At 42.2% G+C, this 288,358-nt stretch overlaps 9 protein-coding genes and 1 long non-coding RNA gene across 29 annotated transcripts; 6 read left to right on the forward strand and 4 right to left on the reverse strand.

Annotated features, from left to right (window-relative positions):
* Positions 1-256: 256 nt before the first annotated feature.
* LOC148687376 (uncharacterized) lies at positions 257-5,209 on the forward strand. Its single transcript, XM_088660428.1, has one exon. It carries the CDS (start codon positions 309-311, stop codon positions 3,075-3,077), a length of 2,769 nt encoding a protein of 922 aa, XP_088516554.1. The 5' UTR covers positions 257-308; the 3' UTR covers positions 3,078-5,209.
* Positions 4,127-5,209, forward strand: LOC148687377 (endogenous retrovirus group PABLB member 1 Env polyprotein-like). The gene has a single exon (XM_088660438.1). It carries the CDS (start codon positions 4,127-4,129, stop codon positions 4,913-4,915), a length of 789 nt encoding a protein of 262 aa, XP_088516564.1. The 3' UTR covers positions 4,916-5,209.
* Positions 5,210-10,264: 5,055 nt separating this feature from the next.
* LARP7 (La ribonucleoprotein 7, transcriptional regulator) lies at positions 10,265-32,674 on the reverse strand. 15 transcript variants are annotated; one of them, XM_088660432.1, is made up of 13 exons: positions 32,542-32,674; positions 27,918-28,133; positions 27,333-27,433; positions 27,167-27,250; positions 26,891-27,055; positions 26,209-26,317; positions 24,128-24,496; positions 22,353-22,491; positions 17,888-18,045; positions 16,331-16,449; positions 13,910-14,069; positions 12,795-12,886; positions 10,265-10,656 (listed from the first exon to the last, which is right to left on the reverse strand). In XM_088660432.1, exons 2-13 carry the CDS (start codon positions 28,114-28,116, stop codon positions 10,576-10,578), a joined length of 1,776 nt encoding a protein of 591 aa, XP_088516558.1. In that variant the 5' UTR covers positions 28,117-28,133; positions 32,542-32,674; the 3' UTR covers positions 10,265-10,575. The 15 variants fall into 15 exon arrangements, with proteins under 15 accessions (XP_088516558.1, XP_088516555.1, XP_088516563.1 ...); XM_088660429.1 differs by having other exon boundaries at positions 17,876-18,045; XM_088660437.1 differs by lacking the exon at positions 32,542-32,674 and adding an exon at positions 32,387-32,524 and having other exon boundaries at positions 28,021-28,133.
* Positions 32,675-66,790, forward strand: ZGRF1 (zinc finger GRF-type containing 1). Of its 2 annotated transcripts, XM_088660426.1 has the most exons (27): positions 32,675-32,804; positions 35,546-35,600; positions 35,829-35,909; positions 36,018-36,074; positions 36,531-36,716; positions 37,757-39,902; positions 41,039-41,118; positions 41,754-41,852; positions 42,478-42,663; positions 43,252-43,387; positions 44,476-45,131; positions 46,396-46,528; positions 48,873-49,051; positions 51,059-51,246; positions 52,098-52,237; positions 53,573-53,719; positions 55,155-55,269; positions 56,054-56,304; positions 57,074-57,233; positions 57,857-57,934; positions 59,798-59,945; positions 61,494-61,621; positions 62,889-63,012; positions 63,382-63,558; positions 64,986-65,120; positions 65,546-65,807; positions 66,284-66,790. In XM_088660426.1, exons 2-27 carry the CDS (start codon positions 35,580-35,582, stop codon positions 66,433-66,435), a joined length of 6,165 nt encoding a protein of 2,054 aa, XP_088516552.1. In that variant the 5' UTR covers positions 32,675-32,804; positions 35,546-35,579; the 3' UTR covers positions 66,436-66,790. The 2 variants fall into 2 exon arrangements, with proteins under 2 accessions (XP_088516552.1, XP_088516553.1); XM_088660427.1 differs by lacking the exon at positions 42,478-42,663.
* Positions 66,791-85,219: 18,429 nt separating this feature from the next.
* Positions 85,220-86,122, forward strand: NEUROG2 (neurogenin 2). Its single transcript, XM_035113353.3, has one exon. It carries the CDS (start codon positions 85,334-85,336, stop codon positions 86,120-86,122), a length of 789 nt encoding a protein of 262 aa, XP_034969244.3. The 5' UTR covers positions 85,220-85,333.
* An 18,791-nt stretch (positions 86,123-104,913) lies between these two features.
* On the reverse strand, positions 104,914-160,073 carry ALPK1 (alpha kinase 1). Of its 3 annotated transcripts, XM_088660440.1 has the most exons (15): positions 159,936-160,073; positions 141,849-141,904; positions 138,357-138,590; positions 134,548-134,702; positions 119,472-119,670; positions 117,721-117,780; positions 117,396-117,482; positions 116,438-116,514; positions 115,783-115,878; positions 114,515-114,619; positions 111,613-113,704; positions 110,553-110,706; positions 109,628-109,790; positions 109,335-109,521; positions 104,914-107,105 (listed from the first exon to the last, which is right to left on the reverse strand). In XM_088660440.1, exons 3-15 carry the CDS (start codon positions 138,475-138,477, stop codon positions 106,900-106,902), a joined length of 3,702 nt encoding a protein of 1,233 aa, XP_088516566.1. In that variant the 5' UTR covers positions 138,478-138,590; positions 141,849-141,904; positions 159,936-160,073; the 3' UTR covers positions 104,914-106,899. The 3 variants fall into 3 exon arrangements, with proteins under 3 accessions (XP_088516566.1, XP_088516565.1, XP_088516567.1); XM_088660439.1 differs by lacking the exon at positions 141,849-141,904 and having other exon boundaries at positions 159,936-160,072; XM_088660441.1 differs by lacking the exons at positions 141,849-141,904; positions 159,936-160,073 and having other exon boundaries at positions 134,424-134,702; positions 138,357-138,488.
* TIFA (TRAF interacting protein with forkhead associated domain) lies at positions 159,609-163,475 on the forward strand. Of its 2 annotated transcripts, none has more exons than XM_088660443.1 (2): positions 159,609-159,747; positions 162,002-163,475. In XM_088660443.1, the coding sequence occupies exon 2, from the start codon at positions 162,027-162,029 to the stop codon at positions 162,600-162,602; it is 576 nt and encodes a 191-aa protein (XP_088516569.1). In that variant the 5' UTR covers positions 159,609-159,747; positions 162,002-162,026; the 3' UTR covers positions 162,603-163,475. The 2 variants fall into 2 exon arrangements, with proteins under 2 accessions (XP_088516569.1, XP_034970009.3); XM_035114118.3 differs by lacking the exon at positions 159,609-159,747 and adding an exon at positions 160,202-160,340.
* A 2,841-nt stretch (positions 163,476-166,316) lies between these two features.
* AP1AR (adaptor related protein complex 1 associated regulatory protein) lies at positions 166,317-182,689 on the reverse strand. Of its 2 annotated transcripts, XM_035114112.3 has the most exons (10): positions 182,134-182,689; positions 177,519-177,567; positions 176,909-176,935; positions 176,468-176,493; positions 175,144-175,240; positions 174,465-174,563; positions 171,350-171,396; positions 170,612-170,685; positions 170,079-170,207; positions 166,317-169,144 (listed from the first exon to the last, which is right to left on the reverse strand). In XM_035114112.3, the coding sequence occupies exons 1-10, from the start codon at positions 182,211-182,213 to the stop codon at positions 168,879-168,881; spliced, it is 894 nt and encodes a 297-aa protein (XP_034970003.3). In that variant the 5' UTR covers positions 182,214-182,689; the 3' UTR covers positions 166,317-168,878. The 2 variants fall into 2 exon arrangements, with proteins under 2 accessions (XP_034970003.3, XP_088516568.1); XM_088660442.1 differs by lacking the exon at positions 174,465-174,563 and having other exon boundaries at positions 182,134-182,575.
* LOC132592627 (uncharacterized) lies at positions 182,222-206,290 on the forward strand. The gene is made up of 4 exons (XR_015947785.1): positions 182,222-182,358; positions 183,211-183,339; positions 203,744-203,924; positions 204,329-206,290. It is a non-coding gene; the product is annotated as an uncharacterized LOC132592627 (long non-coding RNA).
* FAM241A (family with sequence similarity 241 member A) lies at positions 196,667-212,676 on the reverse strand. Its single transcript, XM_035114113.3, has 2 exons — positions 212,284-212,676; positions 196,667-200,237 (listed from the first exon to the last, which is right to left on the reverse strand). Exons 1-2 carry the CDS (start codon positions 212,479-212,481, stop codon positions 199,992-199,994), a joined length of 444 nt encoding a protein of 147 aa, XP_034970004.3. The 5' UTR covers positions 212,482-212,676; the 3' UTR covers positions 196,667-199,991.
* Positions 212,677-288,358: the final 75,682 nt, after the last annotated feature.

Below are 288,358 nucleotides of genomic sequence, written 5' to 3' on the forward strand. Positions count from 1 at the left end.
AAGGAGCTGAGGCTGAGAGGCAGGCAGCACTTCGCGCAGCACTTCGCTCAGCACTCTGCTCATGCTCTCTATCTGAAACTCTTGACTCTCGTCTCATGATTTCCTCGCACCTAAGAGTCGGCTGGTTCTCCGACAAGTGGTGCCCCGTGTGAGGCTCAAAAGTTCTACGCCATTGTTGAAAGGACGCACGTCGTGGTCCTGCATCAGCTACTCACCCGCCCGGCAAGGGTTCAGACGTCTACCTCATCTTAGGATCCCCGGTGAGTTGGCTCCCAGCTATTGCTTATCTTTCTCTTCCTGCATTTACAATGGGCACTTCGCTTTCCGTGCCACAGAAACGTTTTCTTAAAGACTTAAAATACCTGCTGACTTCTAACAATCAGCATGCCTCAGAAGACGATCTTATTGCTTTTATTCATACTGCTTATGAGCACTGTCCATGGTTTCCGGAGGATGGAACTTGGGAATTAGATTTTTGGGACAAACTTGGTGAACATTTTCATGCTCATCCCAGCATTGGAGTACGTGTCTTAATTACGTGGGGAAAAATAAGAGCATGCTTGGCACTAGTCGTGCCAAAGAATATCTTTCTGGCAGCTGCTTCAAGCCTCCCCTCTGCACCGCCCGCATGCACGCCTCCCCCACTGAAGCCTTCTGTTTATCCAGCATTGCCTGCCCCCATGCCTCCTGGTCCGGACCCACCTAATTTAACTCCGCCAGGAAAACAGCAACTCTCTTTGTCTGCCACCCCACCCCCTCCAGCTTATGTCTCTCAGGTTTTGCCTGCATTTCAAAGTACCATGCCCACTGTGAAGCAGGAGGGGGGGAATACTACAAAGCTCCAGGAATCTCTTAAAGCAGCAGCTCCTTTGCTGGCTTTTGAGTCTACTGTGATTGTGCCTGAGGGACCTGGGGGCGGGGCACCACGGCATGAGCAATTTGAACTCCGATACATCAAAGAATTGTATCAGTCAGTAAGAGACAATGGATTGCATTCCCCGTATACTCTTGGTCTCTTTGGCACTATTTTTCAACAGCAATTATTGCCAGAGGATATCAAATTACTGGCTAGAACAGTGCTCAAACCAAATCAAATGATAATTTTTATGCAAAGTTGGACCTGGGCTTGTCAACGCTGGGTCCATGATATCCAAACATATTTGAATAATGCTACACTGGCAGCACATGCCAATGCCTTTGCAGCTCTGGCAGCAGGGGCACCCCCCCTCCCTCCCCCTGTTATGTTAACACCTGCAGACATCCTGGATGGTCTCACAGGAGCTGGGAATTTTTTAACAACTGCGCAGCAATTGGCTCTGGATCCTCAGTACTGGGACGCCACAAATTCAGCTGCCCAGGAGGCTTTGATGTCTGTTCCTCCTGTGAAGTTAGGAAAAGGGGGGCGATGGAGGAGTGTGCAGCAAGGACCCACTGAACCTTATGGCGCTTTCATAGATAGACTGTACAATACCCTTAAACGCCAGGTTCAAGATGCAGCAGCGCCAGAAGTAATCATCAGACAATTAGCCTTTGATAATGCCAATGATGACTGTAAACAAGCTTTGCGCCCGCTGGTAGCTACACCTGATGTGGCAATAGCCGACATGTTAAAAGCCTGTCAATCAATCGGCTCTGAATCCCACACAGCAAAATTGCTTGCCGCTAAAGACATTCCTGAAACATGGGTGCAACAGCTGACAGAGGATCTCACCTCTGCAGGGCTTAAAATCGCCCCGGAAAAAATTCAACGCACCCTGCCTATCACATACCTGGAACACAAGGATACGCAACAAGCAGCACCCCCCCTGATACTGCAGCTGCATTTTCCAGCTGTACCCTGGCTGGTGGATTTACAACTGCTGTTAGGACATTCGAATTGGGCAAAATCATACATAGACTTACCAACATGTGTACTATCCCCTTTGTACAATGCCCTGAAAGGACACAAGCAATCGGCAGACATCACACCAGTAACCCAGGATATGCCTGGCAACGAATCAGCCCTGGCAACGATTAATCACCATTTGCAAAAATCTATGGTGGATCGCCTGGATTCCACAGGACTATTGTCATTGGCTGTTTTTGCCACAAAATTGCTGCCCACAGCTGTTCTCTACCGGCCTGCAGAATTTTCTCAGTCTCGCGTTTGTCTTGTTGAATGGCTACACCTGCCCCATGCACTACTGCGAAATGTCTATACTTCTCCAGCAGCTGTTATGGACGTTGTTATCAAGGGAAGACAATGTGTTGTGGCATTGATCTTTCTTTCCTCTGTCTCCTATTCCCTCCGTTCACTGTGCTCCCCCTCCCCTATCCCCTTTGCTCTCACCCTCTTCACAGATGGGACAAAGACGAGGGGGGTGGTTGTGTGGAGGGAGGAGGGGGCCTGGAAGACAAGATTTACAACGGAGCAGAACTCCGCTCAGCGTTCTGAATTGGCTGTGGTGATCTTGGCATTTGATCTGTTTCAGAATGTGAAGTTTAACCTGATTGTTGATACTCAGTATGTCTCCAGATTTTTAACATTCTTGTCAGTGGCATACATTATCCTGCTCTGGATGATGATTTTGTTGCAATTGTTTCTCTCTTTGCAGCGTCTGCTACAGGCTCGTAGCCACTCCTTTTTCGTGGCCCACCTGCGTTCTCATTCTAATCTGCCAGGATTTCTGGCACATGGCAATGCTGTAGCAGATGCTGCCTTGAAGCAAGAGCGGGTCTTTTCTTTGTTTTCTGACCCTCTGCTGAGCCATGCCACCTTTCATCAATCTGCCAAGGTTCTAGCCAAGTCTTTTCGAATACCAATTTCTCAGGCACGAGACGTTGTCTCGCAATGTTCTTCTTGTTCTAAAGCCCCTACCTTGATTCCTTTTGATGCTGTCAATCCCAGAGGGATTGCCCCTCTCTCAATTTGGCAAATGGATGTCACTCTCACCCCGTTGTTAGCCTCTTTTTTCAAGACTGCACCTCACGGTGGACACGTCTTTGGGCTTCATCTGGGCGACGCCCTTAAAAGGGGAGACAGCCAGGCATGTAATACAGCACACTCTGCGCTGTTTTTCAGTCATGGGAAAGCCTAGCAGCATCAAAACGGATAATGGCCCTGCGTATATTTCTAAGCGATTTCCTGATTTCTGTACATTGTGGAATGTGAAATTAACTCATGGTATTCCTTTTAATTCTACAGGACAAGCAATTGCTGAGCATTCAACTTTTAAATCTCTGCTTTTTCCACAACTTAGTGGAAAGAACGCTCCTATTGCTGAAATATCTTATATTGTGCATCAAGTGCTTTTTAATCTTTTATACCCACATAATAAGCAGCTTCCTCCAGCAAAATTACATTTTAGAAAAGAGGAGGAGCTGCCTCGCTCCCTTGTGTCTTTCAGGAAACATCCGGATCCAGCATGGCGTGGCCCTGTGCCGCTGATTACCTGGGGACGTGGATATGCCATCGATGGGGACCCTCTGTGGGTGCCAGCACGCTGTGTACGACCCTGGCAATCATCTACAGTTTCTTCTTCAGCCCATTCAGTCGCAGATGCCGCTGAGGGAGGAGGCAGACCTTTCTACACTCTTTCTGGAGGACAGCACCTGTCACCCGGTCTGAAACACCATTGCACCTGGCGGCATCGTGCTCTAAATATGGCTGCACTCCGTTAAGATCACCTTCCATCTATTCGATCTGCAAGCCATAATCGCTCTAGGCGTGCTGCCATTTTACAGAAGTATCAAAGACCTGACTCTTATCATTCCATATGGAATAATAATACCTATGTACAGGATATTTCTCAGTTTTGCGAAATTGCTTAACTATTCTGATTGTTGGATTTGCTTACATATTCCCCCGCAGTCACAACACGGGTATATTACTGCATGGTATTCCTATTAATGATTCTTTTAGAATTAGTAATAATATGAGAGATAATCGTATTAGTTCACCCCCTGTTATATTATCATTATTAGAAGTAGCTCCACGATGTTTTCGTTTTAATCACGATAGTAGCAGATTTTTAGGTCCTTATCCTTATTGTAATTGGACTTATATATTAATGGTAGCTCTTGTTTTCTTAACATCACTACCCAAAGCGGTAGGCCCAAGGTAACAATTAATAATGTTACCAGATACATGACATATTACCAACAGGCTACATGCCGTGATTTTCATTCATGGTTTGATTGGATGAAGAAGAGTTGGAGATCCACATGCGTGTTACAATCAAATATGTGGCTTTTGTGTGGTAAGAAAGCACACAAAGAGATTCCCTCTGCTTTTTCAGGGACTTGCACTCTAGGGGTAGTGATACAACTGGTGTATAAGTTAGATGTTCTTCCTCACACCCGCTTGCGCAATAAACACGAAGTCAATGCCCCTATAACACAATATACTCAGATAGTTTGTAGTATTTTGCCATTATTAGGAGTAGCAATGAATTATAGAGATTTGCATCACTTAGCTAACTGGACAGAGGCTTTGTTCAATGACACAGTTAAAGGCATGAAATTGATCAATACAGAATTACAGGATGTGATTTTAGCCTCGAAAAGAGGCGTATGTGCCTTGATACATAGTCATTGTTGCATGTATGTGCAAGATAATGGTCCTAACATTACTCATACTATACAAGAAATGGAGAACTTGGTGGCTGCACGGCCCTTGCAACCTGCCATGGGTTTTGATCCATGGGAATGGCTGCTGTCTTGGTTGCCTAACGGTGCCTGGATCAGGAAAACACTTTTGACGGTTATAGGATTAGCCTGTGGCTTGGTTATGTTATGTTGCTGCATTCAATGTTTACCCTCCCTCTTTGGTCAATGTATGACCTGGTTTCAGGCTGCACGCCCCTCCACTGGAATTTCACGTGGAGCCTTCATTGCGAGGTATCAGCGACTCCCTATCTGGCTTCCCACGTGTTAATTTACCCTGTTGCTTAAAAATAAACAGAAAGAGGTGATGTGGGGGTGTGCGAATGGAGTTCTCTGTGTAAGGCACAGGTTTATTGGGGGGTAATCAATCAAGCGATTTACCACAGGACCATTGGCGCCAGCCTGTCTGTTTACACATCTTCCTTGTTTGCATGAGTTATGTATAAGTTAAAGGTTAATGTTTTTTACGAGGATAGGATCCATAATAAAGGAGCTGAGGCTGAGAGGCAGGCAGCACTTCGCGCAGCACTTCGCTCAGCACTCTGCTCATGCTCTCTATCTGAAACTCTTGACTCTCGTCTCATGATTTCCTCGCACCTAAGAGTCGGCTGGTTCTCTGACAAGAATCGGGACTAAAGGCCAGGAGTACCAAACTAGGAGGAAGCACTTGGGGTTGTGTCCAACTGACAGTAGAACCACTGAAATTAATGGAGCTAAGTTAGTCATTAATTTCAGTTAACCCACTCTTGAGTAAAACTTTACTTTTTGTACCCCATCTGGCAATAATATCTTTCATGACAGAAGTAGTATAGTGGGACTGGATTAATCACAAGAACTTCAGTAAACTAACTAAGACAATGCAGAACTGGAATGAAAAGTTGGTGACTCAAAGATTCCGGTTAGGCCTTCCAGGGCCAAGAAAATGCAGGGTCTAAGTTATGGGATAGAAAGTAGACCATGAAAACTTGCCAGAGAGTGCTTTGTTGTGCTATTTCATCACTATTGAATATGTACAAATACTTGCCAGATGCTAAAGAGTGGGCAGTTCCTGGCATGAAAAATACTGAAGGAAAAAGGCCGAACAGAGAGGAAGCAGCTAACCTCATGCATCTTCCACAGCTAATGGGAGGAAAACATGTACATACAATAAGAGAAATAATGAAAATCTGAAGGAACTGATGCATAAAAAAGTAAAAATGAAGACAAATGCCTGGTTTCATTGCCTGCTCCTTGGGCTTCTTTATGCATAAAAAATATTGTAGACCAAATACAGAGCATATGCACCTTAAAGGGTGTGTAATGAGATCAACCTGATATATCCAGGTTTGCCAATTGTCCCACCCTCAGCAGAAAACACTTGCTGCAACATACTGGTCTGAGAACTTAGCAACTCAGGTTTATCAATCTTGGGCTGGCTCCTAAATTGCAATGGTTTTTTGTGTGGCTCATGCCATGTTTACAAGCAGACACTGTCTTCTAAGCTCTCTCTCCTTTCAACCTACTTCAGTCTCAGTGAGGCTTTCAGACTCTTGGTCTCTGAAGATGGTTTTGGACCAAAGAGAGCGAACAAGTAGAGGCTTAATTCAGACATGGAGATGCTGTGGATGGAGAAACCAACCTGGCTGCAACCAGCCTTAGATAGGGTTGAACTCTCCATGAAGGACCACATACAGAGTTTAGATCTCTTGAACTTTGCTATAACTGTGGAAGCTTGAGAGGCAGTGGTGGCCAGCGGCTTAGGCTAGTACACAAACTGCAGCTAGATTTAATCTGCTTGGTTGAGGCGCTTGCGCTTAATCTCGAGTTTCTGAAATATAGGTCTAAACACCTGCTAAGTCACCTGTAGTGATACTGTAATGAACCACTAGAGGGAGAGGGTGATGCAGGAACCTTTAAACTTCTTTCCCCTGTGTTGCAAAGATACAATAAACTGATTGTAAAATTGTCTTGCCACCAGCACCACCAAAAGAACCCAAGAGTGGGAGTAGAGGGAGACTGAGGTATTTGGCTGTGCCACTGAAACAGTAAAGAACCCAGATGAACACTTGTGGATATATAGACCTCAGCAGTAAACTTTGCATAACCACAATTTAGGGACATGTAAACTGCCTTTCTGCTAGTACAATATCCAAAGCAGTACATAATTCAAATGAAGAAGAGCTTCTAGTTTGTTATTCAAAGCTGTATCTTTGCTGGGGCTTCAAAAAGTAGCTTCCATTTAGGGGGAAATCTACTCTCCTGATGCATTGGAGTCAATGGAATGATTCTGCACAGTCACAAATGGATTTAGCTCTTAATTCCTAAAGTAATGAAAGTAGTTTAATTCACTAAATGGTTTTTTTTCAGTTGCAAAGTCACTTTTTTTTGCTAAATTTCGGGGAAGTAACAGGCACGAAGGATGTGGTCACACATTAATAGGATAGAATGTATCACACTGGGTGTCTGAATTATTTCTTTACCATGAATTGCTATGTACCGGTAGCTTTGTGCAAATGTACCGGTATTGATAATTTTTGACATATCTTGCTCTGCAATACCTGAGCAACATTACAGAAAAGCTGGGGAACTGCATATTTCAGTGCATTATGTAGATCTTATGTCGTATATTCTGAGCTTCTGTGCGCTTCTGTGCAGGAGGGAGGCAAACAAGCCTTCATGATTTATGTTGTACCAAAAGCAGCAAAGGTAAGACTACTTTTTAACCCAGGGAAATCTTCTCAAAAGTCGGGGGTCGTCTTATACGCTGGGTCGTATTTCTTATACAGCGAGTATACCCCAAACACTATATTTTAACTGGAAAAGTTGGGGGTCATCTTATACGCTGGAATATACGGTATATTAAATTTGGCACAAAGCCCACCCTTTTTGCCACGAAGTCGAGTCAAAGCCCTAAATGTCTATGCTACAAGGAAATTCAGCTCAAAAATTAAATACTGTATTAGCTAAACCACAGAGCCTAGGGCTTGCCAATCAGGTCAGCAGTTCGAATCCCCACGATGGGGTGAGCTCCCGTTGCTCGGTCCCAGCTCCTGCCAACCTAGCAGTTCGAAAGCATGTCAAAGTGCAAGTAGATAAATAGGTATCTACAGTGGGAAGGTAAACGGCGTTTCCATGTACTGCTCTGGTTCGCCAGAAGCGGCTTTGTCATGCTGGCCATATGACCTGGAAGCTGTACGCCGGCTCCCTCAGCCAATAACGCAAGATGAGCGCAGCAACCCCAGAGTCGGTCACAACTGGACCTAATGGTCAGGGGTTCCTTTACCTTTAAGGAACTATTTTTCTCCTCTGTACAAGACCTGACACCTCACTGCTGCAACCATTGGAAAAAGTGGCCCGACAATGTATCATTCTGGCATATCCTAGACAAGAGTCAGCAGCACTCTTGGTTGTTCCAAAATCTGTCAATGCTGCACAGAGAATGTGTCTTGGTTTCTCTTAAGTTTTAAGTGTAGCTCAGCTGACAGGGACTCTTTCTAGCAAGTCAGATGCCTGTTTGGCCAGGAAATAAAAAACACCATTACCCACCACTGCCACGGCCAAATGGAATCTTAAATTTTGTTTGTGTGCGTGTTTTGTAGAGAGATACAAAATAGTAAAAACAGTAACTTACTGTGTCCGCATAAGTATTGATGCATTCCAACCCCCTTATTTTGAAGTCAAGAATTAAAAATATCTAGTTACATATAATACAAACAAGAGCCTGAGACCTTCCCAAATCCCAGCAACAGCAAAATCACCAATTAAAACTTGCCCCATGGAGATCAACACAGAAACCTTACCAGGAACATTTTACAGCACTTCTGCAATATGCTCCAGTTGGCTTTCTCTAGTACACCCTCAATAAGTTAACAGCTTCAAAGGAAGAACAGCCAGCAAGGCCTCTCTCCACCTCGTACAGATCTAGTGCAGTAAGATCTCATTTCTAATTAACCTATCTGTATACTAAACCATTTGTTTTCTTAAATGGTAGCATTGTAATTATTACTATTTTTTCTAAATTGCATTTATATACCGCCTTTTCTTCCAAGGAGCTCAAGCATACAGCATTCTTCTACCCCTTCTCATTGAATCCCACACAAGCCTGTGAGGTAGGTTAGGCTGAGAGGCAGTGACTGGCCTAAGGTCACCTAGTGGTTTTAATTGGAATAAGACCTGGCCTTCCATGTCCTAATCCAACGCACTAAGCACTATGCTACACTGGCTCGCTTACCATTCATTTCTGTTTTCCAGGACAGTCAGCTATGGTGGGGATATTACGAGAGCACGCTTCCTAAGAGTTTATGCTGAACCCCTCCCCTGCATTTGCAGCTATCCACATCAAACCTAAGTTAAAGAAAAATTAAAACAGTACTGAAGTATTTTAGCAGTGGCTTGGAAAAGGAAACTGCACTGGCATTGTGCACTGCCTAAAAAAGAATGTTTTCTACAAGCCTATAAATCGCAGGGCACCTTGGCAAAGCAACTCCTACATGTCTGTGCTCAATTCTGTTCCTCCTACAGTACATCAGCAACTCTTGACTAACAAAGGAAAAAGTGAGAGAGCCAAGGTAGTTTAAAATAAAATAATTGCAACAGTGCCAGCTGTGCAGAGGAAGTTTTTTTTTAAAAAAAAAAAACCCAATGCATTAGACCCAGTCTCTCTTTCTAAATTGCCTTTTGGAGCCCTCTTCTTTTTCAGTTAGTGTGTGTAATGGTAACTTTATGAGAATTGGCATCCATTTAGAACATTTGTATTAGTTTATTTTCACATTTCAATCAGTTCCTGAACAAATATTTGTACCCCATAATAAGTTCTTTTGAGCAAAATCAGAGAGAATGATGCAACCTATTTCCTGTGTCCCATTTACACTTAAAAGTAAGAGCAAGAAAGGATTTAATAAAATGTTCTCAGAGTACAAGAGGCAAAGACACTGCTATCATTTACAATGCTAAGATGAAGATTGTCTCTCTCAGGTCTACAATAAGGATTATTTGGGTCTGGAGAAAGATGCCTCACCCATCTTAGGAAGCCTGCTACACAGCAAATTAATCTGTACAGGACAGTAAAGGTAAAGGGACCCCTGACCATTACTCTGGGGTTGTGGCGCACATCTCGCGTTATTGGCCGAGGGAGCTGGCATACAGCTTCCAGGTCATGTGGCCAGCATGACAAAGCCGCTTCTGGCAAACTAGAGCAGCACACAGAAACGCAGTTTACCTTCCCACCGGAGCGGTCCCTATTTATCTACTTACACTTTGAGGTGCTTTCGAACTGCTACGGTAGGTTTGCATGAGCAGGGACTGAGCAATGGGAGCTCACCCCATCGTGGGGATTCGAACCTCTGACCTTCTGATCGGCAAGCCCTAGGCTTTGTGGTTTAACCCACAGCGCCACCTGCGTCCTGTACAGGACAGTATAATTCAGCAAATTAAGTTTAATATAAAATGGTCCCCATCAGTTTAAATGTACAGTTCTATTTTTACATCAAGTTTCTTGTTCTAATTTACTCCAACACACACAACTTCAGCTCTTTTTTGCATTTCGCATAGGAGGGCTTGCAAAACTTGCTGCTAACAAAGAAATTACCTAATTTTGAAAGCAAGAGGTGGTCTCATTTCTACAAGTCATTAAGAAAGAGAGTCAGAATTCTCGTCCTTTATTTCAACAATAGATACCAATTAATTATGAAGATTTAGCCTTTTTATTTGGATCATACTTACACCTCAGTTTATAAAAATGCATTGTACAAAAACCTGGGACAAATACATATAAGAGCTTGCTTAATACATTCTAAAACAGGCCCAAGTAGCAATTCAAATGACTGCATTAACAGGAATGCACAATGTCTTTATTTGTGTCCCTTAATATTATGAAGCAAAGAGATCATTTCTTCAGAAGAACAGTTTAATTTCTTTTCTAAACAGCAATTCATACAAGTAAATTAGATGAATTTAGTCGTCATCGGAGAAATGGATATGCTTGCTTATCTCTTGTGTCTTCGCTAACCTCATTTTTTCAGCTTTTGCAATCAGCTGTAGAAGAAAAAAAGACCAAGAAGCATTTTCTAATTACACTGTATTGTCATTTTAATTTATCATGTGTCAGAGAAGATGAGGATTAACACTCAAACCAACATTTGCAACTATAACCTTCATAAAACAAGCACAGAACCCTGCTGATACTGGAAAAGACTGAGCAAATGTTAAGAAATTTTTAAATTCCCTTTATTTCAATGGAAGAAATATTTATATTTGCATTACAGTGACCCCCAGTCCCAAGGTCTGCTAGAACATTAATAATATCAATGTACAAAATCAAACTCCTAAAAAGCTTCTCCAAATCTATGCAACACCAGCATTATTTATTCAATGTCCACTATGTTAATATTTAAATGGTTGTTTCTAAGCTATGAAACGGATGTTTCTTAGAGATGCAAGATGACAGAAGAGGGTGATAGGAAAATGGCAGCTTAGCTGCTGTTACTGTTATCTGCAATTTAACAAGTTTGTTTTGATAATGCTGCTTGTGTAAATTAATCTGCAGTTCTTTGCTTAAGGAACTATCAAGGATTCTGGTAGAAAGCACCAGCAGGTTAAGACTATTCACAGTATTACATATTGGGACAAATGAATGGTTAAAACTGTTATGGAAAGAGGGTACAGATAAAATAATAAATTCTATTGGGTATTAAAGTTATTGGGAAATTTTTAATTTCAGATGAGATGTATGGATTTTGTACTGTTGCTTTCAAGATTATATTCAAATGCACAACAGAAACCCTGCTTTTAAATAAGTAATGAGATTTCTTTGGAAACTGTTCAATATTCTCAAATTATTGCAACTCCACCTTATTTTCCAACTGACAAGCATGCATTTGCACTGAAATAAGGAAGGACACAGTAACTGGAGAAAGGCAAAACACTATTTCTCTTCTATATATGTAGCAGACAGAAACAAAGGCTCCATTTCCTTGGGGTAAATCCAGGATTGGAGTTCATGAAAACCCTACCTATCAAAAGCATTCAGGATGATGCTAATTTACAAGGCTTTACACCAACCATTAACACTCAAGTGGTTAATGGTTATGCAAAAAAGGGGGGTAATCAACACCACATTTCCTGGAGAATTTTAATTGCATATATTCAAAAAGGTTAAAGCAATGTGAAACAATAAGATTCAAGACTTATCAGACCACTCAGCTTTAATAATGTATACAGTCTTAAACATCTCTTTACAATGTACTGATTCTAGCTTTCAAAATCTATAAAATATTCTTAACAGAAAATTGGTCTAGAAATTACTTTTTCAAGAGCAAAATACATTAGATTTGTTAAAGAATCACATGGTTAAAAATTAGCAAGAAACAGCATCATTAGAATTTTCTCTTTTAAAAAACTTGTTACTTGATTTAGGCAACTCCTTAACATTATATCAGTCATGTTTTTAACGCCCTCTTGCAAGTCCTGTCAATACATTCACAAAAGCTTTTCCAACCCATCTCCAATATTTGGGAGTCACTAAACTAATGGAAGCTCATTAAGAGTAATTTAATATCAAAGCCCAGAAATAGAAAAGCTAACTTGGGGTGTATGAATAAGAAAATGCTTGTTAACCTGATCTGATAGTCTTCTGGAGTCAATGGAGTGATATTTACAAGTAAAAGTTTTTCACTGCTACACCACTAGCCTTTGTTGGAGATGAAAATGAACAGATATCATATGAAATACATGCAGCTTCCTTATACCAAGCGAGATCAATGGTCCTTTTAGCTGAGTACTATCTACTCTCAGTGGCAAAAGTTACTCAGTACCTTTATATTTTATGTTTAAAGCATTTTATACTGTTCTTAATATTTAGCTCAGTGCTTTCAGAGGTCATTTAACATGAGTTTACCAAACACAAGTTTACCAAATACTCTACCACTTAGCCCTTCCCCTTGAATATACGGTAATCAAGCCATCTTTTATTGAGTAAAACCATTTGTTCATCTAGTCCAGTGCTGTCTAACTCTTTACAGACTGCCAGTAGTTTTCAAAGATAACAGCTCCATTTCTAGTTGCAAAAAACTGAATCCGAGACCTTATCCATATAAAACAAGTTAAGTTTTATAAATCACTGAGTTAAGATGCTTGCCCACAAAATCCAAAGAGTTCTGAATTGGTTATCTTACCTTCTCTGTACCCCGCTTCTTTTCTCTTGGTTGATTAAGTTTAGCCTGTCGGTCCACCAAAATCTTCTGCCAATATCGTTGTTCATGATCCCCTGAATACAAGAATGTTGTAACTGTGTGTTATATCTGTATGAAGGAAGATGTTTTGGTTCCCTCAGCTATATCAATACAACAACCTTTCTACAACTTTGTAAAACACAATGGTAGCCAACTTTTAACAGTTTATTTCTTAAATGAAATACACGTTAATGCAGGTGCGGGGAAGACTTTGGCCTTTTAGATGTTGCTGAACTACAATCATCCCTAGTCATTAGCTATGCTTGATAGGACTGATGGAAGTTGTAGTTCAGCAACATCAGGTGGGCCAAAGGTATTCCACACTTGCTTTAATGCAAAGAAATAAGATAAAATGAAGATAAAAGATGCATCATCTTATGTCTCAGCTTTCTATCAATGAGAATTTTTAAAAAAAAATTAAAAGGAAAAAAGAGACACCACCAGCTGGACTTTATGACATTCACTTCTTATAACACTCTCACTCCTTATAATTTGAACAGAGTAGAGGAAGATGCAGAATAAGGGAAACCATGTCCTGATGATGATATACCATATCCTGTTTAACACACACTGGCCTCAATCCAGCTGTTTGCATACACAGTAGTAGGTTTGTGTCCATGCTCACAGACTGAAAAGCAACTTCAAGGACTGGGGCTTCACAAAATGTCTGTCCTGCTGAAGACAGGAAATGGACTGACGTGATGGGTGTGTGCTCAGTGGGCAAAGCCCAACCCATGTTTCCAGTTTTCAGCTGTAAGAAGGCAACAAAAAGGTGGCGTGTGTCCACCACCTCTGGAGAAGTAAAGTCACTATGACCAATGATGTGATGTGTAACCTTAATGGGCTTTTTTCACCAGATGGAAATTCATAATTTCTTACCCAGTCACATATATAGGCAGAAAAACTTGGTTCCAAAATTGTATGGCCCTAGCTATATTTAGAATACTTTTGGAGGGGGGGGAATTCAGGATACAAATCACAATTTCAGCAAATCTGGAAATAGTCATAAAATTGATGTGGCATGTACAAACCCAGTGAAAATCAACAATAAATCTTACCTGAAAGGACCTCAAGTTTCCAATTGTGTTTCGTCTGTAGTTCTTTATTTGATTTTAATAAAGTTTGTGCATCTTCAGGAGTTTTAAGCCGCACATGACACTCTGTGTCACCTTCCAGCAAGTCAACATAAGCAACATTAGCTAATGTTGCTAACATATCCTGTGGCAACACAAGCAACACAAACCACTAGAATTAAGGCAAGCAGTGCTTTTGTCTACTTACCATGGTGGTAACCATTTATTTCTACATTTTCACAGGGCTCATATACTATGCTGGTAAGGAAATACTGGTACATTCCCAGAAACAGAAGAATTACTTCTGTGTCACAACATCTCTACTATTAACTGTTGTCACTCATTATCACTGATGCGTCACATACAAAGAAATATCTTTCCTAATGCACTTATCTGGAAGCACCATTCATGAGCCATGAAAGGGAGGGTGGGTTGACAATTACACTTAATCACTTAATGGTGATGGTAAAAAAATGCAACAAGAAAGGAGAAAAATCTGTCATGCAAGTGCCACACGATCTAGATATCTTCTACCAATCCAGCCCTAATACTCTACACACCCTGGTTTAAAGCTCTGAACCTTTAAAGCATGCTGTAATTCATCAATAGAAGTGCGTACTATAAAGAGAATCCTCTTATCTCTAGCTATGACCATATTGCTGTCATGAGCAGTCTCAGACAGACATTTAATATTTAGATGCCAATGTCAAGGTTGCCTTGCTAATAGCCAAGATGATAAACCTGAAGTTACAAAACAACAAGGTTAGGTTAGGGCTTTATCTTTCTCAAAGACGTATCTCAGTGCTGTCTCAGAGAAATAATTAAATCATCATAAAACTTAACAATAATGAAAGCACTTCACATACATTATCTTGTTTCAAGCCATGCAACAATTATGTAAATATATGTCAGTATTATCATTCTCATACTGCAGACTAGAAGGTAGAGGGGTGTGACTGAGACTATGCTGTTTTCTTTAACCAATCTAATGAGTTCACAGCAGAGGAAATATCTGAACTGGAGACTTCTGCAGCTCAACTTTAAACTGCTGTTCCATACCAGTTGTCTATACTAGACTATAACAAGAAGCACTCACAAGATTGTGAAGTTCATTACAAGGTCAATGTTTAAATTTTAAGGGGCAGAATTAAAATACTACTGTACACGCAACATGAAAGCCAGGAATGCATGTCAGTTTAAACAAGTTTTAAATAAATTGTTGTTTGTGTGTACTGCACTCCTCCTCTGCTGCTTTCAATGTGCTGAGGAAGAAACCAAAGACTGGTTTTATGATACCTGCAAACCTGCACTTGTGGTTTGTTTCCCCATGAGCAAATCATAAAATCATAGCATCACAATTTTAGAGTTGAAAGGTACCATGAGAGTCATCTAGTCCAACCCCTGCAATGCAGGAATATTTTTTTGCTCAATGTGGGGTTCAAACACACAACCCTGAGATTAAGAGTCTCATGCTCTACTGACTGAGCTATTGAGGCTTGGTGCGGAAGCCATACCAATAGAAACAACTTTTACAGTTAAGCTCTTTCCTTAAGCAAAATAGTTTGAAATCTTTTTTGCTCTGATGTAGATTTTCTCAGCCTGGTTCTTCAATTAAACAATGCTTTAGCAAGTATTATACAAGGCATGTGCACACCTAGCTGGCAATCAGAATTAGGAACAAAGGACTTATAAAGAGGTATACCACTAGTGGGTATGTGGGTGGCGCTGTGGGTTAAAGCACAGAGCCTAGGGCTTGCCGATCAGAAGGTTGGAGGTTCGAATCCCCACGACGGGGTGAGCTCCCGTTGCTCGGTCCCAGCTCCTGCCAACCTAGCAGTTCAAAAGCACATCAACTGCAAGTAGATAAATAGGGACCGCTCTGGCAGGAAGGTAAACAGCGTTTCCATGTGCTGCTCTGGTTCGCCAGAAGCAGCTTTGTCATGCTGGCCACATTACCTGGAAGCTGTACACCGGCTCCCTCGGCCAATAGAGCGAGATGAGCGCCACAACCCCAGAGTCGGTCACAACTGGACCTAATGGTCAGGGGTCTCTTTACCTTTACCACTAGTATATCTAGCTCAGACTGTCTGCACCAGGGGTAGTCAACTTTCCACATGTTGTTGGACTGTAGCTCCCATCAGTTCTAACCATCATTGCCAGAGTTCAGGGATTATGGGAGCTGCAGGGCAGCAACAACAGGTAAATGACTGGCAGCAGCTCTCCATGGTTTCAGATGGGAGGGGGTCTCTTCCAGTTCTACCTAGACATATTGGAGTTTGAACCTATGACATTTTGCTAGGTAGGTGCTGTACAACTGAATTACCTTGACCTTTTGAAATGCTATTCCATATTCAAAATATTTCAAAGCAAATTATAGCATTTACCCCGAGGCTATAGTGGCATTACCTTGATGTGCTTCCTGCCTGGCAAGGGCTCAGCACTAATGATCTTGACTATTACTCCACCCTCAAACTGGGGGCCCATTGTGTGAACCTTTTCAACAGGAGCTGAACCATCCTGGGAAGCTGTTTATTTGAAAAGGAAGAGAGCATTCATCAAAATTTCACTTGTAACAATTTACCACTGGACTAATTCAAAATATTAGCACAATACCTCTCTTAGTATATTTTTATATTGGGTATAATATTACTAGGAATATTTATATAAGAAGCAAAGGCAGTCCAAGAGAAAAGAATGTGAGACAGATCTAAGTAACAGTAAAGTGTTGTTTTCAAAACATTTTTTTTAAAAAAACAAAAACAATTCTAGGTATAACATGATACCTGCAACATCTAGCAACAATTTAAGTCTGCACTTTCCATTTGGAAACAGAGTCTAAACAAAACTCATGCCCTTATTCTTGTACTTTTGGGTGTTTCCCCCTCTCTTCCTTATCCCCTGCTTTGTGAAATATTTAGGTGGATGAAAAGTTCTGGAAAAACTCATCAGCTATTTCCTGACATTTTTGGTTGGTTCTAATGAAGCTGGATTTTGGAGAAACAGATAAGTTTTTCTTAATAGTTTGACATATATAGATCACTGTTGCTGGCAGCAAAACATGCCTCAAAATGACAAGTAAAGACCCTGCAGTTTTAAGTTATAAGGTGAGTAATATATCAATAGTGCCATTAATTCCAGTTATCAGCACATACAAAGACAAACAACTTCTTTAAGGTTGTATATTCACAGCCTGACCGTTGTGCTCTTGTGAAGTTAACACTCTCATCTTGTACTGCATATATGGCCATTGAACATTAATTAAAACAATATAGTTAATTCACTTTGCAAAACAACATTAAGCAATCTTTCAGTATGCTAAGTGAATTTAGATAGATTTGATTCTTCTAAATCAGTGGGCAGTGAATAAAGAAACTATTCACAAAGTTCGTACAGAAATGGGTTGTTACAGTGAAGCATAGCATAGATTTTATTTAGTTCTCAATTATTATTTTTTATAACTGCAGTAATATTGACTCCAGTACTTTGATTTCTTCAACAGAACCATGAGAAATACTACAAGACCTCTGGCTTGTATCAAATGTGGCCCTTCTTAGAGCAGACCCACTGAAATTAATGAACCCAAGTTAGCCATTTCAATGCGTATGCACTGAGTAGTGCTGGACTCTAACTACGATACACAGCATACAGAAACCTATTGCCAGAAAATTCATGTGCTGATATGCAACCTCTTGGTTCTAAAGCCCAAAGGTTGAACTTGTAACATTTCACAAGTTCTCCTGTTCACAAGTCTGTGGCACTAATTAAAGTAAATCAATTTTGCATGATGCGAACTACAGAAATTTTCAAGATCTGAAACTTTCCCCCTCTTAATCTGCTTCCTGCTTCCAGGAAAACACTACAGTACATACTTCTTAATATCCGAATCCCTAAACTACAATTGGCGTGTAATTTCTTCTGTTAAGCATAAGCACAAGCTATGAAGAACCTCACAATTTTCTTTACATTTTCCATTTCTTTCTGCAGGCTGATTAGGGATACAGGCATCTGTTTCCATTTCTCCAGCAGTCAACGTTTTTATTTGGGCCATTGCTTTTTTCAGAGAGGACATGCTGGCTTTCTGTAGTGCCAAGTATTCTTGCTTCAGCTGCATCCATTCATTTCTAGAGTGATTAGGATTAAAAAGTATGAAAAATACACAAGCTCAACACTCTATAAAGAAATCTAATTAAAATGATCAGAAACAAATCTATCTTCAAAAAAAGATACGGTAATTCAAAAAGTAAAGAGACTGGTGGATCATGCTTTTTTAAAACCACAATAACAAAACACAGTTCAAATGCATACCACATATAAGGAAAGACAGCACCACAGTCAAGAAGATACCACCATGGTTAACAAATGGAGTCAAGGAACTTATTAGAGACAAGAAGGACTCTCAGAAAAATGGAAATAGTGCATAAATGAGAACAAAATAGAACACAAATTGTGGCAAAATAAATGCAAGAAGGCAATAAGAGATGCAAAAAGAAGAATTTGAGGAGCATATTAGAGAAGTACAAAACATTAAGAAGTTAAAAACATTAAGAACAACAAAATAATTAAAAAGCAAAGCGGGAAAGCAGTAGGGGTTGGGGTGGACCTTAGAACTACAAGTCAAAACATGTACTAAAGGACAGAAATGAGATTGCATCTATCTTCATGGTGGAAAATGAAGGGCAGATCTCTGAACCTAAACTTTTTTTTCCAGAAAAGGAAGTTAAATATTGGTGACAAGAGAAGTATTTTGAGAAATTAAAAAAAAAAACCAAATTTGAACATGAGTTACTGGGTAACACAAGTGGTGAGAGTGCAAAAGGACATGAAAAGAGCCAAACTAGTCCAGCATTCTGTTCTCACAGTGGTCCACCAGATGCTTAGACAGAACATAGCAACCATGGCTAGTAGCATGTGGGTTTACCATAGGCATCTGGTTCACCACTGTGAGAACCGGATGCTGGACAAGATGGGACTTTTGTCTGGCTCTTCTTAAGATTAGCAATTACTAATAAATTATTAGCAGCCACTAGATAGTCCATGATACAATGATCAATTTCCAGTGGATCCATTAGCGATCGATTCCTAAGAGTATTGCAAAGACTGCTAGACTAGACCTTGGCCTAACCTTAGGTTCTTAAGCAACAGTACATACTCAGGATCAATACAGAGTTTAATTATGCATTAACTTTATTAATCCTCAATATGCAATCTTACTTTGTACATTTCTACATTAAAAGACACCAGTCTATCACAGATTAATACCCAAAATGTAAAAGTAAATCACAAAGATTGGTCAGCCTGCCTCTGCTAACCAGTTGAGTATTTTTTTTTTAAAGTGAGAAAAACTAGCTAGACTAGAACGTTCCCAGATCTATGGAGACAGGAACATTCCTACTCTTCAAATGCAGCAGACAGGAAAGCCCAGCATGGAACCAAATGATATATTTACATTCATTTAACATGGAGATGTTTCTGCAAACAGCTAAAGCCTTGCTGATAGAAACACAATGGGGATAGTGGAATTGAGAGAATGATTCATTGTTAACCTAATCTGTGCTATCAAATAAGCAGATATGGGGTTTTTTTGTTTTTTTAAAAGATGGTATCTTGGGGTAATAGTGTTAATCGTGAATGACAACACCAGGAGGGTAGGATGAGAGAGGAAGAAAAATTAAGATTCTGTCCCATTCAGGAGCATACATTCTCTGAGAGAGGGCTTTAAATAACAAATGATCTACCTAATGACTCTGAGATAAAGGGTCAATGGTACCCTTTGCTAAAATATGGAATAAATAGAAGCTCGGGCAACACTTTATTAAAGGAAGCTGAAAAGAACACCAAACTGAATGAGCAAGGTAAGTAAGCAAAATGGAAAGTATTTTTCTCAAATATTATGTTTCTATTAAAACTAAATTATTTGCTATATTTAATGCTTTGGATAGCAAAGGTGCTGCTTCATGTGGAACCCTTCTACTTTAACATGGAGGCGCTTTCTGTGTGTACAAAAAAGTAAGTGCTTCCATGTTTTGGCAGAGGTGAGTCCAACTCCACCATGAGTTGTTTGTAACTTGAGTGTTCTTGTATTGCTCAATTCAACATCATGGAAAGAACCACTGTCAGACATTTGTTTACTTGACTGCAACATCTGTTATATTCTAATCCATGTTCCAGCAAGGTGTGTTACAGAATATCTGTAACAGGATATTCTAGAAAAAACTTGCTTTACCTGCCCTGTTTCACGATGCTCTCTGCTACTGTAGAAAAGCATGTTTTGCTACACTGACTGAAGTAGAAAAGTAAGTGTGTGCACACTTACTTGGAAACAAATCTCAGTGGGTTGAACTTTATCTCAGTGGGTTGAACTTCCAAGCAAATGCAGTTAGAACTGCAGCCTGAAGCAGGCAATAAACTACACAGTATGTAGTCCCTGATGGAGGAAGGTTCTAACAAGAATTCTGTAATTATATTGGTAAGCTTTTGTTTGTTCAAAAAAGTTACATCTGACAGTGATTCAGTGCTAAAAGAACTGTACTGAATTTAAAACTAGGTAATTGTGAATTGTTTGCTTCGGCTTTTTATGTATAGTCTTTATAATTTTGATAATTTTATAACTTATTTTGTGTTTTAAGATTGTTGAACAATGCCCTTGAGCTCTATGGCAGGCAAGAGTTTATTAATTTAAAAATAAAGCTGCTTGATTAATTTTTTTAAAGCAATGACTTCTATCTTTTTCTTTCACAGGAAAAATTATCACCTAATATAAGGGACTACCCACTACTTTAATGTGGAAGTACTTGTTTTATTCCTTTAAAAAGTGCTTTCCTATTTTAGTGATGGCAAATCCTATTTAATCATCTCACTCAACATTACTCAATTATTTAATCAGCAAAAAATCCAAAAATATGGAATTACATTTATTGCATGTGGAACTTCTTCAAAAAGGGTTACGAGTTCAAGCATCATCCTGAAGGACTTTAACATGGAGGTACTTGCTGGCTATTTTTAAAGTAAGTGCTTCTATGTTTTAGTACTGCAGGATTCCACAATAAGAAAATATATTATTTTCCCTCTAGTGAAAATAAGGTATAGGGATTAAGTGGCAAGACTTCAAACAGTAAGTCATTTTACTGTCATTAATGTCAACGGGTCTATTGGTAAAAAGGAAAAAGTAGGCCTTTTCTATGTGTGATGTGTTTATTGCTGTAACCCTTTACTGTTGCTGACATGCAACTCTGTTGTGTGAAATCTGGAATTGCACTTTAGCAATGGTGATGGACTATGAGCCATGCGGATAAAGGCTATATATGGACAATTTCTTTCTTAAACATGTGGAATATTAAGTTACGAAGTTGTTGGTATTAATGCGTATAAGAGTTAATACAGATGTGGCCATTGCTCTTATGAAGTTTTGGTATGAATTGTGACAATAAAGAAGTATTTACTTTTGATAGACTTCATTCGCCTATATTTTAATGTGCTTTTGCAACATGTATAGTAAGAATGACTGCTCTAAACTGCATAATAAAACTAGTTTCTATCAACTTCTGAAGTCATAACCCAGCCAAAGCTTAGAACACTGGCATCTCTTTGATTTCAACAGGAACAAATTATCATATTTAATTTGTATTGCTGTATAACTGTTGGACTGGCTGAATGTGGCTGAGAATTTTTCCTCTCAATTGGATACAGCTATTTAAAAAAGGTGTTGCACATAATGAAGAAAACATTCAAATTCTTCCATCTATGGTCAGTACCTTTTCAAACATCTTTCACTGCCTCACAAACTGGAGTAAACTTCGAAGTAATGTTTACTCCACTGGAACAAACTTTGAAGTAATGGCAATCTAATTTTTTAGGCTCAATCCTTTGCTCAAAATGATTTCTTTGAAATTGTTAGCAAAGGATCTGGTATATCTCCTGCCCCCTCCATTTGATAGTATATACATAAGAGCCCCTCACATGTACACAGATTTTAAAGACGGTTAATGACAAAGTAAGCATTTCAAAAGGATAAAAAGGTTCAATGAGCTTGTTTTAAAACATGAAACTTTTTAAAAAAGAGAAGAAGCCATTTCATGTATCCACAATACAATGCAACTATCAATTTCACAGTGATATAATAGGTAAAATTGATTTGTTTTACAAATGTAAAAACAAGTTGCATCAGCAGAAGAGTTTTTATTTAATTGCCTAGTTTGTGTGCTTCAATATGACAAAATATAAACTGCAGCAGCAACACTCCTCAACTGAAAAAAGTTGAATGGAAACACATAAGCAGCACTATTGACAGGTCAAAATTAGGTAATATTTTTTCTCATGGGTGGTTAGTACCTAAGAACACTAAAACACATTTCTTGTGTAGACTACTTCAACAGCAGCTTCTGTATTTTACTGTCAATACAAGTAAGACTAAAAAAATGCTTTAACATACTTTGAAAGGACTCTCAGTGGAATGACCTCTTCTCCCATCTTGTGTCTCTCTTTATGTTTCTTTTTATGTTTCCTTTTAGATTTTGAAAGAGATGTATCTTTCTTATCACCAACCTCTCTCTCCTCTTCAGTGGAAATTTCTAAGTGGAAAATAAAAAAAGAAATAGCTAACAAGCAAATAACAGCTAGTTATAAATACTTTAGTCCCTTTCCTCCAAGGGTTTGATTCTGGGTCACTTTAGTCCTGGTCTAACAAACTGACCACTATACTATACTGACTCTATTTTGAACTGAAGAAATAAGTTCATAGAATAACAAGAGTTGGAAATGCACCCCATGTCATCTAGTCCAACTCCAAAGGAATCTCTGAAAAATTACCACCAAACTCCTGTTTAAATACCTCCAATGGAGGAGAGGCTACTACCTTCTGAGGTAGTCCATTCCACTTAACAGCTCTTAAGTGACAAAAAGTTTTCCCCAATGTTTACTGGGAATCTTCTTTCTTGTAATTCGAAGTCATTGATTTGGCTCCAGCCCCTGGAGCAGGAGAAAACAAGTTTGCTCCATCTTCTACATGACAGCCCTTCAGATATTTGAAGATTGTTATATCACCTCTGTCTTTTCTTCTCTAGACTAAGTATACCCAATTCTCTCAACCCGTTCCCCAAATGGCTTAATTTCCAGGCCCCTTATCTTGGTTGCCCTCCTGCAATACTGTGTATATGTTTAAATATTACTTTACAGTATTATTACATTTCTATCCCATCTTTTCTCCCAAAGGAGCCTAGGGCAACGAGCAAAATAAATAAAAAATTTATCTTTTGTTTTTCTCTCACACCTAAAACAGTCATATCTTCACAACTAATAACTGCAAGGGTTTCAGGAACAGTACATTTCAGCCATTAAATTCCTGGGTGAACTAGAATGTTTTTTAATTCTTCACAAATTTTAGAAGACAAGTACCTCACCAGGAAAAGCACTACTACTCCTACCAAGAAGTACCTGCAAGTTATTTATTTATGAAAGTATTTGTATACTTTTATTAATAAAAAATATCAATTAAGTTTACAACATCCAGACATGTATACAATAAAAACCATGTAAAGCATCAACATCAACAAAGCATCACCCAGTGGCAGCCCTACCAACAGTCTCCCCTGCCAATCCTAGGGTCCCAGGTGGCCAAAATTGGGAGACACTTCTTTATAGACTTTTGTAGGCTCTTATATATGCAAAAACCACAATCTCCATTTGAGGTAGAAACACAGAAGCGACAGCATTTCTCCAGCTGTTCTCTCCATAGTTCATGGAATATTATTATTATTTGTATAAACTGCTTATTACAATCGTGGCATGTATATGTTGCAAAATACAAATAAAACAAATCATAGATGTGCAAGCTGGTCTTGCATCTTAAGTAGTAATAAATCCTCATTCGCCACTTTAGCTTTTAATACATTGCTAACAATGGCAGGTAAGCAACAATGTCCAATTTTTACAAAGCCCTTATTTTCATCTAATCTGACCACTTGAATATGCATCTTTTTACTTGTCTGCTACTTATTCAAATATAGTTCTGCTGTTAAAATTAGTTATTTCCTGGTGTCTGAATTTACTCTCCCCTCAGGTTTTAAACTGAATTACATTACACCACCAAGCTTTCATTTTCTCCCACTGTTTACAAACAAAACTCAACAATGTAGTTATATTACCCAAAATCTCTGTTCTTGGTCAGAAATTTCAGTGAAATTTAAAAATAGGTGATCTGACTCTTACCTTTGGGATCCTCTGGTCCCTCTGCAGATTCCTCTTTTGTAGAATGAACATCTTTCTGAAATGTTTTCTTTGCCTTTACAATCGACACCTCTCCATCCCCAGAGTGGCATCGTTTCCTCTTTCCTGGTCTACTTTCTCCTGAACCTGAGCTTTCCATTCTATCAAACTTCCTTTTCTCTTTCTTTGAACACGGCCGTTGGATTTCTGATGCTTCCATTTCAGAGCTCTCAGACGTTGTCCTGTGTCTCTTTGACCTACTTGTGTGTTCTGTAGTAATGCCTACATTTAATTCTTTTGCTTCTGCAGTTGGTTGCTGGCTACTCTCCTTCTTTGTTTTGGATTTTTTCTTCTTTTTCTTCTTCTTTTCTTCTATATAAAGTGAATAATATCTATCTTGACATTCTGTATTTCAATTATTACAAATTTATCCCACTTTACTTCCAGGGAGTTCAGCATAGTATAGAGGACTACCTTTTATTTTCTGTGCCACAACATTTTAGCCTCACCCTGTGAGTTCTGTTAGGCAGAAAAATGACCTAAATCACCCAAAATATCACAAGGTATATCACGCTTATTTAACCCCAGGAGTCAGCACAATCCCAACTTAGGAAAATCAGAGTTTGAGACCAAGTATCATGGTTTTTGTTTTAGAACTAAATAAACAACTAAATAAAATGAGATATTTTCATGAAAGACTAATATTATATAATATTATAAACCCACAAAGAAAGGGTCTGGTAACGTCTTAAATAACTACCTAACCACTTCATACCTCTGATGAAGTGGGCTGTAGCCCATGAAAGCTTATGTCATTATAACTTTGTTGGTTTTGCTACAATTGACTAAGATGGCTTCTCCTGAAATTTGTCACAATAATCCTATTTACCCTGAATATTTGCATGGCTGTAATCCAGAAATTATCCAAATCAGCCTAGCTGTATTTAATTTTTACTTCACTAGTTTCAATGGGATTAAGCAGGTTTAACTATCCTCTACCAATCCAAAAAAACCAAGATCATGGCCACTGGTCCCATCACCTCCTGTCAAATAGAAGGGGAAGAAATGGAGGCAGTGAGAGATTTTACTTTCTTGGGCTCCTTGATCACTGCAGATGGTGACAGCAGTCACGAAATTAAAAGACGCCTGCTTCTTGGGAGAAAAGCAATGACAAACCTAGACAGCATCTTAAAAAGCAGAGACATCACCTTGCCGACAAAGGTCCGTATAGTTAAAGCTATGGTTTTCCCAGTAGTGATGTATGGAAGTGAGAGCTGGACCATAAAGAAGGCTGATTGCCGAAGAATTGATGCTTTTGAATTATGGTGCTGGAGGAGACTCTTGAGAGTCCCATGGACTGCAAGAAGATCAAACCTATCCATTCTTAAGGAAATCAGCCCTGAGTGCTCCCTGGAAGGACAGATCGTGAAGCTGAGGCTCCAATACTTTGGCCACCTCATGAGAAGAGAAGAATCCTTGGAAAAGACCCTGATGTTGGGAAAGATTGAGGGCACTAGGAGAAGGGGACGACAGAGGACAAGATGGTTGGACAGTGTTCTCGAAGCTACGAACATGTGTTTGACCAAACTGCGGGAGGCAGTGCAAGACAGGAGTGCCTGGCGTGCTATGGTCCATGGGGTCACGAAGAGTCGGACACGACTAAACGACTAAACAAAAACAACCAATCCAGTATTGATATCCAATGGGTCCCCTTTAAAGACTTAAGTAAAAGTTACGATACCTTTCAAAATGACTCCAGTTTAACAAAAAAAAGTTATATTGATAACTGGAAAGTAGTCTAAAACAATAAGGATTGGAGCATGGGCCAAGGGCCCATGGGCCTTGACCAAGGGGGTCAGGGAGGGGCAGCTGCCCCATCAATAAAAATCAATATAAACATATAGCTAACTGAAGTTCTCCCCCCCCCCAAAAAAACCGGCAACAAAAGGCCTGCTCCCCTTAACAAAACTCCTGGCTACGCCCATGGACTGGAGTACATTGGGCCATACAATGTTAACAGAAGATACAGAAGTAAAATAGAAAGACTTGATGGGGAAAAAATTAGCTATCACGTTTCTACTCACCAACTACATTGGAATCACTTGATGGTAATGCAAGAACGACCTTGTTTTTAACAGTTTTGGGAAACATCCCAGGCTTTCTTGGTGCATCTTCTGGAGGATTATTCAAGTACTTAAATGCAAAAGTTAGAGAATGTAAGTTAACTGCTAATAGTTATTTTTCCACAGGCCCCCCTCTATATACCTTTGGATCTTGAATTTGTTGCATGAAAGATATTAATTGGTTACTTTTGGCTGTAAGAAGATCATGAAGAGATGCAGGGAAGTAGCTCAGTCAATAGAGCATGAGACTCTTAATCTCAGGGTCGTGGAAACGCCACCCGCGTCCCTACATTCTATAATCTGCCTGAAGAAGTATACATTAATATTTTAATGAAGTTTACATTCTTTGCCAGGACATTTTAAGTCCACCATCAAGCAAAGAAACTTTCTGTTTTTGTTAATTTCACAAATTAAAGACCCATTAATATATATATGTCTTTGTAAATTAAAAATGAGTTCAGATAATTTTGTATTTCTAAATACTCAGTGTAGAGAGCATGTAACATATTCTCTGATGTTAAATAGCTATAACCACATAAGAAGTTAAAAGTAAAATGTAAGAATACAGAAGTTGAAACTGTATATACACATGAAGCTAAATAGTAACACAGCAAACGTTTATTTCAAGTTGTTCACAACTGACCTCAATTGCCTTTTCGGCCTGTTCCTTTGTTTCAAATTCAACAAATGCAAATCCCTTTGGGTCTCCAGTTGTCTTATAGCGAGGGATACTGATATAAACTACATTGCCACATTTCCCAAATACCCTTTCAATCCAACTGTGATTGACATTTTTTGGAAGCAATTCCTACAGCAAAAACAAAAAGCAAATTATGGGTATATATATTCATGCTACTGAATGTAATAAAAGAACCATTACTTTTACTGTATGCATTGTAATTATTTAGCGGTATCTTACCACATATACTGTACGACTATCCACATCTTTAGGCTGCTCACCCAGTGGCTGCCGTCTTCTGATTCTAATTCCTTCTAAATCCAACTATAAGACACAAACCAATTGGGAAAGTCAATTCCTCTGAAATCCAACTACAAGAAACAAAGCAATTAGGTTTTATACTTACCTCTACCACAGATGAACTTTTAACTGCACGTGCTATCAATTTTCTGTCAGTGGTTAGCTTTTTCATTTTGTTAAAAGAAACCAGAAGTGATATGTCAACATCTAGAAATAAACACGTTGCAATTAGAATCATAAGAACTGTAGACTTGGAAAGGACCACAACGGTCATCTAGTCCAACTTTCTGCAATGCAGGAATAAGGTAGGACATCCTGCACCTGATATAGCACCCTCTACTGTGATATGTAACCCTCTCCATCCCACATGACTGCTGCTGCTTCCCTTTTACTTGACATTTCCTACTATGGGATACTTTTCAATGCTCGTTTCCACAAACTTACAGATAAATGATAGTGGGAGTAGTCACCCTTTAAGAACCCACAGCAGAATATTTATTGCACACTGGTTCTCTGAAGCACTTCTATAGATGCACATAAAAACATTTGACAAAATTAAAGCAAAGTCTGCATAATAAATAGTGTAGACCATTTTGGTTCTTAGCAGCAAGAAGCATATGAACCAAAAAAGATTCTCTTCCCAGGTGTTACATGATAGCAATGTGTTTTATTTCTAAATTAATTAACTCACAACCATCTCTTGATTTTTCTATTTGTTCTCGAAGAAATCTGTCCTTGTGAAGATTGACATCGCCAAACCAGAAGTCTACTTGCTTTGCTATATCTGACAGCACCTGTTTAACTCTAGACCTTTTCTTTTTTTCACGTTCCTTTCTTTGTTCAGTGGTTTCTTTTTCCATGGCTTTACTTCTTACAGTATCAGTTTCCATTTCTGTCACCCTCTCACCTGAAAATGAACATGAAATTATTATTATTTCTAGTCATGGGATTATACTGTGATCCTTTGAACCTTTACAACATTAAGGTTTGTAAAACAATGTTAAATGGGAAAATTTTATAGAATTCTTACCCTGCTTTCCTCATACAACAAATGTGAAGTAGGTGAATGCATTTCTCTTTTTATTGAATTAGCTTAGTATTTTCTACTCTACTTTGAAGGTGGTATTCTAAACATACTGGGAACTGGACAATCCACTAAAGCGGTTTTAAACCGTTCTTAATATTGTGTGGTTATGTTATGTCTTAATGTTGCTGTAACCTGCCCTGGGACCTTGCCATAAAGGGAGGGAAATAAATAAATGTTAACCATTTCTCATTCAATAATTCTTTAAAGCTTTCTTTTTATTTTTAAAATTCATTGATTTTGTTTATAAATGCAACCCTTGCACAGAAACATCAGTAGTATAGGTTGCTTCTATATTACGGCCCTTTCGCACCACTGAGGCACTGCTTTCTGAAATCAGCTTAAAGCGAAATTAATAGCAGTGGTCAAGATAGCACTTAATAATACAGTATAAAGATCCTTCTAATGGTTCCTCAGGTCAGTTCCACTCAAAAAGGGGTTCTCTGCAAGTTTTGTCGTAAGAGAGAGAAAAAGAGAAATTAAAGACCTCCATCACAAGAGCGGACTTTAAAAAGTAATCTACAGTACAATCTGATATGTCTATTCAGAAGAAAGTTTCATTCATCATTTTAAGGTAATGGAGTATATGATTGCAGCCTAAGAGAGGCTATTCAAACAGAAGTAACAGGCTGTTCATCAAGCAGAGGAGAAAACATTTGCACTCTGCTTCTTATGTGCACACTGTCTTAACAAAAATACAACAGCTATAATAACTACTTCATGCATTAATCATTCTGACAAAAGCTCCTGCATCTTAAAATACAGCAATATCTTGATGAGAGACCTTACACACTACAACATGAGTACTTCTACATGGAAGAGGAGTGAAGCTCTTCTTGCAAATCAGGTTTCTCTCTTTCTACTATGAGCTGACTATTCAAGATGATTAAGGTCAACATGTTTCCAATTATAGTTTCCAATGATAAATGAGATCATGCTCTGTTTACTAGGGCAGAAATGCAACATAGGTACAACTCTCCCACTAAGATCTTTGGCTTACTAAAATGTCAGTACTGTACTGGATTTAACCACATTATGAACATAGGAAATTTATTCTAAAAACAGAAGGTACTGACTGCCATACATAGGGCTAATTCACACTTAACCACAGAAGTGTAAGAACCACAATATAGGCAACATCTACATGTCATATTTCTTGGAAACTATGAAACTGCAATACTGGAAACTGCTCTCATGCAGTTATAAAAGCTTTAATAAATGATTAGACAAATTCATAGGTTAATCTATTCGTGTCTGATAGTAGGGTGCAGTTTTTATGTTAGACAAAATATCCTTTGATAATAAATTGCTGGATACAATATGTACATTGCTATCATGCCTTGTTTGTGAGTGTCCAAAGATATTTGGATGGTGATTTCTGGAAAAAGAATGCTGACAACAAATCAGACCTTGGAATGATTCACCAAGGCTATTTCCTATTGTTGAGCAAGGAATTAAGGCAAAAGGCTACTGCACAATTAGTAGTCTAGCTTCAAAGAGAATCATTAAAGCAGCTATGCAGATAGATGTCAATTTTAGTGTTTGCCTTCTTTTTCTAACCTCTGCCCCAAGAACACTTAGGTTCAATTCAGATGTACCATCCAACCATGATTTATCATTTGGCTTTGCACATACCTTCAGTCCTCTCAGGAGCAGTTTTCCTACTTCACTTACTGGTATTCACTAACCATAGTTTTCTGTGACATCCAAATGGGTGGAGACAGTTTTACTGTGTTAGAAAAACACTTCCATCTTTTCAGGATACTTTCAATTTGCTCACACTATTTCATCCACATAAACATTGGTTAGCAATATCCTTCTTGAAGTGAACCTGAGATCTTATGTTGTGTGCTCTGAATTGACTAATGTTACTTTAGGCTGCTGTTACAGACCAAAGAGCACGGCTAAAAACCAAAAGCCTTACTTTGGATCATCTGCCTCCAAGACCAGTAACATCTGCACACTCATCCCCGGGAATGCTTCTAGTCCAGTCAATTATACTGATTCTGATACGAACTGTCCAGCTGATTACTTGCTGTCTACTAAGAGGCAAGTGTTGCTTCTTATGCACATTTCCCAACATGTCTCCTCGAGATACACACCAGGTCGAAGAGAGTTCCTCATACCCCAAAATGATTAAATGTAGTTCTTATTCTGGTTTCAGTGGAATAATTCTAATCTTTGTTAGTAGCTTCCTCACCTAGATCTGACAGTTTACTTGTATACCACATAAGCACAATTAGTCTTGCTCAGCCTTGTTCTCTCCCCCCACCCCCACCCATTTCAACAGTAGGGATTTTTATTTTTTTAATACTCCACAAACCAGAAAAATACAAAAGCAGTTATTCAGCCCCACATCCACATTGCCACAAGCCAGGTAGGGCACTGGAAGGCAGTTAAATCAACTTTGGCTTCAATTTTCCCTGCCTTAGGATTGCACTCCTAATGGAGAACAAGAAATGCTACAAAACCCATGCACATTTACTCAGGAGTCAAGCCGCACAGGACATAGCAGCATTTATTTCTGAGCAAACATGCTTATGGCTGTGTTATACATGTTGCTGTTTTTTCTGGGGGTGGGGGCTCTCCGGATGTAGAAACATTCAGATTGCTGTTATCTCCCAGTGAGCTCCAGATGATTTAAAAGCATCTGATTTCGGCTGGGTAGTCAGATTCGGATTCCCACTCACTGGATAATCTTAAAACCAGCCATTATCTCTTAGCCTACCTCACAGGGCTGTTTGTGAGGACAAAACAGTGGCTGTGCCCTAAACGGCCTCGGTCCTGTATACCTGAGAGAGTGTCTCCACCCCCATCATTCAGCCCAGACACTGAGATCCAGCACAGAGGGCCTTCTGGTGGTTCCCTCATTGCGAGAAGTGAGGTTACAGGGAACCAGACAGAGGGCCTTCTCGGTAGTGGCACCCGCCCTGTGGAACACCCTCCCAGCAGATGTCAAGGCAATAAGCAACTATTTTACTTTTAGAAGACAACCGAAGGCGGCCCTGTTTAGGGAAGTTTTTAATGTTTGAAGCTGTACTGTTTTTAATATTAGGTTGGAAGCAGCCCAGAGTGGCTGGGGAAACCCAGCCAGATGGGCGGGGTATAAATAATAAATTATTATTATTATTACCGTACACTCGAGCTCCTTGGAGAAAAAGCAGATTATAGTTAACAGCTCTTTAATCAGTATTGTATTAGCATATTGTGTATCATTAACTCTGCGCTTCACAAGGCGAGAGAAGGTCGGCCGGGCGACGAGGCGACCACCAAAGCACCTGAGTGACGCGTCAGCCTCGCGTCTCCTCAGCTTTAAGGACGACCGCGAGACAAATTCCCGCCGCCCCGCCCCCTCCCCGCGCGTGACGCAGCACCCGCTGTACGTTATTCTTCAAAGCGGCACAGCAAAAGCATGCGCATGCGCAGACGTCACTACAACGACCCGAGTCCTTTTAAAACGAGGAAGAACGATTCTAGCGACTCCAGTTTTAACCCGCCTCTTTCGCGCTCAACCCGCTTCGGGACTGACCTGATATCCCGAGACAGGGTGAAAGATGCGGGGCAACGTCACACACACGCACACGAGGAACAAACACCGCTTCTAAAGCCTGGAAGAGCGACGCTCCTCTACCTTCCACGCCCCCCCTCTCTGTCACGCTGTACTGTTAAATTCTCGCGCGATGCGCGGCAGACCTCGGCCTTCTCCGGCCGTATTGGTTACCGGGAGCTCGCCTCCGCGCAGGCGCGCGCACGATACTTGCGCGACGGCGGTCGTCTTCTTGTTGGCATAGAGATAAGAAGGAAGTGTAGACTGACACCAATTCTCCAATAAATATTTTTTTAAAAAAGAAGGCCCTTTACGTTTCCCTTTGAGAGCAAAAGTAGAACTATTCTGTCCATAGGCATCTCCAAAATAACTATCCTATACAATTCCAATGCAAATTACAGCGCAAAACCTTTCATAGAGACCTTTAACCGGTTTGGTTTTACGTCAAAAATGCTGCAGACGGAGATGCTGTTTTTGTCTCGTCGCATAATCCTATAGAAATTCATATTAGAGCGACGACGCTCAATACCTTCCTAGCAGTAGAAGTGCTCAGAGGTACTCATCCCGACAGCCACAATCCTAAGCACGTCTTACTCAGAAGCAAGCTCTTCTCGGTTCAGCGGGGCTCCTCCCACCGTTTAAAACCTTACTCTGCTGCGTGGATCTATCACCTATTCCTCTTACCTTCTGGGGGTGGGGCAAGGCGACGTTTCCTATGGCGCCCGCTCTACTCGCACCGACTCTATGATGAACGCTTCGCCATTGGCTGACGGCATTGGAGACGCTCCTCGGCGTTAGGCTCTCGGCTGACCCTCGCGTCGCGCGGAGAGGGCGTCATCGTCGTCCGGCGGCCGAGCGGGAAACTTCAGAAACTGGGAGAAACTGCGTCGGGTGTGGGCGGGAGAGAGAGCCAGGCTGAAGCGCGCGACTGCAGTCAGGGCTCGCGAGTGAGTCGCTCTCTTTTCTTAAGGCAGCCGGGCTCGGAAGCCGAGTCTTCGGTTCGTTCGCCTTTTGTCAAGGGTGGCCGGCCGGGGGGCGGACGGGCGAGAAGTATTTATTTATTGAATTTATATCCAGTACCACCCTGCACCCGGAGGTTTCAGGGCGGTTCACAGAACAAAATCAAAGTATAAAACCACGAAATATATGATCAAAATAAAAACAACAGCCACCCAATGACCCCCCCTCCCCAAGAAAAGCCACCTTTTAAAAGAACATAGGATGTCAAGATTACTTGTCCTAACCTACCTCACAGGGTTGTTGTGAGGAGAGAGAGAGAGAGAGAAAGGAAGCGCGTAGGGGGAGAGAATGACTTATGCTTCCTTGAATTCACTGGAGGAAAGCTGGGATGTAGATGTACAGTAATAATAAAAGAAGAAACGAAATGGCAGAGTGCTGCAATCGTGAAGCCCCCGCTGTGACAGTGCTGTCACTTGCGCACTAGGACGGGATGGGACGAGGCAGAGTGGTGGCAAGGCCTGAGAAAAGCACTGTGATAGTGCTACCCTTTCCTTGCACTGCCCCATCTCTTTCCCTTATTAAATATATTTTTCAACTGCTTGAGCGTTTTTAAAACAGTTTCAAAACATAAAAATGAGTATTGGAGAAGGGTGGGCAGAAGGTTGGCTGGGATCTAAAGTATTGGTAGATATCTGGGCGATCTGAAGTAGATTGGTAAGATTTTCTAATGCTAATTGTTTGGCGGCAGCAACAACAAAACGATCCTCCCTCCCCAATTATACTAATGAAATGACAAAAGTACTGTAAACTCCATCCAGTCTGTCAAAACAAATATGTTTAGAGTTCCAGAATTCTAAGTGTATGTATTTTGCACCTGTCTCTCGCTGATGGATCTTGGGGTCCTTTATTTTCTACTAGTACCGTACATCCTGCAATCTGTTGATCCCTGTTTTAGAGGAGATAAGTGTGTGATACATTGATTTCAGCAGGGTTCAGGACTTTGCTGCGCTCTCACTTCCCTTGTTCCCAAAAGAAACCTTTTTGCCTGCTGCTGACAGTCCTTGTTCAGGGGGGCGGGGCGGAATGGGATGACTGGTTAATTCATTGCCTGAAAAAACAGGTGCAGACTGTATGACTTTTTAAAAAAATAAATGACATTTCTCATTAGAAGTGATTATTCCCATTTTAGATTTGTGGTCAATGAACTCAACTAGTTAGCAGATTAATCAAGATATCATTTTTTCAGATGTAATGTTTTTTAAGAGAACGTATTGAAATTTGAGACACCTTGTGGTAGTTGTATGGAATTGAGGCTAACGGAAAGAAAACACTTTGCTTTAGATTACTTTACTGTAGAATCTTTAAAATCAGCAAAGCTTAACATTAATTTTTAAACTAAGGGTCTGTTGTTGATACAGCTGATGAATGTCTCTCATGCTTAACTACTAAGGTATAAGTTCTTTACAAACTAAACTGGAACTAAGCTCCATTGAAAAATAGACATATACAGTATAGCATTACACTGAGAAGATATCAATGAGATTGTATTTTAAACCAGCTGGCCCTGCCACACGTTGCTGCGGGTTATTTGTGTGATTTCCCCTACCCTGTGCCGATACATGACGTATCCCTGTGATTCCCCCACTACTCCCCTCACCCCCCGGCTTATCCCTGTGATCCCCCCCTCATCCCTGTGAACCCCCCAACTCTGTCCTGATCCATGACCTATTATGCCCCCTCTTCCCCCCACTCCCAGCTTATCCCTGTGATTTCCCCCCTCTCCTCCCCCTAACCCCCCCACTTACCCCTGTGATTTCCCTCCTTTCCTCCGTCCAACCCCCCCAGGTTATCCCTGTAACCCGTTCATTTTGCACACACTCATTCCCCCAATGCGAGTGTTCTGTAAAATTCTGCCCTATCCCAACACTGACTCCCCTACCCACGTGTGTTATGTGTAAAGGGCCCATATTCAGTTGATTCTATGCTGCAGCCTATTCGGCCCACCCCCACCCCCCACCCCAGGCACGCCCCTAAATCCACTCAGCCTAGTCTGCAAAGCCGAGGCGAGATACTGTGCAGAGGTTTCATCCCTGTGTCTCCCCCCACCCTGTTGTGACCTATTACCTATCCCTGCCCCCTATTCGGCCCCTGCATCCCCCCCAGGCAGGCCCCTACCTCCACTTGGAAATGTTGGGCCTTGTTGCTGCAAAGGCCTGTTTTCAGTTGGTTGGGCATTGTTGCTGCAAAAGGCCTGTTTTCAGTTGGTTGCTGTGGAATTTTGTGGTGTCACCTGGTGGCGCAGCTTTGCAGGCAGCAGTGGGCGTTCTGCCTTTCTATTGGATGCTGCTGGACTCTTCAGAGCTTCTGCTGGTGATGTCTAATTTGGGCACCACTTTTTTGTGTGTTTAATCATTATTTTAGGTATGAAAGGTTTACTTTTTTAGAAAAAAATTATTCCAGATCCCTCACATGATGGAACATTGTGGCCAAATTTGTTAAATTACAGTTCAGCGGTTATGGAGAAAGGCTTTTACATCTGCGTGCGCAATGCCTACATTTATATATATATATATATAGATTGCTTTTTTAACTTCAAGGAATTTGGATTGCAGTTAAGGGGTTATGGAATGAATTATAGGAAATATTTATTTAAAAAGGGGATGCATGTGTGTCTGTGGTTTATGGACATTAAGTTCAATTGCTTTAAACAGGATATTATTTCTTTCAGGTGGTATGAAATTTGGAAGTGCAATCCAGCTGTGATGGCTTCTCAGGAATTTACTGTGAGTTTCTGATATTTCAACAATACAGTATATTATATATAACAATATTCCACATACATCAGGATGACATGGCATTTTATAAACAATAAAACATCTTTGTCACTCCATTCAGCCCCAGAAAAGCCCTCTAAGATGGCTCACAATCATCAGTTAAAAATATAATACGATGAAATATAATAAAATTAATTTTGAAATGTCACTGAAATGTTTGTTTATATATCAAAACAGGTTTTATACACACACCAAAAGACTAAAAAATCTAAAGTGTGGCAAGACGGAATTTTGAAGTCCCCTCTAGGGGGCAATAAGGTAAAATATTGATTGATAAAGTATTATACTGATACCAAATGTGGGTGTTACTGTTTTGTTGCTCAATGAAGTACCATTCTTCTATTTTTTCTTTCTGCTGTAATACAGGCAACTTTATGTGATGACAAAGGACAGGTTTTGGATAGCATATTTGTGAAGTTCCAGGTACATGCTTTTTGTTTTCCTTATTTATTTATTTTTCACTTGATTAGTAATTTCGGAAGACAGGTTGCTTGTTTAGCTGATCCAAACGCTGCTGGCTTATCTTGGCCACATTTGTCGAGGCCCATGGAAGGGACAGAAGAAAGCCAGCAGGGTTTAAAGTGCCTGCTGTTGCTGTGCAAAGTGCCAGGGAAAAACACAACATTTTTTTTTGCAGTTATCTTCTTGGTGCTTATCCTTTCACCCCCTTCCTCCTCAGGGATAGGTATGGGTGGGGATGAAGCTTTCTTCTTTTTCTCCATTGTTGAGGATGAAGGAGGAAATGAAAGCTTCAAACCTTCAATTTGGTATATATACACATTGCATATATAACGAAATGGTGGAAATTGCATTAATGCATTATGTGTTGCATTCAGTATGCATTCATATATACTCACTAATACATATTTCTCTCTTTAGGTAAAGCCAGGAGATGATTTAGAAAGTGAGAAATATTTAATCACGGTTGAAGCTGAGAAAACTTTTGAAAATGGTTTTAGTGATCAGCCAAAGAACACAGAAGTACCAGTGTTAATAAGAAATCATTTGAAGTCTTCTGCCTCTTCATCTCTGCGTCTGCCAGTTGGTCTAAAACGAAAGCATACTGTATGTCATTCTTTCTCCCTCTCCTTTTTACACTCACACACTGTAGAAGGAAGCCTTTTGAATAAGTGAGAGAGATCAAGATCTATTGTTGTTGTTTAGTCGTTTAGTCGTGTCCGACTCTTCGTGACCCCATGGACCAGAGCACGCCAGGCACTCCTGTCTTGCACTGCCTCCCGTAGTTTGGTCAAACTCATGTTCGTAGCTTCGAGAACACTGTCCAACCATCTTGTCCTCTGTCGTCCCCTTCTCCTTGTGCCCTCCATCTTTCCCAACATCAGGGTCTTTTCCAAGGATTCTTCTCTTCTCATGAGGTGGCCAAAGTATTGGAGCCTCAGCTTCACGATCTGTCCTTCCAGGGAGCACTCAGGGCTGATTTCCTTAAGAATGGATAGGTTTGATCTTCTAGCAGTCCATGGGACTCTCAAGAGTCTCCTCCAGCACCATAATTCAAAAGCATCAATTCTTCGGCGATCAGCCTTCTTTATGGTCCTATTTGAACTGCATGTGACAGTTTCATAATCATTTTTATCTCTAGCCTCTTAAGTACAAAGTATGTTACAATATAAGGTGTTCCAAGTCACTTGGCTAACACCAGTAGATATAATGCATAATCAAGTGAGTGAAACACAGTAAATGGAAGCAAATTGTGCAAGGGGATCCATCAGCTATAGAGTATGAAGTGCTTTGTGGACACTGATTAATCGAGTGGGGTGACCATGACCACTGCTGGCTGAAGGTTAATCTTGGAGGAATGTGCCTCTTGGGTTGTAAAATCCATTTAATACATGGAACTGCACATCATTGTTTCATGGGCTCAGGTTGGGGGCCTCTTTACTATTGAGATTGTAAAAGTTATTTTATCCTACTTAGATGTATTCAGATTTTGTTACATAAGAAACACATACTTTTAAGTCTTTTTAGTTTAGCGATTCAGTAAAATATTGCATAATAAATATAGAAATATAGTACATATCTCTGCTTCTTAATTCTAAAACTTCAATTGTTAAACTTCCCACAAATTGAAAATATTCTCTTCTTAGGGTTTCCAAGGGCCACGGCAGGTGGAAAAGAAAATGGCAACAATGGAAGTATCTGCACCAGTAGTATCACCTTCATCCAAGGATCCTCATTCATCCTTCCCTTCTCAGTTCTATGCCAGTTCCCCTTTATTTTCTGTCCCCTACAAGACTATGTTACACTCAGAATTGAATCAGAACGCTTTCAAAGTGAATGGCTCAGATGCTGATTCTGTCACTCCACCCGCTTTTACTCACAAAGTGGTACAAAGTAGAATCCATAGTACTGATGGTGAAGATGCTGAATATTTGAAGCCAGGATTTCAACTGGGTAATGGAATGGCCAAATCAATCTGCCATGCAAGTAGCAGTGTTGCAGTTTTGCAGAATGCCAGGAGTAAAGCACAAATCTTAGCAATTCTGGGCGGGGGACAAAAACATTCTACAGTTTCAGAGGATAAAACTAATATATCATTGGGAAATCAATCACCAGCATTGATGAAATCAGAATTTCATCAGGAAGGCTCACTTTTATCTGAATCATCAAGAAGCACAGAGTCTTTCTTCCAAGAAAAAATGGCACCTCTATTGGGCTCTGCAAACAACACAACCAAAGAAACCATTAATTACATAACGCCACTGCATTTCTCAGAAAAAAATGTAAAAACAAAAAGCCGATGGGATGTATATTTGCCATCGTCTTTAGCTGAAAAAAAGTCTCCTGACAAACTTGAGGGAGAATGCAATGATAAGAATGCTAGTGATCTTCAGGACTTGAAGGAGGATGGCACTGATAATAGGAGCCAAAGCGCTGAGGACCATAAAAAAATTCCAGAAGTGCCTGTTTCCTTGGAAATCAATATGTTGCCTGTCAGTAATAGTTCTGTCAAACACCAACCACATAGTATTGTACCAGCTGAATCAGTTGTGTGGAAAGAGAATGGCACAGTTTTGTCATCTGTTGGTAGTATGAATTATTCAGATTGTAATGCTGATAAACTCGCCACATCCAATAAATGCACAGAGATTGATAATTTGGATGGGTTTTGCCATCAGCCGCAAAATGAATCTTATCCAGTAATATGTTCTGAACGTTTCTCAAATAATTCTGCAGATGGAGAGTTTGGTGACACAGAAAAGCAGTGTATAGAGGTTAACTTCAATCTGTTGGATACACTAGAGTTTAGTGACACAGAGGATGGAAAACTTCATACCAACCACACATTTTCACAAGGTTCAGCATGCTTTAAAGAGGGAACCGAAGCACCACTTGAGACTGGTGTTCAAGGGAACAGTAACATAAAAGCTTGTAGTAGTCAAGGGGAAGATAATGTGCGGCCCACATTTCTGCAAGATAGAGGTGTGAATTATGCCTCAGAATGCCAGTCACTGCAAGTTTGTGATGAAATCTCTGTGGAACCTAATAAGAAGGAGGGAAATTGTACAACTCTTCAATTTCTTAAAAAGCTGCCACATTCAGAAGCTATAATTGTTGATGAAAAGGTAGAGACAAATGCAATAAGTATCCAAAATATAGGTAATCACAGAGATCTTGGTACAGACTTATTAATGGTGAATGATATGGACTGTGATGCGAATGATAGTGAATATCATAATCCAACAACTCATCTTGGAAAAGGGAATGTTCCTGCTATTTTACATGGTTGCCTCATGGACAAAAGTAATGAAGAAGGTATGGAGGCTGGAGCAGGTAATTCCCAACCTAGTTCCTTAGGTATTTGTCATAACAACATGAAACAGAGCAATCATTTGCTAGTCCTCACTGAAAAAAACAATATTTCTCATGGTTCCCCTCAGTATATTTCAGACAAAAATGCTGCTGCTTCAGAAAAAAATCTGGATTTGTGGCAACTGACTCATCCTTTAACTTGTGAGACTTCAGATGAATCACAAATGAATCAAAACGAAAATGCAGGGCATAACTTGGATTTTTTAAATGAGTTCAGTAAATATGAAGGAAAGGATTCTATTTGTGTTGAATCTTCACTTGACTCTTCAAGCCTTCCCCAGCTGGTAAATGGTTTCAGCCTGTTAAAATCACTTACAGAACATAGCACAGCCTTAGAAAGCCTGCAAATGATAGAGGAAAGTACTTCTTTGCTACCGAGAGAGAGACTACGAAAAAAACAGGAGCCAACGGAACCTGAAGGTTATTAGCTTCTTTTTTTAGAATTTTGTTTTGAAATATTGATTGTACTTTTCTACTGGTTTTCCTAGTTCATTTTTCTAGAATTGAAATGTAAGGAGAGGTAATTCATTGTCAAAAGCAGTTTTGTTCTGCATGTGAAACAATCTCCTTGATTATCCTGAAATAAAAGAGATAATACCTTATTTTAGAATAGGGATGGGGACCCTGTAGCCCTCCAGATGTTGTTGGACTTCCAACTCCCATCATCCCTCCATTGAGCATTCCTAAGGAAATGTCTTGTCCATGGTGAGATCATGTTTTGTTTTGCTCCAAACAAACCACACTATACCCAAGGCTTGTTATTGGCTTTCCAATAGTAGTTTGGGGGAAGCAAACCACAATCCACTTTGGACATAATGGTAAGCTAGGGATCATGGTTTGGTTTTCTTCATGTGCTTATGGGGAGGAGCAAAACAACCAAGTCCAGCAACTTCATGGTAAACAGATACGATTTACGGTAACATCAAAACAAGACCAGTGGATTTCTTTGCAGCATGTTTGTCACTGATGTGGCTAATAATGCTAAAATAAAATATGTGTAGTTAGCGCTTGGCTGCCAAGTATCCCGTTTTTCATGGGAAACCCCCGGATTCTAATCCGTTTCCCGCTGTTCTCCCGAATGGAGAAAAATCCTGGAAATCCCCGGATTTCCTACCTGCCAGGGAGCCTCCATTTTGGGTGCTGCTCTGACCATGTGTGGGCACTGGAAATAGGGCAGAGCGGCACTGGAAGTCGCTTCTACGCATGCCCGGCGGCCATCTTGGTGGTGATCGCATGGCGGCAGCTGTCGCCAAGATGGCCGCCGGGCATGCGTAGAAGCGACTTCTGGTGCCGCTCTGCCCTATTTCCGGTGCCCACACATGGTCAGAGCGGCCCTGAAAGTTGCTTCTACGCAACTTCCGGTGCCGTGCCGCTGCTGATCCCGCATTTTTCAGCGGGAGACTTGGCAGGTATGAGTTAGCGCCTAACATCCCTATAAACAATAGTATTGACTTTGAAAACATCACTCAACTTGAATGCAAGATAGATCTTCAATATTTTTTATCATTGAACTAGCTTCATGACTGAGGCTTATTTTGCTTTTCTCTCTTTTGTAGCTATGCAACAGTTTCCTGAAGCTCCTCTTTCTGAAGGGGTGCAGATAACATCTTGCCTGCATGCTGGTTCTCCTAAAATGGTAACCTTTTTGGACTTTTGTAATTCATCAATAATAGCTTTTATGTAAATATCCCATTACACAAGCTGAAGGCCCATCTACTTGTATGTATTTTCCACCTCACTGTCGTCTTCTGTGTTCCTATCAACAGCCATCCCCTCCGAACGCCTTAAAACTGGCTGCAGAGAGTCAGAGGCCCTCTACAGCAAGTTTTGTGAGATGGAGTAAAAATTGCCAACACTACTGCACACTCATTGGGGCATAAAAATAATAATAAAAAGTAATAGTAATCATCATCATACATTGTGGGTATTGGGAAAAATGTATTTCATTTGATAAGTTCACTGCATCATAGTGTTAAAGAAAAATTTGAGATGAGATGGTTTTGGGGAGAGGATTGCATTAGGTAAAGGACAAGATAGAACATTTGCTCTACTCCAGTATGGAAATTCATTTTTCCTACACAAATTTAAAATAGATTTGTGGGGCTTTTGCTCATATATTGTTGTTTTAAGAAACTGTAAATTGTATTGCCTTTCAGCCTTCTGAAGGCAATGAGCTGGTTGTATTATATTATATCACTGCATTTCAAAATGAGGCTGTGCTAAGTACAGAATGGTGCATCCTTCTCTTGACCCATTTCTGATCATTTCCAGAATGCTTCCTCAAACACTGATGCAGAGAAGCCCACAGCAGCTACAGCAAACATGCTACATGACCAGGTTCCTTTTGAAGTGGCTGACAGTCAAACGAAGGTACAGCTTACAAAGAGATGACTTGGAAAACCTCCCACAGCCAGCACCCCCAAAACTTTCATTGCTTCCATGCACCTCAGGACCTGTGTTTCTCAGACTACTTTTGAAACTGGAATTTTTAAACAGCAGTTTGTAATATGGTCTGGAGGGCCAGGCGTTCAGCAATGAGAAGTAAAAAGTTCCACAGTCTGTGCAAGCTCTTCAGCACACCTAAACAAGCTTTTTGGATCCTGGGGACTAACTGTTCATTGACAGCATTAAAGTTGCCATCTTATCTCTTATTTTATCATTGAAGGCTAATTTTCAATGGTATAATGAATAAGTATTCTTAGGATGTCCTCCTAATATCTGATGTTGATGGCTGAGGTTTGCTTAAAATATTTGTTAGGCTTCTCTTATCCAGGAGAGATGAGTAGAAAGCCCTGGGGTGGGGCTGAAATATGGATCTGTTGAGTGGCCCAAAACTCAGGCTTGTTGGCGCCTGGCTGGTGTACCAAAAATGTGTGAAAATCCAACTCCCACCTTCTCCCCGGGCAGGCCCAAGCAACAAATGCTTTGTGCTAAATTATAGTTCTTTGTTCTTCTATGATTTCCTTTTATTAATCTATCTCTTAAATATATGCAGCTAGTTGAATTTCAAGGGTACCAAGTGAGAGGATCTGCAGCTAGTGAGATAATGATGAGAGTACCCTCTTCACATCTTAGATGGGATCCACAGGCTGATATGACAGAATTTGAACTTGCTACAAAGGATGGCTGTTTTTTCTCAGCCCGAGAACCAGGCAGCCCTGTGCTGCCTGGCTTTATTCAGGTAAACTGTAGAATGCTTTTTTTTTTAAAGAAAGCTTTATTTAATCAATGAACATATTGCAAAAATGTGAAGTCATTTATTAAGTGACCATAAACATGGTTTAAAAGACTACATGAAAGTTGCAAATAAGGACCTCAGTTTGCCCATTCCTGACATAAATCTGTCTAATGACTTCTCTGAAAATGTGTTCATATACTTCATTCCCTTGGTCATTCTGGTGCATTAAACATCTTCCTTAACATGTACATGGTGCCATCTTTTAATCCCTCTTCAAAATTCACTGTTTCTGCAAACCCTGGTTTAGTCTGCATTTTCATGGGGTAGCCAAAAACAATTATGTGTACCAGCTCACATTTGTCATTTCCTAGGCTTGTTTCTCTCTCCTTGCTTTCTTTTCTTTCTTTCGTTCTTTCTTTCTTTCTTTTGCTTGAAACTCTGTAATGCATTGTTTGACATTTCTGTTGCATGACCAGAAGCCTGGTCATTGTTTTGTTTTTGTTTTTTTTCTAATTAAAAGTAATGTGAAAGATCTAAGTGCATTCAACTGGGTGTGCTTGATTTTTTAGCTTTACAATTGTTTCTCAGCAGACTTCACAGCCTCCTGACTGCCACTTTCCTCCAAATTCAAGCAGTAAAAAGGCAGTGATAGAAGCAGAAGAAAACAATTTCCTGGGGACAGGGGTATCTCCAGATTTACCTATGGACAATGCAAAAAGCTTTTTCCGTAAGAATGTTTTGTTTGTTATTGCTATAAATAGTGGTTGTGCCAGCAGATATAGCAAGGGGGGAAAGTAGGCACCCTCGTGGAAAAGTTGGCTTGCAAGTATTGTTGGATACCAGAGTGATAGATCTCAGATTTTTATAGCATTACAATGAGATAATATGAACATTCTGAGCACTCTCAACCTCCTTTGATTACATGTACATATTGTAAGCTTTTAGAGAGTGGGATTTGTTTTTCTGGCTTAGAATTGTTATTGGAACAAACGACTTGGACTCTGCCTCCCCACCCCCCATGAGTGGAAGAGATCTTTCTGCTCATGGAAGGACATCTTTTGTGAGTTCCATTCTTCTTTTGTTCATTAAGTTTAAGACTAGGATCCAAGCCAGTGTTTCCTCCCACCCCTCAAATATTTTCTCCAGTACGAAACAGCTAGCAAGTTTAACAGGTGAGAATCTAAAACATAGTGTTCTGATGTATCCCCAGCTCATAACAAGAGTGTTCTTGTTTAGGATCTCAGCCACTCTTGGAAAGGAGTCCCTTATGAGTTGGTGAAAGGAGGAAGGAGACCCCTTTCCCCCACCACAACCTTCTGAAACCTTCCTCTGTTGTGTTGTATATCACTGAATGGCTCTGGTTGAGGTATGACTATCAGCACAGAGCTGTCCCAGGTAGAATACAGTGGTACCTTGGAAGCCGAACGCCTTGGCTCCCGAACAAATCGGCTCCTGAATGATCGAAACCCAGAAGTGAGTGTTCCAGTTTTTGAACGATTTTCAGAAGCCGAACGTCCAGCATGGCTTCTGATTGGCTGCAGGACGTTTGCGCTTCGAATGGACTCCCGGAACGCATTCTGTTTGAAAACCAAGGTACCACTGTAATTAAGATACACATTACTATCCACATCAAGAACCTTTTCTCAGTTAACTGGCTATGCTAGGTTTGTCTTTTGAGTAAGAAATGCAAATACAGCCAAAATCTTTGCTGTAGAAAAGTCAAGATTTAAGGAAATCGGAGTAGAGTGCCCAGGAAACTTGGAGGGAAGACATTGTTTTGAATATTGACAATTTCTAAAACTCTCTACTTCATAGGGATGGAAGAGTCCAGCTGCCCAGATGATGATGATATGTCTGTACTCCAACTACCCCTTAGAGCACGAACTCCAGTTGTGACTGTACCTGTAGGTGGAGAAGTTCCTGACTTAGTTTATTCCAGTGTAAAGACATGTGAGCGAGGCCAGCAGTCCTTTGGTTTCTCGGGAATAAGCATGTATGGCAAGTCAAAAGTATTAGGGCCTGAGGACAGGATGTGTGAAACCTTTGTGCATGAAAAGTGTAGAGAAGAAAGACATGGGGTGATCACACAGTCTGCATTCCCTAATGTATCAGAACAAAAGAGACAAAGCAAGTGGCAGAAGTACCAAAACACAACTCATGGTGACTTGAGAACTCAAAACAGCAGCGAAGTGGTCATGACTGATGACATCCGAGCTGAGAGTGCTTTTGGAATGCCACTGCATGACATAGGAGAGGGTTGGAGTCATGCCATCAATGAAAGCCCTCCAGACTTTGGGCATCTGCAGATGCTGAAAAGCGTGCTTTGTAAACAGCAGCGAAACTTTAGCAGCCAAGATTCTGTTTCAGAAGGACAGAAACTTTCTCTGCACTTAAATCAGAATTTTTCCACGGAGGAAGGACTAAAGGTGCTAGGTCAGCTGAATTGCCACAATTCAACCAGACACACCAAGGTATATAACTGTTCACAAAAGTCTTAGGAATAGATTATGCCAAAGCAGCTTCCAAAAATAGTTGTGAATATTTGATAGTTTAGTCATATGTTCATCTATAAAGTGGTTTGTTTGCTTTTTACATATTCAAATAGCATTTATGGCTCAATTTGAAATATTATATAAAGGAAATCAACCCTGATCTTGCATTTTATTGTCTACATCAAAAAATACTTCACTATAGAACATCAGGTTCCTGACAATGCTTCTCTTACAAAGTCCTTGACCACCCACAGATGTGGCCCAGTGGAGGTGGGAGTTATATGTCCTTGTACCAGGTGGCGCTGTGGGTTAAACCACTGAGCCTAGGGCTTGCTGATCAGAAGGTTGGCGGTTCGAATCCCTGTGACGGGGTGAGCTCCCGTTGCTTGATCCCAGCTCCTGCCAACCTAGCAGTTCGAAAGCACGTCAAAATGCAAGTAGATAAATAGGAACCGCTACAGCGGGAAGGTAAATGGCGTTTCCGTGTGCTGCTCTGGTTTGCCAGAAGCGGCTTTGTCATGCTGACCACATAACCTGGAAGCTATACGCCGGCTCCCTCGGCCAATAATGCGAGATGAGCGCGCAACCCCAGAGTCGGTCACGACTGGACCTAATGGTCAGGGGTCCCTTTACCTTCACCACATTATAGTCCTCAGGGTTGCTGCTTTTCTTGATTGCAGAAATGTAGGAGAAGGGGCTTACAAGCATCCTCTTCCTCTTGTTCCTGCTCAGTGTTTTGACTCAGCAGAGCAGCACAGAACTGGACTGTCTCCCCTTGATATGCATTGTCATGTAGTGCTGCAACCAGAGCAATCACACAAGAGTCTGCTTTGCTATTCACAAGACATCCTGCAGGTGGAGATGTATTGAAGAGAGCTGAAAACCTGTTGCCATAGCAGTAGTATTCCCACAGATATGGTGACGAGTATTTGCTCACCCCATCACTCACTGTGGCTCTAAGAAATGAAGGGGCCCACATGTCCTTTAGATTTTTTATTTCTCTTGTCACTGTAGATGTTAGGCTGATGGAATGGAGAAGTAAATAGGCAGTAAGAATGCAAACATGAATATCTATAAATATCCCCATGATTGCAGTTTGTGGGATATTTAATGTCATTGTGGAATAAGAGGGTGTTCAATGCTCTATTTCTAATATAATATGCCTGAATATATGTTATCCATGTATTAAATCAGATGGAAAGGAAATATGATTTTACATGCATACCTTTTATTTATATTTCAGAACACCTCTGAATTGTTCTTTCCCAGTGTAGAAATGGTGAACTCTGCCAATGTTCCTAAGAGACAGATGTATATCCCAGCTGAGTTTCAGTCTCCTGCACATTATAAGCAGATTTTTACTTCTGCTTTGATGGGTATGCCTAACACCTTTAATTTCCACATTGCAGTACATTCACTGATGGTTGTTTTTAGCGGGCAATAAAATCTGGGATAAAATATTGAGTGAGCATCCTCATAACAGTTTTTTCAACAGTTGCCACATGGATTTGGCCTTCAAAACCACATTCTCAGCCACCTCTGTGGTTACCTGTGCAGTCTAAATTGCACCATCTCAGAAAATCTCATCTGTACCATTCTGTGCATTGTTTTCATTTTTTGTTAAAAGCACTCAAAGGGTCTCTGTAATTTAATGAAGAAGCATTGCTGGAGAAGAGCATGTTTAATTGCTTTGTTCCATACCACTTTCCCAGTCTAAATTGCTTCTTGCAAGCTGCATTTCTCTCTCTCTCCCCACCCCCACCCCTGCCAACCAAGATTAACAAACTTTTAGAGGACCAATTTAGAACGGGTAGAAGGGTTAAATTTCCCATAATTGCCATTCACCCCAACATTTAAGTACAAATTTGTTTTTAAGTGCAAATAAGACTGTCAGGAGTTCTAATTATGGATCCTCTGCATAATACGTACGGTGGTTTTCCTTGGGAAAAACAAATGGCATACCAAAAGATACATGACTGAAGCAAGGAGCCCATAATATACAGTATGTTACATATGAAGTACAAATGAGAAAAAAATATAAAAGCCACAAACCCATGGATAAGCAGAATGCAGGACTTTGGCTTTATTTAGATGCTTCATTGCCAGTGCTCTGGGAGTAGTTGAATTGCAGTTGCTGAGCTTGGAAAACCTTCAAAACATTTGCTATTGTTTAAAGTACTGAACCTAAAATTGTAGAAAACATATTTGATTCTTCCTCTAAATCAGCAATCACTATACGGTCAAATAATTCCAGGGTGTTTCAGCCACTGCCTGAAGACAATTCACAAGTTGTATATTTCTGGGGAGCCACTTTGTGGTAACTATTTATTTACTTGCTTCATTTATGAATTGCTTCGTATGCAACATTCTGAAGTGATTTATCTATTAAAAACATCAACAATAAAACCACATTTAAAAACAAGATCAAGTGCTAAACAGGTACAGACTGGGGCAAAACTCTCCAATTAAAAGGCTTATTGTAAAGAGAAGGTATTCAATAAGCACCTGTCTCTCATGTAATGGGAGTTCCAAATGGTTGGTGCTGCCACACTAAGGCCCAATTCCTACATAGTATAGAATTGACTTCCTGGTTGGGTACATACGGGGTGAGATGGTATTTTAGGGACACTGGTCCCAAGGTATGTAGGACTTTCTGCCAGGCCCTTGAACTTACCCCAGTGGCTAACCGGAAGCTAGTACTGTTCTTTCAGATGTGGTGTAACATGATGGTGATATTCTGCCCCAGTTAGCAGCCAAGCCATTTTGCACTAGCTGCAGCTTCTTGAGCCAACCCCACATGGCACATTTCAGTAATCCAAACTGGTGGTTACCAACGCCTAGATAATGGTCAGGCTATTACAGCCCAGAGATGGCCATAGCAGTCTTAATTGTCAAGGCTGGTAAAAGGCACTCCTGCCCACTGAGGTCAGCTGGACCTGTAGCAGCAGAATGAATCCAGGAGCACTCCCAATACTGATCCAGCACTTTCAGGGACTCTTCTCAGTCAGGTGTTACAGAGAAAGGACCAGTTACCAGTGTATTGAGGACACCTCTCTGCAAACCTAATAACTGCTCCCAACAGTTTCATATAGAAGAGCTTTGGGGACAAGATGGTATCTTGCAGCATTCTGCAGCCTAAGTGCCATGGGGTTGAAAAATGTCATCCAACTTGAAACTGATTGCCAAGATGGAATTAGAACCACTTAAAACTGCTCCCAATACAGAACAGCTTCAGTAGGATACAATGGTCAATGCAATCAAAAGCTGCTGAGAGATGATTATCAAAAGTCATTGAGAGAAGAAACTGATAAAGGTCATCCATTAGGGTGACCAAGGCTGATTCAGCTCTAGAACCAGACAGGAACCAAGATTGAAGTGGGTCATAATAATCTGCTTCATTCAAGAATACTTGCAACTCTCCTGTCATGACCCTCTCAGTTAACCTTTCCCAAAGACCTGTGCATTTTAGCAATAAACTCACTTGTTGACATGATCACCTTTCCGTTGATGAAAGGGGAAGAAGTAAAAAGCTCTAGATTTTAAAAAGTGATTTCATTACCTTTAAAGAGTCGCAGCTAGAAACTGGTTAGATTTCTGGAGGAGCTCAAATTAATAATATTTGACACACAAAGGAATTGTATTTACAGTTAATAGGTTTTCTACACTACATTGAACTTTTTTTAAAAAAAATACTTTTTATTGTTTCTATTTTGTGTAAAGAACATTTAAACATATTGCTGTTTGAGCTGTCGCAAAAACTACACAGAGCTCTCGGGAAAGTGGATATATCCTTCTATACCTCAGTGAAAGGAGGGCAAGGACAAGAGAATTCAGCCCCACTCTGCAACCACAAGATGGCGAGTAAACTTGTTATGGTTAAAAAAGAGGGTCGAAATAAGGTAAGTTTCTTGAGTAATCTGAAGTGTACTCTACAGAAATATTACTATACAGTGGTACCTCGGTTTATGAACACAATTGGTTCCGGAAGTCTGTTCATAAACTGAAGCGAACTTTCCCATTGAAAGTAATGGAAAGTGGATTAATCTGTTCCAGACGGTCCGCGGAGTACTTAAACTGAAGCGTTCATAAACTGAAGCGAACTTTCCCATTGAAAGTAATGGAAAGTGGATTAATCCGTTCCAGACGGGTCCGCGGAGTACTCAACCTGAAGCGTACTTAACCCGAAGCATGGGTGTAATTGGTTCCGGAAGTCTGTTCATAAACTGAAGCGTTCATAAACTGAAGTGAACTTTCCCATTGAAAGTAATGGAAAGTGAATTAATCCGTTCCAGATGGGTCCGTGTCATTCGTAAACCGAAAATTCGTAAACCGAGGTGTTCGTAAACCGAGGTTCCACTGTACATGCTGAAGGTCATTTCATACATAAGTCCACAGATTTATATATTTTTGTAAAACTGAATGGTTAGAATATATAAATTGCTGCATATAGAATTGTGTTTAATGAATGAGCTTACATTTTTTCATATATATTGATATTATTAAAAATGATTAATTACCATCACAGGTTTTTTTTTGGACATCATAATAATGAGATGCTGTAGTACCCCGCTCCTATGCTAATTTATTTGGATTGAGGTCCCCCTGATTTCAATGCAACATGTTTCAAAATAAATGGGTTCAGGAGCCTAAGAGCACAGCTAAATGTAATAATGGGTTACATTCCTGGTTTTGTTTATTTTGCGTTAAGCATAAGTTATGTTAGTTTTCAATAATAATAATAATAATAATTTATTTGTACCCCACCCATCTGGCTGGGTTTCCCCAGCCACTCTGGGTGGCTTCCAATCACACAGTAGTGTGATTGTTATTTCCCAGGGTGTCATCCAAAAAGTGGGGGGCTATTTCTGGATCTGTTAATCTTGGGAGTTTTCTCAGTCATTGATCAATGCAACTAGAACTTAATGGGATATGACTTTTCAAGAGTACTATCCACCCAATGTCAAGCTCTTTTAAGGCTCGTTTATGTCAAGGGGCATAGCGAATGGGTTTCAAGACGCGAGAACTTTAAAGTGCTTAGGTTTGGCTGGATTGTGGATAAGGGATAAAACTGCAGAAAGTTATTGACATTGGCAAGTGGGTTAATGGTATCTATTGCTTAAATTCTATGCCTTACAAAATGATAGGCAAAAAGACCAAATGACGAAACCACACAAGTTTTACCAGGTACAGGAGAATCCCCACTTGAATGCAATCAACACGTGCTTTCCCACTTGTATGCAAGCCCGGAACGGTGCTGAAAAGGGGCAGGGGTGGAACAGGGGAATTTCCACTTACACGTGCCCCCGAGTAAGTGGAGATCCCCCTCTATCCCACAGGGGAGCCGCAGAAAGAACGTGGTTGGTCAAGGGAGCCATGGACTACAAAAGGTTGAAAACCTCTACCAAAACTGTAGACATAAAAGTGCTAAACAGAAACGACGCAACAAAGGCAGACACTTTCAGATCATGGGTGCCACCACAGAGTATAGCTTTCCTATGTTCTAGTTACAGGTAGGTAGCCGTGTTGGTCTGCCATAGTCGAAACAAAATAAAGAAATTCCTTCCAGTAGCACCTTAGAGACCAACTAAGTTTGTCATTGGTATGAGCTTTCGTGTGCATGCACACTTCTTCAGATAAGAAGTGTGGTATCTGAAGAAGTGTGCATGTACACGAAAGCTCATACCAATGACAAACTTAGTCTCTAAGGTGCTACTGGAAGGAATTTTTAAATTTAGCTTTCCCATGGTTACTGATCTTGCTCGTGAGGAACCATGGCTCTATGAAGCTTAGTTTTCCCTAACTTTCACAATCTTTTTCAGAAGTGAAGTTTTATACTTTTAACGAGCTGGTGTAGGGTGGTCAGCCTGTTCCATATAACTTAGCTTTGAGCTTGCATTTTGTTTTAGGGCCGCCTTTTCTACGCCTGTGATGCTCCTAAAGGTGATCGATGTGATTTTTTTAAGTGGCTAGAGGATGTGAACCCTGGAAAGAGGGAAAGTAGGCCTGGTGTTGTACTTCATGACACAACGAGTATTGGAACCTACCTCAGGAGTCAAAATGTTTCCCTCTATGAAGAATGCCAGCTTCTGATGAGGTATGTTAAGTAAGCATGAATATTACTGCCTGGCTCAGTAGAAATTGAGCTACTTGTCTGACATCACATTTTGTTAGAGAAGGGTTATTATAAAAAGTAATAATCACAAATGTTCTCTGCTACTTCAGACTTGACCTTTTCATATTGCAAAAGTGTCCATATATAAAAAAAACCAATATTACCTGAGAGTATCACTGCAGGTAGTGTGAGACCCAGTAAGATCAAGGCAATGGCACAGATTCATAGAGTTACTTTACCTTAGCTTTAATATTTGTTATGCAGCATGGTGTTCAATAAATTCTTCCCTGAAACTTGAGTGTATGAAACTTTGTGGATGCTTTTAAATCAACAATTCTTAATATTAATGAAGAGTTTAGTAGTTATTTGATCAATACTGCATGTGGTATGTGTGGTTGCTCACATAATTCAGTTGGGTTGTTTTTTTTTATTCTCTTGCAGTCTTCTGGTAAATCACCTTGAGTACAGTGATGCATCGCAAGACGAATTTAATTCGTTCCGTGAGTCAATTGGTTTTGCGAAAAAAATTGTCTTGCAAATCGCACTTTCCCATAGGAATGCATTGAAATTTCTTTCTTTTTTTTTTTTGCCCATAGGAACGCATTAATTAAATTTCAATGCATTCCTATGGGAAACCGCGATTCGCAAGACGAATTTTTCACAAAACAAATTCGTCTTGCGAGTCACCATCAGATCGCAAGACGCATTCGTCTTGCGGAAAATTCGTCTTGCAGGGCATTCGTCTTGCGAGGTACCACTGTATTTGTGTCAAATCTAAAGGCAGCACAGAAATCATATGGTCTCATTCAGCATATTTCTCTGTTTTTTAATAGGAAACCCTTTGATATTCAAAGGAAACAATTTGGTAAACTGAATAAATTCAATATTGCAAATGCGAGCCTTGATTGCGATTCTAAGAGCAAATTATATCTTAAGCTGAACCGAAAGGAGCACTCATCTGCATACAGCAAAGGTGGGTGGACTCTTGCCATCTTACTGTAATGGGGCAAAACATAACTAAAACCATTGGTATTACACATAGGAGCCTCAGTTATTTTGAAGTATTTTCACATTAAGATTTGTCTTTGGAAATACTGCATATGTGTGTATATATGTACATATATCCATTTTCAGGGGGTTGACTTGCATAGAGGAAAGGATTTCCATTTCCAGTGTGGCCTGATTTATATAGCTCATACATAGTTTTCTGTTCATTGTACCTTGTACCTTGACCTTTATGCTATATGTTGCTTCTGTCTAGTGAAATGAACTCATTTAGGAAAGTGGTGTCTGAGACTGTATAAGCAGTCCTCTTTCTAGTTCTAGTGACAAAACGAATATTATATGGTAATATGTCTTGCTAATTAAGTTTGAACAGGGTTATTTCCTTTTTTTAAAAGACACATGATTCTCCCACAGATGGATGAAGCTTTCAAAGGAATACTACCGTATATCAATTTCATGACACAGCACCTGTGATGAAAGTAATACTAATTAACCTTAGTATAAGATGTAAGAGAATACATGAGAACACTTACTACTGACTGTGTCAGAAAAGTGAGATGTGTGAAGACCACTTGTAGCTCCTCGATACTTTGGTTACTAATAGACTTTGTAGCTTCAATCCACAGTTAGCATAGCATATAGAATCATAGAATCATAGAGTTGGAAGAGACCACAAGGGCCATCCAGTCCAACCCCCTGCCAAGCAGTTGCAGCCTATTCAGTTGCAGCCTGGGGGTTTTTTTGGGTGGGGACGGACGGACGGCTATTCTAGATATATCAAATAATTGATAAGGTTGTCACTTTGTTAGAATTAATCCTGGTATCCTGGAATTGTCCTTTTGTTTATTCCTTAATCGGTTAAAAACTGGGTAATTGCTACAAGGGGGTAATATGCATATTAATTCAATTTCATTTTATAAATTAACCTGTCATAACTTCCCCTCCCCATTAGTGCAAGATTAAAGTGCTACTTAATATGAAAATAGATATACTGTACAATCATTTCTATTCAGAAGTAACCCCCCTGCTTGGCAGGGGGTTGGACTGGATGGCCCTTGTGGTTTCTTCCAACTCTATGATTCTATGATTCTAGTTCAATAGGATACACAGGATTGCAGCCAAAACTGTTTAGTTAAAGAAGGAAAAGCACACAAGAATCCTCTGGAACAAGCAGAACTAGGAAGTGAAAAATAAGATGGGACATAACTTATTTTCTGCAGAAGACTTAGTCCAGATTTGATTTTGTCCATTCAGAAGCTGGCAATTTGATGCAACTGATAAAACCCATTTACTGTGTTGACAGATGATCTTTGGGTTGTTTCCAAGACTTTAACCTTTGCACCCTTGGATACTTTCATTGCAAGCAGTGTTTTCTTCGGACCATCCTCTAGTAATGAATTGGAGTTGGTACCTCTCAAAGGATACAGTCCCTCAAACTGGCGCTCAAATAGTAAGTGTGCCCTGAGGATTTTTTTTAAATGAACATCTTAGTGCAGATGATTCAGATTCAAAATACAGCCAGCTTTTAATATGCTATGAAACTGAATTATCAATTTCTCAAACTTTTGGAATGCAAAAGGAAAAAAGCCCAAGAAAAATGATGGCAAGATGAAAGATCTAATAGGCGTGAAGGAAATGCCCAGAACAATTTTTTAATCACCATAAAGATGTGGTGCTACAAGTGAAATAATGTTAATTTGAAAAGCTTATTAAATGGTATTCATATATTTGGCCCTTGAGTAATATTTTTGTTTATTTAACTAATCCTAAAGTGAGATATCTGGTATATTGGGGAGAGTGGGAAAGTAGGGGTGGAGATAGGCTAAGAATGAATGGGGTAGAAACACTGTCTACCTTTCTTGTAGGATCACAGACATGGCTGAAAGTGTATGGATAGCATACACAGTAACAGATATAAGAAACAGGGGAACTAAGTACAGTGGTACATTGGTTTTCAAACATAATCAGTTCCGGAAGGCCATTAGACTTCCGAAATGTTTGAAAACCAAGGCACAAAGGGTGGTCAGCAAATTCAGTGGAGAAAATTGAAAATAACTCACTGGAAGCTGTTTGACTTCCAAGGCGCATTCAAAAATGGAAGCGTTTACAATGGTACCTCTAGTTACGAACTTAATTCATTCCGGAGGTCCGTTCTTAACCCAAAACAGTTCTTAACCTGAGGTGCTGTTTTGCTAACGGGGCCTGCCACTGCGGCCACGCCACCAGTGTGCGACCTCCGCTTGCATCCCAGGGCAAAGTTCGTTCCCAGGAGCACCTACTTCTGGCTTAGCAGAACTCGTTACCCGAAGCGTTCACAAGGAGGACAGTACGTAACCCGAGGTTCCACTGTATTTCCGGGTTTTCGGCATTCAAAAACTGAAATGTTAGGCTTCCGAGACGCTCAGTTGGCAGTATCTGATGCATCGCAATGCAACATACGAACCCTCCTATGTGGGTTCATATTAGTAGTGAGTACAGCTGTAACAGGCAGAGAAATGCAGGAAAGTAAAAGAATTTCTTTAAGTCTTGGAACAGAGATGGCATGAAACAATTTACAGTCTTGTTTTAAAACACAGTGAAAAAGCATACTCTGTTTGGAGTGTACATATTATAATTACCTTATCGAAATAGAATAGCTTACATCGGTGTGAATGGGAGCTTTTTCTAGTACAATAGTAAGTACAGGGAGTTGAATCTATATTGAGATCACAGTGGTGGTCAAAGGGTTGAATCCCCATGCCCCTTCTCCAGCCAGGGCCCTTAATCCGGATTAGTTCCCCTACGCCTGCTATTTACTTGGGGGGGGGCAGTCATGCAAGTGTTAATTTTCTGTAGCCAAGTACATTTAGTTACTCTTCTTCCTTGTAACATTTCTTCTTCTTCAGTGATTGTTCATGCTTTGCTAGTTTGCAATGCTAGCACTGAGCTTTCAACTTTGAGAAATATAGAGGAAAACATCAGTTCAGGCACTTTACCAATAATGGAGCACCTGCTAACAAAGTAGGTAGTTTTACTATCTATATTTCAGTTCAGTTTTTTATAAACTGTAGATTGTACCATCATTTGAAATAGGTGGGAAAGGATAATGTTTTATGCTGCATAGAATGAATATCGCAAACTAATCTCTCTTTGGAAATATACAAGATAAGACTGTGCAAATACAATTAATAGCATATATTTGCACTCACTGTGTTCTGGCAATTTTCTGAAAATTAAGAAAACTTTCAAAAACCAAAGTGGAATGTATTTGTTTTAGTAAAATTTCTTTAAGCACCCGTAGGTGAATTGTCATAGCTGCAAGATTCTGTATATTTAAAATCAGACAAAATAGGCGATGATGGTACTATTTTTGTTAAGAATGGCTTTTAAGAGGAGCACAATTTCCACTGCTCATGTGTGAAACCCCCCTCAAAAAACTATTGAATTGAGGTGGGGGGGGACTGAAAATGTGGCAAACTATTTAGATAAAAAGTAACACAACTTGAAATGTGTGAATGTAGAGTCATAAAGATTGTAATTTATTTTAAAAATGGATGCAGATTTATACATTTAGTGATGTAAATAAATTCCATTTAAAACTATATAACTTAGTGATATTCAAAGTTTGACACATTAACTTGCCGGTAACTTAAATCCATTTCAGTGGGTCTACTCAGAATATAACTAACGTTGCATACTGTCTTTTCACTCTCTCCTGATTAAAATCCTTTAATTACGGTAATACAAGTGTGATTTAATTATATGACAATGTGCCTCTAAATGTACCCAATATTGTACTTTTTAGGTCTTTCAAAGCTTCTAGTAGCCGAATCAACAAGCGAAAATTTAAACCACCTGCCTTAAACACAAATACAATAACTACAGGAGCCCTGAGTCCAGAAACTATTATAAATCTGGCAAACCATATGATTCAGACATTTCATCTGAATAAAGATCAGGCTACGGCACTGATTCAGATAGGTGCCATGATGACATTGCAAGGAATTGATACAGAAACTGGGAAACGGCCAGCCCTTCCAATAACAATCATACACGGTAAATTGTTTTTATAGGAACTTAAATAGCTTGCTTCTACAGTTCTGTCTTTATTTCAAACATTTAATGGACTACCCTCACTTTGCTGGCAACTCTTCATTGCACCACCAAACAAGTGGACAAGTGTGCCTCCAACAAGGGCCCTTGTTCAGCAACCTATGGAAAATCCTGAAAGAGGGTGCTGTGGAGAGGGGGGGGGGCTTGAGCTGGCCTGGGATCTACTGTTACTGCTTGATGATATTGGACCCAATTTAGGTCTGATGGCTCCATTGCATTGGCTCCAGTGTGGCCCAGTGTTTCTCCTACCCCACCCTTCCACCCAGTGTGAGCAGAAGGACTGCAAGGACAGTGGCCCCATCACCCTGTTAAGCCCTGCCAGTCCTCGGTGGGGGTTAGATTGTAGCACCATAGCTAAACTACTGCATATATTTGGGCACTCCAGAATCAGTGCTGGCCCCATGGCAGAAAAACATTCTGTGCTCCTTAAGTTGAGGATGCTGTACTTGCTGTTATTATGATTTTTATTAATCTTCCACAGACGTCTAAAGGTGATATGCAAGTTATAACAAAACTTAAGGGAGAGTTTTGTCTCATCTTGCCACTATCACTGCACACTCAGATGATTTTGTTAGTGAACTTTCAACTGTGGTACCCGTTACTCTTTTCGTTTAGTTAGTTACAGCTATATATATATATATATATGGTTAAGAATATTTTGTATGTTATTTTGCATTTACTTGGGCTGAGTTTCTGATTTCTCTGCTTACAGGTGTGTTCGGATCTGGAAAAAGTTATTTGTTGGCCATTGTTATCTTATTCTTAGTACAGATCTTTGAAACTGGTGAAGGAACTGATGGCAAAAAGTCGGTGCCATGGAAAGTACTGATCTCTTCTTCCACAAATGTTGCTGTGGACAGGGTACTGCTTTGGTAAGTACATACTATGTTCTGCATAGGACCTGTTTTGTTTTTCTCTTGCTGCTTCAATAACTTGTTTGCATTGTTAACTCATAAACTCTGCCACCTTCCCTGGATCCTTCAAAGTAGCACAATGTGTCTTCCACTTTCCTTGTTAGGTTTACTAACCCGTAATGTTGTTAGGGATGTTGTACAGAGGGCACTTCCAAAATTAACTTTCGAAAGCAACCTTTTGTAGAGTTATGAAAAGAATACCACTTTTCAGTGTATGAATGGTGTGCCCGTATTGCCTTGTATTTTTTTAAAGCTACATGCAGATTTAGGGGGTGTACAGGGGGAGAAGCCCCATTCCACTAATGGGAGTCCTTCTACTGGCTTCTGCTAGTGCTTAGGGTTAGTTGTCTTTGTCTCTGAAGCAGTCATTTGGAAGAGAGACTTACCTCCTCACCAGAATTGCTACCATTGGTAGAGACTTTCTCCGAAAGCATTGGCATTCTCCAAGTTTGCTTATGAACACATTCTGTTTTAAAACTGATGGGTAAAGAATAAAGAATGTGGAAAGATGAAATGAAAATAAAGGTGCTAGAATTCATTATTAATAAATGTTAGTTCGTGTCTTTTTCCTTCCCCAACAGCCTCCTAGATCTTGGATTTGAAGAATTTATTAGAGTGGGAAGTATTAGAAAAATTGCTAAGCCAATTCTTCCTCACAGGTAACATGCCTAAAATCTTCAGCCTGTTTGTTGTTATTTAATAGAACATTTTGTGTGACATATATCATTTGAAAGTGAATGAAATACCACATACACTGAAAACTTGAAATAATTAAGTCAAATTCTCCAGCTGTAATTTTGCGTGTGTGAGAGAAACAATAGAAGCAAAGTAAGTTACTCATTTAAAACTTGGGCGCCGTAGTTAGTCTGCCACTTAGCCATAGGCAAGACATTTCCAGGTCAGTATATTGTGTGTTGTTGATAGTAAGTCCCACTCAGTTCCTTGGAGATGTTGGTAAATACGTATGTATATGGTTGCAACCGTAATCTGACTGAGGCTCGGTTTGCCCTCTTCACAGGACCCCTGTTGAATTGTGTTTTCTACCAGTTGGCTTGTAGCCAAGCAGGGTTTGCGTGGAGACCCCAATTGTATGACCAGTTCTGCCTCGTGGAACCTATACAAGCAGTGGCCACAATTTGTGTGATATTTCCAAGGCATCACAAGTACAGTGGTGCCTCGCTTAACGAATGCCCTGCTTAACGAAATTTCCGCTTAACGAAAGGTTTTTTCTAGCGGAGGTTGCCTCGCTAGATGAATTCGTTTTCCAAAAAATTCGTCTAGCGAATCACGGTTTCCCATAGGAATGCATTGAAATTCAATTAATGCGTTCCTATGGGCAAAAAAAAAAATCTGCATTCCTATGGGATTCGCTAGACGAATTTTTCGTTATAAGAAAAGACCCGTGGAACGAATTAAATTCGTCTAGCGAGGCACCACTGTATACAAAATCATATTGATTAAGCTATCAGCTTCACACAGAGCTGCAGGTTTAGTCAATCAACACTTTCATGTAGTCCTGTGCCCTCTTAGAGGACCATCTGGGACCGTCAGGAATCTGAACCAGACTTCTATCTTCCTGACATTTAAAATGGGAGTAGTACTTACTCCATCCATACAGGTGCATGCTCTGGTTATCTCCCGCTTGGACTACTGCAATGCACTCTACGTGGGGCTACCTTTGCTCTACGTGGGGCTACCAGATGGGCGGGGTATAAATAATAAATTATTATTATTATTATTCCCACACATGCACGGCATTGATTGTCAGAGCTTCTTCTCCATGTGCTCCCAAGCAGCTCTCTGAAGTAAGGCAGGTGGTGATGAAAGAGAATATCTTTTTGGTAATGACACCCCATCTTTGGAATTCTCAACTCAGAGTAGTTCATCTGATGCCTTTCTCCTTTGTCTTTGTACCAGGCAAATAGTTTTTTTATTCCCCCCCCCCCCCGGGCCTTCTTTTTTATCTGTGTTTTTATTCATCTGGAAGTTTTACATCTTGCTGTGCTGTACTGCTATTTCGTCATCTTGATTTTTTGTTTTAATTATATCGATTATTTCAGTTTTTATAAGTCATTCTGAAAGCAGCTGTTGATAGGGAAATATATACATATTTAAATAAAAAAAGATGTTGCTGGATTGTTATCACTGCAGAATGTTTGAATGGTCCTTCATATACAAGAGTCCCTGCAGATACAAAGTTTTTTTTCTGGCATAACCATTCCCTGACTTGCTAAACTTTGGGTGCAAAGGAGGGGTTGTGTGTGTGTGTGTGTTTGTAAACATGAGGGAGCATTGAAACATTCGGTCCCTTACTTTTTGTATCATTTGCCAAATAAAGCAAAGTACAGGATCTGCACATGGCATGTTTTGTTACTATCTTAAGGAACCTGTTTCTAGGTTTCACCACCAAACTACATGGAAAGCAGAAGGGTGTTTTTACATACAGTACTGTATGTTTCTTTACTATGACTACACTGTTTTCATTCAATATTATTATCTACAATTGAACAATATGTTTCAAGCTTACATGCTGGCTCAGGATCTGAAAGTGAACAACTGAAAGAGCTGCTTGCTCTGATGAAGGATGATTTAACCCTAGCAGAAAAGATCTTTGTAAGAAAGACCATTGAACTCCATAAGCTGGGAACCAACAAAGCTCTCCTGCAACAGGTGAAATAAAATTAAGTGGCATAAAATAAGTGCATGCTCTACTAGTGTTGTACAATGATGGTGGAATAAAATCATGGTTGTATCCAGTGGTGGTGTGAGTACAGTAGATAGCAACTCATGTGACCGGTCTTTCTCTCCTCCTCCTCCTCCCAGTTGTACCAGCTCCCAAAACCCTCTCCAGAAGATTGGGGGGCTCTGAACAATGGGGGCTATGGGGTATGGGACTGCAGTGTGAGGAGGGAATTACCCAAAATTGAATCGGGGGATCTTGCACTGGTGGAGCTACTGCTGTAGCAAGATCCTTTGATCTGAATTAGTTTCCCTATACCTACTATTGTTTTGGATCAGGATCATAGCTGTGGCAAAAGATGAACAAAGGAAGCTGAGTAAGACAACAGTAAATCACACCGAGAAAGCTGGAGGTAACTCTTTATTAGCAAAACAGGATCTGCTCAGGAGTGCCGGGCCTAATGAGTACAGCAACTCAGGTCCCCGCCTCCCAGCCACCTCCTCTCCAGGGTTTCCCCCAAGCAATTGGAGACGCTGCATGTGTGTCTGTTTTTGCTCCTCACACTTCATGCCTCTGCTGGGTTTGGGAGACCAATGAGGTAGGGGAGCTTGTCACAGCAAGAAGAGGAGACACCCATGCCTTGTCACAAGCCTGACCCATCTCTGCCCCTTGGCCGCCCTCTTCTGCTTCCATTTCTGCCTCTGATTCTGGACTTCTCTCTTCTCAGTAAGCCCTGTTACCTCTTCAGCTGTTACCTCTCCTCCTCCCAGTCATCTCCCTCTTCTCATTGTCCTCCCTTCACCAATCCCCGGGCTGTGAGCCTTCTTCCCTTGGGGGTTCCCCAGCTGGTTCCTCCCACCATTCCGCTGCGTCCAACCAGTCCGTGACACTGCCTTATACTGTGCCAGACCATTGGTCAATCTAGCCCAGTCTTGTTTATTCTGACTAGCAGCAGCTCTCCAGGGTTTCAGTCGGTAGAGCATGAGACTCTTAATCTCAAGAGTCATCTGTTCAAGCCCCCAAAAGATTCATGCATTGCCAGGGATTGAACTAAGTGACCCTTGTGGTCCCTTCCAACCCTACAATTATGATTCTATGAAACCACAGTGCCATGACCCCTCTACCACTGAGCCTTGATCCCTTCCCACTGAGGGCCAGTGTGGTGTAGTGGTTAAGAGCGGTAAACTTGTAATCTGGGGGACCGGGTTCGCATCTCCGCTCCTGCACATGCAGCTGCTGGGTGACCTTCGACTAGTCACACTTCTCTCAAGTCTCTCAGCCCCACTCACCTCACAGAGTGTTTGTTGTGGGGGAGGAAGGGAAAGGAGAATGTTAGCCGCTTTGAGACTCCTTAGGGTAGTGATAAAGCAGGATATCAAATCCAAACTCCTACTCCTCCTCCTCTTCTTCCCCTTGTCACTATCTCAATTACTTTTGAGATGTATGAGTAACTTGTTTTAAGCATTAGAACCCACAGCATATGGCTATATGAAAGATACACATGGGTCTTTTTCTTTTTGTTCCCCCCCATAACATAGGTAAGGGTAGTGGGAGCTACCTGTGCCGCCTGCCCATTCTCTTGCATGAAAAATATGAAATTCCCTATAGTAATTCTGGATGAGTGCAGTCAGATGACAGAACCTGCATCTCTTCTTCCTATTGCAAGGTATTGCCTCTTTTAATGTTACAACTAATTGATGGTTGCATTTCTTATCTTATTCCTGTATGTATTAAAAAGCTTATGGTCTTGAGAAAATGGTTTAGTCAAAATAGATTGACTAAACGTTCTGTGCAGCAGTGCATAAGGTTTTATGCAGCAATGACTGCAGTCTGCACTAAAAATATCAAATGACGTAATTGGAATAAAGTATGTAGGTCTCTTCTTTACCAGTTTTCTGAATTCCAGTAAGCTGTCTTAAGTGTATGCATGCAGAATTAGGAATGTTGCCATTTTGATTATTTGCTTGTTCAGATACTTTTGTCACACGTGGAAAGGAGACCCAGGATAGTGGGGGCTGGGAGAGGGCAGTCGGTGCCAGGTGGGATATGCAAAGTGGTTGAAAAGATCTGTTACTGAAATCATGAAGGCACAGTCGAGGCAAATTTTAGCAGTCCTAAGCCCTGGCATTTTTAATAAGAGGGTTAAGCATGTATTTAAGTCTGTTCTGTTGAAATGCATGAAACATAGAATGATGCTTAAGAGAGCTTACATTTGCCTATTTTTCTTTACAACTAATTTGTAATTGGTTTTTAAACAAATACAAGAACAATTAAACACTCATCCAGGAATGCATCTAATGATGTTTGTTCTATCCATTGACTTTAGACATAAGCTTACACATTCAGTGTTAAAACATAATTACTTAACGTAACCCTTCCACTGAGAAGATTGAGTGGCTGATATAGCAAGGTCTTGAATTTGGTCATGTACACAGTTAAAGAAAGAGGTCTACATTTCTTGGAAATTATCTCTTTCCATTATGCCTTTATTCACCTTCCTGTGTCTGGTGAAACTCAGACATTGCTGTATCCCAGATATTATTTCCTCATGTGTTCAGAGGTATTTCAGAGGTTCTTTCATTGTTGAGCTATCGCTACTCATGCTATGGTCAGAAAGAAGCCTAATAGTTCTCTGTGGTGCAAGATAGAGCCCAAGTCTATGTCTAAAGAGAGTAGGGGCAAGGCAGGACTTGGAGAAAGAGTTTGGCTTGTGATTGCGAGGAAGATGAAAGCTTAATTCCCTGTAGTTGTAGCCACAGACTGCATTCTTAATTACCTATATTATTTCTTTTTAGGGCACTAGGGAATGAACATAATTTTGTACAGTGGTGTAGTTGATATTAAAACCTAGGACTAAAAGGCAGCACACACATTTTAAAAAGAAAATAAATAATGTATGATGGTCAAAAGTGTTTTGGGGTTGTTGTTTTTAGGTTTGAGTGTGAAAAGCTTATTTTGGTTGGCGATCCTAAGCAGCTACCACCCACTATTCAAGGGTCTGAAAGTGCACATAGTAATGGTTTGGAGCAAACCCTCTTCGATCGACTCTGTTTGATGGTATGTCCTGCTATTCATCCTGACAAAGATATTCCTTCTATGATGGCAACCTTATTATGTGATAGAACTTTGCTTTCTTAACTTAATTTTGAAGACATCCCTCTCTGCTCCATGCACAACGTCCAAACCCATTCTGGGGGCTGCCAGGAGGAAGGTCTAGGTGGAAAAGTCGTCTTCTGTGCACTGCCTTCTGCTGGCATTTCTCTGGCACGAACTCACAATGTCTGGCTATAGTGGTGACCCAATGACTGTTACTCATTTTGCTCTCTGAAATGTACTAAAAGATATAACATGGTCCTAAAAATGTAGGTAGTTTTTAGTACTGGTATGTACAGTCTGACAACAACTTCCCTTTTTTCTCCCTCATAGGGACATGAGCCAATATTGCTTAGGACGCAGTATCGTTGTCACCCTGCTATATCTGCCATCACTAATGACCTGTTTTATGAGGGGAGCCTGCTGGACGGAATTTCTGAAGCAGATCGAAGCCCTCTGATTGACTGGTTACCAACACTTTGTTTCTATAACGTCAATGGCTTAGAGCAGGTACATGTTATATTTATGTTTGAACTGTTAAGATTATATCATGCTTTATTATTGCCAGAGCAGTGTTGGATTATTTGGGACAAGTTGGCTACAAACCAAGTTTTGGATTTGAAACGTGCCTGTTTTTGAAGGTGCAATACAGAGTTTATGTAGCAGTAGAAGAAGAGGACAATAACCCCTACTGTTGCTGCTTTTCAGTAGCTGGCATTTGTGGCACAGAGCCTCTGAACCTAAAGCTTCCATAAAGCCATCGTGACTAATATCCATTAATAGACTTCTCCTCTATAAATTTGCCCATAACATCTGCCTATCCCCTTTGTTCTTTTATTTGCACATGCTACTAAAGCACAGTCCAGCTCCCACTTTCCCAGGGCTTAATTTCCATAGCTTTTCCAATTCCTTATGCAGCCAACCAATCAATATTTTGACCTTGAAATCTTTTTACTTGAATTGAGACTTGGATAATGCAGTGCTTTAGAATGCTTATCCTTCTGTTTTGGGATAGAAATACACTTTGGTTAAAAATAATATTCAGGATGTTGCTCAATATGTACGCCACAACTCTTTTTGAGGCTTAAATCCTTCACCCGAAACTACATGGAAGGAAGTCTCAAATATTGCAATCAAACCCAGGACTTCTTTGCAAAAATTCTACAAGAAAGCCATTGATTATCAAATATCATTTAGAAATGTTGAGGGCTGCTTTTATATGAATTATTTGGCCATTTAGCAAAGGGGTAAATAACATTTTTGACCTTGTAGGCCAGATCCATCGGTATGTCTCTCCCCCCCCCCCCCCCCGTCCAAGTGGGCCACTTTGACAGGCAGCCTATGCACCTGTCAATCACCTGACATCAGCATTTTTCCTTTGCAGCATGGCTTGTACTCAAGTTCTGTGGCAAAGAAAGATCCCATCAGAGCTTGAAAACTGCATTGTTCAGCTGAATGGCACTGTTTGAAGTCATCTTTTGGGCAGACATTGCCTACCTTCAGTCAATTGACTGGGAGTGCCTAATTGTAGCTGATCCTGAAGAACACACTACTGATCAGCTGGTCACAGCTGACTTCCAGCCCCACTTTCCACAGTGATCATCTCCAGTTGGGAGAAGGAAGCTTTATCTCTGAAGTAGCTCCCATTCTGGGCAGAGAGCTATATCACTGGAACGACTTAATTTCATGTGGTGTCACTGTTGAAATGGCTTCGCCTGTTGGGTGGGAGTTTCTTCACACAAGTATACAGCATTCCACATCATTTCAAACCCATGTGTGTCAGCATCACATTGGAAACTATTTCGCAAAGGCTACATGATAATTAGACCGAAATTATTATGAATTAAGTTTTCTTCTTTGTTCCCCTAAGTGGGCCAGATGATAACTCATGGGCTTTCTTACATGACATAATATGAGGTCTGTTTCTTTTTCTCTAGGTGGAAAAAGACAACAGTTTCCACAATTTGGCAGAATCATTTTTCACTGTCAAATTAATCCAGTCTCTGATTGCCAGTGGAATAGAAGGAAACATGATTGGAGTAATATCCCTCTATAAATCACAAATGAGCAAGGTATATGTTGCACATCAAAACATATTTCAGTAAAATATTTATCAGTACAGTATTGATGTAAAAATTAATTTTAGTTTTCTGTTTCCGTTTTAATTATCTGTTTTCCAACAACCATTTTCCTTGCTTTCTTATTGAGACCTTCTAACTTCGCTCAGCATCATTGCATTCAAAACTAACTAAAGGTTAATTAAAAATTACCCTTCTTTTTACAGACAGATAGCAATTTCTCAATAAGCATAGAAATGGTTATACTTCAGTAGGATGATAGTCTTTCTCAAGTCAGAAGGAATTTACATTTTGCATGTCTGTTTGTTGTGAGCAAGTTCAAAATTTAATTTTGTTAAGTTATTAATAAAATTTTATTTTAATTTTATTTAATTTGCAAAACAATAAATGTAATTATCTGGATCTGTTTTTGTCTGCAGATTTGTAACTTGCTTAATGCTGTACATTCAGATGCTTCCCAAATTAAAGCAGTCCAAGTGTCCACTGTTGATGCCTTCCAGGGAGCAGAGAAAGAAATCGTTATAGTATCCTGTGTAAGGACAAAACAAGTTGGCTTCATTGATTCAGAAAAGAGAGTGAATGTGGCATTGACAAGAGGAAAGCGGCATTTATTAATAGTGGGAAATCAAAACTGTCTAAGCAAGAACAAACTATGGAGTTGTATCATTCAGCACTGTGCAGGTAAAGCAGCTTACTTTTAAAATATAGACAGCTATTGCTATATTGCTCCCAGAGAAACTAGTGCAATAAAACATAACCTTCTTTGTGTGTCAATACTTATAAGTTCTTTAATAGGGAAACATTTATTCCTGATGAAAAAATTGGTGTGGTGTATGTGTAACTATTGTAACTGTTAGGTTGATTCTAAACATGTTTACATTACAAAGTTGCACTGACTTAAAAATACTAACAAGTAAATATAGTCCTTAGTTGACTTTTTGACACCAGCTAAAACATAAGCTTTCAGCTTTAAGAGGCATGGCAGGCTGTTGTACAAGAAGCCCAAATCCAAACCTCTCTTGGGTGTATAGATTTTTTGTAGATTCTTGTATCTAGGCCGCTCTGTTTAGTGGCTAAATATTAAAAACTAAGATTGCTTATCTGTTTATAAGATTGATTATACTGATTATACTGTTGATTATACTGTTTCACTACAGGAAGAAAAAATGGATTACAGCACACTAGCCAATGTGAGCAGCAACTGAATGACATTATTAAATCTTACATGGAAAGGCAGAAGGAGGAAGAAGAAATGAACAAGGAAAAGGAAAAATCTAAAAGAAAATCACTATCACAAAAAAACGAGTGATTAACTTTGTGCTATTTGTATGTAAATTATTTAAAATACCTTGAAAATCACTGTTAAAACTTGTTAATTGTTTTATGTCCCACCAGTACTCTAGTTAGCTTTCCCCAACCTGATGCCTTTCTCATGTTTTGGACTACACCTCCATCAGCCCCATCCAACATTCAAAGCATCAGAGGTGAGGTTGGGGAAGGCTGGTCTAGTTACGTGCATCAAAAGGTACACAAAAGGCTGTGAAAATCATAGATATGATCACTAGAAAGTGGGCTTTCCTTTAAAAATGAGCCTTTTACTTATATGTCGTTCTTTTAATTGTTATAATCACATTTTAAGGACTCTGGAATAAAGTCAGGATTTTAAAATGACTTTTAATTGTGGATTTTTTTCAACAGGGAATTAAACTTTTAGATGGATTTATCATGGGTAGTATCTGAATAGGCTTTGTGTTTTATATAAAATAGTCTTATGGATGAAAGCTTATTGAGAATAGAACAAAAAAAAACCTGGTGGCAATTTAAAAAAATATTCTGCAGGTTGAGTATCAATCAAGAAGATACCGTAGCTCAGTCTGTAGAGCATGAGGCTTTAAATCTCAGGGCAAAAAGATTCCTGTATTGCACATTGTTGGGCTAGATGAGCGCTCTGGTCCCTTCCAACTTGACAATTCTGTGATTCGATTAGATTGAATACATACACTATTGATCATCATGGTGTGTTCTAATTTCTGCAGCATATTTCTACTGTGAGGTTGTTGGGCTGTTCCCAGACTTTAAAGCAGCAGCCTTTTTACATTTGCAACCGTATCATTTCCACCATAGATTCTGACAACTCCTCTTAGGCTGTCTGAGACTAAAACACTCTTTCATAGCAACGATAGAAAAGAATTTTGAAAAACCACACTTTTCAGTTCATGAAGTTTCTAGCTCTAGCTTTCATTTTTGCTTTGCCTTGCTTTTTGCAAGGCCTCTTATTCTTCTGCTTTTGTTGAAAATTTAGAAGATTTTCCTGCAGTGGAGGAGGGAATCCTAGGAAGGGTTGCTCCTTCCTCTCTTGCTCCAGTGGGCAGGATTATTCAAATGAAGATTGAGTTGCCCAGTGACAGTGGCAACCTCTCTCCAGTTTCCTTCATGCCTGGCTTCATGGCAGGTTTCATCATGACAAAGTTCCCTCTTTTATGGTCTGGCAATTTATTCTCTCCCCACCTCATTATCTTGTCTTTGCAGAGCTTGTGGACTTGGCAGGAAAGGGAGGTTCCTGTTGCCATCAGGGATACCTTTTAAGCAGTTTGTGAGCATGAGCTCTCCTGCCTTCCCACTGGGCTGTTCAAATAAGGGCACAACTGGCACCAGTAGACCCTCTAGCCAACCGGGCCTTGAAGTCAACAGGTCTCAACCATGGGATTCGCAGAGATGCTGGGAAGTGGAGGAAGTTGCAAGGCAGTTTTTAAACAAGTGTTGTTAAAACTTATTCTTGCATTTCTCACTTGTGTTACAAAAGTGAGAAACCTGATCTTTTAAAGATTGTGAAATTAGCAGGAACTACCTGCCACAACGCGGGTGGCACTGTGGGTTAAACCACTGAGCCTAGGGCTTGCCAATCAGAAGGTCGGCGGTTTGAATCCCCGCGACGGGGTGAGCTCCCGTTGCTTGGTCCCAGCTCCTGCCAACCTAGCAGTTCGAAAGCACATCAAAGTGCAAGTAGATAAATAGATACTGCTCCAAGCAGGAAGGTAAACGGCATTTTCGTGCACTGCTCTGGTTTACCAGAAGTGGCTTTGTCATGCTGGCCACATGACCTGGAAGCTGTATGCCGGCTCCCTCGGCCAATAAAGCGAGATGAGCGCCGCAACCCCAGAGTCAGTCACGACTGGACCTAATGGTCAGGGGTCCCTTTACCTTTACTGCTCTAATGATGGGTTATCTTACAAACCCCCACATGGTATCTATTAAGCACTTCCCTGCACAAATGCTTCCTTCCCTTCCAGTTTAGCATGCCAAAGCCAGAAGCATAGAAAGCTGGCGTCTGAATGCAGGTAAGTATGATCAGTTGAGCTGTGTAATCCTAACTGTACTTATTTGCAAGCAAGTTGCATTTAAACTTCAGAAAAGTTGGACACACACACCCCCAATAGATAAATCTATGGGCCACAAGCCCATGGAAAAATTAGAAGGAATATCTTAAATTCTCTGTAAAGTTAACATTTCTACAAAATAATAGGTACATAGTTAAATATTTCAAAATCTTCAGAGTACTTCACATGTATTATCTGAGTATTCCTAAATGATTTCTCTGTGTTTCTCCCCATAGGGCAAATACCAGCTTCTGGAGGGCAAGAGAAGCAGTTTCCATTGGGAAATAGCATTGTAGGGAAAGGGTTAAATTCCCCTCTGCTGGCTCTATGGCATCTATTGAAACTGCCCCATCAAGCACAAACTTTTCAAGTTGATTTTTGAAAAACAGGAAATACTATTTCCCAGTATCACTATGGAAAAGTAAAAGAGGGTAGTGTAGAAACTTTTAAACAGATAGTATTTTATAGAAAATACTAATACAGTGATATAGCTTGTGGTGATCTCCTAAAACTCTTACATTGGTTTTTTGTTTTTTAAAGTTAAAAAACATAAATTAAACCTGGTGTTACTCATAAAAGGGAGACCGTCCATTAGGTGGTGCCAGTGTACTCTCTTCGGTCCATACTTTAGTGTTGAGAGAACTACCAAGGGTCATCTAATTTTTAAAAGAAATGAAGGAAGAAAATTTGCGTAATCTCACATGAATTTAAGATAATTATTCCGATGTGATGCACGTCTGTTGCCGACGGAGACTGAAGTTGTTCTCAGGAAAACTAAAACTTTATTGCACTCTTAAGACTTTGTAGGCTATCTGCGTTTCTAGAATGAAAGTAAGCTTCACTATCACATTTTGGTTATTTTTAAAAGGATTTATTTTAGCCCAAGCTGCTGCTAAGGCCACTAATAAGCAAAGTGTGGAAGAAGAAGGAATAGTCAAGGGATGAATAGCATCTTTTAAATTACTGGTGACACCCCTGTTCCAGCTCCCTAAAATCTCAATCAACAATCCATTAGAACTCAACAGGAGTAAAACTAAATCCTCGTTTAAGTGTATTTATCCGATCTCTTTTCTCTCTTTCAAATGCTAAATCCATTTCAGCATATGCCCCTTCTTTCTCTCGCCTTTCTCTAAAGGCTGGCAGCCTATACTTCTCTTGTAAATATGAAAGATGCTAATCATATGACATATCACGTCTCAGTCGGAGCTTGGAATAAAGCCTTGAGATTTGGGATCATTGCCTCCAGACAACAGCTTCATCAGCCGGAAAGTTGGTTTTTTTTCTCCTTTCCTTCAACTCTCAATCCCTTCTTTGTCTGGGGGGAAAATGCAGCCAACTCAAGCTACCCTGGCCATATGGTTCACTCTGTATTTTCTTAGTTGAATTCTGAATTGTTTCTGTGACTTGCTATGGGCTTTTTTCCCCCTTTTTCTTTTTTTGAAGTGTGTATAAAGACATAGACGCCCTACTTGTATGGAGACAGCTTTTACGAAGGTGCTGCATGATCTTCATGTGCCCATTTCACATAATCTGCCGCTATTTTTCAGAAACTGCTTTCTGTTGCTGAATGCACTTTTCATCTGTACCCGAAACGGCCTCGGTAGTAAGTCTCATTCATTGATTTCTAACACTTTCTACGAGTGTTTCATTCCATGTGATGTACTCTGAATGATGGAGGTATATATACAGTGTGTGTGTGTGTGTGTGTGTGTGTGTGTGTGTGTGTGTGTATGAACCTGTCAGATTTTCTTTTCTCGCCCCCCCCCCCCGCCTTACTCGCCCCCCCCCCAGATATCTGTTTGTCTATATCTCCTTCTCCTGCCCCCTCCTTCCCCAAGGGCCTTTTCAACAAATCATTAAATTCTACAGAGGTGGTCAAGCCAGGCCTGCTTTTCATGCATTTGGGAAAAGAAAAGAGTCCTTGAAGTTTAGAAGATGCCCAAGGAAAACTCCTTGAATGACATCAAAAGAATGGGTTTCCATAGCTGTTGAAGCACGAGAGCCATGTAAGCTACACAAAGGCGGGTTGGGGCAGTGGGACTGTCCCGCTGCTCTATCCCAGCACAATTGGGTCACTGAAATAGGGAATTAATTACCATTGGAGAGTGGGCAGCCCATTCACCACTGCCTGAGTTTTATTAAACGCCAATATAAATAACAAAACAACTCTTGTGGCTGCACTATTCCTACACGCCAAAGGAAGGATTAGCTTGGGGATTAACATCTTAAAGTCTATGAGACTTTCTGACTCAAGGCTCGGAGCTGGTAATCGTATTTGTCTCCTGGTTCAGCGATTAGTGCTCTCTCACTCGCACCTTCGCCTGCCTGCCCAATGTCCCTTTTTGCAGGCTTGTCTCTCTGGGCTTCTGGCTGCTTCTCTTCTCACAATTGGCTGTTCTTTTGGCCACATCTATAGAAGAAAGGGAAAGGGGAAACTACGTCTTGGTCGTGCAATCCTCAAGTTTCTGGGAAAGCAGGGTGGGGTGGGGGAGCTTATCGGGGTTCCTGGGGAGGGAAGAGCCTGCCGCCCTGGGAGGAGAAAGCGAGGGAGGGGCTGGAGTTTAAAAATCACTATGTGGAGGGCTGCACCTGCCATGCAAATCGGGAAGCAAACAATCAGAGAGCTACCACATTGTGGCCCTGGCGGGGAGGGGGGGGGAGCAGAGAGAATAGTTGCAAGCAAGGGATGCCTCCAAGCTACATGGGTATAGGCATCTCCCAGTGAGACCAGGGAAGGGCGCCCATCTGTCAAGCTGTTTTTATGCAAAGAAAGTAAAAGAAAATTGCTGTGCCCTCCTCCATTAAAAAAAACAAAAACATTTATCTGCAGTTCGTCCCTGTAACGTTTTCCCATAGTTTTTGAGTGCCTGGTTTTAGCAAATGGGTATGAAAAAAAAATGCCGTTCCTAGCTTGAGTTCAGAATGTAAAAGATGTCCCAAGGGATTTTTCAAATAACCTCTTGGTGCACGCACAGAGGAAGCTTGTTCCACAAATGAGCCAAATTATTTTGCGGAATCCGAGACTGAGCCCTGTCAGGGCTGGTCACATCTGTGCCTGCACTGAAATTAAGAGTGGTGTTCAAGTTTTACTCTGAGTAGACCTTTTGAAATGAATGGACCCAGCTTAAATACCACTATAAGCCCTCATTGGTGCAGGGTAATTCAAGGCAGGTTCTCGTGTTCTGCTTTGCACCTGGAAATAATAAATAAAAAGTATCTGCACCCTTCTTGAATATCCAAGATCTTTCATAGGCAGGTGTAGGTAACAGTATGGGGGCAGACTGTGTGCAATTCATCCATGCTTCTATGTTTTTTAAGAGGAGAAGTGGTGACTTTTTTTTACAGAAAGCTGTGGACTAGGCATCTCTGCCAAGTATTTTTTAAAAAAATCAGTTCTCAGGTATGGAAAAACAGCACTGGGCATCATTCAGAATGGGTGAGATCATGAGACTGGAACAGTTGCAGAGGCAAATAACCTCCTTAGTTTTAAGAAATCTGGTACATGTAGTTATATTTGTCTCCCACCCTATACCAGAGTGGGAATGTACTATCTGATAGTTCCCCTCAAAGCCCTGTGAAACAGATTTAAGCCTACCAAGAAACAGACTTGTGAAAGCCACCCAGTAGTAAATGTCATGCCTGAGCAAGCATTTACTGTACGGTAAGCCCAGGTTCCCCTTGTCCTACCTAATACTCCTCTGAACTAATTTTCAGATGGAGGTATCCAGTAGATAAACCTCGTTTCTTACTTTTGAGTTAAGCTTATCTCCATTTTGGAAATGGAGAAGAGTCCCCCCCCCCAAAAAAAAATCCTGTTGATGATAATGACACAAGTATTTGTCCCTTGCCAGAATCCTTCCAGCATTCACCAGCTTCAGCCCTCATACTATATTTTTTATTATTATTTCTTGGTTTAAATAGTTATACTGTACACTGTTGTGTGGGCATCTCAGGGTGGTGTGAAACAAGATCATAAGTTATAGTACAAGTACAATCAAACCAGTTAAATGCAGCAAGATAAACCATCAGGTAGACTGTAAAAATAAGCTTAGAATAATACCATGATGGCTGGCCAGCAAAAGCCATGGTGAGCCAAAATATTTTCAGTGTAGCGCTGTTGGTTTGTACACTGCCAGAGAGTGTTTGCCACCAGAAGAAAAGACAAGGAAATGGAGGATAAGGTTGTGCTCTGTCTTCACTGAATGCTAGTTGCTGGAAACCACAATTGTTATACTCAGGCTCTGCTTTCAGGCTTCCCATAGTTGGCTTTAGTTGGTTTTCCATCTTCTCATAGGCATTTAGTTGTGAGAGCAGGATGCTGGACTAAGATGGGCCATTGGCCTGATCCAGCAGGCTCTTTTTATGTTCCTCTGCCTGGTTGATGCCAAATAGACACCTGCAGGTTATGGCACAACCAGCAGGATTCCCATGGGTAATCTCAATTGTCTCAACCTGCTTTCCCCACCTATTTCACAGCAGACTTTGGTAGCGGCTGCTGCTGGAATAGATTGCCCTATTTGCCCTATGGGTGATTTTCCTGCCTTTCTGAGACCAATATGAAAGGGAAGTACAACATTGTTGTATATGTATTCATGTAGCTAAAGCCTCATAAATATGTCTGATAGTGGTACAGTCATACCTTGTTTTAAGTACGCTTCGGTTTGAGTACTTTCAGTTTAAGTACTCTGCGGACCCGTCTGGAACGGATTAATCCACTTTCCATTACTTTCAATGGGAAAGTTTGCTTCAGGTTAAGTACGCTTCAGTTTAAGTACTCCATGGACCTTCTGTAACGGATTAATCCACTTTCCATTACTTTCAATGGGAAAGTTCACTTCAGGTTAAGTACGCTTCAGGTTAAGTACTGACTTCCAGAACCAATTGTGTACTTAAACCAAGGTACCACTGTATTAGTGATAACAATTGCTCTGGTGCAGGCTTCCTCAAACTCGGCCCTCCAGATGTTTTGAGACTACAGTTCCCATCATCCCTGACCACTGGTCCTGCTAGCTAGGGATCATGGGAGTTGTAGGCCGAAAACATCTGGAGGGCCGAATTTGAGGAAGCCTGCTCTGGTGCATGAAAACTATCTTCTGCCCAAAGGCAAACCATGAGTGGAAAGCACTTTGTACAAACAACTGTGTTTTAATTTCTCATGACCTGGATATATTAGGATGAGAAAGTTTGCTTTACCCACCACCATCACACACAAGGGCTTTATAATGCTTTAAATTGATCCATTTTTTTCAGAAATGTGCAGCAAGCAAGCTGGTCCTGCCTGCCGAGTGCTGAACTGTTTGTTCTGCCTCTGCGTTTTCTGTTCTAACTTTCTTCAGAAATGTTCAATTGACTTACTTTTTTTATTTTAATGAAATCTTAGAGTCTGTGCGCCTCGCTGGTCTTGGACCCGCTAAAATCCTACCCCTTTTACCTGTCTGTTAGTGCCCTGTCAGAGATTAACAATATGAACAAACTAGTTCCTCACCCAAAGCTAGGTTATATAATTTAGTAACTTTTGCAGACTTATTTTCTTTTTTATTATTATTATTACATTTTATTCACTTTTCTTTTTCTATCATTACATACATCCCATATCAATAACATTTATATTACATCACCTCTTCCCTCCCCTCCTGGGCTTCCCCCAACTTCCACTTCTGGTTTGTTTCCCCCTTATTGTTATTGTTGTTTAGTCATTTAGTCGTGTCTGACTCTTTGTGACCCCATGGACCTTATTACATACTGCTGTTTCTTTAAAAACCCACTATATAATTTCTTTGTCGTTTTAAATATTCTTTGTTCAGACTTATTTTCAAGGCTGCTACAAATGTGCCTGGAAGTCAATCCCTGTTATATACAGGCTATGTCTATAAAATATAGAATGCAAATAAAATATAGTGAATATATATTTTAACAAGCCAATACTAGCAGTGCCTTTTTTGGGAGGGGGGCACTCATTTTTGTTAAAATGTATGGCACTTACTGTGACAACTTCATGGGAACTATTTTTCTAGGGGGGGGGGAGCACTGAATGCTAGATATGTTGTAACCTAGAACAGATCATTTCAGAGGGGACTGAACTGTCTCCATTGCTGCAGTGCAGAGAGGCTAAGTAAACTTCCAAACAGAGCTTAATTAGTCAAGAAATCTCTGCCAGGTACTAATTAATTCTATGGTAAATCCACAATAAAGAGTGCATCTGAGCACATGCAGAGTGCCTTCCCATCACCAGTGAGGAATCAAGAGCCAGTTCCTGTGTATTTTCAAATAGGGCAGGGGGGCTTCCAAGTCAGAATGTCTGGCCAGAAGAAAGACTCAATACCAATCATTTCTCATTTTAGAAATAATAATAAAGTTTCTGATGACATGCCAGATAACTTTTCTCTTCCTGCTCCTGAACAAAAGACACTCCCTTCACATTTGGGACCAGGAGACAGGTCTTGGAACTGCAGCAAGCCCTTATATTTTCCTTGCAGAACTGACCACTGCAGTTCCATTCTTTCCCCTTGGTAGGCCTCAAAAGCCAAGAAGGAAACATGGTGCAAGGCCTCTTCCAAGGGGGTTCACCAACACCCCCTGCAGGAAACCTTGCAGGGCTGGCATGAGTGGAGGGACACCCTGTCGCATCACACAACTTGGGCAGCCGGATCGTGGTTTGGGGTCTCTCGGCAACAGTTTAAGGTCTTTCCCCTATAAACTTTAAGGTCTTTGAGGTCGCGCCGATGTTCAAGCTTCTTAGGCACCACAAAGGCTTTTCTAAGGGTCTCCCTGCCCTGTCCTCCCAGTTCCTTGCCCTTTCCCTTAAATCATTTGTGCTCTCCCAGTTCTTGAGCCTTGCCTGCTTTGGCCTTTTGTTGTTCCCCTAAAGGAGGATTGAGCCAAGCAAAAGGGGCTGGAGTTGAACAGTTTGACCCTTGCTGGACAGTTTGGGTGCTGGGATCTCTCTGTCCTTCTGTGCCTCTCTCCTGTCCCTCTATCTCCCCCCCCCGACTCCTCCTTGCTTCTTCTCCTCCTCCCTCTTTGCATAGCCGTTCAGCCTCGTTTCACCAGGCCGCACTTTAGGGACCACACAAGTGCCTCTTCAATTCAGACAAAGTTAAAAGACAGCCACAAACTCCAGCCGCGTCTATTTGTCTTCGGTCACGTTTGGCTACAGACTGAGGACGAACTGAAATAAGACATTCTCAGTGTCCCCCTCACCCACCCCTCCTTTTCCATGTCCTCTCTCCAGAACTGGACAAAATGGTGTGCAAATAAAATGAAGACCAGGCTAGCCTACGTGAGAGAGCAAAAGTAACCATCGTTAGAACAATTCAACCTTTGAGATTTCATCAGGCTGGGGGGGGGGGGTTGGGGTTAACCCAGCCTTGGCCAGCCTATGTGGGACCAACCCTGGGAGACCAGGGTTTGAATCCCTACTCGACCATGAAGCTCACTGGGTGACATGGGGTCAGCCACCGCCTCTCAACCTAACCTACCTCACAGGGTTGTTGTGGGGATTCAACGAGGAGATGAGAAACATACTATATATGCCACCTTGAGCTCATTGGAGGAAAGATGGGATATAAACGAAACAAACAAATAAAACCTGCTGTCCTCCAGATGTATTGGACAACATCTGTCAACCCTACCGGTAGATGTAGAATGAAACATCTGGGGACACCAGCTTGGTGAGGGCTGGGTTAACTTGGTGCTGGTTTCTTGCCCTGGTGCAGGGCAAGAATTATATCAACTTCCTATCACACAACTTCCCAAATATGATGCTCACACAGCTAGAGAAATGTGCCAAAAAATGAGGTGGTACAGTGCAATCTTATAAGTAAGGGACAAGTCCACAAGTAAGTCCACCATTTGTTTAAGATTTATACTATATTTTAAAAAGCCAATATGATTACAAACACAGCTGAATCCAATGAAACAGCAATACAAAACAGGAATTTGGGGGTTCAAGCACAGACTTACTTCAAAGCAGACATGGTTAGGATTGCACTGTGGCCCCATTTGCACAATACATTTGCACTATACATTTTAAAGCAGTATCATAGCACATTAAACCATCATGACTTCCACCCAATATTTATGGAAGCTGTCATTTGTTATGACAGTTGAGTGTTGATAGGAGACCCCGATTCCCCTCAGAAAGGTACAATTCCGAATGCCCCAAAATCCAACTATTCTGGACAACAGCCATAAAAGAAATATGCAAAATAGCTAAGCAAGTATTAGAAATCACCCCAGAACTGGCCCTACTTAAACATCTTCCAAGACAATAATGCCCACTCACATCACAAAGAACTCATAACCCACTTACTCTCAGCAGCCAGAAACATCATAACCAGACACTGGAGAGACCTGCCGGGAGTAAGCATGGACCAATGGCACCAAATAGTATGGGGAACAACCTTACTAGGAAAATTAACCAATAAACTGAAACTGACACGGGGACAAATAGAAGAAGACACTTTAGCTCCCCTTTATCACATACACAGCCCAACAAGACGACAACAAGAATCCACCAACAGCAATATGGCTAACCTGATCCAAAACACCCACCCACCCCACTCACACATAAAAACAAAGTCCACCACAGCCAATCACAACCAACCAACCACACCCCAAGCCAACCCCAACCTCTCTTGCCACCAAAGGAACACAAACAAATAGCAAAGAGAATCTGCACAAGCGATGCTGACACAAAACCCACACATACATTAAATAAAATAGAAAGATCGCCACCCCACCCCCATTCTCCCCTCCACCTCTTTCCCCCTTTTCTTCCTAATGTAACACTAACTAATGTCTCAACAAATGAAACTGATCTGTAGAAAATGTAACTTGAAAAAAGAGACATTGCACATACTTTTGTAAACCAAGAAATCTTTAATAAAATACATTTTTAAAAGAGGTGCAATTCCCAGGGTTACCCGAGGAGATGATTGTTAAAACATCGGAAATTTTAGCTGAGGGTGCACAATAGGAGTCTCTCAACAACTCTCAGCTCCCTAAACAATATACACTTCCCAGAATGCATTGGGGGAAGCCATGACTATTTAAAAAGGTATCCTAGTTCTTTAAATGCACTCAGACTCACTGAAATCAGTGTACTAACTTGTTTCACTTGGTCTACTGTCTACTCTAAATGTAACTTAGTTGGGTTACCACCGGTAAATTCCATTTAACTGTGAGATTTATCTCTGAATACTCATGTTCGGAAGGCTTACAATCCAGATCTTTCATCCAGCTAAGTCAACAGGTTTGCTGCAACTAGCTCACTGTGGGATTTTGCATTTCTTTATTACAGGAATACTCAAGGCGTTGGCCTCCAGATGTTGGACTAAAACTCCCATCTTATCATTGGCCATGCTGGCTGAGACTGATGGGACTTGTAGTTCAACATCTGGAGACAGGCACCACCTTGGGTAACCCTGGTGTACTGTGATGCGTTTTAATTACTGTATACTAATTTAGATTTTAAAGGCATCTCATTTTCTAATCTGCCTGACAAGGTCGTGAATTGATACGAATGCTGTGCAAAGAGACATTTGTTCCAGTGTCGTGTCAAAAGCATTGTCCAAAAAGGACATGAGGGAGCACTGTCGTGTTTTAAGCAGACATATTTGAGTTTGGTTTAGAGACACTGCCTTTGCACCTCATCTGAGCGGCCACTGAGGTCTAGATTGCACTCCTATAAAGAGCGGGGGTGGCTTAACCACAAGAGTGCAGTGGGAATAAAATAAGGCCTCTTTCTTTGTCATCTTTTTAAAAAAGTTTGCTGATGCCTGGCAGGACTGTGTCTGGTTTAATTAGAGAGAGTTCCAAACACAAATATGTTGAGCACCTGTGAAGCTTAGTCTCTGTATAGTTTGGCACCTCGTGAAAGTATGTCCGCCGTGGGGACTCCTCGGATGCGCACCCCGATCCTTACACATGGCTTTACTGACCTGCCTGCCTGCACTGCGCTTGAGCTGTGCGCTCGCCGCGCATAGAGGCTGAGCAAACCACCCACATTCCATACTTCCGGCTCGCCGTCGCAGCCTCCCTTCGCAGCCGTGCGTCCCTCCTGCACTCCGCACGCTTTGCCAGACCCCGCGGCGCTGGACCGGAAAGGCCGAGCCCGTTGACCTTTGGGGCAGGTCTCCAGGGCCCACTGCGCCTGCTCAGGGTGCTTGGCCGAAGAGGGTGGTCTGGGGGGTGGGAGGGCCACTTGGGGTTCCCCCCCCCGTGCTCTAGGGGATGTCAATTCGTGGTGCTTCCCCTCCCCTTTTTCCCCTCCCTGCCCCACCTTATGGACGGTTTTAAGAAGAAACTATTTATTTTGGGCGCGTCTAAAAAGTGTTATGCTTAATTAATTTGTAGCGCGCTGCAAAACAAATGTCTCAAAGCGACTTTGGATTTTCTTTTTTAAGCGTGCAATACAATATTAAACTACACCAACATTTATTTATTTAAAAATCGAAAAGTGCCTTGAGCGTGTTTTCAAGTACCCAAAAGGATTGGGGGGAGGGGATTATGTTGTGATCTCTTACGTGCTTGCAACTTCTCATAAATGTTGCATTTTGTCGATGTACTTGTCCCAAACCAATCCGAATTGGGGGAAAGGGATCTAACTGCGTTTGAAGCCAAGTAAAAGCGATCTCATTAATTGGATCCATTTCTTTTTTTATGCCATGTTTAAAAATAATAATTTAAAAAGTGCACAGGCCAGTCCGAAGGATGTTTACTCCGAAGGAAGCGTGTTTGCAGTTTTGGGCATAGGGCTTTTAAATACTTTTGTTTTGTTTTGTAATGATGACCAGCATATCCAACTCCCCCAGATCCTTAATTTTGTTTGTTTATAGTTCATTGAATAATGCATATTTATGTAGGCCTATAGTTTTGATTTTACTTTAAGCGCTTGTTGAGTGCGCTTGTTGAGTGTGGTTGGATCTGTTTAGAAGTTGCGATGAATACTAAATAATTAAAATATTAGCGTTTGGGGAACCCCATAGTGTACCTGCACTACAACCTCCCAAGGTGTGTCGAGGAAGAGAATAAGGCATGTATTTGGGTGGACCACCCGTGGGATATCTCAAATGACTTGCGGGTCATATTTGTTCTGTTAATGAAAAGGAGGAATACCTTTCACCCATGATCAGATGTTGGAGGGTATCTAACAACTCGCATTCCTCGACGGAATGATTTATGTCTGTTTCCTTGAATCTAGGTATCCGCAGTCTCTTTATTGGTGATGGGTTGTTGTTGTTTTTATAAAAAAAGACAATGTTTAAGATTGGGAAGACGTGTGTGTGTGTGTGTGTGTGTGTGTGTGTGTGTGTGTGTGTGTGTGTGTGTGTGTGTGTGTGTAAATCTTAAACTGGAAAATAAGAGTGATAATAAATACCCTTCCACGAGTCTCGCAATCTAGTGGGGATAAGCCCTGTTGAACTTCTGGGTAAACAACTGTTGTTGTCGTCGTCGTCGTCGTCGTCCCACCCTTCTTCCAAGGAGTTTGCGGTGGCATATACGCTTTTCCGCCCTCCATTTTTACCCTCCCAGCAGCCCTGTGAGGTAGGCTAGCCTGAGAGGCAGTGACTGACCAAGGGTCACCCAGTAAGCTGACGACCACGTGAGGATTTGAACCCTGAGCTCCCAGATCCAACCCTCTAACCCCACAGGAATGGGGGCCCGCTGTTCATAACCCATCGCATTCACAACCCATTGCCTTTGAGACTCTTGTTCCGCAGAGGGCCGATGCTCCTTCCTGCCTTCCTCCTTCCCAGTCCGGCGCTGGCTGCTGCCTCGTGGAGGCGGCGGCGTCCTTCCGTGCGGCCTACCAGGCAAAGGGGGACAAATGGGACAAAAGTTCGGACCAAAATTACAGAGGAGGAAGACGCTTTGGACAGCTCCTTCCTTCGAAGGCCAGGAAGGTCTCTGCGGAACCGCAGAGTCTCGCCACGGAGTCCGTTTGGCCCGACGGCGCGCACAGCACTGCCTGGAGGGAGGTGGAGAGATCAAGATGCCGCTGCTCATTTGCCACTGCTCGCTCCTCCGCCGCCGGTGAGGAACCATCCACTGGCTGAGGCAGACCCGCGCCGTCGGGCTCTGAATATTGGGGGGGGGGGGCGAAGACGCCTTGAGCGGAACTTCCGCACTCCCCGGCGCCTCTTCTTGGGCAGGATTTCTTTGCGCGCGGCAGGTGGAGAGGCGGCAAAGGCAGCTTTCTCCAGCTCCCGGGATGCCTCGACGGCGGAAGCTCCGTCGGTCGTGGAGTCGGTCGTGGATGATAAGAACTCATCGAAGTTTCGGAATAATTTCTGGAATTTCTCAGACACTAAGCACGATTAGATATATCCCTGCCCGTGGGTTTAGCGCAAACGACAACCGTTTAAAACGGGGGGAAGGAACACAAAAAAGTGTGTGACTGTCGTGCATCTTTTAAAGGTGCAGGAATCTCCCTGGAAATACTGTGGCACGTAAGAACTTAGTTCTTATTATACCAGCATCCATCCTTGGAGGAGATGGCGAAGCAGAGTTTCTAAACTACAGTACTATTCATAGGGCTCCGTTGAGTAGGCAGGACTAGCCCCTCCGCTCACTTGTTGGGAATATGAGAAAGGAGCTTCCCGTTGGGAAAATGTGCTTTGCTAGTTAGGCAAAAGAAATTCACCACCGCATGGGCATTGGAAGTTAAAGCATGGGACGCAAACACACAGGCGCACACGGCCCAGTTTGTAGCTTTGGCTTCCTTTAATCCCTACCCCGCCACACATACAAATATTTAGAGAGGCACTTAAAGTGATTTTGAGTCTTCTTTCCACCTGCAAAATACAAAAAGAAAGTTTTCAATGTTCTTCTATGCAGTTTTAAAACAGATTGATGGGCCATGTGGGCTTTGCGGGCACATTTCAAACTTCCTGCATTTTTGTGCCACCTATGAACAGAGTTTCATTTCTCTTTAGTCCTCCATTCTTTCTTTCCTTCTTTTTCCTCACGGAGTTCTACACATTTAGAAATTACTTTTTCATGTCGTAACTTTTCTCGTTGAAGAGAAGTGGGGACGGGTGGGCACTGGGGAAAGACTTGCCCGTTTCACCTTCAATTCCCTCTTTCTTTGCTTTCAGGTGAAACTGAAAAGGTGTGGAGAAAATCTTGTAAGTTTCACTTACCCTACCCCTGCAGTTCCCCCTGTTACCATTTTCTTATAGTTGCTCGCAGGAGGATATCAGAAGTGTCTGGTTTTCTTTTCAGTGTACAGTAAGTGCACCAGCTTTGGTGGCACAGTAATGCTTTAATTTTTGTTAATGAAGAAACTGATATGGTATCAGTGGCGCTGGAAAGATAAAGGAAGTGGCTTGTGGTCGAAAGATACCTGAAGTAACAGAAGAGCAGTATGGACCAGCATCTCAGGATGCAGGGTGGGCCAGTAAGGAGATGGAAAGTGGTCTGTTTCTCCATGAACTGGAGATGGCACTGTGACATTTAAAGAGAAAAATCTTAATTTGTGGACATGATGCACACTAGGTGGGAACATTTTGCCCCCTGGAAATGGGGAGGTGATTTAGCAATCCCCTCCTTTTTCACCTGCAACCTCAGTTAAGTGCCCTGCTTTCCATTGCAATGTCTGGATGGACTTGGCCAATCTTAACATTTACTGTCCAACCCTGAGCACCAATTTCTTGTCTACCTCAACCGTCTCAACCAATGGTCTCCAAGTTCTTCACCTTTGGTCACACCTCAGTTGACATTTTAAAAAGAAGGAGATGGGTGTGAGCATAACTTGCCTGAAACAGAGTTGTGTATTTCATCACAGCTTCCCCCAATAATTCAAGAAACTTCTCTAACCTTTCTCAGCTTGGACCTACGTTCAGTCTCATTCTCCAATGGGACCACTTTTAGTATTTTTACACTCCCCCCCCAATTTGTTTTTTCCTACTTCCTCTCCTTGATTTTTTTATCCTGCACTCTCATCCACTTTCTTCCTCTTCTTTAAAATGATGATGATGATGATAGAAAATGATGGGTGCTGCTGCCAGTGGTCATACCAGAAAAATGAGGGGCACAGAAGGACAAATTTTATTTAGACATGAGCTAGTTGTGTCCCACATGTTATGATCTTGCAAATAAAAATAATAGTATGCATTAAGGACAGGAGTCCAGCAATTGGGGGGGGCAATTGGGGAGGGCTGTTTCCTTGTGTTTGGGGGTGTGTGTTGTGGGAGGGCGATTTCCTGATCAGCGATTTCTTGCTGATGTGCTTGAAGTGTGCCCTAGGCTAAGTCTGGCTCTCAAAACACCCACCAGCTGAAGAAAAGTGGACTACCTCCAGGTAGGCAGTCAACCGAAGACCACATAAGTCCAGCCACATGTCGTTATGTGAAATGTGACTTTTTGGGTGATGTGGAAAGGGGAAAAGCTATTTACGAGTGTTTCAGTGGAAACCAATTAATAAAGAGCTTTTAAAGAGCACATTAACATTTAGAACCCTGGAACGAGATCAACACTCCCCTTCAGGTCTTTGTAAAAGTTTTAACAGCGGCACGGTACTTTTGCCTGCTCCCTATGGATTTGGATGGCTTTCGCTTTCGAGCAAGGAAGCCAGCTTGTAAACGCAACCTTAGCTTCTAATTTCCAGTTGATGACTTAATCGTGGACTGCATGTGAAAAGTGCCGATTTTTCAAGTAACCACCAGCACGGGGTGGAGAGACTTATCCTTGCTCCCACCCTTACCTGAGCCTCCAACTACCCCCCCCCCCAACAGATGGAAAAGGGGGGCTTTGAAAGGCAAACCCGGAAAGGGTGTTGATGGGGCGAAATCCTGATTTCAGAAATGCAACTCCTCCTCAATTCTACCTGCCCTGCTTTTGGTTCAGAACATCCGAGCAAGCCTGCTCGGGATGGCGCAAGACACCTCCCGCACCCCGTCTCTGATGCTGAGGTGGGCAGAGCGGCGCCTCTTGCGAGCCGCCCCTTCGGGGTATGAGGAGTCAGCAAAGGGGAGGCTGAAGCCTTTGCAGGACGCCCTTCCTCTGACTCCCCCGCCCCCCCGGCCTAATGAGCTGCTGAAAGGGAGCAGGTTCCAGCGCGCGTGGCTAGCGGGACTCTGCGATTGGCCAGCTGCGCCTCGCGACCCCCCATTCATTAATAAATTAGCGGCACGCTCCAGCCGAGCGCAAGGCACCAATCGCACCCCAGAGCCGTCGGGGCTGCGCCACACACTTGCGAGGGATCAGATGAAAGCGAGAGGGAAGGAGGGGAGGGGTCGGGTGGGTAGCAAGGGGGCTTGACGCGGAGGGAGGGGAAGAGAAGCAACCTCTTCACCCACCCCCAAAAGAGAGAGAGGGGGAAAGAAAAAAAAAGAGATGAGTGATGATAATGAAATGAAAAGAAAGACTCGACCTGGGGAGGGAGGAGGGGGGAAGGAAGAGCCGTGGAGGCCCTGGGGGTAGATTTGATTGTTGTCCGGGGGGTATATAAGGGGTTTTAAGGAGAGTCGTGTGCCAGACGCACAGCCACGGAAACACAAGCAGCTTCGCTTTAACTGGAGGCGAGGGGCGCGTGCCAGCAGCTCGCCCCGTCGGGCTTGCCTTGTCTCTTGTGCACGCACACGCGATCAGCAACACCAAACTCTCTCTCCCCCACCCCTTCCTTCCGTCACCCCGGCAAAGGGGTCTGGAGCCACCCCAGCGCCCGGCAACAGTGGGACCCTCTCCAGCAAGCAGGGAGGGGAGCGGCGCGGGGCCAAGCCCGGGCTGCAGCTTTTGCACCGAGGGGGCGGTGCGGAGAAAAAGGAGAGCGCGAGAGACGAGCGACCCGACGCATTCCCTGGCAAAAACAAAAACAAACCCCAAACAAATTCTACGCAGCGCGCAGCAAAATCCGACCGCCTCTGGAAGGAGAGCCAAGTAAGTCTCCGATTCTCTGGCTGCGCGCTTGGATGGAAGCTGGGATGCGTTTTGTTGGGGTTGTGAATTGACTTGGGTTTTTGTTTTTTGTTTTTTGAGTTGTCGGCGAAAGTCCAGCTAAATTGGCCAAGCGCAATCGCAGGGGCCGCCCCGCCTTCCACACATTAGCACTTAGATGGGAAGGCAGCGGGGGTCATTTCCTTCTTCCAATAAAGTCTGTCTGGGTTTCGCTTTCCTTAATCCACTGTTGGCACTTTGACACCCAAACGCGGGGAACAAATCAGAGGGGTCGTTTAAAGCCCCTTAAGTGCTCTACAGAAGTTCACGGGGCTTTGCTAGAAAGAGGGGTACAAGCCATATCTGTTCATAAGGAATGGGCGGTGAGTCCCATCTCTCCATCTCTGTCTGCCTAGTTTGTTTCGGATGTCCCCTGGGAGGGCAGATCCTGCTGGGATAGCTCAGTTGCTAGAGCATGCGATCCTAAATCCTACAATCGAGCGTTGGAGCCCCACGTTGGGCAAAAGACTGAGCATGGCAGGGGGTTGGACTCTATGATCCCTATGGACTTGAAAGGCCCCGTTTCTAGGCAAGAGCAGGAAGTAAAGGGTTAAGTAGTGTGAGGCGCCGTCAACTTTTCCGGCTTGTCAAGCGCCCAGCACGTGGAGTTGGAGAGACAAACTGGCAAGCGAGCGCCTCCGCGCGCCTCTTCTCTATCTCCAAGGAGATGGACGGGGCGGACGCGGCAGAGCTGTTTTATTTTAGTATTAATTGTTATTATTACAGGATGAAATTTGTATACCGCCTTCATCCGCAGAGCTCAGGACTGTTCACAACACAATCCATCTCTGCTATATAGGGTGAGCGGGCGGGCCAGGCAGCCTTGCCAGGGTCGTCAGGTTCATTTCGCTGATCTGACCGCTTATCTTCTTGCCTCTTCTTCCTTTCAGGATGTTTGTGAAGCCGGAGAACCTGGAACTGAAGGAGGAGGAAGCGCTGCTGCTTGGAGCCCGCTCGCCGCCCGCCTCCTCCTCTTCTTCCTCTTCCTCCTCCTCCTCTCTGACGCAGTTCTCGTCCGGCTCCGAAGGGGAGGACGAGGAGGAGGAAGAGGCGTCCCAGCCCCTCTCGCCCTCGGGGCCGGCGGAGGGCGTCCCCGGAGCGGCTTCCGAGCTGGCTCACCTGCGCCACCTGGGCCTGAGACGCCACGACTGCAAGCGGCGCTCGGCGGGCCGGGCCCGGAGCGGCTCGCGGGCAACCAAGACGGTGGAGACCGTGCAGCGATTGAAGAAGAGCCGGCGCCTGAAGGCCAACAACCGCGAGCGCAACCGCATGCACAACTTGAACTCGGCACTGGACGCCTTGCGTGAGGTGCTGCCCACGTTCCCCGAGGACGCCAAGCTCACCAAGATCGAAACGCTTCGCTTCGCGCACAATTATATCTGGGCGCTCAGCGAGACGCTCCGCCTAGCCGACCACGGCGTCGGTGGCGTCGGTGGGGCGGCCGTGGCGGCGGCAGCGGCCGCCTTTTCGGAGGCGATGCTGGGCAGCGCCGACGGCAGCCCTTCGCCAGCCTCGTCCTGGAGCTGCACCACCAGCCCGGCCCCGTCGGCTGCCTCCTCTTCTTCTTCGACGTACAGGTGCACTCTGTCCCCCTGCAGCCCTGGGGGCAGCTCCGCCTCGGAGCTGGACTACTGGCAGCCGGACAAGCAGCGCTACGCGCTGTCCAGGGACCTCATCTGACGCCCCAAGGTTATTCTCGCTCTCGCCCGGCCTCCTGGTCAATGCTTGTCGCTGAACTGTCGCCGTCGAGCGCGGCGCGCAGGCGCCCGCTCACCAAACAAGGACCGAGGGACTTGGGCGCGATCCCGGGGAGAGTTTGGCCCCTCGGGGCCGGCCCAGCCGCCGGGTCTCACCCCCTCGGGCTTCCCGGAGAGACGTGAATGTCTTGGGTCTGTCCTCTCCTCCCTTTCGCCATGCCAGCTCCGCGTTGGCGGTGCCTGGCGCGGCATCTGCCCGTTTCCCATCGCCCGCCTGGAGGCTGTGGGAATTTCACCTGTCAAACCAAACTTTCTCTTTCTGATGTGCACTTTCCCACATTGGCCAGGCACAATGTCTTTTGTCCTTCGCCTTCTTTCTCTGACACACTCACGCGCTCCCTCTCTCAGACGCACACATTTCTCCTTCCTCGACGCCCCCTTCCCCATTTTGTCTCTCCGATGATTTATCGGAAATGGCTGGATGGAAAAAGGAGAAAAAGAAAGTTTTGGGCTCTGTTTTTGTTTGTTTGTTTGTTTGTAGATCGGGTGAGAAGTCATGGTATAATTTGTAGGTTTTTGTCACGGCTGAATGCAAGCGTGGAAATTTAGGCGGAACTCTTTATTACAAGGGTTTGTGGGGGGGTATAGAGGTGGGGGTCGGAGTGGGGTGGGCGCTGAATCAGGAGGGGAGACTGGCTCATGTATTATTTATCTTCTCGACCCTTTAGGGGGAGAGGAACTCCTCCGTCCTTTCACCAGTTTACAAAAAAATCTCAGCAGACTGTGAAAATCCCAGCAGACATGGAGCATTACTCGCAATCAGCCACCCACGTGTTTGTTTCTATTTATTACAAAGGAAAAGATTTCATGGGGGAGGGGGAAAAAGATGTATTTCCCCCCTGTATATTTCAGAGTTTATTCTAGTATGTATTTACATTTCTCAGAGCAAGGACATGGTTCTTGAAAGGAAACAGATATATAAATAAAGTATATAATTTTCAGAAGACGTGATTGGTGGTGATCCATGACTTTATTTCTTGCAGTTGCATTTTAATTTCTCAGTTACTGGTTACCCTAAGTAGATATCCACCTAAGGTTGCTTAGCAAATCAGATTTAATATGAACCGTGCTATGGTCCATCCATGGGGTCACGAAGAGTCAGACACGACTAAACGACTAAACAACATGAACCGGAAAGTAATTCCTACCTATCCGAATGGGATTTGGCAAGAATTGGGTCAGGCTGTATTAATACTATTTATTTGCTTGGCTAAAGTAGACAAAGCAAGATGTGTGTCCCTTTAAAAATCTAGCAGCACAACTTTCTCTGATGCACCTCAGGGGATCTGGTTCGCACCACAAACAGCATGGATAAGGAAGTGTGTGTGCGCACATACAACAAACACACATGCACACACAAACACACACTGAGTGAACGTAAGAGCCACTCTTTGAAAAATCACACAGCCAGACTCACAAACCAGTTCAGCTGGATAACCTGGATTTCAGCTGACTTACCTCCATAAGAAAGATGAACTAATGAGAAAGATACCAATTCTACACCAATGGAAGTCAATGTAATGATTATTCACTGCAATGGGATTAAAATGGTTTACATCCAAGTGGTTGCAGCTTTTCAACGTTACTGATCAAGAAGCTGCTCCTAATGGGCCTTAACTCCAGAGTTAGAGCACTGTAACTGAGATATATGTTTATTTGTTTTAGTAATAATAATCATAGCCTGCCCTTCTTCTTGACCAGCAGAAAGCTCCCCCAGGCCTGCTGACCTAATTAGATCTTGTCCTGTCCAGATTCCAGGGCTGTCCTACAGTATATACTAGCTGTAAATGAAGATGCTGCTATAAATCGGGGGGCTTGTGCTTCTCTGTATACCGAGATTAGGCCTGTGATCAATGTGCAGGTGGGCTTTTTCTAGCCGCTACTTCACCATGAATAGCTGTGTCTGTGTGGATCTCCCTCTCCCTCATCATCATCATCACATCCATGGATGACTCTGTGTAGAAGCACTCCCCCCCCATCACTTTTCACTTAGTCTCTATGCTTGTGTGTGTGTACACTGTATAACAGGATGAGTTACAACACACCAAGGACCCAGTGGCAGGCACCTGGGGGTAAGTCCCATTAGAACCAACCGAATTATTAGGCTGCAGTGTCAGCAGGCAATTGTATGTCACAAGGCAATAGCTTCAGCCCCATTACCAATGCATTTGCAGTTCTAGGAAGTAACGCCTAATTGATGCCTACTCATAGTGCAATTCTAGATGTACCCATCAGAAGTCGCATTTAATTCAGTGGGACTTTAGGGTATGTACAGAGCTGCAGCATTGTTTGTTCATTTATGTTTCACATTTATACCCTACTTTTCTTTCAAGAAGCTGAAGGGGGTGTGGATGGTTCTCTCCCTTCCCATACCCTATCTTCACAACAACCCTGGAAGGTAGGCTAGGCTGGCAGTTGGTGATTATCCCAAGGTGAGCTTCATGGCTGACTGGGGATTTGAACCCAGGGCTCTCAGGTCCTAGTCCAGCACTTTAACCACTACATCACACTGCGCTATATTTGCAGACCAGCAAATGGCGCCCCAGTTCCGGGACAAGTCGAAACCCATCGATCCAAGGGTCCAAATTATTTTGGCATCTGAGGTGGAAAAACCCACAAACACCTCTCGCCCTGCCTGGTAGGAGGAAACACACCAACACTTAATTAAGTTGTTTCCCTTTCATGACAATCCAAATTCTCAGAGGGCTACCTCACTCCGCTTAACGGTAGGGCGTGTGTGTGTGTGTGTAGTGTATATATGTTTACACGACCTCAAATCATATTAACTTCGGGGAATTCTACGTTGAGGTCTTCAGAACGTCTGAAAAGGGCCCATCGCGTGTTGCCACCGGCTGGGAACAAAGGAGTGAGAGTGATGCGTTTCGTCGATTGGTCCCTACGTGTTAATCTGGTGCCAATCAGAAAGCAGCTCCAAGCCAGGCGAGAAGGAGAAACAGAGAGAAAGGCAGCGAGCTTGCTGCCTCCCTTCGTTCAGCTTTATCCCTTCTGAATGGGCTGAGTGACAATTGGCAGACGCGGATCCTGGGAGCCTTGTCTCCGCACGCGAGTCCTGCCGAGGGCGAACCGCCCCTCGCTTCAGGCAGCGAGCGCCGCAGACTGACAGAGCGGGATTGCAGCACACACCGTTTCTCTCTTTCTTTCTCTCTCTCTCTCTCTCTCCCCCCCCCAATACCAACCCCAGACCAAACGACTAGACGGCAGAAGGGCAGAAACAGAACCACTGCTTCCAAGGGGGAGCCGGATCGGTGGGACAAAAGGAGACCGATCTGAATCCCAAGCTTCCCTTTAAAACCAAGTCCTCGCAGGGCGATCTCAGGTGTGGACGACCCTTGTCAATACAATCCTACATGTGTCTACTCCCTCTTTTCCTCTGTTATGAGAGCGTGCCTGGGGCAGGTATGGCATTGGAATTACAGATTGAGCTGAGTCCCTGAGGCGCCAAGTCTAGGTGAGGAGGAGAGGCCGAACAAGGTATTCTACTGCCAGAGGCAAAAGGTGACTCAGCACTTCTATTCCATGTACAAAGCAGACTAGAGTGGCAGATAAATCTTACTTCCACACTTAGGAGGGGACTGCAGCCTTTACAGCTTTAGAGGGCAGCAGGCTTGCTCAATGGGCACAAGGCTGTGTGGGACACAAGGCTCTGGCCTCCGGTACTTAACTGCCCTGCCCTTCAGCAGCATTAATTGGAGAGGGGTAGGTTTTGGTGGTGGATGATGAGGATTGCCAAACATGCACATGAATGAATGCAGCTAGTGTAATTTTTATTTTAATCAGTGAATTCATTTATCAAGAACCAATGGGACAGGCGAATTTTATTTTAAGTAGTAAATTAATTTATCAAGAATCAATGGGACAAGCGACTTATGACTTACTTATCTGCAAAAGTTTATCAATCTATTTATACCGCTCTCTTGCAAAACCTCAGGGCAGGGCACAAGACGTCAAAAACGTCTGAGAGCAGTAGGAAGCGAGCATTAAAATGACTGGCCACTCTAGGGACATTTTAGACTCTCAATGAGGCATATTATTTCAACTGATTTCAATGGGAACTGAGCACAAAGTGAAATAAGTGAAAAGATCCAACCTATTGTGCTGTTGTCGCTGAAAAGCCCGCTGTAGGAGTACTGGAGTAGTGGACAACAACTAAGTTGTGCTTGTTGCAGAATGTACATTATACAGATGGCTTTTTTTGCATCCTGCTGGAAGCTGCCCAGGGCCAGGGAGTGGCCAGGGAAACCCAGCCAGAAGGGTGAGGTATAAATGATAAAATTCTTGTTATTATTATGACTTATCCACACATTATACCACATACCTGTATAATCTGATATGTGGTTAACCTTTCTTTTACAAGAGGAGACAATAGAAAGGGGAGTTTACCCCAAAGTAGTATGGTTCTCTGTATGGGGCTCCTACTTTCGATACAATGATGTTGCAGAAAGGTCCCATCTCATATGGTTTTCTCATTTCTGATTTTTTTCTTTTTCTCCTGTATGGACCACACGTCGGTCATTGCCACTACATCATCACAACCACCTCCCTTCACATTTCCCCTTTCCCCCCTCACATGCCTATTCTATACCGTACTAGGGTCTTCTGCTTTCTAAGTTCTGGGCATCAGCAACTGGAAATCATTAGTCAGCAGCCAATTATTGAATAGCCATATCAATTAAATAAAATGTGCAGCTCGTGAATCTAGAAATCTACTGGATTGGAACCAAAGAGTATAAAGTTCAACACAAGAAAGAAAGAAAGAAAGAAAGAAAGAAAGAAAGAAAGATGGATGTGTGAAAGGAGAATTAGTGAAATTAGGTTAGTCCAGTTAAAAAAAAAACCCTTTTTGAGCCTTGGGCTAGAAGTGATCGGATCTATTGTTTCCCACCCTAGCAGGGGGTTTATTGTGTGATAAATAATTCTCTCCTCACCCAACCCTTTTAAAAGTGCATATTTGCATAATCACTGCTTTGATGTGAGCAGCAATCTGAAGCTGAGACCCAGAATGGACAAAACAAGAGCCAATCTTTCACTACCCTGACAGCGTGTGGACCTGTGTGTCAGGACCAGCTTTACACACTGCCTTTAAAACAACCATGCTATCCCTTTTAATGATTAAACTCTGAGAACGCTAAGGGGAGGTGGGGAGGGATCTCTCCGTCTCTGTCTCTCTCCTAAGATGAGATATGATTGTCCTCTGTTTCACCTTCAAGTGGACACTGAGAAAGGGACTTTCAGCTGGTGTCTGACTCCGTATCTTGCAAGATGCAAAAATGGAATCATGAATTCAGGCAGCTATGAGTTAAAGGATTTGAGTAGAACCCTGTATTACACGTAAGCACATCTCAGCCCTATAACATTAATGGGATTTAAGCACTTTGAGCTATATTCTCATTTCTGTATTTTGTTTGGGAGGTGGAACATCCAAGACCGCTGTTGGTTGCATCCATTCATGCAAGGGGTCTTCCACTTGCTCAACAGAACCTGCCCTTCCTCTCCTCACTCCCTGTGTGTACCCCAAATCCATTTGGGGGGCATGCAGGGAGAGAAGAGGAAGGAGAAACGACACTGCACAAGCAGAAGTCCTTCCACAAATGGGACAACATCACTGGATGCAACCTCATGCCTTCTTAGATGCCATCTGCTTGACTCCAGCATGTAGGTAGGTAGATAACAACAAACCATTATCAATGAATAAGCAGGAAGTTTTAAGATTGGGTTTTTCTTCAGACAAATCTGTGGTATGTTATTGCTCATTGAAGTGCAACTGTCCCCTTTCTTCATTATCTTCACTGATTTTGCAATATGTAAATATAATCAAATGACATTGTTTAATGTCAGATGATAAATTGGTTGGGATTCAGATGTTTATTTAATTGATCAACAGCTCTTCTTCCTCATCTCTTCTCCCTTCTGTAGCACCTTAGAGTGTTCAAAGTACTTTATAAAGTGTTCTGAGTAGGAGACAAGGTTAGGCTGTATGCCCAAACCCTTTCTAATTCCTGGATCCAGCAACAAATGAAATGTAATGGAGGATTCAGTTTGTGGAATAGCCAGGCCAACTTCTTGGTGAGGTATGACCACCAAGTATGGATCATTAAGGTAACAAAGGAAGTGGTTTTGTGAGGTAAAATGGTTGCGCCCCTTCCCTCTACTGGCTTGTACCTGTACAGTAGTTAGAAGGACCAAAGCCAGAGTTGATGTGTGTATGAGCTAGAAGCTAGAAGCAGGCTGCAGGTAGAAGCCTGAGAGGGAGAGATGTGCTTGATTTCTGTTTGAATCGAAGGCTGTGGCTATGGTAGAGGCATGACATTCTGGGGTGTTAATGCTGTGAGCCCCTCCACCACAGGCTCAGGTTGTACAGATATGCACATAAACCTAAAAGATACAATGTCCCTTGTTCTGGGTAAGCGCCTAGAATCCCAGGACTCTCGCATCACTTGGAGTTTGGGATGGTGTGCAACAATACATTATTTCAGTAATTGCTGCAAGAAATCTGAAAAGGTTGAGTAAATAGTATTGATCTTCTGATTGAGAACCAGTGTGATAAAGGCTGGACTAGGACCTGGCAGACGAGACTTCAATTCCGCTCTAATCCATGAAGCTCAGTGGATCATCTTGGACCAGTCACCAACTCTTATTTTAATTTATTGCACAGGGTTATTGCGATGATAAAATGGGGAGAGAGATGTGGAAGATCAGCAGTCTAACACAACAAATGCATATTCTTGCTTGTTAGCATGAGAAGGGGCTAACACCACAGAGCTGTAGTGCTGATAGGCAGATACTCAGACCATAGAAATACAATTGGTAGAGAGGGATCTGTGTGATATTATTTCCCCTGCTCCCTGGGAGAGGGAGGAGCATATAGTACTTCCTGTTCCTCTGTCCTCTTTCTTTGGCCAGCAATGGTTGCAGACATGCCTCTGGTGTATGCCTGAAGCTGGTTATGCTGTAAATCAGGCATGGGCAAATTCGGCCCTCCAGATGTTTTGGGACTACATTTCCCATCATCCCTGACCACTGGTCCTGTTAGCTAGGGATCATGGGAATTGTAGTCCCAAAACATCTGGAGGGCCGAATTTGCCTATGCCTGCTGTAAATATAAGTATTTTGCCTGCGTAGTTTTTACTGCTGCCATTGCCATAAACCAATAAAATATTATAAGAAGGCAAGTTAGTTATATTTTTAAATTTGCTTCGCAAGTTGTTGCCTGATTCCTTCTTAAGTGGGGTAAGAAGGGGGAAGCCAGCCTACTTCATAGCTGGACTTACTCAGAACAGGGTTTTTGCAGCCTAATTCCTATGCTTTTAATTTTGCTGCCAATGATGGGATTTTGAAATTCTGCTCAGCCCACACATATGGGAGCCTGGAGGGATAAATTGCAATTAATATTTAATGTTTAATAATGGACTAACTAACTAAATATTACAGGTGAGATAAGTGAGGCACAAATGGTTCATCCAGATTGTTTGGAGGGGTGCTCTTGAGCAAGATGTCCTCTGTGGGTCTCTTCTCTGAGTGGGCCAGCCTCTTCCTTGTCACTGTCATCACTACTCATTTACTTGCTATCTTCTGGGACCAATCTGCACACCTGGTCCAGACGGTGTGGAAGGCAAATGGAGAATGCTGCTGCACCTTGCCAGCTTTATCCCTGCTTGCATGCTTGGAGAGGAAAAGTGAGCAGGCCATGTGAGCAGGTGGCTTTGGAGGTCAGCAACAACCCCCCCCCTTTTGCAGGCTGTGAATTTTGGCAGATGCCTAATGATGCCAGACCCTGATGACCCTCACCCTGGCGGAGGCTAAGAGATGGTGACTCACCTAAGGCCACCTAGTAAGTTTATGGCTGAAATAATATTTGAACACGGGGCTAGATTACACCAGAATGGCGGGGAATTGTCTGCTTTGTTACAGACTATAACAGCTGCAATACATCAGAACATTGAGCCAAATGGAGTTTTTAGTGGGGATTCTGTGTGCTTAGGCTTCTATTGGACTGTAAAATGAGATCTGTTTCATTATTTAAGTTAATGAGGGTAGCGAGGAAGGATTATATCCCACTCCCATGCCAGCCTTTGCTATTTTGTTTTCTTGTTTTCACAATACAATAAAATTATATCTAGCCAGGATTTATGTTGGGGGAGGGCAGGCTTTATGTTGGGGGGCAGAACCTCAGTTAGTTAAGTGTTTTTATTGTTTTACTTGATCTGGGGGGGGGGAAGGAGCTGCCCACTGCCCCCCTTGGCTACACCCATGCTGATGATCACTGAAATGTTGCCTGCACCATGCATGGACATGGATGTGTGAACCAGTCAATAATCAATCAGATTCTGTGCATCCCAGAATCTATATGTCTCTGTAGAAAACCCTCCCATTTATGAACATTGAAGAAAACTTTGACAGCCATGCAGCCATGCAAATAAACTTGGGCTTATATAGGTCTCATAATGCATTCATGCAGACTATATTTACCAGATAAAATGGCAAAGAGTCCTGCAGCATCTTAAAAAGTTTATTAGGGCAAAAGTTTTTGTGGGCCAGAGTCATTAGATGCAGGCTTCAGAGTTCTTTTTTTCTGGTTTGTATTCAGCGTTAATAGCATTAACACATAGCATAAATGGTCTCAAAGGTGCTTCTTAGTATCATGTGTGATAGGACATGTCTAGTTTTTACAGACTGGGAACGGTTGTTGGTGCCCCACAAGAATGTTGGCGTGGGGTTAGTTTCAGATGTGTGAGAGGGGATATAAATGGACAACTGTCAGTCCAAAATTACTGAGGGGAAATAGGGGCCGCTTGTTTCCATAGCAGCTCTTTGCCACAAAAGCTTAATTTCTCCTGACAAAGAGGTCATCTTCCTTGAAAACATCTTTATGGTCCCTTTGTGTATTATGCTTTTGGTATAAAAGCTTCTCCACACTGTCAAAGCTCAACTGGCAGTTCTATGTCTCTCAAGGGGGTTTATTGCCCTCCTTGGCATAAGAATAGCATTGAGAAGCCAAACCTAGTGCCAGCTCGACAAAGGCCGAACCCCAAGGGGCTGTGTGTGCTTTCTTTCAAGTAAGGCATACATCTCAGAGCATATCGCCATAATTAAAAAGAGTGTTCCTGATCTACAACCATAATTTGGCTGTGTAATTTTAAACAAAGGTATTTTCCCCACCCCCTTTAGACAAAGCCTGTAGCTGTGGTGCGTGGATTACCATCCCTGTTGATCAGCTGTTTGCCCCTTCGTTTTCTGTCGCTGATCACGATACAAAATGAAATGTCAGAAGCCAAACATCGAAGCCTCAGAGAAAGAGAAACTCAGTCCGTTTGTGACCTTAGAAAGAATTGTGCAATAATGCTTGCTTCTTGTCATGGCACAGAGCAGAATGGGGAAGTTTGCTATTTGATGGCCCCCACACTGCCATGGCAATTTATCAATTAGGTCCAAACATGTTAAAAGCTGGAGGAATTTGCTCTAGAGCTTAAAGCAGGCATCTCCAAACTGACCACTGGTCCTCTTAGCTAGGGATCATGGGACTTGTAGGCCAAAACATCTGGAGGGCCACAGTTTGGGGATGCCTGGCTTAAAGTGAGCATCACTACTTGTTCCTCTCTGAGCATATTCATACTACAAATGTACATTGATTTTGCACCTTGTTGGCAGACATAACGTTCTCAAAGCAATTAAATCATGCACGCACGCACGCGCACACACAAACACACACCTTGGCTCTCTATCTAGTCCTCAGGGCTCTCCCCAGGCCATACCCCCCTCTCCCTAACTTGTCTGCTCTACTGCCACCTCCCGTTTTGGCTGCAATGTGTCCATGAATAGTAATGATGCTGTTTGCTTGTCTGGAAGGAGAGATACATGGGTAGAAGAAAGTTCTGAGAGTCTGGACTGCAGCTACTGTACAAAAGAAAGGGGACGCGGGTGGCACTGTGGTCTAAACCACCAAGCCTCATGAGCTTGCTGATTGTAAGGTCAGCAGTTCAAATCCGTGCAACAGGGTGAGCTCCCGTTGCTCTATCCCAGCTCCTGTCAACCTAGCAGTTCAAAAGCACGTCAGCGCAAGTAGATAAATAGGTACCACTGCAGTGGGAAGGTAAGCTCTGGCTTCCATCACGGTGTTCTGTTGCACCAGAAGTGGTTTAGTCATGCTGGCCACATGACCCGGAAAGCTGTCTGTGGACAAAAGCCAGCTCCCTCGGCCTGAAAGCCGAGTTGAGTGCCGCACCTCATAGTCAAATTCAACTGGACATAACCATCCGGGGGTCCTTTACCTTTACCTTACAAAAGAAAAAGTCACATCTGTTGCCCCACACCCACTTTTTGCCTTTGTCACTGACCCTCAGACTGAAATAGGTTCCACTCTCCTGCCCTTAAAAAAATACTTGGGGTTGTAGTTTGGGGGATTCTGTGCTAAGAATTCTGACCCCACTCCTCACAGAACCCCAGTTCCTAGAGGGGATGATCAACCAGTCACGGCGATGCGTCTTCTGCCATATTTTCATTGCTGGCAGGCTGAGGAACTAGTGCCTGCTGTACATCAATGCAGTCATTCCTCATTTGTTTGCGTGACAGAAATATGTATAATGCTGGCTCCATTCAAGCCAACCCAGTGTTCCTCTAGAGCTTATTTCTGCCTCTTCACGGAATCACTGATGATCTCCAGCCACACATGAGACCGAGGCCTTCACTTGAGAGTGTCAACAGGCCTTCTGTTTCACTTGGCTGAAGTAATCAGATAAACTCAGCGTGAAGGAATAAAACAGAGCCAGGAGCGAGGCTGGCGGTTAAATGGGAGCTAAGCCTGTGTTTTCTAGGCGAGCGCCGAAAGCTTATTGGGAAGATTTTGACTCTGTGGCAGGCAGCTCAGGGCAGCTGCACTCAACCACAATTGGGCAATTGAACAAGAGAAAAGAATTGTGTCCCCTAATCTTATTTTCATAGGTATGAACAATATTGGAGAGAACTAGATGCTCTCTTTTGACCGATCAAAACACCCACCCACCTAAGAAGCAGTTTTGCTTGCAAAATGTATGAGCCAAAACAAATTTTATTTCTACACTCAAACCAGTAGGTTTATATATATATATAAATATATCATTCACAAGCAATAAATGAGTGGTAGCACCTCTAAATTCCCCTTGATTTGAAAAAAAATGTCTGAATGAAAATGTCCCAAAACCTCATTGTGAATCAAGGATTAATCTGATTTGGCTTTTCCCATGAGCAGATTTAAGCCCTAGTATTTGTTTTTCCTGCCCGGTTGAATATTTTATTTTAAAATGCCCACGGTGCAATTCAACGCTGGGCTATTACAAATGTTCTGTCTCTGCAAGCCAAATGGAATGGAAACCCCTCTCCTTCCCCAGCATGCTGTTCTGTGGGTTCCCCTGACCCCCCGTCATTTGGGGGCACAGAAGGGAGGAGGCAGGAAGCATCGTTGTACAAGCAGAGGTTCTTGTGCAGGGGTTCTGCTGATGGGGCATGATGGGTGAATCCTGTCTGCAGTGAGCAACTTGGACTGGCGAACTGTTCAAATTTTTGAAAAGGCCTCATTAGCTTGGACTACAATCTCTGTAAGTAAGTAAGTAAGTAAGTAAGTAAGTAAGTAAGTAAGTAAGTAAGTAAGTAAGTAAGTAAGTAAGTAAAGGAAGGTACAAATAGGAAGACTTCAAAATCTGGTGGTATTTTATTCCACTTTGGTCTGGCCAATTTAATCAACTCACAATCAGAGTTCATAATAATGACGCTTCCTGACATTAAAAACAAACACTGTTGCCCTTGCTGCTTGGATTTAGATGCACTGCTTCAGATTCCTTTTAGGATGCATCAAAAATATAATACTCAACTGGTACTCTGGTATAATGGTAATACACACTGTTATGAATGTCTGAAACCTTCAACACTTAAGACAACCCTGCAAGTGAGGCCAATATTATGTTCATATTACAAATGTGAATGCTGAGACTGAGAGATAAAGGGTTTCAGACACCCCTCCTCATGTGTTCAAATAACATGTCCCAGGGCTCTATGGTCCAGCCCCATCTCTGGCATGCTCAGTAGATACACCCTGGCTCTACTCTACTCATTTGGCACCCATGAGAAAGGGCCCTGCAAGTGTACCACTCTGTTTACAAAGAGTATAATCACACCAAGTTGTGGTCTCCTATTCCACTCAGGACCCCCTCTTGTGTGGAGGAATTGTACATGCATGTGTCAGCATGTGGACAGAGCCCCACTCTCCCACACTGCATGTGTGGACAGTGATGTGGCAAGAGTACCGGTAGGAATTACCTATGTGGTTGCGTGATCCCTTTATGTTTCATCTGATGACACTTATTGCTATTTATGATTGCCGTTATATTCCACCTATCCTTGAAGGAGCTCAAGGTGTTGTGCACGGTTCCCTCCAGCCCTGGCTTGGGGAAGGGGGTGCTGAGCACTGCTTAGTCGGGTTGCCAGCTTAACTCTCATGCCTGGCCTGCACCACAGCAGGACCTTTGGTGGCTATGACCTGGAGGGGCTCAGCGGTAGGGCTGGGGTGTTGGTGGAGCATCAGATAGCAGGCAAGCTTCCCAATGATCACTGATCCTCACTCTATGCCACTCTATACACACCATTCTGTAACCTATGAAGTTGTAGCCTGTTTTTACTCATACCTGGTATATATTTTTCCATAGGTACCACTCCCAAAAGCAAAGCTCCTTTGCTTGTGGTGCACAACTCACACAAGCTCTTGAAATAGGAAGCCTGTAAGCAGCCATAGAGTTCAGCATCTCTGAGCTTTTGCCCATTACAGGCAGCTACAAGCATGCCTGTGTAGTAGCTATAAGAAGTTGATCCAAAAAAGATTCTTCAAGCAGTGGATGGGCTTCCCAAGCATAACAGTGTATTGTAGGACACAACCCACAAGGGTGTTCTCTGTCAAAGCCTCATTGATAATTTGTTTTTTTTCCAGAGTGTTGTTGAATATTATTAAAATCCAAATTCATAACAAAAGAGAATGGTAATACAATTATAGTCCTCTGGGAGGGGGATCAACCCACCCATAATGCAGTCTACTGTCATAAATTTGTGCTACGGGGGATTTTTAGTTAATCTTTCTGAATTATTTTAATTATGGAGAGGTTCTCGCTTGGATCTTTTCTGTCTTGGCCTCTTGAGAATTGCTTCATATTTTCTGTGCTGGGGACTTGGAACGAGAAGGAAATCACAGCAACTCCCTGAAAATGGTTCTTATTGGCATGGACAATTGATAGTCTTAAAGCTTCTTGGGATCAGAGTGTTCCCCTTACCCCCTTTCCCTCTCTCTCCTGCCTTTATTAAAAAAGAAGAAAAAAAGAGGAGAGCATGGGCCATCACTGATGGAATATTTACCTTCATGAGTATTTTAAAAAGTTAATTACTGCTCGGAGCAAGTTGGTCTGGCTGTCCTGAGCTGTCTTTTATTAGTAGACTCCTTCATTAATTCCCTTCGCTGGATTTGCTGTTAATAGCTGCCTGGTCTCAGGCAGCACAAAGCAGCATCTGTGCCATTGAGCAGAAAAGCGGGAGTCAAGCAAAGGGATTGGGGGTGGGGAGACGCCGTTTACAAATCAACCCTGATTAACATGATGGCCTACTCTAGGGGGGAAACTGCATCCCGCGCCCATCACCAGCTTCGAAAACATCACTTTGGACTATGCCTCTGCTGAGATCAACTGGTGCCATTGAGCCAAGGAAGGAGAACAAAAAGACCTTACTACCCAACCCTTTGCATGTCAGCGGAGGACGTACAGCGTAACTGAATGGAAATGTCACCAGACGTATTGGATGGGGAAATGATTAAAATGAGCAGTAATGGCCCAAGATGTCTGTTGCCGAAAAATGAAAGGTAATAATACTGACCCTAAAAACATTGCTTGGGAGTCAAAAAGAGCCCTGCTCTACTGAATGGGTCTATCGAGGATCTATCAAGTCTTGACATCCTGTTTTCAACAGTAGACACACCAGATGTCTCCAGGAAGCCGGGAGCTTGGTTGCATTGACTTTTAAGGAACTTATATCCACATAATGACTGTATCCAGGGAGCCACCTGCAGATTTGGGTCCCATCATTGGCCCTGGAAGGCACAAACCTGTGGGTACAAACTAGTCTGTAGTCGATGATGAAAATTAATGTTTACACTCATGTAAACTGTGGCCAGTTGTTCTAGGATCAGAGTGGTAGAACGAATGTTTTTGCGTGGGGAAAGGCTAGTATTTCTTTAAAGACCGACACTGTCAGCTGTGACCAGGACCAGAGTCATCATTCCTTAGGCACAGTCATTGGAGTTTTTTGGACTTGTGGGGATTTCTGCAATTTGGGCCATAGAGATGAAAGAACTTGTGAGAAGCTCCTAAGCCTATAACTGTCACTTCCTGCTTCTCTCAATGCAGCTGTAGGAGGAGGGGTTAGATGCAGGTTAGACTTGGTAGGTCTCGTGGGCCAAAACTGATCACAGGAACAGAAAACGGGGCAGAAGAATGAACCGGTACTTAAAGTGGGAAAGGGGATAGTTTTTGTTTTTAGAGAATTGTATTCCCCTCCCCTGAGTATTCCCTGACAAAGTGGTCCCACATACCTGAAATGTACTAGAATCACAATCTGGGAACCACTGCTTCTCATGACACGTGGAGGATTGATCCCTCAATTTATTCAAACTCTAGTTTCTATTTATATAGTATTCGAGGTGGTTTTAGGTATTAAAAATGTCAGTCAACAACCCAAACCCCATAACAAACCAACAGATAATAGCAGGTAAAGAGAACAAGATAAATAATTCTGAACAGGCTCCCAAACAACACTTGTTAATTTGTTGCCAAAAGAAAAAGAAAAAAGGTGAATGTGAGCAATTGGGAAATTTATTGTCTACAAAGAAGTAAAATGTCTGGAACCAAGGTGGGGGAACCTGTGGCCCTCCAGATGTTGTTCAACTTTCAGTCTCATCAGACTCAGATGGCATGCTCTGTGGTCAAGGACGATGGGAGTTGTAGTCCAGCAACATCTGAAGGGCTGCAGGTTTGCTACCCCTGGTCTAGAGAATCCAGGCATTTAAATCACACGATTCCTCTCAAAGAATCCTGAAAGCCGTAGTTCTCCCCTCACAGTACCCTTAACAAATTACAGTTATCAGGGTTCTCTGGGGAAATAAATCATGCGCTTTAAATGTGTTGGAGGTACTTCAAAGTTAAGCATTTTCAAGCACCACTGATTTCAGTAGGAGAGTTTAGCAATCTTCATTCTCATTGAAAGAAATGAGGATGAAAAATATGTACTTTCCCCCCTTACTGTTTTAAAAACTCAAAGCTGAACAATTCAAACAAGCTGGGCTATCTATGGGCTTCTGACATGATAACAATCCTATGCACAAGACAATGTTATTGTAAAATAGAGAAACTAGACAGAGCACCAGACAGTTATACCCCACAATTCCCTCCAAATCCCGCTGTTCTCTTACTGCTACATGTTGCTGATGCAACATTGCACTGGTTCAGGGAAGTGTTAGGGTCTTTCTCAGGGAAGATGACGGAGGCGGCTGAGAGTCTCAGCAGAGCGCTGCTCATTCAGCTCCTGCCTTGCAGATGGACGAGGAGATGATTTCATCATCATAGCTGATTACACCCAGGCAATGTTTAATTCAAAGGGGAATGCAGGTCACCCTGCCACCTCCTCTCTGCCTGTTCTTCGAAATGAATAATTAACACAGTTTCCCTTTTAATTGTTATCCTGGATTCATGCATGCTGAGAAGCAGCAGCGCTGCAAATATTAGTGCACTTACTATTCAGGTGAAGAATGAAGTGCTGTGTAATTCAGAGGATAAGTGAGATTGACATGGCCTTGACATGTTGGTTCTGAGATGAATACTAGAATCCTGCTAGATCAGGGTTGGGCTCTCTCTCTCTCTGTCTCTTCTGCCAGCCCCCAGTCAAGATGTTGACCTGGTAAAAAGAGGTAATTCCAGCAAACTGGTTTTAGGTGTGCAAATTTGAGCATCTCAACATGATTCAGGTGATGTTTAATGAAAGTTTTGTACCATTTTGTTACTGTTTTGTAGTTAGGTTTTTGTTCCAATATCCTGTGCGGTGTATGTGACATTATAAACATTGGGCAGCTGAGATTAAATGCCTCCTTAGCACTCTCAGTGAAGTCAGTAGCAGAAATGATCACCTTCCGCTGGGATTTCCCAACTCTGCACTTGCAGAAGTGTATTAGAAATGGACATTTATTTTAAATATAACATTGAGATTCTAATGTGTCATTTCATACACCTTGCATTCCAAATCTAAGCCTTGCCATCCATTGGGGATCATTAATTTTAATCAAAGGAACTAAAAATTAGCGAGGGATTTATTTCAAGTATTGCAGACACCCCTGAATAAAACCACTGCTAATTCTTTTAGCTTCAGTTGTGAAATCTGTTGCTACACATTGGCCTAGTGCTCCCAGAAATGGATGCGATAGGAATCATTTGTCCTCCAAATTATGGCACTTCATACTTTAGGCTGAGTCTATCGTGAGGTGATGTTCCTCACTCTCCCCAAACATTCAGGCAAGTAGAAAACTATTATGGCACCCAGACTACAAGACTTGAACCTACCTCTCTGACATCTAGTGCAGGAATTCTTATTGCTTGTATAGCGGGACATTTAGTTGCATGGTGCCCCACCTGAATTGGTATACTGTAGTCAAGACCCAAATTTACCATCTCGTCTGCTATCTCTAAGTTTGGCTTTGAAATATTTGCATCTTTTATATTACTTCAGGTCACTGCAGCTATATCTTCTGAAAAAATAACCCTGGAGGGCGGTATTCAAGTAAGTTTTACCTAGAGTAGACCCACTGGAATCAATGGGCATGCCTAAGAGTCACATTTAGTTGGCTACCACCCATAGTATATAGATTTAGAGGAGGCCCTGTAGGTTGTTATAGGATCATGCTGGGCAGTAGTCACACAGTTCAAAGTCTCCACAAAAAAACCTCAAGTGGCAGATGGTAAAGGAACGGGTGGCACTGCAGTCTAAACCACTGACCCTCTTGGGCTTGCCGATCAGAAGGTCGGTGGTTCAAATCCCCGCGATAGAGTGACCTCCCATTGCTCTGTCCCAGCTCCTGCCAAACTAGCAGTTCGAAAGCATGCCAGTGCAAGTAGATAAATAGGTACCGCTGCGGCGGAAAGGTAAACGGCGTTTCTGTGCGCTCTGTTTTCAGTCCTGATGTTCCGTTGCACCAGAAGTGGTTTAGTCATGCTGGCTACATGACCCGGAAAGCTGACAAACACCAGCTCCCTTAGCTTGAAAAGCGAGATGAGCGCCACAACCTCATAGTCGCCTTTGACTGGACTTAACCGTCCAGGAGTCCTTTACCTTTACTTACACGTGCATGTATTTGTTCAAATAGCTGGGAGCCCTGCTTGGATCAGGCCCCAACAACATGTCTAAGAATGTTTAAAGTTCTTGTAGAACACACCTACATAATACAAAGCAGTATAAACTCTAGGCAACACACACTAAAACATCAGCTTTTCATCTGTGTCTTGAGACAATTCTGAAAAAAATAGCATCACAAGGAATTTCTTAAACATCCAGTGTAGAAAATCAGTTAAGGATGAGTCTGATCAGAAAAGGTTCCTTCACTTTTTCCCTACACAGAGAGCAAAATAGAATTTTAGCTTTACAGCATTGGCTTAGGAAACTTTAGCAGTTTCTTCCTGCGGATAGAGCTTCAGCAACTGTGACTATTTGGTTAACACTAGTGTTTCTCGGTGCAGACAGAGAATGGTCTTTCTTGGCTGTGGAACAAGATAATCGACATAATCTTCCCAGGAACATGTGAGCTGTCATGTATCATTTTAATCTGTAAAACCCCGGAGCCGAGTGTACCGTCACATGCCGATTTTACTATTCTATGCGAAAGTGACTCTGGGTTCATTGATGGATTGTTTGCTCCCTTTCTAAAACAGTCAAGATGCTGAATGCCCTCGGGTGATAGACAGTGTGCAATGGGAACGAAAGCAAAGCTGATGGCCCAGTTCAAGTTCACCTGACAAAGCTGGAGCAGTCTGCAAGTGAGACTCTAGAAAAGGATTATTCACACTAGCATTATATTTTGTGAATGCATTTTTCTCCCTTCGCAGCTGCAAAGCTTCCCGACCCTGAAGGTTTTACACACCATAATAAAGAGATTTAATTTCTCTCTCTCTTTCTCTCCCCAGTTTTCTACTCTTTACACCTAATTTCTTCTCCGGCTCTGGACTGTGACGGGGCATTTGTATATCCAAACAACGCAGCACACAAACATCACCTAGAAAACAATAGCAGCGCGAAGCAGCAGCACAGAAAATCTCAGCTCCCTGTAAGTTTCAGAAACAAAAGGCAATGGTTTTTGTTCAGCCTAACTTTGTAGTAGGGATCTGTGCGTCGATAAAATATCATATGCATTCAACATTACTCAAAATGCCCCAAATAATCACACGCCTTTTCAAAATGCACTCTACAATATTATTATTTTTAAATGTCGTTGTTTCTTAAACATCTGCTGAAGAAAATCAGTTAAGGATGAGTCTGATAAGAGAAGGTTCCTTCTCTTTCCCCACCCTTACACAGCAATATATATTGCGAGCCCACGCGCTAAACCTTGTCCCTGGAGCCCACCCCCCAGGAATGAGCCATGACAACAATGTATGGGTTTAAAATTAGGCCACAACTTTATTGAATTTCAGATGTAGGAGCCTTGGATTAGGCCTTGGAAGGTATCCCTCTCATACCTGACAGCGGCTGAGGAGGCACAGGGCAGTCAGCCGTTGTGGGAGGCGACTGTAAAGTGTCAACTTACACAGTGTGCCCTCCCACTTCAAAAGCATTACTGGCTCCGACAATGGAGGCAGAGCATAGCCATCATGGCTGGTAGCCACTGATAGACATATGCTCTATGAATTGGTGTTCCAGGAACCTTCAACCCTGCAGCTTTCCCCAGAGGTCTGAGATTAATAAAATGCCCATAGCAGCTGATAATGATGAGCAGCTAATAGTCAATGCTGCTTTGCTGCAAAGAACTTCAAATACAATCCCTGTTGAGGTGTTCCCCAGCAGGAAGAACACAGATTATTTAGCTCCTGAAGGCCCAGCTCCATCACCCTCCATGAGCTTGTGCTAAATGCCTGTATTGTGGTGACCCCGAATGCACAATTTAGAACCCTGTTCATGCATCAATAGCCTCTAATGTGCATCAAGCATCATCAATGGTTTGATCGCAATCTTTAAGATTGATTCATATCATATTGAAATGAGTTGGTCATTACGCATGGTGGGTTTCTCCATATGGCAACGCAGTACTTGTGGGGGCTGCAACATCTTATGATAGATCTTGCTTTATTGTAACATACTGTGTCGTGCCAACCCCAAAAGGTATAACAGCCGTGTGGCAAAATGGGAGTCTAAACTGAACGAATAAATGACAATAGATGGAGTTGAGTGCATAGTGATGCAATCACACAACCATTTATCTGCACAAATTCAACCTGCAAACTGCCAACTCACATTTTGGCAGGCAGCCAGGGTCATGTGAAATGGCCTTTAGACCTGCTCCAAAGAAATCCAAATGACAGGGGTGGCAAAAAACAGATGTCTGGTCTATAGCAGGGATCCCACCATTGTTTTACTTTGGGAAAGCTGCACTGGTAGATACTTTTAAAGAGGAGCGGGGGGAAGTCTAAGCGTACAATCTGCAGGGAGGTTCTCCTGCACCGGTCCTAGTGAAATGAGTGGGTGCTATGCAAGAGCATAGCATTGCTTTTGTGTCATTCCAATTCATAGCACTGGGTTTTGTGCAGGAGAATGCCCCCTAAAGCTGAGCTTTGGGGAGAGGAAGAGCAATCTCTTGATATTATAATATAGTGAATGCTTGGGAAGTGCAATGGCTGTAATTCTGCTTTTTGCTTCTTTCCATTTCTCCAGGTGGTAGCTGACAAAAAGTCCAAGGAGGTCACATCCATGAATTACAGGCTTTGATCTATAAACACAAAAGATTGCTTCATAAGTAGCAAAAAGGAAAAACGCGACAGCTGCTTTTACCCAGGGCAAGCGCTGTTGATGCCTGTGGACAGCACACATACCACAAAACATTCAAAGAGGACGAGTGTCAAACCAGCAGCGGTTTATATCCTATAGCTGTGAGCAAGAGAGCAACCCCCCTCCACCCATTTGCAAGAGCAGTGAACGAAATGGAAACGGTCATTGTAGCAGAACAGCTACTGCATCCATCCCAGCATTGGCGAATAGATCTGCGAGACGGGGGCAGATTTAAAATGCTGTCTGGGAAGTTGGAACAAGAAGAGGTGATGAATGAAGGAAGAGCAGTTTTTGACAATACTGTACAGTATATCTGTTCTGATAGCTGGAGACTTCTCTGCTCTCTACTCCAAAAGGTTTTTTTTATAAAGCTAAACCACCATACAGTTCAGTACAAATGGTTTATATTTCCCCCTAGCTCAGTTTCAGTCACTTTTCTAGAGAATCTTCATTTCAGCCTGTTTTACATATTTTTTAAAAATAAAATAAAATACAAAGCACATAAGAAGCAGCCAACTCGACTGCTATATCATAGCTAGAACATCCAATGCTATAAATTCTCTAGATTTGTGGTCAAAAAGTGACTTGAAATATCTTTTCTCAAAGTCGGTTTTGTTTCTCCACTGAAGGTCTAGTCAATGAAAGGCGTCTGCAGATTTCATTGCATTCTGTGTGCTGATTGTTGAAGAAATAGCAAATCCCTTTCTTCCCAAAGTTTGTCAGGCATGATGCCTCTTTCTGAGAGAGAGAATGGATCTGGGGGTCAGTCAGGTAGATGAGGCCTTTCCCATTACCAGTCACCCAACCTGTCGAAAAGAAAAATGTTGCAGTTACAATACTGCTGTTGAAGTCACCAGGCCACAAGCCTGGGCAATGCGTATGGAGGTCCTGGGCTGCCAAGATAACAAGACCCCTCTGGTCTCAGCCTCTCTGGTGTGGTCCAAAGGAAAGCAGGGCCATACGTTGGGCAACAACTTGGCTGCAGAAGTTGCTGGAAGAAGGCGCCATACAAGGCGCCATCCAACCGCCTTAGGGACTCCACTCCAGATTTGTGTAAGGTTTACTCCTTAGCCTTTCCTTCTCCCAAAGATACCCCACAAGGCAGCAGAGGTTTAGGATCAGTATTTCCTTCTCCTAGATGGGCTACCTTCCCATGTTGAAGAGCCCCATGCCCCTTACTTCCCTCTACACCAGGCATCCCCAAACTTGGCCCTCCAGATGTTTTGGGACTACAATTCCCATCATCCCTGACCACTGGTCCTGTTAGCTAGGGATGATGGGAGTTGTAGTCCCAAAACATCTGGAGGGCTGAGTTTAGGGGTGCCTGCTCTACACCATGTGCAGAAACTGCCTTCTTGACCATTGGACCCCCCTATTGGTCTCATCCGCTCAATCTGCCAGAAAATGTCTTCAAATGCAGGGGAGATTCCTAACTCACTGAGGGTCTGAGACCCAAAGGCAACCCTCACCTGGTTTAGCTGTCCAGTCAAAGCCGTTTCTCAGGGTGTGGCCACAAGGAGTGCCAACTTGGCCCCACAACCATGGGTGCCTGGGGCCATGGATGCCATGCAGCGTGCATGGCCCTGGCACCAAAATTTGTGGGTGCCTGGCCCCTTCATGGGGAATTTTGTGGATGCTCTGGCACCCAGGGCCCCAGGGAGATGGCACCTATGGTGGCCGCTGTTGCATGCTGACAGCTTTTAGGAGTCACAGGTGAGAGCCATAGCTGTCAAGTTTTCCCTTTTCTCGTGTGGAAGTCTATTCTGCATAAGGGAATTTCCCTTTAAAAAAGGGAGAACTTGACAGCTTCCTGAGAGCTGAGTGCAGGGTGGGGATCAAAGGTGGACAAACTACCCCAGGAGCACAACATGTCACTTACCAGAGGTACTAACTACCCCTTCCCTAGCACTCTAAGTTATAATACTGTTTCTAAAAATACACCCTATATGCTTTCCATTTCATTTTCTGCTAATCTGCTGACTACAGAAATTACTTGTTTTAGCACCAGTGTTTAAAAAAAGAGCAGAATAAAAGCAGAAAAAATGCCTTTTTATATTATATTTGCATTTTTATCAGCTGGATAAAGAAAGCATGAGTCTCTCAAGCTATTTTGTGGTGAGGGGAGCTGGTGTGTGCATGTGCATGCTAAATCTTGGTCTCTGTTTTGCTTTGGGGGGGGGAATCTAGTGGTTTTTTAAAATATATATATAAAGTACTTGTTTATGCCTGCATAATGTATTTGAACAATTTCTATACCACTTTTACATTTCCAAAGAAATCTCTAAGTGGTTTACAACCTTAAAGCATAAAAAAATCACAAAATATCAAAAGAAAATTTTATGAATGAAAACCAAATGCAAAAAGATCCACATTTAAAGCAGCACCTATACCTATAGTCCCTAGACAGAATGAGATGTCTATGATACCTGAGAAAACTGATTAGGTTTTAAGCCAATACAGTGAACTGCAGAAGTACTGGTAATTTGCTCTCCCCTCCCCCCAGTGACATTTAACATTTTCTTTCTTTCTTTTAAAAACTTCAGCTCTGAATATTCATATCCAAAAGAAGCTTTTGAAACAAAATACAGTAAAAAATTCCTTCCAGTAGCACATTAGAGACCAACTAAGTTTGTCATTGGTATGAGCTTTTGTGTTATCTGAAGAAGTGTGCATGCACACGAAAGCTCATACCAATGACAAACTTAGTTGGTCTGGCGTAGTCAAAACAAAATTTAAAAATTCCTTCCAGTAGCACCTTAGAGACCAACTAAGTTTGTCATTGGTATGAGCTTTCGTGTTATCTGAAGAAGTGTGCATGCACACGAAAGCTCATACCAATGACAAACTTAGTTGGTCTCTAAGGTGCTACTGGAAGGAATTTTTAAATTTTGTTTTGACTACGCCAGACCAACACGGCTACCTACCTGTAACTAAAAGAAGCTTTTATAGGAGTTATTTTTGAAAGGGGGGGGGAGCAGCTCAAGACAGTCCAAAAAAATACTGTATTCCATCATTTGACATCTGGCAGTACAAACCTTGTAAATCAACCACCACATCTCTGCCCTGGGAAAACTCATAGCAGAAATGACCATAAGCGAGTCCATATTCTGTGGCTTTGTATTCCAGCTTTACTACTTTGGTGTTGTTGGATAACTTCACAAACTCTCCTAGAATGTAAGGCTCCACACTTACACATCCTTGTATAGACTTTCCTTCTAGTACCTGGGGAACAAAAAGGGGATTGTGATGTGAGCAGCATTTCAGCCCACTGCTTCTGCCTGCTCATTTCACTATCTGAATCCTTTGCAACCTTCTGCTTGCTCCTTACCAAGAGGACCGCCGATGGGATGTAGAAGATTTGGGTTAGGATTTTTTGCTCACGCAGCCTCTTGTTGAATTCTGTCACATAGTACTGGGCAGTCATTTGCCTTTCCACATCACTGAAATGGTGAAGAAGCTCCTTTTCGTCTTTGTACTCCTTGCCAACGTATCTATGAAAAATGTAACACACACTGACAAGAGTAGTAGCAGCGGCAGCAACAACATTATACCGTATCCTGCCTTCCCTCCAAGGAGCACAAGGTTGTGTGCATCAACCTCCCATTCGCCATTTTATTCTCACAAGTCCTAGTGGTAGGACATGTGTATTTAAATGTCCGCCACTGAACATAATGAGATAAGGTGACCACGCCTAACAATAGTTATTCCATAGTCGATCCTACCAAGTCTGATGCAATTTACTACCTGTAGTTAGGACTGCAACTGAAAACTGCAACCAAAAAGTGGTAAGAACAGTTTGACAATGAAATGGACTCCCCCAGAAGATGATGGACTCTCCTTTCTTGGAGGTTTTTAAGCAGAGATTGGATGTCCATCTGTCATGGATGCGTTAGTTGAAATTCCTGCATTGCAGGGGGGTGGACTAGAGGACCCTCAGGGTCCCTTCCAACTCTACAATTATGGGCTGTGGAAAGCTTTGCCTGTTACTATCAAGCAAATACCATCCATACTTTGTTTCAAATGCCTGCTTAAGTTTCTTATATTAACACAAGCCTTTTCTGATGCATAGTTGATTAATACTCCATCAGTTATTTCCCATCCCTGTGCAGAATCTGGGTAGGTATTTTTATGCTGTTTTGTGGATGCACTATGTTCACTGCCTAGACTCCTTATTTATCATGTGGGATCTAAGCCTACAAACAATCACATAATTGCCTGGACTGATCAAATTGTCACGCTGGTTTGAGTGATACCTTCCCAGAGTTTCCTCTTGGTGCAGAAAGTGTATCCAAAAAGCATTCCTTTGTCTGCCTTTCTTTGCTACGCTCAAGTAGTCCCCAATATATACAGCGGTTTCCTGCGCAGTCCACAGCCCACATTTCTTGGAGAATTTCAAAAAGAGGGCAGCTGAAAAAGAAGGCAAATGAACTGACAACTTCTTCAGCAAAGGATTGTTCCATACCAGTAGCTAGGAACGAAACAGCAGAGTTAAACTGTTCTCTTGCTAGGATTAATTTTCTTTCCCCAGAGAAATGACACAGAGAAATGACATTTCGCTCACACCTATAGGAAGTTGCATTCATTGCTGCAGTGTGTACTATTACAGTCAGCTTCATCTATAAACAGAAGGTGGGAAAGGAAAGGCAGGATGAATTGCCTTTGGAAGGGCTGCAAATATGTCACCGAGTAACAGAACCGACAGTTAGAACAAAAAGTAATGTATTTTTTAAAATTGCTAGTGGGGAATGTGAAATTACAACAAAAACATTCAAATGATCCAAATTTGATCAAGGAAATGAAGTGACTCCTCTGTGAGGAAACATTGCAGTTTTGGACTGTTTAGTTTAGAGAAAAGTCAGGCTAACCCAGGGGTGGATAACTGCAGCCCTCTAGATACTCAAACTCCCTGACCATTTCCATGTGGTTGGGGCTGAAGGGAGTTGGAGTCCATCGGCATCTTAGCATATTAACATAGCAAGGCTAAATGGGACTTTCACCCGGGTATGTGCAAATGATTTGAATCCTGTCTTTCTGTTGTGACATGTGAGGTGGGGGGCACCTGCACAGATTATCCCTGTGGGAGGCAAGTGCAGGGCTGTCTTAAGCATATGTGGCGCCAGGGATGCAAAGATCCACCCAGTGCCCCCCCCAGTTGCCTAGTCCCAGGTGCGCAGGAGGGCAGAGCCGACTGGCTGCCTCAGCATCTCGCTGGCTCGGTCGCCTCCAAACTTGTGGCGCAGAGCCAGCCGCAGCAGAAGAGCCTGCTGCAGCCTTCCGACCGATGGGGGTGTGTTTTTGGAAAACTCTACTTACAGTGCGCTTTACCGAAGAGGTTTGGCTTGAAGAGCCCTGTATTCTTCATTCTTTCCATTAGCCAGGCATGGTCTACACCTGACAAAAGCCTGCTATAGTCGTCGTCACTGAGAACGCGAGCCTGTAGGGTTTGTTCTTTGGCCCTCTCCAAAAAGACAAAAGAGCTGCTGCTAGAGTTCAAAAATGAAGGACTCCCCGATTCAGAAAAACTGCCTGAAAAGTGGGTGGTTTTGTACCATGATTTCAGAGAGGAGCTTGAACTGCGACTGCTGCTCAAAATGTTCCTTAGCTTTTCACCGTCATCTTCTTCCGTTGTAGCACAATCACTGGACTGGTTGACTAATGGCTGGTTCTTTGTCCCCAAAGGAGGATTTGTGGCCCCAGAGCTGTGATGTGGTTGATCTCTTGCTATGCAGATGTCACTAAGGTGATCTGCTGACTTCTTTCCACATTCACTAGCAAATTCACAGTCTTCTGTTGTCTCTGCTTGTGGGTCAATTTCAGATACTTCAGTTGAGCTTTCTGGAGGCACTGCAGAGTTAGATTTATTAATCCAATTTTGAACAAAGCGGCCACGTTCCAGTTCCAGCATGCTACTATTGATGGAGGCAGGTGTCCTCCTGGCACCAGGCAGGTGTGAATTCATCTGTGCATCTTCGGTAGTGTCCACAGTTTCTCCTTCTGGATCAACAAATGGCCAACAATGTCTAGATATTGGTTCAATTATATTTTCTGTGCTTCCTTTCCCAATGCTGCACAGATTATGGTTAGAAATGGCACCGGAGTCCTTGCTCCTGGAATCTATTAGTGAAGATGGGATAATGGGGTCTTGTTCAGAAGTGGGACTCAAAAGATCATTACTATTTTGGGGGTTGGTGCTACTGGTTTCTCTGGGTGACTGCTTCAAAGTATTCTCTGATCTCTCTACGCGTGCCTCTCTGAGATTTGGGTATGATTCTGTTACTCTGTGAGTCTTGCATATATTATTATTATAGGGATGCATTAAGGAGCCACAACAGTCATTCTGAGGCTCTTGAAGAGAGAGCTGATGAGTTTTGGAAAACAGTACACATGGATCTGGCTTTTGGCAGTTCTCTTCAGCATCTTCGGTCAAAACTGCAGAACATTCTTGCTCCTTACCTCCAGTAGGCTTTTGTTTCTGTACCTTATCTTGGGGCAGTTCATTTTCATTGCAGTCAATCTCCTCCCAACTAGTAAAGGAACTCGATTTGGAGAATTTGCTCCAAGAGCTCAATGAACTGGAACTTTCACTCCTGCTATGAGAATTACTTGAAATACCGCCCGTGTGTCTTTGACTTCTTTCTGAAGGAATGCACTCTACCTCTTCATCAAGGGCAGTGGCATGGAATAATTTCTGTCGCATCTGCTCCTTAAAACCCTCACGATTAGTCCTTCCTTTTTGTGAAAGTGAGATCTTTGCAGAGTCTTTCCTATGATGTGATCTTTCTTCAGTGGTACACATAGTGTCCATATTTTTGGTTTCCGTTTTCAAAGCTGTTATACAGGCTCCTGCTTGGCTTTCTGATTTCATCTTCTGGCTGTGGCAAACACTTCCATAAACTTCACAGACTGCTGCATGATGCTGGGAATACATTTCGAGGACTTTCTTGAAGCTTAATTCACCGTTCACAATTGACTTTCCAACACCAGTTTTGTAGCTATCTGGAATGCAGGACTTGGCATCTGAGTTTCGGAAATCCTGCACATTTAAGTGCTCTTTAACTAACATGACTAGGCACATGATATCCTTGGCAAGCTGTTCTTTGTCCTGCTCTTCAGTATGCGGTAAATGACTATAAGCATACAGCTTCTGTAAGGCTTCCTGGCACAACTTATTCACTTGACTAAGTCTCTCGCTCTCACCGTAGAGCCTCTGGTGCACTTTTGTAAGGCAGAAAGCTGCCTTGATAAAACTGTGGAGCTCCTGTTTGCTGGTGACTGGTTCTTTGTCCTTCTTACTAAGGAGGCCAATTTCAAAGGACTCCTTTGCTTCAGACAAATAAAGCTTCTGCTTTGCGGAAGGGCATTCGCTTGAATGGCTGTAAGACAGCAAGCACATTCCACGGATATTCTGTAAAAACAAGTACAGCCGAAATGAACAGGATCTTACATATTTGCGCATCAAATTTGAAACTCAGATCCTTTAAAGAATCCTCAAATTTGAATTCACACCACTACAAAGCCTTTTTCCAAATGATTTTCAAGTACTTGTTTTTTTCCTGTGTTTGATCAATTATGCTTGAGTTAAACTTGTTACACAACCAAAGGAACAGTGAGCAGGTTTGCTCTATCTAGAAAAAAAAATCCATTTATGCAATAATTGCGCATTTGCTAACAGGAATTTCAGCACAAAACTTTGCAAAGCCTATTAATCTGTGGGATTGATTTGTCTATGGTGTTCGGTGGAACTGAGGTGGGTTGGGGAGCAGGAAGAAGAAGCTATATTTTCAAAACCTTTGGAACATAATCCACAGATAGTGGGATATAAAGTACATTTGTTCTACCAAATGCTTTCCTGAAGATACCCCCCTCCCTCCCAAAGAACCAAAATATAGATTGTATAACTAGCAGCCTTTACCTTCCAATTCCACTCTCTTTATTATCCAATAAGTTTTCAGTTAAATCAATGGGACATTAAAGGGGTATGAATGATAGGCAACAGTAAACGGTTTGTAGTAAGCAACTGCTCCAAATGAACAGGTTCAACAGCATAAAAGCCAGGTGGCATTTCACTTGCACTGCAACTTTTCATCTGCATTGCATGTGAATCTGGAATGCACATCCTGATTTTACATGTACACAGCAACATATTGCAGTAGTAGATGGCAGTGGATAATCTTCAGCACAGGGAAGAAAGAAGAAGACTGGGTATCACACTTACGACTGCCGTGAGCACAAACAGTGGCGTGAACTGGCTGAAAGCTGCTGCTAACTTGCACGCTTCAGCAGCTGAAAGTAAACGGTGGTCAAACTCTTTCAGAAGATTCTGTTGAAACGGCAGGAAGGAAAATGTAAGTTTAGGCAGATTGCTGTCTGTTCATCTCTGTGTAGATAGGTGTGTATATGTAAGGTAAAAAGGTAAAGGACCCCTGGACGGTTAAGGCCAGTCAACGGCGACTCTGGGGTTGTGGTGCTTATCTCGCTTTCAGGCCTAGGGAGTCGGTGTTTGTCCACAAACAGCTTTCCGGGTCATGTGGCCAGCATGACGAAACCGCTTCTGGTGCAATAGAACACCGTGACGGAACACACGGAAACACTGTTTACATTCCTGCTGCAGTGGTACCTATTTATCTACTTGCACTGGTGTGCTTTCGAACTGCTAGGTTGGCAGAAGCTGGGACAGAGCAATGGGAGCTCACCCCATTGCAGGGATTTGAACTGCTGACCTTCTGATTGGCAAGCCAGACACCAAGGTTTAGCAAAGTCTAATACTGGCCTTATGTTTGAGGGCTGGACAACATGACATATTCTGTGTTCCTCTCTCCATAATTTTATGAGAGACAAAACAACAAATGGCTCAGCACTTGGCAATTACTTTCGCCAGGGAGAGGCAATGAGGAGAAACTGTAGCTTAGTGCAGAAGATCAAAACTTCAATCTCCAGTTTTAAAAAAGAGGATCACATAGGAGATGGGAAAGACTCTCCCTGTGTTCCTAGAGAGCTGATGCCAATCAGAGTATACAAAACTGGTATGGATGGACAAATAATCTGCTTCAGAATAATCTGTATCTATGGTATGGTTTCCTGCCAACCTAGCAGTTTGAAAGCACGCCAAAAAAGTGCAAGTAGATAAATAGGTACCGCTCTGGCGGGAAGGTAAACAGTGTTTCGGTGCGCTGCTCTGGTGTCGGTGTTCCATTGCGCCAGAACTGGCTTAGTCATGCTGGCCACATGACCCAGAAAAACTGTCTGCGGACAAACGCCGGCTCCCTCGGCCTGTAAAGCAAGATGAGCGCCACAACCCTAGAGTCGTCTGCAACTGGACTTAACTGTCTGGGGTCCTTTACCTTTTTTTTTTTTTACCTTTTTTGTGGTAGAAAAGTGAGCTTCAGCTATCACACGGAATCTTCCTAGTCAGGGATGCTGAACAAAGCACATACAATTTTCAGCAAGCTAAACAAAATTCATCTACAATATAGGAATAGTTACCAGGTGAAACTGATAGTTGTCTTTAAACCGGTTGTAATCGTTTTCACTCATCGATACAAAGATGTCAGCCAAGATACCCAACGATGTAGCAATTCCCTGCAGGAGAAGCACACAAAGACCAATTGGCATTTCACGGTTTCCATTGCCGATTACTTCTCTAAAACACAAGAACCCATTCCATAAAGTGTAAGAAGCTAAAACACACAGGGTGTTTCCAAAGGGGATTGGGACTTCTCATGCACGCAGCATCGACACATTCCTATCCATATAATCCAGATTTACTCTTTCCATAGAAAATCTGGTAAATTCAAAACAACAACAACAACAACAACAACAACAACAACAACAACAACAACAGACCTGTTGCCAACAACCCATTTGCAATAATGAATCCCTGTCTGGAAGCACCCAAAATCTCGGGCTGTTTTTTACATCATTCAGTTTCTTAGTGGGAAAAAGGACAGTCCACTTTTCCACTGGTTGTGAAGGACTTGGGTCCTTGGGACAGGAGATCCCTCTGTCAAGGACTACCCTTTCTGTTGTTCCTCAGTTCCTGCTAAAAGGTTTGCAGCAAGCTGCTTGTATAGAGGAGTAGAACAAATCCTGTTAACAGCAGAAAATATTCAGTATTTTAGGAAAACAGTACATGCATTACCTTTTTATCTGGCTGGGGAAGTGTGAAATAACCCAAAACTGAGGCCCAAATCAGCTCTGCTGCTTCATACCACATCCCTGAAACACACACACAAAAATGAACGCTCAGTTATTGTTGCTTTTTTAATAAAAGAAGTAGTAATATTTTATAAACTTATTTAACACACTTGTACTTGGTAGGGATGGGGGAGAAGTTTGCCAAACATGAAACGAATCATAGCTATCATCCAAAAGTCACACTTTTCCAAATTTTGCACTGCAGTTTCCCAACCCCGATACGTGCACATTCAGGGAAAGTGTACATAAGTATTTATTAGTGAAAATAACATACATACATTATAAGTACATTAGAACAAAATGGTTTGCAAAATTGTGTGTTTCGTGCAAAGCTAAATATGATACAAATTTTCAAAAGGGCTTTTTTAATTTTAAAAAAATTCAAAACAGGTGCAGAAATGTGAATTTAAGATTGGAAAAATTGGAAACTGAAATTGACAAAAGCATCTGTTCCCTACAACTTAATGAAAATAGGATACTGGACTAGGTGGGCCAGTAGCTTAATCCAGCAAGCTCTTTCTAGCCTGATCATCACTTAATATCATCACTCCATGCTCTTATTTTTTTATCCTCTCCAACCCAACATCTTGCAAAGAAGGAGGAGGAGGAGGAGGAGAAGGAGAAGAAGAAGAAGAGGAAGCAGCAGCAGCAAAATTAATTATGCAAAGTAAGCAATTTGAGGCAATTATAGGCATAGAATTTGGGTCACATTAGATTTTTCTTTTTTGCCAATACATTTTGCTAGGCATACAGCTGATTTTTTAAGGAAATGAGGAATATTTCACAGCTAGAAAGAACACAATTATGAGGAAATGACTCCTGCACTATCCTCAGAGAACTGAATGGGAACGGAAAAAGATCAGCTGAAACCATAGAATGTGAGATTGCTGCATGAATCCTACCCAGCTTTTGCAGAATCTGTCCTCTGATCTGTACACACACAGACTGAACTAGGATCCTGTCACTTTCTTTTGAGTACTTCCACACACCTGAGAAACAGAATGAAAAGAGCAGTTGAACACACTACAGTGTTTGGGAACATGAAGAGGTAGAAAGGTGAGGTAAATAAATATCCAAGACCTTTACAAATTAAGAAAAACAAAGAAAGAAGCTGTCTGGGACAGGAACATATTAGTCTGGAAGTGGCTCTGCTAGCAAGGTGGCAATTTTTGGGGGGAACATTTATAAATAATAACTCAAAGTATAGAAGCCACAAATTATAGATACCTGTTGCTCCATTGTCATTAATAAGACTGCTAAGGATATATTCAGCCTTTAACAGTTTACCTAGAAAAAAGAGGAAAAACAAAACTATATTGAGGCAAATATTTCAACCTCAGAGATGAGATAGGAAAAGGTGAATCTGGTTTTTTAAAAAAGCATATAATCACTTCCCTTCCTCAGTTCATCCCTTTAGTTTAAAACAAAGGTTGGACCAGCCTCACAGGAAAAATCTGACAGGTGGGCGGGGGCTATCCATTTGCCAAGCACTTGACATCATGACGACACAATGTGCCGCTAAAATGAAGGCTTTTCCCTCTGTTTTAGCAGGGGATTCCATCCATTGTGACCCAGTCATGGACCCTGACCCACTGCTTGAAGATCAATTATGTAAGGGCCATTCACATGTTACATTCAACAAGTGTGCAATCTCTGTAAACAACAGTTGATGAACACTATGCACACTCTTATCATTATTCACGTCACGTTTGACAAGCGTAGTGTCTGTGTTTCTGTGTGCACAATAGCTGAGCGGTATGAACCAACATGTGTAAACTCTTTCACAAAAACACTTGTACATGTGTAGTGGAAGCTTGTACCTGTGTTTAGTGTAAAGTGAACAGGCCTACAGATGCTTAAAGCTACCCCAAGATGAGAGCTCACCGAGGTAGTTTATATATTTATATCTGCCTAGACTCACCCACACCTGGGTGGCTAATACTTCACTTTGGCTCATTTGAAGCTTTGTGGTCCAACTATGTCACCCTGATTCACCCTGGACTTTGGGAGTAAACAACACACCAATCTCCTGTTTACTTCTTTAAGACATGTATTTGCAAGACTTGGCATCAGACTCAGCCTTTCTTCCAGATGTTTTTGGACTACAACCCCCATCATCTCTCATCATTGGTTGAGTGGGGTTGTAGTAAAGAAACCGTATGGGAGCCCAATGTTGGGGGAAGTGGCATCAGATAGCAGAGCTCAGAAATAAGGACAATTATATTTGATGCACATACTATTCCTGAGATGTAGTGATTGAAATCAGATGATCATTTCATTTTATGTAAGCTATTTCCTTCTAAAACTGTATTCACCATCAGCTTAGCTTTGGCTTTTCCTTCCTAAAAAAAACTAGGAATATGTATTTTAAAATGGGCCAATAACATTCATGATCTTTGTGTACTACTGAAAGAGTAACGAAGAAAAAACAACCCTCAATTTTACATGAGTAGGTTAACTGCATTTTTTGAACCAAGTGGCCATAGTACGTTTATATGTGTGTGTACACACACACACACACACACACACACACACAGAGAGATAGATAGAAAATACCAGATCTTTAATCATCTTTTTGAAGGCTTTTGCTCAGAAGTACAGCAATTCACAGACCCCCGTTTGAAACAGCAGGGCAGATTTGTTAGGAGACAAAAGCTCCAATTAGTATTTTCCACACCCTTTCACAATTTTCTCTGCTGCTTCTTTCTCTCAGAGACCCCTTTATGCCAGACACTTTGTGCAGGCCAGAAGAGGTGGGAGGGAGATGGAGCAGGGGGGTGGGGTGGATGGAGTGTAGATGGCAGGCAGGAGCAGGGTGTCAGTTTAAAATGATGGCTCAGGATCATAGGAATGTCATCTCCAGAATGGGACAAAGTATCCTCTTGAAAGTCAAGCAGCTCCTAATTGGGACTCGGCCGAGAAAACGGAGGTGGTGGTTGGGGGGGGGGGGGCGGGGACTGCAATGAGTGTTTCATTACCTGAATTTACAGAGACGCGAGCTTGGCGAATCACCAGCTGAGGGGCAATTGGTGTTGTAGGCTGGAGCTCGTGCAGCCTTTTGGCAATCCGAAGGAGCTGGCTGGAGCCATCAACCCAATATAAGAACCGGTCAATCAGGAACACAATAGCAGCTGCTGTCACATAGTCCCTGGTGGTAATGGAGGCTTTCAGACAAACCTGAAAAGAACACCAAAAGCATGTGATGGTGGCTCTCAAATTGGAACCGTTTCTAGGGGACTATCCATAAAGTATGTAATTCATCAGGGAGAGGGATGGGGGTAGAAATGTTTGTTGACTTGCTTAGCTGAGAATTGTGTACACCCACTTTCAGCTACAGAAAACTGCAGGGCAAAGGAGGGATTGGGGGGGGGATACTGCTTCAAACATAGAAAATGGTCAGAAGTTCAAAAAAGCTTTAAAAAGTGTGGCATACTTTACAATGCTCTACCCTGTGATATACCCAACAACATTTTATTGTATTCTCTCTCTTTCTCCTCCTGCCCACCGCAGCCCAGTTTCTAAAATAAAGAGCCAGGGCTCAAGCATTCATCAAATGATGACACTGAAAGACCGAGTCATGGAACCCACACAAGGTTGGATTCAGGCTAACACTATACTTAGTTACCAGTGAAATCACTGTGTGGGTGTGTGCAATGCTCCCAAACTTAGATAGGATATTCTGATTATCAATAAATTTTACTTTAATTTTAACCACCGCCATCGATTCATTTTCATCCCAACCTTCTTCCACGGATTTCAGAGTGTTTCATTTCATTTTAACTTCACAACAAACAGCTTAGACCCATCAAGCTCACCCAATAATTAGATCCGGGGCCTTCCTGATTTGTGTCCAACATGCTACCCACTATATGACACTGTAACTTGCAACCTTATTTAAAAAAGAGGAAGGTAAGACACTCCTAAAAAGTAGACCAGTGTTCTGTTTTCTAGAAATGACCTACATATAGCATTAAAATTAGTTTAAATGGGAATTGGGGGATGCTATTAAAAGCCTTTGCCTTCTGATTCTCAAGGGAAATGAAGACTTTTGTGGTGTCAATCAAGTTTTAAACATCAACAAGTTGCATTAATATAGCAGTAAAGGCTACCAGATCAAATGCTCCTTTGTACATCATAAAAGGAGCAACTAGGTCAGCAGTCCAACGTTTTCTCTTTGCAGGTGACCTTTAATGATTTTTTTTAAAAAAATAGCATTAACTCCCTTGGTATCCCCCTCAGAGGCTGATCCTTCTCCCTGGCATGGAGAATCTGCCACGCTTATGAAGGAACGTGCTGTTAGGAGAGAAGAAAGGCCAGCAGGCTAACTCTGCGGCAGTATACAGAGCCTTCATGGGTGCTCAAGAATCCCTGCTGTCATTGTGACATCTGCCCAAATGCCCAACTTGCACCTTGGGAGAATGGCGTGTGAGTGAAAGTGCATCTCAGCTTTCCTCTCCTCAGCTGGGGAAAGATGAGAAGAAAACTCCTGCCTGCTGGGGTCTCAAATTTGATTTGGTAACGCCTTCCTTGGGATCGAATAGGAAAGGTTAATCTGATGTAGGGATATTTTACTTGGACTAAAATATACCAGTACTGTGACTGCAGTAAGAGAATATGACCTTCACACGGAGCTCAGTGGTCACTCTGATAGACACATGAAGCCAGACCCCCTATCCAAATATTTATTTTCTGTGCATACTCCTAGTGTCCAGTACAAAACACTGCTGGGGAAGGCATTTGTTTCTTAGTGACTCATTGAAAAAAGTCAGTTACCTGACTCAAATTCTCTAGTGCTTTTGCTGCTTAATTGGTAAAAAGAGAGTGATACAGCTATAGTGTAAGCCTGCCTGGAAGCCAGTGTAGTATTAAGGAATGTACTCCAAGTGAAAATAGGATCTTCCATGCATAGGGACTAGTAAATTAAAACACTACTACTAAAGAAATAGTATCTTCACCTCACTTAAGACAGAAAACTCACATTTCCCTGTTTGCTTCCATGTATAAAGCCAAATTTACATGTGTCCATGCAGCAACCATAAATACACAATATCCCTGTATCCTGTTTCATTTGCAATTATGCATCCATGTGGGTAGTGTCATAATACAGTTTAGTCACTAGGTAGCACTGGACTTAGTTGTTATCTGTGTGGAATCAGTATCTTCCTGTGCCTGTTCTTGCTTGGGAGAGACAATTTCCTCACTTGTTTACAGTAGCAACCGGTGTTGTTCCCCTGGCTTCTTGACACTGTCAAGTGTCACTGTCAGTTACCGAGAGGGAGATGGTGCAGGACAAGGCTCAGCACAGCATGGGTTCAAAAATGGAGCCAATTTGACATTTTCTTCGCTGCCTTTCTGCTCCCTATCTTGGTAACTGGCAGTGACATGCAGCATTGGGAAGCCAGGTAAGCAATGCTAATGACTACTGCAAACAAGACAGGTGAGCAGTGCTGTGCTGCCCTATCAGATGCTCCTGCCCATTTGTCCTTTAACTATCCATGACAGCATTCACTCTTGCCATGTAAAGTGTGAATCAGCCTTCAGACCAGCAATGATCTGGCATAACCGGGCAGAGCAAGGAGCTGTCCATTGGGACCTTTCAACCAACAGTGCTGAAGGCTAGGCAGCACTTCTAAAGACGTTGCAGGATTAAATAGTGAATTCTTGTATAAAAAAACTGGAACAGGGAGAGTATAAAGTATTCAGTTCCCAATTCCAGGCTTTGAGGCACAAGCAACACCTATTTTGGCCAGTAATGTCTACCACTATCCTATCATTTTTTTACAAATGGCTTGCACATTTTTAAAAACGACATAACATGAAATACATAACATGAAATCAGCTTCATCTGGTCTTGATTTTCGACAGTGTGTATTTTGTTTTGTAATAAATGAAAGAACTTTCAAATCTTACTCTGCCTTAAATTGCATAACCAGGGGAAACTCCCCTCAACACCAAAGATGATAAAAATGAACACGCTAATACCAAAGAGAAAGAACTGGGAAGCAATACTCATTGTCAATTTGTAATTTACACCTGGTACTATGAGCATCAAAAGGGTACTTTGCCTTCAGGCCAGTCAAAACAAGGGCCTTCACTGGCAACTTTCTATAACGTCCCTGGGGAAACCAGCGTTACACATTGGGAGGCATTGTTCAAAGAATTTGGAGGAAGCTCCAGCCATGTGGTGAACTAATCAGATGTAAAAATGAACTTCTGGCAGCTAATTGCTTGATCTCCACTTTGGGTAAGCAGGTCACATACAAGCCATACAGGTATCTAAATCATTGTTTAACATGCCAGGTTCCTGTGTATGAGTGTGGTTTTGGTTAAGGATTATAGTACTATTTGGAAGTCACAGAAAGAGTCAGGTAAAACTTGATAATGGTATAAGCTGCCTTTTATCGTGTCGGATAAATAGACCATCTTGCCCACTAGTGTGCTGACACTGACTTGGTTCGCCCAGCATGAGGTTTTGCTACCGGAAAACCTTTAAACTGAAGATTTCAGGGACTGAATGTTAGCACCCTCACCATCCAAATCAGTGCCTGGTGGCAGAGCAACAGCTCACATTCCCTCCTACTCCCCAGAAGAGACTCTCATGGATGACTCAATAAATGTGTGAAAACATTTGTGGTGACAATCAGCTCCAAGATTAGGGATAGGTCGGTGATGTTAGCCTGCCAAGAGAAAAAGATTTACACCCCGTGGCTTGTTTCAAATCATAGACTATAGAAACTGAAATAGCCATAGTGTGAACAACTTTGACAGGAATGCCTGATATTTGTTTACCTCACAAGACCAGTTGTGAGCAAGTATTCATGGGCTGACTTATGCTTCAAAAACTGGTGGAAATATATTTATTTATTTGCAAGGAGGCATGCTTTTGCAAAGAATGACACTTGAAAGGGATTCCCATCTCTTTGTGCACATGTGCCTCTTGACAATGGAGGGATCCCTGTCTTTAAGCACCTGAAAACGAACACTGCCAGCGACACATTTTCCTCAATGCTCCGGAGTCTACCGTATATTTAAGCAGTGAGCCATTGCCTAATGCATTTTTTTCTTTCTGCTTCTTCTCCTCCTTCCCTTAAGAGATTGGAACACAAAAGCATGAGAGAGGGTGACCTACCAAACAAAAGAGCCTTTGAGTTCCTCGGAAAAGTAGACTTGGAGGAGGATGGAAGGAATCCAAGTGGCCCTATTATTTCCACTTGCACTAATTAGACATTTTTCTGTCAGCTATTGAGCACCGCTGAGAGGCCAAACTCACTGAATTCATTTCTAAAGTGTTTACAGAAGTTTGCATCTGTTTGTGTCTCTTCAGGAGGAAAATAAGCACTTCAATAGCATTGTGAAAAATCTAAACCAAGTATCCTATTCTGGAGGGCCGGGCAGCTGCATAATTTAACTCTCCGCTCAATGCCGAAACCTCTTGCGTCCCTCTCCAAAACCAAATGGACACAAAATGAGGAAAAGTCAAGACAGGGCAAGGATATCAGCCGCTTTTTCTTCCCCCGAAGATGGCATGCTGTGTTACACACCAATACATTTTGCTCGGTGTCAATCGTTTGAAGTTATAACCCTGTTAACTCGTCCCCTCTGAGAAATCATACTTGACTTTTTCCTTGGCTCCTAAGTCACACAACAGTTCCTAGTCCACAGAAATGCTACCATGTTAATGGAAAATGTAGAGCAAAACCTCCTTCCCATAAAAGCATAAGATGAAAGTAGGTCAAGTTCTGTGACAGCAATTCCAGGGTAAAAAGATAGACTTCACACATAAAGCCTAGAAGAGGCAACAGACACTCCTCTCCTAATATACAAATATGATGGATACATACCAGGAGCAGACAGTGTGGTAGGATATCATGCACACCTTACCTCTGGTTTGTTGCTGCTTACTAGAAGGGAAGTGGGGAAAGAGGAAAGACAGTGGTGTGGTTGGTGTGGTGCAAACACACTGTCAGGAGCACTGGAGAGGCTCTGCCAGTGTGTTTGCACTGCGTCCACATTGCCCCTCCCAGTAAGCAGCAGTGAAGCAACCAACTGGTGGCCATATGTGTAGTGGCGTCCCATCATGCTATCCACTACTGGTACAGATACCAATTTTTCAGAAATGTGAAGCAGAATGGGAGAGCTGTTGCTGCCTATGGGTCCAGACATTTATGTCTTCTGTCCTATTATAATCTCTGGTCCATCAGTTTTGCAGGTCTAAGGCCCTGCAAAAGGTGTTTGAAGTGTTGCTAAGATGTCAACATTTCTGAGAGGGATTGCATATCAGATATCAGAAGCATGCTGCCAGAATCACCTCTCTTCAGCAGAACAAAGAAAAGATTTCCTCTCCTCTTTTTCTGGCAATGTCCTGTAGAAGCATGACGAGACTGAAAGTGTGCTATCCTGGTTCGTCAGAAGTATACTTTCTCTGTCTCCGTATGTGAGTCAAACAAGACAGAGCGGCTGCCATGCCTGAGGTGCACATGCAAAGCTATACTTAGGAAAGAGTGCTTATTTACTTCGAGGAAAGTTGATCTTGTAACTCTTGCTGTCTTATATAAAAATAATGTATAAAATTACCACCAAGTGGCAGATGAGATATGGTGGAAGTTTCTGCGTAATTTGTATTTTGAATTGCCACAAATGGCTCACACAATTCATAATGCACTGGTCACAGGTTAACATCTGCAATATCCCTTGCCTGTCTAGATAACAGACATCACTTTGGCCACAGGTCTATCCCACCTATTACAGTTGTTTCCTTTAGATTTGATATAATGTGTATCCAACCATAAACCACAAAAGCTCACGATTCTTTTGCCAATTTATGTTTCTGAGGGACAGGAAAAAAGTCTATTTCTGACCTTGCCCAACCTCAGCTTCCTTGCAGTCCCACTGAAAGGTCATTCTTTCTGCACCTCACATAAAAGCTTTTGATCAGATGTGCACTGTTGCATCTGCAGCTACTTAACATAATTTTATTTTTTTAAACAGCAACAACCCATCAAGCCTACAACCCCAGGAGGAAGACACTTCATGGACAAAATAAAAATAAAAATGGCGACACAGAGATATAACCAAAATATAAAAGAAAGAAAAGGGTTCTAATTTGGAAATTGCGATTAAGGGATTTCTGTATCCATGCCAAGAGAGAGAAATAAATGTGCACTTTGCCTGAACATCTTTTCTACAATGTCAACCTAGGATGTGTAATTGAGTTTAGGGGCACAAAAGGAACTTCATGGCTGGGAAGCTGAGTCAGGTGGAGATGGAATTAGATTTGCAGAAGATTTCTATACACCAGTTATAGGGGTTCAGGGTGGAAATGCAAAACAGCCTTTACTGAAGGGCCTTTGCGAAAATGCCCTGAGTGGATGGGTGTGCTGTTTTCATGGTTTCTCGCATTAGTGGCCTGGTTCCTCCCAGCAAAACACCTTAATGTTTGGGTCTCAGCCTTAGGTTCAATGCCAGGATACCTTGTTTTTGCCGACAACTGCAGCTGCTCCCTGGAAGAAAACACTCTCTCCCAGAGCCATCTGGCACTGGGGTATGGGACAAAATGTGAATATGCGAAATTGCTTGTGCAGAATAAATTAGGAAGGTAGAAGCAGATGAGGGTGGAGGAATTTTCAATGAGCAAGAATCAAATCATCAATAATTGAGCCTAGAGGTTTTTTGGTTTGTTGGTTTGCTAAGACTAGGAATGAATGGCATTGCTAACTCATCCAGGTACAGTGCACTTGGGATGTATTAAATGGATGCAGCAAAAGGGGTAGAAACCTCTGCAATATTTTGGAGTCCACCTACATAGGAAAAGAGCGAAGGTAATGCAAGTAATACAAGCCCCCACTGAGCATGTAGTCTAGAGATAAGTGTGCCTTGCTTGCTTCATAGTTTGTGAAAACTAGTAGAATAACGAGAAGCACTGCATTTATAGCATTGGCAGAGTATGCCATTATTATGTTTTTATCCTGCTCTTCCTCCAGAGCTCAGGGGTGTGTGTGTGCATCTCCTTTTATCATCACAGCAACTTTATAGGGTAGGCTAGGCTGAAAAAATGAGCAATTGGCCATGGTCCTCTATTAAGTTTTCACTGTGCACAAATTTGAACCAAGGACTCACTGATTGTAGTCCAACACTCCAGCCACTACATTTCTCCTGGGGCATTTTCCAGCTAAGTAATAGGAGTGAATTTCTGTTCAGTGCTCTTATCTGCTGCCATTTCAGGTATAGGCAACTTGAGGCTGCTTGAGCTAGCTATCACTTTAAAAGCGTTTAAACAACTTAAAATAAACAATGGAGAATTGTTAGCATTACCTGTTAACAGCCAGCAAAGCTATGCTTTCTAACACAACTCTCTGAAAATAGCCATATTAAAAAAGGTGGTTGGAGAAAGAGGGTTTTTAAAAACCCACAATATGATAGCAGCAGACACCTCACTGGGAAATTAGTTGCCAGAAAGATGGGTGACTATACCAGGTATCTTCTGTTTGCAAGCAGCCAGAGGAAAGGGTACAGTTTAGGGCCCTTAAGGTTACATTTAAAGATACAGTACAACTATCACTATTATCACAGAATCATAGAATTGTAGAGTTGGAAGGGACCCCAAGAGTCATCTAGTCAAATCTAGTCCAATTCCAGTGAAGGAATCTCAACTGAAGCATCCATGACAGATCGCAGGGCTAAGAAACAAATTAAAAACATATTCACTGAATATGACTTCAGCAAATGGACAGTTATGGGGAGGGGGAATCTCAGGCTTTAATAGCAGGATGCCCTGGAGGTCACAAAGATACACCACAGTAGATCACTTTGCAGGATATGATCTGCTCATGCAAAAGAGTGCTATTACATGCAGTAACTGACAAGGTTGCTTATTGGGTTGAGACACCTAGTGATATTAAATTCTCAAGAATAATCTCATGGACAATATTCTCAATTAATGAGAATATTAGAGAATTTTCATTTAAAATAGGAGAATATTCATTTTAATGCATTGAAAATGATATGATTTTAATGCATTGAAAGTGATAAAATTAGTTAATATACATGTTTATTCATAGGTAAACTTGTTCAGATGACAAGCAAAAACTGTACAGATACTTTTATTCAATGGGGCAATGCAGTGAATTCACATTCTTTGATACAAGTAAATTCAGTAATCTTGTGCTTCTAATAGCTCTAACACTTAATAACTGTTCTGGTGACTAAAACACAGCTTGATAAACAAAACTATATGCATACATATATAAAAAGCCATTAACATTAAATATATTATCATTATATGATAATATATTTCAGTATGTCATTCTCTGGTAAATGGCACTTTGTACCATTGAATGGCACTGCAAAAACCAGTTACTGGCACTAAATAAAAATATAGAAACATCAACTGTTTAAATCAAGGCCACCTCACATGCTGTTACACGTAATTGTATAGGCCTACCGTAGGTACTTTAAGTATATATAGTGGTACCTCTGGATACATACCTGATCCGTTCCGGGGTGTCGTTTGCACCCTGAAAAGTACGTATCCAAAGTATGTATCCAGAGTGGCACTTCCGCACATGCGTGAAGCGCCATTAGAGCGCTTCTGCGCATGCACACGTGGCGGAACCTGGAAGTAAACACTTCCGGGTCCGCCGTGTTCTTAACTTGAAAATCCGCAACCCGCAACTAACGCAACCTGAGGTATAACTGTAAAGCATTAAAGCTACTGTCTGTTTAAAAAATAATAATCACACTGTATGGCCAAGGGTATAGAATTGCTAAGAACAAGGTCACACCAAAATAGAAAAAAGGCTGTTACATATACCGGTAGTTGAAATACATACAAATTCAAATGTTCATCAAATTAAATGAATAGCATTTTAAAAACTAAAAACGTTTTCTGTAGCTCACATTTCAGAACTGCCAATGGTGGATGACACAATGCCCAGTAATGTAACTGGATCAAAAAAACCATTATTCATTATTTACACTGGCAATATCACAGCTTGGCTTATTATTTACTAGATTTTTAAATGTGGGTTGTAAAACTGGTTCTTACATTAGAATTTACAGTTTGTGGAGAATAATCTCCAGATAATTTTCTAGCAGAGAATATTCTCACCTCACCTCACCTCACTAGATACTACACACACACTTGTGAAACAGATACAGTGGTAATTCTGGTTAAGAACTTAATTTGTTCTGGTTCTTACATTAGAATTTACAGTTTGTGGAGAATAATCTCCAGATAATTTTCTAGCAGAGAATATTCTCACCTCACCTCACCTCACTAGACACTACACACACACTTGTGAAACAGATACAGTGGTAATTCTGGTTAAGAACTTAATTCGTTCTCAACCTGAAACTGTTCTTAACCTGAGGTACCACTTTAGCTAATGGGGCCTCCCGCTGCCACCGCCGCACGATTTCTGTTCTTATCCTGAAGTAAAGTTCTAAACCTGAGGTACTACTCCTGGATTAGCGGAGTCTGTAACCTGAAGCGTTTGTAACCCAAGGTACCACTGTAGCCGACACTGACAGTGTCAACAACCAGAGTCCTCCATAGAGGTGGGATTTTTGGTTTTTTTTTGAGGAAATAGATGATATGGGGAAGGGAAGCAGAACTCTGCATGCAGAAGGTCCCAAATTCAATCCCTGGCATCTCCAGGTAGGGCTGGAAAGATCAACTCTCTGAAGAACTGCTGCCAATCAGTGTAGACCAGGCATCCCCAAACTGCGGCCCTCCAGATGTTTTGGCCTACAAGTCCCATGATCCCTAGCTAACAGGACCAGTGGTCAGGGAAGATGGGAACTGTAGTCTAAAACATCTGGAGGGCCGAAGTTTGGGGATGCCTGGTGTAGACTATACAGAGGTAGATGGATCAATAGTCAGATCTTGTATAAGGCAGAATCCTGTGCTCCAATGAGCACCAAGGACAGTGCCAACCATTTGCTCAAAAACCAGATCCTCACATGGGCTGGAGTCAGAATGTTGTTGTTTTTTACAGTCTGCAGGTGTATGAGGTCAGGCACTTAGGGAAAACCATAATAGACACTCGTACGGGCAAGAGCACAGCCCCCCCCCAATTTATTAAAAGCAGATGAGATATCTCCAGCTGTTCATTTCAAATCAACATATAATTATTTATCACCTCTGCTGCTTTCCCGCTTGCCCATTCTGTCTCCCAGTTTTCTTATGCTTACTTTGAGCACAGCTCGTGCTGGGAAATAGCTGGAAACGTCCTGTTTGGAATCCCAGTGGAAGCTGGAGTGTTTTTGACCCTCATTTTCCTTGGCTCAGCCAGGAAGGAGAAAGAGACATGGGTTTTGTTTTTAAACGTCTGCTATTTGTTGGAAGAAGAGCTGAGATGATTTGCAATTGGAGGGTTAACGGCTTATCTCCTGGTTTAAAAACATGGGGACAGAACAAGGACCAGATGCCTTTTGGAAACCCACAAGTGGAAAAAGCAGCACTCTCCTACTGTTGTTCCCCAGCAACTAGTATTCAGAAGCATGTTGCTTCTGATACTGGGGGTAACATTTAGCCATCATGCCTAGTAGTCATTGGTAGTCTTATCTTCCATGAGTTTGTTGGAGGGGAGTTATTGGTTTGCTTTTGTTCTTGCACTTGTTTTTATTAAGTATTTTGTGTTCGCATTTTGTATTTTTACGTTCAGGACTGCCCTGTGATCTTCGGGTGAAGGGCAGCATACAAATCAAATCAAATCAAATCAACCAACCAACCAACCAACCAACCAACCAATCAATCGTCAAATCCTCTTTTTAAAGCCACCCAAGTTGGCATCAATCCCTACCTCCCGCCTTAGCAAATCCCTTCCTATGCAGATTTAGTTTTCCCACCTCACATGAAAAGTTTCAATTTGTTTTTAGTCTATTGTTATTTTAACTGAAAGTTTTAATTATTACTAATTTTTCTTATTGATAATTTTTTTAAAAAAACATGCAAACCACTTGGAGAGATTTTTTTTTAAAAAAATTATCAAGCAGTGTATAATTTTTATGAAACAACAATTTTGGTTTGGCAAGACTTTGGCAAATCACCTCTGTGTGATATCTAGAATGCGGTTTTTTACAACACGCATGCACACACACACACAAATAAATCTGTTGCTGCGTTCAGTTTTGTCACAGTTTTTAATGGTTATATTGTTTGCACTATTCTTAATTTAGACATAAGAAGTGAAACAGCAGGACAAAAGCAAAAAATAAGAATAGAAACTCAAAAAACCCACATAAATCTATACCTCCAAAAATGGAACATCTGAAAGGACCCTAAGATAGTCCTTTGAATAGACAGGTAACAAATCACCAGAATTGCTTTCTTGTAGATCCACAGAAATAATTCATGAAGATTAATGCATAACATTAACAGTCAAGATCTTTCTTTTCTCAAACTCCTATTCTGGAATTCCACAATGAAAATCACTATCAAGAGGGAAAACATTTTAGGATGCACGTTTTACACTAATGTGTTAATTACGGAGGGTGGTTGTCAACTAAGCTGCTCAGAGAAATCCCATTGCAATTTATGACTTTGCCTAAGTTGGGCCAATTAATTTAAAGGGTCTACTCTGAGTAAAACAGTTGACTACCACCCTGAGTTTCTCATTGAATTTAGCAGATATGGGATTTCCTCCCTGCCCCTTGCCACCCACCCCCATTGCCCCCATGTCTTTTATGAGCATTCCTCTCTTCTGGTTGTTTTGTACAATAGGATTCTGCAGCTCATGCAAAGCTGAACTGTTTAAAAGGATGATGTAAGCAGCAATGGTTGTTTTGCATACTCAACAGAGCAATAGTCTGCAAACAAAGCATCGCTACTAACAATGCAAGGCTAAGTCAAACTTTCAGACTGGAGACCCAAGTGCTCTCATAGAGACACTTTGAGATCAGTGGAGCTACTCGAGAAGTAAGATACTGCACACTGTGAATATGGTCCCCAAAATCTGACCTTCCAGAATAATAAACACTTCATTCAAGGATCTCAAATCACTTTACAAATACTGGTTCATTCCAGTGGAGAGCTTATTCTAAACTTGCCACTTTAGAATAAACTCAGATGAAACGTGTTAAAGGTTTCGCCAAACAATATCAACAAAGGCTTATTTCTCTTTCGGAGGGATTTAAATTAATTCCCTCCTGCAAATCATATCAAAAGAGGAAGCTCAGGACTTTATTCTTCGCAATCAAACTGTAAATTTAATATTCCCCCTCCCAGCCTCTCTCAACATCTTAATCAAAGTTCTAAAGAAACTTTTTCTGTTCCTTGAATTTTGTTTTGAATAAATAAATGGGAAAGAGAGCAATGGAAAGGGGGTGGAGGAAAGAACCTTTCTTGACAAATACTAATAATATAGGTCAAAGTGTCAGTCATTCTACGATTAAATTGGGTGTGTGTGTGTAAAATAGTATCCCTTTTCTCCCACAGTACAATAGTGCTAGAATATAAATTACCAGTGAAAATGAAATAATAGTTCAAAGCACATGGGGAAGCGAGCTCAGCGTTTAGAAAGTATTTTTTACGGCACGATGAAACATTGAAGACGACGGTAACCCATGTACTTTGGGGGTGTGCTGGTGAATAGTTTCCAAAGGCAGGATTGGAGGGCCCTATAGTCTGTGACCCCATGATATGCTTTGTTTCGCCGGGGCAGCTGCAGTTATCAACAGATGTTTCGGCAATAAATAATTGGTATCATCTCAGAAAAGGCCCATCTACCTGGGGTGAGGGGATAATGTGGGCAAACACTGTTCCACTATTACAGTCACATTAATCTCCCATCTATCCAGGTTTCTCAGGGAGTTGGCTGCAGGTGTTTATCCTGGGAGAGAGCAGACAAATGCTCTTGAGTCCGAGGGCTTTGTGAGCATTGTAAAAGGGGGTCAGCCACCGCCATAAATTTCCATCTGAGGCCACACACCAAAAAAGGGAAAGGGAAAGGAGGGGACAGGGAGGAAGAAAACACAGCAAAACAAATTCAGAATCACAATAAAACTCCACTTAGCACTAGGGATTTGTAAAGCAAGGGCAACAACAAAACCCTCCCACTTTTACCAAGGGGCATGTAAGGTGCTCCACGCAAGTTAAACCATTCACTTACAGAAGGAGAGAGGAGCAGTGATTTAAGGAGGCAACTTCCTATCCTATCCTACACCCAGATACAAATGGAACCTGGTTGCAACTAACAGGTCCCTCCCTCACTTAACCCTCTCTGCAAACACAGCAATTGTTCTGCAGCAAATTCCCAGTGGTTGTTGGAGCTCTGGTGTACGCAGGTTTAGGAACAGCTTGCTGGATCAGGCCAATAGCTCATCTAGTCTAGCACAGGCATCCCCAAACTGCGGCCCTCCAGATGTTTTGGCCTACAACTCCCATGATCCCTAGCTAACAGGACCAGTGGTCAGGGAAGATGGGAATCGTAGTCCAAAACATCTGGAGGGCCAAAGTTTGGGGATGCCTGGTCTAGCATCTGGTTCTCACAGAGGCCAACCAGATGCCATGAGCAGGATTCGAGCACAAGAGCACTCTCTCCTCTTGTGCTTTCCTGCAACTGGTATTCGGAAGCATTGCTGCCTCAGACTGTGGAGGTAGAGCATAGCCATTGACAGCTCTCCCCTCCATGAATTTGTCTAATCCTCTTTTAAAGCCATTTATGCTGGTGGCTGTCACTGCCTCCTATGGCAGTGAGTTCCATAGTTTAGCTATGTGTGAAGAAGAGGAAAGTTTTTCTCCCTCTCTCATTACACCAGAACTCAGGGCAATCCAATGAAGCAATTAATGTTGGAAGATTCAAGAAAGACAAAATAAACTATGGATTTTATTCCCACTAGAGGCAGTGATGGCCACCAACTTGGATGGCTTTAATAGAGGATGAGACAAAGGCTAAGAAATGTGTATGCAATCAGGAGTGGGGGGCGGGGAGAGGACAGAATAAATAGGGAGAAGTTATCCTCTGTTCCTCAAAACACTGGAGTCATAGGGTAGTCCAATACAATTAATTCAGGATAAACAAAATTAAATACAACTTTACTCAGCCCATAATTCACAGTGAAAATCACTGCCTCAAGACGTTGCCAAAAACCCAACCAAAACCCAACACAGATGGCATAGTCAAATTCTTGGAGGATATATCTATCCACTTGCTATTTGCTAAGTTAACTAAAATTGGACCCACCACCTTCAGGGCTTACACCGCAGATGACATATGTAACAACAAGTGAAACTTCTCTGCATCATGCCTGACAAGTGACCTTCAAAGGGGCATTTAGCTGCAACTCTTGCAGATAGAGTGCTAGACTTGGACCTTTTAGACCATTGGTAAGCCTTTAAACCACAGAGCCTAGGGCTTGCCGATCGGAAGGTCGGCGGTTCGAATCCCTGCGACGGGGTGAGCTCCCGTTGCTCGGTCCCAGTTCCTGCCAACCTAGCAGTTCGAAAGCACCTCAAAGTGCAAGTAGATAAATAGGTACCGCTACAGCGGGAAGGTAAACAGCATTTCCATGTGCTGCTCTGGTTTGCCAGAAGCGGCTTTGTCATGCTGGCCACATGACCTGGAAGCTATATGCCGGCTCCCTCGGCCAATAACGCGAGATGAGCGTGCAACCCCAGAGTCGGTCACGACTGGACCTAATGGTCAGGGGTCCCTTTACCTTTACCTTTAAGCCTTTATATCTGTAATTGCACACATTTGTATTTGTTCCAAAGAACACATGAATCTCCTGAATGAGTGGGCTTCTTCAGTCACTGGGGAAAGTCCCCTTGTGCAGGATCTCTATGTCTACACCAGAAAATACACTGCCTTCTGGTCCAGCGTGCATATCTTGCAATATGTAAACAAAATCAAGGCATTAACTCAAACGCAACTGATAAGAGTAGGAATGGGGGTCACTGAATTAAATGGAATCAGGATGACAACTCTTACCTAGCAGAAACAGCAGTGAAGGATGGGGGTCACCTATATAAAAGGAAGGCTACCATCTGTTAGGCCACTGTACATCTAAGTGCTGTGAATGCAGGTTTCAAAGGCAGGTGTCATATACTTATACCAGTAACTCGGGCAGCCTTGCACTGATCACATCTTTCAAGTTTGTTTTGTCTTCGAGGTCTACGGCTTGTTTGTATTGCCACTTTTCTGGCACAAAGGGCCACTTCATTTCCTTTGCCTCTTCGATGAGGGTCCTCAGATCATCAGGGAGCAAAGCTGAAAAGGTCAAAGTGCAGGTAAGTGATTCAGCCATGAAGGTTAGAAGGTGGCACCAGACCTGCTGAAAGCATTCCCTCCACCGTTTTTGCCTCTCAGCTGTCACTTCTCCCAGCCGCAGAGTAATAATGAGAGGTTGCCTGTCATCAGGTGACCTCCTGTGCTCTGCCCTGCAGGTAAGCTGGAGCTGTATGTCATTAAGAGAAGGGATTTTATCAAGGAAGTGAAAGACTGCCCTTGCTTTGTAGGTGTGAGTGGAGAAAAGGAGGCAGAAAGGAGCAGAGGAAATGGATTCCTCTACAGTGTGAAACATGAGTTTGGAGCCCTTAATGTGCAACTTGATAGCTAACTCAGTCTTCTGAATCCAGAGGCAATATACCTTTAAATACCAGATGCTGGAGACATGTAACAGGGCAAAGCCATTGCTGTCACATCTGACTTGCTAAGTTATCTGGCTGGAAATAAAATACTGAATGGAATTTTAGTCCAACCCAGAATGAAGGGTCTTTCAATAAATCCTTTGGTTTAGGTCTGAGAACTGTAGTTTCTTAATATTCCCAATCAATGAGTTAGGAGAAGTTTAAGAAACAGCACTCTTCCCCAGAATTTGTCTTTTGCAGAAACTTAGGAAACTTAGGAAAAGGATGGTGAATGAGATCTGGCAGGTGGAAGGATTGGTGCGAAGTCAGCCAGTCACCCCCATCGTTCTGCCCGGACACCGAAGTCCAGCTCCGAGGGCCTTCTGGTGGTTCCCTCACTGCGAGAAGCCAAGTTACAGGGAACCAGGCAGAGGGCCTTCTTGGTAGTGGCACCCGCCCTGTGGAAAGCCCTCCCACCAAATGTCAAAGAGAAAAATATCTACCAGACTTTTAGAAGACATCTGAAGGCAGCCCTGTTTAGGGAAGCTTTTGGGGAAACCCAGCCAGATGGGCGGGATATAAATAAATAAATAAATAAATAAATGTAAACCACTTTGTGATCTTCAGGTGAAGGGCAGTGTAGGCATTTAATAAATAACAATAATGATAACAAGCTTCAGGCTTTGAGTTCAGTTAATTAGTTTAAACTGCTGCCATAAATGATGCCACACTTTTTTATAAGCAATATGTGATCATTGCAGGATGTTTTTTATTTTTTATTTTTAAAAAACACCTGCTAGGGAAGAAGATATCTGCAATTGAAGCATTTAACTAACCTGCAGGGATATAATCCAATGGAACAATCATACCCACATTGTGACATTATTCATATTATTGCCTCTCGGACTCAAAGTGGCTAGCTAATACGAAAATGAAAATCTAAGGGAAGTAGGTCCTAGGGAATCTCTTAGCCTTGGTTCCTTTGCTGCTTGAAGTAGTTTACCTGAAGGGCCATGTCTAATGTAGTGATTAAAAGGGCACTGATGTACCTTATCTGTAACTAAGCTGATTATTTATCATACTCTCCAGCATTTAATAAGGGAAACCGAAGAAGAAAGAACTACCTGATTAGAAGTTCAATAGCCCATTCTAAAGAGTGATAATAAAGCTGAAAGGAATTTGTGAAAAGGAAACAAAAGTGCCTTTTGTGGGATGAAATGAAAGGAAACCTTACAAGAAAAAAAATACACCAGCCCTTTACACATAGCCTATATTCCCAAATGCCAAAGAGCTACAGACAACTATCATCATGGCCAAAGGAAGCAGAAAACTACACAAACAGAACAGGCCCTACATGAGGTGGATTTAAATTTCCCCAAATGTCATCATGATTGATTCACTCGGGCAAAGTAGCTGGCACTATTGAAACAGTAGAACTAGGTGGAGAGTCACATGATTTGTCTGTCAAAAAGGAAAATCCAATATGTGTGTGTGTGTGTGTGTGTGTGTGTGTGTGTGTGCATTTTAACAAACAAGCAAACAAAATTCAGATTTATCTATTTAAAAAATAGTCTGCTTAACATAGGACCACTTCCACCCAGCAGTTTATTCTGCGCCTGGTGCTGCTTGTGCAAGTCAGTTTTGCACAATGTCCCCACTATGCTGTCCTTATCAAAATGCCACCCCATATTCCCCCCTCTATTTAGTTCAGATCTACTGTTTCCAGGAAAATAACATAAAATTTAAAAAAACCCAAAGCTTCTGCAGAAATTATAGATCCAGATTAAATGAAGACGATAGGCAAATGGGCTGGCATTTTAATGAGGACTAGGTTATTTGAATGCTGCAAAATGTGTTTGCCAGAGCAGCAGCCAGTCCACACTAAGTGTCTGTGTGGAAGCACCCGAGACCCTACTATGGCAGTAAAGGGATGGAAGGAGGAAGTATGGTTGAAAGGATTTCAACAGTGACAACTTAAGCATTAGGTAACGTACAAAGTCAGAATTTATGGAAGTACAAGATTAGGTTCCGAACTGGCAAAAGTACTGCAACTATTTAGTACTTCTAAGAAGACTTCCTAGAGCCCCATTGAACAGAATGGGTGTTATTTCAGAATAAAGGCACAACTTGTGGTAGCTTTATCTGGAGTAATTAATTTTGGAAGAGCTAGCCATGGTAATCTGCTGCAGGAAAAAAAACCCATAAAAAGGTTTCTGGACACAGTAACAAGTCTTGTGCCATTCTAAGGAGCATCTCCACCCCCACCGTTCAGCCTGGACACTGAAGCCCAGCACTGAGGACCTTCTGGGGTTCCCTCAGTGCGAGAAGTGATGTTACAGGGATCCGGGCAGAGGGCCTTCTCAGTAGTGGCACCCTCCCTGTGGAACGCCCTCCCGTCAGATGTCAAAAAGATGAGCAACTATATAACCTTTAGAAGACATCTGAAAGCAGCCTTGTATAAGGAAGTTTTTAATGTTTGATGTCTTACTGTGCTTAAAATTTCAATTTGTTGGAAGCCACCCAGTGTGGCTGGGGCAACCCTGTCAAATGGGAATAATAATAATAATAATAGACTAACAAATGGATCATGGAACGACTATGCACAGGAAAGAGTTTGCTTCATCAGATGACCTAATAGTTCACCTTCCTATTTCAATAAATGGTTTCTTCAATAAATGGTTTCTTTTTCATATCATAGTCAATAAAACAAAAACTCTTTCAATGTGTCACTGGCATTTACGTGCCACTCTTCAAAGTATCCCTTGCCTGCAAATGTTCCTCCAAAATCCTGAACCATTTTTATTTTCAAAACACTTTTGTAGATGATGAACTTTTATATATAGAGAGAAAAATCTGGGAATTCAAATGTAGGGAGTTGCATTAGGGGAAACGGTCAAATGCTTTAATGAAGGGGATATACTCCCAGTGAAAGGACAGCAAACAGCCGGCATTCAGAAGTTGCATTATTCCCCCTCCCCCTTTTTTATAATTGAAATTTATGTGCATCACCAAACTTTGGAAGCATTGTTTTTCTTAAACGAAAACCGCTCCTTATAGCCTCATGTTTACTGAAGCTTTAAATGAGAACTGACAGCAATTCACTGGTACAAAGTGGGCTTCCTTCCCTGCCTGCCTCCTAGCTCACATCCCATTCATGTCCTAGAAATCCAGTAATCTTTTGACACTTATCTGCTAGGAGGTGGGGGGGGGGAGAGAAATAGGGCAGGCCGGGGATGGGGTGGAAGTTTAGGGCAGTCGGCTGTTTTGCACCCAGTACTTGTCACTGGGATCTCACCTCTGTACTGCTGATGCCTGCTTTCGTCTCTCTTTGACTGGTCCTGCACCTCTGGTGAGATCTGATCCAGCATCTGTTTGCATTCCTGCAACAGAGCGGCCATCGTTCTTTGATTATCCATGCTGCTCGCTTGAAAATTGGGTGGGGTGTGCGCGTCTTTGGGTGCACGGCGATCAATTACCGAGGAGAAGACACAAATTCTAAATGAAAAGGATCCTTTCTAGGCTGAGATACCTGGTGAACAAAAGAAGGGGAAGGATGATTAACTAAAGCATCATCAATTATCGGCAAGGCTCAAGCAGGGAGGGATAATAGGGGGAAAACATGACAGTCTCAGGGGACTTTATTAGGGAAGGGTGTGAAATTACTCTGGGGTCCGTGTACCACAGCATGGAGAGAAGGAGGTTGCTTTTCAATACCCCTGTAAAAAGCCCCAAACAGTGAAGTGGCCAACCACATGCGCACACATAGAATCCATTTGCAGACATGTTGGTTCCATGCGGTCAAGTGCTTTATGCTGGAACCCTCATGTTTTAAAGACCTTTTAACCTTGCTCTGCAGCGAATCACCGTGATTTCTAGAAATGCTAGCTGAGTTACATCACATATTCTTTCTGGAGACAGTAGGAAGCACTTTGGCAACAAGCGCTTGGATAATTGTACACACATGGTGGATGGGGAGAGGCAATTCCCTGCTAACTCCCCAGTCAACAAAAAGACACCATTCAGTTTTCCCTGCTATGCTGCTGTATTGGGGCAAAACAAAAGAATTATGAAAAACAGAAAGCAGGGGAAACAGCACCTCAATATCTAGTTCTCCCTCCCAATTCTCTGGAAGTTCTGGTGAACCTCAGGCTGCATTCACATGGCAATTTATACCATTTTCACGACTTCCCCCTGTTAATTATTTCCACACGATGCTTGAGCTTTCACAGGATGTAAAAGCCACATCTGGAACTTTAGCAGAATATATAGTGCAAGTTTAGTGCTCAATTCCATGTTAGTTGCTTCCAGAAAGAAAAAGCCTGTTTGCAAATAAGGTGGTTTCTGTGGGTGCCTGGTGATGCAATTGGATGGTTCCCTTGTCAGAGATTCAGTATCCACCACTCACCATGTTAAAAGGTTTGTGTGACTCAGGCCTGGTGTATGTAAACTGCGGCAGCTAACGTGAAAGATGCAAACAGAACTGTAGCCAGATGCAAACAGAACTGTTTTCTAATGTTGCTTTCACACTGTGGTACCAGTTGTGAAATGTATAGGCAAGTCACACTGAATTTCATTCACACCGGTGGATGTGGTGCAGGGGTCAGCAACCTTTTTCAGCCATGGGCCGGTCCACCGTCCCTCAGACCATGTGGTAGGCCGGATAATATTTTCAACAATAAATGAACGAATTCCTATGCCCCACAAGTAACCCAGAGATGCATTTTAAATAAAAGGACACATTCTACTCATGTAAAAACATGCTGATTCTCGGACTGTCCACGGGCCAGATTGAGAAGGCGCTTGGGGCGCATCTGGCCCACGGGCCGTAGGTTGCCTACCCCTGAAGTGGTGTTATGCAACAACAAATATCACCAAGGCACCAAGCCTTCTGCAAATGATGCACAACCCATGAAAATGGCAGGAAACAACTATATGCTGCCCCAAATTTTGTCACTTTACTGCCACGATTTCCTGGTTTATGGGGGTTGCAAATGGGTTGTTCCTGGAAACAAACTTCTGCGAGATTTCTGGAAGTGGCTTTGATGCCTAAATATAATGCAGAAATTAACATCGGGGAAACAGAATAAACTGCTGTGTGAATGCAGCCTCAGGCTGTAACGTTGTAGAGCTTCCGCATTCTGTTTTAAAGAACTGCTTCCGGCATCAGTTAATCGTTGCAAACCAGTGAGAATCCCTATTTACATAGGTGATCTTCATAATTTTATCAAACAACAAGGAGTGGCAACTTGAAGGATAACAAGTTTATCGTGTCATAAGCTTTTGTGAACAAGGGCCCACTTCATCAGATGCGGGAAGCATTTCCCTCTGTTACGTTTTCTGCACCTGACAAAGTGGATTCTGGCCTACAAAAGACTGTGTTAGCCTTTAAGGCGCCCTCGAGACTCTTTGTTGTTTTTGCTGCAAAAAAACAAAACAAAAAAATCACGCAGAATTACTCATCTGGCAACTCTGAACGTTATATGCTTTTAAAACTGGGTGCAATATTGGAGCCATATTCACAGTATAAAATTCTGAAAAACCAATTAAAACCCCTAAGCCCTTTTCGCTCTTAAGGCAAAAATAAATAAATAAATCTCATCCTCATTTTGATCTTTAGGCTATGCTACAATTCCAGAGAGACCAATGAGGAGGAAGAAACAAAGACCCAAGGAGCTCCACGTGGAGACTGCATTTATGGATTAATCCCAACAGGGAACAGATAAAGATCGTCCCATGAGTGTCCAGTGGGGACTTAGCGCAGTCAATTGAGAAAAGCAAATCATTATTTATGGCCAGGGCTGTTTTGACTTTCAAATAAACATTTTTAATTATTTTAAGTGCTACACTGAAACTTCCCCTTTCTCTGGGTGGAAAATTATGGTGGCCCATGAATGGAGACACTGGTGATTATACCAATCTTTTAGTCGTGTAAGGAATCATTTGTAAAGCGGAGACTTGAGGGAGTGATGTTTAAATTACTTGGGGAACTGCAACATCTGGAAGCACAAGGCTCATTACTAACATTAAGGGTTCTCTTATTTCCCTTTTTGGGGTTGTGTGCGTGTTCCCTTCTTCTCTAAAGTCTCCAAACAAGTAAAAGATTGGGGTCAGTGGAGAAGAATCACTTTCACAAACCCCACTATACTGTATGTAAGTAATTCAAACTGATGGGATAGCTCAGTCAGTAGAGTAAAGGTAAAGGGACCCCTGACCATTAGGTCCAGTCGTGACCGACTCTGGGGTTGCAGCGCTCATCTCGCATTATTGGCCAAGGGAGCCGGCGTATAGCTTCCAGGTCATGTGGCCAGCATGACAAAGCCGCTTCTGGCAAACCAGAGCAGCACATGGAAACGCCGTTTACCTTCCCGCTGTAGCGGTTCCTATTTATCTACTTGCCTTTTGACGTGCTTTCGAACTGCTAGGTTGGCAGGAGCTGGGACCAAGCAACGGGAGCTCACCCCGTCACAGGGATTCGAACCGCCGACCTTCTGATAAGCAAGCCCTAGGCTCAGTGGTTTAACCACAGCGCCACCTGGGTCCCTCAGTCAGTAGAGTATGAGACACTTAATCTCAGGGTTGTGGGTTCGAGCCCCACGTTGGGCAAAATATTCCTGCATTGGACTAGTCTTCCAACTCTATGATACAATGAGGCATACATAATTTTCCCATTCTGATATGTCCATACTCCGGCCCTGGCTTCAATCAGGAGTAACTTCAAGAGTGATACAAGAGTGATACAACTTGGATTCAAGAACTCTGCTTGCAGAACAAAGCTTTTCTGACCCACCTTTGTAAGCACTTCAGTCCCCACCGCCTGTCACTCATGAGAGTTGAGGGAAACTTCTGGAATGACAGAGAATGTGGTTTTGTCAGAAGCTCGTACACCTAACTTTTGCTGGTTTCCTCCTCTCACTTGCAGCTCCTCATGGCAAATTCTAATTCATTCTGGAGAGTTCCCTGACTTCCATGAGGAATTCCCTTCCGCTGGTGGCACGGAATGCTCTAGCTCTGGTGAGATTCTGGTGCCAAGTCAAAACAGATCTTGTTCTCCCAGGCATTTTGTGATGCAAATCTAGGCTTAGGCAAGGGCTGTGCTGAACCCTAGCTATTATCTAGGATAGTTTCCTAATCAGTGGCTAATTTTAGTGATTTAATCCTTGTTTTCTTTACAACATGGTGTGTATGCGCAGCCTTTTTGCTCTCTGCTGCAAGTCATCTAAAAAGCAAATTTAGGCTGCATTGCTATACCTGCTTACTTCTGAGTAGAAGTAAGAGCCACATTTTAAAATGATATACCAAATGTACAGCCAAGTACAAATTCTCCCCCGCCCCTTCAGCACTTTGAAGTATGTGCTTGTCAAAGCCACTTTGAACCCATGTCATTACGCTACACTGCATTTTGCATCCACTCATTCTAAAGGGCCAGATTTTGCTCCCTTTGGAATTCAATAGCATGAGTCCCATGGCCCTGCAGAGGGAGACATGGGCTGAGCACCAAACGCCTGGCTGTTGAAAAGGTCAGATTTAAATTTTAACTTTCAAGTTAATGAGGTTTCTCTCCTTATCAAAATGAGCAGAGCTGCATTTCTTCCCCTTGTACTTTCCTACAACTGTAATTTGAAGTTAAATGTAAATCTGAGGTAGGAATATGGTATCTTAAATGATATTGCATATTATAATATGATTTGAAATGTTAGACTATCACCACACAACACATACAATTTGTGGGGAAGCTGCAAGTTTTAAAAACAGATATATTGTGATGTGCACTGTGGGTTGTAGGTGAGCTGGGGAGGTCTAGATGATATTAACTGGATTATAAGCATTCACTTTTCAACCCATTTATACTTGCTGAGCTTATCTCTTTGTTTGTTTGTTACTTGGTTGCAGGATTTAACCACAAGCTCTTTGAACACACTGGTGTAAATACCAACCCAAGCAGAAAACTAAATCTTCTTTTCCCCTTTTCTTTCATAAATAGGCCAGCACTTCTCCCCACTGGCATATGTTGAAACCACAGCAAGAAATTGGTGGGATATTTCATTTGTAATGTGCTGAACGAGAGATAGAGCATGGCTATTTGCTCGAGGGTCTGTTACCATCTTACTCGTTTGCTGGTTTCAAGTTTAAACGCCTTTTCTTTTTGTAAAGCTTCGTATGCCGAACGACACCGGCTGTATTAAAATAAGGAAAACCCTGACTCAGGGACAGCCTTTCCTAAGGCAAGCTCTCTTGTTAATATGCACCCACATGAAAGGGTTTCTTTTCTCCTATAGAACTACAGTGTGCGTGTGTGTAAATTGCAAGGGGCTCATTGGCATAAATCTCGGCTGCGACCTCTGAGGTAAACGGGATTTACATTACTTTCTGACAAGAATTAAATGAAGGCCTTGTGGATGTATGAACAGCCTTCTAGACTGCAACAGATGGGCATGAATGTGCTCCCTAGGCAAACTATCAGTGACATCTGTGTCCTCCAAATTCTGGTGGTCTCAGCCAATTAACAGGCAAAATGGGAAAAACGGGGAGGGGGCGAGGAGGGCTGGTTCCTGCACAGTCTACCCTACCCCCTTCCCTCAGCAGTAGCAGAAGTGCTTGTGTTTAGAAATGAGATCAAGAGTAGCCTGGAGCAGAGGAGATTGTATTTTTATTTTTTTTAAAAAGAAACTACAGAGATTAAGCTTTACGAGGTGGACTTGGGTTATATTACAGTAGATATTAGGGAAGCACTGTATACCTGGTAGACCTTTATAAAGCAGGCTGCCCCTTTTCTGTTGCTGTCATTTATGCACCCCCCTCCCCCCAAAAAACCTGGTATCGCTGAGGTTAATTAGAATCACAGAATTTTAGAGTTGAAAGGGACCCCAGTGGTCATCTAGTCCAACCCCTGCAAGGCAGGGATTACAGCTAAAGAATTCATGGCAGTTAGATAACCAACCTGTTTAAAATTCTCCAATGAGGGAGAGTCCATCACCTTCAGAGGTAGTCCATTCCACTATCAAACACTGCTGCCATTATTATTATTATTATTATTATTATTATTATTATTATTATTATTATCTTACCCTTTCCCCTTACAGTCACAAAGTTCTTCCTAATGTTTAGCCAGAATCTCCTTTTTTGTCATTTGAATCCATTTGTTTGGGTCCTACCCTCTGCAGCAGCAGAAAACAAGCTGGCTCAATCTTCTATGTGACACACACACACACACACACACACACACACACACACACACACACCTAAAGCGGTTCCTACTATTCTCTATGACAGGGGTGGAAAACCCTCAGGCCTGAGGGATTAAGTGGATTATGCAGTTAATTATATGATGGTCTGTTTGGGACTCTGCACAATAACATTGTTTTTAAAGCATGCACACAAAAAAGACAGCTGAGTACCATTTTATCCATATCAGCAGACTGCGGGTGTGGGACACTGATTGGTCTAAGGCCACCTATAGAGTAAATTGTTGTTGTTTATTAAATTTGTATACTGCCCTCCATGCGTAGATCTCAGGGCTGTTCCCTACATGAAAATACAAGAAAAACACACACAAAATACAAATAAAAACAAAAACCAATAACCCCCCTCTCCACACACATTTAATAGGGTATCAGATGTAATCAGCCAAAGGCCTGGTTGAAGAGGAACGCTTTTGCCTGGTACCTAAAGGTGTATAATGAAGGCGAGTTCATGGCAGAGGAGAGACTCAAAGCCCAAACTCACAGCACAATCCCACACATTTTAAACTTGGATTTAAGTACTGCTGTATTCGGTGGGGCTTACCCCCAGAAAAATGTTCATAGGATTGTAGCCCCAGTCTCCTAGCAACTAGGTTATGCTGTCTCTACTTGCGAAAAACATAATGTTCAAAGCAGCCTACTATATAACCATTGGGTCATAATGCTTCCCTCTACAGAACCACAGGAAACTTGCCTATAGTAATTCAAACTATGCAGTACTGTCAGTTCTGATCATCAGTGGCTTTCCATGGGACAGAACCTGGGACCTTTTTGCATTAAAAACATATTTTCCTTGAAACAGTATTTCCTTATGATATGATTTGTTCACATGTGATATTCATTTGGGATACTAGTACACTAAAACACAAAACTTAATTATATTTTGTTTCTTAAGAACGTAAGAAGAGCTTGCCAGTGGATCAGGCCAGTGGCCCATCTAGTCCAACATCCTGTTCTCACAGTGTCCAACCAGATGTCTCTCTGGGAAGACCACAAGCAGGATCTAAGTGCAACTGAAATAAGCCAAAAATAAGCCAAAAAACAAATAAGCTTCTGACTTCTTTTCTCTTTTCTCTTCATGCAACGGTTCTTCATGCAACGGTCTTGCGTTATAACAGAAAGCAAATTAAGGCTGAGAGTTAATTCATACCCCACTTTGACTAAATACAGCACTCTGTCCACTGGGCTATTTTAGTCCTCAAAGTTTTATCTGTACATGACATAGAAATTTAATATAATGGGCTATGCAGGATTTTCTCCATTAATCTTACCTTGCTGGGATATTCTTTTGTTTTTTGCAAGCATACTATGGTCTTGACCAGGGGTCAGCAAACTTTTTCAGCAGGGGGCCGGTCCACTGTCCCTCAGAACTTGTGGGGGGCCGGACTATATATATATATATATATATATATATATATATATATATATATATATATATATATATATATATATATTGGGGGGGGGAGTGGAAATGAACAAATTCCTATGGCCCACAAATAACCCAGAGATGCATTTTAAATAAAAGGACACAATCTACTCATGTAAAAACATGCTGATTCCCGGACCGTCCGTGGGCCGGATTGAGAAGGCGATTGGACCGGATCCGGCCCCCAGGCCTTAGTTTGCCTACCCATGGTCTTGACCCATAACGATACAGTATAGTTTCACAGTACAGTGGTACCTTGGTTCTCAAACGCCTTGGTACTCAAACAACTTGGAACCCAAACACTGCAAACCTGGAAGTAAGTGCTCTGGTTTGCGAACTTTTTCTGGAAGCTGAACTTGCTCCATTTTGAGTGTTACGCTTCCGTTTTGAGTGCCACACTTCTGTTTTGAGTGTTACGCTGAGGTCTGTCTGTTTTTGCTATTTTTTTTGCATTTTTGTTTTTGCGGCTCTTTTTGTTTTTGTGACTGTGTGGAACCCAGTTCAGCGACTGAATGATTGATTGTGTGCCTGCATTACATTGTTTACTGCTTTCATTTTATGGATCAATGGTCTTGTTAGATAGTAAAATTCATGTCAAATTGCTGTTTTAGGGGTTGTTTTTAAAAGTCTGGAACAGATTAATCCATTTTGCATTACTTTCTATGGGAAAGTGTGCCTTGGTTTTGGAACGCTTTGGTTTTGGAACAGACTTCCAGAATGGATCAAGTTTGAGAACCAAGGTACCACTGTCTCATTATTCTTTGCTTGCATTACTGCTGCTATGTAGCTTTCCTTATGCAAACTGGTGAAAAGTGTACAACTGAAAGTAGGGGAATTCAAGACTTTGGAAAGCAGTTTGGTTGAAGAGCTTTGATTATCGGAGAGCATCAAGTCTCTAACAGTGCAGTTCTATGCATGTCAACTCAGAGGTAAGTCCCATACAGTTACTCCCAAATAAGCATGCATAGAATTGAAGCCTAAAGGTGTTCAGATTGGAACCAGGTTATTAATTAAGCCTAAATACAAAACACACCTGATAGGCTTCGACCATCTTACGTCCGTTCCTCAAAACATTTAGATCTTTTAAAACATATAAAACGTATCAGTTCAACATTACCTTATACGTATTACAAACCGACACCCAGAGGTGCTTTTGGACTCGCAAGAGGGCAGAACGGGGGGCGGGGGCAGGGGCAGGCGAAACAGGGGTGGGGCAGAGGGTAATGGAGCGTAACAGGGTGGGACATGCTTAAGCACATGGGGCCGGCAGCAGAACACCCACACAAAATAGCCGCTGCCAGTATATCGGCTGCAAAGTTCTTACCTGTTATGATACAAACTAAGACCACTTCCAAACTATTGGGAATTTGATGGTGGGATTCGATCATATTCTACCAAATTCAGGTTATGCAGTTAAGGTGGATTGGGCACTCTTGTGCAACAAACCCCACTTTCAAGAAGAAAAGAAAAAACAGGCTTTCACAGCATATACTGCAAATTGACAGGAAAATTTGCTGGAAAGTGTGGGATAACAATTGCTTGACGTGACATCATATAACCTTCCTGCAAACTTTCTGCAAACAAATTAAGATAATGCTCAACAAACAGGCCGCCTAGAAGCAACCTAAATGTTGACATGTGAGAACAGTGCTTTTTTTCTGGGGGGGACGCAGAGGTATGCATACCCCTAAACATTTTGTGAATCTAAGTTTGGCCTCATTGAGGGGCAGTATTTCAATATGAGTAGGAAAATGAGAGTACCCCTAAACATTTTTAAAGAAAAAAAGCACTGTGCGAGGATTCACACGAGAAGCCCTATTCATATCAGACTTTATTTAATGTGAGGAACTTTGTGAGCCTTATGTGGTTTACAGCTCAGAAGTTGAGATGCAGCTAATTTTGCAAAAGAACTGAAAACATGCTACCGGTAGAGTGTGCAGTGAAACATTTGCTATTCATGCTTGAGGCTAGAACACTAAAATGCAAAAGTGTCTCTTTCCCCCTGAGAGGTCATGGCAGGTTTTGCCCATTTGCCCATGAAGAATAAAAGTGTTCTATAGGCTTCAACGACTCCTAAGAAAGGTTTAGAGCAGAAAGTTCCTCTGGTTCATTTCGAAAGCGTGAGCTCACATTACTTGCTAGCATTTCAGCTCCCCCTCAACCCAATAGCTTAGGATTTGGGCGGCTGGTTGGTTGGTGGGGGGGGGGGAGAGGCGGTGGTTATTGCAGTTTTGAAGGGTTTGTCTCTGTAGACATGGAGAGCTGATGATACATATTCATGAATGAGAAGTCTTCCCAGACCCTGTTAACGTTGACAAAGACTACGCTGTTTCACACAGCAAGTGGACGGGAGTTGCGGGTGACGACGGCTGCAGGAGAAGATTAACTCCAAAAACAACCTTATTCCTTGCGTCACTTGGCCTTGCCTTCCTAATGATTTCCACAATTGTTGTTTTGGGACAAGACTGCCATTCAGAGATGGCTCCTTCTAGCCATATTCGGATAACAACAATTTCCTTAACTTCTGTTTTATTGGACACCACCAAGTAAGATCAGAACAGAAAGGAAGCAGTTTCACTGATTCACAGGCTGGAGTTTGGTCACTTCAAAGGTAACTTTGATCTAGAAATATGTGGTGTACCAAATTCATTATGTCTTTTTAATGAGCTTTTCAAATTTATTGCTCTTAATGCCAATTCCCTTTTCCACATGCAGCCATGTCTTGTGAGATGGTCGTATTTAGAGAGAAACAGTCCAAACTTGTACTTTTAAGGTCATTACTAGGGGAAACAACAGGTGCTTTTGTTCTCTAAATTAGATTCTGCCTTTGGCCACGTATTTCTTTTACTTTGTAAAATCCCCCTGCCCTAATGGAAGTGCATATGGAGGAGAGGCAGAATGTGGGACTAATGAATAGAAGAATTCATTGATAGAAACCTCATGAGAAAAGTGGGCGCTTTCAGATATGCCACCCAAGCCTACATTTGTCCCAGGCAACAACCAGGTTTCAGCATGGCTTCAGAGCACTGGCATATGTAGAGTGGAGCTAGAAACACCGGCCACATTTGCATTTAGAATGCGTCATCTAGAATAATCTGCACGTTTCTTTTGTGGCCCACACAACCCTGTCTTGCCACCAAGGGCCATTCTCCTGGAGGATGATCACTTGGGGATGAGGGAACAAGCCATGCTAGGTTTGGCCTGGGACCAAATGCTGCTCAAAACTGACCATGGGTTGTGCACGGGTTACAGTTAAGAAGAAATCATGGTAACAGGAATTAAGAACAGTAAAAACAGAGTGGTGGGGAAAAAAGCGCTTTTAATAGTAAGCTCATTATTATTATTGGATTTTAACGTGGTGCTCTGGCAATGGTTCAATCAGCGTAAGCATTCCAGCTAGCCAGACAGAACCGCCAACCCTCTCCTATCCTGCATTCTGTTCTAGAATGCTCCCCCCAATCTAGAACAGGGGCATCCTAGGCATGCAGGGGAGTAGGGGAGCCCTGCTATGGTAGGAGAAGCTCTTCTGCAGTTTTCTGCTAGCCGGATTTGTTGCTTCGGTCTAATTATTTAGTTGTATAAATAATTGTATTTCATTCTGGGATCTCTTGATGAAGGATGGTATATAAATAATAATAACAATAACAATAGTTGAATCCCACCCATTATTAGCATTAGATCACCATCAATACCATTATAATTTTAGCAGTCCATTCATCTGAAGAACCCTTGCTTCTCCATTTCTTTGTCATGTTGCACCAGAGTGGAAAACTGGTGGTCCTCCAGATATTGCTGGACTACAGCTCCCATCATCCTTGACCATTGTCCATGCTGGTTGGGGCTGATGGGAGCTCGAGTCCATCAACCTCTAGAAGGCCACGGGTTCTCCAGCCGATTTAAATTATAGCATGCTTTCCAAGAATGTAAAAATAAAAGCAAATATACAGTAGCTTTTCCTGGTGAATCAATTCGTCTTACGGTGCCTATTAGTTACTTTAACTAAACCATATATAAAATGGGGGGGAAGCAAAGCACCACTGAATTTAGCTTGACTTAATATGCTGCTGGTGGTGGAGAAACTATAAATTACCTCAGAGGGTTTACTGTGGTAAAATCATGCTCTCCCTCCCACCTACCCCTGCCCGTCTGATTAACATGAAGATAAAGAAATTTGTCTCTCAGAGTGGACTATCAATGCGCTAAGCTCAGTTTCGAGGGTTTATGTTATCATGCAATGTTTGCTGTAGACATTTCCATTTCATTAGCATATTCTGCTTTACATGAAACCCAGCGATGAATGCTCCTCCTGATCTGAAGCTAATCCTCTTTAAAGAGCTACAGGCTATATTACATGTGGCCCAGCCACAGCTATGCCATAGCTGAATTGCTTTGAAGCCTATTGAACAGTGTTCTCTTGTGAGACGATGCACAGGCCTATAAAACCAATGCCCCTTCTGTGTTGTGAAAGCCCACTGTTTTTTCAAGAGGAAGGGTTTTTATAAGAGGACAGAAACTACCCCACCCCTCCAAGCAAGGCCACACCACTCATGAGAGAAAGATGATGCTACACTTCCTATATCGTTTCTAACCACCAACTCATAAGTTGCACCAAACAAGATTAGAGTAAATGTTGTGTATTGCATTTAGCATTTACATTGTTTGGAAAGCAATAATTGAAAGGGAATAGATTGTTTAACATCATACTGGTCAAAAATTCGTAACATGCAAAAATAAAAGTCATCTTCTGCGGTTTACAGAATACAGCTTTTGATGGGTAGCATCCTCTATAATAGCAGTGACCTTAATTCACTGAGTACCAATCCTTGTATAGACAAAATAGCTTTGGAAGACTTGAAAAGACCTGCAAAAATATAATAAAAGTTAGCGGGGAGGAGAAACAAAAAGGTTAGGGGACCACTCCTCACAAAAAAACCTGAATGAGGACTGAGGTTAAATAATCACAGAATGGGAAAATCAGATGAAGAGAAAATGGAATGGAGGCTCCCCCAAAAGGCAATAACTGGCTGGCTGGCATCCTGAACAACACTCCATTCCACATTGTAACCTTTTCCTTGGTGGACCCACTTGTACACTAATACTTCACAGATTAAAGTGGGTACAAAATAAAAGGGTGTAATGAAACTGAGTGAATATTAAGTAATCCAAGACTTATAAATGGTGTCTTTGTTGAAACAAAAATAAATAAATAAAATGGTAGCTTTTCAAGCTGTGCAATGTGAAAATCCTCTTTGGGCTGAATCATGCGGCATTTTTAGCTACTCATGTCCATAAAGACACTTTTATTTTTTTAAAAAAACACCTTATAATAAACAAGACTTATGAATACTTCGATCCACATAAATACACTTTCCAAAGATTTCCCAGAATCAGCCTTGTAAATAAGTTCACAAAAGTTACTAGCCTGCAAGCAACCCCTCCCTGCTGTGGGTCTGCTATAAGATTAGTAGCCTGCGTTTCCATGCTGACTGCAGAGGAAATGAAGCCCTGTGCTTCACAACTAGCAGAGAAATGCAGGATGTTAGGCTCTAAGCAGGTTAGTTAAAAATGGGCCTTCAGCCAAGTGGCCTGGTGGAGGAGGGATGGACTAAACCAAGGTTTCCCAAACTTGGGCCGCCAGCTGTTTTTGGACTACAATTCCCTTCATCCCTGACCACTGGCCTTGCTAGCTAGGGATGATGGGAGTTGTAGTCCAAAAACAGCTAGAGACCCACGTTTGGGAAACCTTGGACTAACCTAACCCATTCCCACCTGCTCAGTGAGCTAAGTAGACTAAAAGGACTGACTCTTTAAAATGCTGGTGCCAATGTCCTGTAAGATGATGTAATGTAATCTATTCTGAATTTCAGTCTGTCTCTATTAAAACAGCATATTGGCTATTACTAAAGTCATTTACAAACCAACCAACCAACCAACCAACCAACCCACAGGCACTCAACATGAAATCGCGTAATGTGGTATTGGTAATCAGATGTGTGAGTGTGCCAAACCATTGCATTGAGGTATACAGTCATACCTCGGTTTAAGTACGCCTCGGTTTGAGTATTTTCAGTTTAAGTACTCCACGGACCTGTCTGGAACAGATTGATCCACTTTACATTACTTTCAATGGGAAAGTTCGCTTCAGGTTAAGTACACTTCAGGTTAAGTACGGACTTCCGGAACCAATTACACTCATACCTTGGGTTAAGTACGCTTCAGGTTGAGTACTCCGCAGACCCATCTGGAACAGATTAATCCACTTTCCATCACTTTCAATGGGAAAGTTCACTTCAGGTTAAGTACGCTTCAGTTTAAGTACTCCACGGAACGTCTGGAACAGATTAATCCACTTTCCATTGCTTTCAATGGGAAAGTTCGCTTCAGGCTAAGTACGCTTCAGGTTAAGTACAGGCTTCCGTAACCAACTGTGTTTGTAAACCGAGGTACCACTGTAAAGGGAATCAATCTACCGGAAGTCTCTCCAGATGAGATGTGTTGCTGAAGGACATGACTGTGACAACCACCGTGTGTTGTTTATGAGTCATCTCATGATACGGTTATTAGCCTTTGTAGTCCTCATGAGCAGCTGTGGCTGTTAAAGAGCTCCTGGCACTCTGCTGGGAAAAGGATGTTCGGGTAAAGAGCCCTCTTGAATTCTCCCTACACTTTTCAGTTCGCTCTGGCTTTCACTCTTTCTGAACCCCTTTTCTACAGTAGAGTGGAGTGCTGTTGCTGTGCATTCACCACTACTTTACGGCTGCGCTTGCCAACATTGGCACAAAAATACCATTTGGAAAGGGCCTGCAATATTCCCTCACCTGAAAACTCAAGAATGTTTGCTTTAGTTCTTTCCAGCCTTTGGGTTGTCCTTCTCGGCTGCTCCTTCTGCAGAACTTTTTGAAGGCTTTGCCTCTCTCACTACGTGAATCCAACTGGTCAAGGAAAAACAGTGTCTTTTTGAGGGGCAAGGGCTTTCATACAAAGCACCACCCAATTCCTCCTCCCTCTCAGCTGCTATTTATGCTAAAGGAGGCCTAACTCCCATTGCAGAGAGCCACTTCTTCTGCGCAATGACCAACCAGACACTTTTGGGAAATCCATGCAGGGCATGTAGGCAAAAGCTCTCGAACCAATGCTGGGGAGCAACAACAGCTTTATGGATTCATTCCTGAGAGCTTCTGAAGGCAAATATCCTGTGCTGAAGCCCTGCTCTGTCTTCACGACCACCCTGATTCTCTTATTTCTGTTCCTTTATTCTCATTGCAAAAGGAACGGCAACTCTCACCAAGATACAATTCCCAAGGACGGTTGAACTGATTTCACAGAACGAACAAACTGCAGCCAGCTACAAAACTGGGGTAGCTCAGTTGGCAGAGACTCTTAATCTCAGAGCCATGGGTTGAAGCCTCATGTTCGGCAAAAGATTCCTACATTGCATGGTTGGACTAGGTCACCCTTGGGGTGCTTTCCAACTCTACAATTCTATGAAAACTGATGGCCTATGGGGATTAGCTGACATGTAGAGCTAGCAGAGGGACATCTTGGGGTGTCCATCACAGCTTTCTTCCTAGCCATATGGCAGCAAATATCCAGCAAAACCAGCACTGAATGGTTGTAATTCCAGCTTTAATCTCTGGCATCTCCACACAGGGCTGAGGAAGACCCCGTCAAAAACCATGGAGAGCTGCTGGCCACTGGCAATTAATGAATACAATACTGAGCTAGATGGACCAATGGTTTAACTTGATATAAGACAGTTCCTTTTATTCCTATGAAGTTCTGGAAAGAAAGGATTATGGAACTGGGAAATCACTGAAGAGACTGCATAGCATTCATCCAGATAATGAAAAACCCTCGACTTACGAAGTACTCGACTTACGAAATTTCGAGTTACAAATGAAAAAAAATGGTCTCACGCTTACATTTTTTCGAGATCCGAATGGAAAACCGTTGCGGTTTAGATGGGTTTTTTTCGATTTACGAATTTTAGATGCAGTTTACTCGACTTACAAATCTTTCCGTTTCCAATGCATTCCTATGGGAAACCGCTTTTTTTGACTTACAAACTTTTCGACCTACAAATGTGCATTTGGAACGGATTAAATTCGTAAATCAAGGGACCACTGTATAGACATGTAAGATTACTTAGATCAGGGTCAGATTATGACCTTTAGAGGACTTAAGCACAGAAAATATTACAGTGCCCCCCTTATGTAATAGATATATTCAGGCGTGGTGCTAGGGCTTTTTGTGCCCTAAACAAAACACCTTCTGGCGCCCCCCGGGCGCGCATGCATCATGACGCATGCATCATGATGCACGCACGCACGCCGATGCCCCTGCGTCACCTCCATTGGCGGGAGGAGAGCAGGCCAAGAGGGGAGCTCGGCGCCCTCCCCCGCCTGTGGAGGGGACGTTTGAGCTCCTCAGCGGCGGCTGCTGCAGTGAGTGAGCGGCGGCAGCAGCGCCCATAGCTGAAGGCTTCAGCTGCGGGCGCTGCCGCCGTTTGCTCGCTGCAGCCGCTGGGGAGCTCACAGCATCCCCTCCGTGGGCGGGAGGGCGCTGAGCTCTCCTTTTGGCTCGCGCTCCTCCCGCCTGTGGAGGGGACGCTGTAAGCTCCTCGGCGAGCGGGCGGGCGGCGGTGGCGGCAGTGCCCATAGCTGAAGGCTTCGGCTGCGGGCGCTTGCCGCCACTACCACCGCCACTTGCTGCGTCCGCCGCCGCTGGGGAGCTCTCGCCGTCCCCTCCATAGGCGGGAGGGCGCTGAGCTCTCCTTTTGGCTCGTGCTCCTCCCGCCTGTGGAGGGGACGCTGTGAGCTCCTCGGCGAGCGGGCGGGCGGCGGCGCCCATAGCTGAAGGCTTTGTCTGCGGGCGCTTGCCACCACTACCGCCGCTGCTCGCTCGCTGCGCCCGCTGCCGAGCTCTCGCCGTCCCCTCCATAGGCGGGAGGAGCGTGAGTGCGCGCCTTGGGAGGGCGGCGGTGGCGCAGCGAGGGTTTTGTGGGGCAGGCTCGGCAGCGCCCCCTCCATTTTCGCGCCCTAGGCAATGGCCTAGTCCGCCTAAATGGACGCACTGGGCCTGGATATATTGCGGTTACAGGTAGGTTGCAGTTATCACATTATTTCAATCTATGTTAGTAGAATGCCTCCTGCTTTAGGTGAGGGTAAGTAGTAAAAAGAGAACAGAAAAATGGGGGCAGAGTATGTGTGCAAGGACTTGAAACTACTAGGGAAGAGTAAAGTGGGTGTGAGCTCCTTTCCAGCAGGTGCCTAATCTTTTCACACAAAGGTTGCACTTCTATGCACACACCTTTAAGCCCAACTGAACTTATTTCAAACACAGTGACCTGGGCTGCAGTAAATCACGTTTTAAAACAACATGCAACTAAGTGCTTTTCAATATTTCTGTTTCATGAGATCTGCTGACCTGGAATTTCTTTTCTATTTCTCATTGATTTTGAATCACTGATGTCATGATTTTAGATTATTATCCTTGATGCCTTGCTAAAGCTTTCCTTCCACATCTCACATTACTCTGCATTATATCCAACAGAACACCTTGCTTGTCACTCATTCTTCACTTTCTCTCTCTCCTGGGTATAATTCCTCAATTGTCGTACTTTCCAATTCTCAAAAACAATTACAGCCACAATCTCACTGTTGGGTTTGCTGGAGAATGAAGAAGAGGAAGCTTGTGTTGCATCTGCCGTTGCTGCCTCTGCACCTGCTCTCTGGGTGAACAGAGGATTTAGTCTCCATGGTTGTCAGTCCAGAACTTTCAACCCTGATCTTGTCAAAACAGATGCACGCGAGGACTTGTGTCGAGCTTGGTGAGATTACTCTTGTGCACAAAAGCAGTCACGTGCTTATTAAGGAAGGACTGAGTCCTTCAGAAGAACAAACAAACAAAGCATTGATGGACAATGTGTGCTGATGAGTATGTCTGATGCAACATTGCCATCTAGAGACTGGGAAGCAAATACACTGGAATAGACTTTCTTCAAGACCTATGGAGAGTTTATCTAAACTAAAGGGTGATAGGATGGATCTTTTAAAAGAAAATAGTGTATTTTTATTATTTGGAGGCGGATATATATCTGCCCGTTAGAGAAAACAAGACTTCCCAGATCACATTTTTATATGCTTCTTTCAGTTTAACTATAGTTTCCATACTTGGTAAATTGAAACATGTGATCAGCTTCCACTCTTCAGATCCCCCCATTTCCCCCCAAACCTTTCACTTCTTCCTTTCACTTCCAATATTTTGTTTGTGAACAGAACTTCATGTGAATTTCAAACATATGCAGATTTTAAATGGATTTTCTGGAAATCAGTGGGGAACATTCCGGACAAAATTAAGCATTTTTCAAGCACATTAAATGCAACAGGACACGTTTATATGTATTGATTTCATTCCAAAGAATCAAACTGCTGTAAAAGTGATTAATTTTGGCTGCATTGTGCCAAATATTTATTTTAAACACTGTATGATAAAAACATATTTCCAGTATATTTATTGCCTTAACCTTTCCATTCACCTATTCCTTTCTCACAGAACTTATCAGTTCAAAAAATTCAGGAGCGCTGGATTCCTGTTAGCCACACAGTGCTGAGCTCTGGGCATGTGACAATTTCTTCCTTCTAATCCTGGTTTCAGACAAACTAATGTTTGCTGCTTTGTCCAAACTGGTAAACTATGGTTTGCACCTGTTGAATCCAGTTTGTAGAGCAAGTGCAAAAATAGTTTGGTGTCTGGAACGTAACTAGTACTACTACTACTGCTACTACAACAACAACAATACTTTTATTATTTATACCCCACCCATCCGGCTGGGTTTCCTCAGCCACTCTGGGCAGCTTCCAGCACATATAAAAACGTAATAAGACGTCAAACATCTTTTTTCTTCTTCTGGTTGTTGTAGTTGTAGTTGTTATATGGTGGATGTTTGATTGTTGTTACTTAATGACTGCAACAGTTTTATGTGTATATATTGAGAGTTGCTTTGAGGTTTATGCAAAATTTATAAATGAAAAGTTATATTTAAGTTTTTAAAATAATTGAATAGGTTTCATCCCAAACTCCCTGGCTCCACAACGTTTCTCCATCCCAGAAAATGGGAGGGCAAATTCCAGCCAGGCAAAGGCACTTGAGGAGTGGGGGGAGGGGAACAGGACCAATGAGGAGTGTGGCCTGGAGAGAGGGCGTAGGCTGGGGAGAGTGAGGACCAGGTAGAGCAAACTGGAGGACCGCAGGTGGCAAAGGACTGCACAGCACTGCACAGCAAAAACTCACACAGGAATCTTCCTCTGCCCTACCTGGAGATGCCAAAAGTTAAAGTAGGGATTCCCCCCCCCCCCCAACAAACACGTGCTTAATGAATTTATTATGGCCCTTCCTGTTAAGCAAATCATCAGTGTTGTTAACTTCCAAGAAAGTCTGTTAGGACTGAGGTACAAGAGTTCCCACACATCAAGTTATTTGTGTGTGTATTGGGTAATAAACCCAAGGTTCTTTGAGTAATAAAGCAATGTCTCCTTGAAAGATACACACTGACAGCTTTCTTAGCTCTATAGAAACCAACAATAAAGTAATAAAGACAACATCCTTCAGAAAGAGTATGTTTCCGCCTAACCTGAAAAAATAATAATTTCTTGTAAGTCTGATGCTTTAATGAGGAAGTAAGGTGAAGGAAGATGTGAAATTCAGTTTGCAGGAAGTTCACAGGAAGACTGACAAAGATTGCTCAAGAATGGAACGTTCAGAGGCCTCTGCAACATTTTGCAACACAGCTTAGTTAGGATCCGTTCCAGAGGCCCGTTCGCAACATGAAAGGGTCGCATCCTGAAGCGCCACATCTGCGCACGCGCATGACGCAATGCGGTGCTTCTGCGCATGCGTGCAGGTTACGGACGTGCCGAAACCGAAGTAACCCATTCCAGATGTATCATGAGGTGTGACTGTACATAGCTAGTCTCATGGCTGGTGCAAGGCATTATGTGAGAGGGAGTAGGAAGCTCTATCTCACGGCTATTTAGCATCTTTTTCCAGAATCATGGATTTAAAACTCTGGAGAAAACCCTACAAGCTACTTCTCTAATAAAAAGTTGTTTTTTTAAAGGAAATGTAGAAAGGAAATCCTGCAGATGAAGAAACATATAACAGTACACATTGGAAGTGCTTGATATATAATACAGTCATACCTCGGGTTGCGTATGCTGCGGGTTGCGTACTTGGCAGACCCAGAAGTGTTTACTTCCGGGTTCCGCAGTGCGCGCATGTGCAGAAGCGGTCTGCGCACTTCACATGTGCATAGAAGCGCTCTATCGGTACTTTGTGCATGTGCTAAAGTGCCGCTCGGGCTGCGTACTTTTCGAGGTACGAACAGCACCCCGAAACGGATTGAGTACACAACTCGAGGTACCACTGTATATGACAATGATAGTAACAGCCTTAACCAAGAGTGGTGAATAAAACTCTGGTGTCCCTAATGAGAGATAGAGATGTGGAAGGTGAGCAGCTATTTTCCATTGAATGATAAATCTCCAAAATGTGTTTACAGTGGTACCTCGGGTTAAGAACTTAATTTGTTAAGAACCTGAAACTGTTCTTAACCTGAGGTACCACTTTAGCAAAGGGGCCTCCCGCTGCTGCTGCCACGCGATTTATGTTCTCATCCTGAAGCAAAGTTCTTAACCCGAGGTACTATTTCTGGGTTAGCGGAGTCTGTAACCTGAACCGTCTGTAACCTGAAGCGTCTGTAACACGAGGTACCACTGTAATTGGAATGATTGTGAATGCAAGAGTGAACCAAAGTAGTCATAAACAGGTGCACTTGGCAGTCATCAGGGATTCCCAAAATAGTCACCAGTTTGCTAGTGGTAGCAATCAATGTCATTTACAGCATGGAAAGTCCCTACCCTACTTTATTGTAGGGATAATAATAATAAAAATAATAAAAACCTTGTCAGAAATACAGAAAAGTCTTTCAGGTGATAGAACTGCTGCACCTACGCTCCCAGCACCCACTGCTCCTCTGTAACATCTTCCCTCCTGCATGTGACAAAGGTGAGCTTCACTGGCTATTCAAAATAATGATTGACTAGCATGGCAATGAGGAAACTATGGCCCTCCAGATGTTGTTGGACTACAGCTGCCATCATCCCAGACTGTGTTAGCTGAGACTGAGGGGAACTGAGAGCCCAACACCAGGAGGCCAGCGTTTTCCCATCCCTGGACTAGCAATTTCTTCAAGAAACTGTAGACTCCTGTTACTTCTGCTAAAGGAAGGCAGGTAAGGAAGGCTGTGCCTATTTTTCTCCCAATGTTACACTATGACGGGTGAAGCTTTTCTAATGTCCTAATATAGATGTAATGCAGACCTTGTTTAAGAAAAGGCAGTTCCAAAGAAATAGGTTTTAAAAACACACTTGAAAACTTGTATGCTGGAGCTATGCCAACATTAGTGGGGGCTTTGTTTGCAAGGACCTGCAGCTCCTCCCCTTTTAACAGGCAAAATCGTTCTTCTTAAACTCTTATCTATCTGTGAAGGATACTCTGAATGAGTTTTAGACGGTAGGGGGCACCAGGGATGAGTTCATGGAGCCAGTGTGGGCGTGTAGCGGCCTGGAAAAGTCTGGGAACCACCACTGCTTTAACATTATCAACAGTCACTGACTTCAAGAGAGCAGCCTGCACACCAGATGGCAGCCCAAACACTGTTTCTAACCATCCCTGCACACTCCTAACGTCCCACTCTCCAGCCCCTCCTCGCAGGGAAAGGAGGAAATCCCCTGGCAGAGCAGAGCTTCTGCTTCGAGATAGCAACTCAACTGGTGCTCGTCATCTCCCTTCCCTCGCGCCCCCTCCCCTTCCCCCTCTTTCGGGGCCGGAAGGACGGGAGGAAGGGGCACGTTCTCCAAAGGAGATGTGAAAGCAATCTGATCACATGGGGACTGCCTTTTCTCTGCTCCTCCACTCCAAGCTCGCCCAATTTTGCTGCCTTCGGAAATTGCTTGACGCAGGTAAACATATCAGCGTGTGTGTGTGTGTGAGAGAGAGGGCAGGAATCGTAAGATTTTAATCTGAGCTTGTTTTAAACTGCAGCAAAAATAAAGAAAAAGGGGGTTGGGAAGCAATCGGATGTGGAAGGGCGTAGGGCGAGGTTATGCTTTTAATTAGAATAACAATACGGGGGGCAACGGTGGCTCACCTTGCTCTCTGGCTACTGGCGTTTTCTAGGCAAAGGAGGCCGGGGGAATTCCAACGCTCGCTTTGCGCCAAGACGTGGCGCCCGCTGCCTGGGCTCGGACCTCTCGCTTGCTTTGTTCTTTCGTGCCTAGCCGGAAACGCAAGTGAAACTGAAAGTGAAAGTGTGATTCCAGGAAGGCGCTTGGCTTCCTAAGTGGCGAGGCATTGTGGGATGGCCCTCCCACAAGCGATAGGGCTGGTCGGTGCAACTGCTTGCGGCGAGGATGGCACCGTCTGCAAGCCAGACCTCGACCAAAGGAAAAACAGCCAGTTATTCCTCCTGGGGCGTTATTTTCTAGTTTAATTTGGTCCCACTTGCCAGATCAACAAGCACCCCTTACTCGGAGGGTAAGCTCCTAAGGAAGAGGTAGGTTGTAGCATATTTTGGGGGGTAAGGTTTAAAGTGGCCTTTTTATTTAAAGTGGCCTTTTATTCAACACCACCTTATGACCAAGCAGCTTGCTGCAAAATAATCAGGACTTTTGAGATCACCAGAACCCTTCATCAGGCTGGAATGGCACAACAAAGTTTAGCAAAGGGCAGGGGTATGTGTATATATGTTTGATAATAAAAAAAGCTGGCTTGGTATTCAGGCCAAAACAAAACGTCACAAAAATACAAGCAAGCCTTTGAGTCCACCAGAACTCTTCATCAGGTTGGGTAATGTAGCAAAGTTTAGCAGGGTAAGAGAAAAGCTGATGTTGAAACTACTGTGGTCAAAAAGTTTGCTTTTGTATGAGCTTAGAAGGGGTGTAGCTATGGGGGGGGGCTGTTAAGAGCTCTTGAGGTAGAGGAACAGACTTGTGGGCTTTGTCTAAGTATGTAGTGTATAGAAACAGCTGTTATTTCTGGAGTGCCTTCCAGTGAGATGCCAGAGAGAACCATGAAGAACGTGGGTGCTATCAAGGATGCAGCTAGATGTTTGGGTAAAGTGAACAGCTACAGTCCAGTGTGGTTTTAAGTTGGAGTAAGTTGAATTCAGTAGGGCTTCATTTCTGTCACCAACCCAAATTTTGAATTGTCCCTCCTTTTGTAGCTAGCCTTACTAGGGTTTCTAGGAGCCTAAGTAGAGCGCAACAGCATAAGGCCAAAAACCCATCTATTATAGCATTCTGTTCCTACAGTGGTCAACTAGATGCCTATGGGAAGCTCACAAGCAGGACACAAATGCAACAACTCCTGTTGTTGTACCCTAGAAACTGGTATTTGGAAATATACTACTCAGATATTGAAGGTACAGAACTATCCCTGGTGGTCTAGTGGTTAGGGTTTGGTGCTCTCACTGCCAGGGCCCAGGTTTGATTCCCGGTCAAGGAACACGTATTTAAGGCCTGGACAACCCAGTTGGTTAGAGCAGGTTGCAGATGTGATCCCCGTATGGGACAGCTGCATTTTCCGGCATTGCAGGGGGTTTGACTAGATGTTCCTCAGGGGCCCTTCCAACTCTACAGTTCTGTGATTCTATTATTATCTTTGATAGCCATTGGCAGCTTCATCCTCCATGAATTTTTCTAATCCCCTTTGCAAGCAGTCCAAGTAGGTGGCTATGGTCACATTTTGTAGCAGTAAATTCCATAGTTTAGTTACATACTGTGTGAGGTTTTTTCTATCTGTCCTGAATGTGCCATCACAAGCAGGACACGGATGCAAAAGTCCTCTCCTATTGTTGTACCCTAGAAACTGGCATTCGGAAGTATACTACAGTACTTGGATACTGGAGGTAACAGAACTATCCCTGGTGGTCTAGTGGTTAGGATTCGGCGCTGTCACTGCCACGGCCTGGGTCTGATTCCCGGTCAGTGGATGCTCAGTTCTAGCATTGTGAAAGAAAATTGGATGGGGGGAGCATTTGGAGGTAAGATGGTGCCAGGCATATCCATGAGAGGGAAGGTGGCTGGTTCATCTGCCTGCTGCCCTGGGAGAGGAGCTGACACACATTTTTCTGACTGTAGCTTGTTTTTTAATTTTTTTTGTTTCTGGTTGTTGTTTTTTAAATAGTGTGAAGTTGTGTTTGATGTTTTCTTCCAGGGTTTTTCTGAGAACTAGTACTGCCATGGCCAACTTTGAAACTGAAGATACAGAAGAGACTGTGACCTGTCTCCATATCACAGTCTATCATCCAAGTCAAATGGAAAAGAATGTATTCCAAACCTTCCACTTTTGCCAGCCACATCACGTGAAAGTAGATGACCTAGTGAAGTTTGGAAGAGATGATCAGGTCTGCCGCTTTAACTTTGTAGATGGACGGGTCTCACGTATTCAGTTTGCTCTGCAGTGTTTCAGACACTTCAACAGCTCAAAGTTGGGTTTCGAGATTAAGAATTTGAGCAAGAAGACAAAGCTGATTGTGGATCACGCCGAACTGGCCTACCTGAATAAGGTTGAGTTGCAAGAGACATGCATGGTTTGCTTTGGAGAGTATCAAATGCTATTGGAAAAAGAAGAAGGACAGTCAGATAAGTATTTTGACATCCGCTTTGAATTAGCAAAAACACCTATGTTGCAGCAAAAAAACTTGTCTTGGCGGGAACCTATACCTGAATGTGGCTTTTCATGTGCTGAAACTCCAGTTGAGATAGATGAGACGGAAGAAACGGGAAACTCCCTCCATGAGAAATGGACTTACTAGATTCAATGTTACAAATTCAATGTTGTTGGTTTTTTGCCCTATGTACTATTGCAGTTGAATGGTATCCTTCACATATGTCCAATATATGCCTACACTATGAATAGGTTAGCATTGCTCTTTGTAAGCTGCCACTTTACAGATATTTTGGCATCATTGCTTAAAATACTGGTGAGGAGCCACCAGTCTGAGCCTAAGTATCTGGTCAGTGGCACTTACAAAATACAATGCCTTTGCATGGTTTGACTTCAAACTGCATGGGCAAAGGAAAACAGGTTACCTACTGTCATTGTGATTGACAGGGCATCCTCTATCAAAATTGGCTCCTGGGGGTGGGGAAGGTAATGATCTGGCCCACCATTGGGATCCAGTTTCCCACCTCTGGCTTAAAACAGGTAAATGATAATCTATCATACAGAGGACTTGGCAGTAACAAAGCAGGCTTTCAATACTTTTCAGCTTGTACTTAAAGGTAGCAGTGGCTGACCTGTAGCCTTCCAGATATTGCAAGACTCTCAACAATTCCAGCTGTCAGTTCCAGCCAGCATGCCCAATGATCATGGGATAATGGGAGTTTTAGTCCTAAAGCTGCCACAGCCACAGGTTAGCCACCTCTGCTCTAAGGACTACCTGAAGGCAAAAAGAAAATTCTGACCTTGTAATACCACTGTCATCTTGGATGGATGGCTAACTGTCACCCAACAATATAATGCAAAAGAGACTTTAGAGAACATAATAGGGTATGCAGTATCTAAAGGCCTCTTTTATATTTCATAGCCTGACCTGTATATGCTTCCTGCTCTGTTCCTGAACAGCTGTTGATTTGAAATTGCTGCAATTTGTGAAAGTAAATAAACGCATGCATGCTAGCATTAATACTGTTGTGCCACTATTTTGATTCCATTTGGACACCATGCTGTGTTCTTTTGTGTAGCGGTTAGATTGTGAGATTAGGATTGGGGCAGAGGAGGCGACTTCAAATTTGCATTTAACCAAGAGGAATGCTGGGGTAGACCTTGTCTAATCAGGTTTGGTTCCCCTTATTAATGAGGTCCACTTGGTGCCTTTGCTGACCTTGACTAAAAAAATACATATTTTCCAAGCTTTTGATGGATGGTGATTGCTATTAGCATGCTGCTAGAGCTTTATACTGCTGTTATGAGTGGAGCAGGGGGTTGCTTTGTGTATTGCTTATGATCTGCACTTATTTCTGCTTCTAAAATATTTTTTAAACTTATGCTAACAATATGTTACAAGTCTTTTGGAGGCCTTCTGTGTAACAAGCAACTAAGAAGTTTACTAAATAAACACAATATAATCACAATCTCTCAGCCTAACTCATCACAGGGTGTTTCAAGGATAAGAGGTAGTTCAGTAGAGAACTGCCTACATCACCCTTAGCTACTTAAGGGTAGGATAAAATGCAATTAATAGCATTATTAAATATTCAGGCTGCAGTCATCCAAAGTTAGGCTGCTTAAAATGGGATTTATGTTGCCAAGCTTTATGCAGGATTGCAGCCAAATTGAAAATCAAGTTCAGCCCTCAGGGAAAAAACTGGTTACAGCGTTAAAAATGAAGAAACATGTACACCATGCATTTAAAGCACTCTTCTGTCACTTTAACAGCCATGGCTTCCCCCAAGAATCCTGAGAACTGTAGTTTAAGGGTGCAGAGCATTTATTTAATAAAGTTTATACACTGCTTGGTCTCAAAAAAACAACCATCTCAAAGCAGTTTACAAAAAGGGTAGGACAATAAAATTGTAGGTAAAAACAGTTAAAAACAAATATTTAAAACATTCAGAATTTTAAAATCACCAATAAACTAAAGACACTCATCAACATTCTACAAATCTGGGTAGGCCTGTTTAAACAAAAATGTTTTTAACAGGTGCTGGGGAAATAAAGGTGCCTGTCTAAGGTCAGCAGGTGGGGATTTCCAAAGTTAGGGTCTGCCACAATGATCAATTTCTTACTAATATTGAACAGGTATTATGTGGCATATGTAAAAGTGTCAATTCTGTAGTTAGATCTCCCACAGAGCTACAATTCCCAGCACCATTGACAAACTAGTCCCTACAATTCTTTTGGGAAGAGGAACCATGACTGTTAAAGTGCTGCCAGCATGTTTTAAATGTATGGTGTTAATGTGATCACAGGTTTTCACAATGGATCATTGTTTGCTTAAGAATATAAGGAAGGCAAGGGGTGGTGTCTTTGAGCTAAATATACCAACATAACATGACAAGGGCAGTGGGGCCAATATGTGATAGATAGCAAAGCCACAAGTCTTTTCAGTAGTAACAGAACAAAGATTGGAATGAGGGACAGTAGGTATTAGCTTTGTAATAAGACAGCTAAGTGCAAAGTTTTTGAATTTTAGACTGAATTCTATCAAAAGTTATTTTACCAGGTTCTGTTTCTTTAGAAGTGGAGAATTGATGTGAAAACTCCAAAGGACCACCCTGCTGAATCAGACCCAAGCCTCATGTAGTCCAGCATCCTATTTTCCACTTTGCCAATCAGAAGTCTATAGAAAGTGCAGGTGCAAGAGGGCAACAGCTGCCTCTTGATACTGGAAGAAGTATAAAATAATTGTGATTAGTAGCCACTGATAGACAAATCCCAGAAGTATAAGGCTGATTACCATCCAAACTGGAGTCTCCCACTAGTCCATAGCAGGAAGAGATTAATTTGCCCCACCTTTGCTCTTCAGAATTCTACCAGTCCAATTCCACCACCAACCCCAAACCCACTGGTAGTAGTGGGGAAGCCACCAACCCATATACAGTCATACCTCGGTTTAAGTACACCTCGGTTTGAGTATTTTCAGTTTAAGTAATCTGGTTAAGTTCTCGAAGCTACGAACATGAGTTTGACCAGACAGGAGTGCCTGGCGTGCTATGGTCCATGGGGTCACGAAGAGTCGGACACGACTAAACAACAACAACAATCTGGTTAAGTAATTCAGGTTAAGTAACTCATACCTCTGGTTAAATTACTTTCGATGGGAAAGTTCACTTCAGGTTAAGTACGCTTCAGGTTAAGTACGGACTTCCGGAACCAATTACACTCATACCTCGGGTTAAGTACACTTCAGGTTGTGTACTCCGCGGACCTGTCTGGAACGGATTAATCCACTTTCCATTACTTTCAATGGGAAAGTTCACTTCAGGTTAAGTACACTTCAGTTTAAGTACTCCACGGACTGTCTGGAACGGATTAATCCACTTTCCATTACTTTCAATGGGAAAGTTCACTTCAGGTTAAGTACAGACTTCCGGAACCAATTGTGTTTGTAAACCGAGGTACCACTGTATACCATGCAGGAGTCCCCATTTGGTCTGCAAGTCTCATTTTCCCCAAGCCTATGCCTGATGAGGTGAGATGTGGGGGAGGTAAAGATGCAACTCCTGCCAAAAGAAGGGTTTGCAGGTGCCAGTCAGCTGCATCTGCTGTGTGTCTTTGCCCTTGCAGTATTAAATCAACTGATTGGGTGGCTCTGCCGACTTGTCAGGGAATTGGGAGAAGCAAGGAACTTGTCCATCAGCTAGGCAAGGCTCCTAACCCCATGATGCCTGGGAATGGAACATCCCTCAGTTATGGTAGAAAGTAAGCTTTTTGCCTGTGTTCATTTTTCAGCAGGGCAGGCAATTCTTGCATATCAACTCACTTCACTTTCAGGTACCAGTTTGTACAGGTAGTATCAGGCTAGTTCTGAAGTGTGTAAAAATTTATTCACAGCTTGAGAAATTTAAAACTTTCAAGGACTGATAACATGAAAAAGTCAGGAAGAGACAGTAGCGCATGTCAAAACCAAAAATATACATCTGAAGTGTAGAAATCTTATAATAAAGCATATTACAGGCATTGCAAAATGCAACACTTAAAATGAAAATATATTATGCAACAAAGCTCCCAATTATGAAATGCAATACATTAAGAAAGGATAAGCAGTTTAATGTCATATGTACATGTGGCAAATATCTTTTTTAAACATAAAAGGCACAGGGAGAGACAAACCAATCTATAGTGATCCTGGCATACTATATGGGTTAAAATAACTATATAAACATTTGATAATTATTTATTGCCACTGACCACTTTACATCCATATTATTGGGACAGTGAATAAAATGTATAAAAGGCAAACATTTGGAGTCTGTAATGAAGTATTATAAATTAATCAAAGATTGTGAGAGCAAGAAGAGGTAAAAGGAGCAGGAGCCAAAAGAGAGAGATTGCTGATAACATAATAGTAATGAAGGCCTCTTATTGGGCAATAGAGATAGAGATGTTGAGATTGGGTCTGAGTAGGAAAGTAAATGCTGTCATTTCCCCCCCAGTTTATGGCCATAACAAAGGGTGATGCCATTGGTAGCAAAGCTTCAGCAGGAGACAGAACTGCTACTAAAGTTGATCGATTATTTTCTGTGCTGCTGCTTTGTGTTTCCTTGCCCTTGTAGCAGCTGCTTGTAAATATCTGCAAAAGCAACCTCTCCATTTAGGAAGCTAGCAAGCAGAAATCCCTAGAAGAAGGAAGTATTAAGAAATCATGTAAAGCAAGTACTCTTGCTCTCTGATTGACTGTACTGCTGAACTCTGCAATATTCAGATTTTCCATGAAGCTAAAATCCGCATGGCAGACATGTACTGTGGTGGTTTATTAAACAGCAAGTACCATTTCAAAGCAGCTTTCTTTTCTGGGGTGGGGAGAGAGGAGAGGATAGAGGCTTTTCTGCAGTGAGTCATGGGCGCCAGAATAATTCTAACTGGCACCGAGGATCTTCTCTTTAGAATTAAAATCCACAGGACAATTTTTAAGAGAAATAAAATATTAGGCAATATCATCATCATCATTCCCCAACATATTTCCAGTAATAATTAAACTTGATTAAGTTACAGCTTTTGTCACTAATCTTAATTAGTTAAATGAATGGAACTTTCACATACCAGGTAAGTTTGGACTGGAATACTAATTTGCATTAATACAGCCACAGAAATTAGTCATGCTTTACATCTTCCATATCAAAAGAACACTATTTTTGAGTTTCCAATATTAATATCAGTGTTCATTAAGATAGCAACAGTGAAACAAGATTATTTGTGCACAACTTAAAAATATGTGCATCTTTTGGCATTTCAAGTTGGTACGGAAACTGAACCTTTGGTTCTGTAGAATCTAAAGTTTTACTTCCCAAAACCAGCCTTTTCATTTCCAGTGTTTAAAACAGATTCTTTCAAAGTTTTCTAACTATTCACTAGCTCATTACTGCACACGAACAATAATGTCTTATACGATACTTGTGTGAGAGGCATTGTGCTTGGGAGGGATCTGGTCAGTTTCATGAAGTCAATAAATAAAAGGGAAGGGTCGAAGATTAATTTCACATGTAAAATTTCATTTCTTCTTATCAGAACAAGTTGAACAGAAAAAATAATACCTGTAAAATTGTTCTAATATTCAAGTATTAAGGTTTTAAGTACTTCCTATATAAATTATTGTGCCAATGTCAATACTTAAAGCAAGGATGCATAAGAGAGCTGAATATGGCTCTTCAGACTTCTCTCTCTCGCTCTTGGGACTCTCTCAAAGGCCACATTTCTCAACAGCCCTATTCCAGTGCTTCTGCCTGGCAACAATATATCCTTGAACTGTGATAATGCCTCTTGCTTACCTGGATGGAGAGACTGTGTGCGTCAGAGCACACACATAATAAATTCTGGTTTTTGCATGGCTGGAATGTAGACTGCGGAACAAGGTATGTTAGCCCTGCCCACTTTTGCTTCTGGCTCAACCATTACTGCCATGTGGCCCCTGAAATGTTTCCCATGAGAGATAGCCCTCAGGTTGAAACAGGTTGCTCATCCTAGATTCAAAGAAATTAGAAATAGAGCTCTAGAACAAGATCGTTGATTAAAACATCAAGCTGTGATGTGTCATTTAGTGCAGACAATTGTGTACTAAAACCAAACAATAGATACAACAGAATCACTCAAGTATTTTCAAAGAATTTCAAAGGTAGATGATAAAATTGCACTTAAAATTCTGAATTCAGATAGCAAACCATACTCTTCATTCTTTCAACTGACATAGTTTCCTTTTTCTAGAGGAAATCTGGAGCTCAGTTCACCAAGTACTGTCACTGTGCAACTTCCTTATTTTAAAGGAGGCTGTGCAGCAGCAATGATTGGGAGGATTGTGCACAATACAGATTTGTAGGTTTCTCCCCAACTTCAACCATTTGGTCAGATAGCCAAGGGCCACACAATTTCATTATCTGTCTTGTTGGTCAGTATCAGATTTTTTGGGGTCTGATGCAGACAGTTCTAAAACGGGGTTTACAAAGCCAGCATACTCAGAGTTGCCATTATCATCCATTTCAGCACTAACAAAATCATTCTCCCATTCCAAACCATTAGAATCATCAGATGCAGAAGTTGGGTTACTTCCAGTTTTCTTGCTGCTAAATTTTAGTGCTGCTCGAAGTATGTCTTCTTCAGTTTTTGAGCGTTCTCGCAATGGGACCATTCTGTTCATGCCTGCAATTTAAAAACTGTTTTAAAAGCAGTTTACTATTTTTGGGAACAACCATGCATTTGACTTTCAATGAGAGATGCATCCTGAATTAAATAGCAGCCAAAGGAATATATGATTGATGAGGAGAACTGGCTCTCTTTCTTAAAAATATGTCCAGCTTGTTTCTCTTTATTTTAAATCTTAATTAGCCCCTTTAAAACATTTAAATGCTTTCCTGTGAACTATAAATCACAGGCATCTTTGAAAAACACACTGCCTTCTGAGTTTGCAGAATACAAGTTTCTGTTTAGGCACACCAGAAGTGAAAAAATAGTCACTACATTATTGCACCTGAATAGGAAATAATGAAGTAGTAACAGGCCATTAGCACTTGCCTTCAAAGACATTGCAGCAGCCGCCGCCGCAACAATTATTATTACTACTACTACTACAACTCACAGTTCATTCAATAGCAAAAACATTATGCTAGTTTGCAAAGTTATATCTGCCATAAATGTAAAAAACAGTAATTCCATAATGCAAAAAAGCAAGCAGTTAAGACTGTCAAGGTCTCATCAACTCGCTGTTTAAATCTAAAAAGAATCTACCCTGCAACAGAAATGCAAGAAGAAATGGAAACTGGGGAGCAACTAATTTCATATGACTGCATTTGCGTTTTATTGAGGTTTTTACATTAACATTGGCTTATTCTGGCAATTCTACTTCACTTAACCAAACCAACGAACACTTATAAGTTACATTCCTCTCCCAATTCCCAGTTTCCACACTATGGAAGCAAGATATGCAACTCTTGAGAGGAATATTGAAATGGGATTTCACCCCACTCTGTGTTTTTTAAATATTGCAACAGTATCTATTTGCTTAGATATTCAAACAGACCTTTGGTATTATTTATATGCTTAGGTCAGCAAAATCAATAAAGCACAGAACAAATACCTTCTTCATCTTCCCATTCTAAATCTAAGGAATTACTGTCATCATTTCCACTTGTTGATTTGGTTTTTGTCATCAAGTCACAACTGCTCTCTGTATTTGGTGTCAGAACAGTGGCATCTGAGGACAGCCCTGTGAGCAAAACAAGTATTTATAGTTCAAATATACCAGCACCATTAAACAATACACCAGCCCAACAGCTTTTAGCTTTAGTAATATTAAAATCTGCAAAATGCCAGACAACTATTATCTAGAATATATATTGTGGAATTTTGATTGCACATATGCCAAGCAACATTCTCTTTAATAAGGACATATACAACAGTAACCCTAGGATATATATATATATATACCAAAATGTATTAACACTTTAAAATAAAGCCTGCATACGAAAACAATGGGTTCCTATTGCAGATCAGTAGATGTTCCTCTAGGACGTTGAATAATTTTTAAAGAAATATTTGCAATATTTGAGCTACTTAGTAGCAGCAATAAAAGCTGTGGCTGAAGAACATCCACACACCAAAAAGACTTACTGCTGCTCCGAAAAGCTTCATATTGTAGTTTTACATTCCTCAGGTATGAATCAAAGTCCTCTTCTGTCACTGAGCTGTGAAATAACAAACAAGTTACATCAAGGAGGACCAAGTTCAGAACCAAAGATTGGCTTACAACACCAACATAGTTTCCAACATTTTGAGTGTGATGAGTTGGAGCTAGTGTAATACACTCCTGTTAGAGGAATGGGATGTGGGAGAATATTTTAACTTATTTTTCTTCCCCCTGGAGCCCCCTTGCTTCGGAGGGTCGGAGGACTCTCTGAGACTGTCTGAGAAGTTGCATAGGGGAGGGGGCTGCCAGGGGAAGGGGAATTGGCCAAAAAAGTGTCTCTGTTTCTCTAGTGGAAGCATCTGCTGGATCTCAGTCCCTTCTGTGAATGGAATGAGCCCTTCCTGCAGGAAATTGATTTCCAGGTGTTTATGAGTGTGGATGAAAGTCTTACTAATCAAAATCCTATTTCTAAAAAGGTACAGGTTTATGAGAGATTTTGTGGTTTCAGTTCAATACTGCTAACCCTAACCCTAGCCAATTTCTTCCAGTTTCATTCTAAATCTGTGAATTTGCAACCTACAAATTTATAAAGGGAACAAGGATACATCCACCTGCTGCTTCAAATGAACTCACAATTGAAGTTGTTTCTGCGTTAAAATTATACAGGGATTTCAAATTCCCTGGCAAGCTAAATATTTAAGGCTATTGACTGAATATCTTACCTTAAACCATCTCCATTGCTTGCCAGTTGTCTTTGCAGTCGTTGATGCTAAGATTAAAGAAAAATGAGCATACGTTTCAAGAAATAAACTCAAAAGAATACAGTTTAGTTTAAACTCTAGTCCAAGCCAAGTGTATGAACACACCTACTCAACAGGACAGTTTATATGTTCAAGTATTATGCCTGTCTGCACAGTGCCTGATTGTTTCTCATTAACAGCAGAATGAGGCTTTTTTCTCTATGACATTTCTATACCGCCTTTCCATAAAATATAAAAATATAAACAAACTGGAGGGTGCTCAAGGATGTGACTGAGCAAATCCCATGACCTGGAAATACAGTTGAAAATGTCTCACAATTCTATCCTGCTTCGTAACTTACAGAAACGAATTTCATTCTGTTCTTGGTTCTTCGTAACTTTTTAGTGGCACCTGTGGCTATTTTTGTAAGCAGTTTAAGAATGAAGGAGGACTAGATAAATAATTAGGCACACAAGAAGCTGTCTTATATTGTGTCAGAACATTGCGTCCTTCTATATGCTAAGTACATGTCAGGTGTACTGGGTTCTGACCCATATTTTCGGGGGACACATGTCTGAGTCACACAGTGCACCGGGTCCTATCAGGCCTTGGCACGCCATGTGATGTCACTTGCATGACACCTTGGGTCTCCCAGCTGTTCTACCATTGAGATACAGCCCTTCTCAGATTTGTTTGTTGCAGAGAATCCATTCCTAGTCATTCTTGAAAGGACAGTACCATAAGGACAACAAAACAAAATAAAATACATAATTTAACAAATGTAGAAAAAAAGAAATCAAAGACATTTCATCAGCTAAAATACAGGCGTTGGATAACATTTAGAAGCAGTCCAGTACGTGGGGCTGCATTTAACTATGTCATTTCTGATGCAAGCAACACCAGTGACAGATACATCAGTGTGCTGTTTATTTTAATAAAAGTGTGACACAATTGCTGGACAAAATAAAATGCTAGAATACACTTTGCCGCCCCTAAAAATCACTTGGATTTAGTTGGTTATTAAATTACAAAGTTCAAAAACCTTTTCAGTGGCTGCCAGAAACCCTGGGATGCAACATAAATATTTAGGATTTATTATTATCATTATTCCAAAATACTAATCCTTTATACTTCATAAGGATCTGGTATTCCACTTACCTTTGCTTTAGAGTTCCTAATTGCATTGAATCCACTTCCTCACACAGATCATGTGGCAAGAAGTTAAAACTCTTAGTATTATATATGACCATGTTCAGACTTAGCTCTGCTGCTCCAACAAACTGGTTTGCTGAAATATGGATGACCAAGAAATTTGAATGCTCCATCTTGCCCTTGTTTATCTGGCTTGGTTGGAGACTTAGGTATTTTTGCTAAAGCAGTTACCTGCAATGTCTCATTTAGGAAATTGTGATTCTGGACGTAGAGCTTAAACCACAAATTTCCAGTTTGATGTTATGGGACACTGTTACTTAATAAGATGTCTCCTCTTAAGGTGGAGGTACAAGGAGAAAGAGAAGGCACATGCACTCCTTACTTAACGCTGTTAACATTCCTTCAGTAGCACCTTAAAGACCAACTACGGTAAGTTTTTATTTTGGTATGAGCTTTTGTGTGCATGCACACTTCTTGTGCATGCACACGAAAGCTCATACCAAAATAAAAACTTAGTTGGTCTTTAAGGTGCTACTGAAGGAATTTTTTTATTTTGCTTCGACTCAGACCAACACGGCTACCTACCTGTAACTGCTAACATTGTTAATACTTAATATATTTCTGAACACTAAATAGAATGTTGGGCTTCTTGCCATAAGTTCATTTTATGCAGGGAATGAAGGTGATCCCTGCACAGTGGAGTGAGTGGGCGGAACCATCCCTCTATGACTCCTCTCTCTTCCCACTACAGGACATTATTGATTTCTGATGCATTCCAGAAATCCATCATGAACATATTTGCACAAAATTTCAATAATGCTTCTCTATGAAGAATGATGGCTGCTAGGTGTGGAGTAAAAAGCATACAAAAGAAAGGAGAACAAAAACCCCAAAAGCATCCCCACCCTGCAAAAGGAGCAAGTGGTAAAGTTATATATTTTAGAAGTCATTTAAAAATTATAAATGTGAATCTTCGTCATTGATATCTACTTATGTGTTATTATCCTACCCTCCTCCAAGGACACTAGGGAGGTGTACATGGCTCTTCCCCCACCTCCTGCCCAGTGAGGCAAGCTGCGCTAAGAGATAGTGACTTTCTAGGTTGAGTAACTAAACTCGAGTCTCTCTGGTGCTCTAACCCGGGATGGGCAACCTACAGCCCTTGAACTGCATATGACCCTCAGCCCTCTGCAAGTGATCAGTTCAGACTTCTGGCAAGAGTGGTATCTCCCTGCTAGGTAGTGGAGGAGAGGAAAGAAAGAAGAGGATGCCACTCACATTTACTCTATCCCTGTACCATAACCAATTTTGACCCTGTACATACATTTGGCCCATGTGCCACAAACGATTACCGGTACCCCAAAACGGAATACATCTCTCGAAAGAGAAATAAAAGGGCACCCATCCATGCCCTATCAATTTATCATTCACATTTATCATATGGGTTCACTTCCTTTCAAAGCAAGCTTAGTATTGCAGGACAAGATCCTTATCCTAGATTTTGCAAAGCTATCTCCAACCCCCATCTACAGTTTGTAGTGTGTTCAGACACAGTAAGTTCACACTAACAGTTATGATCCAGAATAATTTTAAAATTTCACTTACTTCCATAAAATTGACAGATTGTCAATATAATGAAAAGATTAATGATCCTACAATCTTCTGCAAGATTGACTAGCCTGCAGTTAGTTTCTTCAGAATGTTTTAAGTAACTGGCCAACTGTTATCTGCTCACCACAGGTTCAATAGTAGAAACATATTAAATATATGGATACTAATGTGCTATATAAAATATTTGATACTCTGCTCAAGAGATTAAAGGAATTAGAAACTACTACAAAGATACTTTACTTGGGATGTTCTGTTTAACATAGCATGTGAAACTAAGAGCAAGATATACAACAGGGGCTCTGATACATATATTTTGGGGTCTTCTCCCCTCACCTCCAAGAGCTTTCTCTGCTTTGCTGCCCTGGCTGCTTCACGCTGCGCAGCATATAAAGTCTCCTCTTCTATTCTTAACTTCTCCTCTTGTTTGGCTAACTGTATATGAACAAAACAGTAAGGATTAACAAAAGAGAACCTAGCTATCTTTCCTATGAAAATAAGTGCACTAAATTTAAAGGAAAAGTTATTCATGAAAAATACAAAACACAAAATTTACTGGTGTGATTAAAAAAAGAAACTATTTTCATACTATCTTCCATACTGTCTTCCAATATCAATTGTTTTTTGAATTAAGCATATTAACTAAATCATAAACAGAAGTCAGACATGTACATAATTTAAACCCAACATTTACATATGATCATACAAAGAGCCCCGCTAGACTGAAAGTACGAAAATAGGATGTACAAGTAATTTGTGCATGATCTGTTAGCATTTCCTTTTAACATTCAAAACTACCCACAAGTGGAAGCTTTTCTACTTAGTTCTTCACAGCACTTTTCTGTTTCCATAGAGAGAACTCTTAACTACTGTACTGCAGCTTTATTTTTTCTTCTGTCACATCCTGTTAACGGTGTTAGACCTAGCTTGCCCCATTCACCATATCAAGCTTCCACTTTTGTCAGACAGTATTGGTATATACAACTGTGCATACATGAATGGTTACTATGCCTACCTCTGACAGAAGTCTATCATCTAATGTTCTTTGTTTTTCAGCAATGGAATTGTAGTGCCTTCCCCTTAGATCAGCAATTTCTTCTTCAGTCAAAGGTCTGGAGAAAAAGGAAGAAGAAAGAGGCTGCCCACTTGGCACTCTGCTCCACCAGCTTCCTCAGCAAGCTGTCATGGAGACTGTCTCCAAAGGCCAGATCTATCCTTCGCTAGATGTTTCTGCTGTCCTACATGATTAACTAAAATATTCCAATATTTATAAAACATACAGTACATTATTTATTTTCCTTTTTGTCTGCATATTTTTATTTAGATTGTGAAAAGGGATACATTAAATTTTGTACATTACAGTAGCAATTCTTACTTCAGAAAAAAATAAATGATAAATTATGGCAATTTTAGAATTTATATAATTTATTAGATTTATATACTGCCCTTCATCACAAGATCTCAGGGTGGTTCACAAAATACAAATACAGGGTAAAAGCACAAATAGTTAAAACAAAAACAACAAAATAGCCTCCCTCCTCCCACAAACACATTTAAAAGGCTGTAGAATATTAATCAGCCAAAGGCCTGGTTGAAAAGGAATGTTTTTTCCTGGCACCTAAAGATATATAATGAAGGTGCTAGGGAAACCTCCCTGGGGAGAGCATTCCACAAATGGGAAGCCACTGCAGAAAAGGCCTGTTGTCATATTGCCACCCTTTGGACTTCATGATTTAGCTTATACATATTAGAAAATAGATATTAATATATTGATAATTGTTCAGACTAGAAAAATTGGGACTACTATTGACTTACCAAAATAAAATTTTAAGAAGACATCAAAAAGACACTGATTTGGATTTTAAGGATAGACCTCTCTTGCAAATGAAGACAAATTAAAAACTTTGCTTGGAATTTATTTCATTGGAATATGTGTAGCTATTTTAAGGAATAGTAAAGGCATTATAAACTGTTAACATACACATTTTAACACACCCAAAAAGAGACACCCATTTGTATTTATTTTATATGGATGCATGGTTCATAGGGGTAGTGATTTGAAAAAAATAATTACAGTTCTGAAACTGCCTAATTTAGCTGATATTATACCTATTCAAAATGTTACTATTAATAATTTTAAGAAACAATGCATTTTTAGAGATGGAAAATTATCCACCTGCCAATCTGTCCACTCAAAAGGCCAAAAGGCACTCTGATCAAGAACCCAATATTTCAGACAAAATCACCCTGCTAATAGGAAAAGTAGATGATCAGAATGATGAAACAAGATGAAAATAATAGTGGGTGGGGGAGAGAGAAAATGTGTTATAAATACCCACCTCTGGTTGCTTCCTGGACTCTCACCCTATTAAAAATTATCAAGAGATACCCAATATTAAAGGCTATAACAATTGTATTATCATGCTATCTTTGAAACCGAACTGATAGATTTGTTTTAACAAGCAACCCCACTATCCTTTTAAAAATTAGAAATTAAATATATACATTTTGATTCAATGATCTGTAACTCCATCTATAACATATTGGCGACTTAAGAGCTAGGGAAAGCTGTGCTTGTTTGTATATAGCCCTGCTCAGAGACAGTCTCGGGGAACATAGTTTTCAAAGCAATTATCAACTCATTATATAAAGAGGCTGTTTAAAAAACTGTTTCTTTCCATGTATTCCCAATTTATAGCCTTTTAGGTTACCCTTGGTTCAAACATGCTTTAGAAGGCTAATGATCCACTTTACACATAAAATTGTTCTAATGACCTTACCTCATCGCTTTCCACTAGATTCTCAAACTGTAAGTAGATAGAAAAATATTTCAATTAAACAAGTATTACAGCTAAAAATGAACATGTATTTAGACATATATCACCCAATATGTTCTTGATCTTATTTAAGTACCTGTCCAAACTCAGTGGGCACTTGCAATGTTTTGGTAAAAACACAAATCACACAAACATACCCATCAACTTTGTTATTGTATTTTTTATGCTATTAAAGTAATTCTATGGAGGTCAGACAGGCACAGGGAATAACTGCCAGTTCCGAAGCATTGCTGGTCTTGTGCTGGAAAAGGTTATGAAAGCTTCCCACTGTGCAATGAACTTTTACCATTTTTCCTCCCATCTATTTTAAAGAGAGGGAAAATAACCACTTCCTTCTTCACCTGTGGAAAGAGAAGTCTGCTGGATCCAACTGCCACCCTTCACAGGGACACAGATATTTCTTCTACTCCTAGATGCTATATGTTTAGATACAAAATGCATCCGATACTTCCTTTCGCATTTTTCAATTTGGAAATGTGATCGTTTTTCTCCTATTACAGCAGTTCCAAAATGAAAGAAGCAATAAGTTTTGGAATGGAAAGCCTTTACTCACCTCTATAGTGAAGTGTTCTCCTGTGGCACAGGTCCTGAAGTACTTTGATCTAGAAAATAAACCAACACTTACCACAACGGTAATTAGTTTTATAACTGAAGAGTTCTTAGAATAGTTTTCACTATTCTCAGAAACTTTCAACACTACAGTTCTGTATCTTTTAAGAGCTGCGTATAGCAATGTGGGTTCTCTAGAAACATTTTTCTGATGAGTGATCTAATTCAGAATATTTACTTTTGCTTGTATTTAGTCAATAATAATAATAAAAATTCCATAATATTTTTTTGTCCCCAAACACAACAAGCATTTGACATGAAACATTTGGAGGGATATTAAAGTACACATCATGTGGTTCAAATGTTATATTAAGTAGACATTTTTATTGTAATGCCCTCCATTTAAAAGAAAAAAGGTCTGATTTTCATGTTATCCAGTGCATGAGAAATGCAGCATATACCCTGTAAAAGGGACTGGTGTAAGTGTGGAAACCAATTACAGTAGATTTACAGTATGGCATGGGCAATGTAAGCATGGCCTTGTTATCAACAACAGTATGGGCACCAATTATGTGTGTGTATTTTCAAAAGGATTAATCAATATTGTGCTGATGATATATTGACTTGTCACTTTAGGCAGAGTACTATGAGATACTGTTGAATGACAAACCATGCATGGAGTTCCACTACAACTGGAGCATCAGGGAGAGAGAGGTAATTTTCCCCAACTATTCCTTCCATGTGCAGCTCTCTGAAAGGCTGTTCTGGAGGGCTGGGGGATCCATTTGTACAGTAGGAGGTGGAAAATATACTTCTTCCCCTCTGCAGGATTGCAGTCTCTTCTGCAATAATTATATAAATAACCTTTGCAATAATGTTCTGGGTACTAAGAATATGTACAAATTTAGCCCTTTTAAAAATAAAAAACTATAATAAAACACATTGCTTTCTGTATATGGTGGCCTTAGGTATTCTCCAGGTAGGGAAATAACAGTAAGCCCAGAGCTCTAATTATATATATATATTCCCAGAAGCATTATAAGAATGATGTTGTGATCCCTCTAGGAATAAAGTGAAAGTTAACAATGAGAGCACAGAAACTAGATCTGACCTACTTTCTAATTATGCCTGCAGCACACAGACAACGAAACTTGAACAACAAACAATTTAAACAGAATTTCTATGACCACTGGCATTAAACCACTTTCTACATGAATAAATAGAGATTACATTTTTTTTAAAAAAACATTTTTTTGGTGAACCATGTAATGCTTGGATAATTTACTTTAGGTTTATAAAAAAAATTCAGGAGATATTCAGAACAAGCAGCATGGAAATGTATGTAAGATGTATTCTATATAGACTAATTGTTTCAATCAATCCAAATATACATACAAATTAATGGACTGCATGTTATCATTATTTATTAAATACATATACCACCCTTTATTGAAAGATCACGGAGCAGTATATAGGGTGGTAGAACAGGGGTTGACAAGATGTGTGGCCCAAAGCACTACCAAGAAATGGGTAGATTTTTAAAAGGCATTTTTTTGCTTTTTAAAAAGTTCAGACTGTTTCATATTTCAAGTTTCCCAAGGTCTTAAGGGTTAACCCACCTTTAAAAAAACAAAACAATTCAGGGTAATTAAGAATATTGCAGAATATCCACCACCTGCAGTTTAGTAAGCTGCAGACATTGACATTATATGAAAAGTACACTGATGCAGATTAGCTGCAGTTCTCTGGCCCACTATAAATTTTCAGTAAGGCCTTGGCTGCTGGCAGAAAGGGTAAAAAACACTTTTCTCCTTTACTATTTTTAGAGCTGTGGACACAGCAATCCAAATCCCTGATCCACTGCTATGGGTGGGTTTTTGATGGGCTTAAGGTGTTTGTCTTGCCAGGCTGTGCCAGCGAGGAGTCTCTGCTATGATAAAGCTCTCCACTTCTACTGAAAGCACAGGTGGAACTTTCTGCCAGCATAACACCCCCATGGGTGTTTTGGGAGCAGAGTTGGCAAAGGATCCACTAGATCCTAAGCCAGTACAATTGACAGCAAGTTGTGCCAAGCAGCCCAGTTAGAGCCTTTCCGCCTTGAGCTGGCCCAGCAAAGATGCATACTTTTCCTGCTCCTAAATGTTTGCCATGGCAGGCAGTTTTCTGGATGTGGCAGTGTTCCGCTGCTCCACTAAGCCCTGCTGCTGTCTCAAGAAGTTAGGATTTTGCTCTAAAAAATGCTGTACTTTATGCACCTTTGTTGTAATTGGCAGACCTGGGGAAAGACACAGATATCTTGTTTGAGCAACTAAGTAGCCTGCTATTGACACTGTCTCTTACTCATCCATATGCCTACACGAATACAAACTATACAGAGCATATTAAATAAGCTAAGGGAAAATCTGGGCATAATACTCAGACACCAAACAAATCTAGGAAGTGTAAATTGGTGAGATCATTCTAAATCCCTTTGAGCGACTGAAAGTTTGTTGTATTAAAATATTACAGATTTTATGTCTATTTTAATTTCTGTGGAAAGTGGGCGGTCCTGACATCACACACTGTCAATATTATTTCCTAGTAGATTAACTACAAGACTTAGTTTCTGTGAATTCTTTAATGTCATATCCCCTTCTTGAAGTAGCATCTAGTACGCTAAATAATTGCTGCCTGTTTGAATGTCACAGTGTCTGCAGTACAGTAAAGGCAAACCTAAGGGATGAAAGCTTATATTCATAGGACCACAAAATAGACCTTCGATCTATGCTGAAACAAATGTTTCTCAGCTTAAACCATCTCTTTCCTTCTTAGTTATTGTTTCAATCAAATTCATGTAAACATCAGTAAAATCGTTTTTTTAAGGGAAACTAAGCCAGTAGGCAAGTCAACAACCCTTAATCAGGGATGGGAAACTTATGCACTTCTAGTTGTTGCTGGACTACAACCCACCTCACCCCTCCCATTCTGTCTGGAGCTGATAAGATTTGCCTTAGATGAAGCCAATATCCAGATATGCTTTCCACTGCAATCCTATAGATGTCTACTCAGAGATATAAGTTCAATCAAACTTACAGTTGTGTATAAGATTGGGTTGTGAAACATGCATACTATAATATCAACTTTTCTATTGCTGCATTTTTTTACTACATTTTGTAAAACTAACTATCCTTTATTTAGCCTCCTTGCCTTTTACAGTAGGAATTCAAAGAAACCTACCACAAATCAGATATTTAATTTTCCTCTGCCCTTGTGCAAGAACAGGGCATACAGCCCTTTGCACACACTTTTTACATTTATCCTGCAATCCTTTGCCGATCAACTTGAGAGTGAGATCCACTGAACTCACTGGGGCCTGAGTAAATCTGCATAAGATCAAGCTCCATGTGATCAAGCTCACTGGGTGGCTTTGCACCAGTCACTATTTCTCAGCATAAGCTACCTCACAGGATTGTGAAAATAAAATATGGGGGAAAGGGAGAACCATATATGCCACCTTGAAGCCTTTGGAGGAAAAAAGAGGATACAAATATAACTAAAAAAATGATAAAATGTAGCACAGAAATTCCTATCCTTCCCAGCATTATTTTATCCCTCTTCTTACTGCTACCTTCTTATGGATTAGTAGTATTACAGCTTTGAACCGCAGTCAACAGCATTTTATATCATTTACAATACATTAAGATGAAAAGTTATTCCGCTTTTCTGATATATATATTTTGTTTACTGCTACAAGTTGTCAGTGGGGGGTGGGTGGGCTATCCGTGTAAAGTTGCACCTGTCCTCCATTTGATTGCCAAGCTAAGGGCCAGCAGACTCTGAATTCTTCCTTGCATTCCCCCCCCCCAAGAATATATCTATCTAAACAAGTTCTCTTGTCAGGAGAACTGATCTGCTTCCCTTCCCCCAAGTGATGTTCTTTCAGCTATGGATAAATACTAGAGAACCTTGAGTGACAGCAGAAGCAATAAGGAAACACTGACATTTCATTCTTTATTGAATCCTTCCTATGGGGGAGGGGTAAACAGCCCATTAGTTAGGTGCGTTTCCCCGCCACTAACCATATACTTTTGAAAAACAGCCACACAGCCGACTCCCCGCTACCATTTCCCCCTTTCCAAGACCTGGGTGAAGCTGCAAAAACGGCACCTATAACTTTTGTGACAGATTCCTGTTGCTATAATCTCGCATTACAGGCTTTTAGGCAGGAGAGCATGAGAGGCCTGCTGGATCACACCGAAGGTCCACCTCGTGAGCATCCTGTTTATAGAGGCCAAGCAAATGCTTCCGGGGGGGGGGGGAGCCGCACAAACTGGAGAAGAGCCCTCTCCCCGCAATATTCAGAGATACCCTGCCTCTGAACATGGAGACTCCATTCAGCAATGTGGACTGATGGCCGTGGCTAGACTCGCCTTCCTGTTCCCTACATTAACACCTGAGACAGCTGCCACATCTTGGCAGTGTGAGCATGAAGAGACGCGAGACTCCGCCGCTTAACCGCGAGGCAACTCGCCCTACAGTCCCACCTGGGCACTACCTACCCCTCCCCCCACCTCGAAAAGGTGGAGTCACCGCCAGCCAGCGCTGCCCGTCCCGCCTCCTCTTCCACGTCCCGTGCTTACCCTCCTCCTCGCTGGATCCGTCCCGCTTCCCGCCTCGGGAAGAGCCAGCAGCACCACTGCGCCGCCCAGCTGTTCCCCATGGCATGCTGAGGGGTGAGCGCGTGTGCGCACGCGCGCGAGGGCCACCAGCGTCCGTTAAGTCACCAACCGCCGCAGCAGCGCCAGCCGACTATGACGGCGGTCCCTCGGCAACGGCGCCGCCGCCCAACGGCCGCCGCGAGCTAGGTAAAGAAACGGCACGGCGACTGGACCCCCCCTCTGTCTTTTGTTTATGCGTTATGTGGAGAAACACCCACAAGCCACACTGTCGCGCGACCACGAATAAAAACGGAAGCCCCCGCTCCGCGCGGAGACTCCGCTCTGCTCCGCCCGCCTTCGCCGGCCCCCTCACACGCTGTGCCTGTCAGGTCGGCCGTCGCTGGCAGCCTCGAGCCCCGCCCCCTGGCCCCTCTCAGGCCCCGCCCTCCTCATTCATGACCGGGAGTGAGGAGGCAGATGGGAGCATGCGCAGATGGGGGGGGGGGAAATGTGCCTTCTGACTCGGCTGACTCCGTGCGCTTTTGCGCGCCGAGCTGCCCGCAAAAGCGAAAGGTGGGAGGAAATAGTGACTAATGCAAGTCGGGTGGGAATGTTACCGTGGCAATGAGCTCAGCGGGGATAGCGGTTCCGGGAAACGTTTGAGTAAAGCGGCTTCTCTTCACAGCCCAGAAGATTGCCCAGACCCCGAATATATTTCCAGGGAGGGACAGTGGTCAGCCCAGTGTTTTTATGCATTCAGCAGCACCCCCCACCCCAATTTAGCAACCCTATTCTGGATGCAGTAATGGTGATAATGGCGATGGTGGTTTCTCTAGCCCGTGTTGAATTGTGCATTAGCTAATAGCCAGTCAGAGGTCCAGTAGCTGCTGTTTGCAAAGTTGGTCCAAAGCTGGCTTTACCTTTGCTTAGGCGCCTCTCCATTCCCTAGCTGTCCTCCTTTCAGCTTTTAGCTGTGGAGTGCTTATTGATGCTGTTATTTTGATTTGGCTGCTGCTATTGTTTTTTCTGCTTCACTGTCTTCCTTGCCCATTTCTGTAGGTTTGGAATGAGTAACACCTTAGCTTTGGAATGAGTAACAAAAGATGAAAAAGCAAATACAGTCAAACCTCGGTTCCTGAACGCCTCCGTTTTGGAACGTTTTGGCTTCCAAACGCCAAAAACCCGGAAGTAAGTGTTCCGGTTTTCACACTTTTTTTTAAATCAAAAGGCTTTCGAGGCGCGTCTCTCTTTCCCCCCCCCCATTGAAATTGCTGGCAGCCCTTTGATTTTCGCTTTTCAAACGTTTCAGAAGTCGAATGGTCTTCTGGAATGGATTATGTTCGAAAATCGAGGTTCCACAAGGCATTCAGTTAAATGTAGCTAAGGCACCACAAATGCTTAATTACAGTCCTGTACTGGCTTAGCCACCCTGCCAACCTAGCAGTTCGAAAGCACATCAAAGTGCAAGTAGATAAATAGATCTACAGTGGGAAGGTAAACGGCGCTTCCGTGTGCTGCTCTGGTTCGCCAGAAGCAGCTTTCTCATGCTGGCCACATGACCTGGAAGCTGTACGCCGGCTCCCTCGGCCAATAACGCGAGATGAACACCGCAACCCCAGAGTCGGTCACGACTGGACCTAATGGTCAGGGGTCCCTTTACCTTTACCTTTACTGGCTTAGCCACAGTTTCCCAAAACTAGCCTAACTCAGTCTACCAGTGTTGCCAAGTTATGAACTGCTTCTAATAAGATATTAATAAATTTATTTAAAAAGTTACAATGCAATCCACAACTCCATTAAACCAAATTGCTTTGATATTAAGCAATAAATTCCTGATCTCACAGCCATGTCAGCACTTCATGGCTGTTTATAAAGTCTGGGCTTGGTCCCTAAACCACGGTGAGTTGTTCAAGTTTATCCAACAGCATGCACCTGATCTGGTTTTATTTGGGCATGTTGAGCCAAGACTGTAGTCATAAAGTACAGTTACAAAGAAGTAAGCCTCATTGAAATCAATGAGACATGCTTTCAAGTAAGCATACTTAGGTTTGGCAGGAGCTGGGACAGAGCAATGGGAGCTCACTGCGTCACATGAATTCAAGCTGCTGACCTTACGATCTGCAAGCCCAAGAGGCTCGGTGATTTAGACCACAGTGCCACCTGTGTCCTTGGCAGTTCGAAAGCTTATCAGCATGAGTAGATATATAGGTACCACTGCAGCAGGAAGGTAAACAGCGTTTCTGTGTGCTCTGGCTTCCATAGCTGCCAAGTTTTCCCTTTTCTCGCAAGGAAGCCTATTCAGCATAAGGGAAAATCCCTTTAAAAAAGGGATAACTTGGCAGCTATGCTGGCTTCCGTCATGGTGTCCTGTTGCGCCAGAAGTGGTTTTGTGGTCACATGACTCACAAAGCTGTCTTCAGACAAATGCTGGTTCTCTTTGCCTGAAAGCAGACATGAGTCCTGCACCTCATAGTTGAATTTTACTGGACTTAACTGTCCAGGGGTCCTTTACCTTTACCTTATTTAGGATTAGAATCTGTTTTAACAGCTAGATGGGCTCCTAGCTCTTTCTGTCCATTCTAGGGGTATGATAAGACAGACACTCAGTTTATTATTTGGTGTTATGCACAAGTAGGTACCAGCCTCAGGCTTGCAAGTTCCCTACTCATGTGCCATGATTTCTTCATTTCTCAGTTCTTGATGTTTGAAGTTTCAACTTAATAGTTGGTGGGTTCAGATGAAACAGCAAACTATTTGCCAAGAATCCAGAAGTAAGTTAAGAAATTGTGGAATGTAAAGGGAGAATGAGATAGCTCTTAAGCCCATAGTTTGTGCCAGTTTGTGTACAGAATGAGAAACCATGGTTTGACATCATTTCTGACTCATACCGGACTGTAGCACATGAAGGCTATAGCAAATGAGTGACAGCAGGGCAATCTCTTTTCTTTTCTTTTGCTTATGTTATTCTATTGTTCTGTAAAAGTCAACTCATTTTTTAACCTGGCAACCCATCACAGAACACTATTTTAAAGGCATGTTTTCCCTGTTTAAAGGCATGTTTTTCCCTGTTTGGTTGTAAATCTTTTTGGTTGCCTGGGCAAGATAAAGTGATTTTAAAAAAAATAAAATAAAAATAAAATTGTGTAGAAATTTGGAATTTATACTTCAATAGCACATGAACACATTTTTTACAAGGAGGCAGCATAGAAGCAAACCATAATTGACATACGCTATATATTCCAAGGAGTCCCCAAAGAAAATTGAAGGGCAGAACGCCATCATACATTACCCAGCATGTGTCAAAACACTGGTTTTTTCAGAGTTTGCTTTCATGCACTGCTGCCTTTATTTTGTATATCTTCTGATTCAACATATCCACTGAGCATTTCAACTAAGAACATGGCAGCTTTGTGTGGCAGTACAGAAATCTGAACTAACAACACCACCTCGCTTCAAAAATTAGCTGGTATTAGATAAAAAGATATGTTCTCTACTGAACTTGAAATGAGATTGAAAACTACTAAGGCAAAAGGAATAGACTTTTTTTTAAAAGGACCTCACAATGCCAGGTGTTAGATTATAAATTATTTTGAACAGTTTCTAACAATAGCCTTGTTATAAATCTTAGTACCCTGCATATTGCAAAAGAAAGCATTTTTTAAAAAAATGTAATGCTCATTTGTGGGCAGAGTGACATCATTTTATTTATCATATAATAATGAATTTTGTCTGCAGTGTATGAGCGGGGAACAAAGACTTACATTTAAAGTGCTAGGTCTAAGCACATCATGATAGGCTGCTTATGGCAGTACCTTACAAAGGTTGCTTTGGATGATACATGTGGGTGCCAGAATACCTTATCAGAGCTTAAAGCTGTTTGATATTTTACTGGCAATATAATATTTTTGCCTGGAGTGAGGTGAAGTTGAGAGAACATTCTTAATCCAGTTGGTGTCCATTTTGCATGTCTTCATTGCTAAGTCTTGGTTTGTGGCCATTAGTACTAACATTCCCCTGGTTTCATATTTCATTGCCAAGAAAAGATGCCTGAGTAATTTATCCTTCAGGATCATAATTGGATTAAGAGAACACATCGTTTCCAGGATTCTCCACAGGCAATATCGGTATAAGACCTTTCTTTAATTACTGTAATCAGCATGCTCTTTACCTTGTGTTTGAACCAGGAGGTCACTGATCACTGTTTTGTAGGTTCAGAACGAAACATGGAGATCGGAAGAAGTCACACATGTTGGGTTCAGATGCTCTCCATGCAAAAAAATCCTAGTGGACATAGAACCAGGTCAGACTATTTGACCATCTACCCAAGTATCTATAACTGGCAAGAGCTCTCCACGGTGTCATGGAGAAACCATATCAACAGCTATCTAATACTTTTAACTGGGGATGGCAAGGCTTGCTCAATAGAACCTTCTGCTTACAAAGGATGTTCTCTACCCCTGAGCTTTCATCCCTCTGCATGGAGTTTCCATGCTTTTTGGAGCACACATGAAATGGTTAGTCCCTTAACTCTCATATTAAAAATGAATTGATCTTACAATGACCAGTTAGAATAGGGACATATCAGGGTGGTGCAGGAAGGAGCCAAATTGTAACATTAAAAAAATGACAAGTGTAGAAAAGCCATGACCTAATCAAACAGAGGCAGCTTTCTTATTTGGCTATGAGTCATCAAATGTTGGAACAATAAAGTATTGAGAGATCATGTGATACATGTCCAAACCAATTCACTATGTAATGGCATGCTGATTAATTTGATGTAATCTGCAAACTTGGCTTCCATTCTTGGACTTGCTCCTGATTCTACACTACAGTCTTTTGTAAGAATTACTGTTCACTTCCCCCCATTGTCCATCTAGTCCTTCCCTCTGCTTCCCGGTTTTTTTTTACCCATTATTTTCCTAGTGTGCCTACTAAATGTTAATTCAATGCCAGGTCATGTTAGAGTGGTGAACATCTGAAATACCCAATTTTGAAAATGTTTCCCTAGTTATAATTTTCCTTATTTTGTATATATGTTTAGTACATAGCTTGTATAAATTAAACAAGACACGTCTGGCTTCTTTTGCAATTAGTTTGATGTCAACCCAATTTTCAGTAGATAGATTGGACTACAAAGCTGTTTACAAGCAAATCCCATGTACACCATGTTGACTTCCATGGTAGAAGAAAGGTAGGATATTAATATACTAAATAAATAAGTTATTTTGAAAAAGACACCTGACTAGCAGGATCTAGACTGCCAAACTGATATTTCCACTGAATGCCCTCAACTTTTCTCAACAGTTCATTGTTTCAAAGGAATGTCTTATCTGAGGGAGGTCAAACAGGTAGTTTGTAGCAATGTTGGAGCAAGTAACACTTCATTAATTTAGAGTCATTGCACATAAATCACAAGGAATTCTATTATGCTGATCTAAAGTACAGTGGAACCTTGGGTTGTGGATGTAATCTGTGACGGAGGCACGTCCACAACCTGGAGCGTTCGTAACCCGCAGTGCCGCGTCTGTGCATGTGCGTGATGCAATTTGGCGCTTCTGCACATGCACGATTTAGCACTTCTGCGCATGCACAGTGCTAAATCCTGCGGTATGCAACCTGAAAACGTGTAACCCAAAGCGCCTGTAACCTGAGGTACCACTGTACTTCATTTTTGATTTTAAGTTGGCTTGCCATTCCACCCTCCCCCCATCCCTAAGCCTGTGCTTTAAAATATGTCTCTGGTTTCTGGTTCACTAATGTTTCAAAATGAGACTTTGTGAACTGATATTTACAGTGCCTCAGTGTTCTACGCAGCCAAAGATGGAGAAGCTCTATACAGTCAGCAAAAACAAGACCTGGAGCTGACTGTAACTCAGATCATCAGCTTCTTATAGCAAAATTCCAGCATAAAATGAAGAAAGTAGGAAAAACCACTGGGCCAGTAAGATACAATCTAAATCAAATCCCTTATGAATATACAGTGGAAGTGAGGAAAAGATTTAAGGATTTAGATTTGGTGGACAGAGTGCCTGAAGAACTATGGATGGAGGCTCGTAACATTATAAATTATACAGGAGGCAGCAACGAAAACCATCCCAAGGAAAAGGAAATGCAAGAAAGCAAAATGGCTGTCCAACGAGGCCTTACAAATAGCGGGGGAGAGGAGGCAAGCAAAATGCAAGGGAGATAGGGAAAGATACAGGAAGCTGAATGCAGATTTCCAAAAAACAGCAAGGAGAGACAAGAGGGTCTTCTTAAATGAGCAATGCAAAGAAATAGAGGAAAACAATAGAATGGGGTAAACCAGAGATCTGTTCAAGAAAATTGGAGATATGAAAGGAACATTTCGTACAAAGATTACCATAATAAAGGAGAAAAGTGGTAAGGACCTAACAGAAGCAGAAGACATCAAGAAGAGGTGGCAAGAATGCACAGAGGAATTATACCAGAAAGATATGGAGGTCTCGTACACCCCAGGTAGTGTGGTTGCTGACCTTGAGCCAGACATCTTGGAGAGTGAAGTCAAATGGGCCTTAGAAAGCACTGCTAATAACAAGGCCAGTGGAAGTGATGATATTCCAGCTGAACTATTTAAAATTTTAAAAGATGATGCTGTTATGGTGCTACACCCAATATGCTAGCAAGTTTGGAAAACTCAGCAATGGCCAGAGGATTGGAGAAGATCAGTCTACATCCCAATTCCAAAGAAGGGCAGTGCCAAAGAATGCTCCAGCTACCGCACAATTGCGCTCATTTCACACACTAGCAAGGTTATGCTTAAAATTCTACAAGGCAGGCTTAGGCAGTATGTGGACCGAGAACTCCCAGAAGTGCAAGCTGGATTTCGAAGGGGCAGAGGAACCAGAGACCAAATAGCAAACATGCGCTGGATTATGGAGAAAACTAGAGAGTTCCAGAAAAATGTCTACTTCTGCTTCATTGACTATGCAAAAGCCTTTGACTGTGTCGACCACAGCAAACTATGGCAAGTTCTTAAAGAAATGGGAGTGCCTGGTCACCTCATCTGTCTCTCTATGTGGGACAAGAAGCTACAGTTAGAACTGGATATGGAACAACTGATTGGTTCAAAATTGGAAAAGGAGTACGACAAGGTTGTATATTGTCTCCCTGCTTATTTAATTTATATGCAGAATTCATCATGCGAAAGGCTGGACTAGATGAATCCCAAGCCGGAATTAAGATTGCCAGAAGAAATACCAACAACTTCAGATATGCAGATGACACAACCTTGATGGCAGAAAGTGAGGAGGAATTAAAGAACCTTTTATTGAGGGTGAAAGAGAAGAGCGCAAAATATGGTCTGAAGCTCAACATCAAAAAAACCAAGATCGTGGCCACTGTTCCCATCACCTCCTGGCAAATAGAAGGGGAAGAAATGGAGGCAGTGAGAGATTTTACTTTCTTGGGCTCCTTGATCACTGCAGATGGTGACAGCAGTCACGAAATTAAAAGACGCCTGCTTCTTGGGAGAAAAGCAATGACAAACCTAGACAGCATCTTAAAAAGCAGAGACATCCCCTTGCCGACAAAGGTCCGTATAGTTAAAGCTATGGTTTTCCCAGTAGTGATGTATGGAAGTGAGAGCTGGACCATAAAGAAGGCTGATCGCCGAAGAATTGATGCTTTTGAATTATGGTGCTGAAGGAGACTCTTGAGAGTCCCATGGACTGCAAGAAGATCAAACCTATCCATTCTTAAGGAAATCAGCCCTGAGTGCTCACTGGAAGGACAGATCGTGAAGCTGAGGCTCCAATACTTTGGCCACCTCATGAGAAGAGAAGACTCCCTGGAAAAGACCCTGATGTTGGGAAAGATGGAGGGCACTTGGAGAAGGGGACGACAGAGGATGAGATGGTTGGACAGTGTTCTCGAAGCTACAAACATGAGTTTGACCAAATTGCGGGAGGCAGTGGAAGACAGGAGTGCCTGGCATGCTATGGTCCATGGGGTCACAAAGAGTCGGACACGACTAAACGACTAAACAACAACAGTGTTCTACGTAAAATTATTATTTTGTTTAGAGTAAGTGTTGTCTGCTATTGTTCTATATAAAATTATTATTTTGTGTAAAGTAAGTGTTCTGAGCCAAATGAATGAAGAAGAAAAAAACCACTGAGAAATCTTACATTCCACACCTCAAATCTTAGATAATAATTAAGTGCATCTGTGTCACCCTCCCTTTATTGTCCTCTACACAATACTGTACATTTAAGTGTACTTTAAAAAATAATCTTTGGGTTCCAAGACAAATGTGTGCACTGTAAAACTTCTGAATGCAGTCATATTTATCTTTATTCTTAATAAAAGAAACATAAAGGCAGCTGGTACCATTTTGTAGGATGCATTTATAACAGCATATGTGTATTGTCTTCTTACTGAGTTCAGGCAAACTAGTAAGAGCAGAGTTGAACCCAAACCTCTTCCTCTCCATTGAATGGCTGCCAGATTGCTCCAGGCCAAACTTTCCCAACCTGGTACCCTCAAATATTTTTGACTATAACAACAATCAGCTCCAGCCAGCACAGCCAGATTGGGAAATGATGCTCCAGTCTATTTCTTAGGATGCACAGCCTAGGGAGCCATTGGCATGCCAGGCTGTGAAGTAAGAGTGAAACACACGACACTAGATTTCACAGTGTCCAGAAAGATGAAGTCTTCCCTTCAGAATGCAAAGACACACTGCACTACTGAAAAGCACTTTGCTCTTAGGTTCATTTTTGAACTTTCTCCTTAAAGGGATAACCCTGAATCTTTCACTTGTAGTTGAGGAAACATGTTACAAGAAAGAAGATTCAGACTGAACATCAGGAAGGACGTTCTGACAGTGGAATGGACTCCCTTGGGAGGTTGTGGGCTCTTCTTCTTTGGAGAAAGCAAACATGCATACCATAAGCATTTTATTTTTTCCATGAATTTTCCTTGATGGCAAGTCAGCTGAAGTTCTTCACGAAAAGAGGATTAACCAAGCAAGTCATGACTATAAAGTCAAAGCAGTTCAAGGTCAGGGTCCAATTGGTTCATGGGCAAAGCCAAGGCAAGAGGCAAGTCAGGGGCAGTTCTTGCTCAGATTTAGGGTAGGCAGGACATCAAGCTAGCGGGCAGCGCACAGTACTGATACATAGACATTGTACCAGAAGCTTTTCCACCCTGGCACTTGTGGCTTTTAGCTGGAGCTGCTGGAGCTGGTCCACAATCTCAGCTAACTCCCATCCATTCTATCCAGAGAGGTATTCTTAAGTAGAAGGTCTTATTTCTGAGGAAACCTTTACTCCTAAGGAATCATTGCTTGAAGTCAGGCACTTCCCTGGTTGGGCTGGGTTTGCTTCTAGTGTTTGAGGCATCACCTCTTTTTGGGGCTTGGGGCACATTCATCCTTGATGTCAGAACTCCCTCTGGGTGCAGATAGACCCTCCTCAGGCTTGTCGCAGAATCCTGGCTCCCCATCTCTGAATGGAATGTGACCCAGGGCTTGATGCCAAGGCCTCTTGGTCATCCTCTGTTGAAGATTCCTTTCGCCAAGACAAGACAGATAGACAATTATAACTATGTATGATTAACCTTCAGTTTTTAAACCTTATCACATAAGCATAGCTGCCAAGTCCGGGTCGTAAAGATCCGGGATCGGCAGCGCGTGCATGACCGGAAGTTGCGTGACGCAACTTCCGGTGCCGCTTTGCCCTTCTATGGGCACCAGAAAATGGCGGCGCCGGAAGTTGCTTCTGCGCATGACCGGAAACACATAAAAGTGACTTCCGGCGCCGCCATTTTCTGATGCCCATAGAAGGGCAAAGCGGCACCAGAAAAATGGCCGCCGGGCAGAAGCCAATTAAAGGGAAAATACCGGGATTTTCCACCAAACGGGAGACCGCCGGGAAACGGTAAGAAAAAAGGGGTTTTCCCGGCGGATACGGGATACTTGGCAGCTATGCATATGTGTGTAGTTAACATTTGCTTTTATAGGGTATTCCCCTATAACCCTTGCTAGAATAATTGAAATGTAACTTAAGCATAAAGGAAATATATAGAAAAAGGAATGTACAATATGCACTTCAGAATATACATTTTACAGCTTCATATAGCATTTTCTGTTTTTAGTGGGGGTTAGTGTGAAGATTTGAAAAAGCTGGATTCATCTATGGTGAAAACACATCAATATTTGTTTTGTTTCACAGCAGTAATATAAATATTATATATCTATAATGTGTCATTTAAGAATTGTTCAGCTAGCCTTAGCTCATAACGAAGTCAGTGAAACAAGAACTGTGCAGAGATAATGATCCTAATTGCTGGGCTTAGATGCTACTAGAAGCATTATAAACCTTATGTCCATAAGAGTTTTGATTTTCCACGGGGACACACTAATGCATTTTACAGGAAAGCTAATGCAAGGAGTACTTGACCTCATAGCTTCAAAGATCTAAACACAAACAGCTTTGTTACTGTTTTAAACTGACAAAAATAAGAACTGAGCATTGGGTCCAGTTCTACAACTTTAATGTGAACTTGGTGCAACTAAAATCTGCTTCAGAGTAAAATGCATATAAAATGGTTTCAGTCTGGCGAGTGGTTCTTTAAACTTCTTCATCATTTGCCCCTCACTTACAGAATAAATACCGGAAGAAGGGTTTTTGTTTTGTTTTTTTAAAGAAAGGGAGTTGCCTGCCTGGGGGGAAACAGGATTATGTGCTTGCTTACCACAAAGCCACAAAAAATGGTAACAACTGTTCATAATGGGCTTTGATAACACCCACCAGTATTACATACCTGCTAACTTCTAAAAATCCATTGGCATTTCTTCAGATCAACTTGCTTAATGTGTACTAGGAGAACACCCACAAACAAACACACAGTATATGCTTCATATGTTCATACTGAGGCTGAATAATTTTCAGCCTAATTTCAAAGCCAAGCCTTACTCCATATGATACAATAAATTAATTAAAAAACAAAAAGTAATTTTGTCTCACCACGTCTGTGTGTGTGTTCTGGGTTCTTTCTGGAAGAGAGGGGAATCCAGGTCAGAGGCCATTCCTGGTTTCTCTCAGGAGGACCACATGGGGATGGGATGGATTTCCTGGCATTCTTGAAGACCTGGCTTTTCTTACTCTTGAAATTAAGTATTTAATGCCACCCAAGCTATAATCCCCCTCCCATTCTTGTACATTAGCCTTCCAAGTGGGCAGTGACCTACAGCAAGTTAATTATGAGCTCAAATGACAGTCTATGCTTGAAGCTTCAGTACCAATGAGCAGAATTTTCTTCACAGAGTCGAAACAGATTTGGAAATACATTTATCACCAAGTCCACAGACACCGCCAGACTTTCATGCACATCAACTGGAGAATTTAAAACTTGGCCAAAGGATACATTCATTATTTTTTTGGCCAGAGCTAGAGAAAATTATTTAATCCTGACATGCTTTCCACTGCTAGAGCCCACATTTTCTTAAATCCTGTAAAACTTTTTCCTGCAAAAAAATTCCTGTAAAAGTTAAATGTTCACTTCCTTGTGCGTGGGTCTAAAATTTATGCCTCAGAGTATTTGGAAAGTAGGTCAAGACCCTGAAGTGGATAAAACACTAGGGCTCATGCCTATGAAACTTTAAGCCAGCCTCAGGGACTGGTCACTAGTAAAATACACCTGCTTAAGTGTGCAGAAATGCCATTAAACTATCAGTACAGTATTGCTGTTCAGAAATCTTACTTGCCTTAAGTCCAAAAAAGCCATGAAATGGAAGCAGGAGAGACTTAGCCACCTAACAGCTTACATGGATCTTTCTTTTCTACTGGCACTCACTATAATATAACTGAAAGATATAACAGAACTATGATATAGTAAATAATAAACAAAAGTTTCACCACCCACCACATATCTGTTAACTAAATATCATCTAGGGGAATTATCATCGTGTAAGTTAACATGAATGTTACTCTCTTAATTGTAGTGCAAGGCTGCCAACTCTTTTGGATGAGTGGGCATATCTGGAATTTTGAGAAAGTGCCCCGGGTGCAAGTCACAAAATGGCTCCAGTGAAGGCATCACAAAATAAAAAAACGGCTGCTGGGTGGACTGGGTATAACACAAAATGGCTGCCACATCTAAAAGAGCAGAAAAAGAGAAGACCACAAAAATGATGCAGGCATCCTCCTCCCCAACAATCAGTTGTTCCATCAAGGGGGAAAAGGCACCTGAAGTTCTTTGCACCTCTCATCTATTCAGAGTGGATGGGAGGGTGTGTGTCCAATCCTGCTATCAAATTAAATGTGCGTATATTTAAGGGGTATGTTGAACGTAGGTGAACCAGTGCAAACAGGAACTGAGCAGGAAAAGTAAACTTTCTATCCCCTACCATGGATTTTTGAAGGGATATTTACCGTACTCTCATAGGCACCATAGGTAATACTGGCAGCACATTGCCATAATGCATTTATAGTAGATGGTGTGCTCCGGTGAATAATGTTCTCACCTATGGTACAATGTTTGGCTTGGACTGAGAAGATGTAGATTCAAATCCTGTCTTAGCCATGACGTTTCACTATCTGGCGTTTGTAGCATCACTTTCTCAGTCCCACCCACCCAATGGCATCACTGAGAATAGGCTTGTCAACTGGTCAGGAGAAAGAGACTGCTGACCCTGTGCCTTTAATGTAAGTATAATATGAAGAGATCAGTAGGTAAAGAAACACGGTCACCACAGATAAAACTGCCTTTTTCTCCATCTGCTGCTTAAGAGTGTTTGCACAGTAGGAACAAGGGTGCTTGGGAGGAAAAGGCAGTGTAGATGCAATTCAAGGACTTTACCAGGCTGCAGAATGGAATGTAAAAGTGGCAATGATGTATAAAGGAATATGGAAACCTTACACAGAGGTTTGTCAGTACAAACTACATCAAAAGTGCAGACTGCATCAATTTGCAAGCATCCCCAGCCCAGTATGTTCATTGGTCCTTTTAATACAGTAGTTGAGTGAGCACTTTATTGAGAATACAAGAAAATTATTTTTTAAAACACTCACGTTTCTTCCTGGTTGCTACATAAATTTGGAACCAAATTGAACAGTACACATGTCAATAGCAATATATCAGGAAGATGCTGCACAAGCAGTTCTTGTTAACACAAGGAATCAGAATGTTAAGCACCCAGCTGATAAAAAATTGCCATAGAGGTGGAAGAAAAAACTTAGTACAGGATCTGTTTAGGCCAGCAACAGAATGTAATGGCTGCACAATATGCTGACTCTTCAGCAGAACCTAGTTTGTGGAGCTCAGCTGCTTGTGAAAGATAGCGTGATCCCAACTAAGGTTTATAGAATGAAATGCCTGAGGAAAGCAGGTGCTTGGCTGATGTCAGCTCTAGTTAAGCATTTTACAGTGTATTGCATCCACAAGGTGATGGGGAAAATAAACACTGGAAAATCAATTTTTAACATGTGTAGCAAGATAGCACACTAGACAAATCACTGCTTCACTGTAGCCAGGATAGGCATCTTCAAATAGGTTTTAATAGTATCAGAGATTCTTGCTTTTTGTGGTTGTAAAGTTAGCCTCCATATTACCAAAACACTCATAGACACAAGGTATTGATGAAAAGACATCCCATACAGAGCAAGGAGCCTTAGGATCAACTTACAACCAAGGAAAATTAGCTATTTGCTCCCATCTGTACACACACCACTACTCTGGTCTCACTTCCGTTCATCAAAAACAGCAGTAATGTCTGTTCCAAACCCTTTGATGTGTTAGGAAAATGAAAGAGCTGCTCACATGCTAGTTTCTTATTATCTCTTGATTTTCATTGTCAAAACTCTTTCCCAGTCTAGTTCATTTCAGCTCTTCCTCCTTCCAGGGCCAAATCACTCTACTTCTTTGCAAGTTAGCTGATGCTGCCTTGAATCAGAAAGCTTCTCACACAGTTGGGCTGTCACAGAAATGTTCAGCTAAGGGGAAATACTGTATTAGCCATTTGGGATCTGGAATTCTTGACCAATTAATTTTTTTTTAAGGGTAGGAGGGTAGCCCACTGCACAGTAAAGAACAGTATTCTGAAAGCTTCAAATGGACAGGCTTCTGAGTTCCCTTCCATGCTTGCTGTGCAAACTATTTCTACTTCTAGTATTAAATTGCTTCTCAAATTCCCTTGTTTGGGAAGCAGCTGACTAGGCATAGGCGACTAGTTTTCAATGAGGAATGCTTAGAAGGTCCCACCAAACAGAAACTCCCCACTGGCCCCTTGAATCCATGCTTAAATCTAGTATTGCAGTGGAAGTCATCTGCAAATAATAGCACTTTACCAAAATGCTGGTTTCTCTTATATCCTAAACCACCAGTTACTAAAGTGATTTTTTCGCTCTTCACAGATGCAGCTCTGTTTAGTGTTGTATAATGATTTCTTGGTTTATTGCAGGTCCCACTGAATCACAAACTCAACAGAATACAACTGCGCTTTTTGATTCTCCCATGTATTCCTCATGAAAAATGATCAGGCAGGGACAAGGAGTATTGAGAAAGCATTTTATTAGAAAACGTAACGAAGTGTTCTCAAAAGTACACTTTTATAGAAACGTATCTAAGTAAATAATTTAACCTTGTCAGTTTGGGTGTGGCAGCTTTTCAGTGCAAGTGAGAGTCCAACAGTCTATTAATAGTCTTGTGTTCCCAAAGCCTCTGTGCTTGACCATAAAGCTTTTCCACACATGGATGGGAGGCCTTCAGTTTCTATGCCTGAGTACATTCACCTGCATCGTGTTATGTGCAGCTCTGGTGTGGTATTTTGGCGCAAAAGAGTTGGAGCAAGAAGATGTGTAAATGAAACATCATGCATGGTCCTTTGGATCCTGCCAAGCTTCTTGTACAGCTGGAGAATTCAAACTACTATACACACATACACACACACACACACACACACCTCTGAGTCATTAAATCAATTAAGGTGGAAATATCCCCACATATGGATTTATATACTATGCTCCCCAAACAATTTTAATACCAATAGCCCAAGTGGTAATTTACCTTAAATATCTTCACATAAATAAAATTACATATATACAAAGTAAAGAGTTGGGTTACTGTTCTTCACAATGAACATTTATATGGCAACCTAACACTGTCTTCCTTGCCACACACCTTCCAATTGTTTCAAAAGTGCTTGCACCAGAATAGCACTGAACTTTGTAGCCAACAGACAAGAGTAATACATTTTATAAAGAAAACCTGTGAGACTATTCCTCATCTTTCAAACATGAAACATTTCTGCCAATTCATTCTTTAAATTCTAATTGTATATTTTTCCTCTGATAACATGTAGCTATAAATATGTGCCCCAATCATGCAAACCTTGAACCCAAGCCCAAGTTGGGCTGCGCTGGCTCACATGGAGGTCCTGTATGCATGGGCCTTCCTCATTCATTTCAATGGATGCAATCACTTTGTACAGATTTGTCTTCCTCTCATGAAATGAATAGGAAATATACTGCAAGTGAAGGAGATTCAGGTGTACATAGAGCCATAGTACACACAAGAGATCACTTGTAGTTGCTACAAGTCAACACAAACAAAAAGCAGCAAGGTCAAATGCTTCTCCATTTTAAATGTTTGCAGGAAGCAAACTGTACAGAAGAAAAAGGTTGGTTCAGCTATTTCAACGTTATGGACACTTAACATTTTTGGCAAATGAAATGGAGATCAGAAATTCATTTAAAAGTGAAAAAATATGCCACTATGTTGAGCATATAATTAATTGCATCAAAAATCAACCAACTTTTTCTGAATAGTTGTAACACCTATGTTGCAAGAAAAAAAATATTTATGTGACCATTAGGACCATAATCAACAGAATGAAAGCTGCAGAAATAATTCTGTTTGATTGTATCCAATAATAAACTTTTGTTTGCAAAAGAGCTTTTGATTCAGCAGAGGCAACCACCAACGGGGGTAGGTGCGTGAAATTATCAATGATTCCTTCTTCTGCACCCCACAAAAAAATAGCTTGAGAAGGTTGGGAGACTATCCAGAACAACATTAAAGGGAGTGTTAGAGCTCCACAGAAAAAGAGGTACCAGCGAAATGTATTTCCCTTCCACCAGAGGCCTCCACTTTGGGGCAGCCCATCCTGTTTCACCATCTGAAGCAAAACAGGAATTGCTACCTTCTGTCCCCCTACACCTCCCCACTTCTGCCACCACTGCACTCTGGCTGTCGCTAAGCTTGGCGGGAGCTGGGGTGCTGCTTGTCAAAGCATTACCAATTAAGCTGATTTGCAATGCCCCGGCTCTTGCTGAACTCAGTGAGAGCCCAGGCACTCCTCAAAGTGTTGCCGTTTCGCTTCTTTGCCCATGGGCCTCCCTCTCAGTGATGGAAGCAGTGGGGTGGGCCAAGCACCGTCTCTTGAACGTCTGCCACCTGAAGCGAGTGCTTCACCTCATCTCATGGGCAGGCCGGCTCTTCCTCCATTGATCAAAGGCCTCTCTGTGAATGTAAGGACTCTTTGTAAAAAAAGGGACACTGGCTACAACAGATTGCACAAGCAATATGCTTATATGGCTGTCATTCAATATGCTTTTCTCTAGCATTTCCCTAGTTTCTCATTCAAAGAATCTTCCACTTTGCAAATCAACCTCATAAGAACCACAATAGTTTCAGCAATATACTAGGGCCTAATGATGGCTTTGTACTGAGCCCTTACACTCCTGAGTTCATTTGGTACAGAATGGCAAAAAGAACAGTTGGCATAATTACAAATCAGGTTCAGACTCTGAAGGAATCTGGCCTAATTCAGGATGGGGTTTATATGTCCAAACCTAGGGAATTTGTTTTTGGAATCCCCCAAAATGAACTATGCCCCTATCACTAGAAAGGAACACATTAAAGATTGTAGCCACCATCTTTAGTGTGGCTTGTCTTGCATCTAAGTCTACTGTGCTTGTGCATAGAAAAGTTTCAGATACAGGGTGGAGGATTCTAGAAAGCCATTACAAAAAGAGAGGAATTTTCCCCCCACAATGAGAACATGACATGGACGAAAAGCTGCAAGAGTATTAGTCTCTTATCTAGTAAATATGTTGGGCTGGATTCGACTATTCTGGCACGCTAGTGGAAGCCAGTGCCAGGGCTTCCCCCTCCCTGCCCCATGAAACCCTTGCACCTTCTCCAAATTTGCTCTGGAGGGTTGGGAGAAACAGGCAGGCAGAGGAGAGGGGGAATTGTTCTGTCTGGCAAGCAGAAAACGCTTGCACTGACAGAACGATCAGAAGAGTGTGATGTTGAATTCCTTAATTTTTACTTATATACATAGAAAACATTAAATGGCACCAGTCGTACAGAAGCATACTTGCTTAAGACTGAATATGTATACACACAAGGCTAAAGAAGTTTGCAGAGATTTACAGGATGATATAAAATAATGAAGCATAAAAGCTCATACAAACCAGCATTTTAAAAAGTTTAGTTCGCAATACAAAAAGGACTGTTTGAAAGTTGTCATAGATCAAATATAAAACCACTGCTAACCTAATTTCTGGGCAAGTTTCTTTTCATAGCAAAAAGACCTTCCAGGACTGGAACCCACAGGAACTACATTGATCCAGTATCTTCTATTAATTAGCTTCCACTGTCATGTATTAAGATCTTCTTTTACCCATCAGTTCATAACACATTTAGAATTTTTTGCTTTGTTTTAAATTGCAAAGATAAGGACAGTTCAAAAAGAAAGAGTGCATAACTTTAGTGGCAATATAATGTCCAGCTATAAATATACCATTCTTGCTTTGTTTAGTATGTAAATCCACCAAGAGATTACATAGTGTTCAACCACCATCTCTAGTGCTTTACTGCTGAACATAAATAATGACAAGGCATAAGACTGCAACAAGTCCAAGAGCTTGTAAACCAAGGAACCAGAGCATAACCCAGAAGAATATGACTATTACAGGTTCCACAATCCGTTCTCCAAAATACATCCTTGTGAAGCCAATACTAATGAGGCTTTTGTTGAGCTCTCCAAAGAGAGTTCCCATCTTTTTGTAGTCATCTGTAACAGGTTCAATACTGTAGTCTCTGTCTTCTTCTCGGACCTGCAGTAAGAAAAAAACAAACCAACCATAAGATTATTAAAATCTGGATAAATTTGTAGCATGTTACTGCTGCCATTAAAAATACACACACACACCCTCCTGTGCAGAAATGTTGGTGCTTTTCATCTTTCTGCACTGTAAGGTGCTGTACTAGAAATGCCCCTTTCCCAAATCTGTCATTACTTGAAATCTTCATAAAGAGCTTTGCATAAATATACTCAGGAGGTTTCTCTTTTCCAGAGCTCAGTGGTAGACCATTTGCTTTGAATGCAGAAGGTCCTAAACTCAATCCTTGACATTTCGGGGGGGGGGGGGCGGCGGCAAGGAAGTGCCCCTGCCTGAAACCCTGGATAACAGCTGCCAGCCAGTGTAGGTAATACTGGTCTTAGTATAAGGCAGATTCCTGTGTCTGCATCTGTGCCTTGAAAAGAGAGAATGAGGGAGAGATCATTTTTCCGCATTCACTGCCCCATCTTGTCACCTCTCCCCCTTAATAACAGGAGTGTACTACTGAATAACAGCGGCAGCGCCAAGTATTGGATTCCTTATCATCTTTATAAAAAAGACATTGCATAAAGCTTCTGTGGACAGGCTTTTGATGGAGATGGGTAATGTAAAGCAACCTTTTAAGATGATGAAGTACACAATGCACGGCACTGCTAATGCTTCCATTAAAGATGAGCAAAGCTCAGCAAGAAGCTACTCATAAATATTTTACTCAACAAGTCAATACTGTTAGCAACACAAGGCTTGCCTTGTAAACTGTAATTATCGTGATTAAATATCCATCATTAAAAAAAAATCTGGAGAAGAGGCTTGTTTTAAGTCTAGTTCTATAGCCAAAACAATTCCTACACTGATGCTTTAATTAGATATCTAACAGCAAGAATAATACAGCTTGCATTTTCCCCCCTAGTGAGTAGCAAAACCGGCCAACCCCCCCCCCCCAATAACAAGCAGTGTAATCCTAAGTACCCTTACTATGGAGTAACCCCCCCCTTAAGCTCCATGAGACTTACATTACATTACACATGAATAAGTGCAGGAAGTATGTGCCATTAGAAATTAAAATTCTAGTTTAGTAGAATTCATAAGGGTTAAAGTGCTGCCTTACTCATAATAAAATGCTGAAAGCTATTTCCAGATAAAGAGCAATATTCATACATCATTCACCCTGAAGCATATTTTAGCCCTGATCTCCTTTGATGCAGTACACTATTGTTTGCCAACCTTTTTGGGTTCACAGGTACATTTGCAAAATAGAGGAACTGTTGTGGGTACCACCATGTCACAACTCTTTCCCTCCAGCTGAAACCCCTCTGCAATTGCCTACACAGAATTAGAGTGGGGGGGGGAGAGCCTTTGAATAGCTAAATAAGGCTTTGTTGAAGCCCTAATTTCAGCAGGGGGTGAGACCCTATGGGCACCAGGAAGGCCTCTGTGGGCACATGTGAGCCGACAAACACTATGTTGGTGACCCATGCCATACAGAATCATCTAGCAGAGTATGTTTGTGTCCATGGTTGTGCACAAGTGTCTCCCGTTTCATAAACATCAACTAGTTTTATGTGGTTCAATATTTTCACTACAACATATTAAATACATTTTGCAAAATTACCGTGTACCTCCTTAAAGTAGATGGATAGTTAGAAAGGAAAAGCTGCAAGTATCACTCATTTTTATATTCAAGTGATTTCTTCAGACAAAAAAAAACAAAAACAAAAAAACACACACACACCCAAACCAATCGGCATTTTGCACCCAATTTTGTCTTGGTAATTTCCCTCCCCCTCCCAACGTCTGCAGTATTAAAGGTGGAAGGTTTGAACATTCCTCTGTATCTGCACTGCCATTTTTGTGATACAAGGTTTGAAAGATCAGCCTCATGCTAATAACGTAACTGCCCCCTCGAGATCTGCACCATGCAGCACTTCAGTTGCATGCCAAATGTGCAACAAGGTATGGGATTCAGTTGGCAGATCACCCAAAGCATATACTCTAAAACTGTCCCTTTAATATCCACTCTTTTTCTGCTTTTGCCTTTTATAGAAATGTTGGGTCTCTGGAAGTTGAATCTCTAGGTGAGGAAGCAGATGCATCATGACTCTGGTGCATGCACATGGACACACAATGACCTATGCATGGCTTAAATTCCCTTCTCTTCCCACCCCCACAATAAATGTATAAACGTTGCTGAATGTCTGGAATCAGTTATTCTATAACCAGACCCATTTTGATTAAAGTTATTAAAATATTCTCATTATCTCTCCCTCACTTTTAAAAAGTAGGCTGTTATAATCGATATAACATACAAGAAATAGTGAAGAAACTTAAGCACCTGTATTATGGAAAGGTGACTGCCATGATTATAACTATCGTGGAATCTCCCTGCTAGCTACCGTTGGGAAAGCCTTTGTCTGTGCAATTCTCAACAAATTACACTCACTGACAGGATCTATCCTGAGTCACAATGTGGTTTTAGAGCTCAGAGGTCAATGGTCAACATGATTTCCTCACTCGCCAGCTGCAGGAGAAATGCTGAGAGCAGAGACACCCCTTGTACATTGCCTTCATAGACCTGACCAAGGGCGTACCCACCATGCGGCAAGTTAGGGCAGCTGCCCTACTCTAGAAGCAGGGCTGGTGGGCAGAGGCGGAGCACAGCCCGGCGGAGCGCGAGTTCGCCATTCCCGCCGCACCGCGCCGCACCCTCCCTCCAGCTCCCCGGCGCGCCCTCAGGCAAGGCCAAGCGCGGCGGGGAACCAGGGAGCGCGGCGCGGTGGGCGGGAACGCCGAACTCTCGCTCCGCTGGGCTGGGCTCCGCCTCCGCCCACCAGCCCTGCTGCTAGGGAGGGGCACAGCCCGGCGGAGCGCGAGTTCGCCGTTCCCGCCTGCCGCGCTGCGCCCTCCCTCCAGCTCCCCGTCGCGCCCTCTGGCAAGGCCAAGCGCGGCGGGGAACCAGAGAGCGCGGCGCGGCGGGCAGGAACGCTGAACTCGCGCTCCGCTGGGCTGGGCTCCGCCTCCGCCCACCAGCCCTGCTTCTAGGGAGGGGCACAGCCCGGCGGAGCGCGAGTTCGCTGTTCCCGCCCACTTTGTGGCCCCTCCCCTTCCGTGCCTTGGCCCCCCCTTGCCCCCCCCTAGTTTTGATCCTGGGTACGCCCATGGACCTGACGAAAGCTTTTGACCTCGTCCGCTGAAAAGGACTCTTCAACAAGATAGGATGCTCCCCTAAGACAGGATGTCCACAATATGGTTGTGCCTTCCACGAGAACATACATGGCACCGTCCAGTATGACTGGTTCATCCATGGACACTGCCCTGTAAAGAATGGTGTGAAACAGGACTGTGTTCTCTCTCCAATTCTCTTTGCTCTCTCCATGCCTTCAGCTCAGCTGAAGACGGTATGTACTTCCATTCAAGGAGGGATGGGGATCTGTACAACCTGGCACATCTTCACACCAAGACACAAGTGTGGTGGGTTCTTATCTGAGATATGTTGTTTTCAGATGACACAGCCTTAACAGCGCACTCCAAGGAAGCTCAACAGAGACTCATCAACCATTTTGCCCAAACCTCCAGCACTCCATGCAACACATGATTGGGGTGGTAGACGATTAGGTCTACCTGGGCTCCACCATAACCAGCAACCTTTCCATCGATGCTGAGCTGGACAGGCGTATTGGCAAGGTAACTATAGCAATGACTTGCCTTTCCGAGAGCATTTGGGAGAATGTGATGCTAATGACCAAATACCAAGTTGAAGGTCTGCCAGGATTTGTGTTGAGTATGCTCCTTTATGGAAGCGAGTTGTGGAAGTGAGTAGTGCACTTGGCATGACAGTCTTCAACGAGCATGTGCTCTCTCTCAAGGCCACATTCCCAGCATGTTCACACTTCTGTCTCCGTGATGTCTATGCTGGCTTGGTCATACACACAGAATTTAAAATACCAGGACCCCCAAGGATGTGTTTTATGGGGAGCTGGCTTCAGGACCTAGGCCTGTTGGCAGTCTAATTCTGTGTTACAAATTTGTCTGCAAACATGACATGAAGTCTGGTAACATTAACCCTCCCATATGGGAATATCTTGCAGACGACTGCAGTGCCTGGAGACAAGACATTCAAGTTGTATATCCACAGCACTAACCACAGGAGAAATGACCACTGAGAGGAGCACAGAGAGAAATGCCATTCTGCACTGTAGCAGCAAAAGCTGAAACCTTCATCTGCCCCAACTGCGAGAAAACATTTCTCTCCCATATCAATCTCTACAGCCACAGCAGGTGCTGTAGCTCTTCAACCATTTGGCTTCACCTCTTAAGGCACGCACTTCCGTTGTCTGCTGAGACAGACAGATGACAATAACTGGGAAGAGGATTAAGCAGTGATTCTTGCTGTGAGAATAGGGGGTTGTAGCACTAGGCAGAGCCAATGTTCTCCAGACATTGTTGGGACTCCCAGCTTCCATTAGCCCCTGCCAGCATGGTAAATGGTCAGGGACGATGGAAGTCATAATCCCACATCATCCCATTCGCTGCCCTCTAGTTAGTATACTAGATGTCAAAGACACAAGTTCAAAACCCCACTTTACCAAGAATCCTGCAGCCTAACTTATGATCTCACAGCGTAACAACACAGGGTTGTTGTGAGGCTAAATGAGGAGGAAGGAAGGAAATAATATATGCCAATTAGAGGAAATGCAATAAATTATAATTGTACACAAGAGAGTTTTAGAATGTATGCAATCACATATGCGATAGCGCAACTGCTGTTGAACAGAAGCCAAAAGTGTTCGCACAGGATCTTCCTGTACCACATCATAAATATTTTCAGAGGGGATAACTCACTACTTTCTTCCACTACTGCTTCCACTAAAAATTTGGTAGTGTTTCACAAAAAATAAAATGTGTATTTTTTCTGGAAAAAAACAAAAACATACATTTTAATTTTGCAATGTGAATGAGGGTTAGCAAAATGTATTGCTGGTTTCTTAAATTTTAAAATGTAACATACCAGGAACAATGTTACAGCAATGGATTTATATTTACCTTCAGATAAAAATAAAATAAGATAGCAAAGGTTGAACAGTCAGGAATGACATCTAACTGGTAGTAAATGGCTTATTTTATTTCTTTTGGGAAGGAAAAACAAGAGCAGGCACAGGATTAAGCTGGTAGTGCTGAACTGAGATAAGGAATAAGTTAACAATGAAAAGCAAAGCAACCACTATGCAAAAACCTATTCAGCTGTTATATGAATTTTTTTTTTATTGCCATATGATGTCAGTCATAGCTTCCCCAAGCTGGGCTCAGGAATTTGGTTATGGCAACTAAGCACTTAAATACTAGCTGAGCAAATACCAATCCAGCCAGAACTTTGTGAAGTGGTTTCCTAAAATAAAACCATGGTGCCAAACACTTTGTAGGAAACAGGAATCATAGAATCATAGAGTTGGAAGAGACCACAAGGGCCATCCAGTCCAACCCCCTGCCAAGCAGGAAACATATACTCTTGTAAGCTGCATCAGCTCACATTAATTGACATTAGAGAGAAAGCAACGAGGCTTGAACAGGTCTAACACAATTTAGGTCTAACACAATTTAGCACTCATAAAACCTATGCAATCTGTACTATTTGTACTCAACACCCATTTGTCTGTGCTGCAGTCCATGAATAGCCATGAGTTGGGAAAGGATTGTCCTGAATAATACTGTTTTTACCAACCATTCTTCCATACCAATGTCAACTGTACAAACACTGACCAACAGATTTGGACTTATCCCCTCCCCCAATGATAAAATAAAACCATAGCACTATACTCATGCTGTGTCATTAGTGTGTAAGAAACCAAAACATCATCATGGATTAAGTAGCAACCTGGCAGCTGTACAATCAGGAGATAAATGCTTTGTAGGGGTACTACTAAGTACATTTATTGCTGATCTCCACAATTTTAAAGGGCTAAAGCTGAAATAGTATGGGAAGTACTGCCACACACTCAGTCTGTGAACTTGTAATTTTTTTAAAAAATCACATAATAAATATTTTGGAACACAAGCAAGTTTTATTTATTTTGCTTTACAGTTTGTTAAACCTATGGAAGTGCACAATAAAAATGCAATATAAACAATACAAAACATTTATTAAGCGAACAGCAGGTATGAAAATGGTATCCTTTTCTGCTTCGCTCATCAGCCAAAATGTGCAAAACTCTGGGCTTGTAGTATTTACTATAAATATCAACCATAAACTGTGATTCATATTATTCATTCCTCATTGAGAAAACTATAATAATAAGCTTATAAGCATACACTTCCGCTAAGGCAGATTACAAGATTTCTAGGTTGTTGGTTTTTTTAAAAAAAAAAGGAAAGGAAAGGAAAAAGGGAGGAACAGCTAGGAATATAACCTAAAAATCCTTACTTGAATATATATAGTTAATATTCTTGGAAAGAGCTGAGTAACTATGGCACGGATCCAAAGAATTACAGAGTTCCATTCACGCGATGGAGCTTTCCTGTGTTCTCCTCCTTCTGGCTGTATTCCTTTATTACCCCCCCCCCAACCACTCCTTAGGGTTACGGATGTGGTGTGGAGGGCTGCAGCTGAAGGAGAATCAGCAGAAATGTGCATTCCAGTGGTACAAGGCACTATGTGGAACCAGCTTTATATAAATGGCGCTCTCTTTGTCAGATTTTAAAGCGTTGAAAGATTAAGCTTATGAAACTCTTATGGCAGGCTTCTTCACACATTAACAAATTTCAGTTCAGAGATTTGGATATTAAGCCTTCATCTGGAGGAAGGGCTGTAGCTCAGAGGTAGACCACTTGCTTGGCATGCCCAAGATCCCAGATTCAATCTCTAGGAAGGACTGGGAATTTCCCTTGTCTGAAACCCTGCAGAGCCACTATCACAGTGTGTGTAGGCAATACTAGATGGATTAATGGTTTTATACTGAGGCAGCTTCTTATGTCCTCATTATTTTTAACCACCCTTTATTCTCTTCCCACTTTTTTTGTTTTTTTGCCCTAAAGTAGCTCAGAACACAGATCTAAAAGAAGCTATGGCTGCATTGCCCTTGCAAAGCAACCAGTGGACCTGCAGGTGTTTTCCTAGTTTCTGCTGAGTGTGGAGAAAATCTTCAGCAGAGTAGGAAGCTGAGTCAGATGCTGAAATCCAAGTGGTCACCAGATGTTGTGATGAGGAAAGGCCACCCTCTACACAAAAGCCCAGCAAATCCTCACTAGGCTCTCCCAACATAACTCATGAACAATGTTCTGAAGATCCACCCTTCCCTTACACACTGAAGTCAACATATAACTATTTAAGAATACAAGAAGAGGCCTGCTGGATCCAGTCAAAGATCCATTTCGTCCAACATCTTCTCACAGGGTCCAACTACATGCCTATGGAAAGCCCACAAACAGGAACCTAACTATATCACTAAAGTGATATATAAAAGTATGTGAAAGACTTTGTTTCATGATCAGGGGATAGAGAGCTCTATAGTAAAAGTATCCAAAGAACAAGCAGATCTTATAAGAATAACCTCTTAACTTAAAACTCACCTGTGGGCCACAATTTTGTCCATTAAATTTATGCTAATCCCAAACAGACTCGCAGATGCTATATTTTTTGTTATGGCTAAATTAACAATTATTAGTGGAAAGCATCTGTGAAATTTCAGTTGCATTCTCACAAGGTTGGTGCTGATTTCCTATCTCTACTTCCATGGACAACTGTGCTCTTCTTGAAATGTTATCACAATTTTAATTTCTATCACTACAAGTCTTTCCCTAACACTTGTGACCCTGAAGATAATTATGAGTATTTCATTAGGTATTTAGCACTCCTGAAAATATAACCTTATTCTCAGTTGCTATAAAACTGCAAACACAGAGTTTTGTTTCTCCTTTTAGAACACAATGCGGGTCCCACCATCCCACTTAGACAGGAAGAGAGAACAAAAAGGAAAAGCATGTTAACTGTCAACAGCTGGTTCCTGAACAGCAGAAAATGTCACAGTTGATTCCACAGATGAGGCCTTGGTTGCAAGTATTGCAAATGTTAGCCAACAGTAGACAACTTCTTTTTGTAAAGAAGCAACTTTCCAATATTTAGTTGCAGAGTACAAAAAGCAAGTCTCAGGAACCTTTACATTTTCACTGAATATAACCCATTAGGAGCAGAAGAGCTTGAGGGTGAGCTCTCTAAGCCTTTTGATAGGCATGGCAAGATGTTTTCAGAGCTAAAGTTGTAACAAAAGTTACGGTATAACAAACATCCTTAATGTTTACATAAACATCCTGCATCGGTTGTGACATGAAGGAGGTGCTCCTGAACTAGTTTTATGTTCTGAACCACCAATTTTCTAATTTCTTTTTTAATTAATGTTTTTTGGCACTGCAAGCTCTTGAGAAGCTTCTTAAAAAAACTGGATATTGCATCACATAATTGGGTTGACAATAACTTGAAGCCCTTCGGCTCCAGGTTCTCTCTGAGATGTTGCATGTTCTCTTTTCCATTAGTGTGTTTTGGGAACTGTTGTTCCTGGCACAAAGATCCAAACAAAGCGAAACCTGGAGTGATACTGAGCTACCAGAGCTATATTTCGATCAAAGATCAACTCTCATTATTATTTGCAGGAGTCTATGCTTCTTTTCCTGCAGCATAGTAAGGGGGCATCCCTTCAAACACTTTAGGAAAAATGTGCTGATGCCACATGCCTCCATATATCAACTGTCAAGCCACCTGCTGTGCCATCTCACATGCAAACTGACAAGTAGTGTCCTTCTATGTGGACCAAGATAGCCTTGCTTCATAGACTAGCACCAGCAGCTCAAATCTTGGGAGCCCCAAAAAAGCCTAGAAGAAGATTATCACAATGACAATAAAGGTCAAATTTCCCAAGCCATAATTTATTCAGATTTTTAAAAAAGTGTATTGGCTCCCCATGGCCTTGCATAGTTGCAAGAACCATCTTCAGTTCTCATATGGTTTGAAATGGAGATGGTGTTTCAGAAACAGCATTGAAGTTAGGTACTTTCCCAGAGCAAGTCACAATAAATAACAAATTAGTTTACACTAGCTACACTGGCTAATGAGACTGTATGGGGCAAGCCCTAGCCTTGATAATCATGCGCATGCCAGCCATGTTCCCAGGTTAGTCTGAAGCAGTCAGCCTTCTAAGTGTATAGGATTTCCAGGATGTGAACAAGAAGCAGATGCCTGAATAGGGCTACAATTCATATGCAATGGCCATTAGTTGTTTGCTGCCTTTTGTTAATTTTCATTTATTGTCAGTCACCTTGGAAGCAGAGAGGTAGCAAATAAATATTTCAGATAGAATAATTACTGTGTGCATAAATTTAGGTGAAAAGGCTAAGGGCTCTAGTAAAATGGGGCTGACTAATTCAGCAAGTTTTTCTGAAAAGGAAATTTTATGACCAATACCATGGCACAGAGAACCTGCAAAACTCCAGCTAATTCATAATTGAGCACACCTCTTTGTAGAATGTTGGCAGGTCTCTATAATGAACAGGTTCTTCCAAGCCAGAGGTGCTCATTTTATCTGTTTAGAAAGAACTGTGAGCTCATGTTTTGGATGCAATGGTACACAGAGAAAAGCTAATAAAGTGAAAGCTGACAGGCATGATAAAAATAGGATTATAAATATGCTTACAAAAATTACTCTTTGTAAAAAGCCACCATTTTTAAACAGGCATCTCCTGTTCTTGCTTACACAGTGGTGAAGAATGCCTTTAAGATTATGCCAGCTACAACATGCCTATGCATTTAGAAACAAATTTTAAATTTAGTTTGTTTCCAAAACAGTGGTTTGTTTCCAAACTACTGCTTTGACCAGAACTGTAATTTGAATCTCTTGTTCCTCCATAAGGGCTCTTCTTTGTACATACAATGAAAACAGGGAAGTGGCAGACTCTGCCCACACCCTATTAGCATGTTGAAATATCTGCTATGTGTGCCCATAACTACAACCTTACACATGTAAGAAAGGACTCATCTGATCAGGGCTCCTGATTATGTGGAGTTCATCCTATGCACATACACTTGGACACATATTGCAGATGTGTGCTTCAAGAGACAGGTGGAGCTTACTGTTCCACAAGGTACATGCAGAGAAGCTTAACACACGAAGCGGGTTTATGTCACTCAATAAACCCAATTCCTCTGAACAAGACAAACATCATTATAGACTCTTTTCCTGGAATCTTGTATTGCCTTTCTTCCAAGAAATCTGAATGATGCTAAGAGGTGCGTCTGTGACTAGAGTCTCTAAACATAAACAAAGGATAGCATACTGGCCTATAATTATTCCACTGCTATGTGATCCTTCAGGTATTTCCAGATTGGGTAAATTGCAGTGTACTGGGTGCACTATTGGAACTACTATGTCTATGTGTACATCTGTGCAGGAATAAAAGGAGACAGAAAAACCGGACCACACCCTACTATTCCATTTCAATAAATTCAGATTAAACTACCACCCCTTAACTCCATTCTTGCAAACTCAATGATAGTTGTAACTCCACACATTCTTGGAAAATATGGAGGACTTAACTATTGAGTGCTCTATAGTCACAAAGATTGTGTTTATAAGAGAGTGATTTGTGTGAATGGGTTCTGACACCTTTGCTAGTTCAGGGAAAGCAACCTGAAAGACCCATTCCTCAAACTATCCCAAAACATATTAGCATTTATTTACATTTATTAAAATTTCCATAGTGCCCCTTCGTGAAGCCCTCTGAGCAGAAATCTCCTAGTGAATCCCTTACAGCTCAAAATACCAATTTACAAAGAGTCTGTAATCCAATATTTGTTGAGCGGTGATACTCCTGAAACTACCAAGATTTTGGGGGGGGTACTTAACGGAGACCTTTAAAGCTAAATCTAAAGTTGCCTGATTTATTCAAGGGTGGCCATCTAGTCTTTTATATACAGTATTGTATGTTTTGGATTCAATGTACAGTATTTGGATGATTTTGTAGGATTTTATGATTTTACTATTTTAACCTATGCCAATAAAGGCCAGTAGCAGCAGCAGCAGCAGCAGCAGCAGCAGCAGCAGCAGCAGCAGCAGCAGCAGCAATAATACAGTATTATTAAAACCTGCATCACCACATTCACAGCCACGCCATACATCTGAAGTGCATGACTTTCCCTAAAGAATCCTGGAAACTGTGATGTGTTAAGGATGTTGGGAATTGTAGCTCTGTGAACCATAAACTACAGTCCCTAAGATTCTTTGGGGGGAAGTATGTGCTTTAAATGAATGGAGATGTGACATGGGAAAATAATATAGGGTTCTTTCTTATCCCCTTCCCCCCCACCCAAGTAAAAATTTTTTTTGGGGGGAATCACACTCGTGTGGAAAGTTTGCATAACCACATAAATATAGCTGTGGGGTGTATTTTCCCAATACATCACCAGGAAAACTTGCAAGGGGGTTAGGAGAACTCCACCCCCCCACGAAGTTCAGTGTCTTTTTTTCCCTAACGATCACCATTCTCCAAACTTATCCGATGGGGCGATGCAAAAATTCCTTCCTTTCACAACAACAGCCACGCTTTTTAAATTTTATTTTCAGAGCGCAGGCGCCAGAGGCACGATATTATACACAGTGCAAGGATGGAGGGAGGGGGCGCTCTCCCCCCCCCGCTTTTCTCCTGTGCGCGTTTTGCGCGTGCACTGCCCTGCTTTTGCCAGCGCTGCACAGGTGCGGCGCCCCACCCCTCACAAAACCACCCCCCCCACCAGACTTGGCTCCCACCAGGACCCAAGAAGAGCCACGGGCTGTATCAGACCCAAAGGGTGTGTGCGTGTGTGTGGTTTCTGCATGATCCTGCTAACGACAATCGGCTCAACCAGATGCTTCTGCAAAAAGCCCCCGGAAGGCAACGGCCCCAACCGTTCTCCCGGGCAACTGGTGGGGCGGATCCTGCCTGGTCGAGGTTCAAAAAAGAGGGAACACGCATTTTACAGCCCGCACCTGGCCACCCTTTGGACCCAGGAGATGCAGCCGCTCACCTGCTGTTGTTCCTCCTCGCCCTCCTCCTCCTCTTCTTTCCCCCCAGGCGGCTGCTGCTGCTCCCGGTGCTGCCTCCTCCGCCTGTGCCGGGCGACTGCCCTCCCGCCCGGAGAAGCCGCCAACGATGGCGCAGGCTCCCAGTTCCTCTCGAAGGCGTATTCGGGCGGCGGGAGCAGCAGCTCCTCGGTCGAGCCCATCCCTCCCCTTCGTCGCGGGGTGCGGGAGCGCCTTCCTCCAGGCTTGGGAGAGGGAAGCTCCCTCCGACGAGCGCTGGGCAGGCAGGCGGGCGGGCACGACTAGCGACCCGGCGGCGGTCTATCACGCTGCCGCTTCTTCTGTTGCCTCGGCGGCGCCTCTGCCGCCTCGCAGGGCGTTTCTCGAGAGGCGTCACGGGGTTTGCAGGAGGAGGAGGAAGGCGGCGAGGGTTGTGCCGGCGCTAGAAAGAAAAGGGGCGGGGTGCGTGTGTGTGTTTGGTGCGTGAGAGAGAGAGGGTCGGTGAGGGTCTCTCTCTCTCTCTCTCTCTCTCTCTCTCTCTCTCTCTCTCTCTCTCTCTCTCTCTCTCTCTCTCTCTCTCTCTCTCTCTCTCTCTCTCTCTCTCTCTCTCTCTCTCTCTCTCTCTCTCTCTCTCTCTCTCTCTCTCTCTCTCTCTCTCTCAGGTATGGCTGTATATTGGTTCTAAATCGAACCCTAGCCAGTAATCTGGCTGCTGCGTTTTGGACTAGTGGAGGTTTCCAAGTTGTCTTCAAAGGCAACTCCATGTGGAGGGCATTGAAATGATCCAGATGTCAGAAAGAAGAAAACGGGGGTGATGCCACTGACCCCCCCTCTGACTTTGCTCTCATCTATCACATGCATGCAATATCTGACAGATTACCCTCCCTCCCTTTGGCAGAAAAATGTTTCCCAACCCTGGTCTCTCAAAGCTGCATTGTTTCAGTGTAATTTATATTTCATTGACAATGCAATGCCCCGCCCCCATTTCCACCACCACTACACTAATGGGACACCACACACATATCCTTCACCACTGAAATTTGAGACCCCAAGGTCTGCCATTGCAGGTCCCCACCCTGATTTAGGAGCTATGGTTCACATGGCCACCTTCGGTTTATTTCAAATAGTCTCTCTGTGTGTGTGTTTGTGTGTGTGTGTAAACTAGACTGAGTTAGTGCACAAGCATTAGAATTCCATAGAATTCAAATAATACAATGAAATACAATGCATTCATACCTTGGGTTGCGAATGCTGTGGGTTATGTGTCTTTGGGTTGCACTCTGCGCCGAACCCACAAGTACTGGAACGGGTTACTTCCGGGTTTCGGTGCTCGCACATGCGCAGAAACATAAAACGATGTCATGCGCGGAAGCGCTGAATTGCATCACGCGCGTGCACAGACGCGGCGTTGTGGGTTGCGAATGCTGCAGGTTCTGAACGCGCCTCCCGCACGGATCACATTCGCAACCCGAGGTATGACTGTATATGAAATAAAGGAAGCAATAAAAATACAATTAAAAATCAATAAGAACGTTCTGTGTGATGGATGTGCCATCTCCTGCCTTTGACAACATAGCCACAATCACACCGCTGACCACAGTTTGGGAACGCCTGCCCTAGTGGATGCAGGGCTGTGGTTGTTTTGTCTTTGAGAGGTTTCCGTGAGTGATGTGTTCTTTCCATTAAACATTTCTCCAGCGCTCCACAGCCTCCCTGACTGCCTTCGCTTAGTGATCTGAGAAAGCCCTGTGGAATGAGTTACCGCCTGATGGCTTTCCCTAAATGTGGGAAGCAGAGAAAGTAGCAATCAAGCACATGAAACAGGTGCACTCACTGATTTTGTTTTTAAGATTCTTCTACCTTAAAAAACAACAACTTTCTGCACCATTTACTTTAAAAGTAAAAAAACAAACAAAAAAAACACTTTGCCTAAAAAAAGAACAGGTGTTAGGCATATAGCAGGCAGTCTCCTTGCTTTCCTGTACTTACTGTAAAGCTTAACAGAGGAACATTACGGGAATTTTCAAGAAACATGGGTACTTGGGTAGACTGCAGAATGCAAACCACCAGAAAGCTGATTTACGGAATGGAAGACTGAAAAGCACCCTGTGACCACTTTGAATATAAGGTAAAGGTAAAGGGGCCCCTGACCATCAGGTCCAGTCGTGTCCGACTCTGGGGTTGCGGCGCTCATCTCGCTCTATAGGCCGAGGGAGCCGGCGTTTGTCTGCAGACAGCTTCCGGGTCATGTGGCCAACATGACAAAGCTGCTTCTGGCGAACCAGAGCAGCGCACGGAAACGCCGTTTCCCTTCCCGCCGGAGCGGTCCCTATTTATCTACTTACACTTTGATGTGCTTTCGAACTGCTAGGTGGGCAGCAGCTGGGACCGAGCAACGGGAGCTCACCCTGTCGCAGGGATTCGAACCGCCGACCTTCTGATCAGCAAGCCCTAGACTCTGTGGTTTAACCCACAGCGCCACCTGGTAAGTGTGACAAAAACCTTGCACCCAGCCCATGACCAGAGGCATACCTAGGCTGCCTTATGCCCTTGGCAAGGAGCTATATCTTGGAGATGGGATGGGGCAGAATGTCGGGTGCAACGGGGGTGGGGCGGAGTGGAATGGAATGGGGGCAGGGTATGCTTATATGTGCTCTGCTGATGTGTGTGGGGTACGGGAACAGAACCCTGTGCAAATGGTCCCTGCCTTTACCACCCTTCATTCCAAAATTATAGGGCAGTTCACGGCATAACAATACAAAATGGAAACACAAAATACATCATAAAAGCAAAAACAAAACAAAATTAATAAGCCCCCCCCTCAAAAACACATTTAAAATGACATTGTCAAAGGCCTGGTGAAAGAGAAATGTTTTCACCCGGTGAATCTCCCTGGGGAGAGCGTTCCACAAGCGGGGAGCCTCCACAGAAAAGGCCTGTTCTCATGTTGCCACCCTTGGGACCTCTCTTGGAGGAGGCACATGAAAAAGAACCTCAGGTGATGATTGTAGGGTCTGGGTCGCCAGACAAGAATTTTATCAACTCTTGAAAAAAACAAAACCCAACAGCAGCAGAAAACTCCCAGCTCCGATCAGACACAATTCGGTTCAGTGCCCCCTAGTGGCTTGTAATAACAGTCCAACTATGTACACATCACTGCAGAGCTTTCCAAACTGTGTGTCGTGACACATAAGTGTGTCAGCTGCAGTGTGTGTGTGTCACGTGAATGCTCCCCGTGCTCCTCCCAGGGCTGGAAAGGGGTTAGTTTAACCTCCGGTTTGCTAGTAAAACTGAATTACTGTGTCGCAAAATGATGCATGTCTAAAAAGTGTGTCACCAACATGAAAAGTTTGGAAAGCTCTGCATTGCTGGCTTAAAAAGCAGCTAGCTTGTTCTTCTTCTTTTTTTCCAAGTCATATTGAAGCTGTTTTGGGGAGAAATGCACCAAAATGCAGTATTTCATAAGAAACAAGAAGATAGATACAGGATAGATATGGATTGTGACCAACTTCGTATTTAGTGCACTGAATGCAGAGGCGGCGGCAGTGTTAAATATATCGACTCAGTGGTGCTGAACTCAGTGGTTACATTTCTCATAAGTATGTGGGGCTGAATTATGCTTTGTTTGCTTGGCTTTTCCAAGAAAGCTAAAACCATTTCTTTATGCCTCGAGTTAAACATATGACATTTTTTAAAAAAAGTAACCTCATGATAGATTGTTCTATCTGCAACCCTTTCCCTCTTTTTCTAACCCCATTCTTTCTTCCTCTGTGTGCTCTGGTATGTAAATTAAGACACATGCCAGATTAAAATTAAATGAGAATTTGTAGATTGTCTCCCCCTTTAAAAATAAAGAAGGTGGTGGCTGAGCTTTCTTTTTCTTTGTAAAATTATAGCTGTTTTCCTACCTATGTCTGTGGGGTGCAGAAGAATTTTAAAGTGCATATCAGGGAAATGACAGTATTAAATCCATTGCATCTTTATACAGAGGACTTTAAAAAGCTGCATACTTAAGAGTTGTTTTAGGCGGTTATCCAGAGGTTAACCTGATAAATCTAAAATTATTGCTATAAATAAATCAAAGAAAAGCCAGGAACAGTAACAGATGGGACTTCTGGAAAGATTTGAAACATTCACACATGTTCTTCTTCATAAACATTCAGTCTGAGATCTTTAGATTTGTAAGCCTGCTGTAAAAGTAGAGATTTCCCCATAGCTGTTACAGACTTCAGATGTATTCAGCTAAGTCTTACAGTAAAGTTCAATGAAATTAATGGACATGAATAAGTTAGAGCTATTAATTTTAATAAAAACTTGGTTAAATACCACCCCCTTCGTTTTTAGGAAAGCGAAGATGCATATTACTGCTGTGAGAAATAGTTACTACAAAGTGGTTATCAAAAGCTCAACTACTGCATTCTAGAAAATTTAGAATGTTTTGGATTTGTCTACTCTGAGGCAAGTCCCTTTGACTTCAGTGGGGCTTAATTCTATATGTAAAGCATTGCAGCCTTAAGATATGTAATGGAACACCAAGCAATTTCGGCGTATGTGAATTAATCTTTGCCTCTTCCAAAAGTTTTTAAATGAAACGTATTGAATCAAATATACTGCATATCTTCATCGGCAATGATTTGCCACATAGAAGTGATTAACTCAAAGATCTGAAGGAGTTTATTCTTGTTTTTTCTATAACATGAACCCTGCACTGATTTCTCTCTCTCACCATGCAACACATATATTAATGCCAATTATTTTGTAATTAATTATGGTGTGTCTGTGTAAACAAAGACTGCGAAACAGAGTCCTTAAAGAGAATTAATTGAGATGTCTTGCTTATGCCTGCTTATCTTTTAGGGCAGATTTAAGCTAGATTGTTGGTCTATAACTTTCCTTAAAGCACAAACATTTCTCTCCCTTTGGAATTTACGGTATCTATATGGAATAAAAGCAAGATACATTTTCTGAAAAAAAGGATATCAGTGTCTGTTAACCACCAAAACTTTGGTCAGTTCTGAAACTGAGTATCTTTGGACTGAAAGCAGATGTGACATTAGTCAAAAAATTATTAATTATGTGAATGTTTTGGTTTTTAAAAAGAAAATAATATTGTTATCTATTTATTAGTTGTCTTATTCATAAAAATGACCCAAGGTGACTTACAAACATAACAGAAATACAGTGGTACCTTGGGTTAAGAACTTAATTCGTTCTGGAGGTCCGTTCTTAACCTGAAACTGTTCTTAACCTGAGATACCACTTTAGCTAATGGGGCCTCCTGCTACTGGCGCGCCACCGGAGCACAATTTCTGTTCTCATCCTGAAGCAAAGTTCTAAACCCGAGATACTATTTCTGGGTTAGTGGTGTCTGTAAGCTGAAGCGTCTGTAACCCGAGGTACCACTGTACTGAAACCTACAACAGTAGTCATCACCATATCTTGGGGGGGGGTGTCCTCCAGACATCATTTTTATTGCACACTAGCTGGCCCGGCCACACATTGCTGTGGCTCAGTCTGTTAAATGGACCTTCATAGTCTCCCTTCAGATTCCCCTCACCTTCAGAGTCTCCCTTCATTTTGCAGAAATGTTTTACGCGTGTTCTGTAAAATTCGGCCCCGTCCCAACCCTGACTTCCCCACATACCTGCCAGGTTGCTGTCCGAGAAATAAGGGATCGGGCTGGAAGTAGCAGACCGGAAGTAGCGCTGCCGCCATTTTGGAACTGGGCGGAGCATGCTCAGAATTGACTTTTGATGCTGCTTTGCCCAGTTCCAAAATGGCCGCCACGCCAGAATAAACCGGAGAAAAACAAAAAAATCTGAGAGCAGCTGGAAAAACGGGGATTTCCCGGAGAATACGGGAGACTTGGCAGCTATGCTTCCCCACCCATGCGTGTTCTGTGAAATCCCCCCACCCCACCCCGACACATTCATCCTCCCCAAAGGCACGGCCCTCCTCAGGGCCGGCCCTACGGCCAGGCTTGGTGGTGCAGGGTGCCAGGGCGCCCGCCTGACACGGAGCTGCGCCCGCCCACCCGCCGCAGAGCTGCGCCCCAGCAGCCGTGCTGTGCGCTGTGCCCGCCCGCTTGCTCGCCGGCCCTGCCACGCAGCTCCAGCTGCCCGCCGTGCTGGGAAACGGGGTGGGGTGGGGGCACCAGAGGGATCAGTCGCACCACGGCTCCAGGGCGCCAAATATACTTAAGACGGCCCTGGCCCTCCTCCACTCAGCGCCCCTGTTCCTGACCCCACAGGGTATTTTCCCTTCCTGCTCTACTGATCTAAAAGAAAATAAGTACTTTCTTGGCATTAAAAAAGCGAAAACCCTAAACATAATTTGTAAGATGTCTAATGCCATGTAGAACACTGATACTTCACAGAGCTGCCTCAGTATCCATGAATCCATGATTAGCAGTCACTTAGCTACAAGAAAAATGGCTCAAGTTGTTTGATGCATAGCATATTCAAAGGCATCAAAGAGAACTGATAATTTGTTTCACAAAGCACATTCTTTATCATTTGTCAGAAATAGGACTTTGGCACCAATTATTTCCCTAGTGGCCTACCTCCACTATGCAATATTAAAACTAATTTAATCAGGCTGTCACTGCCAAAATTAGCCAGCTGTGAGAGTTCACCTTTTAAAAATGAGTACCTACAGTTCAGATAATCAGCATATATTTCAGATACAGTGTCAGAGTTACTCATTTATTAGCTAATAGTTGACAACTTGATATTTTATATTAATACACAGGGAGTCCAAATCCAGAATCTTATTCTGTCGTTGCAGCCTGTGTAATTGCTCACATTTTTAATTTGGCCCAAAATTAAGTAAAACAGCTAACATTTCAGCTCATATTCCAATCATAAACATGTTTATTTATCTTCTGCTCCCTAAAAGTGTAGCAGGGGTGGTGGAGAGGAACCACAGCCCATGAAACGTCACTGAATTTGCAAAGTACCGGTGGCCATTTGGTGTATCCCTAAATATCGGCTTCAGAAAGCTGCTGCCTCACGGCAAGGCAATTCTATTTAACATTCGCAGCTATTTGCCAAAAATGGTCCTAATCTCTTTGAACGTGTCTAAAAGCCGTGTTTTGCATTAATGTTGGGATCTGTCCTTGTGACTTTCAGATCATGTTGCATAAACATTTCAGCATCAAGTGGGTGCGATGTGAGGTTTGTCCTCTGAGGTAACTCCTTTATTTTCTAAATTTATTAACACCATCATATTCTCGGGATGGCTGGTGGATTTTCCTGCTTCTTAAACTGTACACAACTCTTATGAGTCATCACCTTTTCCTCCTCCTCCTCCTGTTACTTCCCCGCCCTTCACCCTAAGGTCCCTGGGCAGGTTACAACAACTGAAACGCAATGTTAGAAACAGGTCAAAAGAACTTACAATCATAGAATTAATGTGGGTCCTAACAGCATCAGGGCTGGCTCTAGGCCCGCTCCCGGTGGTGCGGGGCGCCACTGTGCCCGCTGAGAGGCGCGGCTGAGGCTGCCCCAGGCACGCCTCTGCTGTTCAGCGGCTTCAGGCCACTCTCCGGAGGCCCACGGGCCTGGGGCCGCCTCCGCCGTGGGCAGGGGCGTCGCAACAGGGGGCGGGCAGCGCCCCCTGGCCCAGGGCCAGCCCTATGGAAGGCTGGGTGGCGCAGTGCAGCTGCGCCTGTGGCAGCCCCCCTGCGCGCGGTGCCTGCCCGCCGTGCTTGGAAACCGCCCCCCCGCCGGGCATGCTTAAGACGGCCCTGAATAGCATAGATCTCACGTGTTAAAAGCCGAGGGAAAGAGGTATGTCTACAGCATTTGTCAAGAGTCATATAATGAAGGTGCCAAGTATACATTTTGGGGGAGGGTGTTCCAAAAGCTGGGACTGCTACCGGGGCGTACCCAGGATCAAAACTAGGGGGTAGGGGCAAGCCATGGTCGTTTAGGTTGTGACATTTCAGCACCGGAAAAGGCGAAGGAAACCAAAATTTTAAGAAAATTATATATAATTATAGCAGTGCTTTATTATGGTAGTTATTACAATTATTTGCTTGAATTTTTTTAAAATTTTTTATTCTAGTTACATGTCTTATACCAATATCATTTTTCTTGGGTTTGAAGAAAACTTGTTCCAAACTTTCGTTTCACTCCAGTCCTCATTTTCCTTGAAGAATTTCCGATGGATGCTCATCAAACACACCCAGTCAGTCTGTCCTCTCCCATTGTACTTCTGAGCCAGATCTTTACCCTTTAAAATTTAATTTTCTACGGAAATTACTTAACTTACCTTTTTGGAACCAGTTTCTTATATCCATTTAGGCAGCCTCAATGTCTTCTAAATGTAAATAAGAAGGTAAACTAATAGCGGGCGGCTCAGTTTAGCGGTGGGCGGATCAGTTTAGTGACGCGGAACTCACTAGACCCCTCTAGAAGATTCCCTCTTCTCTCTGCTAGAGCCCGCTAAAGACCTCTCCCTCCCTTGAATCTCAATGGCTGGCTGACATCGATTCCTCTAGCAGTCGCTAGGTGGCTCTAGATCAGGGGTCCCCAGACTTTCTGCGCGGCGGGCCGGTGCCCGCCGCGCCGACCGCGCGGTGGGCCGGAGGGCAGGGGAGTGCGCGCGCAGCGGGCCGGAGGGCGGGGGAGTGCGCGCCCGTGCGCATGCGCACACGCACACGGGCGGGAAAAAAATCGCCAAAAATCGCTTGTGCGCATGCGTATGGGCATGCCCGACCCGGAAGTGCACCAGAAATGACCTCTTCCGGGTCGGGAGAGGCCCATACGCATGCGCACAAAGGATTTTCGGCGATTTTTTGCCGATTTTTTAGATCGTCGCTGCGCCGCGCGCCGTGAGAGCGGGCGGCGGCAGCGGGCGGCGGGAGTCGTCGCGGGCTGGATTGGAAGGCCGATTGGGCCGCATCCGGCCCGGGGGCCGTAGTTTGGGGACCCCTGCTCTAGATACTTCTCGGTTTTTACACCATTTCAGTGTGGTAAACAACTGATTATTCGCCATCGCCCTACCTAATTTTGTTTCGTTTCATCACTTTATAACCATTTAACATTTTTTGCTTCGGGGGGGGGGGGGTACGCACATGACTGCCACAGGAAATGCCCTCTTCCAGGCCACCAATGAACTTCTGATGGCAGTGAAAAGCCAACAGGGCCTCCTGTCTTGGAGAAAATACATTTCCATTACACCCCACACAGTTTCAGATCTGATGTATAAGCCCTGCTGGTTAGATCAGGCATAGGCAACCTTTGGCCCTCCAGATGTTTTGGACTACAATTCCCATTATCCCTGACCACTGGTCCTGTTAGCTAGGGATCATGGGAGTTGTAGGCCAAAACATCTGGAGGGCCGAAGGTTGCCTATGCCTGATTTAGATGGTGTAGATATGATACCTATTGCAATGGGAATTGCCCATTAGTTAATACTAAATCAAGGGGCATGCACAAGGCTAAGAAGCAGCAAAGTTTGTCCTGCACTGGCTCCTTGGAAGCTATGTCAGATCTAAAACCCATTCTGCTAAAACTCAGATCTCCACTGCCCTGAAAATTGGCACCTGCATTTAAAAAATGGTATTCAAATGGGTTCAATGAAAGAATTAGTGCTGCTGAATTTGGAAACTGTCCCCCCCCCCCAAAAAAAGTGGATTTACCTGGCTAGAGTAAGGACAGTTCTTTTTGAGAAGTGACTTGAAATCATAAGGCAGCTGTTCTAAGAGTGAGGGTGAGGACGTGAGAGAGAGAGGAGAGAGAGAGAGAGAGAGAGAGAGAGAGAGAGAGAGAGAGAGAGAGAGAGAACTGAAGGTAGATTAACTGTAACCCTTTACTGGGCAATGAAGGTAAAGTGGTATTTGTGTGCTTCTCTGCCTTCTGCTAGGGTATTCCCCCCCTCCTTTTCTTCTTTTCATGGGTTCACTTTCATGTAATTTAGAGCCCACCCTTTAGCCTAAGATTTCAGTATGTGGAACAATGAAATCTTTATTTAAACCACCAGTCTGTTAACAAAGAAGAGCAGATTTTTTAAATAATAATAATAATAATCACATTATAATCCATTTTATTATCAGTTATCAAATTTTGGACAGTCAATAATTTTAAAGTATTTAAGAATGACATTTATATTTCTGGACTTTAGTATTAAACCGGGAACACTGTGATTATTCACAATAAGTACTGTTACTGTGCAGGACCAAAGCTTAGTTTAAATGCTTAGAATTGAATACCATTAAAAATTATTTCTGTGAATTAAGTAAAATTGGGTAGAAATCTGGAAGTCCTAATAAACACACTTTCAAATAAAGTTTCAAACTGACACTTTCAAATATATTTCTACTGTCAAACAAAGTCCAGCCTTTGCAGATATTTAAAGTCATGCCTTTGTTTTATTTACAGGACAACATAGTTGAACACGATTTACCATTTTGTTTAAGTGTGGTATATCAAATCTGTTGAGAATGTATCACAGAGAAGGCAAGTTCTTATTTGAAAAAGGAATTGTTTATTCTGAAAACAAAATAAAACCTAGATGTATTTATGGGAAATTCTGCATTTGGAACCTCCGTCTGAACGGCATTTAGTTTGCCACCAGATGTCACTGTGTCTCCATGCAAATAAATATGGTCACGGAATTGACTAGATGTTTACACCATTTTCTAGGATTTGTGCTGGCCTTACTGTTCTCTAGCATCCTTTTTTCTACTCAGAAGTAAGTTCCATTGAGCTCAATGGGACATCTGTATATATAGGACTGCAGGCTTGTATCTTATCAATGTGGCAATTGTTGTCACAGCTTTCTCCATACACTAGCAGTTTGTAAGAATGCTGTGATGCCTTTAGAACAGCCACATCATAACCTCTGATAATGCACGCACAACCTTTTCATCTGCAGGCACTATGGCCCCTCCCTCTTCCCCACCACATAATTCTGGCATTATTTCAAAAATTTGCGCTTTTCACCTGATGCTTTCCAATGAAAGGGGGCAAATGAGCTCGAGGTAATTGTGGCACTGATTGTATTTGAAGTCGAGAGGAATGAAAAGTCAGTTTTGTAAATGGTGAATAAAAATGTAAATGGAATAAATGTAAATGGAATAAAACTGTTGTTCTGGAAGCATAACAGGAGCATTTCTCTCCCCCCCCCATGCCCTTTTACGAACACCTTTTCACTGGTTAATTTTTCTCTTCTCCTCTGAAGCTTAATGGTAGAACTCCAAAATGTTTGCTTGTTGATTGCAGCCAGATTTGATTCCACACGAAGCCTCGGGGATCCTACCCAAATGGTTTAAGATGTGATCATCTCTCCTTTTTTTTTTGGCTGTACACACCTGTTTCCACTCATTCTTGGCAGTTCTGTGTTTAATATGGAAAGGGCAGTGGGATGTGATTGGAAGACCATGGTTTAGATTCCAGAATATCTGAGCTAGACAGAAGAGATGATTTCATGACACCTTCTTTCATAGCGCTCACGGAATAAAGGAAAGCTTTGGGGATTTGACAGCAAGGCATCCATTCTCAAGTGGAAGCCATCAGCCCTCTCATTACCTTTGGCAAAAAAGAAAGGGAGAATTGTGATGCCCTTACGCATCTGGCTGTAACTACATTCATTTCTTTTTTTAGCAAGAAATGAAATGTTGGCTTATCTTAGAGGCAAATTATGCATAGACATCCTGTCTCAGCTCCAAATGGTTTACTGATGTGTCTTCTCCACCTTTAATGTTTTGGACTCTGTATGGAAGCCAAGAGCTAGGATTCAAATACTGCAAGACATTGTGTGTGGAAATTCAGCTTCATATGTGCTGTCCATGTGTTTCTTGCAGGTAGGGCATATGTGTGTCGAATGAGGAAGGGGGCTGTGTTTTGGAGCTGCCACACCCAACGTCACATTTGTAATGAAAATCCCATACATGAGCTCCTACTCAAATGTAGGAGTTGGAAGGGACCACAAGGATAATCCAGTCCAACTCCCTGCAATACATGAATCTTTCACCCAACGTGGAGCTTGAAACTCATGGCCCTGAGATTAAAAGCCTCATGCTATCAGTGGTGTGTGGTCATTGGACTAAGGGGACTAGGCTAGTCCCCTAAATGTTCCCCTGGTGTCTCACTCTGAAAGCCCAGGAAGCTTTTGTCTGACTTAGGGAGGAAGACGCAAGGCTCTGATGGGTCCAAGATCCATCCTGCCATCTTCTCAAAGCCTATCCGGTTTTTGGAAGAAGGCAAGAGAGCCTCAGCATTCTATCAGAGCCCTGGCACCTGCTTTGCAAAGTCCGGGAAGCTTCCCCCTGGCTTAGGGAGGGAGGCGCAATGCTCATGTGTGCGACGTCAGGACATCACAAAGTCAAACGCATGACCTTGACCCCCCACGCCCCTTGCCTCTGGCCCTAACTGTTCCCTTATGAGGGAGTCTCCTTCTTTGGAGGTCTTTAAGCAGAGGCTTGACAGGCATATGTCAAGAATGCTTTGATGGTGTTTCCTGCTTGGCAGGGGGTTGGACTGGATGGCCCTTGTGGTCTCTTCCAACTCTATGATTCTATGATTTCACCACATGCCACTGCATGCTATACTGACTGAGCAATCCTCAGGTTGTCAGGGCACCCTCAGGACCCACAAAGGTTTCAAATGTACTCAGGAATTCTAAGAAACTCAAGAATATAGTAGGATGACTGTGATTTTATTCCTGTTGTTTGACATGCCAGAGTGGCATATCAGGTAATGCCTGGATCCATTGTAGTGGGTAGCTAGTTAAATTTCTATATCACATAGCTGCGGTACTTTTTTCCAGCCAGAACTCAGTTCTGGCACCTATCAGTTGGGTGCCATTACAATTATAAGAGAACAAGGGAAGTGTTCATGGTGAGTTCTGGCACCTCTTTTTCTAGAAAAACAGCACTGCATACCTGATATGGTCCGAAGGCACACGAGGCCACTACCTTTTTGAAGCTAAGCAGGTCTCAATTTGACCTGTGCCTGGACAGGATATTGCCTGGGATGCCCGTGCAGTTGCTTTGGGTTCCATGACAGAAGGAAGGTATGATTGAAATGTCTGATCCCTTTTCTTAAACACAAGAAATTTGTTGGTGTCTAACCTACAAAAGAGCAAAATATGAACAAATTGGGGGAAAACATCTAGAAAAAGGGTCTAGTTCAGTAACAGGGGCTGGGGTAAATGGAACAGCCACCCAAACTGCTGCAAAGCAGAAAATGAATTGGCTATAGCACTAATGATTACAATATGAGCTTATGATTTGTATAAAAGGCAACATAATTGCTGTGAATATCCTATTGGATTTCATATGGAAGAAAGGAAGCGAAATGCAGCACTTCTGAGGTTAAGGATAAGCATAATTGATTTATGATTAATATGAAGGCCTAGGCTTATCAAGCAAATATATTGTATTTCACGTAGAGATGACTATAAAGGCATTTCCCCCATTTCTATGTGAAACTCAATATTTCCATGCCAAAGAATGGAGGCGGCTATTGGCTTCAGCTATTGGTAGATGGATACTCAACATCATTCATGCCAAAGTCAAGTCCATCTGTTGTGTAGCTGCTGGAAGATGAATGGGGGATCAGAACTCTGAAGAATAACATGAAGGAAGCTTTAAAAATTATTATTTATGAAGGGACCCAATTAAATGAAAGCAGACCAGCATCTTCAAGCTTACTATGAATTCATTAAGCAAACACGATCTCAGTGTAAGCGTTAGACATTTACTAGGCATTAAAGGGAATCTGAAGTTAATGGACATTAGACCATGTGCTTTTTCAGCTGCCCGCTAATGTCAAGAAAATATCATGCTCCAAATAAAACAGATATGAAGGATGACTAACAGGTTTTCTAGAGAAGCCTATCACAGCCATAAAAGTGTCCAACAATGCAATCCTTGACATGTTTACCCAGAAGTAAGTCCTGTTGAATAGTGGGGCTTATTCTCAGGTAAGTGGGGTTAGGACTGTAACCTCAGTCTTTTATTATTATTACTAGTATTTTGAAGCCCATTAAAATAACGGGTGCTAGAGCAGACCTGTTGTTCTAGCAACCTCGGGGACATTCGTAGAGGCATCTTTGGGGCCTGATCTGGAGGCTAGGGGTTTCTCCGCTGCCCCGATTCTGGTGCTCACGATCCCCCGCATCACACGCCACCCAAAGCCTCCTCCTCTTTGCGACGCATTGGCTCCCTCCCTTCCCTGTCAGTGCAGAAGCTCCGCCTCGGGAGCCCAAATGCCAAGGCCGCTCCTTCCTTCCCATGTGTGCTGCCGGCGGAAGGGAAGCAGTGCCTGCGCGCCCAAGTAGCGTGGAAGCGCGGCCGGGGGCCTGTGTAGGAGTGGCGCCGCTGCTTATGGAGTGTGCCCGTTTGTGGAGCCGGCGGCTGCGGCCCGTCGCGCTGCGCGTGTTCGCCTCGGGGATCTGCTGCTCCCCATCTCCCTCCCGCCCCTGCGGTAAACCCCGTTTAGAACCAACCAATGGTGAATAGTGGGAGGAGCGTAGGGGGGGGGAGGAAAAGAAAGCAGCCTCTTCCTCCTCGTGCTTTAGCGCAAGCGCAGTGAAGCGCTGTCCGGCCGGGAGCGGCGGTTGGCGGCCGCAGGGAAACGGTAGGCAGAGGGGTGGGGTGGGGGGAGAGCGCGCGCATGTGTGCGTCCAGTCCCTGTGTCCGTGGGGCACATGCGCAGTAGCGCAAACCCAGGGACACAGGGACTGGACGCAGAGACACTTGGACTTTATTATATAAGATTATTTACTTCAGAGGATCTAGTTGAGAATCCTGCATTGCAGAGGGTTGGATTAGATGACCCTAGCAGTCCCTTCCAAGTCTACACTTCTACGATTCTATAACTGACGTGAGTGGAAATCTTCAATTTTGACAAACTGTCTAAGGTTCTCAAGTTGTGAGCCATTTTTCAACTGTGTATCACTGAGCCCTTTTACAATTGTTCTGTAAATGTGTGGTGGGGACCCCACTCCTAAAATCCAATGCTTTTGTTATCTCCAAGTAGGGATTGGGGGGGGGGGAAATCATTTTCATTCCCATTTAAAGCTGAATCTATCAAAGTCACACTTTCTGAAACACAACCGCCCTCCAAAATCTACACATATATGAATTTCGCGATGCAGTTCTCAAACCAAAGAATGTTTACAAAAATGCATATATGGGGAAAGTATGCTAGCAAACAAACAAACAAACAAACACCAACCTGTTAGTGAAAATAGCATACAAAAATGCATTATATAATGAGAGATTGCTTGCAAAAGTGTGTATATAGTCAAAGCCACATACAAAAATGTGTTTATGAGAAGAAATTTGTTCATTCATACTATACCTTATTGATGAAATTATCACAATTTTCAAACAATATTTTGCATAGATACCGTAATTCACATCATGTAAACATTAGTAGATCACACTAAAGTATTTTCTATTTTATGCTGAATTTTAATTCTTTTTATGGTTTAAAAATATTTTATGCACACTGCTTAGAAACTCTGAATATTAAATGGTATACAAGTACCTGAAATAATAATAATAATAATAATAATAATAATAATAATAATAGTATAGCAATACCATGAAGATATGTCAACTTTTAAATTGTGTTGTGTGATTCTAAAATGATGTTCATGGCAACAGCTTTGTGACGCACTAGCAATCAAGTTCACCTCACGTGGAGTTCAGCCTGTGTCAAACCCATAGAATGACAGTGCCAAATAAAGCATAGGTTTAGTGTTCTGTGACACACACAGACATGCAGTTGGACAAGTCTGACCCCTTTTTTGTGTTCTGACTCCAGCACTGCAGATGGCAGATGAAAGAATTTAACTGACATGACCTTGAAGCCTGTTATATTTTCACGGACAATAGCTTACTTTTGTGTCTGTCACTTTTTCTCTCCTTGGTTGAACAAGTCTTTTTCTGTTTCTGTTTATCTTCATAATGAGAGGTGAGGACACAATGAAGAACAGTCAATCAAGTGTCAACTTCTCTAGAAGGAAGAAATCTTTGAGTGGGTCGTCCCCCCGCCCCGCCCTCGTAGTAGCTAGACTTATCACCTGCAGTGGGCCACATTCTGATTCCCAAGTTATAATATATAGCATTAGACCTCCTCGACTGGAATTGCTGTAAAATTAGAAGAGCAAAATCTGGCTAGCCTCAAGGAAAACACGAAGCAGGAGAATGGTATCTTTCATCACTGCCATGGTTACATATTGCAGCGGCCATCTACGAACCTGCCTCCATTCTGCTGGTGTTCTGTACATGCTGAATTAATTTACCTTGGCAGATTCCTGATTGTTCCACTGTCTATTTGTTTGAAATGGAAACTGAGCAATGTCGTCTGCTCTCTCATTTTGGCATGCGATTAGGTTGTGTCTCCCATTTTCATAATCAATCATCTGCAGCGTTATTTTTTCCATGGCGTGCCCCAGTTTTGCAAGACCATTGGAGACGTTTCTATATGAAATTCAGACATCATGCAAAGGAATACTGAAAAAAGCAGAAAAAGAGCAAAAAAGTACAGAGGGTGGGTGGGGGGTGGCCCGACACATGCCTATGTCTCCAAATGTGTGTGAAAGGTATCCAGGTTTTCCTTCAAGCACTTGCTCAGCCCTTTTAAAGACAATGGGTCTGTGGCTGTTGTTTTGTAGACCTTTCCAAGGTCTAAAAGACACAGCAGTCATTCTAGCATGCTTTTGGCTCACGCAGCATGACATCTTCTTCTTTAATCTTCTCCCTGGCCCAAGGACCAGCATGAGAAGTGCCACGTAGTCTTGCCCATCCACCTTACTTTGGGTCTTAGATGCTGTTTTTGGGAAGGGAACATCAGAAGCTGCCTTTGACTGAGCCAGACTGCTGGTGGGTAACTCTTTTCTGTGTGAAGAATGGCCAACCTTCCATGGTCCTCATGCCGTGTCGGGTAGGCTGGAAAGAAAAGCAGGCAGTACTCAGGAGTCCAGCAATGAAAACATTATCCATCCTCCGGCCAGGCAAGCAAGAGGGTTTGTCACAATTTAAGGACACATTTCAGCCAGTCAAAAGCACTTGAGAAGGGCACTGAGGGATGGCTTCAGGGAGAGGCAGCATGGTCTAGGCCAGGCATCCCCAAACTGCGGCCCTCCAGATGTTTTGGCCTAGCTAACAGGACCAGCGGTCGGGGAAAATGGGAATTGTAGTCCAAAACATCTGGAGGGCCGAAGTTTGGGGATGCCTGGTCTAGGCTGAGTCCCAAGGGAGAAATAGATACTTCTCCTTGGTAGCTACCCACCTCAGTTCAATTGGCAGGGACACCTGGAGCAAAGCCTCTGAAGTGGAACTTAAGTTTCAGTTAAGCATATGCAGTGCATTTTTCTTAAAAAAAATATGTTTAGGGGTACTCTCATTTTGACTCAAAGAAACCCAGCATTTTATAGTTCAAGTCAGGAAAAAAATGCAGTAAATGGAGAAAAGCACAAAGACACACAAAATGTTTAGGGGTATGTGTACCCACAGAAAAAAAGCACTGGGCATATGCAGCGGGAGGAGAGCTTTCAGTTAAGCTAATTCGAAACCCTTGAGAGCCTTTTAAACGTTAAAACTGGTGCTTGAAATTGGGCACTTGTATTTAGATCTTAATAGCAGATATAAGTAGGGATGGGAAATTCTGTTACTTTTCTCTTAGTTTCTTATTTTTCCAGTCAAGTTTAGTTCTCCACATTGTGATTTCTTTTTTTAAAAAAAGTCCGCATTTTAGTGTCATTTCCCCCCCAATACATACGTTTTTGTGCAATTTTTGCAAGCAAGTTTCCCTGATATGCTGCATTTTTGAATGTTTCTTTATATGCATTTATTTCTGCACATTTTACCCTTGCATATGTATTTTTGTATGCAATATTAGCCTGGAGAACTGGGTTGCCAAATTTAGATAACTGTGAATTTCAAAGAATGGCTGTGTTTCAGGGCACTCGTTGTGTTGTCTCTTGTGCCAGGTTGGCCAAGTCTCCCGTTTCCAAGCTGGATGGAGGCCCCACCATCCAGGATGGGGATTCCCAGTGGCAATACAGTTAAATGACATTTGGTGGAAATACTCTTGGAGACTAAGTAGACTTTCCCATTGTAGATCTCAAAACATATTTTAGAGAAGGTCATTATTGCTGTATCTGTTCTACTGAAGGACATGTGGTAGTGAAACAATTGGATGAGGCATGCAACAGACATCAGGACATAACAAGAGCCTGCTGCAGCAAGCTGATGCCCATGTAGTCCAGCCTCCCGTTTTCTCTCTCTCTCTCTTAATATGTTTTTGTTTAAATTTTCTGTTTTACAATTTCAGATAAACATTTTACATATCAGTGACTTCCCTTCTTCTCTTTCCATGGTTCATTTTACGTATTTTATATCCCTGCATATTTTACAAAATCTATACCAATCGGTTTTTCCATTATTACATCCATCAAAACTTATTTACACTGTTGAATTTATCTTAATGCTGCCAACATTTTCAGCTGTACACAATTATTTTCCATATATTCAATAAACGTTTTCCAATCTTCTTTAAACGTATCTTCTTCTTGTTCTCTTATTCTATATGTTAATTCTGCAAGTTGTGCATATTCTGTCAACTTAAGTTTCCAATCTTCTTTGGTTGGAACTCACTCGTTTTCCATTTGGGGGCTAACAAAATATGGGCCGCAGTTGTTGCATACATAAATAACCTTTTCTGACACCTGGGAATTTCAGTCTGGATTATCCCCAACAGAAAGGACTCTGGTGTTTTGTTTTGTTTTTGGAAGGGGGGGGAAAGTAATTGTAAACATTTTTTAAAATTCATTAGAAATCATTTCCCAATACTCTTTTACCCTTTTACATGTCTACCACATATGAAATAATGTTCCCTCTACCTCTTTTCATTTCCAGCACTTATCTGGTTCTGTCTTGTAAATCTTAGCAAGCCTACTCAGAGTTAAATACTATCAGTGAATCATTTTCAGGTAGTTCTTCTTCAAAGAATAGCAGCATCCCGTTCTCACAGTGGTCAACCAAATGCCTATGGGAAGCTTGGCCTGAGGGTAACAGCACTCTGTCCCATTTGTGATCTTATTCTGGATATACTTGCCTCTGACAGTGGAGGAAGAACATAGCCATTGCGGTTAGTAGCCACAGTAGACCCAGGAACAGGTCTCTGAACTTTACCAGACCAGGTTTAAATAGTAGTAATAATGAAGTTATGGGAGGCAATATATTCTGGAGAGTATTTGATTTGAGCATTTTGCCCACTCGATTTGGGAATTTGTAAAATGCCCAATCACTTGGGCTATTTGAAAATGTTTTGTTGCATTTCTCCTTCACAGGCCACCAGAGAACCCTTGTCTGCCTATTGGCTGCTCTACTGGCGATGCATTTGCCATTAAAGTGAATACTTGTAAAAAGAAAGAAATTGCAATTGCAGTCTAAGGCATGCTGCCCATCTAAGACTGAATCTGCTACCCTTCTAAGCTGCTGAGAGGGTAGCTCTTGTGTAAACCCCACCTTTGCAAAGAAGAGGCATTATAATTGGATACTGGATCCCAGATGATGGACAGTTGGCTATAGACAGGGATCGAACTCTCTAATTCCGGCCAGCCTGATAGACTTTGACAGAAAACCTGCTGAGGATCATCTTAAGGCCATGGTAGGTTTGCACAGTTGAGGGTGGCTATCAAAACCAGCACTTTAAACTGAGCCTGCAAATGAAGAGGCAGCCAATGTAACTAGTATAATAGGTGTGTGATGTTCTGATTACTTGCCCCTCACAATAATTCTAGTGGTTGTAGTCCGGATAAGCTGAAGTTTCTGAACTTTCTTTAAAGACAGACCCCATGCTGAATGCATTATGGTCTGGATGTAGGCAGAGCATGTATAACCTAAACTCTCTCTCCTATATATGGGTTACCTTAGGAAAGGGATATTGGAAAGAAAGAAATATCTGGAGAACCATTGAATTCAAAAGAGTTTTCAATGATATCAATTTATTGTAGTTTTATAGCCAACTGTTTTCATGTGGTCTTCTGTTAAGAAATCTCAGGAACCATCTTTCCTCCTAGTTAAGTAATTAAAGATTTGTGGGGATAAAGCTTCAACTAAACTAGCACCCAATTTATGCCTTGTTAACTGAAGATTGCGTCTTTAAACATTGGTATATTTGTTCATAAAGCTGGTTCTGTTGTGATGTCAGAGAGAGAGAGAGAGAGAGAGCGAGAGAGCGAGAGAGAGAGAGAGAGAGCGCTCTGCTGAGATAGTTGACAGGTGAGACAATAGGCCCTGTTAAAGAGCAAAAGTGTTACACAGGTGTTCTGCTGTTTTCCCTGCGGCGCTTGTACATGCCAGCTAAACTATTATTTGACCTGATACGCCCTGGCCCTATCTAAGAGCAGATCATTCTTACTACTGAGTTCTAGATTAAGTCATGTTTGTTGTTCTCTATATCTGATATTTTTCAAAAGCTGTAGGTATTTTAAAAAAGGACTGGGAAATATATTTCCTGTTGGAAGCATAGATCACTATCCTCCCTTCCCACTCCCACCCCCCAGGGATCCAATGTATTTGACTTCAACCTAAGACATGCTTTCCCATGTATGATGTGTTGAGAAATTTGGCACTACCTCATAGAAGTGTCTCATAGCATAATGAGCATAATGGATAGCACCTTATCAATCATGGACAGAAGCTGTTCTTCCCCTTCTCTTAATGGAATATTACACTGCTTCAATCCCAGGAGTGGCAGCAATCAAGGGCAGGGGGTGACTTTTATGACATGAGATGGTGATCCTAAATGTGGATTAATCTCTTAGAGCAGGCATGTCAAACCTGCGGCCCTCCAGATGTTTTGGCCTACAACTCCCATGATCCCTAGCTAGCAGGACCAGTGGTTGGGGAAGATGGGAATTGTAGTCCAAAACATCTGGAGGGCCGCAGGTTTGACATGCCTGCCTTAGAGTCTACCACATTTTCCTCCATTGACTGTATGAAGTTCTGCCTGGTTCTATGCTTCCAAGCCTCTTGATTCTTCAGAAGCAGAAGAGCTCTGTCAAATGGGAACATCCCTTCACTGCAAGAGATGTGCACAGTGTCCCTGAGCAAAATGAGCAAGAGAGGAGTGCTGCTGGATCATATGAAAAGTCTATTTCATTCAGCATTCTGTTGGCCAACCAGATGCCTATAGGAAGGCCACAAGCAGGGAATGGATGTAATAGCCTTCCCACTGTTGTTCCCCAACAAATGCCTGTGATACGGGATGCAATATATAGGCAGTATGACTAGTAGCCATTGATAGACTTCTTCTCCATTAATTTGTATCATCCTGTCTCAAAGCCACCCAAGTTAGTGCCATCACTCCAACTCAGAGGTTGGTTCTAGCGATCTCATTTCATTTCACTTCACTTTTAATTTGTATACCGCCTTTCTATATTACTATACACAAGGTGATTTACAAGCTGAAAAGGTCTGTTGTGTTATGAACTGGAATGGGAAAGACAACGGGGATTTTTTGCTTACTTTGATAATTTGGCACCTCAACCCTCCTCTTGTCATTAGTTACCAAAACCATCCTAGCTTGCTCCCTTCCAGAAATTGGAGGATCTCTCTCTTTCTTTCTCTATGCTAATCCCTATATCTCTATAGACCATTCATTTCAACCTGACAAGGAGGTTTGGCTAAAGCTGTAGAGATTACTGCAAAACTGGCTGGCATGACCACTGACATAAGGCACTCCCTCTGTATGCTGAACGGACTGCAATTCTCTCAGCCCTGACAGTCCTGCCTGTGAGTCTGAGAACATGACTCAAAGCCAGAGAATTTGCAAGTCTCTGTCTTAAGGTGGAGCAAACATCAGACAGGCCCTTAGACACTTTCTTTCAAAATGACACAACATACTGAAGCCTCAAGGTGAATCCAAAGTATCAGTTCAACAGATCACATGGCACAACTAGAATGCCACTGTTTTCTGCCTCTGTCCTTCTGGTTTATCTGGACAATGGAAACTTGGCATTTCCCACATCTACTCATTGGCTGCCTAGGACAGGAATATAATCAACATGCACTCCAGATATCATTAAACTACAATTCCCATCATCTCAACCATTGACCATGCTGGCTAAGGTTGTTGAGAGATGGAGGCCAATGACATCCAAATAGCGCACCTAGCCTAGAAAAATGGCTGAAAAAATGATCTGTTTTGCTCCTTTGTACAAGATAACACTGGAGACCAGGGGACAAAAGTTGTACGATGCAAACCGTGTTTTCAAAGGAAGTTGCCCTGCACCGAGTCAGACCATTAACATATTGAGCCCAATATTGTCTCCTCTGACTGATGTTGGCTCATCAAGGTCTCAGAGAGAGCTGCATTTCCCAGTCCTAGTACTTGAGATCTGGAGATGCCTAGTCTGAACCCGTCATCTTTTGCACACAAAGCCTGCGCTCTGTTATTGAATTATATTGCCCCCCGCCATACATTTATAATTGGATTGGGTTTGCCTTCATGTTGGCTCTGTGTCACAAATATGCCACTACAGAGGGAATACCCGCAAATTCTGAAGAAAAGCTTACCACCAGATACTAATATGCCAATAGACTTCTATTTAACACTTGTGCATATGTTATATTTTGCAGCACTGGTTCTAGGATAGACTGTACACAAGGTGAGCTGCAGGTAGCATTCCGGGAAACCATGATTTCTAGCCACTGATCAGCACCTTTCTATCTGCCTAGATGTACATTAAGGAGAATCTTGCCCATATGTCCCCTCCTGGGCACCTCGTTCAGTGTCCAAGGTGCTCCTCAGCATCTAAGATGCTGCTCCATGTTCTCCTGGAGGTGGGTAAGAAAAGCATGGTCTTCTCAATCATGGTGCCAGTGTTCTGGGCTGGTCTTCTAGGGTCCTTTCACTATATGCCTTCCAGCATCTGGTAAATACCGGTATATGACTCTTCAAGGAGGCTTGTGTGAGTGTGGGATTTGGTGCTGATGGGGAGTTCCTGCTTCTGCTAAGATTGGGCAAGGTTTTGGGGGACTGTTTTCTCCACCTCACAGCAATTTACATTATTGTATTATTTCATTTTGTTGCTGTTTTGTCTTTTGATGTTGCTTTACATGCTGTAGCAACTTCAAGTTCTCTCTTAAAGGAAAAAGATGATACATTCCTTAAATGCAAGCCAGTAAAGCAGAGCAGCAACCAAGGGCAACAATAAAATGTGTGCAAACCCACTAAATGAGATCAGTCTTGGATGGCAGCCATCTGCTGGGTCAATTAGTGGCCAATACCTGCCCTAAAAAAGTACCTAATGCTCTTGCAATTTGGCAAAGAAGTTGTATACTTTCAGTACCCGTAAATTGCAACTCTGGTATGCCATCTTTCAACTTCTACTAAACTGAACACGGAACAACTTCTCACCGATAACTGCAGAGATAAAGCTCTCTGTATCTAAACTACTCAGGCCTGAGGCTGCCAGCGCTTGTTCTGACAACAAGAGATCTTGTCAGCAGAAAGAAAAACACAAACTAAACTGTACACTCTTACAATCACTAAATGGCATAGAGTGAAAAAATAAATAGGGAAATTCTTTGAAATGCTCAACAGCTGAGGATGTGTCACAGCAGAGCTACTGGAGAAGGGTTTGGTGTGCTTTGCAGTCTTTCTGCAAAACACAGTGTTCTGTAGGAACACGGGATTCTGGTTTGGGCCAAGGAAGCCATTGACCCATCTAATTGATGCATTGCTTATATTGAGTAACTTTGGTTTGCTACGGCTGCTGAGGGAAGACCTTTCCAGCTGAACTTGGAGATGCCAAGAACTGAACCCAGGACTCTCACTGAGTCATAGCCCTTCTTCCTCACAAATGCTGAAGTAGTGTAATGCGATGATATAAATCCAACAGTAAATTCAGCTTAGGAACGTAGGAATGTGTCTTATACTAGACCAGCTGCCCATCTTTTTCTACTTTGATGGGTGGCAGCTCTTCAAGGTGTCAGGCAAGGCTGTACCCATCATGTGCTACATTCTGTTGGATTAAGTTTCTGAAAATTGGAGAGGAGGGCAGCTCTGAGCTTAATGGAAGAGCCCATACAGAATGTCCCAGCTTCAACCCCCAGCTTCTGCTTCTAAAGGATGAAGTCTAATACCAAGCTGAAGCTCTTTCAATCGAGTGATGCAACAGCACAAAAAGTTAATGCTTTCTAGGCTGCATCAACAGAAGTATAGTGTCCTGGTCAAGAGAAGTCACAGTCCCATTCTATTCTGCCTTGGTCAGACCACACCTGTATCCAGTTCTGGGTGCCACAATTGAAGAAGGATATTGACAAACTAGAACATGTGCAGAGCAGGGTGACCAAGATGATCAAGGAGAAAGGAGATTCTGACTAAATATCAGGAATAACTTTCTGACAGTAAGAACTGTTGTGGACTCTCCTTCCTTGGAGGTTTTCAAACAGAGACTGGATGGCCATTTGTCATGGATGCTTTAATTGAGATTCCTGCATTGCAGGGGGTTGGACTAGATGACCCTTTCAACTTTACAATTCTATGATTTCCTACCTGTCAATTTAATGATCTCTCTTCTAATAAGCCCCCTTGGTACTTACAATCTACTAATGAGACTTCACCAAATTGGCATCCATGAGCAGCAGGACATTTTTGTTGTTCCTCCTTCTCTGTTATGCTTCTTGAGGCCTGCCAAGTCCTTCTTGTGTTTTCATAGACTCATAGCTGCCAAGTTTTCCCTTTTCTCGCGAGGAGGCCTATTCAGCATAAGGGAATTTCCCTTAAAAAAAGGGATAACTTGGCAGCTATGCATAGACTGAGTCTGCTAACATGCTTTTCTACACCACATATCTGATATCTTTTGCCTTGCTTGCACTGTTTTTATAAAATTTTATGGTTTGATTTTTGTAGTTGTATATTATACAGTTATTTGGAAAACTTTATATTGAAAGTTGGCTAAAAATAAATCCAACCAATACAACTAGATCAGGCATAGGCAACCTTGGCTCTCCAGATGTTTTGGACTACAACTCCCATGATCCCTAGCTAACAGGGCCAGTGGTCAGGGATCATGGGAGTTGTAGTTCCAAAACATCTGGAGAGCCAAGGTTGCCTATGCCTGAACTAGATTTTTCTTTCTTTTTTAAAAATCATAAACAATTTATTAAATCTATATACATGAGCATATATTCCAAATGGTGTGCTCTGCTAAGTGCCCAAAGAAAAGCTTCTGTACATAATAATTCATAAATATTGCATGGTAGGAGTTTTCAATTTTGACCACAGTGAATTGACCCAAGTCAAGAGAAGGGAAAAAAAAAAGTTAGTATCACCCCAAGTGGAGATAACACAAAACAAAGATATGAAAAGGATACCCTATGTGAGATTTAATTAAATTAATTCTGGAAGAACTACAGTATATGGAGTCTAGGCAGTTTACAGGGAAGTTCTTAATATATGTTTTTAAACATAGCAATTTAAAAGGTCAAAATTTGATCAGACTCAGGGAATGGGGATCCACTTTCATCAAAGTAAAACCAGACTTCTGGCAGAGCACATTGACTTTTCTGGATGGCATATTTTGAACTACAGGTTGAAAGAAAGCCAAGAAGTGATGAAGAAGGATGAGTGTAAGAAGAAGAGATCTGCATAGGATGTTAGTAGCAATAATTCAAGATACTGGTGATAGAAAATAAATTTTGCCTGGGTTGTGTTTTAACACTAAATAGGACATTAGAGCCTTGGATCAGTGTACTCCAATTCCTTATACATGTTGAAAATATTAAATATATGGTTATACCAACTGGGATTTCATAGATAGGTCCTACAAAGTGATCAAGTAGTCTAAAGAATAAATGCGAGACAGAATGTTGTCTACGTAATTTCCTGCTTATTGACCATTCATCATGGTGAGTTTGTACACAATTTGTGGGCAGGTTAGATAATCTAGGAATGCTATTTATTGAGCATTCATTCTGATTCATCTGTGGGAAGGCTAAAAGACATCACACCAAGCACATGATATCTCACTTCCCAGTGCATCTTCCCCATCACTTTCCTTATTGTAAATACTACTACTACTACTACTACTACTACTAATGTTTTGGGGGGGTAGTGGTAGTGGATTTGTTGCACAAGAGCTCCAAACCAGCTTTTATTGTGCTGGAATTGGCTGGTATGTGGCTAAATTTTCCCCTGAAAACAGCATCAGGCTGGAAGCCACAATGGCCTTCCCCTTCAGAACCTGTAAGCTATGTTCATCCTTCAGTCTTTTATTAAGTAGAATATTTGTGTCTTTGCATTGGAGTGTCTCCTGCTGACACCTTTTCCAGATATATCTGGTTCTGCTCTTTAGGGATATACTGGAATATAGCTTAAAATCTGGATCTTTCCATATCACATTTTTGTATGCAAAGAAGGACATCTGTTTGCCATTTGTTCCGCACCATCTGCACAGTGCTCAGGGTTCTGCATCTTTTGCAGGAACATCGCTTTTAGTGGTCTCAAAACATGAGATTTTGTCACTGAGAAAATGTGATCTAATGCTGTATTTCTGAATGACATTTATTGCATGTTTCAAGAATTAAATGCTTCCATCTTTCTCCAATAAAGTTTCCATGTTCAAATTTTGCACAAACCACAGGGAGGACACAAAATATGGCTTCTAGGTTTGGCAAAAAATTAATTGGACCATAAACGTCAGATTTGTTTATTATATCTGTATGTTTTGCCTAAAGAAAAACCAATATATAAATCATTTCCCACAGGATAGTCTCTATAAACTAGAGTTGCTTGAAATAACACTGGTGCTACAAAGGTTAAGGATAGTATTATTTTTAAACCAAAAGGTAAAGCATAGGTTCTTGTGTTTGACTTTCCAAATCCCCTATAAATCCATGATTGGTCTGTTTTCCAAGCCCTTTCCTCTGGACGATCTGTGTATAAGGAGAGGTATAAAATTACTTTCCATATAACTTCACTCTCAGAACTAGGTTGCCTAATATTTGTGCAATCCTGGATCACTTCAGCCTGATAGCCACAAGCATAAGTGCTCTGATTTCAAAGTACGTCTCCACTATTCTTTCCAGAAAGACACTGAACGGGTTGATCCACAAATTAGTGAAGATGGGTAATTACATTTAAAAGCCGTTTAATCCCACTCTGTCTTCTGAACAGATTTACAGACTGTACCTATTAATTTAAGAGAGAGATCTGGATCAGCAGTATGTATGGTTATTATGTTCAGGTGTTATATAGTAGGCATCAAAATGCAACAAGAGCCTGCAATTCTAAACACACTTACTAGTAGGACTTACTTCTGAGCAAACATAGGATGCACTGAAAATTTAGGCTGGATCTAAAAGAGGATGATGTCCATGATGTGACCAATCAGCTCGATAAAAAGCTAAAGGTTCTGCATAACAACAACAACACACACAGACTCCCTGTCTCAAACATGCAAAGCCACTGCTAGTGAGTATAGACAGTTTTGAGCTAGATGGACCAATGCCCTGACTCAGTATAAGGTAGCTTCTTATGTTCCATGTGATCCAACTATATGGGCTTATCCACATTTCCTCATCCCGCTGCTTTTCCCCAGGGGAAACTGCCTCGGGGTTTGCCATAGCTGCCAAGTTTTCCCTTTTCTCGCGAGGAAGCCTATTCAGCATAAGGGAATTTCCCTGAAAAAAAGGGAGAACTTGGCAGCTATGGGGTTTGCCCCCCGGATTGCCATTTGTTCCGATCTATCGCTATAGAGCAGGTTTTCCCTTGGAAAGATGCAGGGCATGGGAGAAAGCATTTGGACTAGCAGGAAACCTCTTGGACCCAGTTGGCACGGCACAAGTGGAAATGTGGGCAAGCCCTATGTGGGAAAAGTCCAGTTTCAACATGGAATACACAGGAACCCTTTCCAGGTGTTCCAAGGATGTGTGAAGCCTTCATAAAGTATGGAGGGGACACATGAGGGGGCACACTGGCCCTGCACCCAGTTTGACCTCTTCCACTTGCCCCAACTTTCCCCCAAATAGCAAGGTCCATGTTTAATTAGATCTATAACCAAAGACAATTTTACCAGAGCACAGCAACAACCCGTCTGTGTCCAGGCTTGTTTCTGCCAGGAGAGGGACAAACCATAGAATTGAGACATGCCCTATCACACATTTAAACAATCTTCAGGTTGGAGTATGGGTGTTCTAATGACAACTAGGAATATAACTATGATTGCAGAAGGTAAGGTATGTTTTCGAAGCTCATCTGATGCCTTCTTTGGATTCTTTATAATGCCAGGCAAAGTCAAGACCTTTCTTTCCTTCCCCCCTAACATCTTAGGAACCCTGTTTTTTAAATAGATTTTAAAGTTCTGGTTTTAAAGAGCCAGCTGTGCTTGCTTTTATTGATTTTCTTTCTGCTGAGGTGTGTGCTGTTATGTAGCTGTATTTTCATTGCATTTTAATAATTTTTATGGATTGCTACCCAGAGTAATTTGATTATTGGACAGTATAGGAACATAGTTAATAAATGCAGTAAAATGAATAGCATAATTAGAAGGGATCAATAGATCACACACACTTTGTGAGGATGTAGCTCTGAGAAGGGGCTTAAAATTCTTGAAATAAATAAATCCAACATCTTTCCTAAAACAGCATTGTTGCTGGCACATACCTCTTTATGCATTCATTGGAAATTTCCATGGAAGTTACTTCTCTTTGTAATTCGCTCCTCTGTTGACTTGCTCCTACAATCTGGAAAGTTTTCCTAATTTTAAAAATGATTTTACCTTCTGTAGACGAAAGCCATTTTTCTTTTCCTACTGAAGGTGAGCTCTAGTTTTTCCTGAGTGTATGCAACTTAAACTATTGGAAATTTCTACAGATTGCTACAGATAAGAAGAGGTTTGGTTCATGGCAGTGCACAGATATAAGTAAACAGAAGTTGTATATGTATTTGATGAAAGTGATAAAAATGTTCCCCTCTTGAGTTGTCAAGTTCACAAATGCACGCATAGATTCCTCATATGGCTACACTTTAATAATCATCCCTTTTCCCTATTCCACATGGCTCTAATAAATTACTCATTCTCAAATAATATATTATCCTCATAAAAAGGAGAGCTTTTTAACACAAACCCAACCCCTTTGCTTTCAGACTTCTGCTTCATGGTTAATCATTAGTCCAGCATTCATTTTTCATAGCTGTGCTCTCAACAATAAACCTGCAAGGAAATAAACAGAATAATTAATATGATATCTGAAAATAAGCACGACTTTAAGAGAGTTCACTGGCAACAGCTGAAGACAGCTTGCTCTGCATTTTTTTTTTTTACATCTAAAGACTATTTCTTCAAACAAAGTTGTTCACATGGTCAAACAAAATGAATGATGGATGGGACTGGGGTGTGAGGCTCATATGTCAGCTCTTTTGTGTAAATAGTAAACAGCTGCACCAAACGTCTTGTTCCTTGAAGGGCAATAATTGCTAGCTCAAGGTTAAGATCCCTGAAAAAGACCATTTCGGTTACCTCAGGACTGTGAAATCCCATTCTCTGGGTGTCTACTAACACATAGAGTTATGTGAAGTTATGTGATACTGACAAAGTGGGCCTTAGAGCCCATATAGGAACTGTCATTAATAAAGCTGGATCTTTAGCAGGAAGCTGAATCCAATAATGGCTTTGACCAACATGGCATTCTCCAGTTTGATCAACATGTGCTCCGTCTTGCTGCCTGCAGTTGTCTTCTTTGACAAAGGTTGTTTCTGAGATCACATCCATGCTTTTACAACCATGTAGGGAAGCTGTAGGAAATAGCTTGAAATGTGGGAGCAGTCAGAGGTACTTATTCAGTAGGGTGAACTGTGCAGAAAGTTTAAGGACATAAGAGCATACCATAGACATGCCAAGTAGATACCATGCCATGCTGTTGGTCCATCAAGTTCAGTACTGTCTACATGGAATGATGGTAGCTCTCCAGGGTTTCAGACATGGGTCTCTCCCACATCTACCTGGAGATGCTGGGGATTGAAACTGCAACCTTCTGCATGCAAAGCAGGTCTACTACTACTTACTTACGGCCCTTCCCCAGTGGTGGATTGAAAGTAGGGCCTACTACAGAGCACCTCGGTTATGGCTTTCCCCAAAGAATCATGGGTATGGAAGTTTGGTGAGAATGCTGGTTCTCCAGCTCCCTTTGCAGATCTACTGCAGCTCCTTGCATACCCTGGAGAAAGAGTGCGACTATTTAACCAGCCTCCAGTTAAGATAAATATCAGTGAAATTTGGAAATTATGGGCTGTAAGCAAATGCATACATACCATTGAGCAGATGGTTGAATCTGTCTGTCTGGCCTGCCAAAGGCTCCCAGTGAATCCACAGGGGATGTGATCTTGTTTATGGCACTTTTCTAGCTGTGTTTTAAATGTAATGGAACTTCAGGCAACTGAGAATTAGGAGACTCAGAGAAGTCTATGCAAATAAGCTGTCAAAGTAGGCTCAAACTATGTGTATTTGTTGAAACACGTCCCATTATTTTGAAGCTTGGGCATAATCAAGATATGTATCTGAATGAAAACTTTTGGAGAAGATGATAGGATCTTGGCAGAAAGGCAGCTGTCACTGTGGATTGCTTGCAGGGCTTTGGTTGTACCGATTATTCTATTTTGGTGCTGTGCAAATTGGATGCATCTTCCCACAGCCCCAGGATCAGATGGGAGACATATGACATAAAAAGAAATGCCTACAGAACTGACATGACAGGGGTGTGTCTCATAGGAGCACAATGAACTCATTTGAATCACTGCAATGGACTGCATGTTGGGCTGCTTTTAAAAATGGCCCAGAAACTTCAGCTGGTCCAGTAGAGGACAGCAAGATTATTAATGGGGGACTGCATGATTTGAATGGATGACACCAGTGTTTTATCCTCTGTACTGACTCCCGGTTAGGGATGGGGGAGGAAATTGGTTCAGCCCACATTTTATAGCAAACTTACACAATTCACAATTTCTGAGATACTAGGTGAACTGAGATGCACATATCCTTCAGAATTTGCACTTCTCTGAATTTTGTGGTGTAGTTTTCCAACCTCAAAATGGGTATATTAGGGGTGAGCTGCCATTGCTCTGTCCCAGCTCCAGCCAACCTAGCAGTTCGAAAGCATACCAGTGCAAGTAGATAAATAGGTACTGCTGCAGTGGGAAGGTCAATGGCGTTTCCGTGCACTCTGGTTTCCGTCATGGTGTTCCACTGTTCCAGAAGCGGTTTAGTCATGCTGGCCACATGACCCAGAAAACTGTCTGTGGACAAACGCCAGCTCCTTCGAGATGAACACTGCACCCCATAGTCATAAAAATGCACTTACTTGTGAAAATGACATTAAAATGCATTGTATTAGGATAATTCCTTGCTACCACTTGTGCATTGGGTAAAATTGAATACAAAAGTGTTTATATTAGGAGAAATGCACAGAAAAATGCTTATTTCCTCTTCTTGAGGATTCAAAAATAAACAAATTCACAAACTAATGCTGAAATGTGGCAAACTGCACTTGAGATTGGAAAAAAATTGATGCTGACAGATTCTTCCATTCCTATTCCCTGTCCATTTCCAGACCTAATCAAAAGCTTTAATTAATTGGAATTAAGGATCCAAAGTAGGGTGAGTGAGGTGAATGCCTCAGACAAGTGATTCTGGGTGTCATGAAAGGGCTGCAAATTACTATTTAATTTATTACTGTAGCATGTTTACTCCCACACAGAGACGCTTGCAGGATTTTCTGTTTTAGGTGCCAAGAATAATTTGGCCAGGTTTGGGTATTATGACTTTGACTGGGGTTTTTCCTGTATTTCTGCTTCAGGCAGCAAAATCTCTTGGTCTGGCCCTGGGCCCACTAGAACAGTGAATCTGGCCCATTGATTTGCTATTGCCTGGATAACTCGTGATGAAGCTGTTATCCCTGTGTTGCCCATGCATTGTTTCCAGACACAGAAGGAGGCAATCAGGCACGGGAGAGATGGAGAGCAGCTATGAGAATAGGCAGTGGTACTTGAAAACATACCTTGTCAAAAATCTTCCCTTTTGGTGCTTTTGCATGAAACAGGAATCAGGAGTGAGATGTGTTTCCAGTTTGCCTGCTTCTTTTGCAATAGGTGAAAAGAGGAGGTGCTGTAGGAAGATGTGTTTGGACACATTTGTGCTGGAAATTCCAGTGGTTGATTTCCAAACCCTTGCATCAGTGGAAAAGCTTTTTTAAAAGATACTTGTGTGATCTCTTATGATATGGATAAATATTTTCTTACCCAGCTTTTCCATAACTTGTATATGCTTATAAGAAGCTTGCCTTTCCTTCTTACTATGAATACTCAGCTGTCTGTTTATTTTGTCTCACTATTTGTAACTCACAGCTTCTTTAAAACAAGTTACAGTACATCCTATTGTGGGGGAGAAAGGGAAATTCCAAGGCAGAGTTACCACCACTTGCTAATCCTTGCTGGCTTGCTGTCACCAGGGTTGCAACTGTGTGTCCTCTAGTGGCAAAAGTATCAAGGAGCACCCAGAAATTTCAAACTTGCTCCTCCAGGAGGCAATTGACCAACCCATAGCACATTTGTCTTGCCAGGATTCAGGGTCAGTTTGTTGACCCTCATCCAGCCCACCACCTTCCCACAAGGACTTGGTACAGGGCCTTGTGTTTGTTGTCCAGTTCACAGTTAGATCCTCAGTAACTGTGTATTGGAGCAAGATATTTTATCCGAGTAGCAACCTCGAGCAAATGGGGTGCTCAAATCCTGTGCTAGCTGCAGCATCCAAGTGACCTTCAACAGTAGCTCGATGTTCAGAATATTGGAACGGTAATCTCTGTTGGAGGTCGCAAACATGGATGGCTCTGCTGCATTCTACATCCAAGAGAAATAGTTGTACGAGCCCAGGCAGATGGGAAATGTGCTTCTCATTCAGCCTTCATAGACTGAGAGAGAGGGAGAGAGAGAGAGAACATCCGAAACAAATATTGCCTCTTTTGTCTCTTCAGCTGTTTTCGAAGAAGAATGATAGGCAGACTTACAGCTTTCAGTGAACAAGCCCTGCTCAAATTAAGCCATGGGGATTTTTATTTTGAGAATTTTAATTTCATCATGATTGATATGCTGCAAGATCTTACGAACACAAGCAGACAGGGAAAATGCCTCTTCTGTCATTAAATGGGGCTATGTGAGTAGATCCATTTCTGCCTTCTGCCCCGGGATACCACCAACATCTTGGTCTGCTGCTGATTCTATTCTGCGCCTGAGAATTCCATTTATAAATTAACAAGCGAGGGCTTGTGAGAAATTGTGACACTTCTTTCTTCCCTCTGCCTTTTCTTGAATGCCGTTCTTACTCCTGAACATGCTGCCTCATTGGCAGTGATGTAATCAGCAGTGCTACTTAAATCTTCTAGGTACCCCTTATTGTAGGTCAAAGTAAATGAAACTTGGATAGGAAAATTCCAACCACACCAGCCAAGTCAAATCAGAACAGTACCGGTAATTGCTAAAGTAGTTTTCCAGGCTCATAATTAGTAAGTAGAGATAAACCTCACATGTGATTAGCTGCATCGCCTCTCAGAACATCTTTCATTTCCTTGACACTCCCATAATATCAGAACTCCTCAAAACCTGGACTATATTTACCTTTGGAGATGCTTGATACTTTATACAGGACAGGAGTGTTTGCTATGTCTACATCACTGTTACATCAATGTTTCCGGCAGAGATTTTTTTTTAAAAAAAGTAGATTTGTGAACTGCCTCAAGATATTTTGATGAAGGGCGGTATATATAATAAAATAGACAGACAGGCAGGCAGACAGATAGACAGATAGTAGGGATGGACAAATCTGTTAATTTCAGTTTCTCTAAATTCAGTCCTCCACATCCATCTGCATTTTTTAATTTAAAAAAAGATAAATCAGCATTTTAGTGCAAATTCCTCCTAATGTACACATTTTTGGTATATTTTCCTTAATACAATCCATTTTTGTATGCTATATTTACTGATATGCACACTCCCCCTAATACATGCCATTTCATGCACTTTATTTGGTTGAAGAAATGTGGGTTCCCATAGATAATTGTGGTTGCATGTTGGCTTGAGGAGTACAAGTTAGATAGTTTCTTACAAAAATTCCAACAAAGTCAATTTTCTCTGCACCTCTAGCAGATAGTACAAGAGATACAGAATCTTCATTTTTTTAAAAAGTTAAAATGACAGCTATAAAATGTAACACTGGGCTGAGTAGCATTGCTGGCAATATTATACACTAAGAAGCTATATAAAGCATTAAACATTTTTTTTAAAGTAGCAGATTCACATAGAGTCACTACAAGCAACTCATGTCAGTGCTGATTGAATGAGAGATAACCAGAGTCTTGTTTAAGCAAGCAGTCAGGAGAAATGCTAATTTGAAGTCCTTTTTCTTTCTTCCCCCGCCCCCAGATTCTTTTGACATAGGTTTGAATTGGTTGGCTGCCTTTACAGTACTTCCTATTTTGCATGCCCTAATGAGTTTCTTATACTGTTTCCCCTTAAATGCTGAGATTTAAAATGTTATTAACTTGCCCTATAAGCATGCAACACCAACACATTGAGAACCACTGGAGAAGAGATGATACTCGTCGCCATAGTTGCACAAGAATCACACCCTAAAAGTTCTCCATCTGCTAAGGTTTATAAAGTTTACAAACTAAATTATGAAATGTCCTTGGCTTTGGTCCAGCAGTGGTTCACATAGGAGTCACTTCTCATCTCCCAACAGGATTGAGATGACTTCTTGTGAGTTTCAAATTTTGTGCCGGTCAGACATTTTCTGCTGCAAAAAACTAATAATAATAATAATAATAATAATAATAATAATAATAATAATAATTTATTATTTATACCCTGCCCATCTGGCTGGGTTTCCCCAGCCACTCTGGGCGGCTTCCAACAGAAAAATAAAACACAGTAATCTATTAAACATTAAAAGCCTCCCTGAACAGGGCTGCCTTCAGATGTCTTCTAAAAGTCTGGTAGTTGTTTTCCTCTTTGACATCTGTTGGGAGGGCGTTCCACAGGGCAGGCGCCACCACCAAGAAGGCCCTCTGCCTAGTTCCCTGCAACTTGGCTTCTCGCAATGAGGGAACCACCTGAAGGCCCTCGGTGCTGGACCTCAGTGTCCGGGCAGAATGATGGAGGTGGAGACCATAGCTGCCAAGTTTTCCCTTTTCTCGCGAGGAAGCCTATTCAGCATAATGGAAAATCCCTGAAAAAAAGGGATAACTTGGCAGCTATGGTGGAGACGCTCCTTCAGGTATACTGGACCGAGGCCATTTAGGGCTTCAAAGGTCAGCACCAATTGTGCTCAGAAACGTACTGGGAGCCAATGTAGATCTTTCAAGACTGGTGTTATGTGGTCTTGGCGGCCGCTCCCAGTCACCAGTCTAGCTGCCGCATTCTGGATTAGTTGTAGTTTCCGAGTCACCTTCAAAGGTAGCCCCTAAAACGAAAAAAAAAAGTTTAAATTTTCCCAGCCAAGCACAGCTCACAGGGTGATGTTCAGGAAACCTCAGGGAGTGTTTTTTCTTCTTCCCTTTTTTGCTCCAGGGAGCTACTCAATTAATGGATCATGTTTGGCAAACCCTGCTGATTCAATTGAGCAAATACTCAGACAACCTCCTGATATTTCCTGGGTGTAAATCATTCCATTAGCCCCACATGACGGTAGGTGGGGCTGCACTGAAGCTTGTCTGTCACTAGCATGCTGACATGGCATCACCTCAGGGTATCATCAGAGATGAGTCTCAGCACATTAGATTCCCACAGGTACAGATAGATCTTGTGCCATACAGAGGATTGCAGAATGCCCTGCATGCCTCCAAAGAGAACGTTTCCATTATGTGTAGGCATTGCCTATGGTAGGGATGGCCCTCCAGATATTGTTGGATGACAACTCATTTCATCCCAGACCCTGACCATTGACCATGATGGCTGGGGTTGGTGGGATCTAGAGTGCAACAATAAATGGATTACCCATCCTTTCCTTGGCTCTGGTTAAGTTCATAGTGGCCAGTCAGGAGACAATGTCCTCTCCAGGTGACCCTCTATTCCAGGCACGTCCAACTCTCTAGAGACTGCGATCTACTCCAAGTATAATAAAACTGGAAGTTCAAGTTACAGGTAGGTAGCCGTGTTGGTCTGAGTCAAAGCAAAATAAAAAAATTCCTTCAGTAGCACCTTAAAGACCAACTAAGTTTTTATTTTGGTATGAGCTTTCGTGTGCATGCACACTTCTTCAGATACACATCAGGAACCACAAGACAGAGAAACCAGTAGGAGAACACTTCAATCTCCCAGGACATTCTATACAAGATCTCAAAGCAGCTGTTTTATTACAGTTAATTTTCAGAAACAGACTGGAAAGAGAAGTTTCTGAATTGGAACTCATTACCAAGCTTAAAACCATGGAGCCACCTGGGATGAACAAAGACATAGGATTCTTATCTCATTATGCATGATCAAGCTTTCTTTAGCGCCTCAGCCCTTGCTTTTTTCCCCGCAGGACCTATTGCAGTCATCAGCAGTCGTTAACAGCCATCAACAGGTTTACCACTCCTATCAGCCACCCATTCCCACCCACCCCCACCACCCTCTGTATATACATATGGGTCTGGCTCTTCTGTTTCAAGTGTATCTGAAGAAGTGTGCATGCACACGAAAGCTCATACCAAAATAAAAACTGGAAGTGATCTACTCATTTTCATTGCCCAGAGTTGTTGAGCTTTTACTAGGGGGGAGAGAACAAAGTTGTTGACATTTTTTTGGGAATCATTGGGAATAGTTATTGAGCTTTTTTTTTTTTTGGGGGGGGGGGGTAACAGAACATCGCTCATACAATAGCCCACCAATGTCCCTCATTCTGCCACTCTGGCAACGCCCCAGGGAACAGATGGGAAATAGCGCAGGGGTGGCATGGCACGATCAATCAGGAGCACTCAGGCAAGCACTTCTTGTAATCCTGCGATCGACCTGGAGAACCCCAGCGGACTACCAGTCAATCACGGTCGACCACTTGGACATCTCTGCTCTATTCATTATTAATCATGGAGGGCGGCCCATGCCAATTTGAATTCAGTAAGCTATCTAAACTATGGTTGGGCAGGAGTGAATGACACATTGCCCCGATCCTTCCTTATGATTCCTTTCCTCGTATCTGGGAGGACGTATGCAATACCCATCAGGGTATTTGCTTACTCTGGTATTGCCGAGGTTTGAAACTCTCAGAAGCTGGATGGAAAGAGACTTACCAATGGTGCTTGTGTGCACAAGTATGTTTCATTTCATGATCTATCCTAAAAGATCAAGTTCCTAGCTGAGTAGAGCATGACCGAGTTCCTTCAGCTTTCATATACAGTGGTACCTCTACTCACGAATGCGATCTGTTTCGGGGTGCCGTTCGCACCCCGAAAACTCCATAGGTAGAGTTGCACTACTGCACATGCGTAAAGCGTGCAGATCGCTTCTGCACGTGTGTGGCGAACCCGGAAGTAAACACTTTTGGGTTTGCCACGTTCGTAACCTGAAAAGCCGCAGTGTGAAGCAAATGTAACACGAGGTATGACTGAATGTGTTTTTTTGTTTTTTGTTTTGTGGGAAGTGATCTTGTTCCTGTTAAGGATGTGTCCTTGATAACAGGAAATTATATAATTGTCATAATAACAACTGTCAAGCAGGCCTTGAAAGCTGTCTTTCCCTAAGAGTATGCATAGCTTGTGCGGTTCAGAGCAGCTTTCTCATATTAATCACATATTTTGTATGTGCCTAATACAGTGTTTTTTTCTGGGGGGGATGCAGGGGTACGCATACCCCTAAACATTTTGTGAATCTAAGTTTGGCCTCATTGAGGGGCAGTATTTCAATAGGAGTAGGAAAATGAGAGTACCCCTAATCCCATTTTTTTAAGGAAAAAATGCACTGCTAATACATATTGTATAATTTCTTTTGTGTATGGGGGCAAGCACCTCAAAAGAAAAAAACACACACACAAATAAATAAATAGAATTATTTATTTAGGGAATTTCTACAATGACATTATTAACATCCACTAATCATAGAGATATTGCCCATCAAGGGCCCTACACACAGCAGAGGGAGCCCTCTTGGTGGTTCTGTTGCCGGGTGCAGCTTACTTTGTTTCTTTATTTCATAAAACTTATATACCGCTTGATTGTAGGAAAACCTTAAAGGGATTCACAAAAAGGATAAAACAATGAAATCATGATTTAAAAAATTACAGCCAGTATCTAAAATATACAGAAAGTTAAAAGCACTGTGGAATAGACTAAAACAAATTAAAACCCATACAATGTTTGACATTGACCCACAACAGGGACTTCTTGGTGGTAGTTCCTGATTTGTGGAATGCCCTCCCTGGTGAGGTGCAGCTACCTCACTTGCTATTAACTTTCAGGAGGAATTTTAAAACTTTGCCCAGGCGTGTGATGACTCAAAGATACTGCTCATGGCAACCTTGAAATCACCAGCTGTGAGATTATGGGACTGTTTTTATGAGTTTTTGGTTGTTAAGAAGGGCTTTATATGTTTTATATATGCTTTTATTTTATTTTGCATTGTGTTGTTTCATCACTTTAGCGTTTGCCACACTGGACTCCTTTGGGAGGAAGGATGGGATATACATATAACAGATAAATAAAACAATGGCACTTAGCAAGTCGTTCACAATATGGAGCCACCTTGAACCCTCCTCCTTGCTGACAGGCATCTGCTCAATAGGGGAATAAGAAGTTCTGCAGATCAAAATCAGTGTGTTAAGACTTGGGATGCACATGGATTTATTTAAATTTGAGTACTTTCCAAAGTTATATGTTAATTATTGTGGTTGTTTTATAAATGTAACATACAGTACACTTAAAATATATTATGTGCAGCTGGAAAAAGGAAGAAAATGGCCACAAATGACTAATGACCTCCCGTTTATGTGCTGATTCCATCCCCCCCTCTAAAATTCCAGATGTTGACAACTATATTTTATAGGGAACAAAATAAAACTATGTGAAGAAACTGCTGATGGGTTTTCCAGGTGAAACAGATTTTTTAAAAAACAAAACAAAATGTGCAACCTAATAGGTTCCATCTTTTTTCCACTACCAAATGTAAAAGAACGATTGGTAGATAAATAGTATTTGCCTGTGAAGTAGGTTTTGCTTACATATCAGGTAAACAACAACAACAACAACAACAACAACAAGCACAAGCAAGGTAGTTGTCTGATATTGGAATTTCATACAAATCTGCAATTCTTATACTATGCAACTCTCAGGAAGAAAACACAAAATGTAAGCATGGGATGAATAAGTCAACACTGGCAATTTCCACTCCTTTAGCTGCTGAAATTCTCTGACGTCACTATCTGCCGCTGAGTTATGAAAATGGGAAGCTTACAGTATTCTGTATACCCAGGTGTACTATCCAAGTATTAACCAGCCTCCCCCCTCCCTTAGCTTAGACATATTATCAACATACAAATGACTCACAACTTGCACAGGGGTTATTTGCAATGCCAAAATCATGTATAGTCCTAACAACCCGAGAACCGCCCCAGCGCACCCTACCTTTTGGAAGCCAATGTGCCAAGCAGGACTTGCCCCCACCCCACCCCCAATCTTGCAGGAGCATCTCAGAGCCTGTTAAGCAAGGCGGAGAGCTTAAAAGCTCTTTCCATGCTAGGGGGAACTTTTTAATGCCTTCCACACATTTAATCTGCATGATGTCAGCTGAGCGGCCGCCTAGCACACAAAGCTGCAATTGCACAAGTTGCATGTGTGTATACATGATTATATACATGGCTGTATACATGATTGTGGCTCTTATTTCATCCAACTCTTTTAAGTTTCGGAAAAGAAGAAATCAGAATTGAAATGGTCAGCGTGAGTACCATAGTCTCTCAATATGGTAGTTGTGGATTTTGACTCACACTTGGCTAACATAATCTTGGAGTCTGACTCCAAGGTATAAAGCAATCCTTCCCTGTCTCCCTGAAGCTCCAAATTAATTTTCTCTTGTATTTAAGGTTAGGGTTTGTTCAATCTCATGGCCCTAAATCCTCAAAGCAATCAAAGGCTATCACAAAATCACAAGCCTTTGAGGTTTTCGGGGTAACAGATCTGCCACATTTGCTCCCCAAACAAGAAGACAACAAAAAAGGGAAACAACTTTATATTTATTATGATGGCAAAGCTGCTAGTGATAAATTATGGAGGGAAAAGAAAGGACTGAAGGATAATTGACTGAAAAACAAATGTCAGTCAGAGTAAACACAGCAGATTCTACTGAACCTATTTGCAAAATGTCAGAGGAGTTGTTTTCCTTCACAATATTTGTGCTGGTATAAAGGGACTGCAGTTTAATTAAATTTCCCCACTGACACTAGGTATTCCACTAGATGTCACTTTGAGATCTTGCTAAGATGAAGGACAGCATTCTGATTAAAGGATGCAGCAGTCTCGCTCCCCCACACCACCGAAAGTGTAAAGTCTAAATTGGCTGAAAGTTAGATCTACTTTTGCCAGTCAAAAGCATTGGGAAATGTCCTAAAATATTCCACGCAGAACAGCTTGTGTTGAGTTTTCCCATTATGAGGTTTTGGCTGGGACCACTCAAGTGGGATATGATGTAGAAGGAGAACTAGAGTAGGGATCGACAATGTTGTGGATGTGGATCCAATGAAGTCTTCCCCTGGTGTCCCCAAAGTTTATCAGTGACCCTGCTTACTAGCCCTTTGATCACGAGGTGTTGAGGGGGTTCTCTTTTTCTCCCTTGAAAAGTACACAGAGCTGAAGTCAGAAATTGAGTGAAGCTCTTTCCTAGGTTGAATCTACACACATATAAAAACCGTTTTGAAAAAGCGTTTTTAAAAATACATTGAATTTTCCATTAGGCTCACCTTCGCCATTTAGTGTCACATTGCATATTGCGCTTAAAACATACTTAAAACATTTTATTTGCAGCTGTATAGCTGAGTCTACTCCCTCTTTCACTTCTATGGGCTTTTCAAGACTCAAATTAATCTACTAGATGTGACTTTAACCCGATCCACTGAAAAACTAAGTATGTGTGCCTATTCTCTCTCTCTTACTGTCTCTGTCTCTCTTTCTCTCCGGAATGGGCCAGAGAAGCAGTGGGGGAGGGGGGGAGACCACAATGGGTGGCACCCATTGAGCACTCGCTCAAAAATCCAAATGTACCCACAAGCCTGAAAATTGTCTCAAGGAACTTGAATATGAACAACTGTGGCATACCGGGAGTTCTTACTGGAACGAAGATGCAATCTAGAAAGGGAAAGTGTACGATAGAGAATAACACCAGAACTGTAACTTTGTCATTAATTGCCTATGAGTAACTTACAAATGGTTCCCAGGAGGTGTCCCACCAAGACAGCTATAAGGGAAAAACCTACTTATCCCAAAATCAGAAGAACTGAGACATGTGCCTGCAGGACCATCCATCTTCAAACATCTTGTAAGAGGATGTCCTATGGAGTTTAGCATGCTACTCATTGCCGCTGTGAAAGGAAGTCTTGGGCTCACGCAGAACAACTGGTCATTGATTGGTCACTGATAATTTTGTCATTGACTTAATAATGTGTGGACCTTCCTGAGCAGGGGGAAAGTATTGGTGGGTGGGAGTAAGGTTATTGTATTTTCAAATATATTGTAAAGTCTGTTGCCCTGCCCCATCTACCATGCTCTGATTGCTTGACTTCCTAGCCTTTCATGGGTTGGAGGCTGAACTTCTGTAGTGGGAAGATCAGATTTATGAATCACATAGGGAATACTGTAGTGCAGAGATTCAGCCTCCAACTCATAGAGGGCAACAGAGCTGAGTGGAGAGATGACGCTTGGGCATGGGGACTAGGGTTTTTGTGCTTACTAGTACAGCCTTGAAAAGAAGCCCCCAAAAGTTACTGCCCTTCAAAGAGGCTATGAGCCTGTGTTTCCATGCTGGCTGTCAGGAGGAAAGCCCACACCCCTCTTCAGAGAGCATAGAAGCACAGGATATTAGATTATTAAAAAGAGATTTTAAAAGCCTTCTACCAAGTAGATAGATGGGTAGAGGATGACCTCTTTCCACCAGCTTACTCCATTTCCATGCTGGTTGTAGAGAAAGACTTACTTGCTTCCATTACTAACACTGAAACTAAACAAATTGACAGAGGAGGATTGGAACAATCTGACCCTCTTCCTTCAGCCTGCATACACACTCACCTGTATGGAATTCCTGGTCACCTCTAGTGACCAAGTAAGTTGTTAAGTTACAAGGCTGAATTGGTAGGTTTTCTAAAAGTTCTGAAAATTGCAGCTTTATGCACACTTAGTAGGGGCTAATACTGTAGAAATCAAGAAGTCAAGTGGACTTGCTTCTGTGTAAAACTGCAGAGTATCTGGTTGTACATGTCCAACAAATGTAAAAAATAACACCAGATTCTGAGCATAACAAAGCTCATTTCCTCCAGCTCTTTGCAGTGAAATAAAACAAGGAGGCATGCTAGCGATTAGGTTTGCAATTGGTAATGTTATTTGGGTGTTGATAAAAATGGCGGAAAGAAAATTAAGTATGGTCAGCTACTTGCTCTAAGGATATGCAGAAGAGAAGAGAGGCGAGGGAGAAATCTCAGCTTGCAAGGCAGAATAACGCCAATAAATGTGTCTGTGAAAGTTTGCTGCTCAGTGCAAAGGAAAAGACATTTTGGCACAGCTAGTTTCTGGGTTTGGAACAAGCTCTTCCAATACGCCTGTGCTCAGCTGTTAAAATTGCATGCAATAAACAGCTGGGCAGCTAAATGTCCAGGAAAAAAGTTTTTTTTTTTAGTGTAAAGAAAAGAATATGCCTGTGCATTAAACATTCTGTGTTTTTCCAGTGCCTGCCAGCACAGCCTCCCGAAAGCTCTCGCAAGCTGCATTCTGTTTGTGCAGTAAACAAGCAGCAGCTTCTGCACCTATGCACATTTGTTTACTAAACACAAGGAAACAATGGAGTTCAATTAAAAGTAGATTAGTCGCACATGTACCGAAGGAACGTGTACTTAATAGACTATGGCAAATCCGACTCCAGTTAAATCCCCAGAGAGGCTGCTGTGGCATGTCTGTCTAGGCCTTGCTGGTACGCAACCCCCCCCCTCCAACCACCACCCCGCCAGCTACAGACTGAATGGTGATTCTGGAATATGTTAAGCTGAGCATGTAATAACGGAAGGGCAGATGTTGTGCTAGCAGTAGTTTGCTGCAACTGTGCAGATGGGCTGGTTGGTGGCCATGGGATTGGAAGCATTGTCTGACGGGTCCGTTGCCATTATTGCCTAGGCCAGCACCATATGCGTCTTTGGTCTCTCTTGTGCCAGCATTTCTTTTCAAAATCAAGGGCAATAGGGAAAAAGAGAGAGAGAGCCAGCACCTAAAGAGAAAGAGCAGCCCAGTTCTCAGGGCCCCACCAGAGCAATATGTGGTTTGGGGCTACCACCAACACCCTTTAAGGACCAGATTGGTAGTCAGTTGGCAAAGCTCCCCATTCTAGCCACTGATAAAGCACGTTAGGAAAAGATGGCTTGAGAAACAATTGATAGCAAGCCACAAACTTATCTTTTCTCTAGAAACATTTTGCATTATAGTCGAGTTGTAATCTCACCTTTTCCTGCGATAGCTCTTTGAGGGAAGCTGGTGTTAACTGACATTCTGAAAACACATGGTAATCGCTTCAAAGGTTACTTTAAAGCAACAGGACAAAATAAAACCTTCCTAATGCTTCCGAGATGCCGATAAACAATGGGAGGAAAAGCTCTGTTCATGCGCAAATAACGTCAAAGTGAAGATGTTGAAATGGGAACGATAGCAGGATTCGATTGTCAGCTCAGGCTTCTGTGTAGTTTTGAACGTTTCTCTCACTCTTGTTACCTAGGAAAGAGCAGTAGACTATTGCCTGGATCCACTGGCCACTGCCGGAAGTGGACCTCGGTTTTTGTAACAGATTTCCTTAGGGTGGAATCCAGTTGGTGCCCTTGCCCTCCCAGGAAGGGGTTTTGATTCAGCAGAGGCATCTGTAATGGACAAGGATGGAAGGGGATTTCTGACAATTCTCCTTCTTCCCGAAGCCCACTGCACACCTAAAATTCATCTGCAGAAAGCTGGAGGACTCTGTAGGAGAGGGTGGAACATAGGGATGGAACGATCTGCCAATTCTGGTTTCTCATTTTTCTACTCATAAGTTCTGTTTTCCACACAGTTTGCAATATTTTTTTAAGGACCCGATGAAAATCTGTCTTTTAGCATGCATTTCTCCTAATATACACAGCTTTGTGTGCAATTTTCCCCAGCACACACATTTTTGTATGATGTTTTTCACTAATATATGCATTTTTGTACACTTTGCTTGGCTGGGAAACGGTATTGCAAAAATTAGGGAAGTTGCAAATTTTCAAGGATGACTGTGTTTTGGTTCATCTTTTGTTTCAGAAAGTGTAAATTAAGTAGAGCCACCTTCATATGCAAACTGAATCAAATTTCTCCCTCCTCCTTGTTGGGAGCTGGCACAAGGGGCTTCAGGGGGAGCAAATGGGCAAGAATTGGACTGAGTGGATCTCTCAACTTCTTCCATGAATTGAAGGTGACCAGTTGGAATCCACACACAGTATTTTCTTTGACACATGTCCCAAGGCAACAGGATACCAAATTAAACTTGTAGTCAAATATTTACTTTGATTTGTTAAAAAGTGTGTGATAGTAGTCCCATAGTTTAACCTAAAGTCCAAGCTGGAGAGTAATCTCCCTTTCATCATTTAATCTGCATGTATTTTCAGTATAAGCATACTTCAGCATTGTCTAGATGTCCCATCCCATTAAAAATGTTTAAGAGTCTGCAGAATTGAGGAGATAAACAAAAACACTCCAAAACTCTTTCCCGAGCATTTGGCAATTTAAAAATAGAAATCGCATTTGCTGAGTGATGCCTGAAGATGGAGCTGTTGGCAAAGAATTCAAGGGAATAGTGAGACATCTATAGCTCTAGAAATACAGGTCACATTTTATAGAAGCAAGCAAGGTAAGTTGCTTATAATGGTTACATTTGTTTTAATTTCGAGCGGAAGCAAATATGTGTGGTATTACCCTAGAGTGAACAATCTCTGAGAGTAAAGGCTAGTTCACGAGGTTGTTCTGTCTCTGCTCTGCAGTGCTATTTAAAGGCACATTCACACAAGAAATGTTTCATTTGAACTGTGCTTTTCCTTTCACAGAGTTGGTTGTTCCTTGCTTGCAACATGTCTGAAAAACCACAAGCATTGACGATATTAATGGAGTTTTATGTGGCATGTCTCCTGGAACATCTCGTGAACATTTCATGGAGACAAAACTGGCCAGGCCAACTGTTCTAAAGATATCCCTGAATAGAATTCATAACATTTTGATGAGGATGAATGACAGCTATCAGGGTTCGTGTTTTGTAAGTACTTAGCAATGTGATTATTCTCTGGCCCGTGTGGAAAAATGTACGACATGAGCCAGTGATACACGAATGACATCAGCTACCATTTTCACGGTTCTTACAGATGCAAAAGGAGTCATCCCAACTGTGAAAATGGTGGTTGTTGTCATCACATTTATTGCCTGCCCTTCACTACAAGGCCCAAGGGTGGGTTACAGCAATTTAATATTCAGAATTAAAAACAGTGAACACAAACTGCAGTCACAGGAATAGGGTGGGCAGCTCCTTAATGCCAATTGACTATGAAACATTGCAGTTATAGCAAGAAGGCAATTTTTCTGGCTTTCCTTACATGATCTGTGAATGGCATTACACAATAACATAAGAAGAGACCTGCTGGATCAGGCCAGTGTCTAATAATAATAATAATAATAATAATAATAATAATAATAATATTTATACCCCACCCATCTGGCTGGGTTTCCCCAGCCACGCTGGGCGGCTCCCAACAGAATATTAAAAATACGATAAAAATCAAACATTAAAAACTTCCCTAAACAGGGCTGCCTTCAGATGTCTTCTAAAAGTCAGATAGTTGTTTATTTCCTTGACATCTGATGGGAGGACGTTCCACAGGGCGGGCGCCACTACTGAGAAGGCCCTCTGCCTGGTTCCCTGTAACCTCACTTCTCGCAGGGAGGGAACTGCCAGAAGGCCTTCGGAGCGGGACCTCAGTGTCCGGGCAGAACGATGGGGGTGGAGACGCTCATTTAGGTATACTAGGCCAAGGTCATTTAGGGCTTCAAAGGTCAGCACCAAGACTTTGAATTGTGCTTGGAAACGTGCTGGGAGCCAATGCAGATCTCTGGACTGGTGTTATATGGTCCAGGCGGCCACTCCCAGTCACCAGTCTAGCTGCCACATTCTCACAGTGGCCAGCTAGAAGCCTACAAGAAGTCTGCATGCAGGACCTAAGTGCTATAGCACTTTCCTCTACTCTGGTTTCAAGAAACTAGTATTTAGAAGCAGGCTGCCTCCAACCATGGATTTGTCCTAATTCTCTTTTAAAGCCATCCAATCTGGTGGCCATCACTGCCTCCTATGGGAGCAATTCCAGCTATGTGCTGTGTGGCATATAGCTCAGTTGGTAGAGCATGAAACTCTTCATCTCAGGGTTGTGGGTTCGAGTCCCATGTTGGGCAAAAGATTCCTGCATTGAAGCGAGTTGGACTAGGTGACTCTTGTGGTCCCTCCCAACTCTACAATTCTTATGTTTCCATATATCTGTAACTTGCTTTCTCAAGGGTGCATTTGTTTTCCTCCTCTTCCCCTTTTATATACCTGCAGGGTAGGCTTGGTTAATATATGTATTTACCGGTAAGAAGCAGCACTTGTCAATAGATTTCCTGGCGGGAATCCTTTCCAGACAACTACAGTACCTGGAGACAGAAAGTCAGGTTGTGCATCCACAGCAGTGACCACTGCGAGGAGTACCATGGTGTATCTGCAGCGGTGCAACCGGACGCCTTCATCTCCCCCAGCTGCAACAAAACATGTCTCTCCCATATCGGTTTCTACAGCCACAGCAGGCGCTGTAACTCTCCAATGGTTTGACTTTACCCCCGAAGGCCCACTCTTCCATTGTCTCCTGAGACAAACAGATGCTGAAGAACCACTTGTCAATAGATTGCCCGGGGTGGGCTTGCAAAATGCTCAATCCGCATACTGTGTACTGGGCTCAGGAAAGTCTTTTGGCATTCCTGATCCTGTCCCTAAATTGGCTGCTTCACTCTGCCCAATGGTTGGGCTGGCCCTGCTGACGCAACAGCCGTGCCTTACTGAAGACACAGTGCTAGATATGTGCTAAATCTTAATCTTTATCCCAAAGCATCGGCAACTGGCACCTTGCCATTAAATATGCATATCTGCACCGCTGTCAATCTTGTCTTAGTGGAGGATGTATAATTTACACATAATTTCAGTTTGTTGGTAGCATTGCTCTGATCAAACACATCTTAAAATTAATATAATAACAATTAGGGGGGAAACAAATCTAAGCTGTCCTCAGGGCCATTTGGAATAAACAGGCTCAACATCTCACTTCCAAACCTTGAACGGTGGGGCTCATTGCACTGCAAACTAGAGTATTTTTCCCACCCCTATAAAGAACTGGGTCATATTGTAATGCCTTCTTTAAGAGCCATTGACTGCTAACTTCTTAACTATTTAATATTGGAGCAGTGGCATATGTCTGAATGGGGCAACTGGAGATGGCAGCTTTCAGGATTATGGCGCTTTTATTCTCCCCACCAGTGTTACTATGAGGGCAAATGCACATCAGACCTATTCATTACTCTGTGCCTGCAATATCGTTGGGCAAAGGGGCAAGTGGACCCACCATTGCAGTCCGAATATCCGGATGAGAAATCCCCTATTTAGTGAGAGACTCTATCAAGCTGAATGCACATGATGCTGTATTTTAAATATAAAATTAAAAAGTAGGCTCGCCCGGCACCTTCATTACATTAGGTGCCAGGTGAAAACATTTCTCTTCAACTAGGGCTGATTAACATGCGTCTGCGGAAGAGGAGGTTATTGGTTTGTTTTGCTATGGTTTTATGATGTTTGCTTGTGCTTTGATTTTGTATTTTTATGTTGTGAACTGCCATGTGATCTTTGGATGAAGGCTGGTATACAACACATCCACCCACCCACCCACACCTCGTATTAATTAAAAAATATATTTTAAGCTGCCTTGAGAATCTTGGTTAGTAGGTGGGGGGATACATTTCCCTAGTTAATTGATCAGGGTGCAATCCACACCACACAGCCCAGCTGCTTATGGGAGCTGTGGTGAAAGATAGTGGGCAGGATGATTGGGTCTGATCCCAGCTCCAGGCAGGTGCAGTGATTTGAGTCCAGATTGGGCCCAGTGCACCTGTGTGATGGTGCTCAGATCAGGCCCAATGCCAGTACAGCCCCACTTCTTCCCTATTGCAATGCCCTGTTTGGGGGCATTTTTGCTGGCCAGTGAGGGCAGAGAACCCACCAGCGTTCCTTCTGCCCTTACGTTCTGTGGCTTTTGGTTGCCAGATGAGGGGGGGAGAGCTGAGCAAAGGGAACTCTGCCCTCTGTACAACCCCCCAGCCCAGTGTGTGTGTGAGTTGGGGTGGGTGGGTGTGTTGGATTGCTCTGGCCACCAGTTTATGCCTTTCATGTGTGAAAAAGCCACACAAAATGAAACTCTCTAGACAGAGCTTCTGTAATATCTGGCGTCAACTCAGACACAATGGGTGCGTTGCCAGTTCCTGTAAGCAGAATTCCACTCCTTGGATGCTCTCTGCCTGCAGCCCTCTGTGTCCTCTTCACATCCTTCCCTAGAATATATTCTTTTTCGAAAGCCTAACGAGAATTTTGGCCAGTTCTTGCAGAGACAAAAAGCTGTGCTTTGTTTAAAAGAGAACAATGTGGCTCCAGCCATTCATTCGAGGGCAAAGACCACCACATACGTATTGCCTGAAGGTATTCAACATATTACTTATTTGGGATGGATTACCTTGTCAAACTATAAACCATCACTGTCTTTTACAGTGTACTGCAAGTTTAGAGTTTTCAATAAATCAAAGTTCTCTCTCTCTCTCTCTCACACACACACACACGCACACAAGAATGCACGCACACACGCTCTATTTTCTGCCTTATAGGTCAGTTTTAATTAAGACATTTTAATCAAGTTCCAGGTCTGGTAGCGTAAGAATTAATCTTGGCAGTATTTTTGGATATAAACAAGCTGTCTGCTTTGTTTTTTCAATTTAGGTTTTAAAGAGCAAAGCATAAATAACATAAAAGATCGTCAACTCCACCTCTAATTATGAGACTTAACTAATTATGAAAGTTTTACAAAGTTTTTTTTTCTTTACCCCAAAATTAATAATTGCAAACACATCCACAGGCATTTTCAAGAAGGCCAGAGACAGGAAAAAGGGCCAATAAATGGATAACAAAGAAATCATTTATTAAGCTAGTGCACCAAAAATAGAACTGATATGGATCTTCATCCTAACACCTCCAAATTCTTAATCAAAATATTTCTTTGTGGATTTTAATGTGAAATATTCTCTGGTGCTTGGATATTCTCCAGTTGTAGTCTGAATATTGCCTATGGCCTAGTTTGCATATCAACCTTGACCCAAACTATGGCTAAGTGTGAATGAGCAAGGATGTGAGGATGTAGAGTGAAAATTTTGGCTGCTTTGCTCCTTCCCAGGTCCCGGCAGCTGCTGGGTAACCCAGAGCCCAGTCATGGCTCGGCTACGTGCTATGTGGGAATCCAAGTTCATGATCTTTCTTGCTCCAGATGGACCATGGAGTCGTAGTCAAGGTTGGATCTTGGCTTAGTGCTCAGGGTTTGTTTGCAGGAGACATAACATGATCCTGGTTCCAGTCATTCTTCTAAATCAAAGTATAGCTTAGTTCAGGATAGCGTGACAGCAGCAGGAATAGGGGAGGAGTGGCTGGTTGTTCACTCTGTCGACCCCACATGCTTTCCTGTTCACGTGAAGGTCATGTTCACTTCAGAAGATATCTTACAATTCACAGCTGATTAGATTCCCTATGTGAAGTGTGCCGGAATCAAAATATTCAAGATATACCAAGAAAGTTTTGTCTTTTTTAATCTGGAAGTTTAACATTTCATGCTCAAAATGTGAATGCGAATTTTGCTTAGAAAACGTCTCATTTAAAAACAAAAGGCAAAATGGGGAGTTGCTGAATTTCAAATAGGAGAAAAAGTTAGCAAACAGCAAATATCTACCTTAGACCCAACACAGCCCTAGCAAGTTTGTCTTGATGGACATCACCTGCCCTTTCTATGTACTGTAGAAATATGCAGACTCCAGCAAGTATCCAGTGAGAGAGAAGAAGTTGTTTTACCTGATTTAATGTAAGTACAGGAAAAGGATTGCTTTAAGCAAATAAGAAATATCTGCATCAGGGCCCATCTCCAGAGAGGGTGTGTGCCTTGCTTCTATGGCTATCGCCAAGAGGAAGGAGAAGCCTCTTATACTTGTAACACAGAGAGATGATGCTTTAATTCAGTGAAAACTGGGACTTTCCTAATCCCTGTTCTGATTAAGTGGGATTTTAAAGAGCTCTAGTTTGCAAGGCATAGTTCTTTTCCTTCCACACATGATTCAGTAGTATCCATTCTCTGTCGTTCAAAAGGGAAATTAAGCCTTGCTAGCCTGAAGGAAGAAGCAAAGCCATGCTAGGGATATACAGGAAGTGGCCTTGAATTAACTTTTCAATTATATTGAGGCTAAATTTATGAACATAGGTCTCCACATATTTTTCAGATTTTCAGATTGTTATAAAGGAGCGGTCTTTTGATTAACTCAGCTTCTTCATTTGTAGCCAGTGTTAAATTTATTGGCCTGATTTTTCAGCTGAAGTGTTTTATCAGTTGTCTTTTATGGTTGTCTTTTCAATAATAATAATAATAATAATAATAATAATAATAATAATAATAATAATAATATATTGCTGTTTTTTTAACATATTAATTAGATTGCAAGCTGCCACAGGCATTTCTTTTGAAAGGAAGGATAAAAATCTTTTGAAGGAAACAAATAAAACAAACAATATCCGGAGATCCTATACTTTTATAGACATAGTTATGTTGATGGATGCAAAACTATACAGAAATAAAGTGATAAGGGAAGCTACTTTCCCCTAAAATGTAAGTTTTATTTTCTTTATCACATGCTTTACAGACTACCGTACATCCTCCAAAAAGAGCTATGTCCATTTTTAAGACTATTTTTCAACAGCAAGGTTAGTTCTGTTCCCTTTCATAACATGAGGACGTATCAGCGCAGAAAATGTCCAGTAGGAATAAAAAAATCTGGAATGGTGTGAAAGGATCAGTCAGTTTGGGTTCTCTCCATTTCCCATTTTTCCAATCAAAAATTCAGTTCTCCACATATCTGCAATTTGCAAATTATTATTATTTTTTGCATCCTCATAAAATTCTTCAGCATTGTAGGGCAAATGTCTTCTAATAAATATACTTTTCAATGCAGTTTTGACTAAGGTGCACACTGCAACCAACTTCTCCTAGAACTATTCATTTTTGTATATTATATTCTGTAATATATTCATTTTTTGTAAACATTGGTTGGAGAACTGCATTGTAAAATATTGGATAAGTGAAAATTTTGAAGGATGTCCTTTTTTCAGTTCTCATATTGTTTCTGGAACATGCAAATTTGATAAATGTGAACTGAATTGATTCCTCCCCCATCCCTACTCTGGAGGAAAAAGGGGTTGCTACCATGGAAGAGGACCTTTAGCTTAAGGTAAACTTTGTGCTATAGCTTCTTGGCCTTTTGGCTGAGACCAGGGTTAATTTGTGCTACTGCTAAAATAACTGAATGTTATGTCTATTAAGTCAAAGATGAGAGTTCACAGTGGTGTCAGGGCCAATGGCTGACACAAATTATTCCACAATTGCTCATAACACAGGGTCTACAAAAACATTTGTAGAGGCTGACCTCCATCCCAGCATGCTATTTCCACTGACATTTGACCCTCAGGGCACTTATACAAGCTACAGTGATTCCTTCGGGTTGCTACATCCATTTTTAAAGTTTTTCTAATGCAGCCTCATAAGAAAAAGCAAAACACACTTAGGCTCTCATACAGATAATTTACGCAAGAGCATTTTGGTGGGTACTTCTGTACATGCTAGAATACCACGAAAAGCACATGCCAAAATGTAGTTGTCTCCGGAAATCTATTTTGATGTAACATCTGCAGCCCACCAGAAGGCATTTGAAGTAAACCTGTGATTGCAGATATAGAATACTCCGGAAAATGAATGATTTAATGCCATTAATGGCTTCAAGCCAAAATGGCTGTGTTCTACCTCAACTGCCAGGTTATTCACTCTGAGTTTGAGTGTAATATCTAATCCTATCATGGCACCCAGTTATACCAATACCAAATCTGGCTGAAAGCCTGGAAGCACTTTTTTATGAATTGCCCTGTTGAAACCTATAGGTATTATATTTAATACTTACGCAATGGTTTCATGATTGTGGCCATTTGGGGCATGTTGAGGCTGCGGCATTCCTTTGTCATTAGTCTTAAGTGTGGGATGCTCTTCTGGGTAGATGAACATTTCTAATCCTTTGATTGAATAATATTAGTAAGACTCAGAATCCATACTCTCCAACATTTCTCCAAATAGGGACATTCCATTCCATAATGATGATTTTGCTATTTATACCCCTCACATCTTACTGGGTTGCCCCAGCCACTCTGGGCAGCTTCCAAAACATATAAAAACACAATAAAACATTAAACATTAAAAAACCTTGCCAATACAGGATTGCCTTCGGATGGCTGGGGGCGGGGGTCAGATAACTCCATATCCTCCAGCATTTCTCCAATAAAAATAAGGACGTCCTTAGGAAAAGCGGGACAATCAGAAACCGGGACGGCTTCTCTGAATCAGGGACGTCCCTGGAAAATAGGGACACTTGGAGGGTCTGAGAATCAGTTCATAATTCTACTGACAAGGAAGAGGATGAATTCACCTACCCAATAATACTAGAGCAATGTATTTTACAATCTATAAGCTAGATAAAATTAATTGTGTTGATCTCTTGATTAATCTACAGGTGAAACATTGTATCCTAAGTTTGGGAAGTTGGAAAGGCCATAGGCTGTGAAGAAGGTCTTAGGGAAGGCCTGTTGCTCTGTGAGAGCATCTGCCTTGCCTACAGAAAGACCCAAATTCAATTCCTGGCATATTCAAGTGGGGCTGGGTGAAAGCCCTGCTTGAAACCCTGGAGGACTTCTGCTAGTCAGTGTGAATACTGAGCCAGATGGACCTGTCCACTGACAGCTTCCTATGTTGAGTTTGTGATGGGTCATAATTAGAATTGTATTGATTCTAACTCCTCCTCCTCTGGAAATACTATTTTGAGACACTTACCAAGTTATAGTACACTTCCTGTGCTCCTGTGCTGGCTGACACTGAAAGCTCACTGTTTATAGATTTGTAAAAGGTTCACTCTTCATCAACATTTAGGCCATTGCCTAAACATCAGTCAGAAGGCAAATTTACACATAGATATTATTTTGCTGATGACTGTATCATCAAGTGATGGCATGTATGTGTGAACAGGCCACAAAAGATATAACACAGTCACTTTCCTGTCACACCAAATGCAATGCTTCTCAATGGAGTTAGTTCAGACAATCAGATGCCAGGAGTGCAGGAATCATGTTTAGAGAAATGAAATTGCAGATATGAAGCAAGTCCCCACTACACACATATTTCTGTAACTGCATTCTGGAGATTGTCCATTTCCTCATTTACATATGCTGGGAAGATCGAATTTTCACATATGAAATAAGAAATTTGGTCAAGAGCCTTGGTCTTAAAAAACAACAACAACAAAACATTGTATAGTATACATGTCAATAAACTAGTTGATGTGTTTTTATAGGGACTAGACCAGATATTACAAAACCTTTTTGCATGGAGGAGCTCAAGTGGGCTTGTGGATATAGTCATATGGAGGATGTAACTCATAGAACCACCACTTCAAGGTTGACCACTTCAATGGTGGACTAAAGTGATAGCTTTATCTGCATGGACCAGGCACAATGCCCTTTACATGAATGTGTTAGTGTGCTCCCCATGGACTGATTTACTACAGAATGAGTCCTACTACAGCATTGACATAGTACAGTGATGGGGAATCTGTTGTCCTTCAATTGTGGTGGTCCTTCAACCCCAGTCAGCACAGCCAATGGTTACGGGTGATGAATGTTGCACTTCAACACCTTCTGGAGGGCCTCATCCCTGGCATAGGATATATATTTAGGCAATGTGGAGAATAAAGAAGGTGGCAGCTTTATTGCTTCTATCAGTACTAATAGCTGAGAGTTGACCTTGTGGTGGTGATTTGCTTTAGCTGTGAAATTTCAGGACAGGGTGAGCCAATGTAGGTCTACACTTTCCAGGAAGGCAATGCTTAACCCCAAACAAAATGTTTGCCAGCTCATCCCACAGTTCTGCAGACTCAGAGACAAAAGCTTAACTATACTTAAATGGAAAAACCAACTTCATACAATAGTGGTTAGGACAATCCAGGAAGAAAGAAAAGGGAACAATGAATGTACTGATCTTCTATTCAATTCTTAGAATGACATGCACTGGAATTTCTCACAACTGACCCCTTGCAAACAGCACTGCTTGTTGGAGTCAAGATATGAAAAAATAGTTAAGGTGCGGCCCTTATACAAGCATGGCGTTCTATAGGAAAAAAATACAGCTCAATCTCATTTCAGCAAACAAATTAGAATGTGATAACACTCTAGGACTCTGCAAATCTGCAAATGTTCGTGATTTCTTAGTGCAATGAAGAATAGTGGAAACATGTACTTATGAGCTGATATTGTTAACTGGAAAATCGCAAGGTCTGATAGCAGTGCTGATTGGGGAAAAAAAGGGATTTATGAATAATTTTGATCCCCATGAAATGCTTTTTCCTGCAGTGTTAGGCATTTTCAGAAGCTTTTATGTACCATCACCAACAACTATTCCAATACAAATAATATCTGAAACAAAATGTTGCAGTGTGAAATGATCCAATTCAGGGTTCCAGCCAGCCTGCCAGCCAGACTCCATTCCAACTCACCTCAGTCCTCTGTTTTTCTTTTCCAACTGAGATTCAATATTTCATGACTATTGAACATGGCCAGTCCTCATTTACCTTTCAGTTCTTCCTGCTGTACAGTTTGCATTTATCTCATGCTCTGAGTAGCAGATTGTCTGAACGGCTCTGCACTTCCAGATTCAACCGTGGCTCTTTCCTCTTTTTTCCTCCATGAGACAATATATATATGAAATCTTACTGTTTCTGTTTTGGGTCCCCCCCCCCCCCGCAACCTGAGGGTCTAATTCTCAAGCTTTTTCTTATTCTCCAAATCTCAAGTTTCCTTCTAGCATGTTAATATTACCCTCCCTCTTCTTTCTGGGTGCTTCTGTTTCACCTACAGAATGATGGGCATGCATACCTGAACTTCACTATTAATTGGAATGATTGGGAAATTGTGCAATTATGCCGATGTGTGTGAAGCGACAATGCGTTCCATTCCTAAAGCACTGAAGAACTAAACTGAGAGTTTGCTTGTACCCAGAGCTGCCAGTGTGCCTGCACACACACATGTGTGAACACATAACTGAACACACACCTATTCACGGAAAATGTTGTGTGCTCACACAGAGACAAGACTTCTTTGACAAAGATCTCCTTCTCACTCTGTGGCATTTAGCACTAACCAATAAAAAGCCAATATTAAGTGTGTTTGCTCTGGAACGCTAGAACATAGCTGTCAACTTTCGGATTTGAAAATAAGGGATCAGCAGCCTCACCTGTCCCAGGGACAGTCTACGGTATATCTAACAATCCAGGATAGCAGCGGGAAACGGCGCTGGAATAAGGGAATTTCCAGCAAAAAAGGGAAGGCTGACAGCTGTGGCTTGGAATAAGGGAGTTTCCCGCAAAAAAAGGGAGGGTTGACAGCTATGCGCTAGAAATCAACACAATGGGGGTTACAATTTATTTATTTATTTATAACACATAGAACAGTTTAATAATAATAATAATAATAATAATAATAATAAAACCCAATAACTTTTGCAGGTTGACATGTTGCTTCAGAAATATGTTTCATTACACAAGCTAAGCCACCCATCCTAGAGGTGAAGAGTTGCTTTATATAGAAACTCTTCCTTTTGAGTGCCATTGCAAAACAAAAGGAAAACAAATTATGCAGCTTCACAAGGCATGCCAAAGGACACAATGACGGATTCACTCTTTAACAGCCATTTGCACCTGTATGGATTTCTATTTACGGTGCATCTGTTTGCAAAACATAAGCCTGTCATCACACTTTACATTTTTAGGTGCACATAGAAAACATTTTAGTTCTTGAGTATGAAAAGGTCTGTATGTGAAGTAGCCTTTATTTGTCCCCAGCTTTAGTCAAAGAAGAATAGGCTAAACTATTTTGTACATCAGTTATTTGCTTTTGCTGTTAACACTGTTCTCAAGCCTTCACGGAAGTTGCATGCTACAAGTCTGTTATTTTAATTATCACGTTTCCATTTTTCACCAGTTTGCTCAAGCGTAATACAATAAAACGATTATGAATGGGGCAGATGAGTGAACACTGACCGCATAATCATAAACAGTGGGTGATTCATACTGGGTAGACACAAAATTAAGCTTATCAGGGGGACTACTCCCAGGAGGTATCTGGTTGTCAGACAATTGGCTTTTCAGTAAGCATGATTTCTTTACCAGAGCTACGCCTTCCTGTCATGCCAAGGCAGGTAGATCTAATCATTCTCATTCATGGTGGTTAGGAAACCTGATGAAATAATCCATCCTGAATATTCTTCTCCAGCTCTGTATACAATTGGGAGAGCAAAATAATTTCCTTGCTGTAGCAGGCCAAGATCCATCAAGACCAATAGCATTCCCTGTCCACCTGCGGCAAGTGTGAGGCTGTCATGGCTACCATCCAGGACCGGCCTTGTTGTTGTTGTTTAGTCGTTTAGTCGTGTCCGACTCTTCGTGACCCCATGGACCAAAGCACGCCAGGCACTCCTGTCTTCCACTGCCTCCCGCAGTTTGGTCAGACTCATGTTGGTGGCTTCGAGAACACTGTCCAACCATCTTGTCCTCTGTCATCCCCTTCTCCTTGTGCCCTCAATCTTTCCCAGCATCAGGGTCTTTTCCAGGGAATCTTCTCTTCTCATGAGGTATTGGAGCCTCAGCTTCAGGACCTGTCCTTCCAGCGAGCACTCAGGCCTGATTTCCTTAAGAATGGATAGGTTTGATCATCAGGCAAATGGACGTGGCCACCTCAGGAAAACCTAGTGGCTTCCCCACCCCCTGCAAATTCCCAACAAGTAATTCCTCCTAGGTAGATGTGGTCCACCCTTCTGGAAAATGTGATGGTGAGGACAAAGCATGCACAAAACCAAAGGTTATATATATATACTGGGCCTTACAGCAAATGTTCAGTGTTGGCCTCATTTCAGTTTTCTTTGTGTTTCATTTTGGCTCGCATATACTTAACGCCATGGAAAGAGGCAGCAGGTGGCATGGAAATGTAGATAAGTGTTCATCAACCTTAGGAGCCCAGATGTTGTTAGGCTACAACTCATATCAACCCCAGCCAATAGTCAGGATCCAGGGATGATGGGAGCTGTAGTCCTATGGCATCTAGGGATAGGTTGAAGAACATTGGTGTATATTATATTTGATCTATCTTCTGATATGAAATGAAATATTCAGGGGTTCTATGAACCTTGATGGAAGAGATCACCATTTGCTGCTCGGTCTCAGGCAGCAAAATGTCTTAGGCAGGGGTCAGCAACCTTTTTCAGCCGTGGGCCGGTTCACTGTCTCTCGGACCATGTGGTGGGCCGGACTATATTTTGAAAAAAAGAAAAAGAACGAATTCCTATGCCCCACAAATAACCCAGAGATGCATTTTAAATAAAAGCACACATTCTACTCATGTAAAAACACCAGGCAGGCCCCACAAATAACCCAGAGATGCATTTTAAATAAAAGGACACATTCTACTCATGTAAAAACACGCTGATTCTCAAGCCATCCGTGGGCTGGATTGAGAAGGCAATTGGGCCGCATCTGGCCCACCGGCCTTAGGTTGCCTACCCCTGGTCTTAGGCCAGTGCTGCTATAATCTCTGAAAGTTTGTTGATCAGTCCTTGAGGCATTCAGCTGACCTATTTTTTTACACCTTGAATTGCAAGAAGGCCTTTGTTATAGGGATTCTTGGTGCTCACAGCTGGAGATCTACAAAGGCTTGTATTGTGTCCTGTCAGGTACCTGGCTTGGTTCTTGCAATTCCTTTACTGTTACCAAAACAGGAGAATTATTAATATCCCACCTTTATTCCAATGAACTCCAGGCAGCATACAACCCTAGAAAGGCTGGGGGTTGGCCACTGGTGGAGGAAGAGGAGTGCGGGGCCAGCGCACCGCCCCTGGCAGCGCAATCCTGGCAGGGTGCCATCGCAGCTGCCCCCCTCGCGCTGGGCACTATGCCCCTGCAGGCGCCATGCTCCACCCCCAGGACATGCGTCAGCCTCGCTCCTGCCTGCTCTCCGCCCCCTGGTGCCGGAGCATGAAGCTCCGCCACTGGAGTTGGCATAACTAGAGGTCACAGCCCACCTGGTGAGGTGAAGCCCCGTGAAGGAGATTATAATATGCTAGGTGCCTTTGTATCACATACAACCAATCCAATCAGGCTAGTGATTATGCCACTGGGGGCAATTTTGTGCAACTAATAACGAGGGCAAGTGATGATGTTAGGAAAAATACTGGAAAGTCCCTTAGGACCCTGTTTGGTTGTCTGGGACAACCAGCTGGCCCAGATACCTGTCAGATCTATTAAGAGGTGTTTCTTAGCATTGCAATGCAGTCGATAACCTCCCACTTTGCCAGTGCAGTTAGTCTCAAGTTAGTCAGGAAAATGGATCAAACCTATCCATTCTTAAGGAAATCAGCCCTGAGTGCTCCCTGGAAGGACAGATCGTGAAGCTGAGGCTCCAATACTTTGGCCACCTCATGAGAAGAGAAGAATCCTTGGAAAAGACCCTGATGTTGGGAAAGATTGAGGGCACTAGGAGAAGGGGACGACAGAGGACAAGATGGTTGGACAGTGTTCTCGAAGCTACGAACATGAGTTTGACCAAACTGCGGGAGGCAGTGCAAGACAGGAGTGCCTGGCGTGCTATGGTCCATGGGGTCACGAAGAGTCGGACACGACTAAACGACTAAACAACAACAGTCAGGAAAATAGTTGAAAAGGGGGCAACATTTTTCTACTCATTAGAAGAAAATTCTTTATGATACATTCCATGAATTCACTGTTAAAATTGTTAAATATATTTCATTAAGATCTATATTAATAGAACATACTAATGAAAAGGCATAAGAGTTATGGTTTTTTATATTCAAAACGTATCTCTTCCCCCTGCCACACATTTCTAGGCCATCTATTTATGGTCTATCTAGAAAAGGAAATGAGAAGGCAAACCCAGTTTTAAGGGTGAGATGTATTAAAATGCAAATAATGAGTCCCATTTTGATCAGCGGCTGTAGTTTGTGTTGGATAAAAAGGCACCCAAGCAGTTTTCCCTTTGCTACTGTGACGGGTCACTGTTTCTAATCTCAGGGTCATGTCCATGTTCTACTCTTCATAATTGCTTAGGCTGACATCTATCTTGACCTTTCTTTACTTTGCCCAGCTAAGGCACTGGGGGGTAAGAAGGTCACATAAGCAAGAAGTATCACAGAACGTAATGAGAGTAAAAGAAGGAGGAATCAAACTCCTTTAGCATTTGGGGCAGGTATTTGCACAATGTGCTGCAGCTTAGTATTTTAACCCCTTCACAGCACAAACAATTCCCATGTTTTCTTGGGACTCAAAAGAGCTCTGTCCTCTTTTTAAAAAAAAAATTAGGGATGGGGAAGTTGCAGCCTTTTAAATCTGGCTGGGACTACAACTCTCATCATTCCTGCTACTGGCTGCGACTGATGGGAATTGAAGTCCAACATCACCTGGAGGTCTCCAGGTCCCACAAGTTGGTTTTAAATAGTAGTGACATTTGGTCCTGTATACAGGTTCCATTCACTACAGTGAGGCTGGCGCAGTACATTCATACTGATGCCATACTTCTAGGTCTATAAATTACTATGAAACAATCACAACATTTTATGTTATTAGAAATGACTGCTAGCAACTGAGCCAACAATACACCTGTTTGTTTGTTTTAATCTCCCCATGCCCTCCAAATGGTTTCTGTTTCTTGTTAAAGGCATCCCCATTTCCATTGCTGTTCTTTATTCATCTTCATACTTTTTTTTTGACATTTACTAGACATAGCTTTCAGCCAACAGAGTCTTGGAGGATTTCTTCCGCATGGTATTCATTGCTTCTCCCTGTGTTAATTATTGTGTACTTAAACACCCAAATCTAATCTCACAGACAAATAGAATACAGTGGTACCTCAGGTTACAAGTGCTTCAGGTTACAGACACTTCAGGTTGCAGATTCTGCTAACCCAGAAATGCTACCTTGGGTTAAGAACTTTGCTTCAGGATGAGAACAGAAATTGTGGGGTGGCGGCACGGCGGCAGCGGGAGGCCCCAATAGCTAAAGTGGTGCTTCAGGTTAAGAACAGTTTCAGGTTAAGAACAGACCTCCGGAATGAATTAAGTTCTTAACCAGAGGTATACCATTGTAGAGAGATTCATGGAGGCTACTAGCCATGAAGCTCAATGCTCTGCTTTGATGATCAGAGGCCATATGCTTCTGATAACCAGATGCTGAAGGGGAGAGTGCCCTTGTGCTTGGCCCTGCTTGTGGGCTTCCCACAGGCATCTGGTTGGCAACTGTGAGAAGAGGATGCCGGACTAAATGGTCCATTGGCCTAATTCAACAGGTTGTTCTTATATTCTTTTGCCAACATGGGAATAGCCAGAAGCCACAACCTTGCTACCTTCTTCACACATGGAGGAGAAAAGCTGGAGAGGGCTTTTAACTATAGAATAGCCCCCTCTTTAGATATCATAATTTTGTTGTCTTCAGCTACCTTATTAACCTCTATTTCCCTCTCTTCCTTTTTTTTGCCAGCACAATAGACTTTCCCAGGCATGCAGCTTTGGTTGCTGATAAGTTGGGGGGGGGGGATGAATAGATTTCAGCTTCCCACTGAGAACTGGCTTCCCAACCAATGTGGGCAGCAGTTACTCATATAACTTGTCTGGAGGAATTCATTCACAAACAACTGATGGCTTGGCTCTCCTTATGCAATATGCTCATTGCCCTGATGATGTTATGGCTTCATGGGTGGTGCTATCAGACTACTGTCAGAAAAAATAGTTCTTCAATGAAATCATTGCTACTAGGAAGAAAAACTGGTTCACCCGATAAATAAAAAGTGGAATTATCATACAGCATCCATCAGCGTCTCTGACTCTTGTGGTAAAGAATAGATACCAGGGTAGGATTATCAATGAGATGTTTGGTATCCCACTCTGACACAACTAAAATACAAAGACCAATTAAAAGCAACTATACGCAAAACCATCACAAAGAGAAAAAATCTGGACCTCATTGGTTTTGGTTAATTTGGTTGAAATTTTATGACTGAATGTATATTCTATGGCAGTTACCCATCTTTCTTGTCTTGAGTCTTCTTGAGTGTGTTGGCAAAGCAACTATACACAAAGTCATCAATAAAAACAAAGATGAAAATCAGTAAAACATTTAAAACAAATATTAACTAAATCGCATGTTGGGATAGGTTTCCTGATCTTCAGTCTAATGAAGGTGTCACCCAGCTTATTTTTTTTTGTATGTACGGTACATGCATAGGAAGATAGGCAGTCATGTTATTCTGAATCAGACCATTGGTTTGTCTAGCTCAGTATTGTTGGCCCCCGGATTTTAAGGGGGAATATCTTTCCGGCCCGACTTGGAAACATGGGGATTGAAGTTGGGACCTTCTGCAGCCAAAGCAATTGCCCTGCCACTGAGCTTCGGTTCTCCCTGCGTACTGTGGCAATGACTAGAAAGTTTCTATAATGCAATAAGAGTAGGGTTCTTGTTTTTTTTGTTCATGGCAGTTGTCAAAGTTCAGGAGGGTGAGAAAAAGGACAAAGAACCAACTGCAAGGTCTCTTTTAAATGTACATAAGCAACTGACCAGGGAGCACCATGTGGACTAACCGTAAATGGATTTGATTAAAGAAATCCAGTTTTAAAAGGACTATAGATAATCTCCTGACAAACATTGCATATTGCTTCAGGTTCTCCTGTAATAAAAATGTTGTAGTAGCACAACAATCCTTGAAAGCAGGAAATGAAAGAGTCAGGGCTGGGCATTTTCCCTTTCTCAGGGCAAGGTTCCATTGTAATGTATTAAAAGGAGGAGGAGAAGAAATCTTCTGTAATATTCAGATGATTCCAGGAAAGTAAATCCTATCAAAACAAAGTCATGTCATTCCAATCCCCATGCCTGACACAGGGCGGCTAAGTAAACACACAACTCTCCTGTGGCGTTTCCTTCCCTCTCCCCCTGCAAAATCTCAGTTGCTCAGCAGGACAGGTGTGTTGGCGGGGTGCCATTTTGCCCAAAGGGACAGACTGGAAGACACTCCATTTGATACAGCTTCCCACATGGATTTGAAAGCAAGAGGATGCTGAGAGGTGCTTTTGCTTCCTGATCTGGATGGTAATGCATGAGATGTTTGCGGTGGTGGAGAGGTGATGCTGTAGCTTCCTGGCAGTGATTGGCTGGGCTGCCATGATGTCACTGAAGGGTGATAGCAAACAGAAAGGTCTCTAGCTTCCATCGCTTGACCTGCTTAGATCCCAGAGACAGGGGCGGACTTTGGTAATACTGCACCCTGAACGAAGACAAAAGTTGGCGCCCTCCCAACTTTCAGTTTTGCACTCCCTAGTTTTGCTCTGTGTGGAGGTATTTCCCACACTGCCCTAAATATGGTGCTGCTAGAGAAGGTTAGAGCAAGCAGCAAGGCATGCAGAATAGTAAAAGTAGTAGTAGTAGTAGACAGTGCCGGATTAAACCCGTAGAGACCACTAGGAACTTGAAATCTGGGGGGGGGGGGCTTACAAATTAGTTTCTAATACGTATTGGACTTTACCAACCAACCAACAATTTTAATAAACCAATTTTATTACATAATTGTTAATATGTTGTTGCAGGACCCCTAAAAGGCAAGGGTCCCATAGGCCGGTGCCTCCTCTGCCTATTTGGTGATCCGGCACTGGTACTAGAAGCTCTAGATATAGGAAATAGATGCTAAAGTGGTAGCAAGTGTAGAGGTTGGCAGAGGAAGTGGCTAGAACGAATAAGGGGCAGAGCAGAGGAAGAAACTGGAGAACTGTAGAGAGTGTGGGCAAAAAAGGACAGCTATATGTGATCAGGAGTTGGAAAGGGAAGGAAGGCTGAAGTTCATGTTCTGATTTGAAATAGTCAGCCAAACCGTTGGCTCTGAGTATGTGCTGGAATGCAAGGCTGCAGGAACACTAGACCTTTAAAGAACATTTGATGCACATCCCTCCCCCTCAAATAATTCTGGAGGGGTTTTGTTAAGGGATGCTGGGAATTGTAACTCTCTGTGGGGTAAACTACAGTGCTTTGCATACAGAAGATTCCAGTTTGAGTCACTGGCATCTCCCAGTGGCAGACTTTGTGCTGTTAAATTTCAGTGGCATATTGTGTGACCCTAAAATCCAGCACCCCTTCAACCTCTCGGGCTCTGTTCTACAGCATGGTATGTGGCGCCCTCTGCAGCGTGGCACCCAGTGCAGCCGAACTGGTCGTGCTACCCTAAAAACGCCTTTGCATCTCCACTTAAAAAGGATCAGGGAGCAAATCATATAAAAGATCTATGATTTTATCTCTGCCCAAGATCCTCGAGTGCTGTTGCGAGTCAGAAATGACAATACTGGGCTGCATGGACAAAGATTGACTTGATATAAGGTGCTTCGTATGTCTAGCACTTAATTTGTGTTTGGATATCAGTTGCTGCACCTTGGCTAGTAGGGGGAAGGATAACATGCAGAAGAATGACATCGGGGCATGAGAAAAATCATTGTAGAGGAGGTAGCTTGTCCGAAGGCTGCCATTTTCAGAGGCAACCTGCCTTTATTGGGCCATGTAGCTCTGAACACCTACCTTTAAAATTGATAATGCAGAGAATTATTTATCTTTCCCCCTCCATTTCCCTGCCAACAGCACAGACAGGGTCTTCTCTGGACTGCCATCTGAAATGTTTTAATAATATGTTTGTCAGGGAAGAGCAAGGATAACGATAAGGGCAATCTCAAGGAGGAAGGTTGGGAGAAGGGTGAGGAAGAAAGGGAATATTAGGAACCATTTAATCAGCTAGGTTATGTTAGTTTTGGTTTCATCTTGTTTGCCTTTGTAATAACTACAGTTATTCTCACACGGTGGCATTTCTGTTTTCTCCAGGATATATGTGCTGAAATTGAAAAAAAAAATCCTATTGAATCAAAGCATGTAACGAGAAAATGTAATCCACTGATATTAAAAAAAGGAGCTTACCTTTATCTGGGTGTTAAATAGTACAAATCCGTGAGAGTCAGCGAATGTTTTGAAGTCAAAACAAAGGGCATTACGGCGGCTAAAGTGGATTTGTTGAAGAATTATATGTGATACTTTAGGAAAGGTTTAATATAAGGTCTAATACAAAGAGCATGGAGAGAGACGGAGGGAGGAAGAGAAAGCAAGGTGAAGGCCACTTATTTGTTTTCTGCATCTTTAAGCACTGCAGGAAAATCAACAATGAAAAAATAGTCAACACTGATCTTGTTGGACATGTTTAGAAGAAAAGGGCTGTAGCTCAGTGGAACAGTATCTGTTTTGCATGCAGAATGTCCCAGGTCCAATCCCCAGCATCTTCAGGTAATGCCAGGAATGTCTCCTGCTTGAAACCCTGGAGACCCACCGCTAGTCACTGTAGATGATACTGAGCTAAATGGACCAGTGATCTAACTTAGTATAAGAAAGTCAGTATGAGAAACCAGTGAATACTCTTGTATGTTCTTGACTGCTTCTCTGGGCTCAACCAGACTTCCTTTTGTTCTGCACTTTCCTGGCACAGGCCCATACTTTCCAGGTCCAGATCTCAGCATTTTCTTTTGGTCCTGCTGCTTTTCCGGGAAAACCTGCTGTTTACCACTGAATTAGAACAAACAACAATCTGCAGGAACCCCAATTGCCACTTCTTCTGATTCAGTGGTAAACAGTGGGTTTTCCTGGGGAAAGTGGTGAGATAAATAAACAAAAACATGGACACGGATCTGGAAAGCATATAGCAAAAGGAAGTCTGGATGAGCCCTCTGTGAAGGGTGGGTAACAATAACAATAACAACAATAACAATTTTATTATTTATACCCCGCCCATCTGGCTGGTTTTCCCCAGGTAATAAAACATCAAACAATAACAAGACTTTTCTGGTTGGATAGAGGCTTTTTCATATGTCATATTGTAAGTGATGGACAAATGCTCAGTTGGGATTGGGGGGGAATTGGTGTTTGGGATGGCCAGTGTGGACTTAATCCAACACCATCCTTCTCTGTTTAAAAAGGAGAGATCTGTGTGTGACATCTAATTCGCCCCTAAATGTGTTAGAAAGAGAGAGAGAGACTTCTCGGACACAACCAGATCTGTGCATTTATTGTTCTGTTCAGAGCTATGACAGTCCCAAAATATAAGGCAGATCACTTGGATTATTCTTGCATTGTTGAAGTTTAATTGCACTAGAATAAATGCACACGTGGTGTTTCTCATCTTCACAATGTTGATATCTTCTTATTGAAATGAAAGCAAACGTGGTATTCAATTCCCAAGTAAAATGTGCTACCATAGCACAAGCTTACTGCCAAATTGAGGGCAGCTAGTCACTTGGGCCACTTTTAGCGTAATTTAATGATCAGTTAAGAGCAATTGAAGGTGCTCAGATAAGCTACTGACCTTGATCTTTTGCCTCTTCTTGCTACATGAAAAGCCCTCGTGCCTGCACTCAAACACCACTTTATCAGTTTCCTGATAAGGTAACAATCTATTGTGCATTCTTCCTATCTACTAGCTGGGAGCTTGGGCCATGAAGAATCAAATTTGCCTATTCTATGCACACCGCTTAAAAGACTCTCAAGCAATAAATTATGCCTGACTTCAAAGGCAAGCCTCACCAAGCCTAAAATTAAACCATAATGGAAGAAAAGACCAGAAGCAATCATTAATCTTGCTGAAGGCCATATTTCTCCATAGAGTGCATAGTTTTCAGGCACTAGGCCCATACAGAGAAAAATAGTTCACCCCTGTGCATTAGGTTTTGGAAACTAGCTGGGTCATTCTGCAAATAATAATTTCAAATTATCAGAAGAGACATATGTAGTAAAGGAACACATCATTGTCAAGATTCAATTTGGACCCTGATTCAGCACTTTAGGAAACAACTCACTTCATTCTGAGGTGCTTCATAGAATGCCTGATTCGGTTTGGGGTCTGTCCAAATCTGCTTAATTTCTTCCTCCACTTCACTTTTTTTGGGGGGGTGGCTTTCATGGGCGTAGACAGGGGGGCAGGAGGGGGCAGATGCCCCCCCCTAGACCATAACCAGCACTATACAGACCATAACCAGCACTTTTCCCCTCCAAAAACTGAAGTGGAAAGGGCTTTGCTTGCAGCTAAGTCTCTGCTTGCTGGGGGGGGGGGGAGACACAGCTGTAACAAAAACACATCAAATAAATAAAGCAAAGTGGCTACCAGTAGTTAAGCAGTTAAGACAATGGAGCATATATCCCCAGGCAAGATTCGATAGCTGACCATTTCACCCTATTGTTCTTAAGTGGGAGTTGTTAATGAGCATTCAGGAGCATTAAGAGTTCTATTGGCGATTTAATGAGGGTGCAGACTCAAAGGATTCAATTTGACTAAGGTGGCTCTCCAAGGCTAAAAGGAAGTGAATAAGAAAGGGGGGGCTGTAGCTTTGACAGACACAGTGATGTTTATAAAAAGCAGTGGTGTTCCAGTCTGCCCCTTCTCCTGCATCTGTATACTGTAAATCAGGGGTGGCCACCTCCCAAGAGACTCTGATCTACTCACAGAGTTTAAAACTGGGGGTGATCTACCCCCTTTTGGGGGGTTCAGGTCAAAGCTGTTGAGTTTTTTTAAAGAAGGGAAGCCCTGTTTTGGGGGGTTTAGGTCAAACTTGTTGAGCTTCTTTTAGGAGGGAGGGAGGCCCATTATTTTTGTTTAGGGCTTCAGGTCATAGTTCAACTTTTTTTAGGGAGGAGGAAAATTTTGGGTGAGCTTTTTTTAGGGGTGCCAGTGACCTACCAGTGATCTACCACAGACATCCAGTGATCTACTGGTAGATCACAATCTACCTGTTGGACGTGCCTGCTGTAAATCAAGCAGAGAGAAAGCTGCTTACAAGGCTCCTGTACAGGCGTACCGGTATCTTCCTCTTGCTGCAGAGTTCCAGCATCACAGCGTCACCCAGAGGCACCCACAAATATGAGTTATCCCTCTCTCTATTTCTTCCTTCCCTCCCTCCCTCTTCCATCCTTAATAAAATACTGGGGGGGGGGAGATAAGCCCCACATAGAAAGCCCATCAACATGGGGGGATGACTCTTTCAAATACGGTATTTACCAATAATTGGGGAGGGGGAGGCACCTAGGCCTCTAGGAGTTGGCTGCTATGCCTAGGAGTAGGACAATTCAAGAAAGCAGAGTGATGCATATGCTATGGTAATATATCAATAGAATCATAGAATTGTAGTCGGAAGGGACCACAAGGGTCATCTAGTCCAACCCCCTGCAATGCAGGAATTTTTTCCTAAGGTGGGGCTTGAACCATGGTTGAAATATTATGCTGATATGCAGCAACGCCTCGGAGCTGTCGTGACTGCGGCCATGCCTTGCCTCGCCCTCGCCCGCCCTGCCACCCCCTCTCGCCTGCCCGACCCTCCTGTCCTCTTGCTGCAGAGTTCCAGCATCACAGTGTCACCCAGAGACACCCACAATATGAGTTATCCCTCTCTCTATTTCTTCCTTCCTTCCCTCCCTCTTCCATCCTTAATAAAATACTGGGGGGGGGGGGAGATAAGCCCCACATAGAAAGCCCATCAACATGGGGGGATGACTCTTTCAAATACGGTATTTACCAGTAATTGGGGGGGGGAGGCACCTAGGCCTCTAGGAGTTGGCTGCTATGCCTAGGAGTAGGACAATTCAAGAAAGCAGAATGATGCATATGCTATGGTAATATATCAATAGAATCATAGAATTGTAGTCGGAAGGGACCACAAGGGTCATCTAGTCCAACCCCCTGCAATGCAGGAATTTTTTCCTAAGGTGGGGCTTGAACCATGGTTGAAATATTATGCTGATATGCAGCAACGCCTCAGAGCCGTCGTGGCTGCGGCCATGCCTTGCCTCGCCCTCGCCCGCCCTGCCACCCCCTCTCGCCTGCCCGACCCTCCCTCTCCAGCCAAGCAGGGTAGCCGCCAACGCTGCCAGCCCCAGAAGTACAAGGTGGCCGCTGCCGCTGCCGCCGCGATGTCATCAGGCCCGCTGGCCCTGTAGCCCCGCCCACATTCCCACTTTGTGGCCCCTCCCCTCCCGTGCCTTGGCCCCGCCCCTGAATGACCATGGCTTGCCCCCCCCCTAGTTTTGATCCTGGCTACGCCCCTGGTGGCTTTAATTTGATTACATTAACAGGCATGCTAGCCCTTCTAGAATGGACAAACTCTGCCATATTACAGGCAAATAGGTCCAGGGGCATTTGTGCTGGACATCTTCAAACTTTGAATTTCTAAAGAGTAAACCAATGAGTTGAAATTATCAACCCATGTAGGTAGTATGGGGGCCACATACTTTGCCTGCAGTGCCCCTATCTCTGCCTCCTTGGTTACTGACGTTCCTGGTGTTGAGCTGCTATGTTGAGTACAAACCTCCACATGATTAGGAACCCTGCTGTATCAAACAACAAAAATCAACAAATAAAATATCTCTGCAGCATCTCACAGCTTATTTCCCTTTCATCTCCTTGTTTATGTCTCCCTACTTATCTAACTGATAGCAAAATATTGAATTTGGATTTGCAGAGGCCCCAGATCATGACATACTTTAATTATTAGAAGAATAATTGGCTCTTGATAGTTTCATATTAAGAAACTACTCCCCACCCCTATTTTTTTTGTTCTACTTTTGTTCTGCTTTGAGTTATAATCCTTTCATTTCCATTACTGCTGCTTGCTACTCTTTCAAATAATGGACAAAGTTCATCAAATGCTGGCTGAAAAACGAAACAAGCCCCAAGCATGTAACTGACTAGAAGGGAAAGTATGGAAGGTTTGTAACTCACTTCTCTACTGCCTCTCCCTGGGCAGTTCAGGCTCCTACTTTATAATACTGGAGACCCAGTGTCAAGATTTATTATCTTTTTGCAGCTAGGAAGTCCTTCAGCTGGTGATTGCACATATTTTTTAAAATGTATGCACCATGAAAAAGAATGAGGGAAGCAGGGAAAATAAAATAAAATAAGCCAATGCATTGCTAGCTGTCTTTTTTATTGAAAATATTACATTTAATAAGGTTGGCATGCACTTCAAGATTTGTTTAATTAATACTATTTGATCCAAGCCCAAATTATGACTTCCCACATATATGACATATCTAATGAACTGTGAAAGGGAAGCAGTTCAGATGGTGACCAACAACCGATGCTTAGTTAATCTTTTAAATAAACTGGAGCTCACAATGTGTCCCTTTGAAGTCATAAATAATGTATATTTTTCTTTTGACTTTTAATGAGCCAGCAGAGTTCATCTCACAGTCTCCAAACACATATATTTTATTATGGGCCTCTGCAGTTTACTTTAATTAGTGTGTCTGAGTGCTTTGGGAGACTTAGCCCTACTGAAAACAAACAGAGTCTAACCATCTATAAAACATTAGCTCCCTTCGGTTTATCCTGATGCAGCACAGCCTCACTGAGAAACACATGGTGTAAGTAAACACTCATAATTGCATTAGAATTCCCTGGCGTATCGGTAATTCAAGCTCAGCTTCATGAGATTGTCAAAGCAGTTAGAACAGGTTTACCAATCTGAACGTCTTTGGGGATTTTGTGAAATTCCACTCGGAGAGAACTTTAAATGACAAATCTAATAGATACAGCAGATGACAGAACAAGCCCCTAGAAGCTCCGAGATGGAGGCATGGTGTTAAAAAGAAAAGCTCCTGTGGTGAAATTGGATTCCTCTCAGAGTTTCTGAAAATTGCCATTCATCAGTATTTGAATGCTCTGGAGAGGGGTTGGTGTTTGCCGGTCCCAATCTAACACGGCCATATAGCTTCCCCACATTTCTATTTATAAATCTATCTTTCTTGAGTGTTAGAGATTATGGAACTCAAATGGTACATGGGAAATAAAACAAACATCTCATATCAAAGCATGATTCATTAGTTCTAGAGAAAGGTGGGTGTAAAGGCACATGATACAGCCGCCATGTGGAAGCTAAGCGGATCTTGGTCTGGTTAGTGTTTGAATGGGAGGTAGCTTAGGAACCCAGTGGAAAACATCTCGAGTTTCTGGGGAGAAAGTTGAACCAAGCAAGCAAGAAAATAAGATAGCTTTAAAGCAATATAAGAGTTACCAGAAAGATGAAGAAACTGGGGTAGAAGTCATCTCATGATGGAGGCAATAGCCAACTTTACTGGGTGAATACAGTTGGCTATTGCCTCTATCCTGAGATGACGTCTATCCCAGTTGAATATTCACATGCAGCCAGACTTTTGCAAATCGCTCCACTGAATCACTGAATAATAACCTAAATTTGGAAACTTCCAATGAAATAAATGCCCCAATTACAGTATGGCCGATAGTCTGAACCTATATTGAACCAATGTATAAAACTGGTACACACTGGGAAGTGTCCTTAGAAATCAGCAGTGGAGGGGGGAGTGCATGAGTGCATTATGGGGCACCCCAAACCTATAGCATGGCCTTTAATAACTTAATGGGAGCACTTTCTATAGGGGTACCATTAAGGTATATACAACGTGACAGGCGGCATTGGGCATGGCAAGAGAGTTGGTAGCCGTAAGGCGATATTAGGATCTTATGTCAAGATGAAGGGGAAGCAAATATTGAATAAGGAGATTGCATTTTGTGGGGACGGACGGACATGATGCTGTATATTTGCCTTTTTTATGTAAGAAATTTATGTAAAATGTTTTAAGCTGGTCCCCTTCATTGTGTGTGAAATGTGGAATTTTCCCCATAATAAATGAAATGTGTCTCTGCATTATATAGAAACCTGCTGGGATGTTAGTAAGCCTATTGTCATTAGGGTATTCATACTGTAGATGTAGCTGCTTGCCAGTGGAAATAAAGGAAAGTACAAACTGCCCCTGAATAGTTTTGTCCAGGCTAGCTATTGATTAATTCTATTATACTATCATAATTATAGTGAATGTGTATTAAACTGAGGATGGTTTCGATTGCCAGTTGTTTCTATCCGATAATGTCAAAGCAATAAGCAAGATTCACCCAAAGTTAAATATGTGTCCCATCGATTTCCACGAGAGAAAATTAAACACATCCTGATCTCGTGGAAAACAATGGCAATAAAATGTGCTTTGGGCCTGGCTGGATTATTCTGGCTCTTTATTTATCTGTCTACAGGCCAGTCACCAACAAAGGAATATGATTTGCATTAAATGTGAAGATTGCCTAAAACTGTTAAGAACTGCAAACACTTCAAAAGGAAATGATCCATATTCAAACTAATCATGATGAACTGGAGTGCTGAGCTGAAAGCAATAGAAGGAGCCTCAGAAAAGATGCATGTAATGGGCAGTCAGGAAGCCTAAATGTACAAAATGGAGACAGCAGAAAAGGCAGAGGAACTGGTTAGAACCTCAGGTCTTCTAAGGACAAAAGATTAATCATGGATCTAGGACAGACACCTGATTAAACACACTAGGTTGAACCCAAACTAACTGTGCAATTCATACATGTGTACTAGGATGTAAGCCCCACTGATTTCAGTGAAACTGATTCTGAAAAGCCATTTTCCACCACGGATTTGTTAGTAACTTACATTAAAAACCATCAACTTTAAAATAAAAATCTAGTGCCTGATTAATTAGGGCAACATTTTAATTGATAAAAGCCTTTTAATTGATTAATTCAATTGATTAATTGACTAAATGTTTCAGCCATAAGTGGAGCACAGTCTAGAATATGATTAAGCGACATGTTACTATAAGACAGGCAAATTTCTGGTTTACCTTTTCTGGTTTGAAGCACTTGCTTAACTCTTGCATTAAAACCAATGGGATCTATAAGCACCGAGCTTTGGCAGGATTATAACCTAATCTTTGTATATAAAACAGAAGCGTTAATGGTACTTCACAGTATTTGGTACTGCTTATACTTCAGCTCTGTTGTGGCCACCATATAGTAAGATGGATACTCACAAACCGGTAGAGTTTGTGGATGAAATGGTAGAAAGTTTGAAAGGGTGCCCCATGAAAGCTGTCTACAAAGGAAGCTTCTCCTTCTCCTTCTCCTTCACCTGGTATATTTACTGAACCCGGCCCCCCAAATATTTTAACAAAGGAAACAAGTTGACATTAAATGCATAATTAAACAATATGTGAAATACTCCACAAAGGTAGTCATGGCAAAGGTGTGACAAGTGGTTCAGAGGATCTGTCTCAGCAAGGGAATCTCTTGAAACAAGAGAGAGCACTCGGTGTCCAGGTACAAGTAGATTACAGACTGCACATGTGTGGGCGGAGGCGAGGGGCGGGTCAGGGAGGGGTGCACCGGGTGTCACCCCCCAGGGTGGCACCCAGGGCGGCCCGCCCCCATTGCCCCCTCTTGCTACGCCCCTGACTTTACTTCAGTATATGCATTCTTACGCACGTTACTTGGTTGGACAACTGCATTGCAAAATAAGGAGAAGAGTGAATTTCGAAGCTAGGCTTAAAGAAGATGGCGAAAGAGTGAGAGAAAATGACAAAGAGCAGGTAGCAACACAAGAACCTTTCAGGTAGATCTACAAAGAGTTGGAAGACCTGGCCAGTGGATCAAATTGTCAAACAGAGAAATTGATTCTCTTTGTGTGGGGTTTTTTAAGAAGAAATTGCATAAAAACCTTTGAGTGGATGGCTTAATTTGAGGGAAAGGTACCATTGTTGAAAGTTGGGCAACAATTCCTGCTACCAAAAGTAATATACATTAAGCAAGAATAATAAATACATAATCAAGTACTTAATCAAGGATGTTTTTCCAAAATGAGTGAGGAGTTAAGAGTGGAGTTTAGGGACTTCCGGTCTGCCGCGCTGGCAGAGAGGCGCAGAACCCTCGAGCTCCAAGGTTTCTGGCTCCACGGAGGGGGGGGGGATTCCGCGGGGGCCACACGGATCCCCGTAAGAACCCCGGCAGAGCCCCAAGGCGACTCCTCCGCTGCCCGGTAAGCTCGTTAGAGCCCCGAGAGCCAGCAGAGTGGTAGTCGTGGGAGCCATTTTGGGCACCATCATTACCTCCACGAAGCAAAGCTCCGTGCCTACAGCCTGCAAGCTGCAAGCTCCGTGCCTACAGCCTGCAAGATGAGATTTGGACCGAGTAAGTAAAAAAAATGTGAATTGGACTGAGAAATTTGGCGCTGGGAGGAGGCTTAAAAGGGAAGTCAGCCCCCCCCCCCAAATTGAGTAATGGACGATGCAGTAAAGCTATGGAAAGCTCAGAAAATTATTTTTGAAAAACTTTTTCCTGATGCAGAGTAAGGGAAAAAGATAAAGTGTGTATAAATCTCTGCAAAAGACTGTGATTTGACATGGGGAAACCCCCCGTGAACTTGGAGTCGGGTCAAAGGAAGGACCGGCTAGCCGTCTTTATGATGTCACAATAGAAAAGAATGTGATTGTCTGTATGAGTCTGAGACTGAGAGCTGCAGACAAGTAAAAGAGGAAGCTTCAAAAATAAATCTCAAGGCTGCTCAGTGCTGAATTTGAGACTGAATACTAAGAGAAAAAGCAAAGAAATAGAGGTTGGATCCAGTTCAGACGGGACTTTATTATTTTTATATTTGGAAAATATAAAACAAGGACAACAACAATACCACTTCCTGCCACAATTATGGAGGTGGAGAGCACCAACAGGATGGAAGAGAAGGTTCTGGACTGTGAGAAGAATGGTACACAGTGGGACTTGATTTTGATAACAATTCTGGAAATGACAGAGGAGATCTGCAATCCTAAAGGTGTTGCAACAAGCATGGATGAGAGGACTGATGAATTAATAGAACTGAATTTTGAAATAGATGATCCATATGAACTTAGAGAGGAAGAAAAGGGAGAAGAGGGAGAAGGACTAGGGGAAGGACTAGAAGAAGACGCATGTTGTGATATGATTCCAGGGAAAATTCTGGAATTGACAGAGGAGAACTGCAATCCTGAAGGAAATACAACAACTATGGGAGAGGAAACTGCTGACCTAACAGAATTGAATTTTGAGACAGAAGAGGATGAAGAAGAAATCACTGTTTCACCGGTGGGAGGGGTGGAACAGGGAAGGGATTTGATCCAAAAGTCCCCCAAAAAGGGGAAAAACAAAAAGGTTGTTACCCCAGTGAGAGAGGGGGAGAAGGAAGCATGTGGGGGGCAGATAGAAAATGAGACTGAAGATAAAATGTTGGGAATACAGCAGGGGGGAAAGGGTTGAGCAAAATTTAGATTGGGACAGAGCAGGAGTGGGGTGAGGAGGAACTGGGGTGATTTTTATAGGTGGATAAAACACGGTTTGAACTCGGAAAGTATTAAGGAGCTGGCTGAAATCTCTGGAGACATCGAATCCAAGGAAAGGGGGTAGATTTAGTTTTGAGGGTGGGAATAAAAAGGGGGGAAAAGATTTTGAAAATTAATTATGAATATTTTTGGGTAAAAGGTGAGAGAATATTGGGTAATAAAGGTAAAGAGAAATATGAAGGGTAAATGGTTAAAAAGAGGTTGTAAATTGGAAGAAAGAATGTAATATTAGAATTGGAAACTGCAATCATTAGTGATTAATAAGGAACTCAAGAAGGGGAAATGAGGAAGTCCGAAATGTTTAGATTAGAAATTGGAAAATATGATTATGTCTTTTTATTTTTATTTTGGTTTTTTCTTTTTCTTTTTCCTTCACTCTTCTACACAAAATGATTAAGAATTATTTAAGAATAAGGTTATGAAATGGGAGATAAGATGTAATTTTAAGATGTTTAGCTTAGATTTGGAAATGGTAAGAGTTAATTATTAATAAGGATTGTAAGAAGGGGAAGTGAGGAATTCTGAAGAAACAAGATGTGATAATATTGTTATATATTTTTTTCTGTATTTCATCTCTTTTTTAAATTTTTCTTTTTTTCCTTTCCTTTTTTCTTTTTCTTTTTCTATGTAAAATTCAATAATTTTTTTTTTTAAGAGTGGAGTTTAGGAAGATACAGGCTCTGATTAATATATTATATAAAATGATATCGAACATTATAGTTGCTATCAGATTTGAGCACGTCTCTGGAAAGCTGAGTCTGATGGGTCTGTTTCTCTAGGAGACATAGATGCAAAATATGAGTGATTAATTCTTGCAGTTGCTGTGACTCAGCGATCTTCCAACTCTGTAGAATATCTGTATGGGAAATAACCAAGAGTTACGGTATTTTCTGGTGGGGTGGGGGTGGGAACATCCCCTCAAATTAATGGTTTGATGAGTTATTGTCAAAGTACTGATAATATCTGCTTGTAAATAAAGATTAATTCCTATATCTCAGCGATCCTCACATGAGATTACTTCCCTGTGCTCAGAATTCTACGCTAATTCATTTCATTGGAACTTGTGCAGGAAGACTTTCCTGTGCTTATGTTTTGAC

Source organism: Zootoca vivipara, chromosome Z1 (assembly GCF_965207765.1).
Source record: "Zootoca vivipara chromosome Z1, rZooViv2.hap1.1, whole genome shotgun sequence".
Lineage (NCBI taxonomy): Eukaryota > Metazoa > Chordata > Lepidosauria > Squamata > Lacertidae > Zootoca > Zootoca vivipara.

Bases quoted from the DNA above. Each gene is read 5' to 3' on its own strand.
- LOC148687376 (XM_088660428.1), top strand. From the start codon at position 309: ATGGGCACTTCGCTTTCCGTGCCACAGAAACGTTTTCTTAAAGACTTA.
- LOC148687377 (XM_088660438.1), top strand. From the start codon at position 4,127: ATGACATATTACCAACAGGCTACATGCCGTGATTTTCATTCATGGTTT.
- LARP7 (XM_088660429.1), bottom strand. From the start codon at position 28,116: ATGGAAACTGATACTGTAAGAAGTAAAGCCATGGAAAAAGAAACCACT. The intron at 26,318-26,890 runs GTCAGTTGTGAA...TTTGCATTTAAG, and splicing joins AGGCCGAAAAGGCAATTGAG to TACTTGAATAATCCTCCAGA. The intron at 14,070-16,330 runs GTAATGCCACTA...GTGTTGCCACAG, and splicing joins CAGGCAGGAAGCACATCAAG to GATATGTTAGCAACATTAGC.
- ZGRF1 (XM_088660426.1), top strand. From the start codon at position 35,580: ATGGCTTCTCAGGAATTTACT. The intron at 56,305-57,073 runs GTAAATTGTTTT...CTCTGCTTACAG, and splicing joins TCCAATAACAATCATACACG to GTGTGTTCGGATCTGGAAAA. The intron at 61,622-62,888 runs GTATTGCCTCTT...TGTTGTTTTTAG, and splicing joins TCTCTTCTTCCTATTGCAAG to GTTTGAGTGTGAAAAGCTTA.
- NEUROG2 (XM_035113353.3), top strand. From the start codon at position 85,334: ATGTTTGTGAAGCCGGAGAACCTGGAACTGAAGGAGGAGGAAGCGCTG.
- ALPK1 (XM_088660440.1), bottom strand. From the start codon at position 138,477: ATGGATAATCAAAGAACGATGGCCGCTCTGTTGCAGGAATGCAAACAG. The intron at 117,483-117,720 runs GTATCTATAATT...TCTGTTTCTCAG, and splicing joins TAATGACAATGGAGCAACAG to GTGTGTGGAAGTACTCAAAA. The intron at 110,707-111,612 runs GTAAGTAGAGTT...CTTCTTTTTCAG, and splicing joins CCTCTTCGGTAAAGCGCACT to CTGCCCTCTTTTTGAAATTC.
- TIFA (XM_088660443.1), top strand. From the start codon at position 162,027: ATGGCCAACTTTGAAACTGAAGATACAGAAGAGACTGTGACCTGTCTC.
- AP1AR (XM_035114112.3), bottom strand. From the start codon at position 182,213: ATGGGGAACAGCTGGGCGGCGCAGTGGTGCTGCTGGCTCTTCCCGAGG. The intron at 176,494-176,908 runs GTAAGGTCATTA...AATTTTTAATAG, and splicing joins ATCTAGTGGAAAGCGATGAG to GGTGAGAGTCCAGGAAGCAA. The intron at 174,564-175,143 runs GTAGGCATAGTA...GTTCATATACAG, and splicing joins ATGATAGACTTCTGTCAGAG to TTAGCCAAACAAGAGGAGAA.
- FAM241A (XM_035114113.3), bottom strand. From the start codon at position 212,481: ATGGGCTCGACCGAGGAGCTGCTGCTCCCGCCGCCCGAATACGCCTTC. The intron at 200,238-212,283 runs GTGAGCGGCTGC...TTCTTACTGCAG, and splicing joins GCGAGGAGGAACAACAGCAG to GTCCGAGAAGAAGACAGAGA.